The following is a 265,899-nucleotide window of genomic DNA, read 5'->3' as shown; positions in this document are numbered from 1 at the left end:
ATATTATGACTTTTTTTCTCGTAAACTTCTGATTTTATTCTCATAATATTACGACTTTTTCTCGTAAACTTCTGACTTTATTCTCATAATATTACGACTTTTTTTTCTCATAAACTTATGACTTTATTCTCATAATGTTACGACTTTTTTTCTCGTAAACTTCTGACTTTATTCTCACAATATTATGACTTTATTCTCGAAATCTCAGATTTATTTTTTATTCCTCAATGTGGCTCTAATACTCCGTCGTAATATAAGGAGTAGAACAGATGCTAGAAATAAAATAAAAAAAATCAGGAAGAGGAAGCTTGTAAACGTCTTTCTTCCTTTTTTTGCAATGGAGGTGATACAAGGGAAAGGCAACAAAAGAAAGGAAGTGGATTTAGGGAACATCATCTGAAAGCATTCCCTTGTAAAGTGAAGGCCTGAGGTGAATGATCGGTTGGTTATCTCTGTCGGAGAGTCACATGTTTACACTCCTCATACTGAGTAACACAGTGGTCAATAATGTTCAGGTGTGCGTAATGAAGACAAACAGAGACAGTGTGAGCAAAAGAAGTACAGAAGTACAACACGCTGGGAGAAAGAGAGCATAAAAAACAGAGAAATAAAGTGTTGTATCCTGAGGTCAAAGGTCAAATGTGTGCGTCACATGGTTCCAACCAGGAAATGGAGAAGTAGTAACAGTCCAGTCGCTTCCTTCATTTGGAACAAAGCTTTTCAGACTTCAGTGAACCGACTTATCAACGATGATAAGAAACCAGGTGGAACATGAGTAAGTACAGACTGCAAATACTTTTCTTTGTTACTATCAGCTGTTAGTCGTCACCTGATTTTAGCTGTTTTGAATCAAGACAGAGCCACAGTAAATCTGAACTTGAGCTTATTGATGCGTTATGAACTTAATGATTTGTAACCTTGTTTGCTCCGTTTAGTTTTACAGTTTAGTTTCATTTTGTTCCCCTCTGTTCCAGATCATTTATATTAATAAACTGTGTTGTTTCTGCAGCATCACCAAAATTATGGACTGTCACAGTGGGATCACCATGGAGCTCTTCCTGCACATGTCACTCTTACCAGCAGTAAGTTGTCCTGCTATGAATGTCTGACTGGAGAATTACAGACAAGTTGACATACTAATCAACTTTGTTTTTCATGGTCACTGTCCTGAGAACACCTTGTGTCTCTAAAACATTAACTTGACATGAATCAAGAATAACAGCAACTGTTTTGAGCTTTGAGACAATTTGTTTTTCAATGTTCTACTTAGAGGAAAATCACATAGATACATGATTCTCACAGGACAGAGACATGGTAACGTCATGTGCATCTACTGTTTTTCCAACTCTGGGAAATGGCCTTTTTAGAGGTTGTCTAGGAATACAGAATAACATTAAAGGCAGGGTTGACGACGTTCTCCAGTATACACTATTTGTTATATTGGTTGAAATGGTCTTTACACCTTGACGGCGATCCATTACTTATGAGCTCTGAAAAAGGACCAGAAAAGAGCCGTCATCTGTAGCTGCTGTAATCCTGTAAAAACATCTACCAATCACTGCCTCGCGGTCCGCTTGGAAAGAACCAATCAGAGGCCTCCCTGCTCGTTCTCTACCCTTGGTGTGCACCAGCCTGAACTCAAAGCGTGTCGCCGCCTCAAGATTACTGGAGAATGGAAGAGAAAACTCAGCCCTGCAGTAGCACTGCCGCGGTTACTTGTCATGAGGTAGCGTTGTTGAGTTGAGGTCCTCTCTCCGCTCTGTGTCTGTGAAGTAGTTACGATGCGGTGGTGCTCCTGCATGTGTGTGTGGGGGGCGTTGCCTTGGAAGGAGCCCCGAGGGGAGGGGTGGGTTTAGACGGAGCTCCTGAGGCGATGCTACTTTCAAATTATGCTAGCTTTCCAATATCGTCGACCCTATCTTTAATGCAAACACTATACAACCAGGAACTGAAACACAGCTAGTAGCAGAGTGCACACCTGCACTACTACATCTACAATGAATGAGCAACTACTCTGATAGGACACTGAGGCTGGTGATGACCTCTCTGCAACCTCGAACATACATTATAAATCATCATCATATTTATTTCCATTTTCACACAGTTGCAGCGATGCAAACAACTAAACAACAAAGCATTGTTCCAGTATTTGTTCATGTATTTAAGTAGTGATTTCTTGTCTTCCAGGTGTTGATTGTGGGGGTGCTGTCGTTCCTCCAGAAAAGAGCCCAGACACTGGCCATCGACCACAGACTTCCTACCTTCCTGGGGGGACGTTTTGCCATTGTGGTGTAAGTCAACAGCAACAGCAACAACTAGCAATGTCGATATCTGTTTCAATATCACAACTAAAGGGACCCTGAGACCAACCATGTCATGCTACCATGTCGGGAAGGAAACTAAATAACGCTCCAAAGTTACGCTAAATTTTGGCGAGGAAGAATTGGCATGGCCATTTTCAAAGGGGTCCCTTGACCTCTGACTTCAAGATATGTGATTGAAAATGGGTTCTATGGGTACCAACTAGTCTCCCCTTTACAGACATGCCCACTTTATGATAATCACATGCCCAACTGTATTCATGTGTGATGATGTTAATCCCCATAGTACTTGACCTCACCGTGTAAATTGACCTGTGGTGACCTCTAGGATAATCACAGGCTCGTGAAACGTTACAGCCACAAACTAGAGATCTAGATAATTCAGAGGATGGATGGCTTTCCTAGCTAGATTGACAATAAGGGGGTTTCTGAGCAGTTTACACAACAGAAGTGCTCGCCATCCAAACACCAACAAATAAAAAAATGCAATTCTTGCAGAAATCTCCAAATGTAAAAAGTTTTTGATACCAAATCACAGCATGGCTTTTTCTATGGTGTTCCTCAAGGCCTTGGTGTCTTAATGTGATATTTTTGGAGAGATTATTGATCATTTTTATCAATTCTCCAGTGGTAAAAATTTTTTTTTTAAATTTAGTACCAAATCTGTGTAACAAATGGTATCAACCCCCAAAATTGCTGCAACAACTTATGAGACATAATAGAGCATGGGAATGACCACCATATACTTTGATCATAATGTTCTAATCCCTTATACACTTTTACAATTAATTTTAAATAATGAAGGAATTAATTAATTCATGTTTATTTCTGATTTATGACTGGAAGAACTTGACACAAAATTGACAAAAACGGGTCTATTGTGGGTCTCAGGGGGTTAAGTATTTGTATTTGTCTGAATCATGTAAGATCTAAATACTTATCAGGCTACTTTAAGCAGCCACAGCAGCAGCATGGCTTTGTTTGTGTTGATGATATTTTGCCATCACCGTGTCCCACCAGGCCTTTGGATACTATAGGCAGCCTCAGTAATCGTTGGTCCTATGGGTTTGCATTCGGCGCCGTGTCCTCCAGCGTCCTGCTGCTCTTCTCTGAACGCTACATCCCCTTCACTGTCCCGCCCTGGGCCAGAGGTAGGCTACTCACTCAGCCTCCTCTACTGAATATTCAAACCTGTTTACCTCCTAGACACAAGAAATAAACATGTTGTTTCCTGATTATTCTCCTCAGCTATAGTGTATCTGGTTGGAGCTTTAGAGGTGGGCCTGGTCTATTTCCCTTTCTTTGCCTGTCTGTCCACACCTTTCAGAGCACCTGGGGCCGTGCTGGGAATCCTCTACTCTCTGTCCTGGTAGATATGTCTCAAAATGTGGATCAGTACTTTGACACAATATTGTGAAAGCAAGCAAACAATTGGATTGGAAATGTGTGGGTGATCAGATTCTATCCACCTTAAAAAATACATCTCAATGCTTGTTTTTTTAGGATCATCGTTACAGTCTGGGATTCATTCACCTGTCCCAATGGTAAGGTAGGTGAGTACTAACCATCATGAAAGCTGTTGGAAACATAATGTGTCATACATCTACATAAATTAGATCTACAAAACATCCAGTTATGAAGAGTTGAAATATCATGATAGAATAAATGAATGAATGACTTTGTGTGTGTGTGTGGTTTTACAGATTCTGGGTAAATACCAGAAGGTGATTGTCCAGTGGCCCTGCATCCTCTCCCTCATCTTCCTCTTGGGACGATTTATCTACATTCTGGTTAAAGCTGTTCGAATACATCTGCAAGTGGAGCAGGAGGTCAGTATGAATAATGTATGAAATCACTGACAGACAGACTACGTGAGATTTTATGTCACATTTATTAAGAAAATTATATAAAACATTGCTTTCTGTTTGCATTTTATTCTCCCTCCCAGTCGGCTCTGCAGTGATTATATGACTGAATAATAACTCTGTGTGACTCTAAACATGTTGAATCTTCTGCCAGGACCCCGAGGAGCTGATTGAGCAGCACCAGGTGCAGCATGTTAAGAGACTGCTGCAGAAAACACCTGCACACAGGTAGAATACACACACTCAAGCACATGTGCACCAGTGCTGCTTTCACGTGTCCCTCGCACAACTGGGTGGATTTCCGGTTTTCCTATTGCTTGTAAAGGGATCCACTATTTTTGCACGTTTTAACCAGATTACCAAAACTTGAGAGAAATTTAATGTCAACAGTTTTCAAAAACAAGACATAACATAACATAGATTTCCTTTTCTGCAGATTTCATGGTAATTAGGTGATAATTAGCAAGTAACCTATATGAAATCTCTTTTGAATTACTGCCAAATTACCCCAGTATTTACCTCACAATTTATCGGTTTGGCTGTCTTGACTTGGGACTTGACTCTGGACTTTTATTATTATTATTTTATATCTATTATAAATATTATTTAATAATTATATTCAGCTTATTTCCCAATAAGCAGTAATGAATAGCTGGTAATTAATTAAATAGATTTCCAGGAAAATAATACAAAGTTAATTGATATGCTTTATTTCCATGTCTGCTGATAAATAGATAATAATTAGCAAATAACTTCTTTGAAATTTCTTTAAAAACTCCCTGAATCATGACCTACCAGGTTACATTTGTGTAGACAATAAGTCACACAATAGTGAGATTTGCACCTCCGATGAAGAGCAGCGCAGAGCCGCTTCTCAAGCCTAAGGGCCTTATTTTAACAATGATACGCTATTTTAGCATATAATTATTAAATTATGTTTATAATAAAGTAATTTTCGATACATTTTGAGGTAAATATTGGAGTAATTTGGCTGTAATTCCAAAGAAATTTCAAATATTTGACTTGCTAACTATCCCCTTATTACCATGAAATTTGCAGACCTGTAAAATGAAGTGTCACCTTCCTTTTTTACTATAATTCATTCACTCACAATTTATCATTAATTTCACTAACTTATTAAAAACAGAGATTTTCAGTGTGAGATCAGTATCTGCATAAACCATTCCTAACTGTTTAAACCAATATTTTTAAAATCATATCCTATTTTCAGAGTGATGTTATTGTTGTGTGGTAAATGCAGTTCACTGTAGACTGACTTCAAGTCCAGTCTGGTGTGTTCAGGTGCTGCTGGTACACTCCAGCATTCACAATTTGGGAGTCAGCTTCTCGAATGCATTGATATCATGAGTATTGCCATGATACATGTACACACTCAGTGGTTTTTGACCGTCCTTTGTGTATTGCAGTAAGCCCCTCAGCTGGTTCCAGAGCCGAGTGTATGAGTGGGACCCTCACTTCAAGTTCCCCAACAGGATCATCGGCACCGTCATTATATCCCTTATAGGCCTGTATACGGTACGGCAACAGAAAAACCAAAATGTCCATACACAAAATATCTTATCTTTGCTTCTGCTTAGGTATTAATTTGTCCTTTCTCTAGATGACCCTGGCAGACTACAGTCTCAGTAATGTGGCGTTTGACGAAGTAGACCAGTGGAAGGATACACTAAAACAGATGGTTAACCTTTCTAACGAGACTGAAGCTCTGGCAGCCATGATACCACCGCTGGAAGAATTCATCGGCGTGGCTCGGAGTGAGTTGGTCTGCTCCCCCCCTAATAGTCTCTGAGATAGTTAATGCTCCGTTCGTTCCTATGGTGGATATCAGACACATTTTGGGAACATTTGATTCTGAACATTTCCTATGAGAAAAAAAGCCCAAAAAACCTCTTTACTTTACTTTACCGTCTTTCAGAGGCTCCAGTAGGTTCAGTTTTAGGGCTAGAGTGAGTTTTGGCAAGGGAAAACTGGCATGGCCATTTTCAAAGGGGTCCCTTGACCTCTGACCTCAAGATAAGTAAATGAAAATGGGTTCTATGGGAACCCAAGAGTCTCCCCTTTACAGACATGCCCACTCTATGATAATCACATGCAGTTTTTTTCATGCAGTATATATGTGTTATTTTCTCCTATTCTAAAATGGTGTATTTGACTATTTCTGCATACTGGGGTCCCTAAACAGTCTTGAATTACATAAATTGGGTATCACAGTAAAGATGAGACTCTTGTGGATCCAATGAGCCCAACTGTATTCATGTGTGATGATGTTAGTCCCCAAAGTATTTGACTTCACTGTATAAAATGACCTGTGGTGACCTCTAGGATAATCACAGCCTCATGAAACTTTACAGCCACAAACTAGAGACCTAGAGCATTCAGAGGATGGATGGCTTTCCTAGCTAGATTGACAATAAGGGGGTTTCTGAGCAGTTTCCACAACAGAAGTGTTCGCCATCCAATCGCTGAAAAATGCAATTCTTGCAGAAATCTCCGAATGTCAAAAGTTTTTGATACCAAATCACAGCATGGCTTTTTCTGTGGTGTTCCTCAAGGTCTTGGTGTCTTAATGTGGTATTTTGGCGGGATTATTGATCATTTTTATCAATTCTCGATAGGTAGAAAAATGGTTAAATTTTGAACCAAATCCGTGTAACAAATGGTATCAACCGTTTATTTCTGATTTATGACTAGAACAACTTGACACACAGTGCTGAGCTGCATCTCAAAATAATCTTCAGGTTGTCTTTCAGATGATGTACATCCCTTCTATGTGACATCTACTGTTGACCTGCTATCTCCCCCTAAAGACCCCCTTAACCTCCTAAAAAAGACAAAAACGGGTCTATTGTGAGTCTCAGAGGTTACTAAGTAAAGTTGTTATTCTTTTATTCCAGAGTCTTGGCTAGCTACCACCATCTTTGCTAGTCTCAACTCTGTAGCCTATTGCGTCCACGTCTTGGCATGTTACAGGTAAGATACCTAAAAATATCTGAAATATACACAATGTATTGAAATGTTATGATAAATGTAAAAAAAGTAAATAAACTGATTTAATTTATGGGAAGTTAGATAAAAATTTCCCAACCAGTTATCACCAAAAAAACAACTATAAATGAGTGACACGGTGTGCTGTCGCCACAGAAAACACTTGAAGAGGCTGTGGAAAGGGCAGAAGGGTTTCCTTCCTGAGAAGTTTCACAAGCCTAGCTCTGCTTTAAGCGTAGTAAGTAACACACACACACACACACACACACACACACACATACATACATACATACAGCAGATGGTCCTCATATTGTCCCTAAAACCACATGGCCACACATTTGCAAGAGTCTGAACTGTGTGAATGTTTCAGATATGCAGAGCATGTACTCTACATGTGTGAATATTTGCATCTCATTTTATTTTGGCCTCTTATTTTGTTTAATTTAAAACATGTTTTCAATTTTCACAGGCTTCCATCGCAAGATACTCTGGTTGGCAGATTGCGTTTACACTGTGGGGTAAGCTGAAATACACAAATGTGTTGCAGAGATACTCAACAATAATGGCCATGTTAAAATCTTTTCAGGAGTGATGCCTGCCCACAGAACACTAGACGTCATTTCAACATCACCTCTAAGCTTTAGCTCTGATATAGACTAGGATTTATTGGCCACATATAGCCCCATTTTAGACCATATTTTAAAACATTATCACATATTTCAGAAAATAATAAGAAACAGTAAATATTTAATAATAAATATAATATATAATTATAATAAATGCCACAAGGGGTTTAATAAATAATAATCATAAATGCCACAAGGTGTTTGATAAATAATAATAAAAAATGCCACAAGGGGTTTAATAAATAATAATATTAATAATAATAAACACCAACAGACGTTTAATAAATAATAATAATAATAATAATAATTAATGCCACCAAGCATTTCATCATTATTATTATTATTATTATTACTATTAATAATAATAATAATAATAATAATAATAATAATAATAATAATAATAATAATAATAATAATGTTTAGTAGAAGATAACCCAGATAGACTTAGTCCACCTCTTACGTTCCTCCTTTTTACTTTCTATATTTATCTGTATGGATCTGCATATTTGTCATTGTCCTATCAGACAGAGAAGAATAGTTTTGAGAATGGAATGGAAAAATGATAAAACAACAGCAGACAGTTACAACAGCACAGTCCCAGTACATGAGTAAAATATGAAGATAAGCAACATGAATATAGAGAGATTTCATGAACTAATTGGATGTCTCCTCTGCTCTTTTCTCTTTAGGCTACCTGATTGTCCATTTTGTCCACTTCGTGTTTGCTCTGCTGTTGGTCTACACACTGGTTCTTCCTATACAGCAAGGAAATGCACTGAGCATGCTCACCAACCTGGGGATTATACTGTGAGGCTGTTTTTTCCCTGTGGTTGTATATATGTATATATATGTATGATGGCATATGAACGGACGGTTAGATTGACAGATTGATTTCTCTTGTGTTTCTCAGTCTGACCATCGGTCTGGTCATCGGGCTGGTGATTCTCCAGGTAGCTCTGGTTCAGATCTTCTTCCTCCAGGACAAAATGTCTCCTACTGACAAACACAAACCTCTGGCCCTCAACAACCGGTGGGTGTATTTCAGTATAGATGTAATAAAAGTGTGGATCATAAAACCATCAGAGGGACGTCACACTGAAACCCAGGTTCTCTATTTGCAAGCTAATACTGACTGTTGAGAAGGGAAGTGCTGGTGATAAAAGGCAGTTAGAGTATTAGCTGTGGAAAGTGGACTGTTGAGGACATAATGTGATGTTGATCTCACTTAATAAAGTGGAAAGTGGCTTCAATGACTTGCTGAAGCAGATACAGAATACGTGATGGTGTTTTACAGTGAAGTGAATGTAATTCAAATCACAGTTTCTCTTCCTCCTCTTCAGGAAGGCGTTCCACTGCTTCAACTACTTCTTCTTTTTCTACAACGTGGTGATGGGGGTCAGCAACTGTATATTGAGATTGCTGTGCAGCATTGTGATGGGAACGTGGCTGGTGTCGCGCATAGACCGGACCATTATGCAGAGAGGATATGAAAGCATGGATGCTGGTAAGCTCAACTTCCACCAAGACGTGTGTGAGACAAAAATTAAACACTGGTTTGAGGATTCAGCCAATTAGACTGTCGTCAGGCTATGAAATAGGCGTTATCAGTCACTATAGGTCCCATAGATGTGGGTCAATAGGGGCATAATACACCTACTAGTAGGTTTTATCATCTATTCACATGGTAGATAATGGTAGGTACATTTAAGCATGTTATACAGTACAGTGTCAGTCATAATCAGCTGTGGTTGTATTGCTATATTATTAGACTTGGGCTATGCATCTTCTATAGTTGGCCTATAATGCTCCAATAATATTCCAACCTGAAACCTTATAGGGTTAAGGTGGTGTGTTTTTATATTTAGTGTTAATAGTTAAAGTGCTTTTCTGTGTTATTTGTAGCATATAGTATCTCTCTATAGACTATTATTATTATTATTATAGATAACTCCCAAAAAAGCTTAAACTTACTATAGTTGAATAGTTATTTGATTATTGACGCCTTCGTCTGAACATTTAATTCTTCTGGAAATGTTTGTCCTAGAAGAGCAGATTCAGAAAACTTTTAAATAATGTTTCATTAACTATATTTGTTCACAACTAAAAAAAGTTAGTGAACAGTTCACTTATTATTTTACATTTACATTTATTGGGGTCATATTACTTTCTTTCATCCTTGAGGATTATTGTCTTCCAGGAGATGGCAGCATTTCACAAAGCATCAGTCGTTCATCCTCCTCAAACAAACATTGTTAAAAATACTATAAATGATTTCTCACGCATGGTGTGTGTGTGTGTGGATCCGACAGTATTTCTTGCACGTTCCAGGCTACAGTACTTGGATTGGGATGATCTTTGCTGACCACTATCATAACAATCCAGTCATGGTGTGTTTCTGCCAGCTGTTGGTCTCCAACTCGCTGGAGAGACACACTGCATCTGCATACTGCACATTCAACAACGTGGCATCTGGTCAGTAGTGTGTGTGTATATATATATATGAATAATCTTCCACTAAATAATTACTGCTTCGACTTGTTTGCTAACTAAGATGCACCAAATGATCAAACTAGTATCTTCTTTTAAACTAGCACTCAAAATGCATTTTGTTGCATTATGCAATTTTGTTTGATCCTGCACAGATTTATATGTTTTATCAGAATTGAATCAATCCTTTTTATATAGTTTGTGTGTTTGTTTCATTATTATTATTATTATTATTATCATTATTATCATTATTATTATTATTATTATTATTATTATTATTATTATTAACAATAATAATAATAATAATAATCATCAAACTGGTAGTGTTTATTATTATTATTTAATTCTTATTATTCTTATTCTTATTCTTATTTTTCTTATTCTTATTCTTATTATTATTATATCAAACCTTTGGTGGCATTTATTTTTATTGTTTATTAAATGCCTGGTGGTGTTTATTATTATTATTATTATTATTATTATTATTATTATTATTTATCAAACGGTTGGTGTTTATTATTATTATTATAATTTTATTATTATAATTTTTTTAATTTGGAGTTTATTAATTTTTTTTACAGAATCCCCTAAGAACAGCCATGCCAGGAGGCGTTGGATGTTATTTTATACCTTGCTGAGGAACCCTCATCTGATCCTGCTCAGAAAGCACCACCTCTCCTCATCTTCATCAATACACACATCATCATCATCGTCTCCTCCCTGGTCAGACACAGTGGTGCAGGCTTGCGTCATGGCGTATCAAACCCAGAGCTGGCGAGCAGAGTCACCGTCACCACCAGAGATTATAGTCACACCAGCAGAAGACTGTTAAAGAAACATTTCTCTGTATATTGTGATCATGTTAAAAAAAAGAAAATAATAAGGGTTGGAATCCAAAATAGTTTTGGATGTTTTTTCAAAAGCTGTCATTTCAAAAAGTCTTGCATTAACATATGGCTGACAAGTTAATATTATCAACCATTAGGCCACCTTTCTATCAGCTCAGAAGGGGCATTCATCCTTAGTCATTATTGGATTTGACTTTAAGAAACGATGAGAACTTTACCACAGATTGATTGTATTTGCATTTAAGTACATTTTTAACTGCGGTACATTATATAGGCCTAGACACAGTCAAGGATAACTGTGAACTTTTGTAAATAGTCACAATAATCTCTGTAGAATCTATTCTACAAATGGATGTGGTGCACTACAGCTGCATGGCCATTTTCTGTCTAATAATGTTAATTTTTTTTAAATCCTGTGAGCTACTGTACACCACAAACTGTTTGTCATGCTAGGTTTGTGTAGTAAAATGTAACTGTTTATAAAAATGTTTATGCAAAGCTGCTGTATATTCTCATTAATCATTTGGTGGCATATGCAATTAGTAGATCTCTGCTTAATATATTAGGCCTGAAAACAAGAAAATCTTGGTATTTGGAAGTTGGAAATATTCAGTTGGAAATAAAAAGAAAATGGTAAAAAGCTGCATTGGTGTGATTGATTTAAAAATGTATTTATTTTTTATTTAACCTTTATTTAACCAGGTTAGTCCCACTGAGATTAAGAACCTCTTTTCCAAGGGAGACCTGGCCTAAGACGGTCAGCAGCAAGAACACAAAATTGCAGACACATTGACACAAATAGAGATAAAATACAATTCACAAACACTAAAAGCACTAAAATTTGCATTAAAAGAGAACTATCTAAAGATAAATGGGGGGATGAAAAGGAACTTTTCGTCCCCCCGAATCAGCTGTACAACGAGGGAGTTAAAAACATTGGCATGCCATAGAGTCTGCTTCTAAAGCCATCATTTTAGATTTAAAAATATTTAATGATACCAGCTCCTTGATTTTTAGTTTTTTTTTGGAGCAAATTCCAGGCTGAGGGTGCAGAATATGCAAAAGCCCTTTCCTCAATTTTTGTCTGAGCTTTTGGGACAGAGAGCACAAAGAGGTCCTGTGAACGCAGTGAATACTGTCCACAATTTTTTTGCGTAGTAAAAACACTTTCAGTATTAGTATTGTGGGAGCAGAATTAAAAATGTAATTTTTTTTTTATATACTTTATTTTTTCCCTTTTTTCAAGGCTGTTTTCATATATGCAATCCACTGTTCGTAGTTACAACAGTCTATAAACCAACTTTTAAGTAGATGAGCTTACAGACAAACCCATCAAGTACACTAGAGAAAACAACCTCAACATTCAAAACCGAAACAAAACCAAGAAAAGAAATAACAATAATAACAATGACAAAAAGAATGAATAGAGTTAAAAAACAAACAAAAAAAAACACACACACACATAACAAAAAAAACAATAATAATACAAAAATAAAAATGTCATTGAATGTCATTTTAATTCATGTTTTTAATAATTTATTAAAATAATAGATGTAATAGATAAGTATGGTGCTCTTGACTTTGAATACTAAGATTCCCGACAGCATTGAAAGCAGCATATTTCCACCAGTTAAAGCGTCATCAAACGGCCGTTTGCTGCTCGTTTAATGTGTTGATCATCTAAAAAGCGATGCGTTTAGTTAGTTAAATGCTCATTATTAGATAAATGTGAGGAATATAACTTACAAGCATACTAAATTCAGACTAAAATGACGAACTAACCGGCAAGGACCGTTTGAACTTGTGGGCGTAAACGTGCGCGGGTGTGCGACTGCGCGTGATTTTGGAATGCAGCGACCGTGAACACACCACGGCGGTTTGGATAGCTGGTTAACGTTACAGGTGAGTTAACTGGAATAGTTATGTCTTTATCTGCCGTTAAACTTGAGATAAAACGTAATCGAACATTGCAAACACACGTTTGTCTGGTTTGTAAAAGGGGTCGATTGTTGGCCGCTGAAATATCAAAACTTTATTTGACTGCTAACGTTAGCTGCCAACTAACAGCTAGCTAGCTAGTGTTGTCCACTTAGCTAACGTTAGCCGTTAGCCAGCTTTGGCCGTTAAAACCGTTAGCCGTTAGACAGCCAGCTTTAGCCGTTAAAACCGTTAGCCGTTAGACAGCCAGCTTTAGCCGTTAAAACCGTTAGCCATTAGACAGCCAGCTTTGGCCGTTAAAACCGTTAGCCGTTAGACAGCCAGCTTTAGCCGTTAAAACCGTTAGCCGTTAGACAGCCAGCTTTAGCCGTTAAAACCGTTAGCCGTTAGACAGCCAGCTTTAGCCGTTAAAACCGTTAGCTGTTAGCCAGCTTTGGCCGTTAAAACCGTTAGCCGTTAGCCAGCTTTGGCCGTTAAAACCGTTAGCCGTTAGACAGCTTTAGCCGTTAAAACCGTTAGCCGTTAGACAGCCAGCTTTAGCCGTTAAAACCGTTAGCCGTTAGACAGCCAGCTTTAACCGTTAAAACCGTTAGCCGATAGACAGCCAGCTTTAACCGTTAAAACCGTTAGCCGTTAGACAGCCAGCTTTAGCCGTTAAAACCGTTAGCCGATAGACAGCCAGCTTTAGCCGTTAAAACCGTTAGCCGTTAGACAGCCAGCTTTAACCGTTAAAACCGTTAGCCGTTAGACAGCCAGCTTTAACCGTTAAAACCGTTAGCCGATAGACAGCCAGCTTTAGCCGTTAAAACCGTTAGCCGATAGACAGCCAGCTTTAGCCGTTAAAACCGTTAGCCGTTAGACAGCCAGCTTTAACCGTTAAAACCGTTAGCCGTTAGACAGCCAGCTTTAACCGTTAAAACCGTTAGCTGTTAGACAGCCAGCTTTAGCCGTTAAAACCGTTAGCCGTTAGACAGCCAGCTTTAGCCGTTAAAACCGTTAGCCGATAGACAGCCAGCTTTAGCCGTTAAAACCGTTAGCCGTTAGACAGCCAGCTTTAGCCGTTAAAACCGTTAGCCGATAGACAGCCAGCTTTAGCCGTTAAAACCGTTAGCCGATAGACAGCCAGCTTTAGCCGTTAAAACCGTTAGCCGATAGACAGCCAGCTTTAGCCGTTAAAACCGTTAGCCGATAGACAGCCAGCTTTAACCGTTAAAACCGTTAGCCGATAGACAGCCAGCTTTAGCCGTTAAAACCGTTAGCCAGCAAGTTCGACCATCCAACAACCAGTTTAGCGGCAGACCTCCGTTGTGGGACCAGACCTGTTGTCTCCGTGCAGATAAGAGTCTGCTAATGGATGTCTAGCTGTGCAACAATAAGGCCAATTTGATAACACGTGGAAAATAGATGTACAAAACTTTACCATGTTGTAGTAGACAAAGGAGGATGGTCTGCAGGACGGATAATAATAATGCACTATATTCACCTCTAACAGTCTCTTCTGCACTATATTCACTTCTAACAGTCTCTTCTGCACTATATTCACTTCTAACAGTCTCTTCTGCACTATATTCTCCTCTAACAGTCTCTTCTGCACTATATTCACTTTAGGACATACTCTCCTATATATCCCAATAGCTTTTTGGCTGATAGGTGGGTATACTGTAAACCACCAGAAAATTAGGTGGGTATACTCTGTATACCTGCATATACCCTCCACTACACCACTGGCTGTACTGTACTTGTGCATTTCTAACCCCACTGACTTTTATGTCTGTGTTGTTTCTTTTTTTTCAGTGTGAATTCGCCAGGATGTCGGACAGCGAGTCCATCAAGAAGATGCTGCGGTCTGTACTCCAGTCCAGCAAGGCCGGCGTGTCTATCAACACCCTCCAGTCAGAGTACCGGTCACTGTGCGGAAAGAGCATCCCGCTGAAGAAGCTGGGCTACTCAAAACTGGAGGACTACCTCGCGAGCATCCCCTCTGTGGTCCGCCTGGAGCACCGCATGGGTGAGGTGAGGGCAGATTTCTTTTAGAAATTGACCCAAATTTAAGGCCATTTTCACCTGGTCCTGGTCCTAGTCCTGGTCCTAGTCCCTATTCCTCTGCCTTAGGTCAGCTAGCATCCGCACACAACTGAGAAACTCCCGTCAAAAAGTTCTTTGTAGTTCATAAAATTTAGCTAAATCCTATGCAGTGTGCCGACTTTTAAACTGCATTTTGTGAATTTATAACAACACAATGAATCTGCTCTGTAGGTGAAATGCTTTGCTGCAGTTTGTCGAGAGACAGCCCACATTGCTGAGCTGGTGGCCAGGCAGAAGAGCTCCAAGAAATCTGGTCGTTCTCAATTCGTCAACTGCAAGATGAGATTCAAACCTTCCAACCCATACACGCTCAATGGTAGGAGACACTTGTCACTTCTTACATCAGGGCTCTATCTCTGCAAAGGGTTTTATGAAAACAAGGGATGAGAGGTGCAGACATTAACCTCCAAAATCCTCCTTTGTCATTCATCAAACCTTTCTCTGTATCCTACCTTCTTTTTTCACCCTAACCTGACCTATTATCATCCTTTCCATGCATTTAGTGCGTCCGAGGTCCTCTCTCCGCCAACCTTCAGCCGGTGGTGCGTCTAACTGGTTATCGAACCGTTCTGGGTCCCATGGCGGCCACAGAGGCTTCAGCGCCTCAGGTGACTACAGGTAAACGATAACAGTTTTCATCCAGAAATGATGAGCAGTAGCTGCACTTACAACTTGGCGACACCACCACACAGCAGCCTCATTATGCAATTGCTGTCAGAACCCAAGTGGCGTTTGCTCTCTGCAATTGCCATTCTCTGTCACCCATGCTTTGAATAATATATTGGAATTTATTCTTCAGTCTGTGCATCATTTTAAGTGAATTTCTAAACGAATAAGCCAGAGTTTTTGCTTGTGCTCTCCCCAAACATCAGGCTGTCGGACCAAAGATTAAGCTATATGACCCCTGTCGAGCGAAGCCAATCGGCTCCTCTGACGGCTCCTCTGACGACTCTTCAACCAGCTGTAAAACAGAGTTTCATCCCGGACAGGTGAACATGCATACATGTGGGCAAACCCTATTCAGCTAAACTCAGCTCTGTTCAATCAAAAACTTGGTTCTTCTACTATATATCCCGCATTAATTTCAGGCAATTATGCATTTTCTGTGTATGAGTCATACACATAAGTATAAAAGCCACACCACTTTTTTAAAAGTACTTAATGCTAAAATATTGCACTGTATAATATATTATCAGTGGTATAGTAAAAAAAAAAAAACTGTTCTTAGTTGAGTCTCAAAATATGGACCACTAGACTAACCTGTATTAGCTTATTATTGTATGAAGAACTGCAGCAGGACGTTTGTATTGAATTATGGCTTGTTGCTGTGAAGAGCACATTATACTTATGTGTTGCCAACAGGAAAGGGAAGAGCTTGTCAAACTGTCAGCAGCCCAGAGGTATGTAGGACATTTTTTGGTGTGTATCTTTATCAATTTCACAACCGATTTTAACCGATTCCATTTAGAATAAAATCTGGGTTTCAATAATTAGATTATTTGTAGAACAAGCAGATTTTTTGGGGGGGTATTCTGAATGTCATATTTTAAAGTGTTTGACCCACTTCTTGTTTCATATGTGCATGTTTTTCACCCTTTGAGAATTCTTCTGTTGGTCCGCCAGAAGCGACATGGGGTTGGGTGGCAGCAACCAGCACTAAATTCATAACCAACAACTCCATATTAATGCATCATTCAGGCAGATTCAATCAGTCTGCACTTTGAAATGCATTTCCATACAAAGATTAAAATATATTCCTTCTTCCTTTTGTATAATTTTTCACAGAGAAGCCTCCTCAACAAGTCTCCAGACCCGGCCAATCCCTGGTAAGAAAAAAAAAAACTTTTTGTGTGCTTACTGTGTCCATTCAAAGTGGTTTAATGATGATGTCATCTTATGCTGAATGTAACCAAAACAAAATAAATGTGTCTAAATGGTAACAAGAACATCAAATCATCTATTATCATCTGCGGCCCAACGGTGGGCTCTGCAGCCCACCGGTGGGCCGCAGAGTGCCATCTAGTGGGCCGCGGAGGCAGTGGTACTAGATTATTTTTTTATTATTATTTAGCAAAGTGAACAGGTAAAACCTAAAGGAGGTAAGATGCCAGCTGCCGTAAAACCAAAGCCTATTGAAGGAGGCTGAGACACGGGTGGACACGGGTCTTGTATTGGGTATAACACATGCGCAGTGTAACTGGAGCTGCGGTCGTGCGTTGCGATCGGCTCAATTTCGGCGAGTGCAGAGCAGATATTACTGCGCATGTGCGGTACCCCGAAGACGCGATGATTAAGTGTGACCCAACCTCCTTCAATAGGCCTTGTGTAAAAACACCAAACATCATCAGGTAGAGACAAACGTGTTTGCCACTGTTAGCTAGCTAACATTCTGGGATGCAGTGACACAAAATGGATCGGTTTTTAAAGCGAAAAAGTGATGTGGGAGACAACCCTGCGCCAGTAAAAGCTCCGAAGCGTGTGGTGAGGAAATATGACCCTGAATACATTAAGTTTGGATTCGTAATGGCAGGCATTGATGCTGAGCCCAAGGCACCATGTGTTGAATGTGGTGAAATCTTGTCAAATGAGGCGCTAAAACCATCGAAGCTCCAGAGACACTTAAACACAGCACCCAGGATGCGTCGAGAAGCCAAAAGAATATTTCCTAAGGAAAAGAGACGGGCTTCAGGCACAACAGAAAGTCATCACAACATTAACAACTCAGTCAAAAGCCACTTTGAAAGCTAGCTATATGGTTGCTGCTCGTGTAGCTCGTAGCAAGAAACCCTTTACGATTGCAGAGGAGCTTATTTTGCCAAGCGCTGTGGATATGTGCCGAGAGTTACTGGGGGAAGCCGCTGCAACCAAAATTCAGTCAATACCCCTCTCCAATGACACCGTGAGCAGAAGAATTATTGACATGAGTGATGACATCGAATGCCAACTTCTGGAAGGAATAAAGGCAAGCCCAAGTGTCTCACTGAGGGTAAGCAGAATATGTATTTTGGTCATTACAGCTGACAGTGGCATAACACATATCTACAGCCCAGTTTATTATTTGTTGTATAAACATGTTAGGTTTTTTACTCATTTATTTGGGAAGGTGGTCCTCGGAAATGTTTTGACAATCACAAGTAGGCCTTCAGTTGCAAAAGGTTGAGAACCCCTGTGTTAGACCAATCATTTACCTTTACAGATCATGCTGACTGCATTTACAAAAAAGCACAGCAAAGACTCTTCCTGCTGCGCAAGCTACAGAGTTTTGAGGTCAGCCAATACACTTAAACAGAGTATACCAATCCCTAACTGAAAGTATACTCACTTTTAACATTGTGTCCTGGTTTGAGCACCTACGTATCAAAAGACAAAGCTTTCCAATGTCGTCAAACTGGGCACCACAATTACAGGCTGCAAACAGACCCCACTGTCCGTTCACCATGGCAAAGCAGTCCAACGCCTAGGTGGCAAAATCTTAGATGACCACAGCCATTCCTTAAATCAACGCTTTTAGCTACGGCCCTCAGGGCAAAGGTACAGAGTGTCCTGTGCAAAGAAAAACATCTATTAAAAAAATCGTTTGTCCTTGTTGCCATAAAGTATCTTAATCTGTAAGGACTCCAACTTTCTGAAGCCAGCCTGCTACCTCAACACACAGCACTTTATATCTATTTATTTAACCTTGATTCAGTCCTGGTACATGGTGCTCCTTTTTAATGTAGCTTCTATTGGTGTGTTGTGTTTTTATGTGAATGTATTTTAATGTGTCCTGTCTGGATTTAATATGTTGCTTTAATGAACTCTTTTAATAGCAGTTTCTGCACATGCGAACCAAAGACAAATTTCTGCTTTTTTGTACACGAAAAAGCAGACAATAAAGTGTTTTCCTTCTACTCGAAATGACCTGACAGCTTACATTTGAGTTGCAGTGCATTGCATTTTGTGTTGTCCTAATTACATCCCTAATAAAATACATGTGTTGAGAGTAAATCAAATGGTAAATCCAAATTGAATAGCACGGCCCTACTGCTCTGTTTATGTAGAACAACGGGAGGAACGGGCTCTACTCGCCTATATATTTAGTCTGTTCAAATCCAACCAGGAGCTAAAGTTCACTGAATTAACATATTAGACAAACCCTCAAAAATGTTCTTCTTACATGTTTGTTTTACATATTGTTTATGTATGTAGCACTTGTGCCATACTTTTATCAGTAACATCGCAGCAGCTCTTTTCCATCAGCTCTTTTAATGAGTTTATTTTGTACGTACATGATTATAGTTTATTTATTTGATTTGAAAGCTCAATCATAAAAGCATGGGGGCGTACGTGTAGTGATCAATCATCTGAAATCTCCCCTTGCAGTCTTGTGTGTATGACGTGGAGCTGGTGCAGAGCAAAATAACTCAGCTCCTGGAGAAATACGACCGTGGATTGTGGATGTCGAAACTATCAGGGGTCTACTTCCAAATGTTCAGTGAGAAGCTCCACCCTCAGGCGCTCATAGATCTGGAAAAGTGGAAACACATCAGTTTGGTGAGTCAGTAACATTAATATGTACATGTGCAGCTAATAATACCCCCATTTAAACAAAGTAGGTATTATGAAGCCTTGTGAGTCTAATGTATGAAGCCTATACATCTGGCCTTTGGGGGGGAAATTATTTGACATTATTTAAACACACAAGTTGATAAAGGTAGTTGTTAGGGTTGAAGTAGAAAAACTGTTTTCCAAATACATTTGGAGGGTCCATCAGAAGTTTTTTTTTTTTTTCAATACCTGCCCCCAACCTTAACAGGAACTGATGAGTTCAAATCTTTCCTTTGTCGTCTGGCCTTCACAGGTGGAGCAACCTCCCAGCACCAACCGAGCTGACCGCTTGATCTACCCTCCCCTGCCTCCCCTGCCTCCTAAGCCTTGTGTTGTCCCTAGAAGTAGCACCACCACCAACATGCTTCTAACATCCCCCACCGATTCAGGAACCACCATCCCACCCATTTCTTCACGTCACTCAACACCTGACCAACCTTCCACCCCCGTCCCCCCACCCCCTGTCCCTAAACCTAGAGTTTTCCTCCCAAACCTTTTGGCTAAGCCCACCTTCGTTTTTCCTACACAACCCGTTGCTGCCCCTTCAGGCAAGCTGTCTTATTCAGTCACATTGCGCAGCCCTGCCCACAACCCAGCTCTTGCTCCGCTGCGGGCCCACCGTGTTAATCTCGCAGCCAATGGTGGACAGAAAGATAATCACAACTGGCCTACAACTACTCTCAACCACAACCAAAACACACGGCCCTTAGCCCCTACCTGGACAGGCCCTGCATCAACCAACGCTCCTCCACTAGCGTCCTCCCTCCATCCTGGCCCTGAAATCTTACCCCTTTTGAAGGCCACCTTCTCCCCCACGTCCGATTATGTCCCTTGTCCTCCCCCAAAATCTTCTGCTGCCGTCGTGTCAACTGAGGTGCGTCAGAGAATAAGTGAGCTTCTGTCCAAGTATAGTCAAGGTCTGTGGGCCCATGCTTTGTCCAAACTCTATATGGACACATACAAGACGCCATTCCCCCAACATGTTCTGGACAACTTGTCTCTTTTGCTGGATATGTGCAATGTGGAGTACCCCATACCGCATGACAAGAAGAAGGTAAGTGAATGAGATGACACCATGTATACCAGACTTAACACAATGTGCAAGTGAAGTGTGTGAGTTACTTACCTTATCCTCACAGTTAATGCTCACGCACTCACCAGTGACAAGTGAACCTTGATAAGTTGGAGTAACTTATCACTTGCCTGATTGATTGGTGTGGATAAAATGTTTCCAACAGTAATAAGGATTTTTTTTTTTCACCTTCAATTTTTTAGGGAGCTCGGGCACATCCTTCCTGCTAACCTGTTTGTCTTAAAATATTTGTATCTATTGATGCTTGTCGTTGATGTACTTTCCTGTGGTCAGGCCATCCTGTATAACACCAGCAGAGCAGACACGGAAGCCACAGACAGCCAAGAAAGGCAGCAGGGCAGAAGCCATCCCCTTCCCTCTGGTCTGGAGGTCTTGGCTCCTGTGGTGCCTCCCTGTCTGGTTCTTCCCTCAGAGCAGTACCCCTCTGTGCTGATTACTGATGCCAAGAGCAGCAATGCTGTTACTGTAAGGTGAGACATGAATGTAATTAATTGTGTAACATAGGTACACACAACAGAAGAGTGGTTCACCTGCCAGTGGAAAAAAAACAACTTTAAACTAATATGTGACACCGTGATGCTAACACACGCTAACTGCTATCAGTCATACCAGAGGAGCGGACGGGCCACGGCTCCAATGTTTTGAATTTGGACTGCTGTTTCCCATTTTAAAACACCAGCTGTCAGTCCTACATAATGCTCCTTTAAGAATAATTTAAAGCTTTGTGAGTATTTTTTTTATTACAAAAATATTTTTGAGTGACGTAGGTGACCTATACATCGTGTATTGAACTAACAAGCTTATTTGAGTGTAGGACGGTTGCTCATAATGTCAGTGCCATACAAGAAGAGATATCTTTTGCTTAAAATGAAAAGAAATGATTAGAAAACATCTTTATCTCAATTCTCCACCGTGATCTGCCAGCAGCAGGTACTGCAGAACATATATTGTCTAATATAATCGAAAATGCAGCAGTTGCAGGTTTTGACCTTCTGTCCAGTATGCCAATATTGTGTTTTAAGTTATTACTTTGAACATGCTCCAGCTAATATTAACTATTAACACAACTGGCTACACTATCAGGCTTACTAGGACGTGCAGAATAATTTGAATCTCTCAAACAGCTTAATATTTCTATCTTAAGATGAAAACATGAAAACAAAATATGACCAAACACTGCTTTGTGCTTTGTTAATGCAACATCCAGGTTACTGTTTTTGACGACTACCATGCACAGATTGAGAAAAGTTTGTCTCTCTGTTCAGGTATGTGGGTGAGAACTACTCCACTGCCCAGGAGGCCATGGAGGAGGCCATGCGCTCTTTCTACAGCAAAAGCTCCAACCACCATCCTCTGTCTAAACCTGTTGTTGGTCAGCTGGTAGCAGTCAGAGGGGAGGATGGAGACGAGCTGGCAAGAGCTCAAGTCATAGAGGTTACGGCCCCTAACAAGGTCAAGGTAATTCATTTAGATAGCTGTGAAGTTGATTTTAATTTTAAAAACAAACAAAAAAAAACTAGAAAATGTCAAGGGCTTGAATACTTTTTAGCACTTAGGGACACAGCTTGTGGTGATTTTCAGTTTGTCGGAGGAAGATATTCGGTAGCTACAGGAGGGGTCAGTGTTTCTGCAGCGAAAGAGCTTTTGTCTGTCTGTCTGTCTGTCTGTTTGCCAGGTATACTATGTGGACTATGGCTTTTCTGTGGAAACCAGTGGGAATAATCTACTGAAGCTGCACCAGGACTTCCTCTCTCTGCCCTTCCAGGCTAGCAGCGTTAGACTTGCAGGTACATAGAGGATAATGAAATGACTGATAATGAATTGCTTTTGTGTAACTGATGTAGATGAAAGCATACAGACATCGAAACAGAACGGGCAAAACATTAATATCGGCCAATGGCCCTCCTCCCTCTTCTTCCCATCCTGTTTTTTTTTTTTCTTTCTCCCAGGTCTAGAGGCATTCAAATCCCATCCACTGGTGCGGTCTTCTCTGGACAAGTTGGCAGTCGGAAAGATCCTGCTGATGGAGACATTAGAGCCGTGTCAACAGAATGAGACGCCTTTGGCAGTGCTCTACGATACTTCGCAGGATGATGACATCAACATCAACTCCACCTGCCTGAAGGCTCTCCAGGACGTGACCATGAACAACCCTCTGACTGTAAGGATGGCGGGGCTAACTACTAGTATAGTGTGATTTATAAGATCAAGGACAGCCCTCTCTTAGAATAGCAGAGCAGATTGTGCATGTGTTTAACAAACACGCATGTATAAATCCTATTAAATAGCTGCACATTTCTGTTGACATCATAGCGTAGCTCCACCAGTGAGTGGCGCTGTTGTACCGTTCTCATATTGGTCTGTCTGTGTTGTGGGAACTCAAGAATTTATAGGTCTCCATTCAGTTGGAATTAAAACCAGCAGCTGGTTAGTCATGATTGTGAGGTCAATCCTCCCTGTATAATCTAACATGAATCTCTGTGTTGCCTGTAGGTAAATGTTACCTATCAGGATGTGTGTGTCACAAATGTGTGTGCAGATGGTATCATCTACTGCCAGCTGCCCTCAAGAGGAACTGCACGACTCAGCAAGTTACTGGAAGCAACGGAGACCTTCTTCATCTCCCAGGTTAACAAGACCTCCATTCGCATTAGCACTTAAGTGTTGTAGAGCATTTCATGTTTTACAGTGTAACATTTTTGGTTTAGGTACCCTGAAAGTGCTTGAAAAGTTTGTGAATTTTACCCTTATAAAGCTGTACTTGGAATACCAGCGGTGTAGTTTTTAGGTGTCTGCTCAGCGGGCTGCTTGACGCAGAGAGAGGCTGTTCTCATCTCGAGAGCACAGGTTTGAATTAACTGTTTAGTCACTGTTTAAATGATCTTAACCACAGTAAATTCACTGAATTATATAGCACTTTTCACAGCTCAGAAGTGATAAAAACAGGCCTGTAAGATGGGATCTGCACCATGTTTTTGTTGAGTCATGCTAGTGCTGACGCAGGCAAGCAAACAAGGTTTTACAGTCATTAAGATGTGATGTGATGAGGGATGACTTAATCCAAATATTTTGGAGCTAGAGTAAACCCACACTGAATCACAAACACTGTTGCGACTTGCCACACATCTTTGAAACCTTTCGAGCATGTTGCAATGGATGCCACATCCCAATCTGTGATGTTCTTTTGATAGCTGGTGATGATCAATCATGTGAAGTCAGACATCCCTCACTGCGGTGTGGCTTCATCAAAGTTGAAACCATCCCTCTGATTCCCAACACGCAAACTAGTTGACCCAGTAGTAGAGGTGAAATGCTCTCCCCTGTTTGTTCGGAGCAGGTGGCCAGGCATTACACAGTGCATCCTTAATGGTTTGGCTCCCAAATACATTTAGTTTTAGGTCATGGGGTGGTGTTTTTTTTCCTGTATCTAGCGTTCACAGACCGCTCTTGTTAATTACCGTTGTTATTTCAGTCTCTTGTTTAAGGTTTTTGGCATTTCACAAATGCAGCTGCTGCGTTTGATTTCAACCGTAAAAGTCCCCTCAGGAAAGAATGAAGGTCTTTATAGTTGTGTCTTTGTAAATATTCCTACCAGATGACGTCTGAGTCTCTGGTGTCCAGACCCTTCAGTGGCAAGGTCTGTCTGGCCCGCCACAAAGGAATGTGGTCCAGAGTGGAGGTAAGAACAGAATCATTAACATTGATTTTCTTGAAAAAATTATTTTGGACATTGAAAGTTATTAGGGTATTGTATTGTTGACCAGACAGTTTGAGGTCATATTTCTTTGGCACCCACTCATTGATGTTGCTCTTGTTTTCAGATCACCAACATCTACGGCAACAGAGTGATCGAGATCCTCTTCATTGACTTGGGTGTCCCAGCGACTGTAGAGGTCACTGATCTCCGAGAGATCCCACCTCCTTCCCTCAAAAACTTTACCATCATCCCACCACTGGTCAGTTGTTTGGATGCACCTCAATCTTCAACCAATCGAATGGCTGGAGAAGCATCCTTTCATCTGCGCATTGATTTGAAGCTCCTGTCTATACTTACATTTTTTTTATCCTTTTTAAAAGATATACATAATCTTTTTGATTTGTGGACAATGAAGCCAGGCAGACTGTCATTGTGCATTCAGTGATGTCCATTCAACCTTTTTTAGAAATTAATCAGTGATAAAATTACACGGATTTGCTTCAGGGGACACTATAAAACAGAGACTAAGGATTTAGATTCATGATACATCGTTAGTGTGAATTGCTGTTTTGTTGAACATGTCTGTCATTGGCTTGCACATCAACAAACAAAGTTGTTTGTAACACACATAAAGGTGCATAGTTGTTGTTTTTTTGTGTATCTCTTCAGGCTATCAAATGTCGCCTGGCTGACGTCACAGTTCCAGAGGGAGACTGGAGCCCAGAGGCCGTTCTGTGGGTGAAGGAAGCGATCCTGGACTCTAAAGACTGTAAAATGAAGGTAATATACTGTAACAACTTCACTTATATTTGTCCTGTATTTCCCACAACGATTGCTGCTGCAGGACAAACATGCAATAAATATGGCAGGAAACTGCACTCAGTGGCCACTTTATTAGGTACACTTGTACCGCTGCTTGCTAAGATACGATAAAACTTTATTTATCTCAAGGGAAATTGCTGTGCAGCAGTTGCAATACAAAGTAGGAAGAATGCAAATGTAAAAAGTCGAACCTAACAATAAGGTGCAAATCCGAAATGTATTAAACAATATATACAATGCCAGTATGGCAATAACAGTATGGATCATAAAAATATAGACAAGTTAATGGTAGGGATCAGTTCAGATCAGATATGTATGTACAGTATAAAATCTGAGGTGTTAGGTAATGTAAGAGTACAGGGTTAATACAGAATGTTCATGATTATGTCCATGATATTGCACTTAACGTCCCATTATGTCCAGTGAGTCAGTTCTAAGGAGTTGAGTTGCAATGATAAAAATCCTGAAATTGGGGATGTGGTGGAACGGGAGATTTGCAGCATGACTGTTCAGTTGACAAATCTGCATTAAAGCTTCAGTAGGCAACAATTTTTTGGCACCATTGAGCAAAAACTCCATAATAACCTCAGCATATTGTAATTCAAGTGTTCTGAGAGAAAACTAGACTTCTGCAGCTCCTCATGGCTCTGTTTTCAGGCTTCAGAAAATCTAGCCGGTGACGAGAGACTTTGACCAATCACAAGTCATTTCAGAGAGAGAGCGTTCCTATTGGCTGTGCTCTGGCTGGTGGGCGGTGCTTGGTATTTCCTCAGGAGATCTCATCACGGCTGCCGGGTCACAAACTTTCTAATTTTACAGCTAAACAGTACACTACAAGATGTTTCTGAAAACATTTGAGGAGGGAAATAGGCATTACATCGGAGTTTCCAAGTGATTGACTCGTGGCTCTCATAGACGGAAGCTGGACGGAAGTCTCCAGATCAGCTCTGATTGGTTGTTTTCCTCTGGTCTGTGAAACCCTGCAGATGCCATTAGGAGCACCGGAGGACACAGAGGAACATGATTTTTTTCAGATGACCGGTCTCATGCACTACTGTCAGGATATAGTGACCGTTTTATAAAAAAACACTTGCCCCATTTCTTTCCACTGTTGCTTTAACCGTGTGATGCTTTCATGTCAACATGGACCATAAATCCTAAAGAATGTTTCCAGCACCTTTTTGAATCCATCCACGAAGAATTCAGGCTGCTTGGGGTGCAAAGAGTGTCCTATTAGAAATGTGTACCCAATAAAGTGACCAGAGTGTGTGTTGATTAAGGGGCTTAGCTGCTTGAAGCACAACAACAGTGGATAGTACAGCAGGCGTTGTGTTGGTCTAGCTCCAAATATTCCAATTATAAACACTGCAAGTCAAGCTTACAAGTAAGACCTTGTTAGAGAACAATGCAAAACAATCACAGTCACCTCAGTGTCTCTAACTTTGTATATGTGCGTCTGTTTTTTCCCCCTTTGTTCCCTCATTTTAGATCTTGAAATTAGAGCAGCACAAAGGGGACTGTCTGGTCTATATGTACCTGTTCATTGGTGCTGACAGTCAGGAGCTGGACAAGAGCATCAACCATCAGCTGGCCCAGTCAGAGTTGTGGCAGAAACTCACAACACCGAACAACAACAACCACAACGCAATCACATGCAATAACGGCAGCCTGGATACAGGTAATACCGCACAAGACAAGACATTAAAACACACAAAGTCTATTCTGGGTCTGGGACGGTTCCCACTAACAGTCAGCATTGTTATACGAGGAGAAGTCTGGTCAAACTTTGCGCCTTTTTGAAAGAGTTTTGTTTGTTCTCCAAACTGTTCCACCATGTGAAGTCAAGGTATTAGCACGGTGAGACATTTTGTTGTTGTTTTGGATTTGCATTGAAGCAGTGACGATGAGGTTTTCCAAACTTCTAGGTCTCAGTGCTCTGGTAGAGAAGTTGAATCTGAACAGCCCAGTCCCAAACCCCATCGCCAAGGACTCAACCCGGCCTCTTCACGGAGCAGAGGACTCATCTTCTCCAGATAGAACCACCCAAACTGGGATGCAGACACTTCCAATGCCCCCCCCACTGGAGTTCCCCCAGGTGTGTGGAGAAGGACAAACTTTCTGTAGGGGCTCATTTATCATGTGAGGAAAGCAGATGTAAAATTACGTATGTAGCGTATTCATGCTACTAAATATCACCCTTATTATTTTATGATTCGTCATTTCGTTTGTAGATTTCTATTCAAGAAAAAGATTTCTTTATGTACTGTGGATCAAATCCAAAGCAAACTTTTGTATTTTGTTAGCCTGTCACAATATTAACCGTCAGCATATACAGTTTGTATTTGCATATCTCCACTGTCACCAGACTCTAAACCGACAATCTCTTAACTCACCTGTACTAGTAGGCTGTAAGGTATTAAAGGTATAATATTGGTGCCTTCAGATGAAACTCCTGAACTCGTGTTTACAACATGGGAAGTCGTGTACACAATATGCTTGTCGTTCATGTGGTTAAGTCGTGAGAACACCGCTGCTAAGCAACGGCAATATTAACGTTATTGTCAGTGTCTAGAAGCCACAGAGGCTAACAATTTAGCCACCTAGCAAGCGGGTAACATAATGCAGGAAATGCAAAGGCATAATGACAGAGGAAAAAGATGAGATAGTTGAGAATATCAACATTTTCCTCAGACATAAACTTATGAAGAAAAACAATATACGGCAAAAATTACAATATATTAACTTATTATGTACCGAAAAATTAACTTCCATGGCCTCCGCCATTTCTGACAACGTCAACAAAAACTAGTACCTACAGAAATAAAAAAAAAAAAGAAACCTCAGAATGTCTCCATTAGCCAAATAGAAACTGATATTTCAACAAAGCCGTGTGGTTATATGCACTTCATTCTCCTCTCTGTCTTCTTTCAGCCTGGTCAGAATATGGATGTGTTCGTGCCAGTGGCATGCCACCCTGGTTACTTTGTGCTGCAGCCGTGGCAGGACCTGCATAAGCTGGTGGTGTTGATGGGGGAGATGGTCCTCTACTATAACCAGATGACGAAGACTAACTCAGCCCCACACATCCAGAAAGGAGACGTCTACGCTGCCAAAATAGACAAGAAGTAGGTGACGTGCATACCTGACATTTATCAGACCTGTCGTGTTCCTTCATCATTGACACTATGTCATTATGTCGTCATGGTAACATCTTTCTGTAAACTCATTATGATGATCATAAGTCGAGAATGACACCCGATAGAAATCTCACAGTTAAATCACATGAGCGCCTTAAACAGTAGATGATCTCATTAGATTTTGGAGCACTTTAAGATATGGAGTTGATATTAATAGCAGTCCTGTGTTATATGAGGATAAATACATATTAACAAAACAATTTGTAAATGAATGCATTATCTAGATTATGTAGTTGTTGTTACTTGTACTGACTGGTTGTGTGTGTCTCAGAGATTACGGGAGACCAGTTGTCTATTTTGTGCCGTTGTGAGGAAATGATGAAGAAAATGTAAAAACATAAGGGTGCTATTGTCTGATTGTTGATGGCTTAACTGATGCATGCCTCTACCTAGTTGGCACCGCGTACAGGTGAAGGGGATTCTGGCCAACGGGCTGGTTTCTGTCTTCGAGTTGGACTACGGCAAACACGAGCTGGTCCGCAGTACTCTCCTCAGGCCTCTGATAGAGGAGTTCAGACAGTTGCCCTTCCAGGCCATCACTGCACAACTTGCAGGTGAGTTGGATCATAATTATCTGTGGCTTATTGGTCCATGTGCATTAAAGCTGTATTATTTTTATATGTAATGAGAAGTGTAATGAATTGCTATTTGACATTTAGCTACTTTTAGATTACTTTTTCAGATTAAAATGTTGGTTACTCCACAAACTTTTTCCATCCCACTCAAAGCTTATTAGGTGATTTACTTCTTATTTATTTGTCAATATTAAACAAGATGTCCTCATTTGATGCAAGCAATCACCGGATCCTTCTGGTTCCATACTCATTCCAAGCTAGTTGTAATGATACATTGCTGTAAAGTTGATAAGGGGCTGCAACTAGGGTTCGAAAGGGTCGGTAAATTTCTGGAAAATTTCCAGTAATGTTCCGAAAGTTTTCCAAGGGAAGTTAAGCTTGGGAATTTGGGATTTATTTTTTTTCAATATAAAAATCATACCTTTTTAATAATTAATTTATTTGGATGGAAAATACACATAAAAAAACGATAATACATGCCATAAGATGTAGATCTTATGGCAATTATTTTGTTGTGTTGTTGTGTCATGTTTTGGTTAAAAGAGTGCCCATTTAATTGAGATGTAACCATGCCATACATTGTAATTGCCATACATGCCATACATTCAGCAGATTAACTGCAATTAATGGATCCCCGCCTTGATAACACAAGGTGGAGCAACTTGAGTTATCATTCTGATTACTAATGCCCTGTTCTGCAGATATGACACAGCACCAGTGGTCAGAGGAGGCCTCCATGTTATTCAGGAACCACGTGGAGGATCGAGCGCTGGTGGCCCAGGTGGAGAGTGTGTCGGAGGTTAAAGGTGAGCTGTGGGAACGCAGGATGACAGTTTACCTGGTGGACACTACAGTGGACGACAGTGACCTTTGGATTCACAGCATCATGGCCGACATCGGCGGTGAGCTGTCTTCGGCAGCCTGAGGCGTCTTCTCATGCATGTTGGTAAATTAACCAGCGAGCTGACTCTGTGACTGTGAGTCAAACAGTTCTTTTCATTTTCTAAAAATGGTGAAAGCACTCCGTGAACTTTGGAAGCCAAAAGTAAGTTTCTCTACCCTTTTGTTCATTTCCAGCTTTCTGGATCTTTTTCCCAATCAAAGACTGTAAATAAGCCCTTTTTAATTTTGGGGTCATAGTCAAGGGCCATGTCAACTGGAGACAGGAGATGTTTTGTTAATGAGTTCCTTTTTTTCTAAATTTAACGACTATTGAGTGCAGTTGTACAAAATTAATAAAAAGAAAAAAGATGGAAAATGTTCCTCGCCACCAACTGTTAGTCTTGCCAGTCTTACAAGTATTCAAGTAACTCACTTTAATTCATCAAAACCTTTTTTTGTTCCTTCAAGTTCAATTACCTGTGTGTTGCATGTTTTGTGTTATTTATTACTCTAATTCCACCATCTGATTTGTTTTCTTTTTGTTGTTGGCTGTGCCTTATGCATGCGATGGTGTGGCTCATTTTGCACTTAATTTAGTGTGTGTGTATATAGAGTAGGTTTTTACATTAATTCAACTTAAATGACTTAAACTTCACTGATGGGAACATCTTGTTTATTATTATCCCGTGATAACTTGATTGAAAAGAATAAGTTGTAATACTTCTAGTGTTGTTTCCACATGAAAAGCTGTTCACAAGGTTTTGTTGAATTAAAATACGTAGTCAAAGGGAGGGTGTACTTTGACTGAAAGCTTTAAAAAAATAATAAAAAGTGTGCAGAGATGGGCCAGTGTTCTGTGTCGATTATCGAACACAAACATATTGTCATAGTTGTTGCATAAATGACTTTCCCAATTTGTGGTAAAGTTGCAGCAGGAACTTGGTTCAAGGGCTGAAGAGCAGATATGCCTGGGTGTCATACAGCTGTGGTATATTTGACCAGTGGAGGAAAATAACTGCTTAACCTCTTCTACTCCACTATATACCCAGAGAGAAATATTATACTATTTTCCATTACATTTACTTGACAGCAGTAGTTACTGATTATTTTTCATATTAAGATTTACCATTAAAAAAGTGCAGTATAAGCTCCTAAAATACAATTTTGGCTTGTGACCCCTTACATAAAGTAGCATCTACTTGGGGCCCCTTGTCATGTTTCAGCAGTTAAAGAGATGTCCCCTCCAGACATCTCAGATGGTTTCATTTGAATGAAAAAAAATCAAAGATTAGAGAAAGGTCAAAAAAAATTAAATGTGCTACAGAACTTTGTTTTTTCATCTTTCCTCCTCATTAATCATCTCACAACCCCTTGAAGGGGCCCACCCGCTAGGCTGAGAACCACTGGATTAAACAACCTAACTTTATATAGAGAGGTGAAGTCCCTCCCCTGTGAAAAGTAAGCACAACTACAAGCCAAATATACTTTTCTGTAGGCCTATAAGGCAAGAATACTTAATTATACTTTTCTTAAGTACATCTTGATCAAAAGATTAAGTACAAGTAGGCCTATAAGCCAAATATACTTAGACTTTTCTGTATATTTGTTTGTACGAACCAAGTATACTTAGACTTTTGTGTAACTTGTCAGTATGAGCCAAGCATAGGGGAAAAGTATACTTGGTTTTTATTGACAAGTATACAGAAAAGTCTAAGTATACTTGGCTTTTACTGATAAGTATAACGAAAAGTCTAAGTATACTTGGCTCATACTGACAAGTATACTGACAAGTATACAGAAAAGTCTAAGTATCCTTTGCTGTATACTGACAAGTATACAGAACAGTCTAAGTATACTTGGCTCATACGAATAAGTATACAGAAAAGTCCACGTATACTTGGCTCATACTGACAAGTATACAGAAAAGTCTAAGTATACTTGGGTTACAGGCCTACTTGTACTTAATCTTTTGAATGAGATGTACTTAAGAAAAGTATAATCAAGTATTCTTGCCTTATAGGCCTACAGAAAGGTATACGTGACTTGTAGTTGTGCTTACTTTTTGAAAGAGTAGCCTATTAAAGTGTGTGAATTTGCAAGCATTAACTCTCCGCCAGAAAACAAATAAGTATATTTGAAAATATCAAAACTATTCCTTCTGTACTTTTCCATGTAATGGAGTATTTTTTTACATTATTTGAGTATCTCCACTGCATTTAACATCCTCAGTGTGTCACGAAGCCAAACTGCTACCATAACAAGCAAGCTCGAGTGGGTCAAACCTACACTTGGAAGTAGGTTAGTATGCATAAACGTGATAATTTATTCAGTAATAGAAAAATCAATGTGTCCGATAATGGACGTATGTGCACTTGATGACATCACTGGAGTGACAGAGCAGCCGTGTTGGAGGAGGAGGAGGAGGAGGAGGAGGAGGAGGAGGAGGATCTCTGCCCATAAGTTTACTTTGCCCTTTGCGGGAGATGAGATTCAGCCTCCACAAACCCACCGAGAGCCGACCAGGGACGGGGGAGGAAACTTTTAGTGAGCACGCTGTGAAATGTGCTGGATTTCGGATTACCTGCGGTTCATGGCCGGTTCGGTGTAGTCCGGAGTTTGGTGCGGATTCTCCGGTTGTGCGCCTGCAGCAGAGCGGACCGCGCAGCACCGCGCAGCACCGCGCAGCGCGACTCCAGGCGGCTCTGAAGGAAACCATATCTGGTCAAAGTATTCGTTGCTGTCACCCAGCGGGACCGGCCGGCTATAAATAGCGCTGGAGGAGGTACGGAAATACATGCAAAAATGATACTGCACACTGTGAAACAGTCAAATTAGTGAAGATCACATGGCAAAGTTAGAATAATGTGCAGGGCAACACTTTAATATTCTTGCTGAACATAAGTTTCCATGAGGTCATTGAGAGTAGGCTAAAGGGGGCTTCTCACTGAGGATTTTTTATTATTTCACTGCAAGGGTTTTTCCTTCCTGTTGGAGAATGTCTTATTGGCTGCTTCTCTCTTAAAGTAATGGCACTCTGCATGCCCTAACACCAAAGTCCTGCACAGATGGGCATTTTAATGCAGTCTGTGTCTTATAGCTACCTGCATGGGGGTCCTTGATGCAATATGAAATTTCTATTGTGACTAATTTGATATATGTGACTTAATATGTAATAATTACATGTACTTCATAGGAACCACTTTGTGCAAACTTCAGTTAGATTTAATTAACTATAAAAAACAAATAGAAGGGCTTGAGGTAAGTTAGGGGTCATGATGTAAAGAATGTTCATGATGTGATTAGAAATCAGTATCCATGTTACATTTTAAAAGTGAATTTAAGTAGGAAATGTAAAACTACCTTGCATAATCAGGATTTCAGTCAAACAAGTTGCTGTGAGATGCAACAGTTGCCTGCTGCCATGCTGGTTGTCAGTTCCTCTGTGACCTACTTACATCACTGGAGGATAAATGGAGATGATGGATTTCCTCCTAGTTTTGTTGAGCATAGCCCTTCAGAGTACTCTGTTGTTCACTGTAGCCAACCTGAGGAAGAAACTGCATATCTGGTGACCTCTACTAGGAGCCTTTAGTCACTCTTTGTCATGAACTCTTTGTTTCACCATCTAAAACCAGCCGATTAGACTGTCAGGCTATTAAATAGGTGTTATCAGGTTGTAGATGTGTTGCCTAAACCTAAAGAAGTTGTAGTTTTGTTGTCTGAACCTAAAGAAGTTGTAGTTTTGATGCCTAAACCTAAAGATGTTGTATTTGTATTGCCTAAACCTAAAGAAGTTGTAGTTTTGTTGCCCAAACCTAAAGAAACCTTTTTGCTTCTGATCAAAATTTGACATTTATTTTAGTTTTTCAACATGTTAGAACGTTTAAGTTTCACTTTCACTTTTAAAACGTAGTAGGCGTAGTGGGCCTCTATAATGACCCACATCTATGGTGCTTACAGCGACTGATAACACCTATTTTATGGCCTGATAATAGTCAAATCGGGTGCTAAAACATGCATACACACGTTCATAAGTTTGTTCTTCTTTTGGATTAGTAATGCATCATATCAGCAGCTAGCTTGAATCTACACTCTGACTAGTGAAGTGACCCACATGACTTTTTGACCTCTGCAGAATGCACTAATGGCCAGACCTCAGGTCCAAGACAGCAAGTGAGCTGCTGGGCCCCCTCATTATTCACTTCATGATATACAACTCCGTACCGGTAGTCCCCAAAGTGGAGAGTAACGACACGGCAGCCATCACCCATGGGTTTAGTTTCCTCAGAAACTTTAAGAGTGTCTAAAAATAATGTGAATGGCTTTCACGGTCTCTCTACTGTTATCTGAACGTCACATATAACTATAGAACCAATGGTAACATCATGGAAAAGAAACTTTCTGTAATGTACTGATCTATTTTGGTAAGCATCTATGCATTGTATCAGTGCTCACCACTATGTAAGTGGACACCCTTGTTACTGTCACACACACACACGCACACACACACACACACACACACACACACACTGTCCTGTATCTTATCTCAGCCACATGCAGAGGAAAGCTGACCAGTTGCCTTTCAGCTGTTTTCTACTGGGCCATTTCAGAGACCATTCTGAATGCAATCTTGTAAACTAGTTCAGACAGACGCCGTACAAATGTCACAACAAAGCTTTAATCCACAGAAGATAAATAACATAAAGTATGATGGAGTCTGTAAATACCCGATTTATCCCTAATGGGAATATTGTGGTTATTTTTATTACCAAGTCCACCTTTAAACCTGAGGTTGACCAGATAAGATTAAGATGTTTTGAAGTTAAAGGTGCTATTGATAATATTGATAACATTCAGCAACTAGATGTTGCATTCTCCCTCCTCCGTCCCATTGCATTTACTTCACAACAAGTCGTTGTCAGACACATACCGTCAATCTCTACCATTTATCTGTTTTTTTCCACACTAACTGATGACCAAGAGATACCACGTGATACCAACGTCGTTTTACTATTGGCTCACAAGTCTTGTTAGAAGTGGGAACCAAACATCTGATAACTTCAAAAGAGATAAACAAGCATTCATTTTGGACCCGCCAACATTTTTTAAATGATTAATTCAATCCTAATTTTTTTTTTTTCAGGAAAAGCCATACTTTTATTCTGACCTTTCTAAAAGCTCTTTGGATGTATTATTTAATTTATTAATATTATTTATTGTACATTTTTATCTACATAAAAATGTTGTCAATAATGGTGCCTTCAAACGGGGCCGTGTTTACCGTGTTCACAATTTGAGTCCATATGAACTCCCCCTCTTGTCGTATTCACAACCTCTTAGGTGGAAAGTTTCTGAAAGCTCCAAGTTGACGAGTTGTGACGTGTTTTTTCTGTCGTTGTCAGAAATGGCAGAGGCCAGGGAAGTTAATTTTTCGATGGATAATAAGTTAATATATTAGAATTTTAGTCTGATATTGTTTTTCTTCGTAATTTTGTAATATGTCTGAGGAAAATGTTGATATTCCCAACCGCCTCATCTTTTTCCTCTGTCATTATACCTTTGCATTTCCTGCATCGTGTTACCCACTTGCTAGCTTGCTAAACTGTTAGCCTCTGTGGCTTCTAGACGGCGACAGTAATATTAATATTGCCGTTGCTTAGCAGCGGTGTTCTTCACAACTTAACCACTTGAACGCTGAGCATATTGTGTACACGACTTCCCATGTTGTAAACACGAGCTCACGAGTTTCATTTGAAGGCACCAATCTTCCACAGACCTAAACAAAACATTCAAATGAACCCGCCAAAATTTATAAACATGATTTACTGGGCACCTGGGTTAGCTCAGTTGGTAGAGCGGGCGTCCATGTATTAAGGCTTGGTCCTGACCGCGGCGGCCCGGGTTCGAATCCGACCTGTGGCCCTTTCCGCATCCACTCTCTCTCTCCCCCCTTTCACGACTCTATCCACTGTCCTGTCATAAAAATGGAAAATGCCCCCAAAAAAATAACTTTAAAAAAAAAAAAAAAAAATGATTTACTCACAGTCATATTTTTTTTCAGGAAAAGCCATACTTTTATTCAACACCTTTTCTAAAAGCTTTGTGGATGTATTATTTAAAAAAATATTTGTCTACATAAAAATGTTATCAATAAAACCTTTAAATTGTTAATTGCAAGCTCTTGCTGTTTTTTAAAAACCTAGTAGGATCTGTAATTTGTAGCATTGATTATGTTTTCATTCGTATCTGAATCTATAAAATACTTCCTATGTGTGGAGGATAGTTTCTCCTAGTTCAAGCTCCTTTAACTGTGTTTGACTTTAGTTTAGAGAGATGACAGCAATATATCCTGAACTTCCCAAACTAAAGAAATTTTAAGCGAAATATTCTCATGCCACTGTACATGTGATTTTTTTTTTTTTTTTTTTGTCATGACAGTGTAAGCTTTGTGACGACATTAAGCAGGAAGTCGTCCGCTGCTGTGCTCTCAGCTGTGTTTTATGTGCTGATTTATTGGCTGTAAGAGTTTTTGGCCTCTCTGAGAGCATGTGTGAGTTTTACAGAGATTTATGTGAATTTCACAGCTGAAAAACTTGGAGCAGGGTTTATGTTTAAAATCAAACTTAGAGATTTACAAAGAAATGGCGGGTTAACGCAGGACATCAGTGCACTTTGCGACAGGAGTAGCTTAATTGTGTAAATTTGACTTGATTTATGATCCTGTATCAGTGCTGCTATTCTTAGAGGCTTGAGGACTGGACAGGCCTTGTTTAGAGGTCAAGGGTCAAGTCTGGTGTTTATGACTTTACAGGGTACATTCTGGCTCTGGTCAGCTTTAATAGTCTTTCGTCTCTGCCCAGTGAATGTCCTCCCATGAAGCAGCAGCTTGTAGAAACGTTATAAATACAGGAACGGGTCTGTTTGATATCATCAGAGCAGGTCGGCCTCTTCCAGCAGCGTTATTTGGAGTTCAGCCCAGTTCTTCATCTTTGGATTTGGAAACATGTCTTGTTGTGGAGCGTAGAGAAAGCAGAACAAAAAAAAAAAACAGTACACTTGACTCCACCTGTTAGGAGGTCAGCCAAAACACACCTGTGCTGACATACTGAAGATCATAAAGAAATGTTTGCACTCCTTGAATGCGACATTTTCTGCACTTTTGTTGGGTTTTTAAGCTGCATCTCGACCCTCTCTGCCTAATTTGAGACCATTCTGGTCCTTTGATGCAGGCTCAGTGAAGTTATTATTAGTGTTGTCATGTGGACATCTATCAGCTCACAAACCCCGACCCACAGTTTTAAGGAACCGGGGGCTTAGAGGCAGCACGCAAGCCGAGCGTGTGGTGCTGTGACCCACAAATGTTCCGCTGCAGCTCATCCATCATCACTCATCTGGTCGCACAGCCAAGACTGAGATGTAGAGAGAGTGAGAGAGAGGAAGACAGATCTGTCCGCACCGTCAGTGGAGCGGGAAAGCACGAGAAAAACACTTTTCCAGACAAGATATTTGGTTTATCCGGGGTTGACTTTTCCATTTTTCTGCAGAGTGCTTTGAGAAAAAGCAGCACTGGTGGCAGTGATTCATGGCAGAGGGGTCGGCAACAGGATGTAATTCTGGGAGGAAATAGAGCATCAGTTTACACCGTCAGAATCACAAGTGAACCGGTGAAAACCTGCAGTGCTGGCTGAAGCATTGTCTGCTGTTAGAATCACATAAAAGGGACTTGTTCATATACTTTAGTTGCTGCAGTATGTCACACTTTAGCAGCCTGTAGTCGAATTATGTTGAATTCATGTTTTTCTTCTTCTGTGTCATCTATCCAGCTGATTTGTTTAACATTGACAGGGTATCTTAGGTTGCTACCTTCAGTAACGTCAGATGATTTAACACTATTTTTCTTGTCAAACACATTTTCATGACAAGTTTGACATCAGCCAGCAGACTCCTGACCAATCACACAGTCAAGGTCTAGGCATCCCACTGTCTCTATCCTGGTATCCCTTTTCAAAATGAGTCAGAGAAACAACTTAACTCTTATCTATATCTCTAATATCTATATACTTTTTCTTAATTTATGAATCCTGTTTTCCATAAATAAATGGCCTAAACTCAGTTTCAGTTTCATAAACTACACCATGTAGTAATTCATGGATCAATCCCAAAATGTTAGGCTACATCTCCAACAAGGAATTATAGCTGGACTTATTGAAAATACGGTCATTGAAGTTAAACCTGCAGTAGGCAGTATATTTTTGGCATCATTGGGCAAAAAATCCATAAAAACTTTTCAGCATATTGTAATTCAAGTGTTCTGAGAGAAAACTAGACTTCTGCACCTCCTCATGGCTCTGTTTTCAGGCTTTAATAAATCTAGCCCGTGACGGGAGACTTTGACCAATCACAGGTCATTTCAGAGAGAGAGAGAGCGTTTCTATTGGCTGTGCTCCAGCTGGTGGGCGGTGCTTGGTATTTCCTCAACTTGATCTCAACATGGCTTCTGGGTCACAAACTTTCTCATTTTACAGCTAAACCGTTCACTACAAGATGTTTCTGAAAACATTTGAGGAGAGAAATAGGCATTACAGTAACAGAATATTGATTCATATTTGATCAGCGCTGCCTAGTTTGACCGATTTATCAGAGTTTGTGAGTGATTGACAGCTGCTCAGAGACGGCAGGCTCCAGCTCGGCTCTGATTGGTTGTTTCCTCCAGTCTGTGAAATCCTGCAGATGCCGATAGGAGCATCAGAGGACATAGAGGCACATTTTTTTTTTTTCAGATTACCTGTCTCATGCACTACTGTCAGGATATAGTGACCGTGTTATAAAAATAACTTTTTTTAATTATATTTGCTCCATTTTTCTACCCACTGCAGCTTTAAGCTGTCGTATCTCTACGTTAAATATGAAGCTACAACTAACAGCCAGTTAGCTTAGCTTAGCACAAAGACTGGGACCTGCTGGAAACTGTTAGCCTGACTCTCTCCAAAGGTAACAACATCCAGCACCTCTAAAGCGTACTCCTTATTAATATGTTTTATCATATTGTGTAAAATTGTGTAGAAATAAAAACTGGCTGTTCCTTTCCAGGAAGTTGCTGCTTTCAGACAAGAAACAGTCCGGCACATAACCGTGGTAGGTGGACTCCAGCTAATAAATCCGTTGAGGTTAAAATGACACAAGTTTCCTTATCAGGGAAACTTGGAACTTGAAATGAATCATCTGCTAGCTGAAGCCAAACATGCGATTTGAATAGAAGAGGAATGTGAAATGAAATAAAAAATGAATCTCAGCATCTGAAGGTTACGTTCTTACACAAGTATTTCAGACACGATAGTTCAACGAGGAGCTACTAAAAACAACAAAACAGATTTTACGACACGGCATAAAAAATGAAAAACATCCCGGCCTTCTGTAGCCACCCTGTCAGTAACTTTAGGAAGGAATGAAAAAGGAAAGCAGGCAGTGGAATATGATGCTGAGTATCTTTCTCCATAGATGACCTAGTGTATCTATTGCTTTCTAATTTTGAGAGCTATTAATCTCTCTTCGCTCTGTGCTCCTGCCTCATCCAGGTCTCTCTCTTTCCCAGGAGCGCTACGGCCACTTGGCTGCCTTTGCTGTTATTTTACCCCTGAGCTGGGGGGTCATTGAGGTGAGTCCAGTCGGCAAACATCAAGTGACACTCATCAAAGCATGTGATTTTTTTATTTTTTTTATTTTGGCAACTGACCATCACAGTCTCCTTCAAACACGATGACGTTATTTCACCATTAATGTTATCAGTGCTTTCTCTTCTGTTTCTATCCACAGATATAGATTTTCTTTCTTCAAACTCCCAGGGTCTTGCAGGCTCCTGATCTCCTTCATTTGGTCTTTCTCGTTTGGAGGGGTGATTGAGGTGAGGGAACCATTTGAGTACCTCCCAGATACGTTCGTGTATTTGTGCAGTATAAGCTGTATTTACCCTGGCCGCACTGAGTCTCAAATCTCAGACACATCTCAGAAATCTAAACCTTGCAAAGAGAATACAAGATGAAGGGTGACGATGATTGAAGTAAAAGTTTGTTTTTTATTGCTAATTGTATCACCTCAAGCAATTTATCGATGTTGTCAGAAGAAAATGGGCCTAACTATATATAGTTTCTATCCAAATGTTTATTTTATGGGATAAAATCATTCCATTCAGGTCAATATCGTGGATATTTAACCCCCTGAGACCCACATCAGGGGGTCTTTAGGGGGAGATAACAGGTCAACAGTAGATGTCACATATAAGTGGTGTACATCATCTGAAAGCTGGAAACCTGAAGTTTAATTTGAGATGCAGCTCAGCACTGTGTGTCAAGTTCTTCTAGTCATAAATCAGAAATAAACATTAATATAAATTGTAAAAGTGTATAAAGGCATATAACATTATGATAGAAGTATATGATGGCCTTTCTCGTGCTCTATTATGTCTCATAAGTTGTTGCAGCAGTTTTTGGGTTGATACCATTTGTTACACAGATTTGCTGTTAAATTTTACCGTTTCTTACCAATCGAGAATTGATCAAAAAACAATCAATATTCCCTTCAAAATACCTCAATAAGACACCAAGACCTTGAGGAACACCAAATAAAAAGCCATGCTGTCATTTGGTATCAAATTGACTTTTGGACATTTCTGCAAGAATTGAATTTTTCGGCGATTGGATGGTGAATACAGTGAGGTCAAGTTTAAAAAGTGGTCTTGCTACTATGGGGACTAACATCATCACACATGAATACAGCTGGGCTCATAAGATCCACAAGAGTCTCAGCTTTACAGTGATACCCAATTTATGTGATTCCAAGACTGTTTAGGAACCCCAGTATGCAGAAATATTCAAACACACCATTTTAGAATAGGCGAAAATAACACATTTATACTGCATGAAAAAACCTGCACGTTTTTAGCCCCAAACTGCATGTGATGATCATAAAATGGGCATGTCTGTAAAGGGGAGACTCGTGGGTACCCATAGGGTTAATGTCGTGCAAACCTCTTAAACAGAAAATCCAACCAACGTTTAATGTTTTAATTTTGTGCATCAGCTTACAGTTCGTATGCTCGTCATGTTGAAGCGACGGTATCCGTGTTTGCAGGTGTGCTGTCCATCATGTCGGTGTTGAAGGAGATGGAGAAGTACAGAGACATAGACGAGGACGAGCTGCTGAAGAAACTCTCCGAGGAAGAGCTGCAGCGGTTAGAGGATGAATTAGAGGAGCTGGATCCTGACGTAAGTTTATAATATAAGGTCCATAAGGAGCCGTTTCTGTCGCTGTGTTGGTGTCAGTGGAGAGTTATGGGGGTCACACTGGCTTAATAGAGGCCCCTGGTGTGATATACTGCAGTGGGCTGTATGGTGCTATGACGTCCTTGTGTTTTGAATTGCTGTTTCAGTTTTTTAGCCAGTCAAACTGTGGTGAGTGCAAAACATTTTAATTCCATTGATTGGCTGTAATGTAAATTATGGTGTCCACAGTATCAGTATAGTGACAGCTGATGGAACAGAATGTAGTTGTATGTTCAATGTAATTGAATATAGTGGAGACAAAACCAGCCGATCCAAAGTCTACTAACAGGCAGACCATATTGTTTATATTCTCTGATTGACTGTAATCAAACTAAAGGGGATGTGAGAAATGTATATGATAATCCACAGTTTTTGGTTTATACAATATAGTTAAATAATCTATGATCAAAAAGACAATGGAAGAAATCAAGACATCCAAATAACTGGATCAATGGGTCCGTTTTAACCACTTTTTAAACATTTCTCACGTCCTCTTTAGTTTGATTTCAGTCAGATTACATCAGAGAATATAAACTCTATTCTGTGTAATTTATCACTGTTATGGCTTCCTTCTTTTATTCCTTTAAGCCATGTTTCCATCACCAAGAAACATAAACAACAAGGCTTGTACTGTAGTTAAATGAAGTTACGCTCATTCAGCAGGTTACTCACGGTTAGATGTCGAGCAGTGGCTCTGTCGATGAGTGCACAGATGGTAACGTGCAGCCGATGTGTGTGCGTGCATGTGATTAACTAAGCTGAAACAACCAAAATAGGATATCCCAAAGTAAAGAAAAATATAAACTTGAACTTTGTCTTTGTGAAATGAGCAAGTAACCTAATTAAAACCTGTGGAAAAATTATTTTGGCTCTTGACGTCCTGAAGCTGCCTGAGCTGTGAACAGCCGGTACTAATTACTATGACGCCATCAACTGGTGCCAATTTATTAACAATTTAGTGACATGGTTGGCCACATGGGGCACCAACCACAGTCTAACAACATACATCTTATATTGAGGAATTTAACTTATCCTTTTTAATATTTGGCTTTGTAAATATACTTTGGATTGGCTGTTTTTGTCTACACTACATTCAAGCAAAGAAAAAGCCAAACATTGGTGATTCCAGCTTTTCTCTGTTTTACACATGGATGTATAAAGAGAACTGGATACGGCGTTGGAGGCGGGGCCCCGTTCACTCCTATGAAAGTTGCTCAGTGGCGCGTGAAGCCAAAATGGCTCGACTGTCAAGTGGAAAAGTACCCGGATCTTTCAGCAATCTTCCACATCCATTAGGCCCATGGAGCAGGCGCAGTAGCGTCCGCGCGGTCACATGGCTCGGTCATGGGGTCGTCGCGGCTTGCTAACTCCGCCTCCCAGCTCTCGCTCCAGCCTCGGTCTGGGTCTCATTCACATGAACGGAGGAAGGGAAATAACTCTGGATTCAACTTTTAGAACCAAATGATTTAAATAAGGGCTATTACAGTGTTCATACTGAGAAGTTGATTCACCTCAAAAATAAATTATCCGCTGAGTTACAGACGTCTCTTTCCCAAAGTAAATCTATGGGAAAAAGTAATTTTGGGCCCAATGGCATCCATGACGGACACGGACATTGTAGTACCATCGTTTGGCCACTACAAAAATTGGCATCAACGCCCGGCGCTCTTCCTGGTTTTTCATGATTAATTGAATACATTTAGTTTTGGACTGTTGGTCAGACAAAACAAACAGTTTGAACATGTCATCCTTTAGATCTGTGGAATGGTGATCAGAATTTTCTTTTGCTATTTTCTGACATTTTCTAGACGATTTATTGAAAAAGATAATCAATTAATCCATAATGAAATTTGTCAAATACATGAGTGAGGGAGGATAGGAAACAGGGTTGTTTATTATAGCTGAAGTGAAACAGTAGAAACTACTCTACCTTTTATGAGACTTATTTTTCAATGATGCTTATTTTTTTTGCTACTGCTTAGTGGCCTTCTTCCCTATATCATTCACAGTATTTCTCTATTAGCATTAAGTGCAGTCTGTGGGAGGAAGGGTGGCGTATTAGTCATCATGCTACAGTAGGTACATCAGTTATATGTGTGTGTGTGTGTGTGTGTAGTTTTCGGAGCTGTATTATGACGTGTTTACCTCTGCATTTGATGCATCCACCGCCAGCTTCGTACCCTCAGTGATGCATCATGGGCTGAGATTGTGACAGCAGCTGTAATAGCTTTCTGATGAATGCCTAACTGCTCATAAAGAGGCTGGATTCCCCCGCAATGCCAAGGGGATGACTGGAAGGGTATAATGTGCAGGACTCAGTGTGTGTTTTGGAGAGACTGATGCCAGTGACCGGAGAGACTCCATGACGTAAACAGAGGAAGCAGTGCGTGCTTGCTCACCTTGTTTGTCCCTCTTTATGAGGAGAACCCGTTCCACTACACTAAAGTGCCCATTTGCTTTGAAACCCACTGTAATGTTCCTAGCAAGGCTTCCCACATCACTTCCAGTAAGGAATTGAAAAAAGAAAAAACCTCATCATGTTGGACAAAAAAACAACATGTCTGCCAACGGTACTGTTATTGTAGAAAGATGAATGTGTTGCCACTCATCTGGAGAACAGTACTGCCTCACCGTCATACCGTGACACACTACAACTTGGACTCGTTTACTTCTTACTGTTTACTTTTTCTAAGACTTCACTTCCTTGTGGCTGTAACTTGAACTCTGAGATTTGAGATTCAATTTTGGATGAAAGCTCTAATATGCTTTTTAAATCTGGAATAGGTTAATATAAATGTCAGATTAACATTTCTCAAATCATGGAAAGTTCAACCTAAAGTGAAACTGTATATGTAAATACCGGTATGTATTCTTTCACTCATCTACATAACTTAAAGCTGCACTAATTCATATTTTTACTATCAATCGATTAAAATATTTAATCGCGATTAATCGCATGATTGTCCACAGTTAGTCGTGATTAATCGCACTTTTTTATCTGTTCAAAATGTACCTTAAAGGGAGATTTGTCAAGTATTGAATACTCTTATCAACATGGGAGTGGGCAAATATGCTGCTTCATGCAAATGTATGTATATATTTATTATTGGAAATCAATTAAAGGGACTGTGTGTACGTTTTTACACGTATAATTGTTTTTTAATCGTTTGTTATTGCCAATGTGTGAACAGGTTATAACCTAACCTAAAAATTGAGAACATCCGCGAATTTCTAAGATTCCTACATCAGCATGTAGACTGCTTTTAATGTGAGGAATGCGGGCCGTTTTTTTCCGGGAAATTTACGACGGATCTGACGTCAGGTGCACTCGAGAGTGCCTTTACTCTCTACAGGGCTAACAGTGTGCAACGATAGCTAACGTTTGGTTAAAAAAAGGAGTCCGCTAACGCCAATAAACGACCAGCCCCCATCACAACTCAGACTCCGACACAAACTCCACGGAAGCACATAAAAAAAAAGAAGTCATATCTGGTGGAGCCCGTCTTGCAAAACAGGAATGAGACTGACGTCATGGGGGAACTAGGATCAACATCAGCCGGGTCTTTGATTCATAGAGGGACATTTGTTTGGTTTTGGGTATCAAAACGGACCCCGAGCTGGCAAAATTCCTACTGTAAGCTCACATTACTGCCCAAGCATGTGAAATATATGGTGATATTGTGGTTTTAGCTGTCAATCATGTTCAGTCTTGTGTGTCGCCTCACTGTTTTGAACCGATGCCCGCTTCTGATTCTTACATAGAGCCCCTTTAATAACACAAAACAATGACAAATATTGTCCAGAAACCCTCACAGGTACTGCATTTAACATAAAAAAATATGCTCAAATCATAACATGGCAAACTGCAGCCCAACAGGCAACAACAGCTGTCAGTGTGTCAGTGTGCTGACTTGACTATGACTTTCCCCCAAACTGCATGTGATTATCATAAAGTGGGCATGTCTGTAAAGGGGAGACTCGTGGGGGAGGGTTGGCAAGTATGGTGGCTACTGAGAGGAGGAGAGAGAGAGAGATAGACAGACCAAATGAGGCCAGGGGTGGGATGACAGAGGAAAGTCCAGTTAGAGAAAGACAGAGTATCATGCTGGTAAAAATAACACACTGGGACTGGAAGTGTGCCTGTTATCTACAGCTGATATAACGTGTGACATTAAAAGCTTGGCAGTGACGGTGTGATAGACTCCCGGCTTTACTATAAATACTACTGTAAATCACGTGAACATTTATGGACGACTACTGGATAGACTGAATGAGAGAAAAACTGAGCAGAAGAGAGATCGTTCTTTTATTTCAAAAGAGTAGATTTCAAATAATCATGCAACTGAGTGTAAATTGTTTAGTACGTTTTTGTTTGAAAATTGTTTGCTGACAGATATACAGTATAAGGCAGAGAGGATGAGAGTCATGAGGAGAGAGAAGCCTGTGATTGCTGAGAGGACAGATAAGATATGAAGCTATAAGTAGCACTTGTAAGAGCTCGGTTTTGAATGTTGCTTCAGGTTGAAAGTAACGTGGTGAGCAGCAAAGCTCTGGGAAATGTCTTGGTCGAGTGTTGGGCAGGAGTAGAGAGTTACATTAACCAGAGCAAAGATACTGTACCAGCATCTCTACATCTGTCTCTCTTTGCTTTAATACTGTATTCTTTGTTGTCTCCCTCCTAAAACGTCCTCAGAATTGTTAAAAAAAATGTAATGCAAATATTACTTATCAGTGTTGGGCACAATTTGGAAAAGAAAACTGTTGTTACCCATTACCAGTCCTTTATATGATGTAAATTCTCATCCTTGTCCAGAATGCATTGTTGCCAGCTGGGATGCGGCAGAAGGACCAGACCAAGAAAGCTCCGACGGGATCGTTTCAGAGGGACAACCTGCTGGCCCATCTGGAGAAACAGGCCAAAGAGCATCCTGACAAAGAAGACCTGGTGCCCTTTACAGGGGAGAAGAGAGGTACCAACTGGTTTTCTCAGAGTAAACCTCACCTACCCAGATGAAAAGTTGGATCTCAACACTGTTTGGTTTCCATAAATATTAGAGACAACGGAGTTATCCAAATATGTGATCTGAGGGGAGGGGGGATATTATGCTCAACGTTGGAGAAGATTCTAATTAACTCTCAAATTAATCAGGACCTATGCTAAGCCCCAAACCAGGGTCTGAAATTAGCACCCGCCAAATGCGGATAAAATCGTCAGGACATCCGCCACTTTGGCAGGCAGGGAAAATGCTGGGGACGGGAATAGAGAACCGTAGTTGTCCAATTCCTTGGCATGTCATGCCTCTGTGTCTATCGATTCCTCTTATTGATGCTTTCCCATAGTTCCGCATGCACAATGACGCATACGCACGCTGTATCATGTTTCAGTTTGTTTGGGACCGGAGCCACGGCAGAGAGAAAAAAAAAACGCTCAAAAGCGTGGCGCTATAAACCTGAGAGGACGCACCATTTCTCTGATAATGCTGCACATGTTGAAATCGTCAGGAGGATTGTTAGTAACGTTAGCGGTTAGCAGCCAGTAGGCAGCACAGTCCTGCTTGGCTAAATAACGGAGCTACTAACGTTAACGGAGGTGCCATGACATTACATTATGAGGCGTTCAAGCTCTGCTAAGTAAAATTACTATTGGGGGAAGATAAATAACAACGTTATCATGATGTGTTCAAATGTAATTTCGTAAAATTAAGCTTTTGGCGAGAAACTTGAATAAATCAAATTTTTTTAAGGAGATGTTTTCACATCAATATAAAATAGATATTAGAGAGAGAATTATGACCTGATTAACTTCCTAACACGAGCTCTAAGCAGCTTGCCAAGATTTGTTTTAATCAAAGCAAATATTTAAATAATCATAATCTTTTGAATTGTGTGTTTTTATGCAAATAACCACGATAGATGACAATAACAAAGTACAGTACTGTGTACAGTTCCCTCCCACCCCCCAAAAATAGGGCTAATTTACCATGTATGTTATGTTTTTTTATGTAAAATATATCAAACATTGAATGACATCAGATCTAAAATGTTATTCCCTCATTTAGCGCAGAGATTTCAAAAGTGGCAGATAAAAAAAATATATATTTACCTGCCACAGTGGTCGGAAGTTAAAAAAAAGTGAATTTCAGACCCTTCCCCAAACCTTCCTGAAGGTGTCTCACAAAACCCTAAATTCAGAAGTCTGGCATGGACATCTCAGGTATCCATGAGTAGGAGGATTTTTTTTGAGTCCCTAAAGGGTGATTGGTTCCACCAGACTACCCCGGGCCCTCACCAGGCCTTGTGAGTCCTGTCAGCACGGCAGCACCGGTCTAGTGTGGACACAGAGGTGTGTGATGGATGGTGAGAGATACCAAACATCTCTATGTGAAACTCTAGAAGGTCTCTGTGCTGTCACTGTCGTCATATTCTACTTTGCTGGTGCTGCTGGTTCTGTTGCTTTAGTGCACTTGTGTATACTTAAAAGACACAAAGGCATTTCAATTTAATTTCACGGACCAGCAGTAAAACTGCAGGTGGGGAAAGTGAATGTGTAACAATCTTCCCTTCCTCTATAACTACCAATAACCCTCTGAGACCGCGATCCCGACTGACTTTACTGTCTTTCAGAGGCTCTAGTAGGTTCAGTCTTTAGGGCTGGAGTAAAGCTACAGATATCATATGAAACTAGGAAACCTAAGGAGTCTCCCCTTCACAGACATGCCCACTTTCTGATAATCACATGCAGTTTGGGGCAGTTTTTTTTGCAGTATAAATGTGTTATTTCCAACTATTCTAAAATGGTGTATTTGGATATTTCTGCATACTGGGGTCCCTAAACAGTCTTGAATTACATACATTGGGTATCACTGTAAAGCTGAGACTCTTGTGGATCCAATGAGCCCAACTGTATTCATGTGTGATGATGTTATCCTCCATAGTAGCCATTTCATTGTATTGAGACCATTTTTTTTAAACTTGACCTCACTGTATAAAATTTTCCTGTGGTGACCTCTAGGATAATCACAGCCTCATGAAACTTTACAGCCACAAACTAGAGACCTAGAACATTCAGAGGATGGATGGCTTTCCTAGCTAGATTGACAATAAGGGGGTTTCTGAGCAGTTTCCAGAACAGAAGTGCTCGCCATCCAATCTCTGAAAAATGCAATTCTTGCAGAAATCTCCAAATGTCAAAAGTTTTGATACCAAATCACAGCATGACTTTTTCTACGGTGTTCCTCAAGGTCTTGGTGTCTTAATGTGTATTTAGGAGGGATTGTTGAGCATTTTTATCTATGCTTAGCACCAAAGGTACCATAAAGTAAGGCTCTTAACTTCTAGTTCTTCTTGTCCCAGTCAGCTGTGAAACCGAGCATGTGAGCGGAGCGGAGCGACAGCAGTTTCTGCACCCTGTTCGAAGCTGTCTGTCATCACCTCCACTTCATGTTATCCTTTTACCACTCCCCTTCAACTCCCCCCTTCACTCACACTGAGACGAAGCCCCCTAAAGGCTGCTCCATAGCTAGGGGGGCTTGAAACAGGTTGATATTTGCTTGTCACAACCATTAACTAGTGCGCTAAACAACAACGGAAGGGTGCAGCAGTACGATCGGGACAGAGAGGGGTGTTTTGAGGTGACATTCAAAACGCTACTGCTAAGCACTCTGGGTAACATCTCTGTTTATGTGAGGGTCAAAAAATGTCTGGCTGAAACTGGAGGAGCTGACCACACAGAGCTGTCAGGGAGCTGTCAGACACAAATCTCCAGGTCTTTACAGTCAGTCGGACGCGGTGACGACGGCCTGTGGTCAGCTGTGACGTGATGAAGGGACGCTCACTGCTGTTATGTGAGAGAGCTGGTCAGACATCTCTGTGTGATACTTCAACCTAGTTTGACATTTACATTTGAAACACTCACTACTGTTTATACTCTATAACAAGTTAATGGTCTTCATTGTTTCTGTAATTCATACTGACTTAACACTGACTTTTGTGATAGATATACACCGATCAGCCATAACATTAAGACCACTGACAGATGAAGTGAATAACATTGATTATCTTGTTACAATGGCACCTGGCAGTGGGGGGGATATATTAGACAGCAAGTGAACATTTTGTCCTTGAAGTTGACGTGTTGGAAGCAGAAAAAATGGGCAAGCGTGAGGATGTGAGCGACTTTGACAAGGGCCAAATAATGCTGGCTAGACGACTGGGTCAGAGCATCTCCAGAACTGCAGCTCTTGTGGGATGTTCCCGGTCTGCAGTGGTCAGGACCTACCAATAGTGGTCCAAGGAAGGAACACTGGTGAACCGGCGACAGGGTCAGACCCGAGGCTCATTGATGCACATGGGGAGCGAAGGCTGGCCCGTGTTGTCCGATCCAATAGAAGAGCTACTGTAGCTCAAATTGCTGAAATAGTTAATGCTGGTTCCGATAGAAAGGTGTCAGAACACACAGTGCTTCGCAGTTTGTTGCGTATGGGGCTGCGTAGCCGCCGACCGGTCAGGGTGCCCCATGCTGACCCCTGTCCACAGCAAAAAGCGCCTACAATGGGCACGTGAGCATCAGAACTGGACCACGGAGCAATGGAAGAAGGTGGCCTGGTGTGATGAATTTTCTTTTACATCATGAGGATGGCAACGAGTTCGAGGTGTCGACTCGGCCTCCAAATTCTCCAGATCTCAATCCAAACGATCATCTGTGGGATGTGCTGGACAAACAAGTCCGATCCACGGAGGCCCCACCTCGCAACTTATACAGGACTTAAAGGATCTGCTACTGACAGCTTGGTGTCAGACACCACAGCAGACCTCCAGAGGTCTAGTGGAGTCCATGCCTCGACGGGTCAGGGCTGTTTTGGCGGCAGAAAGGTTGACCTCCTCAATATTAGGCAGGTGGTCATAATGTTGTGGCTTATCGGTGTATTTTCTATGTACCAATTGTACTGTGTCGGTAAAGCACTGATGCCGCGTTCCTACTATGTCGAAGTTACGATTTCCAACTTGTAAAAAGCGATCCTATCAAAATCCAAGTCGTAATTATGACTGGGAAACTCTGATTTTTCTGAGAGGTTGGATACATCCGACTCAGCGCCTCAGTTTCAGGATCCTTCTACATGTTTGCTCGCTGTGTGTCTAGGAGGTAACCCCCAAGTTGTGAAAAACATGCGAAAACTCTCGTCAGACTCGCTGCCTGACGACCTACGACCTCAACCATTCGAGGTCAATGCCTGACCCTAACCATCTCGCCAGAGTTTCGACCCTGGCTCGCTGTTGTGTCTTACTGGGACACTTGAATAGAACGAAGCCATCGTTAATATTATTAGTAACACCTGTGCTTTTACTGCTATTACAAAACAAAATGTCATCTCAAGGCCATTTGGAAGTTTGTCATATTTTGTTACAGGGAAAAGAAGTACATGTTATTATTGTTTAATATACCACGGATATCATTGTATCACTGGCACTGATCATTTTATACATCCTAAATATCTCAAGTATTTGGGGGGGTTGTCATGTTTTGACATGTTTAAAGGTCCTGCACTCCTCTGGTCCGCCCACACAGGTGTTTTCACTTATTTACCTGATTAGACTCGGCTTGATTAACATTAGTTGTATATGTCGGACAACTTACACCTTATTATTACAGGTGACTTCAGGTAATTCCCAGCAACCTGAGCAGAGGTCTAATTAGCCAGTAGAAGGGAAAACACCTGTGTGAGTGTGCAGCCTCCAGCAAATACATCACAATGTGTTGAAAATATCATCAGCTAATGGTTGCTATAAGGTGCTTGTAGTGTTTGTCTTTGTATTAAATCTATCCACTGTTGTTTGTAGGGAAAGCCTTTGTGCCTAAAAAGAGGGTGGACCCCATCATGGAGAATGTGACTCTGGAGCCGGAGCTAGAAGAAGCCCTGGCTAGTGCTTCTGATGCTGAACTCTGTGACATCGCAGGTAACTTAATTACACCCACTCACATCTCCTCACAGTCACATAATGTATACAAAGCTCTTTGCTTTCAGTTTTCTCTCATTTTTCTCCAGATATACATTAGATATATTGCTAATATTATGAAATTTTTTTTGTGTATCTCATCAAAACGTCGTTCTATTTACTACTTTAAGAAGATACTACTTTTACCACAGTTGTATAATTAACAGAGTCCTCCTGGTGAAGACAGTTTAGAACATACTTCCAATAGTAAATCTGATTTTCATCCATATTTTTGCAATGCTTCATCAGTTTTTCACGTGTTTATAGTAAACACAGATAAACCTTTTCGGATTTTCTTTGAAAACTAACAAAAAAAGAAAATCAAAGCAGACACACTCACCCGCATACACACACACAAAAAAAAGCATCTTAATGAGTGATATTCATAGACTGGATCTGATGTGTTGAATGCACTAAAGTGCAGGTGTCTGATTACTCTTCATCTTCATCTCCTCTCACTAATCAGTGGCCTCAGCCTCCCATCATTCTTTCACTTTTCCTTAATCTAAATCTTCTCCGTTTCCTCCAGCGCTCCTCCTTCCATCTTCCCTCCACCCTTCCCCTTCATCCCTCCATCAGTCACTCCACCTCCTCCATCCCTGCTGGATGTCTCTGTTCGCTAGCTGAACACCATCCAGGGTATCTGTAGATCTGCACACGGTGTTTGCATGGAACCATTCTGGTCTTCATGTTGTCATGTTCATGTTGTCAAGCCTTGTGTTAAGCAGACATTTAGCAAAACCCTCACTGATGTCTGCACTGTACATACATTACACTGGGATTTCATTCATTCTGCGTAATGTATGGCAAATGTCATTACTGTGGCAAATATGTTGCTGCATGTACAGACCTTTAAAATATTTGCTGTGAAGATGACCCGGAAATGTTCATTTTTTTTTTTTTATCATTGTGAAAGTGGTATTTTTTTCAAACTTTATTTTTTCCCTTTTTTCAAGGTTGTTTTCATTATGCAATTTACAGTCCGTAATTACAATAGTTTATAAACCAATTTTTTAAGTAGTTGAGCTTAGAGACGAACACAATAAGTACACGAGAGAAAACAACTTCAGCATTCAAAATTTAATAAAATTAAGAAAAGACAAAAATAATAATAAAATAATAATAAAAAGAAAGAATAGAATAAAAAAATGTAAAATAAAATAAGAATAATATGAAAATGTTAATTTTAAAGAATAATCAAGACAGTAGAAAGCCATAGTTTTTGGCTCACTTGTGGTAAGTTAAAAGTTCATAACTTTTTTTAAGCTAAATCCATCATCTGATTTCATAAATTTTTTTCTCTCTTTTATTATTTTATTTTATTTTCTATTTATTTACTTTTATAAATTATTTTATTTTATTACTATTATTTATTTATTTATTTATTTATTATTTATTTATTTATTTAATTTTTTTATTTTCCTTTTGTGTGTCCAAGACCAACATGGGGTGGGTTTGGGAAGGTCCTTTTTCTGTTTTTATTTCATGTCACGGACACTGAGTTATGTTCTACATTTGACCTTTGCCATGTTCGCAAAAAAATCCAATAAAAAAAGATTTGGGAGAAAAAATAGCCAATGTTACAGCACAACGAGCCCCTGGAGTTTCTGAAGGTAACATGCACCGCTTTTTACAAAGAGCAGCTTTGCCGCAGTAGCCCGTGTTCCCTAAATGTTTACGTCTCTGCTAAGTGTTCTGTTCTCGTGCTCTCTGACAAACAGATCACCCCGATAAATCTCTCTAAATCGTTTATTTTAATGTCGGGTCAAAAAAACATATTTCATATTCGCTGCTGCTGTGCAGCGGGCAGGCAGGACCTCAGCTGTGGGCTGCAGAAACCAAAGCCAGCCTGATTGACTGAAACCTTTACAGCATACTACTGTACAACTGCTTGATCGTTGAGAGTGTCAGGTTTGACTTGCTTTGAAGTGCTGATGTGCTGTCTGTATTAGCATGGTGGTCAGGGTTGGAAATTAGCACCAGGTAGCCACTAGACAAATGCTGGTAAAATATGCAAGCGGCTGCTAGATTTGCTTCACTCACCAGCCAAAAATGGATATCTATTGAGTGGCTGGCAGATTTTTTAATCCACCAACCACAGTGGCAGGTGGACAAAAGAGTTAATTTCCAACACTGATGGTCCACTGTAACTAGACAATCATTAAATCTACAGCCTCTTTTTCAGCATCCCTCTCTCTCTCTCTGATCCTCTGTTCATTCTCTTCATTTTTTCCATCCTCATTCGGTCTTCTTACTGTCTTGCAGCCATCCTCGGTATGCACACCCTGATGAGTAACCAGCAGTACTATGAAGCCCTGGCCAGCAGCAACATAGTCAACAAGCAAGGCCTCAACAGTACGTAAAACACACACACACAAAAACTTACGTAACGGAGTCTTTTATTTGTTGAAATCTGCCAGTTGCATGAGCTGTCTTCACTTGGTTCAATCACAGATGCATTTTGGATGCAGCAACGTTCAAGAAACAAGTAAAAGTATCCTAAAATAAAGCAAATCACTCAACTAGTTTGTAGGAAAATAATCACCTCATTTAAGAAAAATGTTGACTTGGACTGGAATCAAGTGAAATGATCTCATGTTGGCAGAATGTCTCTTTTTTTTTTTTTTTTTTACCAAAGACAATCAGTCTTTTTCTGCTCTCCATGCAAGCACAAATATAGCTACACAAGTACAAAGTGATTCAATAGATAATACTAAGTGTACACAGCAGACACTCACACATTGTCCTATAGCTCCTCCAGGAATAACTGATGATTCATCTGTTTATCCTTCATCTTGCACTACACAGTGTAAACTACTTCACACACACGTGTTAATGAGCCGGTGTTTATCTTGCTCGGTGGCTCATCCTATAGATTCTCCTCCGGCTCTAAACAGAGACCGAGGCCTCGAGCATCTCGCTTCCAAATATGACCGGCTCTCATAAAGACAGCCGGCTATAAACTTCTGATTCGCCTGCTGACATCCGTCTGCTGCTTTTGCCAAATCTGATACTGCAAGTTTGAAGAGAGATCCATAATATATTTCAGTAATAGTGTCCCACTATTATTATTATTTACCTGATTATCTTACTGTAGACTTACAGAAATTATATTAACTGACCAAAACGTTGTTCCAAGCTGATTTTATAACTTACTAAACAGCCTTATGTACATGAAATGAAACACACATTTATTAGTCCGGTAAATCTAAACAATACTTCTGCCAAGCATTTTAAACTGTTCTGTTTTATCTTCATTTCCCTACTATACAAAATAAATATTAAGGGACTTGAAACTTGTTTGAGTTACATAATCAGGTTCAGGTTCAGATTACTTTATTCGTACCCGTAAGTCAATTTGTTTTGCAGTAAAAAAAAAAAAAAAAAAGGACAAGGTATCCATCGTGATACACATTTTACAGACACAGACAATAAAAAAACATGATAAAGAATGCTCAAGGCTCCACTGATCACTAAAACCACAAAAATACAATGAATTAAATATGAATAAATAAATAATTAAATAAATAAGCAAGCGTTGCTTCTATAGCATCTATACATAGTGTTGCTACAACTTGTTCATCTGAGTGATGGCTGCTGGAAATAAGCTGTTTTTATACCGCTTTGTTCTACACCTCGGGACACTAAACCTCTGTCCAGAAGGAAGGAGCTGAAATTCACCGTGCAAAGGGTGGGAGTCATCATTTAAAACGGATTCTGCTTTTATCCGTTTTAACTGTCTGGTGTACAGGTACCCTACTGTAGGTTAAGCTGTGACTCACCAATCAGTTTACCAGACCATTTCACAATCTGTAACAGAGAATTTATGTACTTTAAAGATAAGTTTATCACATTGGGTGAAGGCAGGGTACACCCTGGACAGTTCACCAGACTATCACAGGGCTGACACATAGAGACAGACAACCATTCACTCTCACATTCACACCTACGGGCAATTTAGAGTCAACAATGAACCTAACCTGTATGTCTTTGGACTGTGGGAGGAAGCTGGAGAACCCGGAGAGAACCCACACTAACACGGGGTGAACATGCAAACTCCACACAGTGCTAACCACGGCACCACCATGCCGCCCTTTTAAAGAAATATCTATTTTCAAAACATATGAAAATGATTGCTATAAAACTGCTATACAATTAGGTCTAAAATATGCAAAAAACCTAGTGTGGTTTGGTGTGCTTTGTTCTCTGTTTGTGCTAGGACGACATGTTGCTCCTCTATAAAAAGTTCACCTCTAAACCAGCAGAGAGCCCCGTAATCCAGAGTCATATTTAACGTGACTGTGGGAAAATGTTGCACTTTCTTTAACCGTATTGAATGATGTGCTTTGTTTGGCAAAAGCTGTCGACAGATGAGTCTTTAAGAGCGTCCCAAGCTGTCAGCTATCCAGATAAAACTGCTCACAGTGTCCGTGAAGTCTGGCAGTCTTCAACTTTTAATGAAGACTTGTGTCGAGCGGGGAAAAGGGCTACAAACATGTTTAAATTAATGTTGATTAAACAGGGAGACTAGTTGCCGTGTATGAGAGATTGTACTGTAAATGTGTTGTAGGTGTGATCCAGTGCACCCAGTATAAACCAGTCCCCGATGAAGAGCCCAACTCCACTGACGTAGAAGAGACCCTGTTGAGAGTGAAGAGCAACGACCCTGACCTGGTGGAGGTCAACCTCAACAACATCAAAGTAAGACTGCTTTAACTGAAACATAACCAAGTTGTAAATCTTATATAAAACATCTTCCACTCTATTATTTATGGTCGTCTGTCCCGGATGGTATTTTCTAGTACTCACTACTGGAGAAAACTCAACTTTGTCACACAAAAGATACATATGAAATTCATTTTAGAGCATAAAATTAATTTCTTTACAACACACTACAACGTTTTATTTCGTGAAACACATTTTCGGCATTTCACGAGCAAAAAGTAATGTTTCCATATTGTGAAAAATGTTGTGTGAACATTCCTTTAATGACAAATTCTGTTTTGTTAGAATAAATAAATGTAAATAATGAATGCAACAAACTGTAAAGCATTCACCGAGCTGTAATGTTTGTGTTTTTCTGCACCCAGAACATCCCCATCAAGACTCTGAAGGCGTACGCCGACGCTCTGATGAAGAACACGGTGGTGGAGAGGTTTAGTATCGTAGGAACCAGGAGCAACGACCCCGTAGCGTTTGTAAGTCACACAACTGTAACATTTAACACAAAATGCTGCACAATAATCCATTTTACTGGTTTATTGCTCCATTTCTCTGAAATCCAGGGTAGCCTTTGCTATAGTATTACTCTATCATTAACATGTTTCTGTCTTCTAATGTTTATCAGGGTTTAACCTGAGTTAGTTTAGTGCAAATCCTCTTATATGGGGAGTGTTTGTTGTTGGTTATATGGCACTAATGTGTGCTTAAGATCTTCCCAATAACTCCTGCTGCATATCATCCCTCTACCACTTTGCACTTTTGTACTATTTAAAAAGACATATTTTTGGCATCCAGTCATTTGGAATAAAGAGCAAATGGCTGCAAAGCAGTGAGTGAATTAAGATACAGTATGTGCTGTTTCCTCAGGCGCTGGCAGAGATGTTGAAGGTGAACACGACGCTGAAGAGCCTGAACGTCGAGTCCAACTTCATCACAGGGACCGGTATCCTGTTCCTTATAGAGTCACTGCAGTTTAACACCATACTACAGGAGCTCAAGATAGACAATCAGGTACCAACTCATAAATACTAAGATTTTGAAATTGATTAATTTGAGTCTATGTGGAGGTATAGAAGGAAGTTAACGCTTTTATTGTTGTAGTCTGAGTAACGTGGCGTCATATCCGTTCCGTATCCATCAACCAAAACAAACCGCAGAGTGCCGAAACGAGAAAGTAGAAAACAGCGGAGGGTCTGCGTGGATATGACCTGCACCCTCACATTTTAAATACCAAAGTGGTTAACACTACACATCCAGTAAAGTATGGAAACACTTTGGGTTTCACACATTACCGGGAGAAGCAGAGCTAGACATCACGGCTAAAGCTGCATGCTAACTCCGTCATGGACAGGAAACGTTATCGTATTGCGGTAACGTGCGGTCAAGCCGGCCGTCACTCTCATCTCCGTGGTCAAATGGGCCGACATTACAACTGTAGAGCACCCATATACTGACATTTATGTTAACACAGTATCATGAAACATAATGTCATGATACTCTATATTTCTGATATTTTCTTACACTCCTAACGTGCATGTGTGTGACGTTATTGGCTGCATGTGAGTCAGATATCCGTTCACACTGATGTCATATATGGGTCACAATAGAGCAGTGAGCCCTGTAATGTGGACGCAGCCACACACACTTACTCACTATGTGAGTGTGTGTCAGGTAGTGTACACAGGCCGTCTTTGCCACTTCAGTCTAATGCCCCCTGATTGCATTGTCATGTGTCACACAGCATAGTTGTATATCTGTGACTCACCGCTCGCTCACTAGTTCAACTCGTTGAATGATCCCGGCTTCCTTCCTTTGCCATTTGGCTCCATTGACTGACTGAAATGATATAAAACTGGAATTGAAAAAGAATGTTACCCCCTGCCTCTTTCATCCTCTGTTGCCATGGAGATCACCACCTTATCCGTAGCGGCACCGTTTGTGGAGAGGACGTCTTGTGTACTCGTCTTTTTGTCTCTTTTTCCCCACGATGGTTTCCACTTCGCTATCACAAATCAACTCACTTTTATACATCTCTCTTCTTGTATCTCCTCCTCCATCTCTCTCCGCACACACACACACACACACTCACTCTCTCCAAACTCCAGAGCCAGCCGCTAGGCAACAAGGTGGAGATGGAGATAGCCAGCATGCTGGAGAAAAACACCACGCTGTTGAGGTTTGGATATCATTTCACCCAGCAGGGGCCGCGCCTCCGGGGCTCCAACGCCATGATGAACAACAACGACCTGGGTGGGTTACACACACACACGCACACACACACATACAGTTTATGTCTGCTCTGATAAACTGAAAAGGGAGCATGACAAAAGTTCATGAACTGATAACATTTCTAGTACATATTGTATTGTACGACAGTGTTAGTTATGTAGTGTAACTCGTACAACAGTCTTTCAAGAGGATTACATTTGGCAGTGTTGGTTGTTACGTGCGTCAGTACTGACACTTTATCTTCACTATATCTCCTCGGGTTCTACTTTTATCAGACTCTAATAGAAGAATCAGAGTGATATCATCGGCCGGCAACTCAGTAGTACGGCCAGAAAGCCCCAGCCAATCACAACAGAGGCTTCTTAAGTTATGACATCAGCACTAAGAAAAGAGTCTGAGAGAGAGAACAAAATAGAAGTGGTTCTTACCATGCAAATGCACAAATTAATAATTATTTTAAATGAATCAACTCTTCTCTGATAGTTTCAACAAAAATGTAACCTTATAAGTTGGGCTGTCCATCAATTAAAATATTGAATCGCAAATTAGTCGCACATTTTGTATCTGTTCAAAATGTACCTTAAAGGGAGATTTGTTAAGTATTTGATCCTCTTATCAACATGGGAGTGGACAAATATGCTGCTTTATGCAAATCTATGTATATATTTATTATTGGAAATCAATTAACAAAACAAAACAATGACAGATATTGTCCAGAAACCCTCACAGGTACTGCATTTAGCATAAAACAATATGCTCAAATCATAACGTGGCAAACTGCAGCCCAACAGGCAACAACAGCTGTCAGTGTGTCAGTGTGCTGACTTGACTATGACTTGCCCCAAACTGCATGTGATTATCATAAAGTGGGCATGTCTGTAAAGGGGAGACTCGTGGGTACCCATAGAACCCATTTTCATTCACATATTTTGAGGTCAGAGGTCAAGGGACCCCTTTGAAAATGGCCATGACAGTTTTTCCTTGCCAAAATTTAGCGCAAGTTTGGAGCGTTATTTATCCTCCTTTGCAACAAGCTAGTGTGACAATGGATTCCTTCAGTTTTCTAGTTTCATATGATACCAGTATCTTCACTCTGAGCCCGCTACAACCTCCGAAAGATCAATTGTGAAAGAAATTAGTGGTGTTAAAATTAATTTGCGTTATTATTGCGTTAACTTTGGCAGCCCTACTTATAAGCTTCACAGAATTATTACAAGTACTCTTGAACGTAGCCTGAGAACCAGTTTTAGGTTTATTAGAGAGTGAGTTTAAGTGTGAAGCGATCATCTTCACCTCCACTCAAACAGGATTGAGGTTAATTTCAGAGTCATGATTACATTTGGATAAAGTTCATGGGCTGTTTTTGGTTCAGATGGTTTCTTCGGCTCGTATCGTGTCACAAACCACTCGAAGTGAAGTACACGTGTCATAATGTTGTCATAATGTTTTTCTTTAAGCTCGAGTCATCAGGTCAGAGCATGACGGCTCCTTCACCCTCACTCTGTCTGTCCCCGAGCTGGAGAGGGCCTTCGGGAAAAAGTTCAAGTCCAAGACTAAGTAAAAAAAAAAAAAAGAAGAGAGAAAGAAACACTGCACCGTTTGACCACTCAGCCTCGCATTTCTTCTGCCAACATCACCTGGCTCTTTTCCAGACTGCTGGAAACCTCTGCCACAACCTGTCATCCTCCTCTGAGAGCTTCTGTTGCTTCTCCTCAGCACCTATCAGCACTTTCCTTCTTTTCATCTTGTCTGGTTGGCAGAGACCACTGACACATTGTCTCCCACATTAAGCTGTTGTTGCTCTCCGGCCCCTACCAGAGTCAGAATATATATATTTTTTGTTTCCACAATTTCTTTACATTTCCCAAAAGAAGAAACCTCTGTGTCCAACAAGGCATAAAACAACACTCACGTCTGGATGGTCCAGAAACAGGGAAATAAGACTTGTTAGATAACCTTGTTAGGTAAAAGAATGAAAAGTTAGTTAAGTTATTGTAAGACTACAATAACCCATACTGTTGAAATACAGAAGAACAAAGAGATAATAGGTAATATTTGGTTTCGGTCCGATACCAGGTAATACGGGGCCAGAATCGCCGATATCGATATGATTTTATAATTAAAAGCTGTTTATGTACTTTCATGTTGCTTAATTACTTATCACATGCATGTCAAAAAAAAAAAACAGGACACTTTTTAAAGGCAAATAATAAATAATATATATATTTATTTTTGTAAATTGAATGTGCAAACATCAAAAAAGTATTTTTTTTAATAAACAGAGTGCAAACATTTATTTGTTGAGAATAATTCAAAACTTTTTTTAGTACAAATAACTACAAAAAAAGCACAAACTGCCCTCAACCATCACTCACAGCTGTGAAACAGCTCCAAACACGCTCCTCTTTCTTCAGCCCACATGTCCATCGATCCTATTGACGCCAGAATCGATCTTCAAAGCGAGACGTAGGTATCGGTAGTATTGATATTTTCACATCGATCCGCCCACCCCTAACGGATGAGATTCATTTCCCAAAACAGACAGACAAAATGCCGAAGGGAGGCTTGAACTCTGCTTCTGTCATATGTCCTGGCAAGAGATAAGACATTGATGGACAACAGCACCCACTATATACCACTTCTGTCTGTGAAATCTGATCACACAGGATGAAACTGTCCTATTTTCTTGCTGGCTTTACTCATTTTTGGGATTTCCATCTTCTTCTGGCTGCAGAAACCTTCCTGGTCTTCATCTGTTGTTTTCTGCATCACTTTCCCAGTAATAAATCGGTGTTATGATCTATTCTTTGGCCACTTTATTTATGTTTCTCTTTGGCCTGTTTGACTCATTTGACTGCTCTCTTCTCCTGACGTGCTGTGTCTACTGTTCCTGCATCATCTGGAGGTGTTCGGCCTCCTCTACTCGACCTCTGTCCTCTCTTCTACTCTTCTTCTGCTCTTATCCTAAACTGGATTGTTAACCTAGCCAAAGTGGGCAACTGTCTGGGTCTGGGTCTTCAGGTTCACTCTGGGGTGATAATTTAATCTGATTGCAGATTTGTTTCTTTATGAACCACTAAATTACAGTATAAACCGTTTACAGGTTTTGGGGAGCACTACCGCATATGTGAAAAAAAAGTTGTATAAAGCATTTTGTGGCACTAAAAAGAGCTGCGTGATGTCTGATAAATTGCTTCAAGTGATGTCACTTGCTGTTTGAAACAAAAACAATTTCGGTTTGTGGAGTTAGAAAGAAGTGAGGTGTTACCAGACCTCTGGAGCTGCTCCTCACCTCCGCTTGAGGCTAACGGCTACGAGTATAGCAAACCCGAATCAATTGGTGCCTTCAAATGGGGTCGTATTTACCAGAAGAATCCATATGAACGCCCCCCTCTTGTGGTATTCACGACCTTGTAAGTAGCAAGTTTCTGAAAGCTCCGAGTTCACAAGTTGTGACGTGTTTGTTGACGTTGTCAGAAATGGCGGCGACCTTGGGAGTTCGTTTTTCGGTGCATAATAAGTGAATAATAATCTAATTTTAGTCGTATATTGTTTTTTCTTTGTGATTTTATAATATGTCTGAGGAACATGTTGATATTCCCAATGGCCTCATCTTCTTCCTCTGTCATTATGCCTTTGCATTTACTGCATTATGTTACCCGCTTGCTAGCCTGCTAAATTGTTAGCCTCTGTGGCTTCTAGACGCCGACAGTAACGTTAATATTGCCGTTGCTTAGCAGCGGTGTTCTCATGACTTAACCACTTGAACGCCAAGCATATCGTGTACACTTCTTCCCATGTTGTAAACACGAGCTCACGAGTTTCATTTGAAGGCCTCATCTGACTGAACTGTACATGGTTGAGTTGCATTGTGGGTAATGTAGGCCCCAGGTTTTGACAAGGAAGAGGAATACCCTGTATAAAAAAAAAGATGAAATCTCTGGTGCTGCTGCATCGATTTTGATTGTACTCTTTTAAGAAGTTAAAATCTGGTTTTAACTTAGTTCGGCCCTTCTAGTTCCACTATATATATATTGTCATCACATGGTGCAGTTTGCTAAATAAAATTAGGCTCAATCAAGTTACCACAAATGAATTAATGATGATCACTAACTAAGGGGTCAGCTGGGGCCCTCACCTCATTTTTGTCCCAGGACCGTAGTGGGACAGACCCTGCTCTTATCAGTGTCTTACCTTGTCTGTCCTTTTTCCCTTTTTCAGCCACTTGGAAGACAAACTTTAATCTCTCTGTCCTGCTTTTTGAAACCTGTTACCGTCTTTCAGTTGCCTCTCTCTTCTAAAGCAAATAAAGCGGGCCAACTTTGCTATGCTTTAGCTAAAGTTGTTGTTGTTGATGATGATGAACCACTGTCTGTTTTACTAATTTTGCTCTTTCTCCTTATTTCCCTTCCTTCCTCCTCTCCTCTTTTTCCTTCATCTCTCACTCCCTCTCTTCTTCCTGTGTCCTTCCATCTCCAGTAAGAAAGAGAAGGCTTGAGGGAGGACCCATCTACCCTAAGTGTCGGACGAATGTGTAGAAACCAGGGCTACCCTCAATCTTCCATTGACCCCTACCATCTTTCCAAAACCCCGTCCTGTAACCGTCTCCAGCGTCACACACCCTCCGACGAAGTATTCAGGAGACTATACGCCCACTACATCAGGTTCTCTCTGAACTCTTTCTACTTTCCAGACTCTTATTTTTTAGTAGATATTAAAGGATCCATCGATCAGCAGTGTCTTTCTGAGCTCTCAGTGCATGTTATTTTTGTGCTCTGAAGTTTGAATTTTGACCTCCAGGCGTGGACATGTGCTGTCGCTCTTTGTAAGAACCATGAATCCATTAATATCTCCTCAAGGGTCTAGAGTCCTTAACAAAAGGGGGGCTGGAGGTCTGGGATTGAACGAGGGCCCGTTGAAAAGGTGACAGGACACTTTTAGAAACCCCTGTTTCTATTGATGAGTTGAATGAATTCTAATTATTCTAATTATTATGCTGTAAATGAGTTGTGCTGTCATTACTGTTGTTCCCTAAAGCTTCTGATGTTGCTTCAAGGTGACGTACAAGGTATTTTTCTACCAGTTATACATTAAAGCCAATGTGCCATTTGAATTTGATAGAAAGAAAAAAAAGAAATACCGTGATATTAGATTTCAACCCGATCATGAAAATCTGATTCTTATTCGGTCTAAACGGTATTTTAGTGACTCTACAGCTCTACAGATTCTTCAGTAATGGACAGATAGATTTATAAACCTGGCTACTGTGAGGTTTCGTTGCTATATACAGAATATATATTTATTTGTGACGGACCTGGGAACGAGTCAGAAGACATTCAAATACTAAATATCTCGGATTGATTGTGCTGGATAGTGTAAAAACTTGTGTAAAAATGTTTCCGTAAATGAAAACTCTAATTACACTTATTATATTACCCAGCATTTATATTAGAAGTCCCTGCAGAGCAATGATTTATTTACCGACATTAGATATTCTATGAACCCCACTGTAAAATATCCCACGTTGTTATAGAGAATTTACCGTCTACAATCGACGTGTAAATCAGACTATAATAACCCAAAGTATCTGAATGGACTTCTGTTACACTTTCAACCAGGTCGGATTTGTTGATTGTTTTGTGTTTTATTTTTATTTACTGGAGCTCAAACGTGTGGTTTTAATACGAAACGGTCGGTACTGTTTATTACAGGTTTGGATTATTTCAGTAACGGATGGTAGACACAGACACAGGAAACCTCTAATGTCTTTAAAGCTGTCAGATTACACAAATCCATCCATTTTTATTTAAATAAAACAGTCTATTTGCAGTTTTAAAAAAATGCTTGTTTTAGCTGTGACGGGTCTTAAATCAACCAGCGAACATCTGAAATATTACGACACTCTGATACTGGATGGATCCTTTAAGAGTTCACCACGGAGATGTTCTTCTCGTCGAGGATAAAACACGTCTGTGATATATGTCCTTGTTTAACTCCAACTACATGCTGGTAATGATGAACTCTGCTGTGTATTAAATTAATTCAAACGAACAGCACAATGAGGAAAAAGGAGGGTTAGCTGCTACGTAACCAGGAACTAGAGCTAATATGTTGCTGTCTGAAAATAACAACAGCTCCGGCAAAAAAAAATCACCTTAAATGGTCTGCACTCTTGTTAAGATGAAAATGGATTTTTCTGCTTAAAGAAAAACTCCAAGTTGCAGCGTCGAAGGTTAATCTGACCCTTAAAGGGACTATTTGTAACTTTCAGAAATGCTTGTTAACAGCGACACCTGTGGCCGTGAAATCAACGAAAGTCGGCGTCGGGCTCGCGCTTGCTCGCTCTAAATACACCTAAACGAGCATCGCTCAAAACAGTGAGGCGACACACGTCAGCTAAAACCACAATATCACTCTATATTTCAGCTGCTTGGCAGTAATGTTAGCTGACCAGACGAAGGTCTCTCCATGAATCAATGCTGATCCTAGTGTTGGCTTTTCCTGCCTCAGCGCAGGCTGAGGTAGTGGGGCTCTGCAGCGAGTCTCCCTGCTCTCTCCGCCCGCAGCCAGAGAGAGCAGGGAGACACCGGCACCCGGTCGGTAACGAGAAGACAACGTGTCTCTCTGCAGAGCTCCGTCATTTCACAAGACACGGGAAACCTCTGTTGGTCTGGAGGAGCTGCAGCATTTATTTCTGCCCAAACGTCCACTGTACATTCACTAGATACTCTCAGAGCTAAACTAACTCTTCTGCAGTGTGGAGTGAGCGCGCGTTCACGTCACACATGCGAACGCGCATATGTGAGCGCGCATGTGTCCCGACCCGGTACATTTATACACTTAAAAAGTTACAAACAGTCCCTTTAATCTGTACCATCCTTGATACTGACGGCATGTTTAAGGGTTAGATAACCCTTTTAATGTTATTTAATATCACTGCTTTGTTACTTTCTCGTCAGTGCTGTGGGTGTTGTTCAACAAATGGTAATCATGGATGTAAACATTTGTAAAACAATAATGCTAAAAGCCAAAAAGAGGATGTGGACTCCTGCCACTCACAGTCTTTGTGTGTGTGTGTGTGTGTCTGGTTCTTTTTTTTTTTCTGTCTAGTGTTTTTTCTGATATCTTAGTGCTTGACTCTGTGTTTTGTTAGATAGTTCACCTTTTTTGGTTGAATTTTTGTTTCATAAATAAATAAATAAAGCTTGAAATAATGTCTCAGTTCTTAAACTTTCATTGCATTTGGTTGCAGTGTTCTCTCATAAAGACAACAGTGACACTCGGTGGCGAAATGGAGGAAATGCACGGTTCAGTTGGAGTGTCTGTCTCTCCCTGTATCGCCCTCTTCAGACCAACAGTAGTGTTGCACTTCTGTTAACTGCACAGCTGCAAATGCAGTGATCCAAACTTAAAGCAGCCGTGGGTAGAATTGGAGCAAATATGATTTTAAAATGTTATTCTTATAAAACGGTCACTATATCCTGACAGTAGTGCATGAGACAGGTAATCATGTTCCTCTGGTGCTCCTAATGGCATCTGTAAGATTTCACAAACCGGAGGAAAACAACCAATCAGAGCCGAGCTGGAGTCTGCAGTCTCTGATCAGCTGTCAATCAGTCGCGAACTCCGATCAAACGGTCAAACTAGGCAGCGCTGATCAAATATGAATCAATATTCTGTTACTGTAATGCCTATTTCTCTCCTCAAATGTCTTCAGAAACATCTTGTAGTGTACTGTTTAGCTGTGAAATGAGAAAGTTTGTGACCCGGCAGCCATGTTGAGATCTGGTTGTTGAGATATTTTCTCAAAATCGCGCAGCCCTAACGTGCACTAAAAGCATGCACGGCCGTCCCGACGATGTCACCAAAACATGGAGAAGCTCAGATTATAACACACAGAGAGGGAGAGAGACTTCATTCTCTGTTCAGGTAGACATTACTACTCTATATCTTTACATAGCAAATTGTTGTTTGCTGCTCTATTAATGCTCTGGATATCGTATAATATTTTCTGTAAAGCTGTCAGTAAAGTGGAAGTTATCTGAAATTCATGTTATTTGATGCATTATTGTCTATGAACTGTGCATTCAGTGGGATGAAGCTGCAGATCTCCCTAAACTGAGAAATGCAGATGGATTCTGCAGGTCACCTGCCAGGTGGACAGTCACAATCGTGCAAGATGCAGTCATGAAACTTTACAGGTGTGTAGTTGAGGTCATAATGACGGTCGAGTTCGAAGATGGGCGTGGTCCGAGCAAGAGTGCCGGAAGTAGAGGGGGTAGAAAGTGGAGGAGAGGCGTTGCAGCTGGTGTGATCCCGTCCCAAGATGGTCTCTAGTTCACCTCCGTTTTAAAGCCAACCAAACATCGCAGAGAACAAAAGAAGACACATTTTTAATGTCTGTGAACAAGGTTTTAAGTTTTTATTGAATCTCAGGCAGAAACATACATGATAATCCTTTATTGCTCGATGGCATTCCACGTCGCGCCGAAACGCTCGGCGGCTCATTCTCTCATCTAAACCGACAACAAGTAGAACTGAATCAAGCATCACGTCAGGTCTGGTTTCCCTGTGTAACTAAACCAGTAGCCAAACTCACTGTGTGTTTGTGTGTGTGTGTGTGTGTGTGTGTGTGTGTGTGTGTGTATATTGAGGGAGGGTGGTCTCTTTCTCGCAAACCTCCACAAAATCCAGACTTGTAGTCCGCTATCACGTTTATACGACTTATGATAAACACATATTTCTTCTTACAGATTCATTCAGTATTCTCTCCCTAGTAGCAGATCCTGATAGTAATAGTATATATACTGTAAGTTCTGGTTTTATGGCTGAAAGCTTCAGGTTTTGGCTGTTGTATGAACGTCTACGCGGTCATTCTTCCTCGAAACAATGAGACAACAAAAAAGAAAACCCTGCAAACCTGTAAATGAAATCTCCTGAACGCATACATTTTTTCATTACTGATATTATTAACGGTTATATCGACATGGTGGTGAAAACACACTCAAACTTAGGAGTTATTGCCTTAATATTTTTTGCATGATAAAGAAGAGGATAAAAGGGGTCGGGGCGGGGGAAAGGGTGGTGAGATTGTACATATTCACACAACAAACGTGTCGAGACAAATGGCATGCAAGACGTAAGAAGGAGACGCACTGAACAAGGGGAATAGAAACATTTTTTTAAACACTACACTACGTGGATGTTATTACACTTATGTGTCGGGGGGAGATAGACAATAGATCTGACAGAGAATGTGTAACACTGTGTGCAAAAAGTTTTACATAAGTTTCAGACATGGTCGAACACAAAACAGTAGCTTTAGGAGCACACAACAGTAGTCTTTAAATTTCCTTTTTAAAATATGGCTTATCAAGTTATCACATCTTTTTTTTTTATTTTAGAGACAGACACACAGTTAATATAATAATTTCATATAATATTTTATGATTGTTTGCCCACCTCGAGGCTTGTAATGTAATCATTTTATTTATGTACAAATTGAGTGACAGCGTGGTGGGCAAGGATATTATTTTTCAGTGCTGCTAGAGAGCTCTGCAGAGGAGAGAAAAGGGAGTTTAAAACGTCTCGGACTAGAAGGATAAACCATCTAACATTGTGTTTTTTAGCCCCTCCGGTTGCTGTTAGCTTTATTGGTGTAACATAACTAACGTTCGGCCAGCCTAGCTTAGTCTAATGGCTGCGATTCACACTGCTGGCTCACATCCGATTCATTTCCCCACCATAAAACTTTAGATTTGTCCCAACACCAAAACACCACGCCGGGTTAAACTGTGTTTTATGTAACGTCACTCACAAAGCAATGTTCACATCTGTCATGTGGGTGGAAAAAAACCCGGATTTAAGCCAACCTTGAGAATGTAGCCTATGAACTAAGCTAGATAACGTTAGCATTAGCTAGCCTACTTCTTCAGCATGTCTTGCAGCGGGCCTGGCAGGTATTTCATCACTGTGTCCATGATGCTCTCCTCTTCCTCCTCGTCACCGCAGCCGGCCGGCACTAACTTCTTGGGTCGGGTCAAGCTGCCCTCCGCAGACTCCTCCGCAGCGGCTGCTGCCTCGGCCTCGGCCTCCTCGCGCTTTTTCAAGCCGTACTGTTGGATGAACACAGAAAATATGTGGAAAGTTAGAAGAGTGAAGCGTGCAAAGGAAATGCATTGTTACCGTACAGGACTTTTACACTGCAGTAACACAAGGTAAAAGTGCTAAATGCCACATTGGGAGCATTTCGATTGCCTCTGCACGGCTCTCAACATGGTGAGAAGCTGAGCCAGCAGCTCGTACAAAGCCCCCAGAGAGTACGCCGGTCGTCGATTCGGACGTTCGTAGTGGCCAAAAAGCGGTACTGCAACTTCCGTGTCAGTCATGTGATGCCATTGGGCCCAAAAAGACTTTTTCCCATAGACCTACATTGGGAAAGAGACGTCTGTAACTCAGCGGATAATTGTTTTTGAGGTGAATCAACTTCCCAGTATGAACACCTAAATAGCCCTTATTTAAAGTTGTAAAACGCACTAATAGCTGAATACAGAGTTATTTCCCGTCCTCAATTCCTGGCGTGACGTTGGGACCCCGTGACCAAGTCATGTGACCGAGCGGACGCTACTGCGCATGTCCCATCCATAGTCCATCAGCCCGAGATCCGGGTACTTTTCCAGACGGAAGTCGAGCCATTTAGGCTTCACGCTGTATCCAGTTCTCTTCATACATCCATGTACGAGCCATGGATGTATGAAGAGAACTGGATACAGCGTTGGAGGAGGGGCCTCGTTCATTCCTATGAAAGTTGCTCAGCGGCGCATGATGCCAAAATGGCTCGACTTCTGAGTGGAAAAGTACCCGGATCTTCCGACGATCTTCCGCATCCATTGAGCCCATGGAGCAGGTGCAGTAGCGTACGCTCGGTCGCATGGCTCGGTCACGGGGTCACGGCCATCGCACAGCTTGCTAACTCCGCCTCCCAGCTCTCGCTCCAGCCTCGGTCTGGGTCTCATTCACATGAACAGAGGAAGGGAAATAACTCTGGATTCAGCTATTAGTGCGTTTTACATTTTTTAGGACCGAACAATTTAAATAAGGGCTATTAGAGTGTTCATACTGGGAAGTTGATTCACATCAATAAAAATGATCCCCTGTATTACAGGCGTCTCTTTCCCAAGAGACCGTTGTGGATCAGATAGTTAGAAAATGCCATGAAATAGAGACAGCTCATCATCAAGGAATCTGTGGCGAACGAGAGCTTTGTTCACTAGAGAGTTGTGGTAGAAATTTACAGCGTATTGTAGATTTATTGTCTCCAGACACACTTTATAAACCCATACGGCTGCAGTGCATCAGGGCCGCAGTATGTTTGAATAGCTTCCGCCTCCCATCTCATCCCACCCCCATTCTGATGTAATTACAGATATCTGCACCGTCATTTTGCCTAGTCAAAACTCTAATTCTAGATATCTGTAATTACATTATCTATTATCTCTACTATCCCTAAATCCAGTTTGAGATATCTACAACGTCATTTTGACTAGTCACAATTTAATTTAAGATATCTATAAAGGACAATGCAGATATCTACAATTGAGGGGAATTAAAGATATCTTGAACTGGAAGTACGTCATAATTCAGTTGCGGATATAGGCAATGTGATTACGGATATCCGCAACTGAATCGTGGATATCCGCAATGAGAAACCCCGTACACATGAATGTCAAATGTAGTTTGAATCGTACTAGTCAAAAACTAGGCAAAATGACATAGTAGATATCTATAATGAATATCCTGCCTAGCTATTAAATGTTAAAAACATTTTTCCATAGTACATTTCAAAAACTTGCTGTATATAATTTGTTTGAAAGGCACACAACAAAAATCCCACTAGCTTTGAAAACTGTTTCGATTTCCCGACAACTGCAGCTTTTAACCCGACACTGTTATCTGACATACTCCCGTCTGAACATGTGTAGAAATGCAGACTTCAGCTATAATATGGACGTTTTATCGCCGTATCTGGCACCACAACGGGACAAAGCTGCAGAGGAAGCCGACAGAAATCCTTTCGGTAACGAGCACTCTGGGAGTTGTTCCTCGCTCTCTGTTCCTCCTCCGGGAGAACTTAAGAAGAATAGAGGAGGTGAGGAGCCAGGGGAGGAGGGAGGCTTTTCATCCTGCTGATTCACAGTATTCCCCTCAGACCTGCCCCACCCACAGACTGCCTGTCTCTCACACTGCCTCTGCAGTGAGGCGGCTACACTGCAGCCCCTTCTCCCATCACAAGCACAACCACAGCACCACGTTAGTCAAACACTGTCTGAGTATGAACGTACAACTAACTGCAGACATTAACACCTAATGCTGACTCATGAATGCAGAATCTATACATATCATATTGTATATTTAACATCCTGTTTTTTGGAACAAGAATTTGGATGGCATTTGCATTTCTGAAGCAGTCCTCTCTGACGCACTCATTTCTGTCAAAAGAATTCTAATTTATTCGTATTAATCACGGCTCCTCATTTCGTTAATCTACTGCCTCTCTCAGCTCTGTGCAGCTCCTTCCTGATCCTCCACTGATCTATTTTAAAATGAAATTAAACATAAAAAGAAAACAAAAATAGTCTGATGACAGTCTATTTCAAACACGGGTCTGTCACGCAGCCAAGACGAGAAGCCTTTAGAAGCTGCTGGAACTTGAAAAGGCAGGACGGCGTCCAAAATCATCAAAACTTTCTCACATGGATGTGACACAGTTTTTCTTTCTCTCCAGTTTAGTGTTCACATTTCCTGACTATGAAACACTGACTGTCATTGTGTTGTGTTCGGTTAATGACAGCTTATTTCACACAGTCATTATGTTATTAGACTGTCTGTTATTGTCACTATACCTTATCTCTGATGCCTTGCCTCATGCTTTCCCTCTCAGCCTCCATCTTGGAATATTTGCCCTTCCTCTCCTCCTCCTGCTGCCTCAGCGCCTCCTGTCGCTCCTCCTCTTTCGTGGCTGCGTCGGGGTCCTCCTCCTTCTCCTCCCCACCCAGCATCTTGCCCACATCAGGAGGACCTCCTGAGAAAGAGAGAGAGAGAAAGAGAAAAATACATAAGACACAATGACAACAGGCCTGCAGGACTGATGGGACTTACAGAAATAGAGTTTACAAACCTCGGGTGAAAAGCAGAAACACTGCTGTTGTATTGTGCCAATATCCAATATTGTTTGATGTCAAGTTTAATAACTTTGTCCATTTTTTTTGCCCAAAGTGATTGTAAAATTCATTGTTTCCCACCGGACACAATAAAGAAGCCTTTTAAAACACCATCGAGACCATCAGGAGACACTTTTTGCTTTTCCGATAAGTGTTTTAGACAAGATAACCCATTTCTCTGTGCCCATATATTGCTGAAATCACTGTTGTGTAATTCATATACAATGTTATTTTACTTATTATGTCCGGGTCACGGGGGCAGCAGGCTAAGCAGGGAATTCCAGACGTCCTTCTCCCCAGCAATGTTTTCCAGCTCTTCCTGGGGGACCCCGAGGTGTTCCCAGGCCAGACGAGATATATAATCTCTCCAGCGTGTTCTGGGTCTACCCCGGGGACTCTTACCAGTTGGCCGTGCCAGGAAAACCTCAAGAGGGAGGCGTCAAGGACGCATCACGATCAGATGCCCGAACCACCTCAGCTGGCCCCTTTTGACGCAAAGGAGCAGCGGCTCTACTCCGAGCTCCCTCCGGATGTCTGAGCTCCTCACCCTATCTCTAAGGCTGAGCCCAGCCACCCTACGAAGGAAACTGAATTTGGCCGCTTGTATCTGCGATGTCGTTCTTTCGGTCACTACCCAAAGCTCATGACCATAGGTGAGGGTTGGAACGTATATGGACTGGTAACTTCTGGCTCAGCTCCCTCTTCACCACAATGGTCCGGTACAGCACCCACATAACTGCTGACGCCGCACCGAACCGCCTGTCCATCTCCCGCTCCATTTTATCCTCACTGGTGAACAAGACTCCAAGATACGTAAACTCCCTCGCTTGGGGCAGTGAGTCTCTCCCAACCCGGAGGGAGCAATCCACCATTTTCCGGTAGAGAACCATCATGGCCTCAGACTTGGAGTTACTGACTCTCATCCCGACGGCTTCACACTCGGCTGCAAACCGCCCCAGGTCACGATCTCATGAAGCCAACAGAACCACATCATCTGCAAAGAGCAGAGACGCAATTCTGAGGACCCCAAACCGGACACTCTCCTGCCCTCTGGCTGCGCCTCGAGATCCCGTCCATGAAAGTCACAAACGGGATCGGTGACAAGAAACAACCCTGGCGGAGGCCAACACCCACCGGTGTTTGACTTTGTGCCGAGTATACGGACACAGCTCTCACTTTGGTTATACAATGAACCGGATGGCTACGTGGTCGTAAGCCTTTTCAAAGTCCGCAAAGCATATGTAGACTGGACGGGCAAACTCCGTTGCTAAATGTTATGTTAAACAGAAATATCTGACTTAACATTTGTCGATGCATCTTCCTTGTTGACAAGCTGACTGGAGACACTCCATACTGGGTGCACGTCCAGTGTCCCCACCACTAGTACCGACTATAAGAAATATTGACTGTCATGAGTCCTCCATTCCCTCATGCAGCACAACTCCACACATCTAGGAAAGTTTGGACTAGCAACCAAAAACTTTTCTTAAGTTTTATTTCATTTTATGTACTCCTTTAAGTCAAAATGTGTTTTGTGTCAATTTAATTTCCATACATGATCTAAACACTGTTTCACAGACCGAGGTATATCGGTATATTTCTACAAACAATACTCAAGATGTGACCTCGGTGTCCTTAGCCACAGCCCTGATGGTTTCCTAACTGGAGGTCAAGAGATGTGAGAGAGTACAGTATGAATACTATTACACAACAAGACACCATCTCTGGAATATGCCTTACGCAAGCCTTCTTACTGTCGCTGTAGGAGCTGTGCGTCCCATGAAATAATGCCTTGTGATACCAAAGCAGAAAAATGCTGAGCTTTGCAAACAAGAATAAGCTGTCAACATGCATCAACAGAAAAGAAAAAAGATGAGGAGAAAAGCCAAAGGTCTGAAGGATTTGTGCAAACACAGGAGCAGATAAGTAGTGACGAGGAGGAGGAGGGGGGAAAAGAGAAGAGGAAATAAGGAGAAGGGAGACAGGGAGTCAGTGTGCTGCTGGATTTTGTGACAAAACAAGACATATTTAGGAAAAACAAGGAGAGGGAGAGAATCTGTCAGAAACTATAAAGTCCTATTAGCTGAGCTGTTCCAGTTAGCGGGATTACCGGGCACTCTCTGAGAGAGAGAGAGAGAGAGTGTGACAGCTGAAAAGATGGAGGGAGGAAAGGAAGGAAAAGAGTAATGAAGAAAGAGAAGGATGAAAGGGAGGAGGAGGAGGAGGAGGAGGACGAGGAGGAGGAGGAAGGAAGAGGAGGAGGAGGAAGGAAAGGTTGAGAGGCAGACGTGGGTCATCCGAGCAGAGAAAGCAAGCGACCAGGAAAGAAAGACAGAGTACTCCTTCTGTCTGCAGCTGCCCCCGGTATCGTTCGCATTTTTGACTCATCAGCATAAAGAAAACAAACTGCAGCAAAATGCGGAGAGATAAAAGACAGGAGAGACAGAGAAGAGGATGAAGTGGGAAGGGATGAGCACAAGAGCAATGAAGGGGAAAAAGAAAGGAGAGAAAAAGAAATAAAACTGCAGGCTATAAAAAGTGAATGAGGTTTGTGCTATTGCAAGTTCTCATTATAGGAGCTCTCTCTCTATATATACGTACAGTATATGGTGACTATGCAGCGATGTATGAAACATCTTTTTAAATCAAATAATAAACCATCTCCATGTTAAATGAGAAAAGTAGCTATTTAAAGCTGCATTTAATTATATTTACATACAAAGATCTGAAGGAAGAGCAGATCACATCTGATCTAAACTGACAGGTGTCCTTCACATATGAACAAATCTTTAACACTGAAATACTGAATCACTTCTTTTAATTACGTCATCTCGTTGCAGCCTCTTCCTCTGCAATGGTTTAATACCCAGACGATTAGACTGTTGTCAGGCTATTAAATAGGTGTTATCAGTCGCTATAAGCCCCATAGATGTGGGTCAATAGGGGCCTACTACACCCACTAGTAGGTTTAATCATTTATTCACATGGTAGATCGCCGAAAGAAGGTATAAAAGAACACGACAGCGACCTCTGGCGACCTTAGTAATTATGGCAGGAGCAGAAGCGGAAGTCAGGCGCTGTAGTATAGAAAGCGTGAAAACACAGGGTCAACCAGGAGACCAGAGTTCGGCATTTTTGGCCGTCGCCATCTTGATTATTTGCAACCAGAAGTGACACGAGAGGGTGGAGCTAAACGCTGAATAAGACACTTTTTAGGCGCCCAAAAAGGTTATAATTAACTTTAATGAACTGAGGACACACTGTGAAAGAGTTAAAGTTGTAAGACAAAAACACGAACAAAGCCGTGGTAGCGACCTGTCAATCACAACATAGCCCCGCCCTAAACCATCCCCTGCTTTATGGTCTATCTGACTCCAAATGGGACCATAATGTACTAAATGAACATCATGCTGTATTGAAGAAGACTTGAAACTAGCGATTGAGAACATGAACTCCTGTTTACAATGTTTACTGAGGTAATAAATCAAGTGGGAAGTAGGCTCATTTTCTCACAGACTTCTATACAATCAGACAACATGAGGAGTCGCCCCCTGCTGGCTATTAAAAAGAATGCAAGTATAAGGCACTTCAGCTTTGGTTGCCCTCTGAATACACAGCCAAAGCATGATAGCCAAAATGGCTGAAGAGACAGAGAAGATGGCCACCAACAGAGGCTTCAAATACATCCACAATCAGTGCTGTTTAGTAGTGTACCGCTGTAGTGTACAGACCGCAGCACCAAAGCTGGAAACAACAGATCAGTCACGTTAACGAGCCACTTGGATTTAAGTGAAAGAGACAGATGAGACGGAAATTCAGAGATAAATGTAAAGTAACCTGAGGTATTGCTGCATCAGCATTCGACGAACAGCACGGAGACGCTGACACGGCAACATCTGCCCGACGCTATCTTTGTGCTCTAACAAGTGTGTGTATGCGAAACATAGCGAAGGATGAATGGAGCTAAAGAGCATATATACAGTGAGTGTCTCCCTATATGCACATGCGGACATAAATAATTGCTTAGTTCCATTTTAGGCTCTCATGCGTGAGTTATTGTGCGGTTGAGCAATTACTTCTCATGTGTGCTGATATAGTGAATCTTGAATCACAGTTTAAGTGTTACTCTGAACTTTAATCACCACTCGCCATACATACATACACACAGTATAGAGTCTGATTTATCTTAATGCGTTGCTAGGAAACAGCTTGCATCCAAGTTTATTTCCTGTCAGTTGCAAACAAGGATTAAAATCGGACCAATTAAGAGTCAGTGTTTGCAGCTGAGAAACGGTATTCATAGATAGATACCCCCTTTGTCTTTGACTTATGATTTAGTCAGCAAAACAAAATAACTTGCGCATACTCTGAAAAACTTAAAGTTTACATGCATCTATATCCTCAGTAATGTCAGAATTTATTCTAAGAATATCCCCGATCTCTCAGAGCCAGCGTAGGGAGCTTATCTGACGTACTGCAAACAGGATTCAGGATCAGTTTCTGATCTGGGTACCTGATTATCTCCGTGTAAACACTGCTATTGAATCCTGTAAGTGGAGCACAACCAGCTAAGCCTCATTGTCAAAAGATTCCTTTCCCAAATGCACGGCCCAGAAAAAAGCCCTCCGGTAGCTCTTTTAACGACCAAACCAAAAAACAAACTTGGTCTGGTTTCACAAAATCTTATTAGCACATTCAGATTGTCTCTGTTCAAATATAAAAAAAAAAAAAAAAAAAAAAGAGAAAGTAGGACCCTGAGAGACAAAGCCCTGAGTTATATTGAGCTATGATCCCGGCTCATGCTTTGTGAGCCATTTTAGAGATACAGCAATGTCCTTTCAAACCAGAATAATTCTATTAAGCTCTCAGGCATCACATAAGCTGTGTCGAGCTATGTTTTTTGATTAAAGTGTCTCTTCATACTCCATAAGGTTGTAGTAGTTGTCGGAACGACGTGCAGTATATAAGCTAATAAAAGCCTGTAATGGAAAGCTGACAGGTTGGCCTTTAGCCTCCTTTCAGCTGTTTTTTTTTTTGTACTATTATCCACATTATATGAGATGAGTCAACATCAGCAAAGACAAAGAGGCACTTTGTAGAGAAATTCTCCATCACGCCAATCAAAAGCCAGTTCACACGTATATTTGCACTGAATTTGACTTATAGGTGTATGGACGTGGTCCTTAGATGACTCAGCAGTTTACAGTAATCACCCCTGTCATTCTCTTGACACATTTCCAAAAGCTGTTGACTGGATTTTCTGGGCAGCAGGGAGAACAAAATCATTATCATCATCAACAGATTTGGTCGGCCTGACCGGGAGTTGAGTTGATTTGCTATGAAACACTTTGTTAAAACCGCTACTGTACTTTTTATACTTGTCACCACAGTCTCTCTTGCAAGATGCACGCCTCTGTTAAAAGAGAAACTGCTATCATTTTAACGGGAAGTAAACGTATTCGACAGGGAACAGACTTCAACATAACACCGGAGATAAAAAAGCACGCTTCTCACGGTCTTTGAGCAAGTTAAAAAAGACGGATACAATCTAATTATTATATTATTTATGACTTTGGGAACAATAGAAAATTGTATTTTAATATATTAAACTACTTGTTTTTTATTGTATTTGCCTTTGTTTTCAGTTTATGAATAGACTCAGTATTCTGACATAATGTTATTTTATTAATATGTTCATCATTATTTTTATGTTTGTTATGTTGGTATGGTTTTGTGATGGGATGGATGGAGGGAGAGCCTTTGTGTATGTCCTTGTTGATGTTACTATATGTTGATTGTTTTGTTGTTGAATTTATGTTTTTGTTTCATTTATTCATCATTATTATTATTTATGTGATTAAATGTTTGTTAACTTCCATGTTTTGTGCCCGAGGACCAACCTTGAAAACGAGATGGTGCATCTCAAGGGGTTTATCCTTTAATACACTTTGAAGTGAAATTGAAGGGTAAGGTCATTTTGTAGTCAATACATGTAGACCTACATAAGAAAGTATTAAGTCCACCTTGACTTAGTCACATTATATCATATTTATCTTTGTTTTAATCATTTATGTTTACCTCTCATCTCCTCTTCCCTTTTTTCTCCTCTCTATTGATGAGGATGTCATTTCCTTGTTTTTGGACCAATAGGATTGCACATTGATGGAGAACCACCCTCCCACTCTACTGATTAGTGCAACACAATACAGGTGTGCAAAGCTGCTGCTGAATGCTGACAGTGACCCTGATGAAGACCTATGTTGGTCATTTTAAACAATTACTGCCGTGTAAAATAAAGGCATTTTAATTTGGTTCAAACACTACAGTGTGTGTTGGATTATTCTTAAGGGAGACTTGCATTTTGCACTTTTTTGAGACCATATTCCACTCAATGCAATGAGCCCTTCACTAGACTGAATGAGCCCAATACACCTGAAGGATTCAAAGAACACCTGTATGTGATTACAACAAAGACCCAGCAGCTTCTACTCTGTTGTCTTCATGGACGGAGGGTGACGGGGTCACCCATCTGGGGACAGATCAACACCCAGTGGAGGAGCCTTGGTGCTGTCCAACCCCGCTGAGGTGGTGCGATCAGCGGAAAAGTCAACCGGCGTTTGGTCCGCTGAGAGCCGGGGCCGGTTGGAGCGCCCCTCGGAGCTCAGCTTCCAGACAACCTATGCTTTCCGTCAGTATTGAAACGGTAAGATGGCATCATCGACACTCAGAAATCACACTTGTAAAAGACCATAAATGTGCTAAAAGCTTAAGATCCACAATAAAGTCCGTAAAAGTGCTAAAAGCTAATTGAACGGCTAGCCACCGGGGCCAAAAACAAAGCTAGCAGCGGTCCATCCAGACCCTCCACATCAACAGACAACTTACAACTTCCAGATGTCTGATGACTAAAATATTTTTACCTCGTTAAAACATTTAAGTAAAACAATCAGGATCTAAAAGTGTGGAGTAGAATTGTGGCTTTAAAACTTAAATAAAACGTTGATTTTATGACAAACACAAGGCCGCGCATGCGTACTGAAACTTTGTGCCAAAGTTCTTCTTCGGTGGTTTATTTCAAAGTCGAGACAAATTCAACTTTTTAAGACATTTTTTTCTGTGGCAACAATCTCCTTCCAGTTCCTCTTTTCTCGATACTTGGACATGTCTTCAGTGTTAAAAGGTGTCATCTGTCTAATCCTTTCCTTCTCAAAGTTCTTTGTTAAATCTTTGTTAAATCCAAAGTCTCCAGGGGAAAGAAGGAAATCAGACTAACCTTAAAGCTCACTCTCCCGGTGCTTGAACTTTTGACAGCATCAGATAAACTGTACTTATCTACTCTTTTTCCCACTCCAGGTTCTCAAGGCAAATCTCCCCCTCTCTGAATTCAAAGAGTGGTGGGAAAGCGGATGAGTGTAAAGATCTCGGTTTGGCCTTCATTGTCTCAACACAGCGTATTAAACAGCCGAGGCAGGCTGGCAGATTGGTAGAAAAGGCAGTGAAAGTGTTGCGCTGTATAATTGGTGGCGGTTATGCTTTGTGTCAGTTTAAATTTCCCTCAGGTGGAGCAGCTTTGCAGGACAAAGTGAGACAGCTTTATTTTGCTCTGGGACTTAAAGTTCACAAATGAGAGCTCTCCCTCTTGACCCACAGCTTGAGAAATATATTGTTGTGTTTTTAAAGGTCCCATATCGTGCTCATTTTCAGGTTTATACTTGTATTTTGTGTTTCTACTAGAACGTGTTTACATGCTGTAATGTTCAAAAAACACTTTATTTTCCTCATACTGTCTGCCTGAATATACCTGTATTCACCCTCTGTCTGAAACGCTCCGTTTTAGTGCATTGCAACGGAATTGCGCTGCTAGGCAACAGATTGGGTCCATGTTTACTTCCTGTCAGTTGATGTTATTTACATACACTGCAACAGGAAATAAACTGGGACACATTTAGAATGTTTATGTTTAAAACCGTGTAATGATCTATATATATATATTGTATATTTGTGACATCACAAATGGACAGAAATCCTAATGGCTTGTTTCAAACGCACAATTTCTGAATACGGGCTGTGTGTATTTCTCCGTATATTGAGCGTTTTGATAGTTTAACAGTATTTATATAGCACTTAATCCTGCAGCCGCCACATGATGGTTTTACGTCGGCACACAGCGACACAGTCCGTAACGTCAGAATTACGACCTGTTTAACTTCCTAACACTAGCTCTAGGTAGTGCAGTATATAATTAGAACTAATGAAGAAGAATTAACAATACGATTTTTTTTAATTAAACCAAATATTTAAATAATCATTTATTTCCTAATCATTTGAATTTTGTGATTTTATAGATGACAATAACAAAGTAAAAGTATAACATTTAGAATTTTGACAGTTGGAATGAAGCACAACATGAAGGTAAAAGCAGTGCTATGTTTATTTAAATGTGAAATTGCAATAAAAATATGTTGTCCTTAAAATCTAAGAATAATCGTGATCTCAATATTGATCAAAATAATCGTGATTATCATTTTGGCCATAATCGTGCAGTCCTACATTTCAGTATAATGTTTGACTATTAACAGCTAATTTCATGTCTTATAAAATACATATTATGGTGGCAATTTTGAAAATCAATTTTCTTAAAAAGATACCAAGACTTATTTATTTTAAAGATGCATGATACTCAAAATAATGAATGTGTTGCTGTTGCTGGATTTAAAGCTGAAGTGGGCAACAATTTTTTTGGCATCATTGGGCAAAAATTCCATAATAACCTTTCAGTATATTGTAATTCTAGACTAGAAAAAACTAGACTTGGCTCTGTTTTCAGGCTTTAAAAAATCTTGGTATTTCCTCAACAGCTCTGATTGGTTGTTTCCTCCGGTCTGTGAAATCTTGCAGATGCCGTTAGGAGCACCGGAGGACACAGAGGCACATGATTTTTTTTTTTTTGCACTACTGTCAGGATATAGTGACCGTTTTATAAAAAATAACTTTAGTTAATCATATTTTGCTCCATTTCTACCCACTGCAGCTTTAAAAGTATTTGAATTAAATTACTACAGTTCTTGTGACTGGACAAACATCATTATCATCTGCGTACTGCAGCTCCATATGTGGTGGAAAGTCTGGCGTCGGATTTGAGTCAGTTGAGACCGAAATGGCCTGCACGTCCGTTCTGTACAAAATTTGAATACCAGGTAGCAGGGTGTTTGCAAAAATAATATGGAGACAGCTGTAATCAAAATGACTAGCAGGGTAGAAGCAAATGCTGCATCCCTGTTTCACACCAGTTTCCACCATAAGAGGTTGGGATTCATCACTGCTGCTGCTGCTGCTGCTGCACAGTAAAGCTGCTGACATGTCGTCTTGACGAGGTCTCAACATCCTGACACACAGTATCACTTAAGATAATTAACTGCAGTATGTGTTCAGCAGAAACCAAAAGTAAAAATAACACCTCTCTTTTGCTTTCAGAGCAACACACAAAGAAAACTTTTATATTTTTATATTTTTCCCCTCTCTCTCTCTCTCTCTCTCTCTCTCTCTCTCTCTCTCTCTCTTTCTCTCTCTCTCTCTCTCTCTACTCGTGACTTGGATGCTTGAATGCATTATTTATAGAATCTGGACACGCCATCACATGCATGGACACAGACTACTGTAGGAGGAGCTCAAGGTCAATTTGATGAACTGAATATGATTTGATTGAGTAACCCGCATGAGGAAGAAAGGGGAAATTCTGAGTGTGTGTGTGTGTGTGTGTGTGTGTGTGTGTGTGTGTGTGTGTGTGTCAGCAATGACGACCTGATTCTCTCAGCCAATCACGTTAGAGTGCAGCTTAATGGGATTATCTGTACTTTGAGGAGACGAGGTGAGGGAAGAACATCTCAAGGTGTCTTCTGTTTTCATTTCACCTTAAATCACACAGCTTTGTCACACTGGAAATGTCACCCATTAGTGGGAACTGATTGCTGAACCATTATTAAGCCGACATATAATCAAATGCATGTGAAGTTAGGTTAAAGAATTAATAAATAATGATTAAAATTAGGTTTTGACCACACATAGGAGCTGTAGTAGTTGGATGCAAGACATAAAAATGTGACGATACCCTTATTAAAATGATGAAATTATATTTATTTATTTATTTTAATCAGGCCAAATAATATCCTTAAAGGTACAGTGTGCAGCATTTCAGGGGATCGATTGGCAGAGATGGAATATAATATTCACAACTATGTTTTCATTAGTGTATAATCACCTGAAACTAAGAATCGTTGTGTTTTCGTTAGCTTAGAATGAGACGTTTATATCTACATAGGGAGCGGATCCTCTTAACGGAGTCCGCCATGTTTCTACAGTAGCCCAGAATGGACAAACCAAACACTGGCTTAGTGAGAGACTTTCGCATTTTTATGTTATCTGACGGCCACCGTAGTTCTCCGACACGCTTGTCTGACTTCTGTTGCACCTAATGTAGTGTTATTATGGTTAGGATGGCCTCTGAGCGATGTGAACGGCGTTACCACGGAAAGAGAGGAGTGAGCGGAGGGGTACTCAGTTGATTGCAATTTGCAATCACAGCATTAGATGTCGCAAAATCCCACACACTGTCACTTTAAACAGCCGGGCACTGTAGTGTTTTAATGAATGTTTCTCAAACAGGAGTAAATAGTATTTGTTGGGGACTATTTTCAGCTGTGGATTAATATACATGCGATGCACGACTGAGTGAAGCAGCAGGACGGTGTGTGTGTGGGATTGACTCAGAATAAACTACAGAGGTTTGAAGGTGTTCGTCTTTTCATGGGATTTAAATAAGAAATCAGTCTTATTGTTGAATGTCTTGTCAAACACCCTCAAAACTACAGTTTGGTGGGTCAGCTGCCTTTCAATATCAGGACAAAGTAGCTTTAGCTTGTTTGCTCATTTTTGTATGTAATCCATGTTAGACATTTATTGAAAAATAATGAGAAAATACTGAGCTCCGTGGGGTCTGCTCAAGTTCACTTGTCACTTTTTACAAGCACAACATTTTTTGCATCGTTTTGCAAAAACAAAATTGGCAATTGACTAAAAGCTTTAGTCAGGACAAGGCCACTCACTGTCATAAGCTATTTTAAGCATCCCCAGCGCAGCAAAGCACAGCACAGCACAACACCAACAAGCCAAGTGTCTCGTCCAGACAGCACATACATTTTTACCACTTCTGGTGTCATCCCTGGAGACAACGAGCCAATGATCCTATTTCCTGCATCTTCATTTAGCGGCCTCAAAATGGGAATTGTCTTCCCTCTTTATTCAAGTCAAGTCAATTTTACTTATGTAGCCAAAAACACAAATAAAAAATTTGCTTCAAAGGGGCTTTTACAGTCTGTTTAACACTCACGATTATGAATAAGGAACTCCACAAAGAAACCGGGAAAATAACTCAATCTAAGGAGCTACTCGGATCGCTTTTAAACATCATCGAGTTATTGTCTAATTTAATGTTACTAGGGCTGCACGATTATGGCCAAAATGATAATCACGATTATTTTGATCAACATTGATATCATGATTATTTATCTTGATTATTCTTTCATTTTAGCGACAATACATTTTTATTGTACCTTCACATTAAAATAAACAGAGCGCTGCTTTCACCTCCATGCTGTGCTACATTCCTGCTAATGTAAAAATTAGGGCGACACGATGTTGGAAAAAACTGACATTGCAATATATTTTTTTAAATACAGGAATACTACCCTACATTATAAAGTTAAATGCATCAATCTGGTGCACTTTGAGAGCACAATTAGCAACATTAAGAGGCTAGATAAACAATTTTGTGATTCTAATCATAAACACATTGGTTGTATCTGTACCCAAAAGTGAATCTAAAACATCTCGATCACCGGCTGGTGGCTGGCTGATAGTTTAGGAAACACTTGATTTGATATGCTGCAGAGTTTTCTATGAGCAAAACACGCATTATAAACTTCAATATCGCAGCCAATCATGTTCATTTAATTGCGGGAAGCCAAAATCGTGATTAATATTTGATTAATTTTGCAGCCATAAATGTTACATATTACTACAACTATCATGAGCAAAAAAATGACTGGTAACCATCATCTCACACTAATGACACCTTTAATGCAAATTTTTTTTTTATTAAAATCAGAATTCACATCACAAAAGCGACATCTTTGATGCTGTAAATCAATCCAACAGATATCCAACCGAACTGGTCACTGTGCTAAATAAATATAAATGTATGTGTAGAGACAAGTAGAAGCTGTCAGTCTTCTTGACACATATTTTTCCTGTGATTAAATTAATAATGATGTTAATATTTATGTTTGCTAGATTCTCTTTATTCCTGTAGCAGATTCCAATTTGGCAAACCACACATTTATCAATGAGACATAATACAAAAGTTAAATGTTCCTTAATTTTGTAACGATTAAACTTTTCCATTCACTTACTGGCTGTGAGGCGCTGACTTTTCTGCTGATACAGTGAAGGTTTGACTGCTGCCTGAGGCCTTCAGGGTTTGATTGAGCTCCGCTACCTCGGGACTAATGTCTGCCTCACTTTAACAGCCCCCTATTCTGTCAAACTAACTCCAGCTTTTAGGAGTTGGTGAAGTGCAGAATCAGCACTGAAGCTCTCAGGAGCAGCAGCACAGTTCAGGTGAGCTGCAAAAGCTGTGTCTGTTTCATGGCTCCCACATAACCACAGAGCTGGATTGATTAATAATAATCCCGATTGTAGAATCAACTTAATCACCTTTGTGTTTACAGGCTGAGAACTTTTCAGAGCCCGTGGGCTACGGTGGCGACTCGCTACATGTAATATAAGGGAGCCAAAGGTGCATTATATTTTAATTTCAAAACTGCTTCATTGACAGGTTAAGTCAATATTATTTAGTGGTTACCTATGAGAGGTATTAGATGCATCAGCAGTAATAAGTCTGGATCCCTCTGTTCTTGTGGGCTGGATAGGGTTCATTACAAAGGGCCCATTAGTGATTTCCTCTCTGCGCCTGTTGTTTTAAAAAGTTAAATTATTAATGATGAGATGGCAAGGTGCACCATAATTTCATAGGTTGACATGTTAGATCAGAGAAAAAACAGACAATGACAGAAATGAATCACAGGGAAAAATCATATCTTAATCTGAGCATACACTGTATGATTTTAGAAATGTTGTTGTGTAATTCCTACTCTACTACTGCTACTACTACTACTACTCCTACTGTACGAGTAGATCATTTGCGATGTAAAGCCAAAGCTCATGATTTATGTGCTCATATTGTACGGTCCCATCCTGGCTGTTGACAGTTGTCAATAAAGATTGGTTTGAAAGCTCCGAGGCAGGTAAAGTTAGTTTGCTAGCAGAGGTCTGTACGGGTCACAGTGCTAACAAGGCAGAAACAGGCTGCCTTGATCATCTGTGCCATCCTGTCTGCTGAAACATAATGCGTAATGATTTATCACAATTAATTGCACGTTTTTTAATCTGTTCAAAATATACCTTAAAGGGATATTTGTCAAGTGTTTAATACTTTTATCAACATGGGAGTGGACAAATATGCAGCTTTATGCAAATGTATGTATATAATTATTATTGGAAATCAATCAACAACACAAAACAATGACAGATATTGTCCAGAAACCCTCACAGGTACTGCATTTAGCATAAAAAATATGCACAAATCATAACATGGTAAACTGCAGCCCAACAGGCAACAACAGCTGTCAGTGTGTCAGTGTGCTGACTTGACTATGACTTGCCCCAAAACTGCATGTGATGATCATAAAGTGGGCATGTCTGTAAAGGGGAGACTCGTGGGTACCCATAGAACCCATTTACATTCACATATCTTGAGGTCAGAGGTCAAGGGAGTCCTTTGGCCATGACCGTTTTTCCTCGCCAAAGTTTTGAGTGTTATTTAACCTCCTTTGTGACGAGCACACGGATCTCTTAGGTTTTCTAGTTTCATATGATGCCAGTATCTTCACTCTAGCTTTAAAACTGAGCCCGCAACAACCTCCGAAAGATTGATTGCATTAAAGAAATTAGTGGCGTCAAAACGGATTTGCGTTAACGCGTTATTATCGCGTTCATTTTGACAGCCCATGTTTTTTTTATATTGCACCAAAAGTGCCTTGATGCACATGATCTGTAGCTACTACCTCCAGACAGCAGCAGGTTAACGAGTAAAGCTCTCGTTAAAAAAGAGCAGCCAGGTATCTAAACTGTTGTCATGACAACCCAGCAGCACCTGGTCCCATGTACTGTAACTTTGCAAAAAGACAGTGCAGCCTAGTATGGCTACTGCAGGGAAGAACATCCAACAAACACCTGAACCCTGCGAGTGTTCGGCTCTAGATTTGAGTCCTGCTGAGTCATCGCAGTTAAACATCGCTCTGTTTTTCTTTCAAGTATCTGTAACCAAAGAAGCCTTGGAGGATTAGCTAATGCACTGGCAGCATCCTCTCTTTCACAGAGACCCGTCCACGCACTCGTCACCTACTGTAACATACTTAGCAAAACACTCAGCGACGGTGAAATCCACATCCAAACAGAAGCAAAACAATCACAGGATGGAGCAACGGAACAACGGGCCATAAGATCTGATCCCCAGTAGTTTCACAGTTAGAGTGAAAAAAACATGGCTTGATTTATTCAGTTTATAATCTCTCAAGAAGGTTGTATGAATTATTTCATTAAATTTGTTTGAAGAGGTTAATTTTCAAAACAGCAGACACACATGCAGTTCTGACGTATACTCAACGGCTCGTATGATATCTTATGAAAAGGTATTCCCCTTTTTGTTGTGCGTTTTCTTATGAATGTCCAGCAACACGTGTCAATTTACGCTAGTTACATGCATACAGGCTTTTCAAAATAAACTTCCGTCTTCACAGGAAACAACTTGGTTAAGTTTAGGCAACAAAGCCACGTAGTTTTAGGTTTAGGAAAAGGTCGTAGTTTGGGTTAAAATAACACCGGAAGTTAGTTTACTTGAGTATGGAAGTTTTGTGACAAATAAATAAACGTTTTCTGAGGTACGAACACCGGTTTCCTGGGTGAAAGTCCGGTGTTTTTTGACCCACCCCGACCTCCTGCCGATGCAGCGTTTGTCAGTTTTACTGGTTCACGATTACTGTAAGTGGATCACGTACAAATTGATTTTGTGAGATATATACTAGAGCTGTCAAAGTTAATCCGATAAAAACACGTTAAGGCAAATTTGTTTTAACGCCACTAATTTCTTTAACGCATTAATTTCACTTGATATGAGATACTAGCTTCATACTAGTTTGTCGCAAAGGAGGTTAAATAACGCTCCAAACTTATGATACAATTTGGTGAGGAAACGCTGTCATGGTTATTTTCAAAGGGGTCCCTTGCAGCTCTGTTTATATTCATTAGGCGTCTACATAAGCAGACGTGTTCACACGTTCATAATTAAGCTTAAGTGAGTCTCGAGCCATACCGGCGGTACTGTGAGGCTCTATATAGGAACGGCAGTGCTTTGAGCTTAATGCTAATGCTAGTATGCTAACATGCTCACAATGACAAAGCTAACACGCTGATGTTTAGCAGGTATAATGTTTAGCATCTTAGTTTGGCGTGTTAAAACACTAACGTTTGCTAATTAGCAATACGGCTGAGCGATATGGCCAAAATCTTCTATCACCATAAAGTTCATTTCATATCCCGATAACAATATATATCACAATATAGCATGTTTTCTGGTAATTCAATAAATAAATAGTCTATATAGCCACATGGTAAAGCCTATTTTTGTATTTTCCTTTGTGAATTAAATACTTGACAAATGAAAAGTATTTTCTCATTTTAAGCCTATATCGCGACACAAACAATATTGAAAAATATATACGATAGACATTTTATTATAGTTTTGACAATACATATCATCATATTGCCCAGTCCTAATTAGCACTTAGCACAGCACTGTTGAGGCTGATGGGAATGTCATTAGGTTCGTAGAAATTTAGCCCTGATCGGGATCACTAAAGTTATTTTAATTCATCTTGAGGTGGACAGAAATCCATCCAAATGTTGTTGAGATATTTCTCTCAAAAGCAAAAATGTCAACCTCATGGGGGCGCTAGAGGAAAGTCAGGAGATCTCCAAAGCAAGTAGGATCCATCCTCTGGGGGACGTGAATGTCTATGCAAAGTTTATTGACAATTCATCTGATAGTTTTAGAGATATATCGGTATCATTGACATCCCTAGAGCTACGCCGCGTATTAGCGTGACTAATACAAATGGTGGCATCTCTCTTTGCAAGTCAGAAGCAGGGGAACAATGTGTTAATCTTTAATAGTTCTGCCTTTATTTAATAGATGACAGTGAAGTCAGACAGGAAACGTGGGAAGTCAGAATGACGTCAAGAATCAAACCGAGGACGTTACGGTTTCATGGTACACAGCTTCGACCACTGACTCAATACCGCAGCATAATTAATTAAAACACATTTCACTAATATTGATGTATTGACTGAGTGACACTGGACATCAGATTGATAGCTCAGCTGATTGATTAGCTGCCTGTTCATTGCTTTGGTTCATTATCTGACTTTTTTTCTACCCCCACAGGGAGCTTTGTGCACCATCAGCATTTTTGCAGACATATGAGTGGAAGGAGGTCACTGTGTCCCCGTCGGTAAACATGAACCAGAACCACAGAACAGCAGAATAATCACCCTGATGGGCTTACATATTGATTATGAGACACACACACACACATTGTCAAACTTTCTCTTCCTTGCAGCCTTTCTCTCATCTTTCTCTCACCCACACAAAAAATCTATACCCTAAAGTAGACCTGTGCAGCCTCCATAATTAATTTCGCCTGGAGATGCAGTACACACACACTCGGTCCTATACAATATCTATAAAACATCTCTCCAGCACAAAGGCGGGGCGCCGGCAAACGCCCACACCATCAAATCTATTCCCAAAGTCTGCAGGCGGAGTGCAGCCCGACTTTCTGCGGAGTAAAAACCAGCAATGCAATGCAGTTGATTTAAGAATTCATAGCGCAGCCACGAGGCACAGCAGCTATGCAGAACGAGGTAGCGCCGGCGTCCGCTGCATCCCAATGAGGAGCAGGGGCTCGGCTTCAACTCCGCATCCCAACTGTAACTGCCTAACACCTCCGTAACCTGGACAACAGCAGCATCCTTGCAAGACTGACCAGTATGTGTGTGTGTGTGTGTGTGTGCGTGACTGCTGCATTACAACTACCGGTGCCTCTTTCCTGCCTTTCCCCTTGAAGCTATAGCTGCCAAGAAGGATGTATTACAGGGCCATAATGAGGACTAATTAGGGGCCAAATAATAGCTAAGATAATATTCTTAAGGATAATACCTGAAGGCTTTAAAGGACAAAAGTCTCGTGGAAAAAAAAATGTTAGTAATAGTTCTCGGCAAAATAGCCCTTCTCTATTTCTCTTGCCTGAAAAGACGCCAACAGTTGGCTTGAGAAGAATAGCACTTGTTATTAAAGTCATGTGAAAACCTCATCATCGGGGGGTTTTCATGTTATCACAACATGATGAGGATGAGGAGAAAACTCAACCTTCTTTGTGCTTAAAAACTCCTTTTTCGAATTCCACTCAAAACTGTATAACAATAAGGGTGCTTCTGACACTTGACAGGTACATTATTAGTAAATGACTAGACCTACTACCGCTGCTACTGTCATATTTCATCTGCAGCAGCAGCCCTAACCTCGTTCACAGGGACTCGATACGCTTTTAGGGGGAATCACTGGTCACAAAGACACATTTACAAAAGCAGAAATGCGGAGCAACAAAGCGTGAACAGGTTTCTATAATTGTGATGGTGTCAGGTTATAACAGTCTGGCATTGTCAAGGACGTGACCAACAGGATGTCCTGCCCTGCCCTGCCCTGCCCTGAGAGGTTTCTAAAAGATGGATGCAGAAAGAAAGAGAGAGAGAGAGTGATAGCTGATGTTTGAAGTCAGGAGTTTGGTGCAGGATGGATTATCTCATCCCAGTATCCCACTAACTACTGGGTCAGTACCACTAGTAGAGTACTGCTGCTGCTGTTGCTGCTGAACAACCCTTTAAGTCCTTTACACTGCAGTGCTGTTAAATCAACCTCCAGCCCGGCAGACTACTCACCTCCCATCGCAGCTTTCATTACAAAATTCATGATGAAGCAGTTCTGCGTTCTCTTCCCTCAGTGGTCAGGTTATCAGGGACAGACCTGCAGCCGGGGGAGAAGAATATACACAAGCTGTGACTGCATGAACACCACTGTTATAGGACATGCAGTTTCACTCCAGTGGGTTTTTCACGTACAAGTGTTTGATGGGATGGGATGGGGGTGGAGGATGAAGATGATGATGAGGCTCGATGCGGACAAGAAACGACCTCCAGACGGAGATCCCAGTTTGGCAAAGGACAAATACGCCCTTCTACTTTTACAATAATCACATTAAACTCATGACAAGTATGAATTCACATTTTTTAAACGGCCTCAAAATGTGATCAACTCTAAGAAACAAAAAAAAAAGGGTGACTAAACTGGGTTAAGATGGCTTTTTTACCCCTCCAGTATAAAACACCGTGTCCCGTATAGTCGAGGCACCTGCGCCCTCGATTTACAACCAACACTCCATCTTGTGTGGATTTGTGCTGACGCTGCCCGGCTGCCTGTCATGTATCCTCATAGAAAAAATAACTCCAAGAATTTAAAAAAAGAAAAAGAAAAAGGAGAGGAGAGGCTTGGAGGTCAAAGATGAGCAAGTGGAGGTTATGTCAGTACACGGGCCTCTGAGGGCATCACTCCAAGGGCAAATTATCAATTATAGTCATATCATTGAGAATAAAATGCCATAATGCTCAATATAACTCACAAGTGTTAAAACCTTGTAAGAAAGCATTGCATCTTTCAACATGACCAAGAAAAAAAATACTTTTTTTTTTTTTTTTTAAAGATGCTATGCTTTCCTACAAGGTCTTAACACTTGTGAGTTTATATTGAGCATTATGGCATTTTATTCCCAATGATATGACTATAATAATCCTATTTATCTTGGGATTTGAAAGTGAATAATTTTATAATAACCTTACATGTTTCTGTAATATTGAGATACTCAATTGTGAGTTTACTTGATATGGTAATTAAAAAAAAAAAAAAAAAACGTTATTATAATATTCCTATGATATTTCTATGGGAGTTGCAGAGCTCAAGACTGACTTTAATGCGACCTTCTGGTACTTTTTTTTTTTTGCACAATCTTTTTTACGACATAACGACCCCACTGGGTAGTTTTGCTGCATTTTACAGCATCCCTCTGCCATTGCGGCACTAGCAGGAAAAAAAAAAAAACATCCTCCTGGAAACTTGCTGCACTCATTACTCTCCATCTCCAGTCATTCTCATTCGCCCCAAAGTCAAATCTGCACCAGCTCAGCGTCCTTAACAAAAACACATTTCCTGGTTTCCTTCCTCTTCATCATCATCATCATCATCCGCAGCATCAGCACCAGTTTCTCCTCACATGAACCCCCTTTTACAGTATTCACACTCGCAGCTCCTGGATGCGGTGCAGCATTACAGCACAATTACAGTAGCGTACAGTGTGTTCTCCTTGTTCAATTACTGCAGCTGCAAGCTTAGATGCACACATGCATTGAAGCCAATACCTTAACATGCACCGTGTGGAAGTGCATCCAAAGCATCAGCATCTTTTTTAACCATCATCCGGTCCCGTACAGTAAACGCACACACACACACACACACACACAGCCCCTCGTCTTTTGGCTCACCTTGTTTTGATCCACCTCCAAGTCTTTATCCCTCCAGAAGAGAAACAGGCGCCTCGTCGCAGTGTTATAACCAGCCTCCTTTCTTCTGCTTCAGCGAGGTGGAGGAAAGGAAAGAAAGCACAAGTTGTGCGTGTTAAAGGGGGATTGTGCGTCTCTCAGTTTGCAGACATGCCGGTTTGTGTCAGAGAGAGTCGGGCTGCAGCGGCGGAGGAGGAGGAACAGAGTCTATTCCTGCAGGACGAGATGAGATGAGAGCATGCAGAGGGAGAGAGAGAGAGAGAGAGAGAGAGAGGGAGATGGAGAGGGGGAGGGAGGCAGATCATCAATGGAAGAGCACCCAAGTCAAGGTTCCTGCTTTCTTTTTCACAATTTCTTCACAGAAAAAATAAATAAAAAATGTACTTTAAAGGTCCCATATTATAAAAAAGTGAGATTTTCATGTCGTTTTATTATAAAGCAGGCTTAAGTCCTTTATAAATACTGTGAAAGTATCGAAACACTCAATCCACAGGGAAATACGCACAGCCCGTATTCAGAAACTCTGCATTTGAAACAAGCCGTTAGGATTTCTGCCCATTCGTGATGTCACAAATATATAATATTTAGATCCTTGACACAATTTTAAACGTAAAACATTCTAAATGTGTCCCAGTTTATTCCTGGTTGCAGTGTATGTGAATGTCATCAGCTGACAGGAGGTACACATGGACCCAAGCTGTTGACTAGCAATGTTAATGCAATTCTGTTGCAATTCCTCTAAAATGCATTAAAACGGAGCGTCTCAGACAGAGGGTAAATACAGGTGTATTCAGGTTGACAGTATGAGGAAAATATTGTTTTTTTTTAACATTAAAGCATGTAAACATGTTCTAGTAGAAACACAAAATACAAGTATGAACCTGAAAATGAGCACGATATGGGACCTTTAATAAACTCATGCAAATGCTTGCGATCATTATCAAAAAGACAATATTACTATAATATTATTAACATCCAATCAGGTTTGCCTTCATGTTCTTATAGTTCTCGGTTCCTCTAAGGTAAACTCATGCAAATGCTTGCGATCATTATCAAAAAGACAATATTACTATAATATTATTAACATCCAATCAGGTTTGCCTTCATGTTCTTATAGTTCTCGGTTCCTTTAAGGTTCAAGGTTGCTTTTTACTGTCTCATGAAAGAGAAATGTATCTTGGAGTTCATGAATATTGTTGCATAGAGAACAGACATAAAGGCACTTAATAAATAAAAACAAATGCTGCCCTAGAGACGTTAAAAAACATGCACGCAAAAAATGTATACTGTTTAAATGGCATGATGGGAGGTTTAACCTTCATCCTACCAACCTATTTAACATACAAGGACTACCCCCAAGAATACATTACATCATAACAGAATGTTAACTCATTTCTTCTCAAAACATTATTAGTTATATAATTAGTGTCGTCTGAGGAAAATACATGTGTGTATATATATATATATATATTTTAAGAAAGTTACAGTTAATTTGCATCTGCTGCATCTAAATTTAATGTCTGCTGAATCTGTGCCTGTCTCCTTCAAAATGACTAACAGAGGTCACCTACCCCGCTGATAGTGTGTGAGACTATGAATTAGGACCCATGGCGTACTCGACCCAGTTGGTTTGCTATACCAGACCCAGATGGTCGCTTGCTCAACCCAGCCGGTCGCAATACTCGACCCAGTGGGTCGCTATGCCAGACCCAGTCGGTCCCTCGCTTGACCCAGTTGGTCGCTATACTCAACCCATTTGACCTAGATCTACTTCAGCATTCAGCATCTGATTGAGGGGCCTGGCAGGCTCCATTGTTTCCTCTGAGTTGTTTTGAAAAACTAAATCGATGATATTTAAAACATTGTCATTGTGTGCTTGAATACAAAAAGCACCATCACCTGTCAAAATACCACATTTAAAGGCAGCAATACTGACACCATTTTCACCCAATAAAATTGTGTCAAACAGACACATCCAGCAGACACAGAGCATCATCAGCATCAACTTGGAGTCGTGCTTCTGGCAACCGGACAAACATGACCAACTCCCGAGGGGTATATCTGTCTCATTAGCTGCTAAATGCTCCACTACGTTCAGCTGTGTCCGTCTGCTGTTAGGTGTTGAGCAGGTAGCGTATACTGTGAGCAGGGTAGAGCCTTTTTTTGATGATCTGCCTGCTGCTGCTGCTGGAGACGAGGTTGATGAGAGCGATGAGACTGAACCTAAACAGTAAAGTCGCAGGCTGCAAGACCAAAACATTGAGCTGAAAGATGCTAAAACGCTCTGTAGAGTTGAGAGGAACTGCAGAGTTGAGTGATAAAAACTCTGTTGTCAGTCAGGGAATGGCATTAAGTAAAAGTAGCTCGCTGATAGGTCACCATCTCTATTCTCAAATCCTCTTTCTTAAAATCAAAAGTGACAACGACAAGGTTCTTATAATAAGAAGGAGGAGGCTTGGGAAGACAGTGTTCAAGTTTCTGGCAGGTAAAATCAAGTCCTTAAGATGTTTGGAACCTTTATATTTAATTTTCCGCTGGCAGACCAGACCAGTGAAAATATTTTCTTGGCAAGCTGGAGGAGTCAGAAGAAACACAGAAGTCGGTATTAGATTCTCCTCATTCTTTCCCCTAAATAGATGCATCATGTTCTAGTAGAAATCCGTGGAAATGAGCATGATGTGTTCCCCATTTAAAGCTAATGATACAGTGTGATGGTATCATGCAATTATCTAGTTACACATCCAGCAGAAACAGAGCAACAAAGCAGATAGAGGACAAAAATATAAGGGACAAAGAAGAATGAGATATTTATCACTTTAACCTAACCTTGTTTCTGAGGCTCTGAAAATAAGCCTTTCCTGCCCCTAAAAGTGCTTCTAATGTCCTTGCTTTTTTTTTTTTTTGCTCATAGTAACGTCGCCACACTTTCCGCACATGGTAGAGGCAGACAGGCAGAGAGCACAAAGAGGACCAAGGGGAGCTTAAACTGCAGGATCTCCCATCAATTAATCAAGACACAGGAGGCTGTGTCCACTCAACGCACCCTGGCACCGGCATCCATCACCTTGTTTATGGCCTAGAAACGCTCAGGGAAACAACACACACACACACACACACACACTGCTGTGTCCTCTGACTAGCCACCATTGCTACAGTATTGTGGTTTATTTTTTTTTAATGTGCCTGTGATTTATAGTCTCTTGGTTTTATGGTCAGAAGTTGGCAATGTTTTGCTCTTGACCCACATCCACTGTACTATTGTTTCAAGGCTGAGTGTGACTAACTATGTATCTTCACACCTTTCTCTGCAGTTATCCCACAGACAGCAAAACAAAGATACCACATCATCATGCACTTGAATGTGTGACCACCTCACAAAGCTCTTAAACAAGATTGGTAACACTTCCTTTTACAGGTCTGCAAATTTCATGGTAATTAGGTGATAATTAGTAAGTATTACTGTCAAGTTACCTCAATATTTACCTCAAAATTATCAAAGATTACTTTGTTTGGCTGTCTTGACTTGGGACTTGACTTTGTTACTTTTATTATTATTATTCTATATCTATTATAAACATTATTTAATAATTATATTCCGCTATTTCCCAATAAGCAGTAATAAATAGATAAGATAATATATTCCTTTATTAGTCCCACAGTGGGGAAATGTGCAGCGTGCAGCAGCAAAGGGGATAGTGCAAAAAACAAGAAGCAGCAGTAAAAACAAAAATCAAGATACAACACAGTGCAAAAAGCAAAACAAAAGTAGACAGACATATCAGATATGAACAATTTAAAAAGAAGGAATATAAAAATAGGAACAATATAAACAAGGGGAATATTAAAAATTGGAACAATGTATACAGTATTGACAATAAACAGGCTATTAACACAATTGCACAGGTGGAAATATGATATTGCACCTTAAAGTATCGCACTGTATGATTGAAGTTGCACCTGAGTAGTATTGATAGACAGTGAGTTTTTGGTGTGTTCGTGGTCTACTGGGAGCAGTGCTGGTTGTGAAGTCTGACAGCTGCAGGAAGGAAGTGTCTTCTATTAGTTTTTGTTTTCCACCTCTGATGAAGAGCAGCTGCTTGTCAAGCCTAAGGGCCCTATTTTAACCATTATATACTATTTTAGCATATAATGATTAAATCATGTTTATAATAAAGTAATTTTTGAGAGATTTTGAGGTAAATTTTGGGGTAATTTGGCAGTAATTCCAAAGAAATTTCAAATAGGTTACTTGCTAATTATCACCTAATTAACATGAAGTTTGCCGACCTGTAAAATGAAGTGTTACCATCTGCTTTATTGTTAACTAACGGCATTTAATTTTGGGCTTCTGTGGACACTTCTTTTCACTTCTAATAGCACAATATCCAAACAGCCAGGTGGTAAGCTGGCACCCCGTACTGTTCTGTCTCTTTATGTCACGTGATATGTGTATATTATTCATGTTTGTTGAGTCTTTGTTGAGTCTCACAACAGGAGCTCAAATCATTGTATTTTCCTTGATTGTCCGCATGTCAGCGTGTGGCCTGCGTCCAGGTAAATGAGTCACCATAAATATGTGCCAAAATAGAAAAGAAGTAGTAGTATACCTATGCCTGAGAACACACAGTGGCTACACTGAATAATACACTGATGCTGTGGCAACCTATGAAACACACACCCGATTACAATGAATGCCATTTGCAAAATTGCATTAGCATTTTATACCAAAATATGTATGGCAGAGCTCCACGGGGACCGCATGCCATTCAAAAAAAGGGCAAATTAACATAGCGCTGCTGTCACATGAAAACACTGCTGTAGTGCTGGGTTTTTTATAGCTCACTTCAAAACTACCACTCAGTCATTTTGAATATTTTGAGCTGCAAACATATTCATGTAACATATTTGAAAATTGACAGAAAGAATGGAAGTTTTAGAGCTGGAAACTTTCAGCTAAGAAAACAGTATGTAAACAGTTTGGTGGCACCAAAAATAGACAGAAGTATGAGCTATTTGAAAGTATAGAGAAAGCACCAGTCAAACTAAAAGTCAACGTTCAATGTCGTCGTCATTTAAGCCAAACCATGATGTTTTTTTTACTTAACCTAACCAAGGAGTATTGTTGCCTAGACCCATACAGTAGACTGTATATAGATGGATGACTCGCTGGAGCCACGGTATCGAGGTCCCGCCCACACATCCGCCTGAGCCAATCACGAGCTGAGCACAGCCACAGTTTGTTAGCATGAGGCACCTAGCTGCTACGTTAACACAACGGTAGCTGTTTGGCTAGAAAGACACAACAACTAACAATAATATCTCTTTAACTACATTTAAGATCACATTGACACATGTTCTATTACACAGACTTATGACAGTCATGGTAAGTTAAAGTTACATCTCCTCTTTCGTGCAATGCCCGAGCCTCCAGCTAAAACTACTTCACTAAGAGCAGCTGTCAATCATGACGTCTCACTTCCTTTTTATAGCATCAAATTAACTAATTAAAACCAAACTTATCGGAAAACGCTTGAACATACATCAGCGTGATATCACTACCTAAAATGACAGAAACCATCTTTGGGGAAAAATGTATTTGACGTGTACTTTGACTTTTTAGTTTGGCCCATGTCCCATCCGCTAACATGGAGGAGGCGGGATTTATGACCAATACTGCAGCCAGCCACCAGGGGGCGATCCAGATGTTTTGGCTTCACTTTTGGGAGGCTGTCATGTCGTCCATTTTTTTATACAGTCTATGCTTAAACCTGACGAAGTAGTTGCATTTTTGTTTGTTTGTTTGTTTTTTTGTATGTTTTGTTTTATTTTGTTTAAATTTACAATGTTAACTACGTGTTTAAAACTGCAACCGTAATCCGGGAGAAAATATGTTTCCCTCTAAACATAACTGAGAATGCAGTTTAGTTGTATGTGAACGTAATTTTGTAGGAGACAGGATTGCACTAATTGCACCCTTTGGTCTTAAATTAGAACAATACCACTCGTCTGCAGAACAGCTGTCTTATTTCCAGTCTTCCTCCCTCTCTATGTGCACGTGGCCATTGTGGAAATACTTAACCTGCATCTGAGGCCGTTGCCCTGGGACAAAGAGGAGCTGACATTGAAATACAGCACGGCATCTGATGCTGAACTTCTGCCTCTCAGCACCGCTGCAGTCAAATGAAAGGTGGATTATATCTCAGGACAGCAATTTAGTGCCGCTGTGCCATTTCTCGAGGCAGGATGTAGAGAAAGGAGGCAGCGATTTAGGTGTCTGCATCAGTAGATCCTCAGTGAATGGCCTTTTGAAATCCTTTCAAGATCCTTTTGAATGCGTTCACTCATAGTTACCTGCCATTAGCTGCGTAACATCAGACCTATTTGCTGGATTGGTACATGTGTGTGCTTATGTTGTCAGTGATACTATTTTTTTAATCTTATTTTCCCCACAAACGGAGTATAAAAGGAGCCTGAAATGTGTGGTTCATGCATGAGCTGAATAATCAGTCTTTCATGTAGCAGTCACCCCTGTACATAAAGGACTGTTTTGCTGACAAAGAGCCAGCTATACCAGCCCCTATACCACCTCTGATTCATGAACTATTGAGGCATGCAGTAGAATATATAAGGACTCTGTATCAAATCTCATTCATTGTGATATAATATGCAAGTCAGCAGGATGTCAGCTGAATGTCACTGGGACACGGTTTGAAGCTTTGTATTGTCCGAAGTACACTGATATGAAATTATTCACCATGTAACATCCTTTACAAAATGTGTTGGAATGATGGCAGTGGTAACTGTGGAGCCCAGTCAGAATAAAAATACCTTGTAAATACCTCCATTAGAATAAACACTATATGTCATTATAAAGGTGTAGTTCAGAACATTTCATAATACATGTAACAGAGCAGGCTGGTCTCGTACACTGTTCGTTGAAAAGTAACGCGCTGTATATCCCATGAAATCAATTTGTGTCTAATTTTACGTATAAGCGTGAACCAGGAAGTATAAAGAGCGGCAAACTCAATGTAGGGAGGAGGTCGGGGTTGATGGGCGGGTCAAAATATACCGCACTTTTGCCCAGGAGGCCGGCGTTCATGTCTCACGTGAAAACACAAGTCAAGAGTTAGGCTACTTAAGTAACGTCACTTCGGAGTTATCTTAGGCCAAACCACAATCTTTTCCTCAGCTTAAGTAGTTTTGTTAGCTAAACCTAACCATGTCAATCTTCTCCTCAGCCTAACTAAGTAGTTTTGTTACCTAAACCTAACCAAGTTGATCCTTTCCTCAGCCTAACTAAGTAGTTTTGTTACCTAAACCTAACCATGTCAATCTTCTCCTCAGCCTAACTAAGTAGTTTTGTTACTTAAACCTAACCAAGTTGATCCTTTCCTCAGCCTAACTAAGTAGTTTTGTTACCTAAACCTAACCAAGTTGATCTTTCCTCAGCTTAAGTAGTTTTGTTAGCTAAACCTAACCATGTCAATCTTCTCCTCAGCCTAACTAAGTAGTTTTGTTACCTAAACCTAACCAAGTTGATCTTTCCTCAGCTTAAGTAGTTTTGTTAGCTAAACCTAACCATGTCAATCTTCTCCTCAGCCTAACTAAGTAGTTTTGTTACCTAAACCTAACCAAGTTGATCCTTTCCTCAGCCTAACTAAGTTGTTTTGGTGCCTAAACCGAACCAAGTCTATCTTTTCCTCAGCCTAACAAAGTAGTTTTGTTACCTAAACCTAACCAAGTAGTTTTGTTACCTAAACCTAACCAAGTCAATCTTTTCCTTAGCCCAATTAAATAGTTTTGGTGCCTAAACCTAACCAAGTCAATCCTTTCCTCAGCCTAACTAAGTAATTTAGTTACCTAAACCTAACCAAGTAGATTTTTTCCTCAGCCTAACTAAGTAGTTTTGTTACCTAAACCTTACCAAGTCAATCTTTTCCTCAGCCTAACTAAGTAGTTTTGCTGCCTAAACCTAACCAAGTTGTTTCCTGTGAAGACGGAAGTTTATTTTACAAAGACTGTATGCATGTCACGAGCGGAAATTGAAACGTTTTGCTGGACATTTGTAGGAAAATAAACAAAAAAAGTAGGAATAACTTTGTCGTAATATATCATACGAACCGTATATGAGGATATATTGAACAGAAATATTGTACCTTAAACACTCCACCCGATACTTTCCATACACATGACATTTAGTGGTTTCTGTAAAACTTCTACATGTTGTCTAAGAAGTAAAAGGATACGTTCTGCAGTCAACAGTAATAATATTGCCGAGCACACAAAATAGCTTCACCTTTGTGAAGTGCTCGATTTGGTCTCAAGAGAACTCCACAGAATCGTGCTTGGATCTATTTTTGCTGATGGAAAACAGCTGATTTAACAGCATTATACATCACTTATATTCTTATTCAGCTGTACAACATGTTACTTTAGCATGTACATGATAATGTGGCTCAGAGAAAGGCACACAAATGCAACCCAGGTGGGACTCAAACCCACAATCCCCAGCTCCAGAGGCTCCATTAGGCATTTAGATTAATTTAATGTCATGCTGCTGCCCAATGCTAATCATACTTCTCTCTACATATATTTCCTGCACTTTGTTTGTTGTTTTGTTTATTAGACACTATTTTAATAGTACATAATTGACACGTTCTTTCCTTGAAGTGAACCCGTCTTACCAGCTGACGGGATGAACACACTGCATGCTGGGCTGTCATTGATCTTCTCTTCCTCGCTAGTGAACATAATTTCACAGATGTCCTTGAGCTGACAGGGTCAAACCAACCGTGCACGTATACGTCCTACATGTTCTGTTCAGGGGTGACTCAAAGTGGAGACACAGGGTTGTCACAGGAGGATAGATTGTGTGTGTTTGAGGGTGTTCGCTGTCTGTAGGACGCCATTGCTGACATTTTGTTTTTGTTCTTTTAAGACTTTTATTGCAAATCACTCATGAATTATACATTCACAATATGTGCAGTATTTATTTGCATTTTGTTTTTCTTGAATTTTATACATCCAGTGGTATATACAGAACAGTAGAGTAAGATGGAAACATGAGTAAATAAATAACACACACAAAAAAATACATATATACACGTATATACATATACACACTTATACATACATACACATAGTCCATAAATGCCTACACATGTGAACATATATACGTATATATACATACATACATACATATTATACGCACATAAACACTCACACACATACATACAGATACATACATACCCCCAAAAAATTGGGAGTGTATTTGTGTCCTCCTATAAGATATGTATATATGCTGTATATTTTTTTATATATATATATTTTCATTGATGACATTTTGATGGTTTGATTCAACAATCAAAGTGGAACAGGAGGGGCCTCCTTGAGGAGCCTTATCGCGTCCCTGCTCTCATCCTATCCCCTTGCAGACTTGAGCAAGTTTCTACACAGTTACTGTCCCAAAAATAGCACAAAGGATTCACACATACCTATAAAGATCTGCACGACGATAAAAAACAACAAAGCGACTTTTGAGGTTCTGAAAATGTAAATTAACGAGATATTAAATGTACGACGTTATAGGAGTCCCTGTTTGACAATGACTGATCCTCTCTGTATTATTATTATAGTCAGACTCATTGAATCAGTGCGTTGAGAGGTGAAGTGTGATGTCCTTTAGTGACTACATGACTAAACAATTTAAAATCTCTCCGTCTCGAATGCAGAAGCACAGTATTCATATTTCAAAGTACAGATTACAATATTAATGATTTCACAGCCTCCTTCTTTGTGCTTTCGAGCCATGTCGCCGATGACGTTTCCTCTGTACACTGTAGTGGGTCAGATTCCTCCATCTGAAGGGCACACTGGCCTCTGTCAGTCCTCCTCTGTGAAGTCAGAGGGGAGGAGTCGTTAGCTTTGGATATTAGTCTGCTGTCCATCATCCCTGCTGCACTCTGAGGCCCCCAGAGACACTGAGAGAGGGGGAAGGAGGAGGCGGAGGGAGACGGAGGGATTGCATGTAATTGTCTGTGTGTGTGTGTGTGTCCATCAACCCGTTGAGGACCTCTGAAGTCCCAGACTGAGGGAGGTGTGTACTGCTGCAATGCGTAAAGGCATCACAGCTTCATGGCTTCATGCAGCGAGCAGACTGACTGACTGACTGACTGACTGACTGACTGGTTGATTGACTGCCTCTGGGATTTACAGCGTGCTATATAACGGCCTTATGAACCGAGCAGCTCACAGAATAGCTTATCACCTAGCTGACTTTGTACGTCACACATCTCCGAACAAACCACAGGTGACGCCATCGTGCAGGTCCACTGGAGAATAAGCTGTGCACAATTAAAAGCTAAATCTGGCATCTTGGCATCAAGGCCTAACCGTTCGCCTTGAAAACAGCTTCTTAAAAAAGACTAAATAAAAAATTGTAGATGGGAGAAAATGCAGCTTTAAATTAGGTGATATTTTCTTATTTTTATTTACATTTTTAACAGCATGAACTACAGCCTTTTACATTGATATAATATATAACACAATATACAGTTGCTGCATTGACACTAAACTGAGAAAGAAAAAAAGACAAAACAAGGATGCTCCTCCTGTTTTAATAAATGGTAATCTCTATACATAATGGAGTCTATTAATTGCAGCAGATGCAAAATAAAACAAGTATTTAGAAGAAAATACAAATTCTACAAGGTCGGAAACGGCATTGTCCACACTAATGACACATTTTTCATTCACTTGATCATCTTTTTAATCTAAATCATTAACATGATTAATAAAGGGTCTCCATATATTTTCAAATATATGCTGTTTAGCCTTTAATATGTAAGTTATTCTTTCTGTCTGTGGATATTTTTCCATAGCAGTGCAATACATTTTTGGCGAACAGCAAGCTAAACGCTCACTTAACTTTACTATGATTATGTTTCTCTGGATATAAGCCCAACAGAAAAAGCTCAGGGTCCAGTAAGATTTATTTTTGTAATAATCTTCTCGGTTATAGCTCTCTTACCTCTTCTAATAACTGCATTGCCAAATACAATAAAACAATGTTCCTCTAGTCTCCGTACATTTTGTGCATCTGGTATGTTTTTGTTTTTCTTTATATATTGATTCAATTCCGCTGGAATATATCCACATTAACCATTTATACTTTATTAGTTCAAAGCGTGTATTTATAGTAGGGCTGTCAAAGTTAATGCGATAATAACGTGTTAAGGCAAATTTGTTTTAATTTCTTTAATGCATTAACCCAACTTGTGATTTTTATGTTGTAGCCGGCTCAGGTACCAACCATGTCATACTAACTTGTTGCAAAGGAGGTTAAATAACGCACCAAACCTACACTAAAAAATTGCCATGACCATTTTCAAAGGGGTCCCTTGACCTCTGACCTCAAGATATGTGAATGAATATGGGTTCTATGGGTACCCACGAGTCTCCCCTTTACAGACATGCCCACTTTATGATAATCACATGCAGTTTGGGGCAAGTCATAGTCAAGACAGCACACTGACACACTGACAGCTGTTGTTGCCTGTTGGGCTGCAATTTGCCATGTTATGATTTGAGCATATTGTTTTATGCTAAATGCAGTACCTGTGAGGGTTTCTGGACAATATTTTACCATTGTTAATTTATTTCCAATAATAAATACATACATACATTTACATAAAGCAAGCATGCCCACTCCCATGTTGATAAGAGTATTAAATACTTGACAAATCTCCCTTTAAGGTACATTTTGAACAGATACAAAATGTGCGATTAATCGTGATTAACTATGGACAATCATGCGATTAATCGCAATTAAATACTTTAATCGATTGACAACACTACAATGTATGGAACTGATCTCTAAAGCCAGTAAATGCTGTCTTGTGTTGGTGCCCTTCTGAAAGAGAAGGCTGGAGGCTCTGGAAACACTGGGTCACTGAGAAAAATGTCTCAGTTTTAGCAATGATGGTGTCTGATGTCATATAAGCCATGCTGCTGCACTGTGAGGTGGAGTAGATTCTGCGGGGGCATACTTGCCAACCTTGAGAGCTCAAACGGAGCAAGGATTTAAAGACGAAAGCGGGGGGCCTGGGAGTCCTCCCACGGAAAAATTTGTTCTTCGTTTCCTACATTCTGGTGACTTTTAAAGAAAGAAAATAACAAAATAATAAGTACACTGCAACATAATTTTTACGTTAAAAAGGCCTACTTTTTTTACTTAAAACTTACCTAAAACTGAATAATTCACCTCACTGGCGTGAATTTCTGTGAATCTCTGGCATGAACTAATATTCATCAGTTTTTATTCATTCATTCTGTATTTCTTTCTCTTGGTACTCTCCATTTCTCTCTCCGTCTCTCTCACTGAAGGCCCTTCCAGACACAACGCGACAACGGCACCACTGCCTTTATTTCTAATGGCTTGCGCCGCGCCACGACGGCTTTTCGCTGCGTCGAGCAAAGCCCGACTTCGGGCCCTGCACGCTGGCGAGCGCTGCTCAAACCGCATTGTGTCGCGAGCAACTGTTTGATGTAGCTCTAGAAACAGTAGATCTTATACACGCTATACAGCGCCAGAAACAGGCTGAGATAACGAAAAGCAAAAAAAAAGGTGTGAAGATTAATCGGGAGAAGTACGGGACAATTGTGTCCCCGGGAGGAAATCCAGGAGAGGGCAATGAAAAATGTGAGTCTCCGGGGAAGAGGGTTGGCAAGTATGTGCGGGGGGGTTGTTGTTCACGGGGTCTCTTTTTCAGAAGGTGCTTCCTGTCTAAGGATTTGACTCTGGTGAAAGCCTGATTGAGAACCTTTTTGTTGTAACTCCTCTGTTCAAATCTGTGATAGCCTACATGTCTTTGGCTTAATCCTCCGTAGCCTTTGAAACGGGCCATATGGTATCTTTGATATATAATGCTATTTGGGTGGAAGCTGTCCGCCCGAACAACTCTAGTTCTGGTGTAGCCAACAGATATCCGCGCCAAGACTTCCTCTTCCGTGCGCTGCTCATTGTTTACAGTCCGATTAGCAACTTGAGATACGAGAATGGAGTTGAGAGACGATGTGTACGTCCCGACTGTTTCACAAAAGTTAATTTTAAACCAATAGAAAGCGAAATCATCGTCAGTCGATAGCCGGGCGGTTCCGAGATTGCATTTCGGCTGACGCGTTCCGCCTCTTTTGCTCTCCACGCGGACCGTTTACCTGCATTCAACCAAAGCCTGCTCGAACATGATTGGTCAATACTACTCGGACAACAAACTTACGACACTCAGAATACAAACTACGAAACCAAAATCACAAAAACGGATTCTTCGTATGAATGTAGAGTGTGTTTATGTAGATTATCACATGAAAATCTCCAAAATTTCTACTTTTAGACAAACAAAGTTAATATTATTGCCTTTGAAAACGTTTAATCGACAGTTTATAGACTTTCTTAACCCACAAAGCAAACGAGGGACTTCAATTGTATCGCTCAATTCAACATTCAAATCACCAAAATTAGAATTACAAGGTTTTCCCTCTAGTGTGACATCAGCTGGCCATATTGTGGTGTCAAGAGATCATTCGCTCCCTGAGGTCCAACAGCGGGCCGGAGGCGTGGTGAGGGAAGCAGCTCAGCGTGACGACTGGAAACACTCCAGTGTGAGAGACGACGCTCGCTCGTGTTTTAAAACATGAAGAGTGACATAAACAAGTGGAAAACTGTGAGGTTGCTGTTTAACTGGGTTTCCTCACTTGGCCTCGATAAGTGGGACAAAAGGAAAGGAAGGGAGCTTAGAGACTGAGTCATAGCGTGGTGACAGTGCAGGAGGTATCATTGTGCCGCTGGCGGAAAAGACATGACCAGACTCAGAGCAAGTTGTCCTCTCTGTGCCCCGGTGGCCCAGTCATCGGACTGTAGTGTTTGCCTGCATTGTCCACACACTTTGACTGCAGTGCAAATCCTCCCGCTGCCTCCGTATCTTCCCCCTGTACCTGTCTGAAATAGGAATAAAATGCTGCAGGAGGCTGGGCCCCCCACTCTCCTCTACAAAAACACTTGGAAAGCATCCAGAGCGGAGCGCATCGTGCCCTAGAAAGCTAGTGCAGTAGAACTGTCACGGAGCAATGCAGGGAAGAGAGGAACGTGACAGGACGGTGGGAGCTGGATTCACGCCCACCACACAGATAAATATGAGCATGAAGGTAGTGCAGCGGACAGCAGGAGACTGTTTGTATTTCTCTCAGTAGATTTTTAAAGATGCAGTTATTGTGCAATAACCTCTTTAGGTTTGAAATAGTGTTATGCAGATGGGACTGCCCTGCCCTAGTAACCCTCATGGGGTCAACAAGAGCTATGTGACCGAAACAGTCCTGTATACCCGTCTGAAAGAGGAATAAAGAATCACATTTTATGAACTTGATCATGAGTGTTGCCAGCCAGTGGATTCACTTATGTCCCTGACACTAATAATTATTTTGAAGAGACTGTATAGCATTTTTCATTGTATCACAAATATGGGTGTAAGAAAATATCGATACACATGAGTATTGTGATATTATGTTGTATTTATTCTCCAAAACACTATCGTTTTTTCATTAACCTCTTAAAAATCTGACGACCCGTCGTCAGGCCTCGATATTTCAGAGGTTGTAGAGGGCTCAGTTTTAAAGCTAGAGTGAGGATACTGCTATCATATAAACTAGAAAATCTAAGGAATCTATTGCTACCAATCATGTCATGTCATATTAGCTTGTCTAGAAGGAGGATAAATGACACTCCAAATTGAAGCTACATTTTGGTGAGGAAAAACTGGCATGGCTATTTTCAGAAGGGTCCCTTGACCTCTGACCTCAAGATATGTGACTGAAAATGGGTTCTATGGGTACCCATGAGTCTCCCCTTTACAGACATGCCCACTTTATGATAATCACATGCAGTTTGGGGGCAAGTCATAGTCAAGTCAGCACACTGACACACTGACAGCTGTTGTTGTCTGTTGGGCTGCAGTTTGCTATATTATGATTTCAGCATATATTTTTTATTCTAAATGCAGTACCTGTGAGGGTTTCTGGACAATATCTGTCATTGTTTTGTGTTGTTAATTGATTTCCAATAATAAATACACCGATCAGCCATAACATTTACAACATTATGACCTCTGACAGGTGAAGAGAATAACATCAATTATCTCGCTACAATGGCACCTGGCAGTGGGTGGGATATATTAGACAGCAAGTGAACATTTTGTCCTTGAAGTTGATGTGTTGGAAGTAAAAAAAAAAATGGGCCAGCGTAAGGATGTCAGCGACTCTGACAAGGGCCAAATTGTGATGGCTAGACGACTGGGTCAGAGCGTCTCCCAAACTGCAGCTCTTGTGGGATGTTACCGCGAGCTACTGGAGCTCAAATTGCTGAAAAAGTGAATGCTGGTTGTGATAGAAAGGTGTCAGAACACACAGCGCATCGCAGTTTGTTGTGTATGGGGCTGTGTAGGCACATACCAGTCACGGTGCCCGTGCTGACCTCATGTTATGGCTGAACGGTGTATGTACATACATTTGCATAAAGCAAGCATATTTTCCCATGTTGTTAAACACTTGACACTTTAAGGTACATTTTGAACTGATGAATAAGCGATTAATCATGATTAATCATGGACAATAATGCAATTAATCGCGATTGAATGCCCACGTTATGATAATCACATGCAGTTTTTTGCATGCAGTATAAATGTGTTATTTTTGCCTATTCTAAAAATGGTGTATTTCTGGTGTGTTCTTTATACTACGACAGTTTTCCTAGAATAACATTTTTACAAATCGCAATATATGGCCTTGCTTACAGTATCACAATACATCACAACATATTGAATCGTTACCCCTGTATCAAGATACGTATCTTATCACCAGATTCTTGCAAATACACAGCTCTGATCACAAACATGAAACGGTAATGTGGTCAAAGTGCACTGAGTCTAAGCTCGCTCACAGACTGCTGTGAATGCTTACATTAGCTTATCATCATAAATTGATACTGCCTTCTCATTCCCCCCCGCCAAAGGGAGAAAACAGAGGAAGCATAGAGAGTTGGATCGGGACCAAAGTGTCGTGTTCACCCGGGGAGACAAACTGCACTGGAGGCAGTTTCCTGCGGAGCACCTCTGACAGGTCGCCCCTGTCTAAACAGATGCTCCTTTGAGGTGAACGAGAGGAGGCGACTGTCTGCAATCATTTACGCAAAAGGTGCTGAAACAGATAAAGGTTGACTCAAACGAATGAGAATACCTTCACTCCACTAAAAGAAAAGCATTTTTTTGCAAGTGGATATAAGACAGATCTTGTAGTATTTTAGCAGCAGGCCTTGTTTACAGTAAAACTGTCGCTTTAGAGGGTAGGTGTGGTTTCCTGTTCAGCAACTGGAAGTTTGGCAGCAAAAGGAAATCTAATCTACTCAGACAGGACTTCAAAACCTAAATCTTTTGTACCTGAGTTAAAAGCACACTTGGAAGTGTCCAGCCTGTTATTGTTTGAGCTGATGGTAGAGTAGAAAAAGCTGGACCGACTGCAGAGCTGAACAGATTCATGATTCAGGTGAGAAAAGACAACAAGAAGAGCCAGCAGGGAGAGTGATGCATGAGATATGAGACTCACCACCCCCAGCTTTTAGAGTGCCTTCTCTTCTGTATGTGTGTGTGTGTGTGCAGCTAAGCGTATATGGATATGTGTGTGTGCCCTCTTATCCTCTTATGAGCATGGAGCATCAAAGAGAGCCAACAAGTGAGAAAGAGCACACGGAGCAAAGTGTGTGTGTGTGTGTGTGTGTGTGTGTGTGTGTGTTTGTGTGTGTTGGCTGCTTTGTGAAGTCATCCTAATTAATAGCCGCGAGTGTTTGGCTGAAAGCGATGCTCCTTAAATTAGAAAACCTTCTGTTGTCCAACTTGGCAGCAAAAACTAGCCACATTAGCGCCTGAATGTTCCTCAGAGTCATAATAATGATATGATAAATGTCTTTGGAGAGCGCTTTCCTAAACAAAATACTTCAAAGTGCTCTTCATGAAAAGAAGAAGAGACAATGAAAATTATTGTTTTCCCACAAAATTAGGATATCTATATCTGTTGGACGATACACCCATCTCCCGATTCGATACTATCACAATACTTGGGTACCAATTCAATATGTATTGCGATTCGATATTATGATTTATTGCGATTTGTTAACTTTTTTAACACTAGACCATTGGGATAGTTGAATCATGCACTTCTAGGGACTTTTACTTTGGAAAATATCTTAATTAATACAATAAAAATATTTGATTTTCAGCATGTATGTAGTCAGAGATGTCCTGAAGTCAAATATATACATCTTTGTCAGGAATTATTTATTACATTTTTCCAGTAACTCAAAAATCAAAGAATAAAGACATTTCCATCTCAAATTAGTGGTATTTTCGTTTTAATTTATAAAGGACATGTAATGTTTTTTTCTTCTGGTGAATATAATCTAATCAATCTTATTTCCATATATGTATTTTGTATATATAGTTCCCTTTGTTAACACCTTATTTTGAAAACCAGACATAGTCACACGTGTATACTTCCTCTAACTTCTCCAAGTCCGTCTCTAGCTCTCCCGTCAGCTCCGTTCTCTTTATCCATCCATGGTCAGCTCCATTGGGGTCGTTTGAAAGCATTTAACATAAACGTCAGTATATGGGTGCTCTACAGTTGTAGCGTCGGCCCATTTGACCACAGAGATGAGAGTGACGGCTGGCTTGACCGCACGTTACCGCAATACCATAACGTTTCCTGTCCATGACAGAGTTAGCATGCAGCTTTAGCCGTGATGTCTAGCTCTGCTTTTCTTGCAATGTGTGAAACCCAAAGTGTTTCCATACTTTACTGGATGTGTAGTGTTTACCACACTGGATTTAATGTTTGAGGGTTCAGGTCGTATCCACGCAGACCCACAGACGTTTTCTACTTTTTTTGTTTCGGCTCACAGCTGCCAACTGGTTTGTTTTGGTTGGCGGATACGGAATGGATATGACGTCACGTTACTCAGACTACAACAATAAAAGCGCTAACTTCCTTCTGCCTCTGCAAAGACTCAAATGAAGCAAATCTATCTGTCTGTATGTCTATCCATCTATCCATCTATCCATCCATCCATCTCTCCAATAGCCTATTAAGCTCTAGGGTCTTTAATTAATAGTGAACATCAACCGCACTGAAGGACACTGCATCAATACAGAGAATGGGTGCTGGTAGCAGTGTGTGTGCAGGGTGTGGTGGGGCTGGGGGGGAGGTGTCATGCTGTAGTAGTGCTGATTAAAGTAGCCCTCGGTGCAGTGATCAATACTCAGTGGGTCATAGTTAGTAGCTATTTGAGCTGCAGTCACCCCATCGCCTTTTACTTTATGTCCGTCACCCGAATCCTTCTCTCCCCCATAGTCTCACACACACACACACAAACACACACACACACTCCATCCATCCCTTCTGTGATAAAGATTGCGCTGACAGGGCAGTCTTACAGTGACCACCCATAGCTCATGCCCAATGAGAAAGGGTGTGTCCGTGTGTGTGTGTGTGTGTGTGTATGTGTGTGTGTGTGTGTGCATTTCCCCCCATATGTTCACTGCCATAGGATGACCGAGAGGGAGTGAGCGAGCGAGCAGGGAAACGCATTTGAGTTCTTCTCACACTGAAAACACAATTTACATGTTGATTTATATGAGTTTTTATAGGCAACCAGTGCCTAAAGAAGCTGGATACTGGTTACCATTGCTGTCAAAGGGAAAGCAAAAATAATGCAAATTTTTTTTCAACGCCATTAATTTCCCTTTAACGAATTAACGCAACTTGTGTTTTTTAGGTTGTAGTGGGCTCAGTTTTAAAGCGTAGAGTGAAGATACTAGTAGCTTATGAAACTAGAAAACCTAAGAATCCATTGGTGCCAACCATGTCACGTTCTCAGTCATCCAGGTCATGGTATCCGAGATTAATGATTTGACCCTTACTCTGCAACCGTGTCATACTAGCTTGTCGCAAAGGAGGCTAAATAACGCTCCAAACTTACGCTAAATTATGGTGAGAAAAAACTGTCATGGCAATTTTCAAAGGGGTCCCTTGACCTCTGACCTCCAGATATGTGAATGTAAATGGGTTCTATGGGTACCCACGAGTCTCCCCTTTACAGACATGCCCACTTTATGATAATCACATGCAGTTTGGGGCAAGTCATAGTCAAGTCAGCACACTGACACACTGACAGCTGTTGTTGCCTGATGGGCTGCAGTTTGCCATGTTATGATATGTTTTTTTATGCTAAATGCAGTACCTGTGAGGGTTCCTGGACAATATTTGTCACTGTTTTGTGTTGTTAATTGATATTTAATAATAAATATATACACACATTTGCATAAAGCAGCACAGTTGTCCACTCCCATGTTGATAAGAGTATTAAATACTTGACAAATCTCCCTTTAAGGTACATTTTGAATACAAATTTGTGATTAATTTGCGATTAATTGTGATTAATTATGGACAATTACGCGATTAAGAGAGATTAAATATTTTAATCGACTGAAAGCCCTAAAATGAATATATAACATTCACCATCAACAATACCAACTAACAGTGACCTTGATCTGTGCTGCTTACGATAATGATTTCGAAGTATAGCAATGTATTATTCTGAAAGGAACTTTTTATGATATATTTAGTATTTTAATATAAACTGGTTACTATATTGCAGACACATACAGAACATGCCACCCACAGACTCTCCCCGTCTCTCCTTTGTAACTCCCGTCTTCTTCCAGAAGACTATGAATCAGTTTATTGATTATGTTCTGTGTCTTGTCCTGCAGACAAACACTCAGACACACACACACACACACAAACTGCTGATAGCGAGCTTTCCAGTGCAGCGGAAATCTGTGAATACATTATATGTACACTCAGAGGGGCCATGCATATTTGATGGCTATAAAAAGGTAAGGCTTGAGGGGGGTTGGAGTTATGATGGCTCTCCTGTTCATTCTCTAAGTCTAAGACACTTTCTACCTTTAGAAAACGATGCATCATTATTCACAAAACAAACAGCACAGTGAGAATACAGCCATCGCCCTCTTAGAAAACCCATATTTATGATGAAACAATTGCCATCCATTACGTCGTCCAGCAAAGACGGTAAAACAAAACACCCTTTGGCTACACTTCAGGGGAAAGGGTGTGAACTACTTTGTCTGTGTTAGATCTATCCGTCTGTCTTGGCTAAAAGCATTTTCTCCCTCCTCCTCTGTATATTCTCTGTTTGCTCCAGCTGAAAACGCCCATACAGCCTCTCCCTGTTTTACATGTGACTTTGCAGATATGATGTGTGCCCTTGAAAGAGACCTTGGCTTGCATTGCAGTCATGATGATGGCAGCGAGAGCAGCACTCCGGTTACACTGCTGCCCCTCTGTGGACGATACGGAGAAGTACATCTGCATGGTATGATGGAACTATAGTGGTCATGTGGGTGTGGGGATTTCCCTGAGTGACTATAATAAAGTTACCAATTATGAATCATCAGTTATTTTGCTGCAAGTATGGTGGTATAGGAACTGTGCAAAAGTCCCACTCTGCAATGAAAAAAATCCAACTAAACTAAGGCTACATTTACTCAAGTGCTGTACTTGTACTAGTACTTTACCTGAGTATTTCCATTTTCTGCTACTTTCTATTTCTACTCCACTACATCTCAGATTGTACTTTTCACTCCACTAAATTTATCTGATAACTTTAGTTACTTTGCAGATTCAGATTACTAATAAAAAGCAGGCTATAATAAACAAATGAATTATGTTAGATTATAGTTAGAATATTACTATAGATTAAGATTAAACTGTGAAAATTCACAAGCTTCCCAGCAGTATATAAAGTAGTTGCAATAAGCTCCATCTTTACCAGCTCCAACATTAAAGTGATGAACACATTAAACCTGCAGTAGGCAGAATATTTTTGGCATCATTGGGCATAAATTCTCTAATAATCTTTCAGCATATTGTAATTCAAGTGTTCTGAAAGAAAACTAGACGTCTGCACCTCCTCATGGCTCTGTTTTCAGGCTTTAATAAAATCTAGTCCGTGACAGGAGACTCTGACCAATCACAGGTCATTTCAGAGACAGAGAGCGTTCCTATTGGCTGTGCTCCGGCTGGTGGGCGGTGCTTGGTATTTCCTCAACTTGATCTCAACATGGCTGCCGGGTTTCATTTTACAGCTAAACAGTACACTACAAGATGTTTCTGAAAACATTTGAGGCGAGAAATAGGCATTACAGTAACAGAATATTGATTAATATTTGATCAGCGCTGCCGAGTTTGACCATTTGATTGGAGTTCACGAGTGATTGACAGCTGCTCGGAGACGGCAGGCTCCAGATCGGTTCTGATTGGTTGTTTTCCTCCGGTCTGTGAAATCCTGCAGATGCCATTAGGAGCACCGGAGGACACAGAGGCACATGATTTTTTTTTTCAGATTACCTGTCTCATGCACTACTGTAAGGATATAGTGACCGTAATCATTTGCTCCATTTTTTACCCACTGCTGCTTTAATGCATAAATAATTAAAATCCTATAATATAATAAACATTATTCTGACAAGGGTCATTCTGCATAATAATTTTGGTACTTTACGTACATTTTGATGCTGCACTTTTACTTGAATGTAGGACTTTTACACTGTAGTATTACTACTTTTACTGTAGTAAAAGAGCTGTGTACTTCTTCCACCACTGAAAAAAATGTCTCTGCGATAATACAGATGCCATCTGCGTGACAAGAGCAATGAAGAAGTGAAACGCAATCTGTTGGAATCAGTTTTTAAAACTGGTTTTAGCCCAGTTTCATATCTCTGTTGAAACTTGCCCAATCTGACACACGAACGAGAGAACACTGCAGTGCAAGCCTCAACATTCCTATGTAGTCAGGGAACTGTAGTCCTTTTGATTGGTTTGTTAGTAAGACTGGGCTTCAGTCTCATCCTGCATCACTGAAGCAGAAACAAACTACGAAACAACAATAGGACTTTTGTATTATTTTGGTTGCATTATGGTTACAGTTGTGAGTCACATACAGTACTGCTACTAGGCAACTTGTAACTTGTGTTAAAGGGACTGTATGTAACTTTTGCCGGGAAAACCCAACAGCTGTGATGTCATGCACACTTGCGAGTGCCTTAGCCGTAGCTAACATTTGGTTAGAAATAAAGCCAGCTAATGCAAAAAAATGACCAGCCCCCACCACAACTCAGACTCCTTGTTTCCCTGCTGCTGAGTGGAGTGACGGGGGTTAACTCCGGAGCCATGACGTTATCGACTCCGGCACAGCAGACCAAAACTACGGTGTCCCCCCTGAGCCTTCTGACCACAGTCGGGAGGCTGAAGCAGGAAAAGTTAACACCACGATCAACATTGTTTGGGCCTTCGATTCATGGAGGGACCTTCGTTTGGTAAGCTAACATTACTGCCAAGCATAAGGCTAATGTTGCTAACATTAATCAACATGATGCCTGTCAATCACGTCCAGTCTTGGTGTGTCGCCTCACTGTTTTAACCGATGCTCGTTCGCGTCTACGTAGTGCACGCACAAGCGTGAGCGCGAGCAACAGGACGCTGACTGTCGTTGACTTAACGGCCACAAGTGTCAATGTTAACGAGCAATTTCTGATTCTTACAGAGAGTCCCTTTAACAATATTTTGTGCTGTAAATAATTTAAATGTGACCTATTCCTTGCCAAAATATTCCCCTCAAAATGTGCAGTATTGTGTGTTTTTCACACAGTTGGTTCTTAGAAAGTGACTGCATCTGAAGCATCTCAATCACAAAAATGCCCAACTGAAAAACAGGTTACTAAAAATAACAACACTTCCTCATACTCATAGTGCCAGCACCTGCTTTCACCCAAATACCAAACTGCCCCAAAAGCAAACAGCTTAAATGGAAAAAAAAATATTGTGCAACTGAAACAAGATTCCACTGACGTTTCCTTTCTCGTCTAGATGTTGACTGATCTGATAAAGGAAGCAGTCACAGCCCATTATGGTCTCTCCTATTCACCTTTAAAAAATCACTGATAGAGTTGACAGTTATTTATGAGTTTACCCATTTAACAATCAGATGTGACTATAACCATGTTGTTAATATTATAGGCCAGTAACGGAGGCGTGTATCTTACATAAACTCTCCTTTCAAAAAGAAAGAACTTCAATGTTTCCTTGAATTGGCAATTTCTTTCAGTGAGTCTTTATTACCTCCTTATCAATAATGCAGCAGGAACAGTGTTAAAAAGTGGAGCCCGGAGAAAGAGAAAAGGATAGTACATTAAAGGGAGGTCAGATAACGCTAGTGCTGTGAGCAGTAACAACTGATAATCTGTGTGTCCGGATGGGATTTTGTTTATCTGCTGCTGTTTGTTTGCTGTTGTCGTTGTGTACTTGTTCAGGCAGGGAAATCCTGCGCGCTCTCTCCTGGCTGTTATCTCTCAAACACACACACACACACACACACACACACACACACACACACACACACACACACAATGATAAGCTGCTCTCTGTACCCCAAACCTGGCTGGTTAAAAAAACAAAAAACTTCAACTGGGGGATTCTCTATCCAGCTGCAATATTTAGGTGTGTGTCTGCATGTGTGGATGTAATAATCAGAGAGAGAAAGAAAGAGAGATGCATTGTGGGTTAGGGCTCCACAATTAATCATGCTTAGCTGTAAAATGAGAAAGTTGGCTCCGGCTGGTGGGCGGTGCTTGGTATTTCCTCAACTGATCTCAACATGGCTGCCGGGTTATAAACTTTCTCATTTTACAGCTAAACAGTACACTACAAGATGTTTCTGAAAACATTTGAGGAGAGAAATAGACATTACAGTAAGAGAATATTGATTCATATTTGATCAGCGCTGCCTAGTTTGACCGTTTGATCGGAGTTTGCGAGTGATTGACAGCTGCTCAGAGACGGCAGGCTCCAGCTCGGCTCTGATTGGTTGTTTTCCTCCGGTCTGTGAAATCCTGCAGATGCCATTAGGAGCACCGGAGGACACTGGAGGACACCGGAGGACACAGAGGCACTTTTCTTTTTCACACATTTCTACCCACTGCTGCTTTAAGACGTGAACTATAAAAACAGCACCATGACCTGAATGGCAGCTTTTAGTCGGCTTCTACTCAAGGACCCAACCACATGACTTAGTCACATGCCATGTCACGCACCCTGAAATCCCCTTTAGTCCTTTCCCCCCTCTCTCTCTCTCTCCCATCATTTAACTGCACATATTGTTCAATATTCCTCTATGTCTGTAACATTTCTTGGCATTTCTTATAGTAAGCATGTAGGATACACAAGTTCTGCCAGATGTTGTTTGCCCACGTTTCCAATTCATCAGCTTCTAAACAGTAACCACAATTCAGACACCGTGACTGCGGTGGACTGCAGCTCTTTCCGGTGCAGCTGAGCCCTCTGGGTACAGTTTCTGTTTGAATGCATCAAAACGGCTCAGTTCCTTCGCTGTCCCTACACAGCGCCTGGATCTGATTTTATGGGTGTTGGGGGAAGACAAGGTCATGCCTCATTCAGGTGCTGTAGATTACATTGTGCAGTTTTAAGGAGCACCTTTTAGTAGGAGTATTTTGCAGTTTAACCCATTACAAGGTCAGCCAGTTAGACTGTTGTCAGGCTATTAAATAGGCATTATCAGTCACTATAAGCCCCATAGATGTGGGTCGATATGGGCCTACTACACCCACTAGTAGGTTTTATCATCTATTCACATGGTAGATCACCAAAATAAGGTATCAAAAACACGACAGCGACTGTAGTAATTATGACATCTGTAGCGGAAGTATAGACGGTACGAAGCTCCATAAGGGGTGGACGTTGGGGACAATGGATGGGACACAAAATACAGACTTTAGGGCTTTCACCCAGGAGACCAGGGTTTGCATCCCATGTGGAACCAACAATGTGTAGTTGTCTTTGTGTTCGTAGTTATTTTAACCCAAAACACGATGGTTTTCTCTAAACTTGTTGTTGTTGTTTTTTGCCTAAACCTAAAGAAGTTGTAGTTTTACTGCTTAAACCTAAAGAAGTTGTAGTTTTGTTGCCTAAACCTACAGAAGCCTTATTGTTTGTATTCAAAACGTGAGTTTCATTCAGTTTTATGATTTACATTAGAACGTGCTGCTTTTAAGTTTCACTTTTACAACGTAGTAGGTATAGTAGGCCCCTACTGACCCACATCTATGGTGCTTATAGTGACTGATAACGCCTATTTAATGGCCCGATAACAATTGAATCGGATGGCAAGGTAGAATAATATATTCAGGTGGTACGAACACACTATAACTATTTTATACAGTAATGTGTTACAAAATCTACTCAGATCATCAGCTTTATAGAGGAACCTGTGGTGTAAGTATGATGAACTGACAAAGTAAGGAAGTAAGATACTGATATGCTGAATAATAGCAGGTGTGTCATGCTGACTGCCGTGATGTGCAGTACATGTACATCGCTACAAGTACAGCAGAGACGGCAGCCGGTCCTGCAGTGCAACGTCGATGTTAAAGCTGTGGCACAGAGTGCTAGAGGCCGAGAGCATCCCTCCAACACACACACACACACACACACAGTAATGTATAGCTGTGTTTTTTGTGATATTTCAGGGCTGGCTGGAATGAGGAGGAGAGCAGAGGGGGAGATGAAGTAAGTGCATTTGAGTCTCTGTGCACGTCTTACTGCGGTCGCACACACTTTTATACACACACTCCTTCATTGTGACTCATCCGCCAGCCCCCTCCCCATCTCTGCTCAAACACCACACACATACACACACACACACACACACACACACACACACACAAAACAAACAATCTGTCAACACCGCTATCTGCTGCTCCTCTCTCTTTCTTTGCATCCTTCTGTGCTTCACTCTGCACCTCGGCTCAGCCCTCAATCCTTCAACAAACTTATTCTTTCTCAACTTCTCTTTTTTTCTTTCTTCTTCAGGCAAATCCCACCCGAGCCTCCTCCACCCAGCTCCCTCTCAGGGCTCCTCCAAACCACCACGACGTCGTCAGTTCTTATGCAACTGCAGCCACGGTTGTGGGGGAAATAGCCCTGCAATGCAGCACAGTTATAAAATAGCAGCAGCCGCTATGGGGGCTGCAGCCGAGACGAAATGCCGCCACTTCCACCACTGCTGTGTGGTTATTGCTCTGCACGGGGGCTGCTGTGAAACACTCTTTTTGACCTTTGATTTGTGAGTGTTTCTCTGTGCAGGCTGGGTTCATGCCCATAAAGAAGAATGGGTGTTTTAATTGCTTTTTCTTCAAGGTCATACATTCAGACCACACTGAGATGATTTGCTCTATATTAAAACACATATAACAAGTTATAACACCTCAGTAATCGAGAGCATCTGGTGATACATAATGCAACATGGATATATATAAATATGTGTGTATATATATATATATATATATATATATTAGGGCTGTCAAAGTTAACACGATAAAAATGCGTTAACACACTGATAATCTACTTTATAAGATATAAATGATATATTGTATGTGATGTAAATGATCTGATTCTGATGAGATGATAAAACATGCATCCCACGAACGCCTTTGACTTCCCTCCCCTCTCTCCCTGCTGTTCTCCCAGAGTTTTAATTCCTCCGATTCCCACCCAGTCCCTCCCCCCCATCACATTTCAAAATCCATCCACTATATCTATCAGAAACAGCTGAGTGTCACTGCTGTTTATGATCGTAGGTTTTAAATTACATACTTATTCCACATGTGTCAGTTGTGTCTAAACAGAGCGAGAGAGGATGGGATACTGTAAACACAAGCAGACAGACAGAGAGAGAGATGGATAGTGAACAGCAGAGGATCAGAATCGCTTGCTGACCAGCGCAGAGAAATGTGCTTCTGATGTGAACAGCCAGGCTTCAGCTCGCGCGGCGATTAATAGCGTCACGCTTCCGTTCCCTACGTGAACCCACGCGGCGCAAATACACTGGCGCTGCGTCGTTATGAATCTCCATTATGAATCTCCAAGAGAACCTGATATGTAGGGGGGGAGGAGAGTACCGGCAGCTTGTGAGAAGCTCCCAAGGAGTACCATGTAGTGTAGTAAGTAAATGTAGTAAGTGCCGGTACTGTGTACCACTGCGAGCCGAAAGGAGAAAGTAAAAAATCGGTGGAGGGTCTGCGTGGATACGACCTTCACCCTCACATTTTAAATCCAAAGTGGTAAACACTACACATCCAGTAAAGTATAGAAACATTTTGGGTTTCACACATTGCAGGAAAAGCAGAGCTAGACATCACGGCTAAAGCTGCGTGCTAACTCTGTCATGGACAGGAAACGTTATCTTATTGCGATAACGTGCGATCAAGCCGGCCGTCACTCTCATCTCCGTGATCAAATGGGCTGACGCTACAACTGTAGAGCACCCATATACTGACATTTATGTTAAATGCATTCAAACGGCCCCGATGGAGCTGACCATGGATGTATAAAGAGAACGGAGCTGACGGGAGAGCTAGAGACGGACTTGGAGAAGTTAGAGGAAGTATACACGTGTGACTACGTCCGGTTTTCAAAATAAGGTGTTAACAAAGGGAACTGTATATACAAAATACAAATATGGAAATAAGATTGATTAGATTATATTCACCAGAAGTATAAAACATTACATGTCCCTTATAAATTAAAAGAAAATACCACTAATTTGTGTTGGAATTTTTTTATTTATTCTTTGATTTTTGGGTTGTTGGAATTTTTTTTATAAATAATTCCTGAAAATGAACTGATATATTTGACTTCAGGACATCTCTGACTACATACATGTTGAAAATCAAACATTTTTACTGTATTAATTTAGATATTTTCCAAAGTAAAAGTCCCTAGAAGTGTATGATTCAACTTTTTTCCCATAGTCTAGTGTTAAAAAAGTAAACAAAAATCACAATAAATCGAAATATAGAATCACAATACTTAAAAATCACATTTTATATCGAATCGGCGCCCAAGTATCGTGATAGTATCGAATCGGGAGATAGGCGTATCATCCCAGCCCTAGTATTTATACTGTTCATGTAGCGGCGTCATCATGCAGAAACCTACGTCAGATCACGATGTGTGAAAAAAGGTTTTAGAAGGACTTGAAGGGAAAATAGCATTTTGATGCTAAAACATACTTTGACTAAAATGTGAATGTTGGGATTTGAATACATGAAGAACACCACTGGGAAGATACAGGATGATAGAAAAACGCACGACCGCAGCTCCAGTTACACTGCGCATGTGTTATACCCTATACCCCCAAGAATTCATGTCCGCTCGTGTCCCAGCCTCCTTCCATAGGCCTTGATTTAGGTGTTTGGTTTGGCAGAAAACTGCAATGTACGACGTAGAGCACAATGAAGTACAGCATGCCAGTAACACTTATTATATGAAGACATATAAGAGAAGAATATCAGTATACATATTTACTAGGGTTGGGAAAAAATATCGATTCATCTATGTATCGCAATTTTTTTTTGTAGGATTTTGAAATTGATTTTATTAATGTCAGAATCAATATATTTGCTTCATTTGAGTCTATGTGGAGGTAGAAGGAAGTTCTTTTAAGATAAGATAAGATAAGATAAGATATTCCTTTATTAGTCCCGCAGTTGGGAAATTTGCAGTGTACAGCAGCAAAGGGGATATATTGCAAAACACAAGATGCATCAGCTAACACAGTAAAAAAAGAGCTAAACAAAGTGTAACAAAATATGAACCATTTAAATAGAAGGAAGTATAAAAATAAATTTACCATTTACCATTGTTGTAGTCTGAGTAACATATGTATGTACTATATATATGTATGTTTGTATGTATGTATGTATGTATGTATGTATATATGTATGTTTATATGTGTTTACTGTATATATGTATGTATATATGTATATGTGTATGTATATACTGTATACTGTATGTGTATATATGTATATGTACTGTAAATATGTATATATATGAATATATTATATGTATATATATGTATAAGAGTTCTTGAAAAGCGCTATATAAGTCGAATTTATTATTATTATTATTATTATTATTATTATTATTATTATTATATATAGTGTATATATGTACAGTGTTTATGTGTATAGGTGTTTTGTGCTAACTTCCTGGCATAAGAGGGAGGTGATGCTCTTTTTTGCCCATTTTCCATTTTGGGGTGTTTTATTATGAAGGTCCGATCCACGCACATCCGGTCTAGTTAGCTACTGACGGTCCGCCCAGAGCTCACAAAGCGACCCCACTTCGCCTGAGTGCCCAGATGCCCTGCTGGGACTACTAACCACCACTGGAACCCCACAGAAACAGGAGAAAGAAGTGAAAGAACGGATGGTTTCAGCCCTGACATGAAGACAGCTCTCTCTAGATAAATCTAGGTAAATGTCACTACATTTAATTACTCATAATTATAGAGGGATGTTTGGGGAGAATTGATAACTTCGGCTAACTGTTCGATGAGGTTCACCAGCGAACTTAACGTCTGCTAATCGTAACTACTACTCCACTGCGAACTGTTCAGTCAGTAACTTATGTTGGGGATGATTTTAGGCAACAACGTGTCAGTAACAACACATTAGAGATGTTGATATGAAGCTGTCCGCGGTGGTTTTTATTCCAACCGGCATAGCAGAATAACTTTATAGCTAACGGGAAGCGAAGTTCGCCTCTATTCATACCTGGGGGACACGAGCGAATCGCTTCGCAAGGCATTGTGGGATTCCAGGCGACGCGGAAAAAGATCAGACGAACGCAAACAACGTAATTTAACATAAAAGTTAAACATTATAACTTCATGCACATGAGGGAGAAAGTCGCCTGGAAAACTACGCAGTGAGTTTCTTATAAACTGATAAAGAAAAAGTGATGTAGTCGGTGAGAACTTTCCGTGTTCGCCTGCAGTGTGGATGCATGTCTGTGGAGGAGAAATCTGTTGTAGGCGAACTTTTTTTGTGATCTCTTTCTTCTATGTCCCTTGGCCTCCAGGATTACTAACAAACTCGATGTGCTGTTTGGCACAATGGCACGTAAAAATGTGGTGGGGAGTGTTTTCTAATGAGCTACTTGTTAGTTTGGGGAAAACATTGACACGTCCGCCGCGACGAGCGAGAAGTAGCAGAGGCGAAGTTTCTTCTTCCAGTGGGTCTTCCTCCTAATTCCGGGTATATGTGGGTTATAAATCAGTTATTCGTTTGGATACAACTGTGCAAAAGTCAGGTTCTTGTCATAAGGTGCTGAAACTTTTAGCTAACAAACTTTTCTGGCTGCTCAAAGATGCCTTTGCTTTATATAATTTGAGTTTATGGGTGCGAACAAGAGATGAAGGTGGTTCCTCCTCACATCTACATACTGAGATGTGATGAGACCATGATGTGCTAAACACACCTACAGGACATCAGTCACAGGAATTACCCCAAATTGTGCTTCCTTATAAAGGACATTAGATGGCAGTATCTCATGATCAGAGATATGACATGCCTTCACTTGTATTTGTCATTTATAGAGCCTCAATTGTAACACTGTAAGAGGATTATTTTTTTATGATGGTTGATTTTTATCTTAAAGCCATGCCTTCATAAGATAAGTACAGCAGATTTCAGTCCTGAAGGTCAGAAATAAAATGATGTATGAGGAAAATAAGTGATAATTGTAACTACTAGAGAGTAAATCATAAATTTGGTTTTAAAGACTAATTATACATTGGATAGCAGGGCTGACTCGAATGCCTCGAAGCTTCGACCGTTGCCATTGTATTCGACCTCCAAATTAGTCTTCGAATACTTCGTTTTTTAATTTATATATATATAAAGTATGTAATAAGTAAGGGGTAATGTACAGCGAGCCGGTCATTGTTGTGAAAGAAACCCCAACAGGGCGATGCCTCAGCGTCGGGTTCTCTCAACGCCCTGAAGGGGTTTATTTCACAACAATGACCCGCTAGTTGTACATTATCCCGCTTATTACACGGCTACTTACTTAAGAAATCAATAATTTGACACAAAAACGGTCCGCCAGAGTCCGACATCAGAACTGCGCCCATAGCAACAGTCTGTTATACATAGCAACGGTCCGTTATAAAGAAATAACAAACAGTAGAACGCCGTGATTAACCAATCAGAATCGAGTATTCAACAACAACGTGCAATAATAATGTATAAGTCCCAAAATAGCCCACGAAATAAGGAATAATCCCACAACATTATTAATTTTCAACATCAATTATGAAAGAGATAATGTACAGCGAGCCGGTCATTGTTGTGAAAGAAACCCCGACAGGGCGATGCCGCACCCAGTCACTCAATAACCAATCAGAATTGAGTATTCAACAACGCCATGTAATAACATTAGTTATTCTCAGACGGATAACGCTGTTTGTTGAGTGCAGCGGTGCATGTGTGTACAGTAGTGCGTTGGCGGCACTGTCCCGGGCATTGAAACGGGGGAGATGGCGACAGACAGACAGAAAAAACATATTAGCCTGCTGTGCCACGCTGCTCCTCGAAGCTTCAAATACCTTAGAATATTTATCACCAAAACTTCAAAGCCCAAAAAATGGTATTCGGGACAGCCCTATCGTATAGGTGTTTGTTACGGAGAGTTTAGGATCTTAATTATAATGTAATCCAGGTTGAGCAGGTTGAAGCTCATGGTCCATTGCTTTTGTTTGCTCTTTCTTTCATCAGAGTGAATCCACATTCAACCTGCATGAAATCTGTGTTTGATCTGGCTTAATGTCTTCTCTGTGTCCTTTGTGTACCAGGATGTCACCACTGTGTCAACACTGTGGGTAGTTTACTTAGTTCGTGTTCATATTTACAGCAGGCTTGTTGCGTAAGTGCCAACATTGCCATTCCCTCAAATACAGGAATCAGGGTCTGAAATTAAGTTTTTTGCGACTGCGGCATGTCACTGAATATTTCTACTGGCCACTCACTTTTTTCGTCCGCCACTTCTGAAATCTACGTAGCACACTTTTAACCCTCTGAGACCCACAATAGACCCGTTTCTGTCTTTTTTAGGGGGGCACAGGTGATCTTTAGGGGGAGATAGCAGGTCAACAGTAGATGCCACATAGAAGTGGTGTACATCATCTGAAAGGTTCAGAACCTGAAGATTAATTTGAGATGCTGCTCAGCACTGTGTGTAAAGTTCTTCTAGTCATAAATCAGAAATAAACATGAATTAATTAATTATTTAAAATTAATTGTAAAAGTGTATAAGGGTTTAGAACATTATGATCGAAGTATATGATGGCCATTACCATGCCCACATGTATCACACTTGTTCACATGTCTCATAAGTTGTTGCAGCAATTTTTGGGTTGTTATCATTTGATACACAGATTTGGTGCTAAATTTAACTATTTTTTACCACTTGAGAATTGATAAAAAATTAACAATAATCCCTCCTTAATACCACATTAAGTGACAGAGACCTTGAGGAACACCGTAGAAAAAGCCATGCTGTGATTTGGTATGAAAAACTTTTGACATTTGGAGATTTCTGCAAGAATTGCATTTTTTGAAAATGGCCATATCAGTTTTTCCTCGCTAAAATGTAGCCCAACTTTGGAGCGTTATTTAGCCTCTTTCCCAACATGGTAGCATGACATGGTTGGTAGCAATGGATTCCTTAGGTTTTTCTAGTTTTAAGCGTCTTTGAGATCACTAAAAAGCGCTATATAAATCTAATATATTATTAGTTTCATATGATATCTGTGTCTTCACTCCTGCCCTAAAACCTGAACCTACTAGAGCCTCTGAAAGACAATAAAGTCAGTCAGGATCGCGGGTCTCAGAGGGTTAAACACTGAGTCAGTGCTACCAGACTGTAGAAATATGGAATATATGTGTGCTAATATTCACTTGACGTCACCATGTCTGTGCTGCAGTTCATTATATTTGGCAGAAATATTCACTTGGTCAATGCATCTCCACTTCCCTTCATTAGTGGAGGGCGGCATCTAATGACTATTTTCATTTTGGATTAATCTGCTCATTATTTCCTCTTGTTTAGTCTATAAAATACCTTGAACTCTTTTGATAAACTGGGGGAAGCAGAAGCCTGTAGGTCCCTGCACTTCTTGAATAAACAGAGTAATAGTGAGTCAGTGAACACCCCTGTGAGTCAGGGACGTGGCAGACCGCAGTAGGCTGCATCGTTTTTATGGCTTTGTCATAATTTGACCTCTGACCACACAGCTGTATCTGATCAATGTCTGCAATTATAGGGTCGCTAGGATCTGACCAATGAGGTGAAGACATGCAGATGGTGCAGTCTGTTAGCTCTAGTCTGTGTAGGCTTATCTGTGGTGGTTGGTGGGATTGTGCAGGTCTGGACAGAGACTGATTGTAACCGGGATGATTAACAAAACTAAAGGGATGGCCGCTCACCCATAAAAGTATATGGTCAAGAGTCTTTTATAAACGTTGTCATGAACAACACGGTTCACCTAGTGCTTCATTAGGCTGATATAACAAGCTCAAATAAGAGTTCAAGCGCTGATGAACAATGGAATCCATGCATGTTAAACTTGACAAGTAAGCAGCACACAATAGATCCTCAATGACAAAGCATAGGGCTCTCAATATTCAGTTCATCCAAGCTCTATATGGAACACACAAATAATGCTGGCATTTAATGAAAGCACAGAAGATAACCTAATGAATCATTAACAATCCAGGAACCCAGCTGCTGTTGTCATGGATGTATTAAGTGAACTGGATACAGTGCTGGAGGCAGGCTCCCGTTCATTCCTATGAGAGTTGCTCAGCGGAGCATGAAGCTAAAATGGCTCGACTGCCGAGTGATAAAGTACCCGGATCATCAGGCGATCTTCCACATCCATTGGGCCCATAGAGCAGGCACAGTAGCGTTTCCTTTAACTCCGCCTCCCAGCTCTCGCTCCAGCCTCGGACTGGGGCTCATTCACATGAACGGAGGAAGGGAAATAACTCTGGATTCGGCTTATTAGTGCATTTTACAATTTTTAGGACCTAATGATTCAATGGTTCATACTGGGAAGTTGATTTACCTAAAAAAAAATGATCCACTGATTTACGGTCGACTCTTTCCCAATGTAAGGCTATGGGAAAAAGTATTTTTGGGCCCAATGGCCTCACGTGACATGGAAGATGCAGTACCGCCATTTGGCCACTACAAAAATTTGCTTCAAAGTTTGGCGCTCTTCCTTGGGGCTTGAACATAACTGGCAGAGCACAAGGCAGCCACTCATTTGACTCAAATGACCCTGTATAACGTGTGTTAGAGCAATTGGTGCATCTGCCTCACCTACAATGTATTTTGAGCCAATTGTGCTTAGGCCGTCCACAGATTGACTTGAGCCCTGATGGTTGTCTGGCAAAAACGTTAAACCGAGCCCAACTTTTGCATCGTCATCCAGTAAGGCACTGCGTTGGCCAAATCAAATACGTGCTAGTGCACATTCCTGTTTGATAACTTTATGTGGCCTTAATTACTCCTGTTCACCTCACAGTCATTGTGACAGAAGGTTTATTTACAATACTGGTACCAGGAAACAAACCCCACACGCAACAGTGGTGGCATGGGGTTTGCTTAAAGAAATCACAAGGTCACAGAGGGTGAGATATGCACCTGTGTAGTCTAAACAACTTAATGCCCATCTCCATTCTGCGTCAAGAAACTGAGACACGTTTTACAACATTTTTGATTAGACGCGTCAGGACATCTTCACTTGCTGCCAAAGTGAGGGAAAGGACAAGGTCAGTTCACCGCACATAGTATTTAACTGTTGTGCAGTATTTTGGTGCTTGATAAACCTTTGGACTAGTGTTGCACGGTGTACCATACTCATTTACTCAATGAGCTTTGGCGCCGCATTTCGAAAGTTGTCCATTTAGAGGTGCTGAAATTTTAATGTTTTGTGTTGTAAATATCTTGCCTTTTATTTTACAGTGAAGGAATTTCCCCTGTGGTAATAATGATTGGCTCAACAGTGTGATATGTGGTATTATTGCATTTTGCAAATTACTTCATTTATCCTGATTTTATGCTATGCTATATAAATAAGCTTCATTGTTAGGTCATGATTAGGTATATTGTTGCTTTTTAAATGACAAAAATGACAGAGTTTTAAAACGAATTCAGTACTTGTGTATTATTAAATGCAGAACACAAAAGGACAATGAGGTTTTTTTCATCTGAGGTGCTTTGGTTGCGTCTGGTTGCTATGATATGGAATATCTGCAGAAGTAAAAATGTCAACACGAGGTAGAGTACTTGCTCTGGATGAGAGGAAGGCTGAAGTGCGTAGGGAGAGTGGACGGACCTGCCGGTCTATGTGTATTCATTCCTCCTCTATTGTTGTTGTTGCTCAGTACTTGTAGTCGACATGTAGGATTGTGACAGTTGGTCTTTGTGGTATTTGTCCCGCCCTGCCTCCATTGTGATTGGACAACTGGGTAAAAAAGTGACGAGCGCAGTGTTTTACCCATAATTGACCATTTTTCAACTCTCGGTGAACGGAAAAAACACCAAACGTTCCTCGCTCAGCGCAGAATCAACGCTCAGCGCCTCGTCACACTGCTGGCGTTTGTAGCATAGAGTAAATATGCGGCGATTCCATTGCAAAGAATTAAAAAAAGAAAAAAACGTGAGCATAACGGTTGTGGCGGTTGTTTGTCATCCCCTGCGGTTGGCTCGTCAATAATTGCGGTTACTGCGACAGCCCTACTAAATAGTTTGATTGGTGGTCTTTATAAAGGCTGATCAGATGATGCATTGATTCTGAATTGAAACATTTTCAATACTCATTGGCCTGCTTTCTTGCCTGCTCTTTTGAGAGCAACACAGCTGGACACACACACGCGCACGCTCCACGGCGCCGGGCCCGGCGTGTTTGTCCAGCTGTGTTGCACACACACACCCGGCCCTCCGTGCCGCATCCTGTCTGAACAGCCGAATTGGTTAACATCTTAAATGAATCCATAGACCGGTCAAAAATATTCTTCGTTCACATAGATATGGAAGAAACCATTTCCTGTAACTTTAAGGTACCCATTTTTAAACTGAATTTAGGTGGGGCACATGAGCTGAGGATCACACTGGATATTTTACAAATGATTTTCTGAACCTCTGCAGATTAATCTGAAGTATGTTGTTTCTGACATTTGTAATGTCATTAGAAGTAGTCAGTGATGATATGGAGGCTGTTAGAATAGGGATTCGTGAGAAGATCTCCTGTGCTGGACGTTGAGCAGCTGTTCTTTCTTCGGCCAATCGCAAGCTTTAATACAAATCAACCCAACCCAGATCTCACACAGCCCCTCCCCCAGCTGTATGTCTGTGTCACACTACCTCTCTCTCCTCTTTTCTCTCTTCCTGCTTGCTGGCTCGCGCATGCCCTCCCTTCGTTGCCTAATGCGGCTGGGCTAAAGGGAGCAATATAAAGATAGAGGGATTGGAAAAAGAGCAGGGTGTGATTTTTAGCTGAGAATCCACAGAGGCGTGGGATGGAAAAGCAACCGGGTTCTTTGTGCATAAACCCACATGTAAGTCATCGCTCTCTCTTATTTTTTTCTATATCTTAGCATCCTTCCTTCCTGTCTCTCTGTCTATCATTACTCTCTTTTTTGTGTGCACTGTATCTCTGTCTGCCTCTATCGCGGTGCCATCCCTGCCTTTGCTCTCTGCATGCATCCCTACCCCCATACCACAACACCGGCTGCTGATGCTGTCTTGTGATGCTTGAGTAGAAGTCACTGGCGTGCTGAATGAGACTCAGGCTAAATCACAGTATTTAGTCCAAGAGGGTTTTTTTGTGTGACTTGCCACACAACGAGAGTTGAAGAACCTCAAGGAACGGGTCTTATGTTGCTTTGGCTGTGTCATACAAATACTGAAATAACTTGCTTTGGGTTGCCATTCACTCACATCTGTCTAACGGTGTGGTACCCGTTGATTTTAGCCTGCACCTGAAGTTTATTTTAAAGCTTAAAAAGAGGCTGTCCAAATACTTTCTAGCTCATCTGTGAGTGTTTATTATGTCTGATTATAACTGAGATAATTAGCAAAACTGAGGTGATGATGATGAAGGTGATTAAACATTTAACCAAGACTAGACACTAAATAGCAGTGTCTTCAAGTCATTAACAGAGGAAAACATCAGCCTCATTATCTTTTTCATTACTACTGAACAGAAGAAAAAAAGACTTTGTAGATAGATGAGCATGAGTAGGCATAGTGGTGTTGACTGGCGGCTGTTGGCCAATGAGATCATGTGTAAACAAACTTACTCAGGTACTTGCACCTCAGCCAAGTACAATATAGACGAGTCCAATTCGAAGTTGGAAAAAAACAAGCCATTATCGCTGTGGTGGCATCTGTAAACCTGCATAATATCACTTTAATGTTATATATCAGGAGGATTTTGTTTAGTTACACTTTTGCTAAGAAGTGTGACCAGAACTTCAGTTGCAGGTTGAAAATATAGTAATCAAATATAGTAATGGCACCGTTCATAGAGAGCACAACGCACAAATTAGCCAGCAATAGTAGTCTTTTACAAGTTTTTAAAGGTCCCCCTCAAGGTGATGTCTTCTTCTCATGGCATGTTTTATCTGATTAACCAATTGTGGGAAACCAATAATTCAGTTTGAATGATTGTTTATCAAACTTGTTTCCAATAAATTTTCCGTAAGTTTAGTTGTTTTACCCCCTCGACAACGTAGTGGGGGGTATATAGAGTTCCGTGCTTCCGTCTGTTCACGTGTCACACTTTCGTTTCCGGAGCAGAACTCGGAAACTATTTCACTTAGGAACTTCAACTTTGGTACGATGGTTGACAGTGTGGTCTAGTTGTGCCTTTTGGGGGTTAGAAGTCCAGGGTGCCCAACATTTTTTTAAATTTTGGCCAAAAACTGTGATTTTTTCTACTTCAATTTCGTTTCCGGAGTAGAACTCCTTGCATTAGTTCCAAAAGGGAAAAACCTTGAGCAATGCTCACTTTTGCCTTGTTTATTTGTTAGTTTGGATCCCCATCAGTTGCTACCTGGGTTGTAACTATTCTTCCTGGGGTCCACACATTAACGTAAATATCGAAAGTAGAGTGTCTCCTGGTGAGAAACACTGAATACATACATAACTACACAGAGTGCCTCTATGAGCTGTTTAATGTGTTACAGCTGACTAGCAAATTAGCAATAAGGACCTGTAAAATTACGTTAGAAGCGCTATTTAAAACCTAGTGGATGTTTGTTCGGTAGCTCGTTCAGCAAACCAAGATGCAACACAAGACATACTGTAGGTCCAAACCTGTAGGAGGAGAGGGGGGCATTAGCCACACAGCAAATGTGTGTTTCAATTCAAAGTATGTGGCTCTTTTGTGTTGCATTTCAGTTTCTGTCTGGCAGTTAGTCAATCTCGCAATCAGCCCATGATGAAACGATAGTGACACTCCTTTATGCAAAGTGCAAAATTAAATGACTTGAAAAATGCAAAGAATTTCTCTGTCTACATAGACGGGAAACAGTGGCATCCTGACGAGAATTTGCACAGATAAGGGGTGCTGCCATGCATGCAGGACAGGAGTAATATAGGGGACGTTAACGTCAAAAGGTATATGGTTACATTTTAATGAGATATAATGTTTCAGGTAAGAAGCGCAGATGCACTCTATCACACAGCAAAAAGGCCTCAAATTCAATGAGTGAGGCTGTTGTACAGTCTGATTATGAGAAGTGTGTGCGCGTGCGTGCGTGTGACATTACTGTACAACAATCAGAAAATAACGTTTTATTTCTCCGATTCACCGCTTTGTTCTCACTAACGCCGCTCTCTATCTTCAGTAACTCTATAGCTCGCTCGGCCGACGCTGCTCTCTCTCAGGGCGATGCTAACTTCCTGGTTGGTCTACCAATATACGTCATCTCTATGGATTGGAGTAATAAACTATTATGTAATCATTATGGGAACATAATGGGAGTATTACAGTAATTTTTGTCATGGGAATACATGCAGCCCGTGTAGTTTTCACAATGTGATCCACCCTAATCCTGGCAGGGCTCCTATGAGCAAGTATTCAGTGGGTCTGATGGTTTTTCTGATTGCGTAATATAGGCCCATCAATTGTGGTAGCAACATTCACATCTGTAAAACGTTAGCCTTTTTTTCTTTACGAATCTGTAGATCTTTATGTAGATTACTGTACAATCAATGTTGCCAGTGGTGAACGGCTTTCAGGTGTTGCCATTATCTTTTCAATAATGTCTGTTGTGGCACATACAGGTGCCAGCCCATTCAACCAGTCTCATTGGCATCGGGGATCTGTACAACCTGTTCATGACTATCCAGATTGGTCATGTTTTATGGACAGTAAGATATTCTCTTATAGGGTTGCATCGATCCGACTTTTTCAGTCCCGATACCGGTAGCGATACCTGGGCTTTGGGTATCAGCCGATACGAGTACCGATGCGATACCAGTATTTTACCCATTTAAGCATAAAGATTATATTTAATATGATAAGGAAAAATGCAACAACATTTGTTCTGATTGGTCAAAAGTCTTGAAATTTGGAGACATACTTTGGGGAAGTATCTAACAGAAAAAAAATCACATTTTTATTAATAGGCAAATTTAGGATTTTTGAAAAATTAGGAAAAATGCTAACGTATTTTAATAAATGTTTTCTATATGAATTTTTTTTTTTCACACTGCATCTTTGATAATCAACTTGATGAGTTCATGGATACCAAATACTTGATTGTGCTCCTTGTAGTTTCGTTGATACATACATCTTATACTTATCATACTGTATCTAGTATTTGGGCACATGGGACGACTGTTTTTTCCTAAAATATAATGGAGTCTATTGCAAAAAGAGTAGACCCATATGCCCAAATACTAGATATAGTACACCAGCAACTTGTTAAAATTAAAGTGTAAACCTTTTTAATGCAGCAACAAATTGGTCAAAACTTAAATAAGAATTAAAATTACAGTATTTATATAATATATAAACATAGAACTGAACTGAAGAGATCGGCCCCATTGTCATATCCGATCCAGCTACTTGAGTCGGTATCGGCCCGATATCCGATCCGGTATCGGTGCATCCCTGTTCTCTTAGCAGTATGGCTCGAGTCAGGGATTTTGACTATATAGCAATACTGGATTACTGTGGTTTGATTTTTGGCTGATACATGTCATTCTTTAAGCAGCAGAGCTGAACTCAAATGACTTGGCACAGTCGAGGCCTTTTTATTTGCCGAGTTGAGATGATCTTTGCTCTTCATTGATAAAGGCCTCAATATTTTCCACGTTGCTAAACTTAATACCCCCTCTTTTGTTATTCTCTCATTCTGAGTAGTACCCAGTGTCTTGATATCTGATTTGGCTCCTCTGCAGGGGTAGATCAGTTTAATATAAAGACTCCATTCACAAAGGCTAATGATTCTACATTTACCATTAATTTTCATTCATCATGAAATGATGGTGTGATTTAATATTCGTGCCACAGTGGGAACCCTGTTTTTTTTATCTTTGTTTACTCATTCTGGTGTCAATGACCCCGCCATTCATATTCCCAGAAGTCCAAAGCAGTGAAACGCAGCTCGGCCGGTGGCTAAATCTAACCTCGGGAGTTTGTGAATTCCAAGCACTCAATCCGCTCTGGAATTTGAGGTCCCTGTGATTTACCACATCGGCTCGAATACATACAGTAACTCTGTATATTTTCTGGAAATTGGAGTTGTTTCAGATTTAAGAACTAGGCCTAGACTTTGAATGATTTATTGGGAAACTGTCATATTACATTCCCGGCAGCAGATGGCAGCAAGTATTTATAAGATGAGGATTCTCTCACTAGTTATGTAGTTAAATAAAGTTGGATAAGCAATAGAGGGACATATACAGTAGATGTACGGGACATATTGTGACATTGGTGCACACTGTTGACGGCTAAAGAGAAGAGAAGGTATTTTTTCACAAAAGACATTTTGACATCACACGGTAGGAAAAGCACGTACAAATAATAACATACATTATGTCTGATTTTCTGATCGCTTTGGCTCATTTTTCAAAACCGTCTTAACTTTTTCTAAACTGTAAGTGCAGTTGTCACAACTGTTTTATGGGACATCACAACTCTATTGCATGTTTGCAAAAGGTAATAACTCACCCAAAACACTTCATTCATGCTTCAAAATCTAGTTATTGTGTCAGTAAACTGGCCAACGCCACTAAAATGAAAAGTTATTTTGTCATGGTGTGAACCGTACTGGTCAAAATGTTTAGATGTTTTTTCACCGTGGCAGTCAACCCTGGAAATGTTTCTAATATACAAATCCCTGTTTTATTGACACTGACTGCTTACTGTACTACACCAGAATGTCAGTTTTGTCTAGCTGAATGCTGTTGTGAATCACACTGAGCTTTTTAGATTCCCATTTCAACTGTAGATCAAAGTTTACTGGGAAAAGTCAATACTGTAGTAGCTACACAGAAAAATTATATTCACATTTATAAGTATACAGTAAATGTATTTGTATAGTGAGTTACATGTTCTGTTAACGATGAAATAATGTTTAGAAGTTGTGAAGAGGACGACAGTTTCACTGATGAGAGTCAACTCATCAGTTTTGATCAGCAACCCATGTGCAGGTGGCTATTGTACTTCCTCTTCTGCACACAATGTGCCAAAACATGTGCAATTTGCTTGAATAAATGAGAAATTCAAATCTGTTGTGAACAACAAACAAATTTGAACTTATTGTTTTGAAAAAATTCAAGAATTGAGCCAAAGCGAATGAGAAAAACTGTAACTGCTTCAGTTTTCGGGTGCGGTTGTGTACATGCTGGCTCATGGTCATGGCTTACTGGGAACTGATTCATGTTATTAATAACACCTGCTGTATAGTATGACAAGTCCAAATGTCTGCTGTGGAAAAAGCTCTACTTAAAGTCTGGAGCTGAAACTATGTCATTGCAGTTTTCAGCTAAAATCACAATCACACCGAAGGTTCTTATAGGTCTACACTTGATCGCTTCACTAACATCCGAGTATGACTAGCCCGCTAATATATCAGGGAAGGATAATGGAGCCAATAAGCAGAGAGAAAACCTTTTGCACACTTTTCCCTTTGCTGCCAATGAGGTGTGACTTTGGTGCTCTCATTTTACGGGCTTCTGTCCATCAAGACCAATTTGCTCCTATCATGTCACCGGGTGTTGGTGTGTGACCTTTCACCTTGCCGGGCACAGCAGCACTGTCCTACAGCATGTTTCCATTCTCTTGTCAAAATGTGTCAGCATGTGTTCTTTATGTGAAATGCAAACCATTTTTAGTGTAGTTTTGTTGTGTTTCCACGCTACAGCATCTGAATATTCGGAAGGCCCAAGTGAGTATGACCTGTGGGTGGGTCAGGGTGTTGTTGAATATAATGGATAATATCATGCTTTACAAAACCCATTACCGGATCTCACCTCTCTCTTTTGTCCTTGTTTTCTAGGAGTTATACTATCTGAGAATGCAAAGGGGCAGAGGAAAGATGGAGAGGGACAAGACGGAAGATGAGAATCAGGTTTGTGTCTTTGGCTCCATGTGAACATATTTAGTTATCATTCTCCAGTTGTTGAGAAGCAGAAATACATATATGAAGCCTTTATACATGACGATGGTAATATTCCTGCAGACCCCAATAGTGGAATAATTATTTTTAGTCATTTGAATTGAATAAAAACACAACTAAAGTAGATGTATTGTGCATACTACATTCTAATCAACTAATGGTCTCTGTTTGTTTGTGTGTCTTTGGTGTAGTGTAAGAGGAAGTTGAGGGTGTGTGTGGCGACATGCAACAGAGCGGACTACTCCAAGCTGGCCCCCATCATGTTTGGGTTCAAAAACCACCCTGAAGAGTTTGATCTGGAAGTCGTGGTGCTTGGCTCACATCTCATTGATGACTACGGGTATGACCAACTAGCACAACGGCGTCCTTCTAAAAAAAAAAAAAAGCTTGTTGTAGACGTCCCAAAGCAGTAAAGTAGTCCATACAGTGTAATGCAGTAGCCAATACAACAGTCTATAATCGCCCACAGATGTTCCATTGGGTTTAGATCTGCATTCATTTATGAAACTGCTCATTTATTCAGGTATTTCCTTGAAACTTGTCTTGTCCTACTTTCCCGCTCCGCAGGAACACTTTTCGTATGATCGAGCAGGATGACTTTGACATCGGCTCTAAGCTCCACACCATCGTGAGAGGAGAGGACGAGGCAGCCATGGTGGAGAGCGTCGGGCTGGCGCTCGTGAAACTCCCCGATGTACTACAGAGGCTGCGCCCCGACATCCTGGTTGTCCACGGTGACCGTTTTGACGCGCTGGCCCTGGCAACGGCCGCGGCGCTGATGAACATTAGGATATTCCACTTGGAGGGAGGCGAGGTGAGGAGGCAGGGCTCCATTAATCTAGTCGCATATTTTATTTGATGTCTCATTACACACGGTGTGTATACTCCGCGGTTATACATTTTCTTACCTTTTTAAAGCGACACAGAATACAATAATGGAATAATTGACAAATGATCAACACAGTGCAGGATTTTTTGCTTCTTTTACAGTCTCTCTGTAAAGGTCTTTACACATCGAGTCTGTATTTTCATATTCGTTTCTTTTCATTCTTCATCTGATTAAAAAAACATTAAGCACAGAAACATTGCACACTGAGTACGATGCTTTTTATCATTCTATTTGTTGCGAGACAAAACTGAATTAACTACATGGGTGCAATGGATAGCGCTGGTCCCAAATGGGGCTAATGAATAAATGACATTAGCAAGAAGCTATCGTTTAGCTGCCTATAACTCAATCACTACTGTCTAATCATACGTACATCCTTTGTTTTGCAACCATCCCCGATTCCAAGCTGTTCTGCAATTACTTGCCACAATCTATCTTTAAATTTGGCACCTCTGTATTCTTTTATTTCTTTATTATAAAGTGCTTTGTGCTGGTAGACGATGTGAATGTTTGTCATGCCGTTGTGGATGATGACGTTCGCACGGACGGTGGCTCTGAATGGTCAAAGAACCCTCTTTTGCCTTTTGGATGGATGGGAAAAAACGTTGATAATCGAATCTGTTCCGAGAACTTTAATGACGGACGAAAGTTTTGGAGTCGGTGTGTAAACGTGATCGACACAACATGACATTGTATTTATTTTTAAACGTGCGACAATTTCTGACGGAAAATGGACTTGGTGTGCAAATGACAAATGACATAAGACATCCCTTCTCTCCCTTTTTCCCAGGTGAGTGGTACAATTGATGACTCAATCCGTCACGCCATCACTAAACTGGCCCATTACCACGCCTGCTGCACACGCAGGGCAGAGCAGCACCTCATCGCCATGTGCGAGGACCACTCTCGCATCCTGCTGGCCGGCTGCCCTTCATACGACAAGCTGCTGTCGACTAATCACAGAGACGACTACATGGACATCATCAAGAGCTGGCTGGGTACGTGGGATACAGTCACGGGACAGAAATATAGTATAGGCATCAGAGTATGTTTGTGTGTCATGCGCGAGGTGTTTATTCATGTTGCAGGTGACAAGGTGCAGGAGCGTGACTACATTGTGGCTTTGCAGCACCCAGTTACCACCGACATCCAGCACTCCATTAAGATCTACGGGCTGATGCTGGATGCCCTGCTCTCCTTCAACAAAAAGACCCTCATCCTCTTCCCTAACATTGACGCCGGTTAGTTTCGCTCACTGGTCCCTTTAGTTCCTTCTTGTTTTTTTCCAGTCTGTTCTATGACACGCCCCTTCCTATGCAAACAGGAAGTAAGGAGATGGTGCGCGTGATGCGAAAGAAGGGCATCGAGCAGCACCCCAACTTCCGGGCAGTGAAGCACATTCCCTTTGAGCAGTTCGTCCAGCTGGTGTGCCACGCCGGCTGCATGATCGGGAACAGCAGCTGTGGTGTACGAGAGGCGGGGGCCTTTGGCACGCCCGTCATCAACCTGGGATCAAGGCAAACCGGCAGAGAAACAGGTATGTATGAAAGGAGACAAGATCATAATCACCTGGCGCCTCTGCCATGATCATGGTCCTGATTTGCTCTCTGGCAGACGGATTGAATCACTAATGATGCATCACACGTGCTGAAGTAAGATGCAGCACTGCAAAAGTTCTTTATACAGGTACAGAGCGTTTTTAAGCTTTACAAAATGTGTTCATTAGGACAGTTTGTCATCTGACACAAGCTATTGTTCTGAATATTAGAGGATTGTGGTAGCTGGAAGATAAATATGCTGCTGAGGTTATTATTAGCAATCAAAGCAAGCATTATTCTGTCAAATGAATATGCCTCTGTGTTGATGACGTTCTCCTCTCCGCCAGGTGAAAACGTTCTCCACGTCAGAGATGCCGACACTCATAATAAGATCTACCACGCGCTGGAGCTGCAGTTTGGAAAGAGATACCCCTGGTATGACCAATGTACTGCCTGTCTGTCTCACTGGGTCTTTGTCCTCCAGTTTGTCTCTCGTAGATCCTCTTTTCCTTTTTTCTTTCTGGCTTTAAAAGCATTGATTCTTTTAATCTAAGCATACATTTTGCTCTGGATATAATTTAAGTCGGAGTTAAATAGCTGGTTATTTTTTTCATCCAACTCTTGTCACATGTGTATGTAGTAGGGATGTCAACGTTAACGTGATAATAACACGTTAACGCAAATTTGTTTTAACGGCAACGCATTAACACACTTGCGATTTTCAGGTCGTAGCGGGCTCAGCTTTAAAGCTAGGTTGAAGATACCGGTATCATGTGAAACTAAAACCCTAAGGAATCCATTGGTACCAACCAATCATACTAGCTTGTCGAGAAGGAGGGCTCCAAACTTAGGAAAAACTGTCATGGCCATTTTCTAAGGGGTTTCTTGACCTGAAAATGGGTTCTATGGGTACCCACGAGTCTCCCCTTTACCTACATGCCCACTTTATGATAATCACATGCAGTTTTGGGGCAAGTCATAGTCAAGTCAGCACACTGACACACTGACAGCTGTCTGGAGTTTGCCATGTTATGATTTGAGCATATTTCTTCTGCTACATGCAGTACTTGACGTGATTTTGTTTTGATGTGGTTTCATGTTCCTCTGTTTCCCACCAGCTCCAAGATTTATGGCGACGGCAACGCAGTGCCTCGTATTCTCAAGTTTTTACAGGCCATTGACCTGGATGAGCCCCTCCAGAAGACGTTCTGTTTCCCTCCGGTGAAAGACCCCATCTCCCAGGACATCGATCACATCCTGGAGACGCAGAGTGCTCTGGCCGTAGACCTGGGAGGGACCAACCTCAGGGTGGCGATCATCAGCATGAGGGTACGCTGCATAGACACTATAATCCTGTTTCTCCATTTTTATGAGCCTAATGTATTTGTCACAATGCTACTGGCAACTGCTCATGAAGATAATTCTCTTTGGCATTTGGTGCCTTCAAATTGGGTCATATTTACCGTGTTCACCAGTTGAATCCAGGTGAACGCCCCACCCCCCCTCTTGTGGTATTCACAACCTCGTAAGTGGAAAGTTTCTGAAAGCTCCGAGTTCACGAGTTGTGACGTGTTTCTTGACGTTGTCAGAAATGGCGGAGGCCAGGGAGGTTAATCTTTCGGTGTATAATAAAGTAATATATTGTAATTTTAGTCTTATATTGTTTTCCTTCATAATTTTATAATATGTCTGAGGAAAATGTTGATATTCCCAACGGTCTCATCTTCTTCATCTGTCATTATGCCTGTTACCCTATTGCTAGCTTGCTAAATGGTTAGCCTCTGTGGCTTCTAGACGCTGACAGTAACGTTAATATTGCCGTTGCTTAGCAGCAGTGTTCTCATGACTTAACCACTCGAACGCCTCGCTTATTGTGTACACGACTTCCCATGTTGTAAACACGAGCTCACGCCTTTCTTTTGAAGGCACCAATTATGAAGGCGTGTTCTTTTAAATGGTTGTCAACAAAGCTATGAATCAAATTAAAACAATAAAACCTTCAAAGATGTCGCTAAAAATGATTTACAGGCCGTAATATCCTTACAGATACTGTGTCTTCATTGTGATTACATTTGTGCCTCAATTTTGCTATAAAACCATCGTCCCTTTTCTCTCCCCCGCCACCACTCTGTCCCTCCTCCCTTCACTACCTCCCTCTCTGTCCAGGGTAAAATAGTAAAGAAGTACACTCAGTCCAATCCGAAGACCTTCGAGGCCAGGATGCAGCTCATATTAAAGATGTGTGCAGACGCCTCGCAGGACGCCGTCAGCCACAACTGCAGAATACTCGGTGTTGGTATGAAAAAAACGCACGCTCACATCCCTCAATGAAAAATCGGCTGTGATGCCGACAAACGCACACTATAAAACTATCACCTCACAGCTCTTCTAAGATCTCTCCTCTGCATCTCAGGAGTGTCCACTGGCGGCCGTGTAAACCCACAAGAAGGCGTGGTCATGCACTCCACAAAGCTGATCCAGGATTGGTCCTCGGTGGACCTGAGGACACCCATCTCCGACGCCCTGCAGCTACCCGTGTGGGTCGACAACGACGGTAACTGTGCTGCGTTGGCTGAGAGGAAGTTTGGTCACGGCAAAGGGGTGGAGAACTTTGTCACTGTCATCACAGGAACAGGCGAGTCAGGATTTTCATTCATTCAATCATTCGGTCTTTCTTTATCAGTGTCAGCAGGGTCGGTATAAATAATTACATTTAGTGGAATTGTCATAATCCTATTTTTTCTTATTTTTGAATGCAACTGTATTTTGGAAGAAAGGGGCATCATCTTTTTGTTGGCTGTTTGCACTCATGCCACCTTAAAATACGCTTAACAGAACAGTAGCATTCACCATGTTTGCTTTCGAAATTGTAGCTTGTGGCTAACTCAGGTGTTTGGGGAATGTTAGTCTAGGAGTAATTGATGAGCTGATTGTACTGACTGTCTTTAACTACTGTGGAAGTAAATATGTTGACTCTGTGTGTGTGTGTGTTTAGGTATTGGAGGAGGGATTATCCATCAGAACGAGCTGATTCACGGCAGCACCTTCTGCGCTGCAGAGTTGGGCCACATCATGGTTTCATTAGACGGCCCCGAGTGTTCGTGCGGCAGCAGAGGATGCATAGAGTCGTACGCGTCCGGCTTGGCTCTGCAGAAAGAGGCTAAAAGGCTGCACGACGGTGAGTGTTTGCTTTTGTATATAGCTTCAAGGAATGTGCTGAGACAAAGGTGTGTCTTCTAAACATAGTGTGTTTGTATACACCCTGACAACAACTCTTTTTGTTTGTTCTCCCTTCGGCATTGTATGTGCATAAAGGAATAGCTCACACAAAAAATGTCCACATAACACACACACAGGTGACACAAGCATGCATATAGGTTGGTTGGAGGAATTTTTAAGTCATTTATTTGTCCTCCTTTGTATTTTAAACTAGAAATAAAGTAATTTATCTTACAAGTTAATTAAATGTAGCTCCTTGTCTCAAAGGGCTTCATACCATCATTCATCATTTACTGTACATACATCTGACCTGTGTGTTGTTGTGTCTCTCAGAGGACGTGCTGATGGTGGAGGGGATGGATATGAAGCTCGAGGAGCCGATCACTGCTGCCCACCTCATCAGCGCAGCCAAACTGGGGAACAGCAAAGCTGACGCTGTTCTGAATAAAGGTCAGAGCACAAAGCAATTTCAAATGATTTCCATTGTTTAACAAAATGAGTTCAGAGTTCATGCATCACACTCATAAAACCTGCTATTAAAACGAGGAAAAATCTAATTTCTCCCTCTTTTCATCTTTCCCTCTCCAGCCTCCACAGCGCTAGGTGTGGGAATCATTAACATCCTCCACACAGTGAACCCCACGCTGGTGATTCTGTCCGGAGTCTTGGCCTCTTACTACCAGGACCCGGTGCAGCACGTAATCTCTCAGAGAGCCCTCGCCTCTGCCCAGAACATCAGGGTCGTCACATCAGAATTGGAGGAACCTGCTTTACTTGGAGCGGCCAGCATGGTGTTAGACTACGCAACCAGAAGGATATATTGAAGGATATCGTCCTGATTTTTACGAAGGACCGCTACCAACAAAAGGACTGCAAAACTGAATGTAGTACCTGCACTGCCCAGATGGATACATAAGCATATCTAGGGGATACATTTTTGAAGGCTAGACAATGACAATGTGTTCAAACCATCATATCAGTGTTAGCGCAGACTAAATATTTTTAAAATGTATACGTATACATTTTGCTTGTTGATAACCTCGATGAAGGCAGTTTTCCACAAAAATACAAATTCCCTGCGAGAATCGTACCGTCACCAGGCCAGATGTTGGATACATCATATGTTAAGTGGGTCCATTGCACGGGCCAGAAATGCCTTCCTTATCTACAAAGTAAAAGATATAATAACGCACTACGCATGACGTAGGACTCACTCACTCTACGTGTAATGAGATGTGGGTGGATGGAAAAGTCTGTCATTATAGAAAGCTTGGTATCAGATGTGACCAAAATATTGCCGAAACATTCTCCTGTAAGCTTCCTCTCAGCTCTCCTGACTTGCTTGCTGTCTCACTTCTCTTTTAAATCTTTTATTGAGTTTTTAATTCTCAATTTGATCCGTTATTGAGATACATATATAACTGACAAGTTATGTTACATTTCCATGTTTTGTTATTAATTAAATTATTTAAGGTGTGGGAAAAGAAATGAACTACTGAAAGATGATTGTTAGTGTGGTTGGTGATCTTGAAGGCTTACGGATTAGAAATGGTTAATGAAAAATCAGTTGAAATGCTATTAATGAGATGTTAAGGTGGCATCTGCTACAGCCGAGCTGCTATCGTATAAGGAGGGCCTGAGGGCGAATCTTTTGCATGAATCAGGTGAAGGCCTTTTCTTTGTTTTGCATGTCATTACCACAGACCTTATGAAGATTTGAAGTTTTCATCATGCCTTTTGAAGATACATTTTATCTCAAAAATACTTACACTGTATGTAATTGGTCATAACATGCTGACTGAAATTTTTTGGATGAATGTCTTTTTAATTTTTTTTTGGTTTATGTTTGAATAAATGTATGGTATTGTTTAAGATATAAACAAGAAATAAACGTTTATTTAAATGAGGAAATCAAGGATGATATGGATGTTCTGCAGAGTACAAATCCTGCTGACTCTTTTTTGCAAAAGCCGAGTCCACAATATGGACTCTTTGGGTGTTTGTGCAAGTTCTTAGTTTGATGTCTACACATTAAACTGTTACAATGCACAGCAATTCAGAACACAAATCTCTTTTCCTGCAGCATTTACAGCCTGGAAATAAAGGTGAAGATGTTTAGTGGTAAATATGCCCAATAAAAAAAAAGGTTTTATCGTAGAATAATGAGAAGAATAAACAAATCTGATATTGGGGGGATGTATTTCTGGGGGTCCAGTAGAGTAAAGAAGTTGACCAAGCTGCTGTTTCCCATTCGCAAATTTCACTTTTTAACAAAAGTTTTAAAGTAACTTCAGTCCATTCAAACCTCAATATTACACCACTCACTCATCATGAAATATATTAATATTTGTGCCTCGTGAGTCATATTCGGTTGTGTTTCTCACTTGTTCAGTTATTTAGATTATAATCTCAATGTTTATGCCTGAATTACAATAATCATGAAAAGTTAAATTACAAAAAAGAATAGTATTTTTATCTTTTTGTTTTTTCTTTGACTGCTTTTTAATCATTAATTCCCATCAAGTTGTTATCTTGAGTGTTAAACCTGCAGTATAGGCTGAATGTTTTTCGCATCATTGGGTTTCAATTCCATAATAACCTTTCATCATATTGTAATTCAAGTGTTCTGAGAGAAAACTAGACTTCTGCACCTCCTCATAGCTCTAATTTCAGGCTTTGATAAATTTAGCCCGTGAAGGGAGACGTTTGGCAAATCACAGGTCATTTCAGAGAGAGCGCGTTCCTATTGGCTGTGCTTCGGCTGGTGGGCGGTGCTTGGTTTTTTCCTCAACAGATCTCAACATGGCAAACTTTCTCATTTTACAGCTAAACAGTACACTACAAGATGTTTCTGAAAACATTTGAGACTATAAATAGGCATTACAGTAACAGAATATTGATTCATATTTGATCCCGCTGCCTAGTTTGACGTTTGATCGGAGTTTGCGAGTGATTGACAGCTGCTCAGAGACGGCAGGCTCCAAATCGGCTCTGATTGGTTGTTTTCCTCATGGTCTGTGAAATCTTGCAGATGCCATTAGGAGCACGGGAGGACACCAGAGGAACATAATTTTTTTTTCAGATTATCTATCTCATGCACAACTGTCAGGTCACAGTGACCATTTTATAAGACTAACTATTTTTAATCATATTTCAAGGTTTCAAGGTTTGAAATACTCTAAGAGTCACACTGGTATTGTTTTAAAACCAATACATTTGCTGCTCCCAGCTGCATATCTTGAGTCAGGTGAGTGCTTGCTTGTTACCTGAGCACTCTGAGACTTTCAGAGCTGTTAATAATTAACCACCATGATGACATTTTGCTTGTTCTGGACCATGGATGTATAAAGGAAGGGCTGGACACAACAAAATGTTGCTTATAGTGACAAAGAGAAAGACCCCAAAACTGGACTGTTTTTTGACAGAAGACAAGTGGAAAACGTTTATGTGGACCAAAATTAAGTATCAGTCTATAATAAATGCATATGCATATTACAGCACATATATATATATATATAAATAAATTAATATGTGGCAGTAGAATCTCACCTAATCTCAACCAGCACTGCTCCCAGTAGACCAATTATACTAACACAAAAAAACTGACAATAACCTAATATTTTCAGGTGGAATTTCATTCATTCATTCATTCATTCATTCATTCTCACTGTGCAATATTATTTTCCACTTCTGCAATTTTGTAAATAGTCTGTTTGTTGTCAATACTGTATATACTGCTCCTATTTTTATACTTCCTTCTATTTAAATGGTTCATATTTTGTTACACTTTGTTTAGCTCTTTTTTTTTTTACTGTGTTAGCTGATGCATCTTGTTTTTTTTTGCACAATCCCCTTTGCTGCTGTACACTGCAAATGTATCTAATAAAGGTATATCTTATTTTATCTTATTTTATCTCAAGACTGCGGATTTTTTTCTCTCAGCTCTGACAGACACACAGCAGGTCATGGGACCCGTATGCAGGAGCGTTAACAGATCTGATTGGTTCAATTTTGAGGCAACTGTTTTCTGATTGGTCCTCTGTCTTGTCACTCACCCATACTGCTTTGTGATTGGCTACTCTCCCGTTTCCGCTTCGCTAGTCTTTACTTCTTCCTCCCAGTTGAAGCTAGTCGGTCAACCGCTACACCTGCTCTCCGTTATTTATCCTCTCCACCAACAAATACTCTCACAAAGATGGATGATTTTGACATGCTGAACGCGCCTCCAGCTGGTAACGGTGTCGGCTCCTCGGATGAGGACCCCGCTGCCGCCTTCTTGGCCCAACAGGAGAGCGAGATCGCGGGGATTGAGAACGACGAAGGCTTCAGCATCCTGGACGGGGGAGACGTGCCGTCGTCTCTGGGAGACTCAACCGGTCCGTGTGGTCAAACTGTCAAACTGAGGCGGTTTACCTCTATTTAACATTCACATTCACTGTCTAGTTAACTTATCTTAAGGTGTCATGTGTTCTGTCAAACTATTACTTCTGTTAAACCTTCATTTCTGGTCCTAAATGGACTCTGGATTTGAAGCTGTTTGGTTAGCTACTGTTAGCTTAGCTGATGCTAAGATTGGCCAAGTGGGCTCTTAGCTAGTCAACGGTCAACGGTCAACGGTCGGTATAACTGACATATAAACACGTACAATTGGGAGTATTTACGTTAATGTTTGTTAACGTTACAATCCCAGTGTATCCAAAATGAATTAATCTGATAATATAAGCTCTAACATTCCTGGTGATGTCATTCATTGCAGCCAAAAGAGGAAGTGGATGGAGCTTACCGACCTTTGGACATGACTGCCTTTTCCTTGAAGCTGTGGTTTAGCAGTTGTAGTCGGTTAGAAGCTGCTGACACATCACATTATGACATATGTGTGTATGCAATTCTTGAGGATTCAGCATTTGTAAAAACAAGTATTGCACCATCTGCAAAGATACAAAGACAAATAGCTGTTAGAAAGTAAACAATACTAATGACAAGAGCTTGGCTAACTGGGAAGCTTTTTTTTTACAAATGCTGAATCCTCAAGAATTGCATACACATATTGCATAATATGATATGTCAGCAACTTCTAACCCACTATAGTTGCTAAACTTATTATTTGTGGCCTTCCTCCTGACTGTCAGCTGCCTCCAGTTACAATTCATAATATAGAAATTAAACAGGTCTCTTCATACAAATACCTGGGAGTTATGATAGACTCCACCCTATCATGGACCCCTCACATTGAATTTACTTTGCAGCGCATTTACTTTCTTCGCAGACTCAGATCATTTGGAGCCAGTAGCCAGATTATTTTTCTATTTTTCAGTTCAGTGATTCAGAGTGTCCTGTTGTACTGCAGCATCATTAGTATTGTTTGATTTCTAACAGCTATTTTTCTTTGTATCTTTGCAGATGGTGCTGTCAATGGAGATCTGCATGGGGTAATAATACTTTTTCACACATTGTTTTTACCCCAATTCTACCCCAACTACCTCAATTCTGTCCTCCTATTTGTTCCTCTGTATTTTGTGTGTGAACAGGGAGACTTTTGTGACTATGAATGTACTGTCAAAGTACATACATGTAGGGCTGGGTGATATGGCCTAAAAATAATATTGCGATATTTTTAGGCAATATCGCGATACACGATATATATATATATATATATAGCGATATTTTCAAATATCCTCTAAGCACTTCAAGAATGCTCGATTTAACCCTTTGATGCATACAATCACACCAATATGATGATTTTTGTAGTCCCTGCAGCATATATCTGCATTAAAATCTTCTTGTTTATATTCATTAGTGGTTTATATTGAAACAATTTTAATCTTGCATGCAAAAAGGGGGAAATCGCAAGTTAAATTTAACAAAACATTATCCAACAGTATTCACTTTAACCAAATAGTTATCTGGCAATACATGCTTTATATATTTTTATAAATACATAACACACACACTGTTTTTAATGGCGTGTAATAAGTGTAAAGTAACTTATTGTTATGTTTACCAGTAAGCTGTTATAACATTGCTGATAATAAAAATTATTATTTTCCCACTAGTGTAGAAAGACTCACCAATCGCGAGGTGTAGCCTGTGGCCAAAACTGCAGTCTTGTCCACTTATTCAGGCTGACAGCTTTGGTTCTGTTAGCTGGACGTTCATATTTTGGATCAAGTGTCTTAATCAGTCTTTTAAATCCGGGCTTTTCAACTACGCTAACCAGCGATGTGATGTAGTTTACAGCGGCCATGATTTCTTTGCATTTTGCACCTTTTTGTCATATGGGATTGCTTTGGAAAGTGAGGAAGCCAGAGTCATGTGCTTCTGGGCTGGTTCTGGTTGCTTTGGTCGTGTTTTCGCTACCGTACTCGCTTTGCCGCTTCAGTTCTACCAACAAAAGGACTGCAAAACTGAATGTACTACCTGTACTGCCCAGATAGATACATAAGTATATCTAGGGGATACATTTTTGAAGGCTAGACAATGACAATGCGTTCAAACCATCATTTCAGTGTTAGCGCAAGTTAAATATTTTTAAAATGTATACATATACATTTTGCTTGTTGATAACCTCGATGAAGGCAGTTTTCCACAAAAACACAAATTCCCTGTGAGAATCGTACCGTCACCTGGCCAGATGTTGGCCAGTTCCATTCTGGATATGTCAAGTGTTAAGTGGGTCCATTGCACGGGCCAAAAATCCCTTCCTTATCTACAAAGTTAAAGGTTTAATGAAGCCCAAGGGCTTTTCTTTTTTTAAAAGCATCAGCTTTTGAGCGAACAGTGACGCCATCTTCAAACCAAAATGACCCATACAGGGTAGGACTCACACTGTCCAAACCAAACATTTTTGATCTCTAAATGTCTCTAAATGAGCCTACTGATTGCTGCCTCTTAAACCTGCAGTAGGCAGAAGGTTTTTGGCATCATTGGGCAAAAATTCCATAACAACCTTTCAGCATATTTTAATTTGAGTGTACTGAGAGAAAACTAGACTTCTGCACCTCCTCATGGCTCTGTTTTCAGGCTTTAATAAATCTAGCCTGTGACAAAAAACTTTGGCTAATCACAGGTCATTTCAGAGAGAGAGCGTTCCTATTGGCTGTTCATTCAGCGGAGGCAGCTGTCAATCACTCGCGAACTTCGACCAAACGGTCAAACTAGGCAGTGCTGATCAAATACGAATCAATATTCTGTTACTGTAATGCCTATTTCTCAATTCAAATGTTATCAGAAACATCTTGTAGTGTTCTGTTTAGCTGTAAAATGAGAAAGTGTGCTCCGGCTGGTAGGCGGTGCTTGGTATTTCCTCAGCGGATCTCAACATGGCTGCCGGGTCACAGACTTCAACTCATTTGTTTCCATATTGTTGCAGTGAAGATTGCCATGTGAAAAAGTTTTGTACTGTAGGTATTAACCCTGGCTTTGTGTGATAGCACAACTGTTAGAGTAATTCTGGTTTATTACAACTTGGGTCTTATTTTTGTCATTTTAGTCGTCATTTCTATTAGTTGTGATAATATTGTCCTCACCAAAGTAGTTCCTGAGTCCTGGCCATCATTCATATCAGTAATTGTAACGTTGTGCTCACTTAAGTAAATAACTGAGATCTAGGAACATGGCGATTTATTATTATATATATAAAAAACATTTGTAGTATTTAAGTGGTGGTGTGGAAAATACTTGTTTCCTTTTAGCATTAGTAGCGTGATTTCAGTGCTGACCACAGAGGTTTGACTATCTGGCTGTGAGACTCACTCCAACTTCCCTTTCCTGTGCTGTCATTGCAACATTGCTGCCTTTTGCACTGTCAGGATTTCTTTCTGGCAGTGACAGAAGTTAAGCGGATTAAACTCAAAGTGGGCCAAATATGGTTTAAATAAAGCCTCTCAAACAGTATAACTTTTAAGAACAGTCCCACTATATGCATATTGGATAGATTGAAAGATGAATAATCAGGATGAGAATGCTTCTTCACAATATCTCTGTACATTGATAAAATGGTTTTCTATGAGGTAACACAATTATCTCCCTTGTTTCTCAGGAAAGCAACGGTCCATCTGACGCCTATGCAGCAATTTCCAATGCAGACCGGCTGCAGGCCGAACCGGAAAGCCTACGCAAGTGGAGGGAGGAGCAAGGCGATCGGCTGGAGTTGCTAGGTAAGCACAGATGGGACAGACCACTACGGTCTGAGAAGTAAAGGTTGATATCATGACATCTACGTCAAAGTGCTGGAGATTCAGGTCCTTTTTATAGTATGCGTGTAAAATGTTGTCCTATCCTGTAATTCATATCATTGCCCCCCTGCTGTTGTGTTGACCTTCCCATCTGCCTTGTCACTTCTTTATCGCTCATCGCCTCGCTAATCTCCATCCCCAGATGAAAACTCTCGCAAGCAGGAGTCAGAGTGGAAGGAGAAAGCCAAGGTGGAGCTGGAGGAGTGGCACGCCAGGCAGAACGAGCAGCTGGAGAAAACAAAAACCAACAACAGGTACTGGCTTCAAAGAGTGGTAGACACAGGACACAAGGAACAACGGAAATGAGGGAGGGCTGATATTACCACGAATAAGAACACATTTACATTTGAGTCTGGACCAAAAAAAAGCCAAGATGATGATAATATAGAGGATCCGTAAAATCTTTGAGGTGTTCACAGTAATTAAATAATAGCAGCAGTCTTGTTCCTCGATGTTCCTATCTTTCGTTAGCGCAAACCCTCCAGGTAGAAGCTCATTTGTTCAGACATGCTCATGGACAATAATGTGAAGTCAAGCCTTTTTCTTTCGAGGGCAGTCTGAGATGTGAGCCAAGAACATGATGATCTTCAATAGCCCTGCAAGTACTAACAGCTAAAGTTAGCTCTTACTGTACACTGGAATTAATCATGGATGCTTAAAGCAACTATTGTATTGTGTTTATATTATTATCTTAGATTAGGTCTACCTAGTCAGAACTTCAGAGTGTGAGAGACGAACCACAGCACTCCTTTACGTCACTGTGGGTTTGGTCTTCCTGCTGTTTTAGTGTAGCGTAGTAGCTAAAGAGAAGTATCCAAGAATTGCTTTGTGCAAAAGGAAATCATCAGACAAATAAATATGTAGACTGATTTAGTAACTTGTCATTTTGCAGAGCTCAATTGGCCAAGTTTCTGTCTCAGTGTCTCCCTGCACTGTAACATAGCCCTGCTGCCCCATTAATAATAAACTAGCTTCAGCCATGACTCCCTACTCGTCTGGCAGCCCTGTGTTTGGTGGGAAAGTGTTACTGACGGATCATCTTTTCATATGGATAGTCTTTGTCTGGTAAAAATCAATAACTGACCTACAAATGTAGAAGAGATTGAATACTCTTATCAACATGGAAGTTGGCAAATATAAAGTGGTCATGTCTGTAAAGGGGAGACTCGTGGGTACCCATAGAACCCATTTACATTCACATACCTTGAGGTCAGAGGTCAAGGGACCCCTTTGAAAATGGCCATGCCAGTTTTTCCGTTATTTATTATTAAGCGTTATTTAGCCTTCTTCGTGACAAGCTCTTATGACATGGTTGGTACCAATGGATTCCTTCGATTTTCTAGTTTCATAGCTGGTTTGTAGCTTTAAAACTGAGCCTGCTACAACCTAACAATTGCAAGTTGCGTTAATGCGTTAAAGAAGTTAGTGGCGTTAAAACGACTTTACGTTATTATCAGGTTAACTTTAACAGCCCTAGTTACACCTAATCTTGAGGATTCAATTAATTGACAGAAACTGGAACAATTTGAATTTGACAGTGTTTTGAAGTCTCACATCTGGAATTAATTTTGAATGTGAAGAGCTGATTGTGCGTGGTGGATCACCAGAGACGTATAATTAAAGATTTCAGGGGGGGGCGGACACAGTCAGCTGATGGCCTCCCCTGAGCCTTCGAATCTCCCCGACACTGCATTCAGAAGTCCTTCCAAAAACCCCGAGCCTCTGATGAAATGCCGTAGCTTATTATTGTGTGGTAACCTATAATGCTTGTGTTTCCATCCTCTTCTCCCTTTTATCGCTGTCTCTCTTCTCTCCTGCCTTCTTGCTGCTCTGTCGTTTGGGCGGATGTTTGTCCAGGGTGCTGGATGAAGACTTCTACAAGCAGCCCTTCTCTGAGCTCATTGGTTATGTGTATGTTGCTCCAACTAACATCCTCCCTTCTCATTTCTTTTTTTTTTGCTTTCTTCTCATCAACACCCAGCATCCAACCATTGACATCATCTCATTACTAGTTAGGCCATTAGTTACCTCCCCTTTGTTGTAATGTTTTAGTTCCATCTTTAGCTTTTAATTTACTTGGATTTTGAATTGTGACGCGCTTCACCTAGCTCTTTTTCTTTTCTAATGTAACCTGCAGTAATGATTTTCACCCATATGGCTGCATGTCATTTGTGAGTGGATGCCCTTACAGGTTATTACAGTAAAGAGAATGACTGCATGCCACTACACACACTGCCACGCTCTTCAGTAACATCCATGGAAATCCAATTAATTCTTTCATAACTGTACCTCATCCGTTATAGAGAGCCAAAGTCCCGCCCCTCCGGTGGACCACCATGGGACCTTATTTAGGAAAAAATATGTAGTCAACGGAGATAGATAAATATTTGTTTGATCCCGTTTGAATTGCGCCATGAATCACACTTATGTTTGTCAATTTAAAACATACTTTTGCAAGTCAAGAAAGTCACACTTTATTGTAAAACTGTTGAAGTATCAGACTGAAGATACGTAATTAGAAAGACGACACACCCAAAAGTCGCGTAGTGACGCCTCTCTCTCTGAAGCTACGATGTCTGTGTGTTTCCTACTGGGTTGTACTCACACCAGCAACGGGTCTGATTCTTCTTTCTCTTCCCGGCTGATAAAAAGACCAGGAGTCGCTGGATAAAACACATCAGGTCAGATAACGTTACGTCTTTGCGTGGAACATAGCTAAGTTAGCTAGCTAGCTAGTGTTGGTGACGTATGTTGTGCGAGACGAGAGATGTAGTTCACTGAGCGGTTTAACACAAAACTAAATGATACTACGACAAACTGAGACTTTCTTGACTTGCAAAATGATCTTTTAAATTGACAAACATCATGTGTGTGATTCATGGCGCAATTCAAACAGAAATTAAAGTCCCGTGGCGGTCCACCTGAAGGGGTGGGACTTCGGCTCTCTATTCACTGCCATACTATTTTCCTTCTTAATTTCAGCACAACATTTTGCAAATACATAACCTGAATCTCCAACAATTAACACTTGCTTACATTAATTGTATGAACTCTCACAGAAAGTGTTTGTTTCTACTTTACACCTTTTTATAAATGTGATTTTCTTTTTTCTTTTTTTACCCCAAATTTATTTACAAAATATTATTCAGGAGTAGGATGAGATTAGTTTGAAGCAATTGTGTGTTTATAATTGGACTTGGCATCACCTAAATGTTCCTTTTCTTAATCTTGGGTGTTGTTTATTAAGCTGTGATTTCACTGAACAATGTGCAGAGTTGACATTATTCTAGGTGGTGGTTCCTTCCTCTGAATCTCTACAAGTCAAACTTCCTAAGTATTCACCCTTTCTTCCCATATTCCCAGCCCACTCATGTAAAGACTAGGCCTATGTGCAGAATACTAGTTAGATAGTGCAAATTAAAAATAACTATACATGTGAAACAGAGTTAGAGGTTACTGTAGTTTTAAATACAATGTGTGAAGGTCAAGTTGTATTCCCTCGAGTTATCTGCAGGATTCAGAAACTCCAGTTCACTCCTTGTTTTGCCTTTTGAGGATATTTGATCATCTTTTTTTTAAAGGCTGCAGAAAGGTCATTAATAGTTTTTGGACATTAATCGCCGACTTCAGAAATACAGTTTTCTTTCCGTCATTTTGGTTCTTCAGTTCATTTCCAGGTAGCATTTAACAGTTTAGAATTTCTTAAACCTGCAGATGTCCTGACTTGTAACTCTCTCCTCCTTCTTATTGGTGCCGAATAAAATGCACAGCAAAGACTTTAGTAATAACACCATTGGTCACATCACGGTTACACAACTGCTTCAAACTGAACTGTGTGTTCATGCTTTAGAGTTTTAGCTGCTCTGCTGTCCGACACGATGAAGTGCTAATTTGCCCAGCTAGCTATCCGATTGAGGCTGTGAGCTGTGCAGCCTTTGGTTTTGCTATCAAATTACTTGGGAGCGCCCATTAGGCTGCATTGTGGTGTACACAGGTGGTTTTTTTTTTCTTCCTTTTCTTCTTCTTCTTCTTTTTCTTCTTCATCTTCTTCATCAGCTTTGGTTTTCAAGGTCGAGGAGAGACCGAACCCGTAGCAGTGTTTTTTTTTGTTTTCGTTTTTTTAAAAACGTTTTTTTATGAAATATATGGCTGAAAGCTATTATGATTGTTGATAGCAGTTTCATATTTTCCCTGGTAGAAATCTTTACTTGTGGTTGTTCTTTCATTAGGTTGGTCGTTGAGCTGTTTTAAAATTGGCATTACATTTTCATACTTTAACAGACATAGACTTTCTTTTCGACATACTATACCAGACTTTTTTTTTTTTTTTTTACTTTTATTGACATACTATAGGCAACTGACTTTTTTTGGACATACTATACTGTGACTTTTTTCGATATACTGTACTATGAGATTTTTATTTTGACATACTATGACTTTTTTTTCTCCTTTTTTCAAAATACTATATTATGACTTTTTCATTACTTTTTTTTCACCATACAATACGAAGTAAGTATTTGTATCTTAATATTGATGCACACGTGCTCATGTTTTTCATGCTCCGGGGTAAAATGTCTTGTGAATAGGGAAAGAGGTATTTTATTGTGTTTTTCTCAATAGTCTGCATTATTATTTTTTTTTATAAAGTGCACACCTCAATGCAGTTTACGCAACGTATTGTTATCTCATATGTGGGATTGAGCTTGAGCAGTGTTGCTGAAGAATGACACTGAATCCCACCACTTCCTCCTCCATCTTGTCGGTATGAGACTGCAAGGAGGACTCCAGGGGCCTCATTTATAAGCATTCACTAGGAACAAATGGGCTTGAATAATGTGAATACCACTTCCCACACAACTGTTGGGATTAAAAAATGTGACAATGCATCTCCACACAATCTCTGAACAATGCCTATTAAGATTTGGAGAGTGGGAGATTCAAATGTAGTTAATGAATTAGCCTTAATGTCTTGTGACATGTTTTTTTTTACATTTTCTAGATCAGGATATTACTAAGATGATGTGCTCGTGTTTTGACCCAACTTGTTGGAAAATAATCACCCGATTATACTGTTACCATTAAATAGGTATTATTAGTCACTATAAGCACCATAGATATGGGTCATTAGGGGCCTACTACGCCTACTACGTTGTGAAAGTGAAACTTAAAAGCAACATGTTCTAACACGTAAAACTGAATGACATGTTATGTTTTGAACACAAACAAAAAGGCTTCTTTAGGTTTAGGCAACTAAAACTACAACTTCTTTAGGTTTAGGCAAAAGAAACAGTTAGGTTTAGGCAATAAAACTACAACTTCTTTAGGTTTAGGCAAAAGAAACAGTTAGGTTTAGGCAATAAAACTACAACTTCTTTAGGTTTAGGCAAAAGAAACGGTTTAGGCAATAAAACTACAACTTCTTTAGGTTTAGGCAAAAAAACCCAGTTAGGTTTAGGAAATAAAACTACAACACTTAAGTTCGGGAAAAAACATTGTGTCCTGGGTTAAAATAACTATGAACACATTGTTAGTTTCACACAGGATGCAAACTCCTGTCTCCTGGGTGAAAACCCTGTGTTTTGTGTCCTATCCATCGTCCTCGACCTCCACCTCATATGGAGTTTCATGCTATATACACGACTGTACTACAGCGCCTGACTTCCGCTTCTACTCCTGTCGTAATGTAATTACTACGGACGCTAGAGGTCGCTGTTGTGTTCTTTTATACCTTCTTTCCGTGATCTATCATGTGAATAGATGATAAAACCTGTTAGTGGGTGTAGTAGGCCCCTATTGACCCACATCTATGGGGCTTATAGCAACTGATAACGCCTATTTAATAGCCTGACAACAGTCTAATCAGCTGAACTAATCAACAGTTTTTTTATAAATGAGACCCCAGACCATGTCCTTTTGTGTACTAACAGACAAATGTCTTTTCCACTCATTAAACCAAAGGCTGCACACTAATCATTCTGAACACTTTTGAAGTAAAAAAAAAAAAAAAAAGAAAATGTAAAGAATTGTCGCTTTTTGCATGCCGGCTTTCAACATCTGCATTTAGCTCATTTTTGTTGTCTTTCATTTCGTCCCCTCTCTCTCTCTCTTCTAAATTCTGACTTGTGAAACTGTTTCTCCCTGTTTTCTTTTCCTATGCACCTTAAAGCACACACATTAACCATCCTTGCTACCGCCTAGACCAGTTAAGTAAAAATATGAAACCCCAGAACCTCCAAATACTTGATATATATATTTTTGACAGGGGATAGATGCAGTTCTGTGTGTGTGTATGTTAGATGTAATTATACGTTGCACAGATACCCAGCTTACTATCCCGGTAGAGTTAGATCCACTGCCTAGATAGAGGTTTGTTATAATGTCCCTTCTGTGATGTTGTGGTCCCTTTAGTCCCTTTTGTGTATTCGTAGTTGGTTGTGACGGTGACTGTTCATTGGCTTCTCATCCCCATTTTGCTTTGTGTACCGTGTTGTAGTTTAGTAGCCGAGTTTGTGCTCGCAGGTTGGGTGGGGAATAGAAACTTGTAAGTATTACGGCAGTGGAAAGTATTACTATGTTTGCGGGTGGGGGGGTGTGATGAGGGATTTGTTTAGCCATAATCTGTGGCTTGCATCTCAAAATGTTTTGTGTTAGTGGCACTGATTCATTTTCAGATTTAAGTTTTGTCTTCTTTTTTTTTACTTTTGTGTTTTAATTTCAAGTGGTAAGCTCTGTAGTGTAAATATCATTTTTGTTTGTTTGATAGATGGTTTTAAAAACACCAAACCTTCACTGAGAAGACAGTAATTGATCTTTTCCACAATTACGACACATGAAACCCAAAGTAAACGCATTCTTTGCCACACCTCCAAATGGCCTGCTTCTCAGCCGCAGTGCAATGCATGGCTAAGGCCCAGCAGTTCTTCCACTTCTTTTGGGCTTGGTTAAAAAAAGAAATTATAACTTGCCATTATTGTTCCTTTTTCATCAAGGACAAGTGTATAGATGAGCTCGTCATCCCTATACTTGGGTCTTGCTGAGGAAAGAGAGTAAATATGCAACCACAGGGCAAGTTGAATTGTTGAAGGGTGTGGGCAAACTCCCCTCCCCCCCAGTTCTGTACAGAACTGCATTTTTAACCAACCAAAGATGCTTATCAGACCTTACAATTACTTTTGTTTAGCTTTGGTTTGTTTGTTTTTCTTTGGATGACTCATCAGTGTTTTATATGTACCTCCCTTTACTGTTGTGGAGAGTGAAAAATCCAGATGACTGTACTGTAATGTGTAAGCAGAGTTTTGGGGGTGGGAGGGGGAAAGCATGCCACAGGTAATGAAACTGCTGTTTCTCTTTGTGGGTCTAAAGACAGATGGATGTCCATTTCTGTGTCCTGTCCTGAGGTCGACTCTGCTGAACCATCAAAAAACATAAAAAGAGATTATAGAGATTTATTGGTGCCTTCAAATGGGGTTGTGTTTACCGTTATCACCAGAAGAGTCCATATGAACGCCCCCCTCTTGTGGTATTCACGACCGAAGTGGAACGTTTCTGAAAGCTCAGAGTTCACGAGCTATGACGTGTTTATTGACGTTGTGAGAAATGGCGGAGGCCATGGAAGAACATTTTTTAGTACATATTAATTGAATGTATTGTAATTTTAGATGTTTATAATTTGTCTTGGTAATTTTATAATAAGTCTGAGGAAAATGTTGATATTCCCAACGGCCTCATCTTTTTCCTCTTTGCATTTCCTGCATTATGTTACCCACTTGCTAGCCTGCTAAAATGTTAGCCTCTGTGGCTTCTAGACGCTGTTGCTTAGCAGCGGCGTTCTTCACGACTTGACCACTTGAACGCCAAGCATATTGTGTACACAACTACCCATGTTGTAAACACAAGCTCACGACTTTCATTTGCAGGCACCATACTGTATGCTGCTTAGTAGATTTGAGTATAAAATCCCGATGCCAGACTGATTTTTCTTTTAAATATATCTGACAAATTAATCACAAGCGGCACGACTTTTTGATTTTTCCACCCGAACCGTGTGTTGATGATCAGCAGAGGACTTCCTCGGAGCTGTACGTGTACTACGGTGTATCTCGCTTCTTCCTCCACTGATTGTTTTTCTATTCCGTGTCCTTCCCCTCTCCTCTTCCCCCCCGTTGCGTATAGGGCGGCTGAGGAGGCCATGATCTCAGATCTGGACGAGAACAACCCCGGCACGGAGTGGGAGCGGGTGGCTCGACTCTGCGACTTCAACCCCAAGTCCAGCAAGCAGGCCAAAGACGTGTCCCGCATGCGCTCCGTCCTCATCTCCCTGAAGCAGTCCCCGCTCGTCCGCTAGGCAGCCGAGGCCGCTCAGGGCGTCATTCCATATCATCGTCTGTCACCACACACCAACCAACCGACCCAACGACCACCATCTGTATTCTGAAGACCCCCCCCCCCCCCCCCGTTTGCCGTGCACAGCCCTGTCTGTCTCCCCCGAGTTGGGACACTAAAAGGGAAGGCTTGATGTTTGTCTGGGCCTACAGCTACACTACAACCTGCTTCACACGGCCCCCCCAAACAATATCATTCCCACGATGCTGTACTCTAACTCCTCACCTGTCAGTCTCATGAATCCTTCCCTGGCCTACGAGGGTTGATTGATGTTAAATGGTTTTATTCCTTACAAAACAGTATCTTTTTTCTTTGTTGTTGTTTTTTTAAGGACCAAACTCTTCAGACAAAACTCCAAATTCAGTGCTGAACTGTGTGTGTAGAGCCTGCTTGTGGCATATTGTGTTCCAATCTATGCATTTCCTTTTTGAAAAGCCTCTCCCCTCTCCAGTCAGGAACTGAACAAAGTCCAGTCATTACAGTAAATATGACCCGTTTGTGTGTGTGCGCGTTTAAACCTCAACAGTGTGTGTGTGTGTGTGTATGTACTCTATGCGTGTACCTATGTACATATACAGAAGGCAATATTATATACAGTATATAAAACGTTTATGTCACTGAAATTAGACAGTTGTGGTTTTGATGAGAACTAGATATTAGCCAGCTGTTGCTTGACCATACGTGTTCATTGTCCATTTGATTTCAATATCAGTAAAAAAGTGAATGAAAGCTGTCGTCCTGTCATTCTTCCAGTTGTTTCTCTTTTCCTTTTCTGTGGACAAAATGCCTTTTTAAAGTTCGAGCTGTGTCCCGGTCGGATGATCGGAGGAAGTCATGATAACAGAACTCAGTTTTTCTGTAGAAAGACATGTATCCAAACTGCAGAATGTTAAATTGACAGGTTTGTGAATGAAGTTTGGTTTGTCTATTCACAGCTGGCACTTAGTGGCCATACTAGGTAGCTGTATAAGCCAAACTACATGCCTGTTTTATGTTTGTTTTTTTTCAATTAAACTACCCCACAGACACAGAGAAGCAGCAGGTGAGAAAACCTTAGATGGTAAACATGTAAAAACTCAATAACACCTTTTAATTTCCTGAAAAGAGCTATGTATTTTAATACCAGTTACAGGGGAAATACAGATAAAGTTCTGAGCTATTTAGTTGTTTAGTTTGTAAACCTTTTCTTTATTTCCAGAGGAATTTCCTTTAAAAGAACTGCTCTTTAAACTCTGGTAAATGTCATTCTTCAACTGGGTATTTAATGTTATTCTGTGGTCCGGAAAGGTATGAGTTTTACTGTAACCTGTAATGAATTTACATGTATTACAATGTTTGAGTCGCCACCAACTCCTTTATCTGTCTTATTCGCTTGCTACTAGCTGCACTCTTCTTACCCTTGCCAACTTTGCCATTAAAAATATGATTAATTGAACTTAAAGCTGCACTAATCAATACTTTATATTAACAATGGGTCAAAGGACATAATGTAATGTGATGTCATATGAAAGGGGTTGCTCTGAAGTAAGAAACTTGTAACCTTACACACAAAATGCCTGCATATAGACCTTTTTTCACACATTTTTATGGTCCTACAGTAGGAATGAGTCCACAACACCATTTTGGCATCTCAAAAAAGACAACAAATTGTAACCTTGGCTTATCATACTTGCCATATATTGGATTCTGTTTGTGTTGAGCCTGTGAAATTTGGTAAAACATGAATCAAATACTGTATTTTTAGCCAGATGTATGGAAATGTTCCTATGTTTATACTTTGGGGACTACCTGAGGCCCCTAAAAGCACCCATTTTGCATTTTTTTTGCATTTCCAAGAGCTACTAATAAAATATGACATCTGCTTGTGACTTTCAATAAAAAAAAAACGATGCAATTCTCAAAATACTTTTATTATTTTATTATATATTTGAATCAATTACAGTGTGTGCCATCCATCCATCCATCCATCTTCAGCCGCTTATCCGGGATCGGGTCGCGGGGGCAACAGCTCCAGCAGGGGACCCCGAACTTCCCTTTCCCGGGCCACATTAACCAGCTCTGACTGGGGGATCCCGAGGCGTTCCCAGGCCAGAGTAGAGCTATAATCTCTCCTAGTCCTGGGTCTTCCCCGTGGTCTCCTCCCAGCTGGTCGTGCCTGGAACACCTCCCAAGGGAGGCGCCCAGGAGGCATCCGTGCTAGATGCCCGAACCACCTCAACTGGCTCCTTTCGACGCAAAGTCGCAGTGTGTGCCAGAGAAAGACAAAAGGACAGAGGAGCAGTGCGGTTAGAGAAAGGCAAACTGAAATTCCTCCACATCATTTGAATTGTAATGACGGGTGTGGTGTTATGACTCTCAAATATTTGTCAACTGTCAAATGAGGGCGTATGAAGACACGTGCATTCTTCTGTATGCCACAACAGGCCTGTTAAGGAGGAGTATTTGCTACACCCGCCCTGTCCAAACTGAGATAAGCACCATGGCTGTCAAGATGTGTCGCTGCCTATTTCTCAGCAGTTAATCATAATATAATTGTGACGTGTGGTTACATATGTAAATACAGGCAGCACTGTATTTATATGCTGTACCTGTATACGTTTAGACCAACTGTATTTGTGGGGAATGTTACTGTCGAATGGTGTTGGGATTTCACCTAAAACTTGTGTTCATTTACATTTCGAAGGTGCCACATGTTAATAGCCGTCAATGTTTCCGAAATGTTGATCTTGAGAATTAAAAGGGTGTTAAAAAACTCTAGTTTTATTTCTCATTTGAGACTTGAATGAATGAATAGCAGTGGGTGCGACAGGATAATTATTTCCATATCCAGCTTGTCTGCTTTTTATTGATTGAAGCAGTTAACGAATGTGGCTGTTATCACCACAGTGTTTTGCATATTTTACATTTAGAAACTCCAACTCAAATGTGCAGGACACGTCCTGAATGGAGTACTAACTCATCATGTGAGGCATCTTCTCTGTCTTTATGATTTGGGATATGCACATGGGAGAGTTTCCCACCAGTCTCAACTTGCTTTTTGTTAAGACTGTGTTTACCTAAAATATTGTATTCCCATTAGAAAGTTGTCACAGCATCCTAATTAATGTTGTAGTTTAGTTTTAATGTAGGTTGTTGATACCTTTTTCATTTTAAGCCCATTGGCTGGAATGATGAGATGATTAAGTAGCTAAATACATTTATTTCGTTAAAATAAATGTTTCATGTAATGCTATGTTATAGTCAAGAAAAAAAAATATGCTGTATATCATACAATTATTTATGATTATTATTTAATTATAATATAATATATCAGTATGTTTATATATATAAACATACTGATATATTATATTAATGTATATTAATATATATATAATATCAGTATGTATATATACATACTACATACTTATATATATATACTGATATATTATATACATATATATATATATATATATAAGAAATTCTGTATAAACTCTGAGCATGTGTTCAATAAAGAAATATTTTTTTTTCTTCATCCACTTCTTCACCTGTATTTAAAACATATGCATATGTTCATGCCCTTATTTGTAAAGGAAATCCGGCTCTTACGCTGAAAAACAACACAGAAGTACCTCCCACATACGGGATGTGCAGCATATTAACCGTTCGAGTCGGTTTTTCAAGTCACACAACTAAATCTTTCCTCCTCCTCGTTCTCCGCTAAAATAATAATTACTTTACTTTCACCGGCTGTTTTTTTTTTGTTTCCTTTTCTGTGAAACAAAATGCCTTTAGAGTTTGAGCTGTGTCCCGGTCGGATGATCGGAGGAAGTCATCCGTGTTTCATCATAGCGGAGATCGGACAGAATCACCAGGGAGACATCGAGATAGCCAAGAAAATGATCAAAATGGCAAAGGTAACAACATTGACAATGTGAAAAATAGGGCTGCACCTAACGATTATTTTTTTAACAATTAATCTTACGATTATTTTTTCGATTAGTCGATTAATCTAATGACTAATTCATCAATTATTCGAAATATATTTTTTTTATAAATAAATATCAGAAACTTGACTCATTATTATTTCAATACTTTATTCAAATATCTTCTCTTATTAACATATACATAAAACAAGAATATTATTATGGCATTATTTCACAACAAAAAATATCCCAGTCTTTACTGGTAATCTGTTTTAAGTCCAACATACAATTTCTCCAAAATAAAATTAAAACAAGAGCTTGTATTGTAAATTCATGTAAAAGGAATAAATGCAATGTTCTTTTTGTGGAAAAAGAGACACAGAAAGCATTAGAATAATGATAATAGTGGCACATTTTAAAACAGGTCTAACTTCCACAGCACTGTTGTGTTATGACATTAGGCTAATAAGTAAAAATACTGATGAGGATTATTATTAAGTACTTAACTTGAAACTTAAAATGGTTTAGACATGGATTTATTTCATCACTGTAATAATATGCAGTTAAGATAAACACTAGCAAATGTACTTCTGCATCAGTGTGGAGCAAGAGAGAAATAATTTAAACTATTTACAGACTAACAGTCACAGACTGTAGAACAATATGTAATGTTACTATAAGCCATTTTCTCACTTGTACATCGCCTTTAAAGTAAACAGAAAATATATAACGCCGAATAACAACGTTAGAGGATGCATGGTGTAACGTTACGTTACGTTACTATAACAGTGGTCCATAAAATACTTTTAACATGGTGGTGATGAAGAAACATTTTATAAACAAACTTTAAATGACTACTGCTAACAGAAACACGTCCGCGCTTTTACAATCTTAATAGATCATGCCTGGGTGATGAAAAGGTAAACGGGACTTACAGCGGTGTGTTGCTGCGGTCTTCTTCACGCAGCGCTCTTGGAGAGGTTTTTTTGACGCTCTTTGCTCTCTGGAGGAATCAGAATCCATGCTCGGACCGGGCGCAGCACATTCTCATTACGTCATCCGATGCGTCGACGCACGTTACGTAAATCGACGTATTTACGTAATCGACTACGTTGACTATGTCGACGAATCGCCCCAGCTTTAATGAAAAGCTTATTTTTCTGTCGTTCTTGTATTAAACAACCAAGCCACACACACAGGAACTAACAGAACTAACCGTTTTTCTGTAGATTTCTGTAGAAAGACATGTAGCCATACTGCCGAATGTTAAATTGCCAGATTTGTGAATGGAGTTTGGTTTGTCTATTCACAGCTGGTGCTTAGTGGCCGTACTAGGTAGCTGTATAAGCCAAACTACATGCATGTTTTAAGTTATTTTCAGTTAAACTACCCCATAGACACAAATAAGCAGCAAACCTTAGATGGTAAACATAAATAACTCTAAAACACACCTTTTCAGAAAAAAAACTAACTTAATTTATTATTATTATTCATTTTACAGGTTTGTAATTCATTATTTCCTGAAAAGATCTGTGTTTTTTAACACCAGTTACAGGTGAAATAAAGATAAAGTTCTGAGCTATTTAGTTGTGTTGAGTTTATAAGTTTTTTCTTTATTTTTAGAGGGATTTCCTTTAAAAGAACTGCTCGTTAAACTCCTTTAAAACTTTCATTCCCCATATATGTTAATTGGTATGATTGCTTTTAGAAGGAAAAAAAATGACATTTTTACACGTTCATCTCACCTCTTAGAAATTGATTTACATCAAATAAAATTGAATATAATTAATTACAAGCATAGTAATTCATTATTTTAAATTTTTTATTTAAATGAAAAATGAATAAATAATGAATTACTACACTTGTAATTCATTATTTTAATTTATAAAATTAAAATCAATAGAAAAAATTTAAAATAATGAATTACAAGTACAGTAATTGAACACTGTCTCCTCTAATTAGTGGGTCCAAAAGTACATAGTCCTCTCCAGGAACCTTCCTGTGAATTTACAGTTGTATATCAGTTATCCCCTGACCAACAGGTTATCCTAAACCTAACTTTTCATCCCTCCAGACCATCCATCCTAGCATTAACCTAAAATAAATCATTACTAAAATTCCCTTCTTTTTTTACGTCCTCACTTATATCCACCTCCACAGGACTGTGGTGCCGATTGTGCCAAATTCCAGAAGAGCGAACTGGAGCACAAATTCAACAAGCGAGCCTTGGAGCGCCCGTACAACTCTGTTCACTCCTGGGGAAAAACTTACGGTGACCACAAGCGTCATCTGGAGTTTAGCCACGAGCAGTACAGGGAGCTGCAGAAATATGCTGAGGAGGTGGGGATCTACTTCACGGCCTCTGGGATGGATGAGGTAAGAAAGAGGCTTTTGATGACGGATTTATGTGGTTTTACTCAGCTTTAAGTGTAATAACCATAACTTTGTCTTTGTCTTTAGATGGCTGTGGAGTTCCTCCATGAGCTCAATGTGCCTTTCTTTAAAGTCGCCTCTTTAGACGCCAACAACTTCCCCTATCTGGAGAATATTGCCAAGAAAGGTGAGAGTGAACTGTCATATCTGAGATTCAATCATCAGATGTTTTTTAAGTTACAAACCAGTGCTAAAGTCATCAGTGCATTTTATAAATAGGGCTGTCAATCAATTAAAATATTTAATCGCGATTAATCACCCATTTTTCAAAATGCACCTTAAAGGGAGATTTGTAGTAGTAGTAGTATTTAATACTCTTATCAACATGGGATTGGGCAAATATGCTGCTTTATGCAAATGTATATATTTACTTTTGGAAATCAAATAATAACACAAAACAATGACAGATATTGTCCATAAACCCTCACAGGTACTGCATTTAGCATAAAAAATATGCTCAACTCATAACATGGCAAACTGCAGCCCAACAGGCAACAACAGCTGTCAGTGTGTCAGTGTGCTGACTTGACTATGAACTGCCCCAAACTGCATGTGATTATCATAAAGTGGGCATGTCTGTAAAGGGGAGACTCGTGGGTACCCATAGAACCCATTTTCATCTTGAGGTCAGAGGTCAAGGGATTCATTTGAAAATGGCCATGCTAGTTTTTCCCCGTCAAAACTTAGCGCAAGTTTGGAGCGTTATCTATTCTCCTCTGCGATAAGCTAGTGTGACATGGTTGGTACCAATGGATTCATTATGTTTTCTAGCTTCATATGATACCAGTCTCTTCACTCTAGCTTTAAAACTGAGCCTATTGCACCCTAAAAATAGCAAGTTGCATTAATGCGTTAAAGAAATTTGTGGCTTTAAAACTAATTTTATCGTGTTAACTTTAACTATATAAACAAATAGAATGTCCAGTCAAAACAATAAAGGATCAATAGAAGCAGAGGAGATGTACAAATGTCTTGCCTCAGTAGAAATTAGTTTTAAAGTTGGAAAAAAATAGAAATGAAGTAGGCTTGAATGTTCAGGACTGAAACTTCAGGAACTGTAAGAGTAGAGAAGTGTTGTATTTTATTTAGCCTTCTGCCCATGTTCGATGTGATGTTTATCAGGCTGTTTACCCTCTTGTCTGTGTCAGGACGGCCCATGGTGGTGTCCAGTGGGATGCAGAGCATGGAGACGATGCGTCGGGTTTACAAAACAGTGAAGGAGCACAACCCAAATTTCACCATCCTGCAGTGCACCAGCGCCTACCCTCTGGAAGCCGAGGACGTCAACCTCCGAGTTATAACGGTGAGAGGAAACAGAATAGAGTATTGCTCTTATATCAAAAGGTTGGTACCAAAACAATATATGTTTTAAAGATTTCTTTACCAAATTGTCTCACTGCATTCAAAGCAAAATTAAAAGTTTTTAGCAGCTGAATATTAAGTTTTAGGAGCCATTAATATATGACATGTCTCATTGCACTTTGTGTTTATAGCATGTAAAATGTATTTCCCCAAACTGAATTTACAGTGATTAAGATTACCTTCCTGTTTTGATGGCCGTATTGAATGTGCACGTTCTCATGAGGATAATTTGTTGTTTATACTAGACACAATAGACTCCATTCAAGGCACCTACATATATATATATATATATATATATACAGTATTTCGGGGTAAAGTAGGAAGAAGATGATAATGTATTTTATCTTAAGCCTGTACTCTATGAGATAAGACCACCATATATTCACACCATACTCATATTTTATGAATCTATCCTACAACATTAAGTCCATTAAAGGAATAATTTGACATTTTCAGAATATATCTTTTTTTTCTGCCCTCCCAGGATTTAGATAATATCAGTATATTCATATTTTGTTAGGATTAAACAAACAAGTTATAATTTCTTCTTCTTCTTCTTCTTCTTCTTCTTATAAGATAGAAGAAGAACAAAAAATAAATAAACATCATTTGATTTTAAGAACATTTTTTTAAAAGCTCAACGTATCCAAACATATTTTTAGTAGTTTATATCCCTCGTGTGTCACTTAAACTAATACATCGACATGTCGGGAGTAGGTGGATTTTGTTACTGTTGTTACAGAGCCAGGTTAGCTGTATCCCCGGTATCCAGCTTAGCTAACCGGCGACTAGCTTCAAATTTGACTGACAAATGTGACAGTGGTATCAATTGTCAACTACAGGAATACCAGAAGGAATTTCCCGACATTCCCATCGGGTATTCCGGTCACGAGCCTGGGATCAGTATTTCGGTTGCGGCCGTAGCTCTGGGAGCAAAGGTCATCGAGCGCCACGTAACCTTAGACAAGACGTGGAAAGGAAATGACCACTCAGCCTCGCTGGTGCCCAGTGAGCTAACCGAGCTGGTTCGTTCCATCCGACTGGTGGAGAGGTCGATGGGGGACGGCGTCAAGAAGATGTTACTCTGTGAGAAGCCGTGCCACGATAAGGTGAGATATCCTCGCTCCACAAGGAAACAATACAGAGTCAAACACTGTTTTTAATGAAGTAAAGTCTCATTTAAAAAGATGGAGAACTTTTTAGAAAACATTTGAGCTATTACTTTTGTCATTTATAATAATATCAGTCCTTTCTTTCTTTCGTTCCAGCTGGGTAAGTCCTTGGTGGCCAAAGTCAGGATCCCCAAAGGAACCGTCCTGACTCAAGACATGTTAACGGTCAAGGTGGCCGAGCCCATGGGCGTAGCGGCCGAGGACATCTTCCTAGTGGTCGGTAAGACCGTGACGGCGGACGTGGAGGAGGACGAGAGCGTCCTGCCAGAGGTGGTGAATGAGTACTCCAAGAAGTGCTGAGGACGAAACAGTTTTGAAATGGGTAGAAAAGGCACTTAATTGAGAGGAAATGTAATCGATTCCTCTGGGGAGAATTCTTTGCCAAATATGCACAGCCCTGTCTGTCTCCCCCCTGAGTTGGGACACTAAAAGGGAAGGCTTGATGTTTGTCTGGGCCTACAGCTACACTACAACCTGCTTCACACGGCCCCCTCAAACAATATCATTCCCCCTCTCCAGTCAGGAACTGAACAAAGTCCAGTCATTACAGTAAATATGACCCGTTTGTGTGTGTGCGCGTTTAAACCTCAACAGTGTGTGTGTGTGTGTGTATGTACTCTATGCGTATAACTATGTACATATACAGAAGGCAATATTATATACAGTATATAAAACGTTTATTGATTTCAATATCAGTAAAAAAGTGAATGAAAGCTGGGAAATGTGGGTATGTGAAGCCACATATGCATTCTTCTGTACGCCACAACAGGCCTGTTAAAGCAGAATATTTGCACCACCCGCCCTGTCCAAACTGAGATATGCACCATGGCTGGCAAGATGTGTCGCTGCCTATTTCTCAGCAGTTAATCATAATATAATTGTGACGTGTGGTTACATATGTAAATACAGGCGGCACTGTATTTATATGCTGTACCTATATACGTTTAGACCAACTGTATTTGTGGGGAATGTTACTGTCGAATGGTGTTGGGATTTCACCTAAAACTTGTGTTCATTTACATTTCGAAGGTGCCACATGTTAATAGCCGTCGATGTTTCCGAAATGTTGATCTTGTGAATTAAAAGGGTGTTAAAAAACTCTAGTTTTATTTCTCATTTGAGACTTGAATGAATGAATAGCAGTGGGTGTGACAGGATAATTATTTTATATTTATATCCAGCTTGTCTGCTTTTTATTGATTGAAGCAGTTAACGAATGTGGCTGTTATCACCACAGTGTTTTGCATATTTTACATTTAGAAACTCCAACTCAAATGTGCAGGACACGTCCTGAATGGAGTACTAACTCATCATGTGAGGCATCTTCTCTGTCTTTATGATTTGGGATATGCACATGGGAGAGTTTCCCACCAGTCTCAACTTGCTTTTTGTTAAGACTGTGTTTACCTAAAATATTGTGTTCCCATTAGAAAGTTGTCACAGCATCCTAATTAATGTTGTAGTTGAGTTTTAATGTAGGTTGTTGATACCTTTTTCATTTTAAGCCCATGGGCTGAAATAATGAGATGATTAAGTAGCTAAATACATTTATTTTGTTAAAATAAATATGTTTCATGTAATGCAATATTATAGTCAAGAAAAAAAAATATGCTGTATATCATACTATTATTTATTATTTTTGGAAAATGTCATATTCATAAGAAAAAATGGTCATGAACCAAGCCAAATTTCCTGCATTTTATTCATGAATTCAAACAATATAGCACCATCTTGCCCAATGTTAAAAACAAAAAAGCCATTAAGACTTTTAAATTATTAAATTAATATAATACATTAGTATGTATATATATATATATATATATATATATATACAGTATATATATATACATACTGATATATTATATTAATATATATAATATATATCAGTATGCATGTATATATATATATATATATACATGCATACTGATATATTAATATATATCAGTATGTATATATATATACATATATATATACAAACATACTGATATATAATATTAATATATATAATATTCACAAAAACCCCAATGACGACACGAGGCAGAGGAGGAGTTACCCGGCCCGGAGGAAGCCCGGGGCCCACGTCTGGAGCCAAGCCCAGACGGAGGGCCCGTCAACGAGCGTCTGGTGGCCGGGCTTGCCACGGAGCCCGGCCGGGGATACCCCGAAGAAGGAACGTGGCACCCCCCTCCTCTCCATCCTGTGGGCTCACCACCTGCGGGAAGAACCGCTTGGGTCGGGTGCGCTGCCACACGGGTGGCAGTGAAGGCCAGGGACCTCGACGGACTGGACCCGGGCGGCAGAGGCTGGCTCTGGGGACGTGGAACGTCACCTCTCTGTGGGGGAAGGAGCCGGAGCTTGTGCGGGAGGTGGAGCGCTATCAGCTGGATCTGGTAGGGCTTACCTCTACGCACAGCCTCGGTTCTGGAACCGTACTCTTGGATAGGGGTTGGACTCTATTCTTCTCTGGAGTTGCCCATGGTGTGAGGCGCCGGGCGGGTGTGGGGATACTCACAAATCCCCGGCTGAGTGCCGCTATGTTGGAGTTTACCCCGGAGGACGAGAGGGTTGCCTCCCTACGCCTTCGGGTTATGGGGGGGAAAACTCTGACTGTTGTTTGTGCGTATGCACCAAACAGCAGTTCGGAGTATTCGGCCTTCTTGGAGACCCTGAATGGAGTCCTGTATGGGGCTCCAGTAGGGGACTCCATAGTTCTCCTGGGAGACTTCAACGCGCACGTGGGCAACGATGGAGACACCTGGAGTGGCGTGATTGGGAGGAACGGCCTCCCTGATCTAAACCCAAGTGGTCGTTTGTTGTTGGACTTCTGTGCTAGTCATGGATTGTCCATAACGAACACCATGTTCGAACATAAGGATGCTCATAAGTGTACGTGGTACCAGAGCACCCTAGGCCGAAGGTCGATGATCGATTTTGTAATCGTATCATCTGATCTGAGGCCGCATGTTTTGGACACTCGGGTGAAGAGAGGGGCGGAGCTGTCAACTGATCACCATCTGGTGGTGAGTTGGGTCAGAGGGTGGGGGAAGACTCTGGACAGACCTGGTAAGCCCAAACGCGTAGTGAGGGTGAACTGGGAACATCTGGAGGAGGCCCCTGTCACTGAGGTAGTCAAACAACTCCACAGTGGCAAAGCCCCAGGGGTTGATGAGATCCGCCCAGAAATGCTGAAGGCTCTGGGTGGGGAAGGGCTGTCTTGGATGACACGTCTCTTCAACACCGCGTGGAAGTCGGTGACAGTGCCTAAGGAGTGGCAGACCGGGGTGGTGGTTCCCCTTTTCAAAAAGGGGGACCAGAGAGTGTGTGCCAATTACAGGGGTATCACACTGCTCAGCCTCCCTGGTAAAGTCTACTCCAAGGTGCTGGAAAGGAGGGTTCGGCCGATAGTTGAACCTCAGATCGAAGAGGAACAATGCGGATTCCGTCCTGGCCGTGGAACAACGGACCAGCTCTTCATTCTCGCAAGGATCCTGGAGGGGGCCTGGGAGTATGCCCATCCAGTCTACATGTGTTTTGTGGACTTGGAGAAGGCATATGACCGGGTCCCCCGGGAGATACTGTGGGGGGTGCTGCGGGAGTATGGGGTAAGGGGGGCACTTCTCAGGGCCATCCAATCCCTGTACGCCCAAAGCGAGAGCTGTGTTCGGATCCTCGGCAATAAGTCGGACTCGTTTCCGGTGGGGGTTGGCCTCCGCCAGGGCTGCGCTTTGTCACCAATCCTGTTCGTGATATTCATGGACAGGATATCGAGGCGTAGTCGGGTGGAGGAGGGTTTGCAGATCGGTGTGCTGAGGATCTCATCGCTGCTTTTTGCAGATGATGTGGTCCTGTTGGCATCATCGGTCTGCGACCTCCAGCACTCACTGGATCGGTTCGCAGCCGAGTGCGACGCAGTCGGGATGAGAATCAGCACCTCTAAATCTGAGGCCATGGTTCTCAGGAGGAAACCGGTGGGTTGCCTACTCCGGGTAGGGAATGAGTCCTTACCCCAAGTGAAGGAGTTTAAGTATCTCGGGGTCTTGTTCGCGAGTGAGGGGACGATGGAACGTGAGATTGGTCGGAGAATCGGAGCAGCAGGGGCGGTATTGCATTCGCTTTACCGCACCGTTGTGACGAAAAGAGAGCTGAGCCGGAAGGCAAAGCTCTCGATCTACCGTTCAATCTTCGTTCCTACTCTCACCTATGGTCATGAGGGTTGGGTCATGACCGAAAGAACGAGGTCGCGGGTGCGAGCGGCCGAAATGGGTTTCCTCAGGAGGGTGGCTGGCGTCTCCCTTAGAGATAGGGTAAGAAGCTCAGTCATCCGTGAGGGACTCGGAGTAGAGTCCTTGCTCCTTTGCGTCGAAAGGAGCCAGTTGAGGTGGTTCGGGCATCTAGCACGGATGCCTCCTGGGCACCTCCCTTGGGAGGTGTTCCAGGCACGACCAGCTGGGAGGAGACCACGGGGAAGACCCAGGACTAGGTGGAGAGATTATATCTCTACTCTGGCCTGGGAACGCCTCGGGATCCCCCAGTCAGAGCTGGTTAATGTGGCCCGGGAAAGGGAAGTTTGGGGTCCCCTGCTGGAGCTGTTGCCCCTGCGACCCGATCCCGGATAAGCGGTTGAAGATGGATGGATGGATAATATATCAGTATGTATATATTATATATATACATATATATATATATACATACTGAAATATTATATTAATGTATATTAATATATATATATATATATATATAATATCAGTATGTATATATACATACTACATAGTTATATATATATATATATATATATAATATCAGTATGTATATATACATACTACATACTGATATATTATATTAATATATATATATATATACTGTATATATATATATGAACTCTGTATAAACTCTGAGCATGTGTTCAATAAAGAAATATATTTTTTCTTCATCCACTTCTTCACCTGTATTAAAAACATATGCATCTGTTCATGCCCTTATTTGTAAAGGAAATCCGGCTTTTACGCTGAAAAACAACACGGAAGTACCTCCCACATCCGGGATGTGCAGCATATTAACCGCTCCGGTTTTTTCAAGTCACACAACTAAATCTTTCCTCCTCCTCGTTCTCCGCTAAAATAATAATTACTTTACTTTCACCGGCTGTTTGTTTTTTGTTTCCTTTTCTGTGAAACAAAATGCCTTTAGAGTTCGAGCTGTGTCCCGGTCGGATGATCGGAGGAAGTCATCCGTGTTTCATCATAGCAGAGATCGGACAGAATCACCAGGGAGACATCGAGATAGCCAAGAAGATGATAAAAATGGCAAAGGTAACAACATTGACACGTATCGCTTTAGTTTGAATGGAAATACGTATTTGTTCTGTTGTTCTTGTATTTAACAACCATGCCACACACACAGGATCTAACAGAACTAACAGTTTTTCTGTAGATTTCTGTAGAAAGACGTGTAGTTATAGTGCCGAATGTTAAATTGCCAGATTTTTGAATGGAGTTTGGTGTGTGTATTCACGGCTAGTGCTTAGTGGCCATACTAGGTAGCTGTATACGCCAAACTACATGCTTGTTTTATGTTATTTCAGTTAAACTACCCCAAAGACACAAATAAGCAATGGTAAACATAAACAACTCAATAACACAACTTTTCAGAAAAAACAACAACTTAATTTAATATTATTATTAATTTTACAGGTTTGTAATTCATTATTTCATGAAAAGAGCTATGTATTTTAACACCAGTTCCAGTGGAAATAAAAATAAAGTTCTGATCTATTTAGTTGTATTGAGTTTATAAGCTTTTTCTTTATTTTTTGAGGAATTTCCTTTTAAAGAACTGCTCTTTAAACTCCAGTAAATGCATTCCTTCGTTATTAATTTATTATTTTTAACCTTATTCCCCATATATGTTGATTGGTATGCTTGCTTTTATAAAGAAAAAAAATCTAATTTTTACATGTTCATCTCACCTAGTGAAAAAAAACCCATTCTTTTTTACACTAGAAATTGATTTAAATAATAAAAAAAAAAAAATTATCAATCACAAGCATAGTAATTCATTATTATTTTTTTTTATTTAAATGAAAGAACCCCAAAATAATGAATTACTACGCTTGTAATTTATTATTTTTTACTTTTTGAATTTAAACCAATAAAAAAATTGAAAATAATGAATGAAAATAATGAATGACAAGCGTAGTAACTGAACACTGTCTCCGCTAATTAGTGGGTCCCACATTACATAGTCCTCTCCAGGAACCTTCCTGTGAATTTACAGTTGTATATCAGTTATCCCCTGACCAGCAGGCTTTCCTAACCCTAACCCTAACTATTCATCCCTCCAGGCCATCCATTCTAGCATTAACCTAAAACAAACAATTATTAAGCTTCCCTTCTTTTTTTACGTCCTCACTTATATCCACCTCCACAGGACTGTGGTGCCGATTGTGCCAAATTCCAGAAGAGTGAACTGGAGCACAAATTCAACAAGCGAGCCTTGGCGCGCCCGTACAACTCTGTTCACTCCTGGGGAAAAACTTACGGCGAACACAAGCGCCATCTGGAGCTCAGCCACGAGCAGTACAGGGAGCTGCAGAAGTATGCTGAGGAGGTGGGGATCTACTTCACGGCCTCTGGGATGGATGAGGTAAGAAAGAGGCTTTTGATGACGGCTTTATGTGGTTTTAATCAGCTTTAAGTGTAATAACCTTAACTTTGTCTTTGTTTTTAGATGGCTGTGGAGTTCCTCCATGAGCTCAATGTGCCTTTCTTTAAAGTGGGCTCTGGAGACACCAACAACTTCCCCTACCTGGAGAAGACTGCCAAGAAAGGTGAGAGTGAACTGTCCTATCTAAGTATGAGATTCAATCATCAGATGTTTTTTATGTTGTAAAAAAGTGCTGAAGTCATCAGTGCATTTTATAACTAGGGCTGTCAATCAATTAAAATATTTAATCGCGATTAATCACACTTTTTTATCTATTCAAAATGTACCATAAAGGGAGATTTGTCAAGTATTTAATACTCTTATCAACATGGGAGTGGGCAAATATGCTGCTTTATGCAAATGTATGTATATATTTATTATTAGAAATCAATTAACAACACAATACAATGACAAATATTGTCCAGAAACCCTCACAGGTACTGCATTTAACATAAAAAATATGCTCAAATCATAACATAGCAAACTGCAGCCCAACAGGCAACAACAGCTGTCAGTGTGTCAGTGTGCTGACTTGATTATGACTTGCCCCAAAACTGCATGTGATTATCATAAAGTGGGCATGTCTGTAAAGGGGAGACTCGTGGGTACCCATAGAACCCATTTTCATTCACATATTTTGAGGTCAGAGGTCAAGGTACTCACTTGAAAATGGCCTTGCTAGTTTTTCCTGGCCAAAATTTTGCATAAGTTTAGAACGTTATTTAACCTCCTCCTCGACAGGCTAGTGTGACATGGTTGGTACCAATGTATTCCTTAAGTTTTTTCTAGCTTCATATGATACCAGTGTCTTCACTCTAGCTTTAAAACTGAGCCTATTACACCCTAAAAATCGCAAGTTGCGTTAATGCGTTAAAGAAATTAGTGGCTTTGAAATTAATTTGCCTGAACGTTTTATCGCGTTAACTTTGAAAGCCCTATTTATAAGTATTATATATAACCAAATAGAATGTCCAGTCAAAACAATAAAGGATCAATAGAAGCAGAAATGTACAAATGTCTTGCCTCAGTAGAAATGAGTTTTAAAGTGGGGAAAAAATAGAAATGAAGTAGGCTTGAATGTTCAGGACTGAAACTTCAGGAACTGTAAGAGTAGAGAAGTGTTGTATTTTGTTTAGCCTTCTGCCCATGTTCGATGTGATGTTTATCAGGCTGTTCACCCTCTTGTCTGTGTCAGGACGGCCCATGGTGGTGTCCAGTGGGATGCAGAGCATGGAGACGATGCGTCGGGTTTACAAAACAGTGAAGGAGCACAACCCAAATTTCACCATCCTGCAGTGCACCAGCGCCTACCCTCTGGAAGCCGAGGACGTCAACCTCCGAGTTATAACGGTGAGAGGAAACAGAATAGAGTATTGCTCTTATATCAAAAGGTTGGTACCAAAACAATATATGTTTTAAAGATTTCTCTACCAAATTAAGGTGTCACTTTGTCTCACTGCATTCAAAGCAAAATTAAAAGTTTTTAGCAGCTGAATATTAAGTTTTAGGAGCCATTAATATATAACATGTCTCATTGCACTTAGTGTTTATAGCATGTAAAATGTATTTCCCAAAACTGAACTTGCAGTGATTAAGATTACCTTCCTGTTTTGATGGCCGTATTGAATGTGCACATTCTCATGAGGTTAATTCATTGTTTATACTAGACACAATAGACTCCATTCAAGGCACCTCTATATATACAGTATTTCGGGGTAAAGTAGTTTTCTTATGACCTTCTTCTTCTTATGACCTTCTTCTTCTTCTTCTTCTTCTTCAACACAAAACATTGTATACATATCAGAAAAAAAAACATATTATTTGATTTTAAGAACATTTTTTAAAAACTCAACGTGTCCAAACATATTGGTAGTAGTTTATATCCCTCGTGTGTCACTTAAACTAATAGTTCGACATGACGGGAGTAGGTGGATTTTGTTACTGTTGCTAATCGGCACCTAGCTTCAAATTTGATGTGACAGTGGTATCAATTGTCAACTACAGGAATACCAGAAGGAATTTCCCGACATTCCCATCGGGTATTCCGGTCATGAGTCTGGGATCAGTATTTCGGTTGCGGCCGTAGCTCTGGGAGCAAAGGTCATCGAGCGCCATGTAACTTTGGACAAGTCGTGGAAAGGAAACGACCACTCAGCCTCGCTGGTGCCCAGTGAGCTAACCGAGCTGGTTCGTTCCATCCGACTGGTGGAGAGGTCGATGGGGGACGGCGTCAAGAAGATGTTACTCTGTGAGAAGCCGTGCCACGATAAGGTGAGATATCCTCGCTCCACAAGGAAACAATACAGAGTCAAACACTGTTTTTAATGAAGTAAAGTCTCATTTAAAAAGATGGAGAACTTTTTAGAAAACATTTGAGCTTTACTTTTGTCATTTATAATAATATCAGTCCTTTCTTTCTTTTGTTCCAGCTGGGTAAGTCCTTGGTGGCCAAGGTCAGGATCCCCAAAGGAACCGTCCTGACTCAGGACATGTTGACGGTGAAGGTTGCCGAGCCCATGGGCGTAGCGGCCGAGGACATCTTCCTAGTGGTCGGTAAGACCGTGACGGTGGACGTGGAGGAGGACGAGAGCGTCTTGCCAGAGGTGGTGAATGAGTACAGCAAGAAGAGGAAGTGCTGAGGACGGCAGACAGTTTTGAAATGGGTAGAAAAGGCACTTAATTTGAGAGGAAATGTAATCGATTCCTCTGGGGAGAATTCTTTGCCAAAGCATTTTTAATTTTCTAAAAACCGCCTTAATATAATAAACTAACCTTTGTGGCAAACAGGCTCCCTGATAAACCCTCCGTTATCCTACAGGAGGCTCAGTAGTAGTTTCAGCTCTGTGGTCAGTACTTTCTGTTACTGTAAACTAAACACACTTTTGCACTCTAGTTTTAGCACGCACTGTTGAGATTAAATGAATATTGAACACATGAAGCTGCTGCTGGTCATCTCATCACACAACCGTGAGATCACAGAGCCCGTTTGCCAAACAATCATTGTATTCTTCTTGTACCTGCTCGTTAATTTAAGTCTGTGATATCAGGAAGGGTTTGTTTTTGTACAAAACAAAATATGACTACTGGAGCCAGATGCTTTCCAAAACTAAAAGAAGAAATGTGCACACATTGTCTGCCCACTCTCACAATTAACTAGGGATGCACCGATCCGACTTTTTCAGTCCCGATACCGATAGCGATACCTGGGCTACCCGATACCGAGAGTACCGATCCGATACCAGTGTTTAACTAATAAGCTGCCTCACTGTGTGGAAGTGACTGGGATCATTCTTTTATGTGTAAAGCAACAACAGGCTTGACTTAAACATTGCTTTCTTAACTTTGTAAAACAAAATATAACAAATAAATACACAGATATAAATGTATTGAATTGTTATTTATTATTAAAATAATAAATCGTACACCAGTAACTTGGTAAAAAAAATCTTCAAAATTTACAGGAATTACAATTCAAGTGTAAACCTTTTTAATCCAGCAACAAATTGGTTAAAAACTTCAGCAGGAATTATATATATCCGATCCGGTGTCGTTGCATCCCTAATAATTAACCTTGTTTACCTATTGTAGGTCATGAACTGTCCAACGTTCTCTCATCACAATTGTAATATGAAGGATGTTAACATGTTAAAATCTGTGGAGACTCTGTTGAGATCTATGATGTTCTGAAAAGATGAAGCCTCTAAATAAAATGTTGCCCAAATTCCCTCCTTGACGTTTCTCCTTGTCTTTGCAACATTGCTTCCATACTGTCGTTGTCGGTGCAGGTTTGTTATTTATAGATGTGCATTGCCTCGGTGAGGTCACATTGAGATCTAGAACCTGATTGATCAGGTGATCTGTGTGAATCTCAAGTGCTCTCTTCACTTTCAGTTCAGTTCCCCATCACAAAGGGCTCTCTGACGCCAAGAAAAAGTGGTGAAAATATACTCAGAAACCTACACTTCAATGGATACGGTTTATTTTAAGGTGAGCCTTTCTTTTAGGTATAAATCCATTTTGCTGGCGGCCCCGTCCCCAGCATTATATTACTTTTCTCCTGTGCTGGTTGGCCTACTCCTGTCTGTTTCTCCTAACTGGGGGCGCGCCGACCATCATCTACTATAAGTAATACATATCTATGGATGAGTACCTCATACAACCCCATCTCTAAACACCCAAACTGTAGCCCTTTTCACAGCAGCCATTTTGACATGTCATATCAGGGTAAACACAGGTGTAATTGATTAAATTAATTATGCTCCCATTCCTTTCCAGTGAGCCGTCATTCACAATACCAGAGCCCTGGCACACCTCAATGGATCAGAGCCACAGTTCATTTTATTAAAAACACCTGTTTACCCTGCAATGACATGATAGGCCTATCCCTTTAAGCTCATCAGGGCGCCTGAGGTCATCATTACAGGCTGAATGTCCCGGCTGTCACTCACCTCTGCTGTCCTCGTCCTGGAGCTTTCTCTCCAGCTTGTTTTTGTAGTTGGCCTCAGCCTTCCGCTCTGCCCTTTCAAAGTCATGTTAAGTGGATTTGTAGAGTTTCTCTTTCTTGAATGTAATTTTTCTTTCTGCATAGCAACTTAATCTGTCTGCTGAGCCAAAGTTACTAAACACAGTCACCGTCTTGGTAGGAATGCACCGTTTCTGAGAAATGGATTTAAGACATAATAGTCTGATGAATGGAGATCTGTGCCAGCTGTTATATTTAGATTTTGCATCCAAACTGCAGTGAAATCCGCCCTGATAACAATGAAACTCAATGAAACTCTAATTAAGATTGAATCCATGTATACAAACCAAAGCAACTTTGCAACTTAAAAGCCAGCTTTGAACATTTATCTACATTTCAAAGCCTTGAAAATTATAAATTATTTTACACTACAGCAGGCACCCAAATAAAAAATAAATAAAACGTCTGTAATGTGATGTTCTGGATCAGAGTCGAGTGAGCCTCCAGCTGATTCGGTGTAAACACCATCTGCAGATGAAGGAGTGCGTTTGTTATTGCAGGTGATAATGTTACATGGATTATGTTTAGACGGTCTTACCAGCACAGTCCACGAGAACACTGAGTGCAACTAAACCAAATCCCAATTTAACAAGATCTGCAAGATGCTTTCTTTACAACACTTAACCACTGCTCGGTTTACAAACTTAGTTGGTAACAATGAGAACCAAAAGGTCATTAAACCCAACCGCTGGAGGCAGATGGCCGCCCACCCAGATCCTGGTTCTGCCTGACGTTTCTACAATTAAAGGGACGTTTTTTTTCTTGCCATTGTCGCACCAAATGCATGCTCACAGGGGATCCCTTGTTGGGTCTCTAAATTATAGAGTACGGTCTAGACCTGCGTCTTGAGATGACTTCTGTTATGATTTGACACTATATAAAAATTAATTGAATTGAAACATTTGTTGAGTTAATACTTCTCAGACACCAGAATCCCACGATACTGGATGATAATGTCCCAACAAGTGTATATTTTGATATGTAATGGAAAGAAAAACTGAAGATTTCTGGCATTTTTTTGGACCACAGATAGAAGTGATGTTGTACTTGAACCACTAGATAGAGCTGTTGGACAGCTGGATTTACCCGAGCCACATTTTCAACCTATCTCTGAATCCAGAGAGGAAAGTTTTGAGAGTCCATCCAGCAAGTGTTGTAGTGAACTGACATTAACATTTATTATTGGTGCCTTCAAATGGGGTCGTGTTTACGAGAAGAGTCCATATGAACGCCCCCCCTCTTGTGGTGTTCATGACCTAAGTGGAAAGTTTCTGAAAGCTCTGAGTTCACGAGTTGTGACGTGTTTGTTGACGTTGTCAGAAATGGCGGAGGCCATGGAAGTTATATTTTTTGGCGCGTAATAAATTAATATATTGTAATTGTAATTGTATATTGTGTTTCTTTGTAATTTTCTAATATCTCTGAGGAAAAGGTTGATATTCCCAACGGCCTCATCTTTCTCCTCTGTCGTTATGCCTTTGCATTTACTGCATTATGTTACCCACTTGCTAGCTTGCTAAATTGATAACCTCTGAAGCTTCTTTAGTGTATAATCACCTGAAAATAAGAATCGCTGTGTTTCGTTAGAATGAGCCGTTTATATCTGCATAGGGAGCGGAGTCCTCTTCATGAAGCCGGCTGCCGTGTTTCAGAACAGACAAACCAAACACCAGCTCTAGAGAGGGACATTCACCTTTGTCAAATCGGCCACCATAGTTCTCCTAAATGCATGCAGTCATGGGCAGAAGAAATCTGGCAAAAGCCAAAATTGAGAACTTACTCTTTATTTAAGAAAGATTACAAATGTGTAAAATATGTTAAATATAATTTGCCTCAGTCAGAGGTCATTTTGTGCACAGTTAAGATGCGGTATTTTACCACTACTTATTGAAATAGGAAGATACAGAGGTGTAACTGAAGACGAAAAACTGTACCAACATTGTGAACTAAATGAGGTTATTTAATTTTGTCTTTTAAATCATGATTTACGACAAATATTATTTAAAAAAAAGGCATGTCCCTGGTTTAGATTTGATAGGTATGGAGACTGGAGCCTTAATTTAATATCTTTTTGATAATGTTTTTGTATTTGCTGAATTTCTTTCTAAAGCATGGGACAGGAGGAGAAAAGTAACATACGATAGATACATTCCTTAGACTCTTATGTCTTTTATGTTCTTGTCATGATTGGATTTGTGTACGTGTCTTGTGCTTAGGGAGCAGTGTTTATATATCTGTGACTGTTTATTTGATGTATTTCCATTGTGGGATGTATCCTGGAGCATTATTTGTGGGAGGTTTACGATGATGTCTGGATGATGTTTGATGTTCTGTTTGGATGATGCTGGTTGTTGTGCTGTTAGATGACGGTGGGCTAACATGCCAGGATGTTTTTTTGTTTTGTTGTTGGTTAATGTGTCTGAATTATCCCATGAGGGATGGGTTATGTAAACGACCGGACACGAAAATAAATTATTCATTCATTCATTCATTCTTCAACATGCTTGGCACACGGGAGAAGTTTCAGCTGTTTGCAATCTGCAACCTCACCGCTAGATGCCGCCAGATCCTACACACTGCTCCTTTAATGTCCAAGGCATGAAAAACTCTTTTCACAGACAATGACAGATCACTGAGCAACGTTTGTTGACTCATATGGACGTTTTGGTCTCTGTGAACATGCTCCTAAGCAAGGATCTGACCTCTTGTCTGCTGCTGCTGGACCGGCACTAATCCTGCTCTCTGTATCTGAGGATCAGAGGATTTCCACAAGATTATAAAAAGTTGTCTGTCCACTGGGTGTTAGGCCTCTAGTGTCATGGTGGTATTTGGGCTGCAGGGGCTGTCCTTCCATCAGCCATCTCAGCTACTGATATCATGATCCTCATGATCGACAGAGCTTTATCTGTAAAACTTCAGTTCACCATGGAGAGACATCAGCCAGACAAACTGACATTCACCTTCAGCTGCTGGCGGATAAACACTCGCTCCATCTTGAAATGTAAAACGTGTCGGCTGCGGTTCACAACAGGAAACAGGTGTGATTCTCCTGCACTGAACTTCAGTTACATATTCCTTGTTGCAGTGTTTGTGAATGACATCAGCTGACAGGAAGTAAACATGGACCCAAGCTGTTGCCTAGCAATGCAATTACGTTGAAACCTCATATAGACCTAGGCTTCGTCTGATATACACATACAATGCACTACACAGTAATTTACGTCGTCATTTCCTGAGAGCCTCCTTGCCGGTTAGAGACGTGTAACCATGGTAACCCGTGCCAACTTCATGTGGCAAAAACAACGGTTTATGAGAATCTAATTCATTTGAAATATATATTACACCTAGCAATATGAAATATTATACTTACAGTTAAATTGCAGTGTTATTGTTGTTACAGAGCTGTCCGTCAACGTCTGTTATGAACGTTGTCATCACTACCGCATTGCATTGTGGGATATTTATGCTGCCGCAGTGTCCGGTGTTTGCATCTTTGCATACTGTAATATTTCACCGGAAATAGTATGCAATTTGTGTATTATTGGTTTCATACTAAGGTTTCAGACATACTGGTTGCATCCGAAATTCCATACTATGCTAATTGCTAAACTACTATGCTAGATGCTATTTAGTAAGCTAAAACAGTAAGTGAGATATTTTAGTATGTCTGAAAGCTTAGTATGAAACCAATGGTACGCAAATTGCATACCATTTCCGGTGAAATATTACAGTATGCAACGCTGGACACTATGGCAGCATAAATATCCCACAATGCAATGCGGTAGTGACGACAATTTTCATAACGGACGTTGATGGACAGCTCTCTATGCTTCAATTTAACTGTCAGTACAAGATTTCACTTTGCTAGACGTAATATATATTTTCAATTAATTCAGACTTTGATTCTCACAAACTGTTGTTTTGGTCACATGAGGTTGGCAAGGGTTACCATGGTTACATGTCACTAACCGGCAAGGACGCTCTCAGGAAGTGGCGATGTAAATTACTGCTCAGTCAGTCCGAAAAGATCCATACTGGTGTTTATTCACACAAAAGTATGTTGAACGATTGTACACATATTGCATATGTAGCGCATAGTATGTGGGATATTTATGCCGCTATAGAATCCAGCGAGGCATGGGCCCAATATCAATGTCCACACTCACAGACTTTGAGGCGCGTTCCTGCAAAGTCCGTAAGGGTTTAGGGCTTATGGCTGTGATATTTCACCGGACATAGTGTGCAATTCACGTACTATAGGTTTCATACTAAGGATCTGGACAAACTAAAAAATCTCACATACTGTTAAGCGTACTAAATAGCATGTTAGTATGGAATTTCGGACGCAATCTTTCTCATCGTCATTCTGTTTCTAGGGCAACAGCTTTGGTCCAAGTTTACTTCCTGTCAGTTACTGCATTAACAAACATTGCAACAGGAAATATATTTATAAAGTTAATGTTGTCAAGTTTGAAAAGGTCTATTCATAGACTCATGATATAGATCTCACCGATCACCTGCGCCGTCCCTGCTCACAGGTAGAGGGTCTCTCTCCAACTCGTGTATAACTTAGCAGCTATTTCAGGTCAAAGCTTTAGTCAATAAGCTGCTGCTGATCCCAGCTTCACAGAGGAACATCATGAATATCTCTCTCACTTTTCACTGCCTGGCCTGCCGATGACTATGACTTAACAAATGAGCCTCTCAACCTCATGAAAAAAAAAAAAATCAAATAAGTACTTGATAGTGCAAATTGCAGTCTAATGCAAAATCCTTGCATTTCTATAACTTTCTTTGCCATGGTTGTGCTAATGTTTGTGTCCAGTTGTATTCAGGCTACATCTTTGTATGATAACTCTAGCTATCTTAAAGTCGACCCCTGTTCTTTTTTTAATAAAGAGAAGAGCTTCGTAAAGTTAACCTGAAACAGCTAAAAAAAAAAGGTCTGGTGAGGTTTCTTCTGCGTGCCAAGAGACTTATTTTTATTTCCAGTTCTGCAGGCGATGTACCTCAGCCTACCTAGAAGGAGGGTTGGTTGGTTACATAACCAGTTTAGCCTCGTCAGGACTTTACATAGACCTTAATATAGCCGCTACAGCCCAAATGCTGAATCCTTTCCAAGGTCAAACACCTTTGCACCAAACCAAGTGTTGCCTCAGGCCGTGGCATTGCCTCATTGTTTTACAGTGTGGAAATACAGTATATAGACTGTACTTAATGTACGCAACACCTTTTATCAAAGTCATTTTTGCACATTTTGTATTTTTCTATTTAGTTTATTTTATGTGAGATAGTCCCATAGAATCCAGAGACCAGTTGGACATACAGCCAGAGGCAATCCTGAGATCCTTGATTGTGCTCTGTGCAGACTTTTTTTTAAAAAGCATGCTCCTGTTCAGAAGGTAATGGAGCCGGACTGGCTGAGCAAACAGACCGACTGTAAGCCATCAAGAGCAACATTTTGCTTGTGAGGGAAAGTTAGTGGTGCGCTCCATTAAGTATGTTCCTGTTTAATTGGATAAGAACAGTGGGAGGTGAGAAACGATAGGTAGAGGTCTCTAGGTCTGGTTGGACTTAATCCCAGCAGGGTTATGTGGTTTATATGGTCTTTTTTACCAGCTGTGACAGTGGAGCTTGTGAGTCTGTGTGTGAGCCATCATGGCAAAATGTGGTCATGGAGACACCTAGGCATGGTGCAAGATGCAGTCATGAAACTTAACTTAGGTGTGTAGTTGAGATCAAAATGAAGTCAGAGTCGGAAGATGGGTGTAGTCCAAGCAAGGGCGCTGGAAGTAGGGGGGTAGGAAGCAGGGAGGGGGCCACTGGCTTCCCACTTTACGCCCCTGGTATGATGTCAAGGCTGGTGTGATCCCTTAGTTTCACTCTCATAAATCTACATCTTCACAATAACGTTTCTGTTAGTTTCTATTGTTAAATTCAAAACTCTTAATCAAACATTTCTATTTCTGATCTGCCAGTGGAGATGGATTATTTATCTCTATTTAACACTACACTTGTCCAATCTACTCTCTCTCTCTCTCTCTCTCTCTCTCTCTCACACACACACACACACACACACACACACACACACACACACACAAACACACGCACACACTGCACCAGTAGAGACGGGGCTATGACAGGGACATGCTACGTAACCGAACAGGTCACACCATATGAACTCACCTCCAGGAGGCTTGTGAAGCTTACAGTTCTCCTGTGTAAAGTCTGACCTGGCTTGAAGTGTGCTCGCGCACACCACACACACACACACACACACACACACACACACACACGCACGCACACACACACACACATTGCTCAATCAAAATTTAGTTTTTAATTTAGATTTAATTTCAACTTTTAGAAATAATTTGTTTAATATTATTTATTATCATTATTTTATTAAATATTTTAAAACATGGCTTATTTGGTCAAATACAGAGTGAGAGTTTATCATATTATATCTATATAGTCTCATATATAGTCTCATGTCCTGAGACCCACTGGGTTCACATTAGCATGTGTCAGTAGGCTTTATTGTTGTGCCACAAATTAAAGGATTCAGAGCAGGTGTTGCATCCAAAGCCAATTACAGACATGCAGGAAGTGGAGGACAGACGGCACGGTGATGTCACCTCCAACAACTGGCTGTTTAGGACTGAAACAGGTAGTGCAATCTTTACATTCTCTTCTGCAATGTTGCAAAGTTTAGAAGTTTGTTTTTGCAAGAAAACTGTACTGCATTAGAACTTGAAGGAAGTACCAAAATATAGTTAGTCAGTAGAAAGTGCAAATTCAGTCATAAAGAAAATGTTCACAACAGATTAACATTTCTCATTCCTTCAAGCAAATTGCACGTGTTTTGGCACATTGTGTGCAAAAGAGTCAGTACAATTGTCTACAATTTGCACAATAACCACTTGCACGTCTTGCTGATCAAAACTGATGAGTTGATTCTCAGTGAAATTGTCTTCACAACTTCTAAATATTCTTTCATAGTTTGAATCATCACATGCAAAATAGTCCATTCAATTATCAAAAATCTGTCAAACAAACATGTCTATTCCATAAATATCTATGACGAGGAGGTACAATTAGTTGTCTTTTTACTGAACCTAAGCAGGTACTTTCATTGTTGCAGGGTTGTTGTTTTTTGGCATGGATGTCATCTTGTGGTACATTTTCTGTTCACAGTATATGACTTTATATGAAAGATCAAAGGTGAATTTTCTGTTTATAATACATGTAACACATTGCTACACAAATACATTTACCATATACACACGTACATATCCTGTTTCTGTGTACTACAGTGTTGCATTTTCCCAGTAAACCTTGATCTACTGTTGAAATGGGAATCTAAACAGCTCAGTTCAAAACACAGATTTGTATATATGAAATATTTCCAGGGTTGACTGTCATAGTGAAAAAACATCTAAACATTTTGACCAGTACGGTTCACACCATGACAAAACAACTTTCCATTCTGGTGGCCAATTAACTGACACAATAACTAGGCTTTTGAAGCATGAATGAAGTGTTTTGGGTGAGTTACTACCTTTTGCAGACGTGCAATAGAGTTGTGACGTCCCATCAAACAGCTGTCACAATTGCACTCACAGTTTACAGAAAGTTAAAACAGTTTCAGAAATTGAGCCAAAGCAATTGAGGAAAAACTGTAAATACATGCAGAAATCATGCTGCATGCAATTCATATGCTGCAGGCGTGGTACGTCACAGAGTAATAGGGATAGTTTTCAAGGACTTTGTGCACAGCTCTATGATCTGATAGCACAGTAGGCTTCAGCCCCATCAAGCTGTAAGCTCGTTGTGTAAAACCCATTTGCTTGTGTGTGGGGATGGTAAGAAATGATACATGAGGTGGGAACAGGAGGAGGTGGAGAGAAGACAGACAGCGATAGATGACACTGATCCTTGTTCTAGGACAAGGAGGGGAAAGGTAGATGTACTGGACAGAACAGGGACGGAGGGAGGAGGAACATTGAGAGGGAGGGAGGAGTCCTCGGTCTCTGGGCTTCTGATCTGGCGTCTTGGAGCTCCACCTCGGCTGAGGGAGGAAAATCTCACTGAGGATTTACTGTTGGGTCCTTCAGACTGAACTCTGAGCTCTCTGGACTTTTCTCCTTTGGGATACAATTTAGTGGAATATTCATTCAGAGACCTGCTGGAGTCCTTCCTGCTGAACGGGAGAAGTGTGGTATGAGAAAGGTATATATATATATATATATATATAATTGTGTATTTTGTGTGTTTGTGCAGCTGTAGTGTGTCTTTGCTCTGATGTCCTAATAGAGCCCATCTTGATTCTTAAATGCTGCTTCCAACAGCTCAGTTGGTTTTAAAAATCAATGTTTTACTGGAGTAAATTGGTGTTTCATAGCAGATTAAGAATGGGCATTGTTCAGGAAATTCAGCAGATGAAGTTTCAACATTGCAGCTTTTAGTTATTTCAGCATTGAATAGTGTGCATCGGTTCTTATTTGTGACTCAAATGCACTTAATGATTTTGTTGGCATCTGCTTTTTGACTCTTTGTGCAGCGGCATCAGTGTGCATGGATGAGGCTAATCTAAGTATATCTTCTCAGGGATTAAATAGCTCCCTAATGAGCTTTCACTAATGTCCAAGCTTCGCTCAAAGGGGAGATTGCATTGCAGGTTCTCAGCACAATGCCAAGAAGGCCACAGCACTTAATCAGAATAGCTGCTATTAATAAACTGTTCAGTACAGACAGACAGGCAGACAGTCCTTCCAGCTGCAAGGAAATCAAAAGATTTCAGATCCAATAATATGTTATATATTTCTGTTAAGTTTACATTAACATATGAGTAACTTAAATTAATAACTTGCCCCGCAATTCTTATTCATCTGAGCCTTGAAAAATAACCTACATGAAGTTTAATCCTGGAATCTGTCAGCAGTAGGCCCAAATATAAATTTCACAGTACAGCTGGGCAATAATTAAATATGATAATTCATCGTCTTTCAATCTACATACATACTAACTCAAAATTCTCAGAAAATCTGATGTGAAATATTTTGAGGGAATATTATTTGTTATTTTGTTATTATATTATTATTTTGTTTTTACATCACACTTGACATTACCACTCAGTTCAATGCGATTAACAAACAGTGTATGGAAATATTTATCTTTTTGGTAACATTTCATTTTACAGGTCTGAAAATTTCATGATAATTAGGTGATAATTAGCAAGTAACCAATTTGAAATTTCTTTGGAATTACTGCCAAATTACCCCAATATTTACCTCAAAATTGATCAAAAATGACTTTATTATAAACATTATTTAATAACTATATTCCGGTATTTCCCAATAGCTGGACATTTATTTAATACATTTCCAGGAAAAGAATACAAAGTTAATTGATATGCTTTATTTCCATGTCTGCTGATATATAGATAATAATGAGCAAATAACTTATTTGAAATTTCTTTAAAAAAACTCCCTGAATCAGGACATTAGCTACCAGGTTACATTTGTGTTGACAATAAGTCACACAAAGGGGAGATTTGTACCTGATCAGAAGTGTCTTCTATTAGTTTTCCACCTCTGATGAAGAGCATTATATGCTATTTTAGCATATAATTATTAAATCATGTTTATAATAAAGTATTTTTTGATAAATTGTTAGGTAAATATTGGGGTAATTTGGCATTAATTCAAAAGAAATTTAAAATAGGTTACTTGCTAATTATCACCTAATGACCACGAAATTTGCGGACCTGTAAAATGAAGTGTTACCATTTTCTTCTCTCTATACTTTCATTTGAAACTGTTATATTAATTTTGCACTAAAGTTCTTAATTAAATGAGAAAATACTTTTCATATGTCAAGCATTTAATTCACACAGGAGTATACAACATATACAATAGGCTTTACCATGTAGCTATTGCATGTCGACTATGTACTTATTGAATTAACAGAACACATGCTATGTTATGATATATATAGATATTGAGATATGAAATGACCTACTGTATATCGGTATAGAAGATTTGTGGCAGCCCTACCTCACAGTTCACATAAGCTCAGTAGCATAATATTGAGCCATTCTTTCAAATTCAACAAATATCATTGGGTTATTATTACTGATGCAAACTTTTATCTGCAAAGAAACAAGTAACTATAACTGTGGTGTAAAGAAGATAAAGTAAAAGGTGTAGTGGAGCAGTCGTAGAAAGCAGCAGAAAATTGAAACGTGAGTACCAAACAAGGCCTGTAAATGGATGGATATCAGGAGAATGAAGACAACATATTCATAATCATTAAGAAACTTATCTTTATGTATTGTCTTCTAATTTTATACACAGACTTAAAGCTGAAGTAGGTAGAAATGGAGCAAAGCTATCACACAAAGCCAGGGTTAATACCACAGTATGAGACTTTTTCACATGGCAATCTTCACTGCAACATTATGGAAACAAATGTCACCTCAGCAGCATGGTTTGGCCATTTACAAAAACAATAACACCGGTGTCCTGACATTAATCCTCTGAGGGTTAAGCAAGGCCAAAAACATACAGCTCTTAAAGCTGAAGCAGGTAGAAATGGAGCAAATATGATTAAAAATATTTATTTTCACTCACACAGTCACTTTATCCTGACAGAGCATGAGACAGGTAATCTGAAAAGAATCATGTGTCCTCCAGTGCTCCTAATGGCATCTGCCAGATTTCACAGACTGGAGGACAACAACCAATTAGAGCTGATCTGGAGCCTTGCCTTCTCTGAGCAGCTGTCAATCACTCGCAAACTCCGATCAAACGGTCAAACTAGGCAGCGCTGATCAAATATGAATCAATATTCTGTTACTGTAATGCCTATTTCTCTCCTCAAATGTTTTCAGAAACAACTGTTTAGCTGTAAAATGAGAAAGCTTGTGACCCGGCAGCCATGTTGAGATCAAGTTGAGGAAATACCAAGCACCGCCCACCAGCCGGAGCACAGCCAATAGAAACGCTCTCTCTCTGAAATGACCTGTGATTGGCCAAAGTCCCCTGGCTAGATTTTCTAAAGCCTGAAAACAGATCCATGAGGAGGAGCAGAAGTCTAGTTCTCTCTCAGAACACTTGAATTACAATATGCTGAAAGGTTATTATGGATTTTTTGCCCAATGACGCCAAAAACATTCTGCCTACTGCAGGTTTAACGGTTATTGTTTTAATATTTTGTTCTAATCTGCTAATCTTTGCAATAAAACCATCACTTTTTTTGTCTGTCTTGCAGTGAGTAATATGGGGAAGCCTTTGAATGGGCTAGATCCTGGAATCAGACTGCAGGGCTTCCATTGTGTTTAGACCGGGAAGCAGCATGCAAACAAATCGGTGAACCGCCGCGGCCTGTCAAACCCCCGCCCTCGTAGCCACCGGCACCGCCAACCCAACTTCGGGGGGGATTCCAAACACTTCCCCTCTGCCTGACAACCTGCGCCAAAACAAACCATGGATTTCCTGCTACCCATAAGAAGACGCGCCAACGAGGAGCCTCTTCTGGGCCCTCACAGCAGCTGCTCCAGGCACCACTTCCATTGCGTCAAAAGAAAGCTGCGGCCCGGACGGATTCTGGGTTTCCTCATCAGCATGGTGGCGGTCTGCACATTCTGTTCATGGAGTGCCTTGTCGCTGGTCACAACGGTGGCCAAGGAGCTGGAATCGTCCGCTGAGGGCTCAGCAGAGGAGGCGGTGCCCCAAAGAACTCTTCTGCAGTACCACAACCTCTCAGCCGCGCGAGAGGACACGCCGGTGGCCATGAGATCATCTGGTGCAGAGAATCACGGGGACTACCCAACGGACTACTTCAGCGTGGAGGACAGGCGTGAGGGCTATGTGATTTTTCATATGTTTGGCATGTTGTACATGTTCATAGCCTTAGCCATCGTCTGCGATGAGTTCTTTGTTCCTGCGCTCACGGTCATCACGGAGAAGCTGCAGATATCTGATGATGTAGCAGGAGCCACCTTCATGGCGGCAGGTGGCTCAGCCCCAGAGCTCTTCACTTCCGTCATCGGAGTCTTCGTCTCCCACAGTAACGTGGGTATCGGCACCATCGTGGGCTCCGCTGTCTTCAACATCCTGTTTGTGATCGGGATGTGCGCCCTGTTCTCCAAAGAGGTGCTGCACCTCACCTGGTGGCCTCTGTTCAGAGACGTCTCGTTCTATATCATCGGCTTGCTCATGCTCATCTATTTCTTTCTGGATAACCAAATCACGTTTGGGGAGAGTCTGGGCCTGCTGTCGTGCTACACCTTCTACGTGACGTTCATGAAGTTCAATGCCAAAGTAGAATTCGTCATCAAGACCCTCCTGGGAGGCAACGTGGTGGAGGAGCTGGAGACTGCACCAAAGGTGAGCCTGACTCCACCCACCCATCTATCCATCCATCCACCCATCCACTCACCCATCCACTCATCCATCCACTCATCCATCCATCCATCCATCCACCCATCCATCCATCCATCCATTATCCATCTATCCATCCACCCATCTATTCATCCATCCATCCATCCATCTATCCATCCACTCATCCATCCATCCATCCATCCATCTATCCATCCATCCATCTATCCATCATCTCATCCATCCATCCACCCATCAACCCATTCACCCATCCATCCACTCATCTATCTATCTATCTATCTATCTATCTATCTATCTATCTATCTATCACTCTGTTAACCCATCCATTCATCCATCCATCTTCCCCTATTCCTTCTCTTTACCCACTCTCATCCTGTCACTTTATGCTTTCACCCCATCTTGGGTGCCAGCAGCTGATCCATCCATCCATCCATCCATCCAGCCATCCATCCATTCATCCATCTACTCATACATTTAACCCGATGTTCTCCATCCTCTAAAGGGGTTTATGACATTTCTCTGAAGGAAACCTGTTTTTTTGGTCAGCGTCTCTCGGCTGAAATCTGTCGATGACTGATCTGAGAACAGCGTTACGTAGTTCACACTGAATCACAGAGTGAACCCGTCACAGCTCCTGACCCCGACAGTAGTTTAGTGTTCCTGTTCTGGGAAGCAGAGAGGGTGTTGAACAGACAGCAATCTGTCAAGCAGCCAAACCCTCTTGACTTCTCCTCTGGAGGGATATAAAGATTTGTCTTAACCCGCCACCTGCTCGGACGGCGCCAGACGCAGAACCCGACCGCGGCCTCTCGGTGCTGACTAAGTCTAAGGAACAGGCCTCGCTACTTTTAGTAATCACGTCCAGACCGAGCTCTCAGAATAGGACTGATGTAACACAGCTGGTCCACAACATGTCCCCACTTCAACTGCATTAAAATGCAAAAGACATTTTATGTTACAATACTTAAGAAAGTTAAAGAATACATTTACTTGTCGTGGATTTAATTTAATGTATTTCATAATAGGGTATTGATTTTCAGTGTTATTCTCATCTACCATCATGTTTAGTGGAGACTGTCAATTCACCTCTGAGAGTTTGTTTACTGTCACACTGATATTAATAATAATAATAATTAATTTAATTTATATAGCACACTTTAAAATACAGCAAAATCTAAACAATTGGTAAAACAATCACAATGTTAAGAAAATTTGCACAAGAAACATGCGATTAAAAGCGTCAAAATAGGAAGAATAAAATTAAAGACAAATTATAATCTGACATAAGTTAAAAGCAACTAAAATTACTATAAAAATAACAGATAACTTTTGATGCTATTGAACATTTAAGTCGTATAAGCCCTACGTGTGGCCTGAACTACAAAGGCCTGAAATTATAAAAATCTATTTCCCAATTTAGAAATGACTTCATTATAGCGACAAGGGAAGCAGTTTTTTTTACATATATAGCCAGTCATCAGAAATAACAATGCAAAATCTCACATACTCATACATAGTTTTATTTTTATTTATTTATTTATTTGGTAGGGACAGATACAAAATACATAGACAAATTGAAAACAGCTATCCGATCTAGTGTATAATAGTGTTCAATGCCAATTTGTAACACCCGTCCCTAGAAGAGCTTTTATGGAACTAGGAGAGTGACGTAAAATAAAAAAAGAAGGTTTTGACAGGAGATACAATAAAGGTCACATTTAAAAAACATGACTTTAAAGGTACTACAGTATATGTAACTTTTAGAAAGTCCTTGTTATTAATGACACCGGTGGCCGTTAAGTGAACTGCAGTCAGCATCCTGTTGTTCGCACTCCGTAGGTGCGAGCGATCATCCTGGGCATCGGGCAAAACAGTGATGTGACATTTCAATCATTTATCACCGTTATTATCCATAATGTCCAATCTCCATGATACTAACTAACTTACCATTTGCAAATTACTTCATCAGCTAACGTTACGAAGCAAAACCGTCCCGAGTCCTTTACATAGAAATCAGTCCACAGGCTGTTATAGGCAACCGAGAAAATCGGGGAAGGTCTCAGTTTTTAAGTTACATTACAATCTGTTCACACATTGGCAATACAAAGCGATTAATACATGTAAATTGTTACATATTGTACATTTTAAAGCTAGCCATGAATACAGATATTAAGCTAGGAGTAAGTACAGTATATACCCTGAATATTGCATACAGATAATGACATTTTGAGATGGTTGACGTCTGAGAGCATCCTATATGATGAAAACTGAAAGCAACTGAATGAAATCAGAAACCAGAAATCCTTGCAGCATCTCTTCATCAGCACGCTCTCCCTCCTCCTCGTCTCTGTCCTGACATTGGTAAAAAAGTGGTCTCTTGACTCTGGAGGAAGGACGTAACTCTGAGTGTCCTCTTCATCACATCATCCAACAGATCTAAACATAGTTGCAGAGCATCTGGTCACAATGTTAGGAGGCATGAGAACGCGTTGTGAGTTGTTTATCGTATTAGTGTTTTTTTTTTGTTCCTCTGGAAGGCTCTTTCACAGTGTGACTCATACTCACAGGATGTTGATGTCACAATCACTAAACCAATCACTTCATGTCAGCCGGAAGAGGCTGATGGGAAAGTGTGAATTTTTTTTTAGATTAGCTCGGAGTTCTCTTTGTGCTGCTTGCTGTACGGATGCACCGATACCGGATCGGATATCGGGCCGATACTTATTCAAATAGCTGGATCGGATATCGGTAACAACAGGGCCGATCTATTCAATTCAGTTTTATGTTTATATACTATATACATTTTATACTGGAATTTTAATTCCGGTTTAAGTTTTGACCAATTTGTCGCTACAATAAAAACGGTTTACATCTGTTAATTTTGAATATTTTTTTGCCAAGTTGTTAGTGTACGATTAATTATTTTAATAATAAATAACAATTCACAAAATTTCTGTTATGTTATTTATATATTTATTTGTTACATTTAGTTTTTACAAAGTTAGGAAAGCAATGTTTAAATCAAGTCTGTTGTCGCCTTACACATAAAAGAATGAGCCCAGTCACTTCCACACAGTGATGTAGCTGATTAATTAAACACTGGTATTGGATCGGTACTCGGTATCAGCCGATACCCAAAGCCCAGTTATCGCTATCGGTATCGGGATTGAAAAAGTCGGATCGGTGCATCCCTAGCTTGCGGCAGATTCAAGACACAAAGGGGGGGATGATGATGCAAAAGGTTCAACTCACACACATAACAAACACACAAAGAGACTATTTTGTTTTTCACGTTTGTCTTTTTCTGTCTGTGTGTGCAGAAGGAGTCAGATCTGTTGCTCTCTGATGTTCAAATCTCATACGACACTCAGGTGACAATTTACTAAAACTACTAACAGTAGGCTGATCTTAGAGCAGCTGGCCCCGTAGCCTAGACCGACATCACCCATCACTATTTCTTCAGGGGCGTATACAAAGCACTGCTGCACATCATCTGGCTTCTGTTTGTCTTTGAAACATTAATTACAAATTATGTCAACACTTGATTTTACAGGTTTGCAAATTTCATAGTAATTAGGTGATAATTAGCAAATAACCTATATGAAATTTCTTTGGAATTACTGCCAAATTACCCCAATATTTACCTCAAAATTTAGCGATAAATTACTTTATTATAAACATTATTTAATAATTATTTTCTGCTATGTCCAAGCAGGTGGTAATTCATTTAATAATATAATAATACATTTAATTTATTAATAATTAATTTATTACAAACATTATTTGATAATTATATTCCACTATTTACCCAATAGCCGGTAATTTATTTAATACATTTCCAGGAAAAGAATACAAAATTAATTGATATACTTTATTTACAATGTCTGCTGATAAATAGATAATAATTAACAAATATCCTATTTGAAATTTCTTTAAAAAACTCCCTGAATCAGGACATTAGCTACCAGGTTAGATTTTTGTAGACAATAAGTCACCCATGGTGAGATTTGTGCCTGATCAGAAATGTCTTCTATTAGTTTTGGTTTTCCACCTCCGATGAAGAGCAGCCGCTTCTCAAGCCTATGGACCCTATTTTAACCATTATATGCTTTTTTAACATATAATTATTGAATATTGTTTATAATAAAGTAATTTTCGATCAATTCTGAGGTAAATATTGGGGTTATTTAGCTCAGTCAATACTTTATATAATTTGCAAAGAGATGCACCCTCTCAGTGTATGAAGTAGTGCTATGATGTTGGATGTTACATTTATCACTGTGATAAATGCAGATCCCACTAAAAGTACACTTTTTGTCATTTTTATTATTATTCCAAACTGCAAAAAAGTACACTTTTTTACTCCGATTCTATGCATATGGTGGTGTGTTCTTTATACTAGAGTTTTCCTAAAATTACATTTAAAATAATTGCAATATATGGCCTTGCTTACAGATTCACAATACTCGCAATACATCGAATCGTAACCCCTGTATCGTGATACGTATCGTATCACCACTACACAGCCTTATTACTGTATGTAGGCTACTTTTTTCTTTCCATTATAGACCATTTCTTTCCATAGATATATTGTCAGTAAAATGTAAACATAAAAACACACTGTTAAGATACAATAGTGGTTGAAAACACTTCTGGGAAGGAGGCGACTATTTGTGGTAGTGATTCAGGTCAGGACAAGTTCTCATGTTTTAGGGACCAGATGAGCTCATGATCACCAGGCTCCTCCTCTCCTTTCAATGCTTAGGTAACTGTAAACAAGAAGAACAAAAAAACAGCATTACTTGCTTTTATTTAGGTTTTTTTTTTTTGTAGAGCTATGAGCTATTTTTTTCAGCATAGCAAACACTTATAGTATATAAAATAAATATATATTGTTTTGCCCCTGTCCCATTCACCAAGAGTGGCAATAAGATGTTTTTCCCAGGCTCCTATCATCTGGACTATGTTTAAATATCTTATCCACTTTTGTATATTTCATGTTCTTTTTGTTCTGAACCTGTGAGCACATTTATATATGTGTGTGCTCATCATTGTTGTTACAGAAGCTCTGTTTGACATTGGTGCCCTTCTGGGAATCAGCTGTTCTTCAGGCTGCCTCACCTCAGCCCAAGAACAGCTTTTCTCCGTTCTGTCGTCCGGCGCTTGATGCCCAACCGCCTTGCCCTCATGTGTCGGATAGCTGCTCAATAATCCCCCGGGGTTAATGCTCTCCAATCCCATTAGGGCCCGCTAATAATAGTCAGATGCTCCCTGGAAGGAGCAAGAATCAGCAGATCACTGATCACTGCTCCTTCCTCAGCCTGAGGTCATGCTCACAACTGTGGTGTGTTTTTTTTTGTATTTTATTTTGAGCATAGTTTCATTGGATGTTTCAGGTGGTTTTGCACACAGTGTATACAGTGTCTATGTATGTATAGAGGGAGAGAGAGAGAAGATGTGATGGTTTTCTTGCTGATGGCACTAAAGACGACAATCCCCTCTGATCCCCTTATCAACTGCTTACCTGCGGTGACGACAGCAAACACACAGCCCGGCACACTGTCGCTTAGTCTCTGCACAGCTCTAACGAAATGTTCAAATATCACCCTGCAATCATTAATATCAGATCAAAATGCAGCAGTGTTGTGCATCTGCAACTCTGAAGGTTTCTTGGCATGTATAGAGAATGAAAATGTACTTATCAATAGTTATTACTCATCATATGTTACTAGTTATAGTTCTATTGTTGCCCATAAGTGAAGGTTTTTAATATTCATGACTTGCAATGTTTAATGTAATTATCCAACAGCTGAAATAATAAAACCTTTATTTAACAATAGTGATAGTGACTTCATACAGTCCAGGAGGTTCTGTTCTGGGGTCAGCACGAAGTTTAACTGATTGATTTTACCCTTTCACAGCCGGTCTAACTTTCTGATCATTGTGATCATGAACTGTTGAGGTGTTTTGTTGAGCACTTAATGCTTACTGACTGCTGCGGCATTTCTCCATGATATTGCAGTTAAAATGAGCAGTTGTGTCGCTGAAAATGATTTAAAAATTGAAAAAAAGAAGATGGTTGATGTTTTTGCTGACAGATATGAGTGAAAGAGAATTGTCTAACAGCACGGTGACCTGTGAAGGTTGCTGCGAGACTTCACACGCAGGCTTGAAAAGTACAGGTCTAAAAGTGGTGATTAATCCTGGCTAAGTCCCACAGCTTGGGGACACTAGAGAGGGAGAGAGAAAGATAGAGAGAGGGGGTAGAGCGGGTCGTACTTTAACCGCAAGGTTAGCGGTTCAATCCCCAGATCATACCGTCTTCATGTCCTTGAGTGAGACACTGAACCCCAAGTTGCTTCACAGGTGCTTTTACAGCAGCTCACAGCTCCTAAATGCTTAGGATGGGTTAAATGCAGAGGTTAAATGTCATATATATATATACATATATATCAAAACTCCCAGGTCTCTGGTAGAGGACCCGAGCTTGAGGAAGACACAGATACCAGCCCACAAGGGTGGGAGGGAGATTTTATATATACAGTACAATACGTTGTTTTCTGTCATTGTTGATATTTGTCTGTTTCCATATTTGTGTCCATGTCTACTCTTGAGCATTTTTTTTCGTTGTTGTTGTCTGTTTATTTGTTTCTATGTCATTAAGGTGGCCAGCTTATTCACCCCTGCTTCTTTTTTTTAAGTAATATGATTTGACTTAGATTATGATTATTATTAGTATTATCACTTTTATTTTCCTTCATTGGCTATTAATTTGAAATAAAAATTGTAAATTTAGTCCTCCAAAGGTGGTGGCGGGCACCCCAAAACAAGAAAAATTAAATAAAGTTTAAGTTTAGGAGAGAGAGAGAGCGAGGGAGGATATCGGAATAGTGTGGACCTTTTGAAAAGGGTGATCTGATTGTGTCCCAGTGATGACAGTGTCCCAACCTGGCTCTCAGGGGCCATGACAAATAGGGAGACACACCGTGGTGACGTTAAAATCAATTAATTAATTTAACAAAAAGAGGTTGAAATATGCAAAACAAATGATCAAAAAGGTATGGAAGGTGTGAATATCAGTAGTATCAGTAGTGTAAGGTGTGCATGGAGGGTGTAAATGTATAAAACAAGCAAAAGATTAACCGAGGAGAACCTGAGGCTGCCACATGGCCGGCGATGATGTCTGCAGGGAAAGAGAGAGAGAATCAGTCATCAAGTTTTATAGTCTGGGAACACCGGGCCCAAGTGTTCCCAGAAGGCCCTGATGGCAGGTTAACAGAAACCTGACTATATAAGCGACAGCAGTGATGATGATAATTGGGATGAAGGGTATAAATCTGTAGGATTTAGGATAGGATGAGACCGCTGAACTGGAACAGCAGCTCAGTCAAAAGTGACAACAATAATTTAAGCTTCACCTTCGGGTATCAAACAGCTCTGCTATAACACGAACAAACCCTGCAGGAACTCTTTACTTCCTAAGAGAGTACAGGGCTGCAACTAACGATTAGTTTCATTGTCGATTAATCTGTTGATTATATTCTCGATTTATTGATTAGTTCTCTGGTCTATGAAATGTCAGAAAATGGTGAAAAATCTGTGTTTAGTCCACAACTTGAAGATATTCAGTTAACTGTCATAGAGGAGTAAAGAAACTAAATTCACATTCAAGAAGCTGTTACTGCACAAATGGGTTAATACAGGTTAATATAATATACCAAAAATATGTGGTTTTCATCCCAGATGGATATCCAGTCAAACATAATTTCCTGGTTATTTAGGTGTCTCAAATCTTTTGAGTCGTGATGTTTAATCAGAGATAGACGTGAGAACCAGCTTATGTTTTATTCTTTGGTCTTAAATTTGACTTCAGGTAGTGTTAAAAATTACCTGCAGGGCTCGTAGAGGAGGTTTCTGTTCCTCCTCTGATTGTAACATTTTATTTTTTATTTTTTACAATTACTATGTCTGTAACTAACGATTATTTTCATTGCCGATTAATCTGTCGATATTTTCTCGATTAATCGATTAGTTGTTTGGTCTATAAATTGTCAGTCTTGTCCACAACTCGAAGATATTCAGTTTAATTTAGCAGCTACAGGTTACTGTATGTGCACCGTATTTGGAGGATGATCGGGTTTTTGGTTTAAATTGCTTCACTTGAATTAATTTGAGACAGATTTTTGGTGATCAGTCATCGTTGATTCATGAAGGAGAGCCGAGGAGCGTGTTAACCTCACAACCGCATCGGAGCGGAGATGAGAGCCGAGTGACGTAAGGGTAAAAAGGTGACAAAGATTTGCAGCTTTTTTTAATAAAGTTTAAGCACGTCATGCAATATACAAACATGTTACAAAATACAGCAATTTTCTAAATATACTGTGGTACGATTGGTACAATTCAAAATCCAGTGTTAGGTAGGTCAGGTTATGTGGGTTTAGTCATCCAGCAGCTCTCAGGAGACATGTGAGCTCTAACCTACATGACCTAACGCCCAGCTGGCCTCTGCTATTAGAGCTGCTCAGCAATCACATGGACAATACAGACAGGTGTCCAACACGTCTTCTGTTATGTTAACTTTAAATTAAATATGTTTCTATTCGTTTTGTTTAATACAAATATTACAATAAATAAAACAACAACATGAAATACCTCCATCGTCAGTGGGAAGAAACCCGCTTTGAGATCATTGGTCACACGGCTGAATGGAAATCATGAACAGCATCTAAACGGTTAACACAACTGAAGTAAATAAAGACCAGCTCAAACAAAAATCTGGATTGGACAAACATGTGACAACTATAGAAGTGAATCCCCATTTAAAAACAAAAAGAAACGCCGACTTTAGCCTCGCTTTAGCTGCCGTAACAGCAGCAGGTGTCTTGTCAGATGCAAGCTAAAAGGATTATCTGCTCAAACTGGGGCCTGCATCATGAAAGCGTGTCAACAACAAAAACCCTCCACCACCTCTCTGCTTGGTGTCGGTGATGGTCTGTGTTTTTCAAAGAGTCAGGTCAGGACTTAGGAGGAAGTTGTTGGCTGTCTTTGTGGGACACTTGTACTCTATAATATGAATTAGAAAGTGTAGAAAAAGACGTTACCTCAGCTGTGAGATGTAATTGTTTGTGTAAGATAACTCTGTATTGAGTTTAACTCTAGTTAAAGCTTCAATATAGGCAGTATATTTTTGGCATCATTGAGCAAAAATTCCATAATAATCTTTCAGCATAATGTAATTAAAGTGTTCTGAGAGAAAACTAGACTTCTGCACCTCCTCATGGCTCTGTTTTCAGACCTTAAAAAATCTGTGACGGGAGACTTTGACCAATCACAGGTCATTTCAGAGACAGAGAGCGTTCCTATTGGCTGTGCTCCGGCTGGTGGGCGGTGCTTGGTATTTCCTCAACTTGATCTCAACATGGCTGTCGGGTCACAAAATTTCTCATTTTACAGCTAAACAGTACACTACAAGATATTTCTGAAAACATTTGAGGAGAGAAATAGGCATTACAGTAACAGAATATTGATTCATACTTGATCAGCGCTGCCTAGTTTGACCGTTTGATCAGAGTTCGCGAGTGATTGACAGCTGCTCAGAGACGGCAAGACTCCAGATCAGCTCTGACTGCTTGTTTTTCTCCGGTCTGTGAAATCTTGCAGATGCCGTTAGGAGCACCGGAGGACACAGAGGAGCATGATTTTTTTCAGGTTACCTGTGTCATGCACTACTGTCAGGATATAGTGACCGTTTTATAAAAATAACTTTTTTAATCATATATCGTATATATATTGATACAACGCTATATCCTGAGAGTAGTGCATGAGACAGGTAACCTGAAAAAAATCATATTCCTCTATGTCATGACATCTGCAAGATTTCACAGACCGGAAGAAAACAACCAGTCAGAGCTGATCTGGATTCTGCCGTCCAGCTTCCGTCTTTGAGAGCCGTCTAAGCAACTCCCTACGATTTCTAAACTGACCCATCCATCATTTTTACTTCATTTCTAACGACAACACAAACAATGCCTTTCCTCGGTTCTTTGCTTTATTCTTGCCCAGCCTTCAGGGAGCCAACTTGCATCCAATTCATCCCGTCTAAACATTCAATAAAATCTTTTTTTATTGAGCTTGTCTTTAGAGCAGTATGATAAAGGTCACAGTGTGATGCAACCCACCTCTACTGGAAAGCTGCAGACACCATGATAGTTGATATAGTGGATAGTTTGTGTGGTGAAAAAGACCCGCGTGGTGAATGATTCAAAAGTTAACAAATAATAATTTAAAGCTAAATTCATAAAATGACAACAGTTTGTGCAAACCTCCTTGATAAACTTGTAGTCTGTACCAGACAACACGTCTCCAAATCCCTGATTCCCACACCGCCGTGCTGTCTATGCCCTCTGAAGAAATGGGGTTGAGGTTAGTGTGTGAGTTCTCCTCCTGTCTCTCCTTTGTGTTGGAACAAGACCCAAAACCTAACCCCAAATCCCTTAAGGGTGTGTGTGTGTGTGTGTGTGTGTGTGCGTGTGTGTGTGTGTGTGTGTGTGTGTGTGTTCTCCAGTCGAAGTGTGCTATATAGATACAGTACATTAGCTGTAAAGGTTGAAGATTGAGGCTGTTCTTCTTAAAAGAGTAAAAAAAAACTCTGTCATTGCTTCAGTCGTGTGTTTTAATTGTTCATTCATTGTTTACTGAGCGTCAGGTGAGTAAACAGGATGTAAAGGGTTGAACTCAGGTTGAATATTAGCTTAACACTTCTGGGTTCATAATAAAAATAATAACAATAACTTTAGTTATATAGTACCTTTCAAAACAAGGTTACAAAGTGCTTTACAATAAAAACATGATAAAAGTAATTAACATCCGGAAACTTAAGATCTAAACAAGATACAATTATATAAATACTGTAGTTACGACAATGCACCATCAGTTGAGAAAAAACCATGGTATGAAAGTGAGTCTTAAGAAGAGATTAAAAGGAAGATACTGAGTTTGCCTGCCTGAGATCCTCAGGTAGGGAGTTGAAGGGCCCGGACGTCAAAAAGCCTGGTCACCTTTGTTGTTTGGAAAACTTTGGATTTTGGAAACATTAGTATAGGGCCCTGCAAGAGGATCTCAAGCAGCGATCGGGCTCAAAGGTAGTGAGCAAATCACAGGTATAGGCAGCAGCGAGACTATTCAAAGCTTTAAAAACAAGCAGTGAAATCTTAAAAATCAATTCTAAAACTCACCGGTAACCAGTGAAGGGCAGCAAGGATTGGTGTGATGTGGTCGCTTCTCTTAGTTTAAAGCCTGGCGGCAGCGTTTTGTATCGGCTGCTGTCTTTGGATGTTGCGTGCTGATATCAGAATAAGGTGCATTGAAATAATCAAGTCTAGAGGAGATAAAAGCATGGATGACCTTTTCTAAGTCTGCTGAGGAAAGGAATGATCTGATCTTGGTCACCTGAGCATCAAATGACAGATCGGATTCAATAATAACAGCTAGATTTCGGGCCTCTTTCTGAACATTATTAGACCAGGCACCCAGACCAGAGGAGAGATTCTGAATACTGCTATAGTGCCGGGGCTACATGGGGAAATTATAACTATTTCTGATTTGGAGTCATTCAGCTGCAGGACATTTTTGGACATCCAATTTTTGATTTCGGTGAGACAGTACAACATACAGGATACATTGGTGGTACCAGGCTTTACAGGGATATACATGTTTGTGTTACTGTCTCCACATCCTGCTTATATATAGGAAAACATATATTATATTGCTTTCTCTCTGTGTGTTTTTAAAGGTAAATGCACCTGGAGAGGATGAGAACAAGCTGACGGTGAGTTTGTTTTGTGTGTCTGTGTGTGTAACTTGTACTAGTACAGGTCATGTTATGAGAAAGTGGTTTATGTGCCTGCATATATTTACAGTATATTATATTTATGTATTCTACATGTACCCTAGAGAGATATTTGAGCAACAGTGGAGACATGACATTCAAACAACTGCTCATCAGAGTGTTTGTTTTTCTCCACCTATCTTATTTCACTGTGCTTTTAGGAGTTTTTATGAATAGATAAACATTATGAATGAAGTCAAATACAAGTAAATACACATTATTTATTTTTGCATCCATATAAAAATGTCTGTATTTGTGTTGTTGTTGTTGTTGTTGTTATAGGCCAAACCGAGGCTGCAGAGGGAAGGCAGCTGTGCTTCTCTACACAACTCACTGATGAGAAACAGCATCTTCCAGCTCATGATTCACACCCTCGATCCGCTCAGTGACGAAGGTATGGGTGGTAAGGAAAAAAAATGCACAACACCACACAAACATACACTCACTCAAACGCAACAAGATCTTTCATAGATTAGATTCAACTTTATTGTCATTGTACATAGTACAAGTACAACGAAATGCAGTTTTGCATCTAACCAGAGTGCAAACTAGTAACGTGCTGATTAACACAATGCATACATATATATTTATATATATAAATGAGGATATATGTGTGTATGTACATATACATATATACAGGTTGTAGTTAAGGTGCAAAGCATAGATATGTGTTATATTGTGATGAATAAGAGCTTAACTATAAGTTGCATACTGATGAGAAATAGAGTATTATAAAGAATAAATGGTATATACAGGTGGAGTTATATTTATATCTATACACAGAGAGGTTATGTACATAGAGCTATATGCAATACAAGATATAACGTTAAGATCGAGTGAAATAAGCACAAACTATGAAACAGAGGAAGCCCTGTGGACATGAATTAAATGAAAAGAGAGATAGAAGTGTTTTGTTGAGGTAACATTTTTCAAGATCAAGGTTTCCTCTTTCCACTTCTTGTTATTTCCTTACCTCTTTCCTATATAAAGTAGTCCTAGCACAGTGGGAAAGCATGTTTTGCATTGCACAGAGCGTGTACAGTATACATAATAATGAATCCCAAATGTTCAGCAGACCATGCCACACTGCCTGAATCTCATTATGTTTCAGGACGTTTCAAAGAGAAGGCTTCAATCCTTCACAAAATGGCCAAGCAGAAGTGTAAAGACGAGGCTTCCAATACGGCCAACGGCGTCGGTGAGTAACAGCGATGCGTGAAACTATTCGTCCCACTGATGGATCAAGTGACAAATCAATTAGCAAATCATTAATCGAAGGAGAACTGTGGCTATTGATAGATGAACGGTGAAAACAATACATGAAGTAATCAACAATTTGTTGATCAGAAATGATGCTAGATTTTTGATTTTCTCTTATTTTCAAATGTATGTTATCTAAGTTATCCCTTAAATTCCTCCTCATGATTGCATAAATACACATCTGTGATATCTTTCATAAAATTGACTGATTTGTCACTTAATCTGTCATTTGATCAATTCATTATTAACTGGCATGCATGTGATGCTGTGTTACACTTGTGGGGACGACCTCGGAAAAAATTAACAAGTATATTTTGTTTCTCAATATAGGACCCCTCTCCCAGGCACAACCTCCAAGAAATGCAAATGGTACAGTTCCAGCTCTTCTCTTAACGTCATTAGACGCCATTTTTTCACTTCAAATCAATACTGTTCTTAAGTGAACAACTTCCTTAAACTCTGTTCTTAATCTTGCTTCTCTTTCTTTCCTCCAGCTGATAAAAACATCCCCAACAGTTCAAATGTTGAGGTGGAAGTCACACCACCCATGAACGGTGTTGCAGGAGGAGAAGAGGTATGGCGTTTATCTTTCAGCATTCCTCCAAGTTCACATGTTAAACCTGGTTTATCAGCACTACCAGCTCTACCTTTAAGTAGAAGAAGCAGCGGTCTAAATATTATTTATAAATGAATGTTTATGTAAATATAAAATACCGTTGATGTAAAGTAATGAACTCCTTCTTCAGGGTGGTGACGAAGAGGAAGATGAAGACCAGCCTCTGAGCCTGGCCTGGCCAGACACCAACAGGAAACGGATCACCTACCTCGCCATTATGCCCATCGTCTTTCCCCTGTGGCTCACACTGCCCGACGTCAGGAGAGAGGTGACAGCACACACACACACACACATGCACACACACACACACACACACACACACACACACACACACACACACACAATGAAAAGCATGTTTCATGTGTACAAACTAGCAACTCAGAATTATAATCAGTGGTCAACCTCCGGGTCTGAGAAGTGAAGCCAACGCTGAAGTGCCTTAAACTTGCATTCTTTCTAACAGCCAGCAGGGGGCGACTCCTCTGGTTGCAAAAAGAAGTCTGATTGTATAGAAGTCTATGAGAAAATGAGCCTACTTCTCACTTGATTTATTACGTCAGTAAACAATGTAAGCAGGAGTTTATGGTCTGTTTCTAGTTTAGTTAATTTACTCCGTGACCTGCTCAATAATTTTGGGATTAAAATGGGATGTTTTGTTTTTTTGGGCAGTACACTTGGATAATACTGTATTAAATGTTGCCCTTAAGTGTCGGGTATATCGGGGTCTTGAGTGGGCCAGAGATTGATCGATCGAGTGGTTGGTTGACTGTGTGGTAGATAAACTAAATGTTGTCTTCATTGTTGTTTCAGAGCTCAGTGAGATTCTTCCCCGTCACTTTCCTCGGCTCCATCAGTTGGATCGCTTTCTTCTCCTACCTGATGGTGTGGTGGGCTCACCAGGTACTTTGCACACACACACACACACTTTGTCACCGACTCTATTGTCTGTTCTGTTTCTATTTCTGCGGCCTTTCTTATGAGTCAGTGCAGCAGTCAGGGTGTTGAATGTGTGACCACGGCAGCTAATCCCAACTAAGCTGCCTTGATCCACGGCCAGATCAACCTGTAATGCTCTATTTAAGCAGCGCAAATGCAGACAGGCCTGAAGCAGCAGGTCATGTGTGCAAGGTCACTGATAAGTGCTGGTCTCATAAGTGCAGAGCGCTGTGAGCTATAGGTGAGGTGCGTTATAGGTGGAGTGATGTTGTGTGGTGATCATTATCGTCTCAGCCTGTCGCATTACTGGTCTCATAAACTGCTGCGTAACTCTTCATTTTACAGTTCCGCTAATTTCATGGTAAATAGGTGATAATTGGCAAGTAACCTATTTGAAATTTCTTTGGAATTACTGACAAATGACACCAATATTTACCTCAAAATATATCGAAAATTACTTTATTATAAACTAATAGAAGACGCTTCTGATCAGACACAAATCTCACCATTGTGACTTATTGTCTATACAAATGTAACCTGGTAGCTAATGTCATGATTCAGGGAGTTTTTAAAGAAATTCAAATGAGTTATTTACGAATTATTATCTATTTATCAGCAGACATAGAAATAAAGCATATCAATTAACTTTGTATTCTTTTCCTGGAAATGGATTAAATGTTGAGATCAGTTGAGGAAATACCAAGCACCGTCCACCAGCCGGAGCAAACTTTCTCATTTTACAGCTAAACAGTACACTACAAGATGTTTCTGAAAACATTTGAGGAGAGAAATAGGCATTACAGTAACAGAATATTGATTCATATTTGATCAGCACTGCCTAGTTTGACTGTTTGATCGGAGTTCGCGAGTTATTGACAGCTGCCTCCGTTGAATGAACAGCCAGTAGGAACTCTATCTAGATTTTTTAAAGCCTGAAAACAGAGCCATGAGGAGGTGCAGAAGTCTAGTTTTCTCTCAGAACACTTGAATTACAATATGCTGAAAGGTTATTATGGGATTTTTTTACCCAATGATGCCAAAAAATATACAGCCTACTGAAGCTTTAAGCAACTTATTCTTCCTTTCAGGTTGGAGAAACGTTCTTCATCACAGAGGAGATAATGGGTCTGACCATATTAGCAGCTGGCACTTCGATCCCCGATCTGATCACCAGCGTGATTGTAGCACGAAAAGGCCTCGGTGACATGGCCGTGTCCAGCTCTGTGGGCTCCAACATCTTTGATATCACTGTGGGGTGAGTCCAGCGACAACAGTGACAAAACACACGGTGTAACGTCCATTTTTATTTGTCTTATAACGTAAACGTCTCTGTTGTGCTTCCTCCCTGCAGTCTGCCGTTCCCCTGGCTCATTTACAACATCCTCAACGACTTCAGGCCGGTACAGGTGAGCAGCAACGGCCTGTTCTGCGCCATCGTCCTCCTCTTCCTCATGCTCCTCTTCGTCATCAGCTCCATCGCGGCTTGCAACTGGAAGATGAGCAAGTTTCTGGGCCTTTTCATGTTCCTGCTCTACTTCTTCTTCCTCATTGTCAGCGTCATGCTGGAGGACAAAGTCATCAATTGCCCCGTCACCGTCTGAGAGAGAGCGACTCCCGCTGGACGTCAGAAAGCAGAAATCAAGCACAAAGGAGTGGAAAAACATGCTCGCACAGACATAAACTGTCTCTTATCTGTCTCACTTACATACACAGCAGAAGACTGCACACACACACACACACACACTCAAGTGAAAGGTGAAGAAAACACACACACACACACACACACAGACACACACACATGCAGGTTGTGAATGCCAGTTAGGCAGACTGACTTAAATCAACGCTGCAGATTCAGACCGGTGCTTCACAGCCGTCCAGCAGCCAGCATACAAGTCATTTATGGACTTTATGCCACCCCAATAGGAGACACTCCTCTATTTGTACCATGTGACTACTTTCAGTAGCCGCTATTGGTTGAAAACTGATGGACAAGTTATGTGAACGCCACCTGGGATGGAAATTTCAATGAAAGATCACCAGAGATTGTTTTTTTTTTGTAACTAAAGGACCGTGTGGCAGTATACCTCCACTACTCATGCAGGCAGCCAAGTGAAGCGTATTAACTGAATATGGGGGCTTAAAAGAGACTTTTTTTGTTTGTTTTAAAGGGCAGCGAAGCTCTGGAGAGATCATAAGTGTGATAGCTGCTGACTATACCTTTAGATTTGTTCATTCCACCTCCTGTATGGCTTTGCAATGTCATCGAAAGAGAAATATCCAGTATTCATAACTTGAGTATGTTCACATACAGTATATTTGAAACCCGGTCTCACAGGAAGGCGTATAAATACCACAACATCACACGGACATTTTGAGTGTCATGAGTACACATTTGAGCCTTTTCACGTGTCATTTGTACGCCACGCAAACGTCCGCAGTTGGGTTTAAGCAAAAAAACTACTAACTTAGGTTCAGGCAAGAAAACAACTCAGTTAGGATACAGAAAAACATCATGGTTGGGCTTCAAATAAGTACGTAAATTAAGTTAAACACGTACAGAAATAACGTAACAGTGTTACGTTCCCCCCGTTCTCCCTAGATCCCGGACGAGCCCCCAATTGTTACATTCCCCCTGACTAGGGTCCAGGGGATGGAGGGAGTGACAGTAAATGTTTACCCAGGAAACAGAGAGACTGGCCACGGATGGGTGTAAACAAAATTATTCAATTTATTAACAAAAATGAAAAGCGTACAAAGACCAAACTTAAATCTACTTTCTACAAACAAACTTTCTAAAACAAAACAACGGTCTCAAACACGGGTCACCTGATTGTTGTTTGTTGGGCCAATCCACCTCCCCACCTGCCCACCATATTTTTCACTTTTTATTCTACATCACAACACTTATATGTGTTAACATTGCAGTCAGTACAGGACACATGGTGTACAAATGACAGGCAGAAATAAAAAATGGCGTACTTATTGCACATTATCGTGGCATTTATACGCCTTTCCGTGCAAACGGGCTGATTTAAGGACATATTTGGCAGAAATGGTTATTTTACATCCCATTCATGAGAATATGATGATAGATAATATAAACATAGTGCATACACAGATAGAATGGAACTATCTTGTTTTGGGTTTTTCATATAAGAAGCTTGTGAGCATGACTTTTTCTATTCTGTCTGCCTTTACATGCACCACTTTAGCAAGAGATTATTTCAGTATCCCGACTAAAGCTGGATGACTTTATGCACGATAATGTCAGTCAGTGTCACATTTCCCTAGTAGTGGAAGTGTTGGACTAAAGATTAGTGTTCTCCATTGTATTTTACCTGATAAACTCAAGTGGGTTTTTTTTTTTTCAATTATGTATTTGTAAAAAGGAGTGGTCAATATCAACAGGTATCACCTGGTTTGTCATGTTTTGAAGTAAAACAACTCATGTACTGTATAACATATTGCGCCGTTATGTTGACACACTACGTTCCTGTGTTCAGTGTGTGACACAGAGGCTTAGAATAAACTTATTATAAGAAACATCAAGTAGGCCCATATCTTTTATTGTAAAACAAAACACTATGGCAAAGATTCAGTTTGTGACATTTATGTATTTGGGCTATTTTTTCCCCTCTTTAATTCCTCTCTAGTAGATCTACAGTGAAATAACGTTGTGAAAAAAGCACTTCACATCACTAGAGTGCTGCTCTAGTAATAAATTGACAATAGGTTTCCATCAACTGATCTAATGTGAATATTCTAAAGAAGTTGCAAAAAAAGATTAAACAATTAAAGAATAATACAATAAAGAAGTGTCGGTAAGACTTCATTTTACAGGTCCGTAAATTTTATGGTAATTAGGTGATAATTAGCAAGTAACCTATTTTAATTTTTTTTAGAATTACTGCCAAATTACCCCAATATTTAATTCAAAATTGATCAAAAATTACTTTATTATAAACATAAAGAAAAAATAAAGGTGCTGAATAACATCCTCCTCTGCTTTTATGTTAAAAGGTTACAGTACAACCTCGTATCAACGCAAAAAGAATAAATGCAAATGACGGTGCACTAATTAAACATTTCTAGAAATTTTAAATATTTTTGTTTCACAAGAACACTCAATTTTACTCAGGGAAAAAATTGTGTTTCTTTCAGTTTGTAGATAAATGGATCTGATTTTCCTGCTTAAATTGACATGGCAGTATCAGTTTAACACTCCCAAAGGGTTAAATGTCATATGTTTGTGTTAACAAAAATCATTTTTTTTATTTGTATGTTTTCATAAATTGCAACATTTCTTTTTGTCCAAATGAAAACAATACCATAAAATTGACCCCAACCGTTCCCTACATCTTGCAAAGTTAAAAAAAAAAGTGTTTTATTGTGTGTTTATGTGTATAAAAGACTGTAATTTAAGACTGTAAATAAGCTCCTGTGTGTAATCATAGTCAGCACACATAGTTTAACCTCAACACAACTTCTATCCTCCCGACTTAGACTATATCCATAGAGCATCACCTGTAAATCTTTCTTGCTTTGATGGATCATGTGAATGTGAGAAATGTGTGTGTGAATGAGTGCATTTAGAAATATCTATAAGAAATTCATCCATGGCCAGTTGGAATACCACGACAAATGGTAAAATGCTTTTATATTTCCCCTATAAGTATGGAATCATATTCATGTACTACTTGAATTGTGTATTATACTGTAAAAAAACAACAAAAAAAAAACATATATCATTCAACTATGTATAAAGTGTTATATGATCAAATAAATGAAACCTCAAATTTTCATTGTTGGTGTTTGGAGTTGATGGTAACTTTTGGGGTCGGTTTAGAAACTTATTTAATTTTAAATAAAAATGTTGGTAACACTTCATTTTACAGGTCCACAAATATCATAGTAATTAGGTGATAATTAGCAAGTAACCTATTTGAAATTTCTTTGGAATTACTGCCAAATTACTCCAATATTTACCTCAAAATTTATCAAATATTACTTTATTATAAACATTATTTAATAATTATATTCCGCTATTTCCCAATAGCTGGTAATTTATTTAACACATGTCCAGGAAAAGAATACAAAGTTAATTGATATGCTTTATTTCCATGTCTGCTGATAAATAGATAATAATAATAATAATAATAATAATAATAATAATAATGATAATAATAATAATAATAATATATATATATATATATATATATATATATATATATGTGTGTATGTTATATATACAATATATAATAAGGGCCCTATTTTAACCATTAAATGCTATTTTAGCATATAATTATTAAATAATGTTTATAATAAAGTAATTTTTGATAAATTTTGAGGTAAATACTGTGGTAATTTGGCAGTTATTCCGAAGAAATTTCAAACAGGTTACTTGCTAATTATCACCTAATTACCATGAAATTTGCGGACCTGTAAAATGAAATGTTACCTAAAAAAAGTTTGTCATCATATAATTTAGAGCAGCCTCTACAACTCTTACTTTTACACAGAATAATATAATTGCTGTAATTGCTGGGGTCATAGGACATTTTAAATCTAACGACCCACTTTAAAAAGTCAGGTCAATGTTTGAGCTCTCAAGCTCCCTCACAACACCGACCAGATTTGCAGTGTCATCTATCAGGATGTGAGCTGCTTTACTTTGACACAAGCCTCTTACAGCAGCATGCGAAGCCAGCTGCCATGATCAGCGTGATGCAACAGGGATTCACTGGACACCTGTGGACAACCGATAAAGGACACGCTCACCTGTCTGCTTTTGCTCGCTTATTACTTTATTCTCATAATATGACTTTTTCTCGTAAATTTATGACTTTTTCTCGTAATACAACTTTTTTCTTGTAAATTTATGACTTTATTCTCATAATATTATGAATTTTTTCTCGTAAACTTATGACTTTATTCTCCTAATACAACTTTTTTCTTGTAAATTTATGACTTTATTCTCATAATATTATGATTTTTTTCTCGTGAACTTATGACTTTATTCTCATTATATTACAACTTTTTTTCTCGTGAACTTATGACTTTATTCTCATTATATTACAACTTTTTTTCTTGTAAATTTATGACTTTATTATCATAATATTCTGAATTTTTTCTCGTAAACTTATGACTTTATTCTCATTATAGTACGACTTTTTTTTCTCGTAAACTTATGACTTTATTCTCCTAATACAACTTTTGTCTTGTAAATTTATGACTTTATTCTCATAACATTATGAATTTTTTCTCGTAAACTTATGACTTTATTCTCATAATATTACAACTTTTTTTCTCGTAAACCTATGAATTTATTCTCGTAATATTATGACTTTTTTCTCGTAAATTTATGACTTTATTCTCATAATACGATGACTTTATTCCCATAATCTCTCAGATTTATTTATTTTTCCTAATTGTGGCCCTAATCCTCCGTCGTACTGATGTAGCAGCACTAAAGAGCAGGATTAAGCCTCTTGTCCTTCACATTCCCAAGCAGAAGGTGGCGGTAATGCAGGTAAAACTTTAAAATAAAACAAGAAGAGGAAGAAGTAGAAGGAACCGGAAAAATACAACTGTCAGTTTTGTAACAACAGTCCATCGTTGCTCTCTGAATGGATCAGAACCAGTCTGGTCTGCAGAGCCTCTTCATTCATTCATATGTACAGCATGGAGCCGTCAGATTCTCAGGTAGAAGACGCTGCAGGTCTCGGCCCAGAACAGAGTCCCAAACCCGGTCTCTCTGCAGCGATGCGGGCTAAGATCGAGCGGAACCGGCAGCGGGCGTTGATGCTCCGGCAAGCCCGACTAGCGAGCCGCCCCTCGGCCGCTGTGGAGGGCTCAACCTCGGCCAAAGTCTCCAAGACCATTGACTCCGGAGCCGGCTTCTTCATCGAGGAGGAGGGGGATGGAGAGGAAGAGCAGAGGACCAGGAAGGTGGTGCATCAGCCAGGTGGGTGTTTGGTGACTTGGAGTCTGCAGATGCATGCCTGTTATTATATTTACATGTGTGTGTTGAGTGTGCAGATGCATGCTTATTATTATATTTACATGTGTGTGTTGAGTGTGCAGATGCATGCCTGTTATTATATTTACATGTGTGTGTTGAGTGTGTGTTTGTGTGTTTTGTTTCCAGCTCCAGTGATAGAGCCAGACTACCTGGTGTGTGATGACTGTCAGAAACCCTTCATGGACTCATACCTGAGCAACAGCTTTGACCTGTCGGTCTGTGACAAGTGCAGGTACACACACACACACACACACACACACACACATTGCAGAACATTCAGGTTCCCCAATATCTTAAATATATGAAAAAAAAATGTCATTAAGGTTTTTTTTAAATTGTATTATGTCCTCATTATTATGCAGATCTGCCCAGAATTCGTGTATATAATGATACCATCACTTTAAAAAATCAGTATTTTGTACGACGGAGTATTAGGGCCACATTGAGTGGAAAAAAATCTGCGATTTCGAGAATAAAATCGTAATATTAGGAGAATAAAGTCATAAGTTTAAGAGAAAAAAAGATGTATTATGAGAATAGTGTCATAGGTTTATGAAGAAAAAAAGTCGTAATATTACGAGAATAAAGTCATAAGTTTAAGAGAAAAAAGATCTATTATGAGAATAATGTCATAGGTTTATGAAGAAAAAAAGTCGTAATATTACGAGAATAAAGTCATAAGTTTAAGAGAAAAAAGATCTATTATGAGAATAATGTCATAGGTTTATGAAGAAAAAAAGTCGTAATATTACGAGAATAAAGTCATAAGTTTAAGGGAAAAAAGTCGGAATATTATGAGAATAAAGTCACAAGTTTAAGGAAAAAAAACTCAGAATATTATGAGACTAAAGTCATAAATTTAAGAGAAAAAAAGTCGGAATATTATGAGAATAAAGTCATAAGTTTAAGGGAAAAAAAGTCGGAATATTATGAGACTAAAGTCATAAATTTAAGGGAAAAAAAGTCATAACTTTACGAGAAAACATCGTAAGTTTAAGGGAAAAAAATCTGTAATATTATGAGAATAAAGTCAGAAGTTTACAAGACAAAAAATTTGAATATTATGAGAATAATCTATATGAGAATGATTGCAGTGCATTACACGCAAAATGATTAATTTATGAATATTTCGATTTATTTATTTTGCAATGGAGTTTTCACGCATTTTAAACTTCAATATTGCAGTCGATCATGTTCATTTAATTGTGGGAAGCCAAAATTGTGATTGTGATTAATATTTGATAAATTGAGCAGCCCTAATCGATTATCAAAATAGCTGCTGATTAATTTAATAGTTGGCAACTAATCGATTAATTGTTGTATTTCTACTGATAATCAATCAAATGGATTAACACTGGACTTCTCTTTCCCCCCTCAGAGACAACGAGGAGAAGCATAAGCTGATCTCCAGAACTGAAGCCAAGCAGCAGTACCTGCTGAAGGACTGTGACCTGGACCAGAGGGAGCCTCCACTCAGGTTTACACTGAAGAAGAACCCTCATAACGCACGCTGGGGGGACATGAAGCTCTACCTCAAGATACAGGTACTCACTGGAAGACACCGACTATGTGTGTGTGTGTGTGGCAAAATGTCACAATACATTTTCCCATATTGATTAATATTGATGTTTAGCAAGAATTATAATTTGCTAACATTAATTTAATATTAAAAAAAATGTTTAATAACACGGAAAATTAAGACTTTATAATATTGACTTTATTCTCATAATATTAAGGCCAAATAACTCCTCATTGTTCAGTATGTTTTAATGAGTCTATGTGAACTATGTGTTTGTGTGTTACCCAGGTGGAGAAGAGATGTATGGAGGTGTGGGAATCGGAGGAGGCCCTGGAGGAGGCCAAAGAGACGAGGGAAGGGAACAGAGAGGTGCAGAAACAAAAACGCTTCAACAAGAAGGTCAAAGGTCGGTTTTCCTGTTTGAGCCTAGTTACATTATGCATTGTGTAAACATCAACATCTGGATGTGATATAGGTGCATCAACTCAGTAAACTCTGGACGTGTGGATGTTTCATATACGGTTGTTTGTGTGTCAGAGCTGCGCAGGGCGGTGAGGAGCAGTATGTGGACCAAAGACATCAGCGTTCACCAACATCAGTACGGACCAGAGGAGGTGGTGGATCCAGAGGAGGACCTCTACAAGCATACCTGCACCACCTGCGGACATGAAGTCACTTACGAGAAGATGTAGACACAAACACACACACACACCAACACTGACTGTTGCCGGTTCGGTCTACAAAGAGAAGATTTTTGGTGCTTCTGTGGGAAACCACGGCTCTCACAAACCCTCGATCACTCCAGCTGTCTTCCTTTTTTCTGGATTTCTACTGGTATTTATCAATAAAACACATTATTCACATTGTTCACATACATGGGGCCAAAATCACTCTCCTGTGTGACACTTCAGTATTAATTTCTATTTTAAACGGCTGTTACTGACCTCACCATGAACTACTCTCTATTTTTCACACACTGCCTTTTTCCGGTCCACTGCATATTGCCACACTTCCTGTTTCTTTTTTAGCATATAAAGATTCCCCGTGGCAATGGGCAAATCGAGGAAGGCATGATATTGTAACTTGAAAATACCGTCTTGCGTTAAATAGTGAATTGTGGGACCCGCCTTAAGAATACAACTTTCCTGACTTTTACAAAAATTAGAATTCTTTCCGGGTTCCATTTTTAGGATTTCATGTTTTTTGGACACAAGACTTGCAGACGGAGTTGTTGCAGATTTCAGGTCACATGTGGTCACCGTCATCATGTCAAGTCTATATGTTAAACTTGGCATTTGTGGCCTTATTCAACTTCACAGTATTAGGTCACAAGTCATATGTAATTGTGGTTGAATGCAAAGGCGTTCTGGTAATAGATTGACGAGGACTATTTCTCTGGACTAATGTTTGATATTTGGTGTCAGCTGTAAAGAGACGAGCTGTTATTGTCCAGATACTCCTCCTGTTACTAATCAAACTACAATGAGACTGAAAATGTGTAAAACCTGTTTACATCTTTGTAAAATGAATGTTTATGTCATGTAGTTCTGTTAAAGTTTTGATTTAGCTTTATGTCACTTCCATTCATAAAAAATATTGAAATATTGTTTTGTTGTATTTTGGGACTAAGTGGAAAGTCTTAAAAGTCATATTATAGTATGTCAAAAAAAGAAATAAAAGTCATAGTATTTAAATATTTTTTGACATACTATACAATGGCTTTTTTTTTCATGACATACTATATGACTTTTTTCGACATTCTCTACTATGAGTTTTTTAAGATTTTTATTGACATATATGGCCATGTTTTTTTTAATTATTTTGTACATACTATACTATGACTTTTTAACATACAAGCAATTCGTCATTGTCTAAGTTCAGCCAGTCACTGTAAAAAAAAAAGTGTAAAATAACGGAAATTTTCCGGCAGCAGGGGTGCCAGAAAATGTCTATTAAAAAACAGAAAAAAATACTGTCCGTTAATTTACATAAATAAACTGTAAAAAAAAACCACAGTAATTATCCTTATATAATTAGCCTTTATTACTGTAATTTTACAAGAAATATTTTACTTTTAACATATATTTATTGTTAGAATAGTCATACACCGTAAATCTAAGACCATTTACATATAAATCGCAAATGAAACATGTAATTTTACGTTGCAAAAGCCCAAATTTACATTAACTCAGAAGTTTTGCAAAACAAATCTGCATTTTTACAAGAAATATTTTTAGGATTCCATGAAATCATTTTCTTCTAACATAAATTAATTGTTAAAATAGAGTCATAAATCCCTTAAAAACAGAATAATTATCTTTAAAAATGATAAAGAAAAAGCTTAAATACAGATAATTACGATTGTGATTACAACATATACTGTAAATCGAAGACCATTTACATATAAATCACAAATGAAACGTGTAATTTTTAAATTTTTTCTGTCATTTTGAAATACAGACAAAAAATGTAAAATTTCTTGAAAAAAACTGTAAAAAAAATGTTTTTTTACAGTGCAGTTTAAATAAGACACATTAGGAGCATGAACATCTGAACAAGGGTCATTAAGAACATAGAGACTATAAAAGCTCTACAGATCGCACAGTACTACAGGTAATACAAAAATACATTAAAAATACTCTTCTTCTTACACATTGGCTACTGCAAAGACATGAGTCCACAGACCAATTACCAAACGCTCATTAGAGATGGATGGACAGCTGTTTGGTTGATTGAAACGCGCACAGCTGCACCTGCACGTGCATCAATCCCAGCTAATTAGACTCACCTGAGGCGGCTCTCCTCCTTATAACAACCCTGTGGAGTTTTCATTACGTTTCTGAGTGAAGCAGAGAGCAGAGTGTCCAGCGTGCGTAAACCTCCACCATGCCTACCAAGAACGTTGTCGACGAGCGGATCTCCAAATTCAAAAACAAGGGCAAAGCTCCAGCAGTAAGTTCATATTGAATGTTTCAAGGCCGTGCTATTATTAATACGTTTTATATTGATCCTGCATCTCTCGACCTCTTACAGAAACTTCGAGAGAAAAGGATCTCTGTGTGCGTGGAGCTGCGCAAAGCTCATAAGGATGAAAACTTCATGAAGAGAAGAACCATAACTCTGTCATCTCTACCAGACGAGGAGGCTCTCTCTGCTGACTGCATGTCCAACGACATGGTCAGTTCACAGAAAACACAAAAAAAACATTACTACTACTACTAAAAAAAATGATATAAATTGTCAATATTTGTGTTTTAAATATGGAATGCACCCAGTAATATGTGTAATTTGATTGTAATGTGATTTATATTTTGTATTAATAATCTGAATCTGTAAAGTAACTAAAGTTGTCAGATAAATGTAGTGGACTAAAGTCTAATATTTCCCTCTGAGATGAAGTTGAGTAGAAAGTAGCAGAACATGGAAATACTCAAGTAAAGTAGAAGTACCTCAAAATTGTATTTAAGTACTTGGTTACATTCCACCACTGAGTACATTTTATACTGTTGTGTTTTTTCAAAGCATTATTTACTCTTCATGTTGGAATAAAATAATTGTTAATTATTTAACTGCAAAGTAGTAATGTGTTTTTGATACATTCACTTTTTTTGCATTAAATCATACCGGGATGTTTGCTGAAATTGATTAGATGTGGCACAGCCCTACCTAGAAAAATGTCCACCAGCCGACACTGGTGAGCCTCTAACGATGTGTCTGTCTCTATTGTAGGTGGGCTTTTTACCCATCGAGGAGATCATTAAAGACGTGAACTCTGACTGCAAGGAGTCCCAAACCAGAGGCTGTCAGGCAGCCAGGTGAGCTCTTCATCTTTCTATAAACCAGTGATTTGTTGCATAAAATACTGGAGATACAAGTGGCTGTGGTTCCATTTGACACCAACATGGATTTATTGATGTAGTCGATCAACAGAATTGGTCTGATAATCATGTAATAGTGTGTATCAAGCAAAAATGCCTCCATCTTCAAAGGTGAAGGAGGGGCTTCTGAGAAATTGTAATGGACACTTTCAACTTAATGGACTGCTTGAATATCTTTCCAATGTTGGGGAAAACTAACGTTTCCATTTCCTCCATCCTGCCCTCAGGAAGCTGCTGTCTCAGGAGCGTAACCCTCCTCTGAAGGAGGTCATAGATGCAGGTCTGCTGTCCCGCTTTGTGTACTTCCTGTCGATGGACCATGAGCCGACTCTGCAGTTTGAAGCAGCTTGGGCCCTGACGAACATCGCCTCTGGGACATCTTGGCACACTCAACAGGTGTGAACACTATGAAGCACAATCATAATGTTTACCATGACTTATGTTGACTGACTGTCATGACCCTTGATAAGATGGGCTTATGAAGTGTTATGCTTCAAACATCTTGAAACATTAAAAAAGAGACTTTAAAGCTGCAGTGACGGTAGAAATGGAGCAAAAATGATTAAAGTTATTTTTATAAAACTGTGAATGAGACGGGTAATCTGAAAAATCATGTTCCTCTTTGTCCTCCGGTGCTCCTAATGGCATCTGCAAAATTTCACAGACCGAAGGGAAACAACCAATCAGAGCCAGGATTAAAAAAAGTTATAGTATGTGTCGAAAAAAGTTAAATAAAAACGTGTACTGTGTAGCTGTAAAATGAGTTTGTGACCCGGCAGCCATGTTGAAATCAGTTGCGCAAATACCAAACTTGAAAGTTGAACACACGCATTTATGTCTCTCAGGTGGTGGAACACGGGGCTGTACCAGCTTTCATTGCCTTGCTGGCTTCACCGATGTTGCACATCAGCGAACAAGCTGTCTGGGCTCTTGGAAACATTGCAGGTAAAATGTTAAGTTGATTTATATATTGCAGTCATGCCTGGATTTGAATTAATACAATTGAGGATGTCTAACAGAGGAAATGATAAGTGATTGACCTATGAGGGCTCATGTCTTGACCTGTAAATAAAGGGCTTCGTTTTGTAATATAAATCTGGTGGGACACAGAATCTACAGCAGTTTCACTGTGGCTCGCTGTATGAATATAACTTTTTGTTAACAGGTGACGGTGCAGCTTATCGAGACATCCTGATTGAGTGCAACGTTATCCCAGCCTTACTGGCCCGCATCTGCCCAGACACACCAGTAAGTCAAAACTTAACAAGACCAGCTCCAACTATGCACTCAAGGTCTATTTTTCAATCTCACTTGAGGATGGCTGCTTTTATCATAAAGGGTCAGGGGAAATTGCTTGATAAGTCACCCTGATAAGTTTGCTTAAACATTTTTTAATTGTGTAGGTTTATCTACATGGACCACATTTACTGCTGACCTCTCAGAAACCGACTTGGTAAAGCTTAAAGAGCACGCTGCTGATTTACATTGCACACAAGTGTCAAAATGGATAAAGAACAAAAGACATTTCAGTTTTTTTTGCCACCCACATTCATATCAAAATCTGGCACATAATTACCCACAATGCAACTCAACCACAAACTGTTAATTTGGAGATTTGGGTGTGTTATGCCCGTAGCGGCTAATCTTTGCACTGCTAGCCTCAAGCAGAGATGAGGACATTAACATTAAGGATTTAAGATGGTACATAAAAAACACATGAAATCAGAGTAATGCAAGCATTAGACTATATTGCACACCTGGTTTACTCATCAACCAGTTATTTTAATTTTCCTCATCTCTTAAGGCAAGAGCCTGGAAGACATTCAAATAGGCAGTAAAAAACATAAAATAAAACCCACAATTGGCGTCGTAAAGGTAACATGATGTGTCACTGCAAAGTCATCCATATTTATACCATATCAAGCCCTTGCAGCCTCTCACACATAACCATTTACCAGGTGATGTCAGTCAGGTCCCTGAGGGTTCAGGGTTTAAGGCCTTAGGGGGGGACATTGGGATTGAGCCTGACTTTAGTGTGTAAAATCTGCAGAGCTCAGCTTTAACCTTTTCCTCAGGTGTTTGCCTGACGTCTAATTTCTGCTGCTGTTCAGTCCTGTTGGTCCTAATGCTTTTTATCACTCCAGGTTGGCTACCTGCGTAACCTGACATGGACGTTGTCCAACTTGTGTCGCAATAAGAACCCGTTTCCACCGATATCAGCAGTCCAGCAAGTAAGTGAAACCACAGATGGGTAATAAAAAATCCTTACAGATGTTTTGAGCAGAAGATTCCCAGTCCAGAGAAGGTGCCAGAACAACAGCAAAATGACTTAACAACTGTCGTTCCTTCAGGTGCTTCCCTCTCTGATCCAGCTGCTCCATCTCAGCGATAAGGACATCTTGTCTGACGCATGCTGGGCGATCTCCTACCTCTCAGACGGGGACAACGACCGCATCGATGTAGTGGTGAAGACTGGCATCGTCTCTCGGCTGGTGGAGCTAATGAGCCACGAGGAGCTCAGTGTCATGGTACGGTGTTGGATAGGATCATTCATATGAGGGGTGGAAGTGTGGAAGTAACACAATACATGATAAAAATTGATGTGATTTGAATACTGAAGCTGTAAAAATGGATGTGAAATGAAAAAAGGAGCGGTAAAGGTAACACTTCATTTCATAGGTCTGCAAATTCCATGGTAATTAGGTGATGATTAGCAAGTAACCTATTTGAAATTTCTTTGCAATGATTGGATGTTGTGAATGATAAATGTAAGAAGGTGAAAATGATGAATCATGTCTGTTTTCATCATATCACATCTGGTTTAGTCAAATTGGCTTTTAAGTAATCAAATCACTAGATATCACTCCCTTTTTTTTAATTTAACATCCAATTTTACGGCTTAATTTTACATGCATATTCATCATCAATTAATTTCTTACTTCCACCCCTCATATATTCAACTCTCCTAAAATGCACTATAGAACTAAAATGTTAAACATTGTACAAGATGGCAAAGATCTGCATGTGACACTTGGACCAGATTGCTACTGCCTTAGTAGTGCAACATGTTGTGACACCTCAAACTTTGACTAAAGCATGGCTACTTGTAGGTTGGTCATAGGCCAGAATCTTATACCTGCGCTGTCACTGCCTATAAAGTTAATCAGTTTACCCGTCTGACCTCCAGACCCCGTCTCTCCGCTCAATCGGGAACATAGTGAGCGGCTCAGACCTGCAGACCCAGGCGGCAGTCGATGGCGGCGTTCTGAAAGTCCTCCCTCAACTGATGAGGCACCCGAAGCCCAGTGTGCAAAAGGAGGCAGCGTGGGCGCTGTCCAACATCGCTGCAGGACCCTGCAGGCAAATCCAACAGCTCATCACCTGCGGCCTGCTGCCTCCTCTGGTGGAACAGCTCAGAAATGTGAGCATTTGTTTCCATTTTGTGGTTTTGTAATGCAGATGCAAGCAGGGACTACTTTCTGTAGTTTTCACTGGACTGCAACAAATGTTGTGAGAAGCAGCTGAACAATTGTATTTTTTTATTTATTTTCAGGGAGACTTCAAAACTCAAAGGGAGGCAGTGTGGGCAGTGAATAACTTCACCAGCGGGGGCACTGTGGAGCAAGTGGTCCATCTGGTGCAGAGTGGGGCCCTGGAGGCCATCATCAACCTGTTGCAGGTTAAAGACGCGAAAGTCATTCTGGTTATACTGGAAGCCATCAACAACATCTTCATGGTGAGGAGAGAATCGGCCCACTTTTTACACCCTAATTAATCTAAAACGTGCCACAGTTTAACTTAAAACCTGCAGTAGGCAGTTTACTTTTGGCATCATTGGGCAAAAATTCCATAATGTTTCATCATTCAGCGGAGGCAGCTGCCAATCTCAGTTTGGTTGGAGTTCGCAAGTGATTGACAGCCGGCTCTCATAGACAGCAGATGGATAGCAGACCTCAGATCAGCTCTGACTGCTTGTTTTCCTCCGGTCTGTAAAATCTTGCAGATGCCGTTAGGAGCACCAGAGGACACAGACACATACTTTTTTTCAGATTACCTGTCTCATGTACTACTGTCAGGATATACTGACCGTTTTATAAAAATAACTTTTTTTTAAATCACATTTTCTCCAATCTCACCTACTTCAGTTTTAAGTAGAGGTCAGTCCCTGATATGTGCTGGTAATTTGTTCCGGGAATGTCTTCCTCTAACGGACACCACCATTTGACTAAATTTAGTTCTGCGCCTACAGGTACATTACAGTCTCCCCTAGTTTGTGCTCTGTTATTTATTGTATTATTGTTTCTTCTGGATAAAATAATTTAATGGAGCCCATTTAGAACTTTAAAAACAAGAAAATCATTCATCGTATTTGCTCCAATTCTACCTTCAGCTTTAAACCGGGCAGATGACGGACGGTTTCAGTTACTGTACGTGACATTTTTTCAGGCGGCAGAGAAGTTCGACGAGACTGAGAAACTCAGCCTGTTGGTTGAAGAGCTGGGAGGACTGGACCGCATCGAGATGCTGCAGAACCACGACAACGATATGGTGTACCAGGCTGCTCATGCCCTCATAGAGAAGTACTTTGGTGACGTAAGTAGCTGAGTACATGACAAAATTCCCTACGTTAATATTTTAGAGTACATTCAAGTTTTAATAAAGGATTTTCTAAATCATACAGCGATAAAACATCTAGGTAAATTTGTGAAACTCATAGAAAACTTAGCGTTAAGCTTATTCCATATCTGAAGGTGATGGAGCCCGTATGTTTTAACCCTTTGTAGAATGGCTCCAATGTAATATTTCTATTTGCAGTTTTGAAATTGACAACTTTATTTCCCCCTCCAGGGTGAGGTCTTGGGCGTCAAGGTCGACAGTACGGATGATGCTTTTGTCTTTAAGACCCCTGATGTTCAGACTACCTTTGAATTTTAAACTCCACAATTGTGTTTTTTGATTATTCATGTTGAAATAAATAAAGTTTGTACATTCACTCTTACTAGAAGTGTATTTGATGCATCTTAAGGTTGCATTGAATGCTTTTAAATTGGGTAGTATAAAAGGCTACAAAGTGATCTATGGCTTAGGAAAACTATCTGTCAAACTGATTCACAATGACCTTTGTGTAACGGAATACTACGAAGCGAGTTCAACATACCCAGGGTATCTTCTCGTTATCTGGTTTCACTAACCTAACAAATGAGATCACGCTAAACGGTCCTATGACAGTGGTTATCAACTTGGTAAATCAACCCAGGGTTTCTCAATCTGGCTAGGAGTGTGCACATGAAGGGGGGGGGGGGGGGCAATGTTTGCAGCATATGACCAATCGCCAACATGGACGAGTCGACTGCTGTCAGCAGAGCGGCACATTTTACAAAGGAAGGGTCAACTATAATATTACCAAGAAGTTAAACATAATCCAGACTAAAAGTAACACAGTTGAAGCTGTGGAATGCAGGAAGGACAGCTGGCAAAAGAAAAAATTGCCGATGTGTAAATTAACAGATTTATTCATTTAACGGCCTGAGAAGTCAGATATATTCATCTAGATGGGGCAGTGATATTATAAAAGCCTTTCAGAATAGAATGGATGAATAGAGGAGTCGGGACGCAGCTGAAATAGTAATGCATGCCAAAGCATTATCAAATGGCATAATGTAGACTACTGTAATCTATTAAATCCTGCTTTGTCATACAGGCCTCTGGATGGTCCCACCATTGCATGATAACTACACTGAACTGCATTTTCTAAATTAAGTATTGCTATTATATTCCCTGAGCTATACAGTTTAAAACTGTTTGGTAAGCAGTTAAAGGATTTCCCAAAGAAGACCAAATGTGTATTTCACCAGAAGTTGGTTTCAGTTTTGACTTCCTCTTAATTAAAATGCAAACTTCACTCTTCCATTTCCAAGTAAATGAAGAATGATGACTTGACTGACTTGATTAATGCTTACTCATGGCCACTCGGTAAAGTCATTAGAGGCAGATATTGAAAAGCTAAAGTGTATAATTGTATTTTAATATTTTTTATGTAGAATACAATTTTTTTTTTTTTACTCTATTTGGTACATGTGCTTAATTTTACCATGTCCTCAGTACAAAATAATCAATGTCTACAAGAACTATTATCCATAAATAACATATTCAATATGTTCTTTATTTTATAGGAAATAAGTTTTATTTAAAGTATTTTGGAAATAATGCAAATTTGGATGAATGCATTGTGCCTTCATTTTGACTGTAGAATGAGCTTTTTTTTTTTTAAACTTTAATTTGAAATAAGTAATTATTTTCTAATTTGTCAAAAGATTATATCTAAACATGGTTTATAAAATTAATACTTATAAAAAATAATTTATTAAAAATAGCATTACACTGGGTAAAAGTAACCACCCCTTTCGGTTTAATTTATGGCCCAACAGAATTATAAGTATGACAGTGTTACTGGGTCAATAACAACATATTGGTATGACTGAAAAACCCAATGAAAATATAAATAACACCAAAACTGGGTCAAAACAATAATTTTTTGGGTGTGATTGGTGACCCAGTTTTTTACGTTCGTGGGTTACCGAGTTGATGTTAGATTGACCAGCATTTCTCACACACACATCTCAAAACCTGTGCAAGTAAAACCAAAACTATCTGCACGGGTGAATCCCACTTGAAGTAAGAGAGAAAATTGTGTATTTTTGTAATTTGGGTGAACTGACCGTTTAACCACGCAACTTCCATCTTTTGGAGTTGATGAAATGGAAAAAAGTGTTTTGCTGGCTACCTAAAAATATCTGGGGAAATCCTTTTGGTTTGGCGTGACTCCACCCTGCTCTGATATAAGAGAAGATGACTGATGGCACCATACAGACCGAAGACCTCACTGGATCTGACAGTCACAGCACCTGCTGCACCGTTACCTGGTGAGATCAAATGCAATGATTGTTCAGTTCATTTTGTGAGTAGATGTTATAATTGTTAAAATGTCTCTGGTGCTAATTGATTTATAATCTGAATGTGTGTGTGTCTTTATATGTTAGGCATTAATATAGGTATGTATTTATATTTTCAATCTCTTTTAATCATGACTTTTTATTGTGCATATTGTATTATATGTAATGTCTTGTTTTTTAATCTGTACCTTGAGTCTGCAATAAAGTTTGAATTGAATTAACAGGCAGGAATAATAAATGCCTGTTTTCTTTTTAGGTATCTTCAATCATGATGAAGGAGAGTATGTTGATGTTTATCGTCCTTTGCTGCCTCTGTGTGAGGATAAGACCTCTGAATGCAAACACAGTAAGATAATGAATGCATACAGTAACATGCTACTAATATCCACTGATTTTACAATATTTCACCACTCTGTAAAAAATACTTTTGTATCCTAATTATTAAAAAAAATGTCTTACGCATTCAAAATGATTGATGACGATGAAGTCTAAAATTGACCTAATTGAATTTGATTAAGTTGATCAAGTTCTTAGTCATAAATCGGAAATAAAAATGAATGACTGAATGAATTAAAATTAATTGTAAAAGTGTGTAAGGGTTTATAACATTATGATCGAAGTATATGATTCTGTTCTCATGCTCTATTATGACTCATAAATTGTTGCAGCCAATTTTGGGTTGATACCATTTGATATTTATTTTGGTGCTAAATTTAACCATTTTTTAACACTGGAGAATTAATAAAAAATATCAATAATTCCTCCAAAATACCACATTAAGACACCAAGACCTTGAGGAACACCATAGAAAAAGCCATGCTGTGATTTTTGATCAAAAACGTTTCACATTTGGAGATTTCTGCAAGAATTGAATTTTTCGGCGATAGGATGGCGAGCACTTCTGTTGTGTAAACTGCTCAGAAACCCCCTTATTGTCAATCTACCTATGCAAGTCATCCATCCTCTGAATGTTCTAGGTCTGTAGTTTGTGGCTGTAACAATTCATGAGGCTGTGATTATCCTAGAGGTCACCACAGGTCATTTCATACAGTGCGGTCAGGTTTCAATAAATGGTCCCACTACAATGAAATTGCTACTATGGGGACTAACATCATCACACATGAATACAGTTGAACTCATTGGATCCACAAGAGTCTCAGCTTTACTGTGATACCCATTTTATGTAATTCAAGACTGTTTAGGGACCCCATGCAGAAATATTCAAATACACCATTTTAGAATAGAAGGAAATGACCCATTTATACTGCATGCAAAAAAACTGCATGTGATTATCATAAAGTGGGCATGTCTGTAAAGGGGAGACTCGTGGGTACCCATATAACCTATTTACATTCATATATCTGGAGGTCAGAGGTCAAGAAACCCCTTTGAAAAATGGCCATGACAGTTATTCCTCGTTAAAATTTAATTTAATGTTATTTTGTAAAATGCATTATCTAAATAAAACTACGTTCTGTTTTTTCAACAGTTGCCTGAACATGACACCATAAAGGCCCTGTTGAAACGCTCTGATGTCCAAAAGGTTGATGTTGAGACATCCTCTCCACAGGAGGCTACAGTGGACCCATCTTCAGCATCTGAAGAGCCTGTAAATGTTCAGAATACCTCCGTTCAGGCTGCCGTGCAGAAAACCACAAACGCCTCGCTGAAGGCAGCAGTACAGGTCCCGTCAGGTCTGTCCAGGCTCATCAGAATCCCTCTCAGCTTGTCTCTGGACTCCGTCGATGACATGTATTACGGCTGCTCCCAGAAGATGCTGATCAACGTGAAACGCCACTACCTCCCCAGGAGCACCAGGGAAGGTCTGCACTCCACATACACAAAGCTGTGTGCCCTCAAAGCCATGAAGAATAAGGACATGTATGACCCGCTGTCCTGGAATCACTTCAGGGCTCTGTGTGCCTACACAGCGGGGTCATACGACGACCTAAACCGAGCAGTCCGTAGGGGGAAGGCTTCCTACAAGACATCGTTTCAATTCCACGCCCTCCACTTCCTGCTGTCTGATGCCATCCGGCTCCTCAAACTCAACCAAAGAAGCTGCTTCACCACCTACCGGAGGAGCAAACTGCTCTTCATCGGGGAATTAGGACAAACCATTCGCTTCGGCTCATTCGCCTCCAGCTCCCTCAACAAGGACTTGCGTCAGTTTGGACGGAGGACCTGCTTTGAGATAGAAACATGTTTTGGCGCCTACCTCAAGTCCTATTCCGAGTTTGACTCGGACGAAGATGAAGTACTGATTCCTCCGTATGAGATGTTCACTATTGTCTCTGTGAACGTGACGGGAGAGAACGACTTACACTGTGATGCTTTCTACAAGCTTGAGACTGCCGGGGTTTACAGCAGTCTCAACTGCCAGGCTGAGGACCTTTATAATTAGCAGGAGTGTCCAATTTTAACACTATATCAGTTTAGCTACTGTCACCAGATCAGCAACATGTCTATTCTATTATGCTTCACTGTCTTGAATTCATTAAAACAAATGGCTGTTTAGAGATTGAGAGTTCATTCTTGACCTTTGAAGCAAAACAGTCGCACCACAACGACCATTTAGTAGCTGTTCTGGAGCTTTAGATTGTATGACATCATCTTCCTCAGCAGATGGACGTAGCCCAGTTGTCATGAAATTAGTGATGTGTCGGACGCGAACAAGCCGGCTCAAAAGAATACAAAGTTAATTCATATGCTTTATTTCCATGTCTGCTGATAAATATATGATAATTAGAAAATAACTTCTTTGAATATGGACTTCTTCTTTTTCAATAAGTCACACAATGGTGAGATTTGTGCCTGATCAGATGTGTCTTCTATTAGTTTTCCACCTCCGATGAAGAGCAGACGCTCCTCAAGCCTAAGGGCCCTATTTTAACCATTATATGCTAATTTAGCATACAATTATTAAATCATGTTTATAATAAAGTCATTTTTGATAAATTGAGTAATTTGGCAGTAATTCCAAAGAAATTTCAAATAGGTTACTTGCTAATTATCAGCTAATTACTATGAAATTTGCGGACCTATAAAATGAAATGTTACCAAAATCGTTAAGAAAAGGTAGTAATACCACAGTGTAAAAATACTGTACTTAAAGTATCTAAAAGTACCTTTTATTATTATGCTGAATGGTACATGTCTTGATGCAGTACTGTAAACATCACATTAATATTGCAGCTGGTTATGTACTGTATATATATGTATATGTATATGTATATGTATATATATATATGTATGTATATATACTGTATATCATAATGTATTAGTTGATTCAGATTATTAATACACAATATAAATCTGCAAAGTAACTAAAGCTGTCCAATAAATGTAGTGCAGTAAAAACTACCTACAACCTTTCCCTCTGAGATGTAGTGGAGTAGAAGTATAAAGTAGCAGAAAATGAAAACACTCAAGTAAAGTACAAGTACCTCAAAATTGTACTGTACTTGAGTAAATGTGCTTAGTTACATTAATACTAATATTGCAGTGACATGTATGCCCGGCTGACTGACTCCTGTCAGTGGAGTGCTGCTGCCACCATGTGTTTAATGGGAGGTTCTGCACACAGAAAGCTGGAGGCAACTTATATAAACTTCTTAAACAAATCTACTTCTGACAACACTTTAAGCAAGAAATAGGCGATGCCACTGCTGAATCTCCTGGCGACTGCTTCTCCTGCATTGAGACACCCTCCATCACGGATCTGGTGGAAATGCAGGTCGAGCATGTGCAGGCAGCAGCATGGAGGCGGGCCGGTCCAGCTTCATAGTCGTGGATCTTTCTTCAGTGTCAGCCTCGTTTTCACCAAGCAGACAAATTAATACCCTCACTTTACAGATTTGTATTAAACAGAGCAGTCGCTGTTTTGATTATTTATGTGTTTATTTATCTGCACCATCCTTGTATTTTTCACTCAAACACAAATGGTGCAGTAGTTCAAGACTGTTCTCACAGTTTGGTACCTCAAATTACACAGCTTCTTTTCATTTCATTTAAAAATGTATTTAGAACATGTAGAATACAAAAAAAATAAAGAAAAAGAGAACGATCATACCAACAAGTGGACAACCAGAAAGAAGTAGTATTTACATACAATGAAAAGCAAAAGAAAAGAAAATTGTCAAACACTTGATGCCTTGATTTATATATTCGAAAAGGAGTAAGAAGAAGTACAAACTTATTTAATCCCACCCCTTCTCCATAACTCATTCATTAATAATTAACCAGCTTCCTTATTGAGCCATACATATACTCTAATTAAATGTTCTTAAATTTGTCTACTATAATTACCTTTTATCTCTGTCATACAGAAATATGAATTAATTACTGATATAATTATCCTTATCAAACTATAAATTTGTTATCAATCCAGAATACCAATTCATTACTTATAATATAACTTAATCACAATACCAATTACTTACTTATATATTTAACTTAATCATATTGACTAGTTATCTTTTCGTATATGCGCATATTATTATTGATAATATACAATTTATAATATACAATATGCACATGCAATACAACATGCAATACACATACACACACACATATATATATATATATATATATATGTATACATTGCATATTGCACTACATGCGCACACTGCACACCACATACACATATACATATATGTATACATACGTATATATATATATATATATATATATATATATACGTATATATATATATATACAATACACAGCATCTGACCATGAATACATTATTCTAAATTTGATTTTGAATTTTAAATTTGCATTATTCTTTACAGAAAAAATAGGAAGATAGACTAATACAGAATAAATATTAAGTAACCAATAAATAAATAAACAAACAGTAATAGATAAATAAACAGTAACCCCTGTAAACACCTTGTGATTGTCAAACCCCCACTTCATCCCTGTACCTTGTGAACATCATGTCTTTATACCTTATTTTAAACTGGTTTAAGTTTGGACATTGCTTTAGCTCCACAATGAAACTGTTCCATAGTTTCACTCCACAGATTGAGATACAGAAACTTTTCATGGTTGTCCGAATACTGTGAGTTTTAAAATGACCTGTTTAAATGTGTTACATACTCTGATGGTTGGAATCAAAATTCATCAAGGTTAAGTTTTTCAAGTTTATTTTTTATTTCATATCACCTGAATCTGGCATTTATGTTGTTTGTTATTCAATTTTTAAATGTTAAATTATATGTTGGAATTGTTACATGATCAATAATGTGCTTTTGTAAGATTGAAGAATGATATTTGTATGTTATTTTATACTTGTATCAAGTTCACTGCACTTGTGGGTTTCAAATAGATGATAAAACAAGCAGAAATATTTTTTTGATTTTTATTGAACAATAATCATTATTATTATTTGTGTATGGGAGGAAACCAGAGTACCTGGTAAAACCCATGCATGCACGGAGAGAATACTCTACACAGACAGAGACCGATCACCAGTCCTTCCTCTGTGCGGCTACAGTGCTGATCACTCTGCCACCGTGCAGCCCTCAAACTATGGAAGTATGGTGAACTCTCACAGCACACCACACCTCTAACCAGCAGGTGCGTATGGTGAACACTCACAGTATACCACACCTCTCCCCAGCAGGTTCGTATGGTGAACACTCACAGTACACCACACCTCTAACCAGCAGGTTCGTATGGTGAACACTCACAGTACACCACACCTCTCCCCAGCAGGTTCGTATGGTGAACACTCACAGTACACCACACCTCTCCCCAGCAGGTTCGTATGGTGAACACTCACAGTATACCACACCTCTCCCCAGCAGGTTCGTATGGTGAACACTCACAGTACACCACACCTCTAACCAGCAGGTTCGTATGGTGAACACTCACAGTACACCACACCTCTAACCAGCAGGTTCGTATGGTGAACACTCACAGTACACCATATCCCATATAGGAGCAAACACCGTCTTCTATATGGTCCCATAGACCCTGAAATTGTACACGCAAGTGTAGTCAGGATTTCCCCAGTTGCTCTCGACTTGCAGCTTCACATGGCTGAAGACACCTGCTTCCTGATCCTGAGAGATAGAGAAATGAACAGAGAGAGTTAGTTGAGCACAAACCGAGAGGATGGGAAATAAGGGATATAATGAGTAGCCTACAATGAGGACAGACAAACTGTAATTCTTATGATATATTAGCTTGTGGGTGAAATTTAAAAAATGCATGTGCATGTGTTTCGTTGCACAATGTAATACTCACAGACAGTTTGAAAGTCTGCAATGACTCGCCGTCCTGATCATAAAGAAAGGTTCCTAGTAGGGTACCTTCATCCTCTTTAGTCTTCATGCCCTGCAAGAGAGAAAGATAGAGATCCAGTTGAGCACCTTGTTGTTCTCCGTGTATGTGACGTCTGCAGTGTAACAATTTTAAATTTGTGACTTACATAGACAGCAAACATCTTTGGGCTGCTCGAGATGCTGCCAGTTAGCGACACGGTCTTTGAAATGTGACCCAGTGTCACATGGCTGATGGTCACTGGGTGGGACAGGGCTATGACTAAATGTCCACGCTCACCATCAAATGGCCAGCAGCGTCCATCCACGATTGGTCCTCCCTGAAGAATGAAAGAGTATTAAAAAAAGTTTAGATGGTATGAGGTATAACAAAATAGACAGTAAAACAATCCAAATCATTAGATGATATTGCCAAACCGCATAGCCATGTGTTTTGTGTGTGTAGTTCCTAGTTCCTACCTGAGTCACAATACTTGGGTCTACAGGTTGTCTCCAAAGAGATATCAGGGATGAAAGAAAACAGGTTGGTCCGGTGCATTGGTATGTTTCCGAGGACAATCGAGCTAAAACAAGGGCCCCTGCACACAAAAACACACACAAAGAAAGTGAAAAAGGGATCTCAAAACTAAAAATCACATGTGTGAATTACAATCTGACAGATTGAAAAAAATGATGAGGGTGATTTAGATGTCTCACCTTGCGACTCCAGGGCAACGTTGGGCATAATGTCCCCTGGTGGCTCCTTGACCCACTTTAACCTCAGCACCTCGTCCTGCAGCATTCTCATCCGCTCCCCCATCCATTCATATGTGCTCAAGGCCTGTAAGTGACAGGAGATTAATTTGAATGGTGGATGTTGACATCATTGTGTGTTTCAACATGTAGGTGAGAACATATTTGGGCTGTGATTGTGTTTTATAGGTGCACATTAAGAATAAAAAGAAGGTCATACCTTATCCCGCTTGGTTGATGGGAAAAGTGACGCTGAGGGTCCTGAGTCAAGAGAGTTGCTGTTCATGGATAGAGCCAGGGTGAAGTATACAATTCCTGATGGATGGAGAGAAACAAAGTATTGGAGAAACAGGTCAGTGATGTTTAATTCAAAAGACAGACACTCTACAGTATAAAACACACAAGCTGATGAACAAGATATGATTGTTTGTAGAAGGAGAGATCGCTTACCAAGACACATGAGCAGCATGAAGAACAGCCAGCGAATAATGCCGTTCCAGCAGGCCCCGTTGCCCCCGCTGGCCCCGTTGCCCCCGCTGGCCCCGTTGGCCCAGTTGCCCCCGCTGTCCTTGTTGTCCCCGCTGTCCTCTTTGGCCCCGCTGTCCCTGTTGACCTCGCTGGCCCCGCTGTCCCTGTTGGCCCCGCTGTCCCCGCTGTCCCTGTTGACCCCGCTGTCCCTGTTGACCTCGCTGGCCCCGCTGTCCCTGTTGGCCCCGCTGTCCCTGTTGGCCCCGCTGGCCCCGCTGTCCCTGTTGGCCCCGCTGTCCCCGCTGTCCCTGTTGACCCCGCTGTCCCTGTTGGCCCCACTTGCCCCGTTGGCCCCTATGGCCCAATTGGCCCCTATGATCCCGCTGGCCATGCTGATTGTCTTGGCGATGGACTTTCTCAGACCGTCTGGAGAAAACCTCCTTTTTCTGAAAGTATTGTATAATGAAAATGAGAAAGAGTGAGAGCTTTGAAGATGTATAATGAAGAACTTATGACTGTTAAACACATAGCCTGTGTATGCTACAGAACATACTGTATACAAGCATGACTGTGACACACACACACACACACACACACACACACACACACACACGTCAGCTTACTTGTACGTAGCCGTCTCCTTGTAGGAAATGACTGGTTTTCCTAGATGGTTGTAATATCCTGCGTTGGTCAGTCGAACGCTTCTACGTACCGTGACTGTAAACAAAACAAGAGAGCAGAGGAGGTGGTCAGTCACTCACTGACACAAGTTATGTCATACACTTTGACTTTTCTAACTACAACACTTCTACTGTAAGAAGCAACTCAGTGCATGTCAATAGTTTTGTGTTTTTGAGTGTCAGACACACAGAAACCAAAAAAAAAACACTCTATGTCAGAGATGTGTGGATTCAACTAAAGCCATTTTTGAGGTTGTAGTTTGTGTTGGATGAGCCTTTTAACCATCTTCTCTTCTTTTTGTGAATATAGACTGCTGTTTATTTTCCACAGTCATACAAGTAACTTTTTCTTTAATATTTATAATATAAATAATTATATTTATCCTCTTTTATTACTTTTCTCAATGTCAGTTTTTGAATAAGTATAAATTCAATCAGTGCTCCATTACTGCCTAACCCAGTTGAATAGAGGCTTACAGGAACTACCACCTGTGCATGAAAGTCATTAAAGAAAACTATTTGACCTAACATCAAGTTGAACATATTGTTGTTGTTTTTTTGCACGATTAGAAACTTTGCAGTTATATTAGGAAATGTGCAAAAGGGAATTCATGTCCATGACTGGATTAAATTTTCTCGAAAAGTGTTTCTAACATTTTGTCAAACTGCATTGGACAAAAATGATTAGAAACATCTCTCTCACACAGTCTGAATATTAATCTCTCAAAGGTAGGATTAATCACGTTACATATGAATATGTTCCAACAGAAACCATACAGAGGTATTGCTGCTCTGCTTACTGAGTGTGTGTTTCACAGATCTGTGATAGAAACAATTCTTTACCTTCACTTTGCCTGTTTGATAACATTGTGTCAATGAAGAAGTGGATGTTCAGCGTTGAGTTTTGGTCTCTTGGCGGTTTTGCAAGATATTTTGCTCTGAGAAAACAAGTGAAGAATAAGGTGAGTCCTAATCTTACTGAATTCCACAATGGCTGTGATGCGTCATAGAATTCTAGAATGACATCGTAGAACATAGAATACACGCGCACACAGCAGCGTGCAGGGGCGCCCCGGTAGCTATGGCAACCATCACTGTCACTAAGATGAATAATAATAATAATAATAATAACACTATGATGAAGGCACACAATAAAACACTTTTATTTTTTAACTTTGCAAGATGTAGAGAACAGTTGGGGTAAATTTTATGGTATTCTTTTCATTTGGACAAAAAGTTGCAATTTATGAAATCATTCAAATAAAAAAGACTAGTTTTTTTTTTAACACAATGACACAAAAAAATGACATTGAATCCTTTGGGAGTGTAAAACCCATACGGACATATCAGATCCATTTATCTACAAACTGAAAGAAACATAAATGCAAATTTTTCCCTTAACCCTCCTGTTGTCTTCGGGTCAAATTGACACGTTTTCAAACTTCATAAATATGGATGTCTTTCACCTAATTTTTCAGATCTTTTTTTTCAGACTTTTTTCAGGACTTTTTTTTCAGACTTTTTCTGTCCGAAATTTTTCAAATCTTTTTTTTCAGACTTTTTTTAGATCTTTTTTTTAGACTTTTTTTGTCCGAAATTTTTCAAATCTTTTTTTTCGGACATTTCAGAATTTTTTTTCAGACTTTTTCTGTCCGAAATCTTTCAAATCTTTTTGTTCAGACGTTTTTTAGATCTTTTTTTTCAGACTTTTTCTGTCCGAAATTTTTCAAATCTTTTTTTTTTAGACTTTTTCTCTGAAATTTTTCAAATCTTTTTTTCAGACATTTTTCAGACTTTTTTTTCAAATCTTTTCTGTCCGAAATTTTTCACATTTTTTTTTCGGACATCTTTTTCAGACATTTTTCAGATATTTTTTTTTCAGACTTTTTTTGGGACATTTTTCAGATATTTTTTCAGATATTTTTTTTCAGACTTTTATTTTCAGAAATTTTTCAGAATTTTTTTTCGGACATCTTTTTCAGACATTTTTCAGATATTTCTTTTCAGAATTTTTTTTTTTAGACTTTTTTCAGACTTTTTTCGGACATCTTTTTTTCAGACTTTTCAGATCTATTTTTCAGACTTTTTTTTGGGACATTTTTTCAGACTTTTTTTCTGACATTTTTTCAGACTTTTATTTTCAGACATTTTTCAGATATTTTTTTTCGGATCTATTTTTCAGACTTTTTTTTCGGACATTTTTCAGATATTTTTTTTCAGACATTTTTCAGATATTTTTTTTTTTACTTTTTTTTCATATCTTTTTTTTCAGACTTTTATTTTCAGAAATTTTTCAGAATTTTTTTTCGGACATCTTTTTCAGACATTTTTCAGATATTTTTTTCAGAATTTTTTTTTTCAGAATTTTTTCAGACTTTTTTTTGGGACATTTTTTCAGACTTTTTTTCAGACTTTTTTTTCAGACTTTTTTTTCAGACTTTTTTTTCAGACTTTTGTTTCAGACTTTTTCTGTCCGAAATTTTTCAAATCTTTTTTTTCGGACATTTTTCAGACTTTTATTTTCAGAAATTTTTCAGAATTTTTTTTTTCAGAATTTTTTTCAGATATTTTTTTTCAGAATTTTTTCAGACTTTTTCTGTCCGACATTTTTCAAATATTTTTTTTCGGACATTTTTCAGATCTTTTTTTTTTTTTTACTTTTTTTTCAGATCTTTTTTTTCAGGCTTTTATTTTCAGAAATTTTTCAGAATTTTTTTTTTCAGAATTTTTTTTTTAGACTTTTTTCAGATCTATTTTCCAGACTTTTTTTTGGGACATTATTTCAGAGTTTTTTTTCGGACATTTTTCAGATCTTTTTTTCAGACTTTTCTTTGGGACATTTTTTCAGACTTTTATTTTCAGAAATTTTTAAGATCTTTTTTTCAGAATTTTCTTTTGGACATCTTTTTCAGACTTTTTTTCGGACATTTTTTCAGACTTTTTTTTCGGACTTTTTTCAGATATTTTTTTTCAGACTTTTATTTTCAGAAATTTTTTAGAATTTTTTTTCGGACATCTTTTTCAGACATTTTTCAGATATTTTTTTTCAGAATTTTTTTAGATCTATTTTTCAGACTTTTTTTTCGGTCATTTTTCAGATATTTTTTTTTTTTACTTTTTTTTCATATCTTTATTTTCAGAAATTTTTCAGATATTTTTTTTCGGACATCTTTTTCAGACATTTTTCAGATATTTTTTTTCAGAATTCTTTTTTTCAGACTTTTTTCAGATCTATTTTTCAGACTTTTTTTTGGGACATTTTTTCAGACTTTTTTTCAGACTTTTTTCAGATCTTTTTTTTCAGTGTTTTTCTGTCCGAAATTTTTCAAATCTTTTTTTTCAGACTTTTTTTAGATCTTTTTTTTTAGACTTTTTTTGTCCGAAATTTTTCAAATCTTTTTTTTTGAACATTTTTCAGATCTTTTTTTTCAGACTTTTATTTCCAGAAATTTTTCAGATCTTTTTTTTCGGACATCTTTTTCAGACATTTTTCAGATCTTTTTTTTCAGATCTATTTTTCAGACTTTTTTTGGGACATTTTTCAGACTTTTTTTTAGATCTTTTTTTTCAGACTTTTTTTTCGGACATCTTTTTCAGACATTTTTCAGATCTTTTTTTTATGAATTTTTTTTTTCAGACTTTTTTCAGATCTATTTTTCAGACTTTTTTTTGGGACATTTTTTCAGACTTTTTTTTCAGATCTTTTTTTTCAGACTTTTTTTTCAGACTTTTTCTGTCCGAAATTTTTCAAATCTTTTTTTTCAGACTTTTTTTAGATCTTTTTTTTAGACTTTTTTTGTCTGAAATTTTTCAAATCTTTTTTTTCGGACATTTTTCAGATCTTTTTTTTTTTTACTTTTTTTCAGATCTTTTTTTTCAGACTTTTATTTTCAGAAATTTTTTAGAATTTTTTTTTTCAGAATTTTTTTCAGATTTTTTTTTCAGACTTTTTTTTGGGACATTTTTTCAGATTTGTTTTCGGACATTTTTCAGATCTTTTTTTTTTTTTACAGACTTTTATTTTCAGAAATTTTTCAGATCTTTTTTTTCAGAATTTTTTTTCGGACATCTTTTTCAGATATTTTTTTTCAGAATTTTTTTTTTCAGAATTTTTTTTCAGACTTTTTCTGTCCGAAATTTTTCAAATCTTTTTTTAGATCTTTTTTTTAGACTTTTTTTGTCTGAAATTTTTCAAATCTTTTTTTTCGGGAATTTTTCAGATCTTTTTTTTCAGACTTTTATTTCAGATCTTTTTTTTCAGACTTTTATTTCAGACTTTTTTTTTCAGACTTTTTCTGTCCGAAATTTTTCAAATCTTTTTTTTCGGACATTTTTCAGATATTTTCTTTTTTACTTTTTTTTTCAGAATTTTTTTTCGGACATCTTTTTCAGTCCGAAATTTTTCAAATCTTTTTTTTCAGACTTTTAGATCTTTTTTTTAGACTTTTATCCGAAATTTTTCAAATCTTTTTTTTCGGACATTTCAGATCTTTTTTTTTTTACTTTTTTTTCAGATCTTTTTTTTCAGAATTTTATTTTCAGAAATTTTTCAGATCTTTTTTTTCAGAATTTTTTTTCGGACATCTTTTTCAGACATTTTTCAGATATTTTTTTTCAGAATTTTTTCAGACTTTTTTTTGGGACATTTTTTCAGACTTTTTTTTGGACATTTTTTCGGACTTTTTTCAGACTTTTTTTTCGGACTTTTTTCAGATATTTTTTTTCAGACTTTTATTTTCAGAAATTTTTCAGATCTTTTTTTTCGGACATCTTTTTCAGACATTTTTCAGATATTTTTTTCAGAATTTTTTTTTCAGACTTTTTCTGTCCGAAATTTTTCAAATCTTTTTTTTTAGATATTTTTTTTTTTACTTTTTTTTCAGAATTTTTTTTCGGACATCTTTTTCAGATATTTTTTTTCAGAATTTTTTCCAGACTTTTTTTTCAGACTTTTTCTGTCCGAAATTTTTCAAATCTTTTTTTTAGACTTTTGTCCAAAATTTTTCAAATCTTTTTTTTCGGACATTTTTCAGATCTTTTTTTTCATACTTTTATTTTCAGAAATTTTTCAGATATTTGTTTTCAGAATTTTTTTTTGGACATCTTTTTCAGACATTTTTCAGATCTTTTTTTCAGAATTTTTTCAGATCTATTTTTCAGACTTTTTTTTCGGACATTTTTCAGATCTTTTTTTTCAGACTTTTATTTTCAGAAATTTTTCAGATATTTGTTTTCTGAATTTTTTTTCGGACATCTTTTTCAGACAATTTTCAGATATTTTTTTTCAGAATTTTTTTTTACAAACTTTTTTCAGATCTATTTTTCAGACTTTTTTTTCGGACATTTTTCAGATATTTTTTTTTTTACTTTTTTTTTCAGAATTTTATTTTCCGAAATTTTTCAGATCTTTTTTTTCAGAAATTTTTTTCGGACATCTTTTTCAGACATTTTTCGGATATTTTTTTTCTGAATTTTTTCAGATCTATTTTTCAAACTTTTTTTTGGGACATTTTTTCAGATTTTTTTTTGGGACATTTTTTCAGATCTATTTTTCAGACTTTTTTTTTGGGACATTTTTTCAGACTTTTTTTTGGGACATTATTTCAGACTTTTTTTCGGATATTTTTCAGATCTTTTTTAATTTCATATAAATTAGGTTTAGTGACCATGAATTCCAAAAAAAAGTGTAAAACTCGTGGTAATGAGTTGGAATGAAGTTGGCCAAAAAGGTGTAATACAGAATTGGGTGATAATTTGTAATGTATGCTTTAAAAACAGTCAAACCAGACCGGGTCAATTTTGACCCGGGAAGGCAAAAGTTGCATGGGCGACGGGAAGACAACAGGAGGGTTAATAAAATTGAGTGTTCTTGTGAAACAAAAATATATTTAAAAGTTCTTGAAATGTTTAACCAGTGCTCCGTCTTTTGCATTTATTATTCTTTCTTTTGGGGTTGATACAAGGTTTTACTGTAACCTTTTAACATAAAGGAAATAAAAGCAGAGGAGGATGTTATTCAGCACCTTTTTTATCCTCCAAGACTGATGGTTGAACATTACTGGGAGAATAAAATATAAAATATCTTATCTATATCTATCTGCTTTGTATATAGGTAGATATATAGGTGTTGTAGCTAGTATACGAGGGCAGTCATGCAGCAGGTGGCTGAACTGATGAAGACAAGATGGACGACATCGATAGCACATTTAGCTGGACAGTGAGGCCTTAAATGGGTCCCTAATAAAATATGCCTCACATCAGTCAGTATGTTTCCTTCTGCCTGCTTTAAGGACAGTTTCACTTTGCTCATTTAAAAGAAAAAGAAAAAAGAAAAACCTGAATTTCGCCAAACAAAGACAGAAAATGCAAAAACTTTAATGGAAACAGATTATCTGTATTATAAACACTTTGGTAACACTTTATTTTGCAAGCCAAGTTAGCTCACCTTAAAGCACATTACGCTAGATTTGAGATAAAGTTAACAAACCCCCAGTTGGACAGGATTTATTTAAACTTTTAGTACATAGTAATTTAAATGAGGGCTATTTAAGTGTTCCTACTGGGTAGCTGATTTACCTAAAAAAAAAATATTAGATATCCTCTGATTTAGTCTCTTTTTCAGTCTAATTGGCCTTTTCAGTCCAAAATGGCGGCAGGGCTGTTGTCAAAAAAAGCCCCCGAGTTTCGTCACTTCGCTGCCCATCTAAACTTACATCTGATTGGCTGGCTAACTCTCGTCTTGTGTTTCGTCACGCCTTCATTCAATGATAACATCTGGTCACGGTCGCCCACAGGTGCTGCTGCTGCAGGTGAGTGTCGTCGGTTTTCCCCCATAAATGCACATTTGTCAGAGGCGCCAACTCACAGGAAAAACTCTGTAAATATACAGCATAGAGCTGGAGAGCCATATATATATCATATATCTATCACTGTAAAGTTGATCACCTGAGATATCCAGGTTTGAGTACAGTGTATAGTAGTGATGGTGAGATGAAGCTTCATGAAGCATTGATGCAGTTGGTCAAAGAGTGTTAAACAGGTAGATATATTACAGATTACCTCAACCAGGTTATGTGTCATATAGTACTCTATGTACTACTATCAATTAAAAAGCCGCTAAGAGGCTCTTGACTGTGTGACTTGTTCCAAAAGTCCACATGTGTTTTACTGTTTATTAAAGGGACTGTCAAGTCAAGTCAAGTCAAATTTATTCCTTTAGCACATTTCAAACAACATGAGCTGACCAAAGTGCTTTACAGACATAGGCAGAATAAAAACAGGTCAACAGAGCAGAAAACAAAATCTCACACATCCACAGACAGAGACTAAGTTAAAATCCATGAGTAAAAGACTGTTATAATGAGCATTATAAAAGGCCAATTAGTAATCACATTTCAAGTACATTCAAAAGCCAAAGAAAAGAGGTGGGTCTTGAGCTGTGCTTTGAAAGACTCTGTAGAGGGAGCAGATCTGATGTGGTGAGGCAGTTTGTTCCACAGACTAAGGACCGCAACTGAGAAGGCGCGGTTGCCCAGGGACTGTTTGTAACCTCTTACACGGAGTCTGAGTCTGAACAGTGTAGCCACACGCGAGCGCGCATGGGAAACCCACCTGGGTGATTTATACCAACACAAACTACACGGAAGCACCAAAACCGCAAAGTTATATCTAGTGAAGCCCGTCTGTTAAACAGTGTTGGCCGCGGTCGGAGGACGCGGGGGAGACCGTAGCTTTGTTCTCCAGGGCCGGAGTCTCTGCTGTACTCTGCTCCTCTGCCTGCCTGCCTTCACTCACACAGCGCTCGTTCTCGCTCTTTCGCTCCACTCTCACGTGCATGAGCGCACACTACACACTGCAGAAGACTTCGTAGCCCTGAGAATATCTAGTGAATGTACAGTGGACGTTTGTGCAGAAATAACTGCTGCAGCTCCTCCAGACCAACAGAGGTTTCTGTGTCTTGTGAAGTGACGGGGCTCCGCAGCGAGAAACGTTATCATCTCCGACCAAGTGCCGGTGTCTTCCTCCGACCGCGGTCGGTGTCTCCCCTGTTCCCTCCGGCTGGAGCAGGAAATGCCAACACTAGGATCAGCATATTGTGGTTTTAGCTGACGTGTGTCGCCTCACTGTTTTGAGCGATGCTCGTTCATGTCTATGTAGAGCGAGCACAAGCGCGAGCCCGACGCTGACTTTCGTTGACTTAACGGCCACAGGTGTCGCTGTTAACAAGCATTTCTGATTCTTACAAACAGTCCCTTTAAATTAAAGGAATTACAAACAACAAAACTAACTGGAATAACTAAAGTATGTAACGTGAGTTGACGGTCAACAGAAAATATCCAAGCTTATTTCACCCTCTTTGTCGAACTCCCGCGGTCCAAGTGAACAGGTAAAAATGTGTCCCATTTACCGGAAGTGAAATTAACCAAAAGAACGTGTGCAGCCTAAATATATAATAATAATAATAATACAATGATACAACTGGCCACAAAGTCTGACTATTATTCCTGGAATTGTTGGCAGATACCGGATCCCAATGTCACGGAAATAGGTAACTTAGTGTTTCCTAAAAACACACTTTCATACAAGATTAATTGTATTGCAATTATTAATTATTGAACAACAAAATAAATGGAAATGAAAGATAATTTATCAGTGCAAATATCCGCTTTTTATTTCATACACCAAAGTTGGTTTGAATGTGTGTAACATGGTTCAATTTGAAATGAATGCAACTCAAACTTTATTTAGTTTCATAGTACAGATGGATGCAGGTGGACTGGTGTTCACACACTCCATGGGAACTATGGAAGAGTCTTTTCTTCTCTCAGTCTCCTGCGTATCTTCGTCATTTTATTCATGGACAATTATGCAATTCCCCACTTTCCAATGTCTTCGTCGTAGTCTTCTTTGCTTACTTATTATCTTTTCAGATTTCTTATCTATATTACTATATTATCTAGATATTTATCCTGCATTTTAGCCTTTTTCATTGATAGTAGATGGTGTAGAATGGAACCAGGGGGATTACATACTATGTGTCGAAACCACTTGACTTGGACATGTGTGTGTTATTTATTTTTCATTTGTATTTTGTTTATTATTAGTTACCTTTGCTACCAAAATAATGGCACTGACAGATGGGGAAGGTTTCCAATTTAATCATTATGAGTAACTTTGTGACCCCCCTGAGGTCGATGCTGTCGTATACGACAGAAAAATTACTATTTTTAGTTTACTTTAACTTGCAGCTGCTTCGTCACCGCCGTAGCTTTCTAATGAGGGTTAGGGTTAGGGTTAGGTCGGGTGCGATTGTATCCCTTTCAGACGTTTTGTAATCCAGCTTGGAACAACAGTGTTTTTTCAGAGACTTCATAAAAATAATAAATCTAACAATGAAAGTCTTCTGTTAGTATTTATCTATTTATCCGTGTTGAAAGCAGTTGTTGCTGTCGTCGTTAGCTAAAGCTTACAAATGGCAAGATTTATCCCGTAATGCACAAGACTTCACTGTGACTTCACTTCGTTCAGTACTTGCACAGGCTCCATGTTTGATATTGGAGTAATAATAACAATAATAATAATAATAATGATATCCAAATAGCCTGAGTGAAATATACAGAATAAAGTTAAATCGTTAGATAAATAATAAGCCTTGACATTCCAGTGTGGATCTTTTTGTGGTACAGTAGTAACTGACCTACCAATCATGGCCTGTTTTAGACCATAGATGGCAGCATAACATCACTTTCATCTGGCCTATGTGTGTGTGAGAGAGAGTGTGTGTTCAGGTAAATGTGATGAAATGTGATGTTGTTATTTGAATCAATTGTATTTTAGCTACAGAAAAAAGGGTTAATATAAAAAATAAATAGATGAAGTGAAAGAGATGAAAGAGTCTGAGGGAGAAAGTGAGGCAGAGAAAAAGTGTGACACTGATGGAGTCTCGTCTTCCTCTGTAGCGACCAGGAAGGGCTGAACAATAGCAGCTGAAGTGGAGGTTTCCCCCCCCGACCACGTTATAATCACTTCCCCTTGATAACACATGTACACACACACACACACACACATGCACACAAGAGTCATGTGATGGGAGTGCTCAGACTCGTGTTCAAACACACTCTTTTCTTTCTGCAACCTCACCACCACCCTGCAGATCACAACCCTCTTCATGGTTGTTTCCTCTAATGCAGCACCTTGAACCTTCTTTCTCACACCTCGCTGTCTCACACACACCAGCTCATATTCACATTAATCCTCTGAGACCCACAATAGACCCGTTTTTGTCTTTTTTAGGGAGCTACAGCGGGTCTTTAGGGGGAGATAGCAGGTCAACAGTAGATGTCACATAGAAGTGGTGTACATCATCTGAAAGCTGGAACCTGGAGATTAATTTGAGATGCAGCTCAGCACCGTGTGTCCAGTTGTTCTAGTCATAAATCTGAAATAAACATGAATTAATGAATTATTTAAAATAAATTGTGATGATGTATAAGGGTTTAGAACATTATGATATAAGTATATGATGGTCATTCCCATGCTCTATCGTGTCTCATAAGTTGTTGGAGCCATTTTTGGGTTGATACCATTTGTTAGACAGATTTGGTGCTAAATTTAAAAAAAAATTCCACTGGAGAATTGATAAAAAAAGATCAATAATCCCTCCAAAATACCACATTAAGACACTAAGACCTTGAGGAACACCATAGAAAAAGCCATGCTGTGATTTGGTATCAAAAACTTTTGACATTTGGAGATTTCTGCAAGAATAAACATTTTCGGCGATTGGATGGCGAGCACTTCTGTTGTGTAAACTGCTCAGAAACCCGCTTATTGTCAATCTATTTAGGAAAGCCATCCATCTTCTGAATGCTCTAGGTCTCTAGTTTGTGGCTGTAAAGTTTCATGAGGCTGTGATTATCCTAGAGGTCACCACAGGTCATTTTATACAGTGAGGTCAAGTTTCCAAAAAATATTAATGTTGCTTTGTGCCTGCTGGATGTGACTGAAGAACATTCGCATAACAACCATAAATGGTGATGGGACGATGAGGATCTGTTTGCTTATTTTGGTGTTTTTCTGCCCCCTAGTGGCCAAAGATGCATTAATGCAGCTTTAAGAAGCCACATTTCTCTCACCTTCAGTTGTTTTTGTGATCAACCATTTCGGGGTTTTCCTCGAGATCTACAGATGCCTGAGAACTTGAGGGATTGGTTGAATAAATAGGCTCGTAGAAGGGAAAGAGGTGCTGAACATCGTTTTACCCAGTGAAGAGTTTTGCTGAATTATACCTGCTCCAGTTTTGTGCCTTGCTCAAGGACCGTTTATGTGTATTGGTTTAAGGGAGAGTGTTTGTGTGAAAGTCAGGTATTTTGCAGCCAGTCCAGGATCATTTCAAAAGTAATGAGCATCAGTCACTTCGCAGGGTGAAAATTAAATCATTAAAGGATATTTTCCTTTGTCTGGACACTCCCCTCGACAGTTTCTCTACCTCTGCTCTGTTTTCTTATCCATTAGTGATTTCCCTCTGTCAGGCGTGGGAACACAGAGAGGATAAACATGATGAGATGGAAGATTTCATTTGTTCTCATGCTCTCTAGCTACTTTTATATTATCATTAGCGTAGAGGTCAGACCGTCCTCGAGAGGACGACTGTGAATTTTTGCCAGTGGTATTAATATATCAGTAGATGGTGAGAAACAATCAGCAAAATACGTCTTCAGAGAATCCAGGTGGTCCTACTGGAAGACTCCACTCTCATGTCTCTGAAGCTGGGCATACACTGTACCATTTTAGAGATGTTGTTGTGTACTTCCTACTCCTGATGTACGAGTACATCGTTTGCGAGCCAAAGCTCACGCTACGCTCTGATTACTAAAGAGGATAAAAAAGGCACTAATGTTGAGGAATCGCCTCGTGGTTCTGCTTCAACTGTGCGAGACAGAATTTCTGATATGTCAGAAACTGTCCGACGGCCGGTCGGGAGGGGTTATTCAGTCCTCGGTGCCCCTCTGTACACTGCACGGCAAACGACGCCTGACGAAGCTGAAATTCGGTCTGACTCAAAAATGAGTCGTGCGGCTCAAAATTTGGGCCAGAAACGGACTAAAATCATACAGTGTATGCCCAGCTTAAAGAGACTCACAAATACAAAATTATACACATGATTTATGTCATAATGACCTGTTGATGTGGAGTTAACTGCAGTGTGTGTGTGTGTGTGTGTGTGTGTGTGCGTGTGTGTAGATGTGTGTGTCTCGTTACCCGTGGGATCATCCTGCTGGCCTTTTGACCTGGAAGTGCTTATGGTTCCTCAGAGACGCCCTGAAGGGTGTGGAGTGTTTCTGCCCTGTTGTCTTTGACTCCTTGTTAGTCTGAACAATGTGAGGTGAATGGAGGAAATTCCACTGTGCAGGTTCAAGGCTTCTCACACACACACACACACACAAACTGACATCGATGTACGCAGCTGAAACAATCACTATTACATGATCCCATAGTCAAAAGAATGCAATGAAAACAAGAAAAAAAACAATCTTTTAATGATTATATATATTGTATACTGTATATTTTTTTCTAACTTCCCTAATATGTGAGTTAAAAAGGTTCAATAATTCATTAATAATAGATGATAAATGACGCATAACTTTTCAGGCGTAAGTGCCATTTAAAAATGGTAATATTCGATATCAGTGTGTAAAACACATCTTTCTTGTTCTGGTGCCACGTCCAAAAACGATGCAGTGATTTCTGCTTGAACACTGCTGAATGGTGTCTTTAATATTTGTTTTTACTTTATTGCATTAATAAAAGGTTATGTGTTTTGAGCTCTTCCTCAGCTGCCGTATTAGTAGATAATGATTGCCAGACGGCGTCACGTTAGAGCTCACAGACAGAACTCACAGACAGAACCAGGCGGCTGCTTGATACCACTTTCTAATGTGTGTTTAGAAGTTGTAGTTAATGGCTGTATTAACGGTTAATAAATAATTTACCTTGCTTTGTCTATTTAGTTGCAGGGCCACAATCCATTTATCATAAAGTATTTATTAATATTTACCACAGACTTATGAGTTATTAACATATCAGATGACTTATAAAATTTAGCTGATGGCTTATTGGAAAGTGAGAAAACTCGTTAGCATTTTGTTATTGACTTGATTATTAACGACTCAGCATCACCAGCAGATTTTACGATCGTAGCGGGCTCAGTTTTAAAACTAGAGTGAAGTTACTGGTATCATATGAAACTAGAAAACATAAGGAATACACTGGTACCAACCATGTCATACTAGCTTGTCAAGAAGGATCTTACATAATGCTCCAAACTTATGCTAAATTTCGGCGAGGACAAACTGGCATGGCCATTTTCAAAGGGGTCCCTTGACCTCTGACCTCAAGATATGTGAATGAAAATGGGTTCTATGGGTACCCATGAGTCTCCCCTTTACAGACATGCCCACTTTATGATAATCACATGCAGTTTGGGGTAAGTCATAGTCAAGTCAGCACACTGACACACTGACAGATGTTGTTGCTTGTTGGGCTGCAGTTTGTCATGTTATGATTTGAGCATATTGTTTTATGCTAAATGCAGTACCTGTGAGGGTTTCTGGACAATATCTGTTATTGTTTTGTGTTGTTAATTGATTTATAATAATAAATATATACATATATTTGCATAAAGCAGCATATTTGTCCACTCCCATGTTGATAAGAGTATTAAATACTTGAACAAATCTCCCTTTAAGGTACATTTTGAACAGATAACAAATGTGCGATTAATTTGCGGTTAAATTTTTTGAATCGATTGACAGGCCTTGTATATATTAATTAAATACTTCTGGCTTTTTCTGACAGGTTGAAAAAATAAATAATGAATTAGGGGGATAGGGATCTGTCTTTTCTATACATTTAACAGCATAAATCAAGTCATTAATTGAATAAATAGATTAATAATGAAAATAATTATTAGTTGCAGTCATAACTCTTCTACATTTGTATGTCAGTGACTGATTTTTACCAGACAAAGAACGTCCATGTGAAAAGATGATCCCTCAATCCCTCATGTGTGATTAATTTGCGATTCATCACAATTAAATATTTTAATAGATTGACAGCCCTACTACAGATTCTAAGCAAAGTCGTACCTTAAAAGCTGAAAAATGAGCACATCATTTAGTCAACACCGTTCTGTTTCAGTTGTGAATCGTGGGTTCACATCACTGGTGTTTTTCCGTAGCCTTCCTTATATTCTATTTAAAATACAATAAATTAAGTCAAACAGCAGTGTTGATCACATGCATTTATTGTTATCATTATTCTTTTATTTTATTTTAATTAAAAAAAAATCTTAGAAATGATATGGCCACCAATAGATTAGAAACCCTGCAGGATGCAAAAGACTTAGGGTCTAACTCCAGCAGTTGTAAATTATGGATTCACATCATTGGTGTTATTGTCCCTCCATCCCTCCATCCCTGTGCTGCCTTTTCCTTCCTTCCTTCTTTCTTTCCATCTCTTCATTCGTCTCTTTTGACTTCCCTCCCTCCCTCCCATCCTCACTGGTTCCCAGATCAACTTGAGGTGTCTATGGGAAATCATTAGTATAGATCGTTCTGCAGTGCTGCGTCAATACACACACACACACACATAATGTGCCCTCTCTGCGTCTAACAGTGGAGGGATGTTTCAACCCTCTTTGCTGTTTACTGTAAAGTGTAATACTGAGGACAAATCCTTGGCGTGTGTGTGTGTGTGTGTATGTGTTGCTATCATTATGGTAGGAAGAACTTGGATACAGTCAAACACACAAGAGATTGCAAAAAAAATGATGACAAACACTCGTGCAGTGTGGCAAAGACAAAGGTGTGCTTTGTCTGTCCACATAAGTCAGCGGCGGTTCTCAGATATCAAAGCAGAGGAGAGAAAAAGAACCACAACAGGATGTGGGTTGTTACACAGAGAGAGAAGGAGAGAGAGAGAGAGAGTTAAGTGTGAGTGTGTTTGTGTTCATGAGATATATCAAAGATGAAGGGAATTTCCATTGAGAAAAGAGAGAATTTGACACTGATATCAGACATATTTCACATTCTCAGACACACGTACGGTACGTCTTTTCTGATGCTACTCCTCAGTGCTGCATGCTGTCATGCCTCAGGTATTATATACAGTATATGGCTACTGTCAGTGCATTATCTCAAGACATCTCACTCTTTGCCCTTCTCTTTCTCCTTCTCAATCCCGATGTTAGACCGCCGTTTAGCTCCACTCTATTAATATTTCATGCTGCCACTCCGATACCTGCCTATCAATAACCGAGACAAGACACACCTCAGGTCCAATCCATCTTACTCACAGCTGACCAGTGTGTGTGTGTGTGTGTGTGTGTGAGAGAGAGAGAGAGAGATTGTTTGTGTGTTGATAGATCATTTGTTTCTGCTGACAAAGCTCTAGTCGTTGGTTTGTATAAACGGGCCGAGGGCTGAGAGATCGAAATAAGCCATTCATCATTCCCCACAGACACAGCAGGCATTCACACAGTCACATGTGCACGTAAACACATTCTCACACACACACACACACACACACACACACACACACACACACACACACATGCACTGAGTTAAAAGATCAATACAGATTTTCTCTGATGATCGGTCAAAAAATAAAAAAGTTTACGGTAGGTAGAAGCAGGAAACAAAGTCGAAGAAAATGCAGTTTACAAAATGCCTTATGAATAAAAATGACAAACATTGACTGTTTAAAAAGCTTCCTTGGTGGTTGTTCTGCCATATTTATTTATTTAATTGGAAGAACATTGCGATGCATATAAATCACAGAGCAAATCTTTTATTTTTTCATCCATTTTTCCCTCCCACCCCCAAAAGTAAGTGGAAATAACCAAAATCACACTAATGACAACAGTTACTTAAAACAGCGGTAACACCAAAATTTGTGAAACCCTATGGGCATGAAATAATAGAACACATTCAATATACACATATACACACAATAAAAATAAATAAATAAAGTTCTTTCATTTTGATCCTGTAAAGCGATGCCAGCCCTCCCAGTCGCACCACATCTTTATACAGTATCACCTGCGTCCAGTTTCTACAGCAGTGTCACATTAATACCAGGCTTAGCGTCACTTGTTTGTTATTTGCTGTAAAAACACAAAGAACTGTCTCTTACAAGTAGGATGTGTGTGTGTTTTGTGCATGCATTCTGATGAATTAGTTGTGGTGCAAACAAATATAAAGATGGGGAGCTATAACTGTGGGGTTTTAGATGTATTTGTACCTCGGAAACTACATTTTCTGCGTTCTTGCGTGATAAAAGTGCTGGTGTTCTCTGAGGGATGTCATTGTTAGATTTAAGATTGTCAAACGTTTTCCCTGATTCATGTCCAGTGATTATTATCAAATATTCATATTGGGCTAACGTGTGCAGAACCTTTTCCATATTTGATGTTTTGGGGTTTCTTGCCCCTCAGCATTTTGACGTTAGAGTGGGGATCTTCTTAAAAAATGCAGTAAATTGAAAATACAGCAAATTAAGTAAAACAGCAGTGTTGATCACATGTTCTATCATGATCATTATTCTTTAATTTATTTTAATTAAAAAAAAAAATCCTAGAAATGATATGGCCACAAATTGATTAGAAACCCTGCAGGATGCACCGGCTAAGGTCAGCTAAAGACTTGAAAAATGGTGAGATTGTTTTGTCAACTACAGTAGTTGTGGTTTTGATTTGTTTTAATATCAGTAGAAGAATGACATGGTTCATGATATTACTGTATGTGAATAATGTACAATCCTTTTCAATTTCAACAACTTGTATTCACACAGGATAACCTCTAAACTGCACAGTGTTCAGGCACCACAACAAGGTTGTTCTGAAAAAGTAAACAGGATGGAGATACAATACAAGACAGATGCATTGTGGGTAACTCCTGTGATGGTTACGACTGCGCAGTAAAAAGAAGCAATGAAAAGGTTTCACTGCATTGTCTTTCAGCCAGCCCAGTCAAACTATCATCAGCATGCAAATGTGAGGCTGGATTTAATCCACCTGCCTGCCTTCAAAGTAACGGTGCTATTTCAGCACGTTGGTGACATGCAGTAAAAAGTCAGAGCAATACACAGTCTGTGGAGAAAGCACACCAATAGTCCAGTGCAAACAAAGTTACTGGGACAGTTTTCAAACCACCCGTCCATGTTTGTACCCATCTGGTGCAGTTTTTAAACATGTATCCCAAATGTTTGCCTGTATTTAGTATCTATACTCACATAAATGCACAAGTAAACAAATACAGACCACACAGGAAGCAGGATTTGGGGTTAGCGAGGTAACTTCTGGGTTAACCCTTCAGGGTTTCCGTCCTACGACGGTGGTTCACCTCTTACCGGGGGAGATCGCCATGGTAACACCTGCTCCGTAGCAGGTTATGTTCCAGATAAGAGATCAACTCGTATAAAAAGCACCGCTTACCGATCAATCAGAGCTCGGAGCGCAGACCGTATTATAATATTACACAAATACGAAGAAGTTCAAGTCATAATCCAGGCTAAAAACAACACAGTTTAAACTGACAAATGCAGGAAGGACAGCTGGATGTATGCTGTGGGTGTTTACCGCTTTGAATTATGTTTTTATGTTTATTGTTTTACTTGCTCTCAAGTGCGTTTCACACCGCCGGAGACGGGGACGCAGCTGAAAGAAGGCTGAAATCGTCATACACACCACATTATTGCTAAACGGTATAATGAAGTGTGATCTAATTATCTATTATATTTTGAAAGCTATTTATATATCACTGCCCCATCTAGACGAATATATCTGACTTTTGAGTATTCCGTTAAATTAATAAGTCTATTAATTTCTGCATTCGCACATCCGCAAATCTTCTTATGCCAGCTGTCCATCCTGCATTTGGCAGCTTCAACTGTGTTACTTTTAATCCGGATTAAGTGTTTAACATCTTCGTATTTGTTTAATATAGTTTGCTCTTCCTTTGTAAAACGTGCCGCTCTGTCTGTCTGTCTGCAAGACAGTAGACTTGTCCATGTCTGTGATTGGTCAGATGCTGCAAACACCGCCCCGTTCATGTGAACTTGCTCATCGCCAGATAGAGAAACCCTGGGTTGATTTACTGAGTTGATAACCACCGTCGTCGGACCGCTTAGCAAAATCTCATTTGTTAGGGTTAGTCAAAGGCAGGGGTTGACGATGTTCTCCAGTATACACTATTTGTTATAGTGGTTGAAATGGTCTTTACCCCCTGACCGCGATCCATTGCTGATGAGCTCTGAAAAAGGACCAGAAAAGAGTCGTCATCTGTAGCTGCTGTAATCCTGTAAAAACATCTACCAATCACTGCCTCGCGGTCCGCTTGGAAAGAACCAATCAGATGCCTCCCTGCCTCCCTGCTAGTTCTCTACCCTTGGCGTGCACCAGCCTGAACTCAAAGCGCGTCTCCGCTGCACGTTTCCTGGAGCATGGAAGAGAAAACTACAGTAGCATTGCCGCGGTCACTTGTCATGAGGTAGCGTTGTTGAGCTCTGTGTCTGTGAAGTAGTTACGATGCGGTGGTGCTCGTGCATGTGTGTGGGGGGGGGCGTTGCCTTTGAAGGATCCCCGAGGGGAGGGAGGGGGGGTTTAGACGGAGCTCCTGAGGCGATGCTACCTTCAAATGATGCTAGCTTTCCAACATCGTCGACCCCATCTTTAAACCAGATAACGAGAAGATACCCTGGGTATGTTGAACTCACTTCGTAGTACAGGCCTCTGCACCTGAACCACGTATGTTGATTTTCTCAGTAGCACGTAGCCTATAGAACAGACTGAGTGGTATTGTCTGTGGATCAGCCAACTCCTCGTAACAAGAAAGGGAATCAAAGTGGTGGAGGAGAGACGGGGAGTGGCGGAGGGGCGAGGAGGTGCATGGTAGAGAACTTCAAAGGTGAACACAGAGTTCACACAGATATGAGGCTCAGACAACAGGGCAGAGCCCACATAGAGCCGACAAAAAGAAGAGAGAGGGAACATACACATAACATACACTCAGTGGGGGGGCAGAGCTGCCAATACTGTCAACAATAACATCCTTCATTGTCGGTGTGTGTCTGTGAGGGAAGAAGCCAGCTGGCAGGCACACAAGAGGAGGAGGAGGAGTTGGGGGTCTTTAGGGGTCCAGTGGGGACTTTGGAGGGTTGGGTGGGTGTTGTTGTGGGGGTGTGAGCCAGGTATCAGGTGTATCTGGGCTGAGAGGCCCCTCGCATGGGCATCCTATTCACCTGCTGCCCGGGCCCGGACAAAGGCCGGGGCTCTGGGGCTCCACTGGGCCACAGACAGGCCAGGTAACACTAGAAGGTCCTAATGGCTCCAAGGTGAAGCGACGATGGTTAGAAGAAGATTATAACATGGGAAAATGTTGGGTTAAAAACTGAGCTTATTGATGATCTGAGGCTCCACCATCAACTCAGTTTCCCATGCAGCTGGTGTGAATGACATGTTTATTATTGGTCCAGAATTTTCTGTATTCATTTATTCAACATACAAGAAAGTGGAAATCAGACTGAATAAATCAGCAATGCTTAAACACGAAACACGTAAACACATGCTTAACAACCCCTCGGCATCACTTTTCGGTCGCAGTAAACACGTGCTTAATGCTGTGAATTAAACAAAAATACTTGCTTAGGATTAAGCAACAAAACCACTTAGTTAGGTTCAGTAAAAAACCTCATGGTTGGGCTTAAAACTACTACGTTTGTACAGTGAAAATGTGACTTGACGTTGTGAACACGGGACACGAACGAACATCTGATTGTAAAGTGAAAATGAAAGTTAACACACGGGACACACAAAGCGGTCTCCTGGATGAAAGCCTTGTGTTTGTTGTAGCTTCATATTTACCATGCAGACGTTAGAGTGGTATCGATCTTCTCGTCGTTTTCCTAATATTGAATCCCTGACAACTCATCTCTTGCTGCTGTTTGGGGTTGTTTCGTCAAATACAAAAATTCCAAGTGATATGGAACGAGAAAAACTAGTTCATGGTGTTGAACAGACAAGGCCAGGCTTTTAGTGGCCTTATGCAAATACTTCAAATGCTCATCAATCTTGAAATGTTTGGAAATAGATGAAAAAGTCTGTATTGAAGGAGTGAACATAAAAGCACACAAAAATGTGTGTGTGCGTGTGTGTATGTGTGATTGCGTATGACTAAATATGAAACCGATCCGTGTTTTAGCGCCAGTGTGTCCCCGTACAACAACAGCAGGGACATCTATGAAAGAAAAGACGTGTTGATTTCTGCATTGTTCTGTACATTTTACTGCAGACACACATACTGTACCTAATGCAGAGGGCTGAATCCAAACAGTAATTACCATACCTGACTGACATACAGAAAGACAGAGATGTGTGTGTGCGTGCTCGCACTGAGACTAAATTAATATCAAAGCACACTGTTTCTTGTATGACGTTTAAATTCACTACAAAAAAAACACTTTGTCATGTTTTGACAATATGTATTTTATTTGAATATGCAACCTGGAAAAAATTCTGACTTGCAAAGTCCAACATAATTCTACTTCCACAGTTTCCAGTGATGTTTCCCTTAAAGCCCCTCTCCAGAGTATTTTGGCATTTCCTGACTAAGAGAGAGAGAAAGAAAGCGAGAGAGATGCAAGTACTGTGGATGGAAAAAGTAAAGACATCAAAGAGCAGTGGAGGAGAGAAACAGCTGGTCAGTGTGTGTGTGTGTGTGTGTGTGTATTTGTACTGCATGTGTGTATGTGTATTTGTACTGCATGTGTGTGTACATGAACACACCTTCAAAGGGGACCCTAGATGTGCAGCCCACCTGACTTCAAGCATCAATATGTAGGGACACATACACACTCATGCACACACTCTTAAAAACACACAAGACACACTTACACAAAGTACACACAGCGACTGAACTCCCCTCTCTCTCTCACACACACACACACACACACACACACACACACATGTACTGTATGTGCAAACCCCACCTGTCACTGTGTCTGTGCATGTGGCTGCATGCGGTGTGAGTGTGTGTGTGTTTCTTGTCAGCGATTAAAGCACACGAAAGTCCCACACAGATAAATCACCAGTTCCGTGGATGTTCAGGCGGGGTGGGAGGGGTTGTACGCGTCTGGACATGTCCAGACTCAACGCACCACAGCTGGGCAGGATCGGCCTGGATTCAGCCTCTCTCTGGAGGAGAGAACCAGACTGAAGCAGACGGATGAGGCCAATGCTGTGCTGCATAGTTTCTGATTGTAGCTGGAGCCGTTCTGCACTTTATATTTCATGTTGCAGAGGAAACTTTTCTGTCTCAACATCTTAACAGTTAAAGCAGCAGTGGGTAGAAATGGAGCAAATATGATTCAAAAAAACATTTTTATAAAACTATACTATACTATACTATACAATATCCTGACTGTAGTGCATGATACAGAAAAAAATCATGTGCCTCTGTGTCCTCCGGTGTTCCTAATGGCATCTGCAAGATTTCACAGACCGGAGGAAAACAACCATTCAGAGCTGATCTGGAGTCTTGCCGTCTCTGAGCGGCTGTCAATCACTCGCAAACGCCGACCAAACGCCGACCAAACGGTCAAACTTGGCAACGCTGATCAAATATGAATCAATATTCTGTTACTGTAATACCTATTTCTCTCCTCAAATGTCTTCAGAAACATCTTGTAGTGTACTGTTTAGCTGTAAAATGAGAAAGTTTGTTACCCGGCAGCCGTGTTGAGATCAAGTTGAGGAAATACCAAGCACCGCCCACCAGCCGGAGCACAGCCAATAGGAATGCGCTCTCTCTGAAATGACCTGGGATTGGTCAAAGTCTCCCGTCACGGGCTAAATTTCCAAAGCCTGAAAACAGAGCCATGAGGAGGTGCAGAAGTCTAGTTTTCTCTCAGAACACTTGAACTACAATATGCTGAAAGGTTATGATGGAATTTTTGCCCAATGATGCCAAAAAATTGTTGCTTACTGGAGCTTTAAGTCTCAGTTTTAGTCCAAACTAAGAAATTGCTTTTAAGTCTGCTACACCTCAAGTCTCTCAGTTCAAATGTCATGTCCAGCCTCAAAGCTTCAGTAGGCAGAATGTTTTTGGCATTATTGGGCAAATCACAACATGTTCTGCCGGGTTACAAACTTTGTCATTTTACAGCTAAACTGTGCACGACAAGATGTTTCTGAAAACATTTGAGGAGAGAAATAGACATTACAGTAAAAGAATATTGATTCATATTTGATCAGCGCTGCCTAGTTTGACCATTTGGTCGGAGTTCGCTAGTGATTGACTTGTGGCTCTCATAGACGGCAGCTGGACGGCAGACTCCCGATCAGCTCTGATTGGTTGTTTTCCTCCGGTCGGTGAAATCTTGCAGATGCCGTTAGGAGCACCGGAGGACACAGAGGCACATGATTTGTTTTCTGTCTCATGCACTACTGTCAGGATATCGTGACAGTTTTATAAAAATAATCATATTTTCTCCATTTCTACCCACTGCTGCTTTAACTGTTATTCTATTTTCAGTCGTGCATGTGATGCCTCGCCTTGTCGGCACGTCAGAGGCTTTAGCCCTCATAAGTCGTAGTGTTGAAGCATGCGACTCGTGGTGTCATTTACAGCTCTGTATTGTGATATGACAAGCGACAGAATTACTGAATAGGGCTGTTGATGAGTGAACACTGCTTTCTTTCACGTCCAAGGTTCGTCAATGAAAAGCAAAAAATATGATACGCTGCTTCTCTGGAGAGAAACAGAGTGAGTGTGTGTGAGTGCATGTGGTTACCTGCGCTCGTGAGTGTGTATGTCTAAGAACGAGCTGAGGTGACAAGGAGGTTTATCTCCTGGAGGGTCAAAGCTGCTTGGAAGTGGTGAGGAGTACACACTCACACACACTGATTTAATAGAGCCGCAGCCAGGAAAGGAAACTCCCTGGCTTAGAAAGGCAGTGATCACTCATATCCTGATCTTCTGATAACAACGCGTGTGTGGTTTTGTGTGCGTTTGCATGGTTGTACAGTGCTCATATGTCTCTATTGCCATAGTTACTCTCTGTATTCGTTCATGAGGCGCGTATAAGACGAGCATTCCTTATCTCTGCTGACATCTATTCTGCACACAAACACACACACATGCTTTTCCACATATTGTCTGTCACCTCCGCATGTCGTAACGCCTCAGGTATGGATACTGTCATCACAGCACTTATCTATCTCTCTCTAGTTCTTTGTCGAGGTCTCTCTCCACGTTTAAAGAGAAATCATCGGCGAGGCAGAGGTGACACAACCACAAAATAACGCCCGGGACAGACTGGGCACGTCAGGAGCGCGTGGCGGCTGCGTAGTTCACGCGTCGGGTGTTCAGACCAGCTGCGTTTCTGCTGCTGCTGTCAGCCCTTTCTTTCTATATAGTTTGCTTTCATAATGGCCATTTCATTTCATTATAACTGTCATTTATATTTATTTTAGACGGAGAAAGGTTAAGAAACGTGTGGTAATTTGTAAATAATAGTAATAATCCACTATTAAATACCTGTACGTTATTCATTCATAGAGCTCTGCAAGTCACTGCATGTTCTACAACGCTGTCCTGAAAATATTTCAGAATAAAGGCCTTGTGTTAACAAATTAAGTCATTCGTGCACAGAAAAAAAACGGTTGAGGGCTTTTATTTTTAAATGAAAGTTGGCAGTGTTGATTTAAAAATAAATCTTTACTTTTTTTTCATGTCCGTAACATATTCTACAGAGATAAACATCAACACTATAGTAATGTTGCCAGTATGATGACAACTTGCTGTGAACTGCGTGCGGCTCGCGTCAAAAACAGGCGAGACCTCAAATCTCTAGAAGAAACGCAGCTGACACGCAGCCATCTCACGCGGGCTGTGTGGCTGCTCGAACCTGTTAACACGGATGCCGAAATAAAAAACAACAGGTAACGCAGCCTCCACGCGCTGATCACGTGGACGCGATCAGATACCTCCTATCTGTGTGCGTGTCTGTGTCTGTGTTCGCACCATGGGCACCAGAAGTAGGGGGGCCAAGGGGCCACTGTAGATGATGGCCTACACAATAGCCACACTCATTAAATATATGGTATTTACAGCATTTACAAAAAACAGCACTGCTCTTTTCCGCTGAAGATTAGTACTTTATTTGATAAAAGTGTAATTTTAAATCGGTTTACTGCTGAGAACCATGGCCTCAGATTTAGAGGTGAAACGATGGATTGCCTCCTCCAGGTAGAGAATGAGTCCTTACCCCAAGTGAAGGAGTTCAAGTACCTTATTGTCTTGATCGCGAGTGATGGGACAAAGGAATGTGAGATTGGCCGAAAAATCGGAGCGGTGGGGGGCGGTATTGCATTCACTTTACCGCACTGTTGTGACGAAAAGAGAGCTGAGCCGGAAGGCAAAGCTCTGGATCTACCGGTCAATCTTCGTTCCTACTCTCACCTATGGTCATGAGGGCTGGGTCATGACCAAAAAAAACTAGATCGTGGGTACAAGCGGCCAAAATTGGTTTTCTCAGGAGGGTGGCTGGTGTTCTCCCTTAGAGATAGGGTGAGAAGCTCAGTCATCCGTGAGGGACTCGGAGTAGAGCCGCTACTCCTTTGCGTTGAAAGGAGCCAGCTGAGGTGGTTCGGGCATCTGGTAAGGATGCCCCCCTGGCCGCCTCCCTAGGGAGGTGTTCCCGGCACGACCAGCTGGGAAGAGGCCACGGGGAAGATCCAGGGCTAGGTGGAGAGATTATATCTCCACACTTGCCTGGAACGCCTCGGGATCCCCCAGTCAGAGCTGGTTCATGTTGCCCGGGAAAGGGAAGTTTGGGGTCCCCTGCTGGAGCTGTTGCCCTCGCGACCCGACCTCGGAGAAGCGGTTGAAGATGAGTAAAAAATGAGTAGTAATTTTTAATAATGTTAGTGAATGTGCTCTTTACTTCAGGTGAAGCGGCCCACCTCCATTATAAAACTCTCAAATGTCATCCATGCATGACATTGTTGCATCAGAATAAAATGTACTGTACTCTCTCAGAAGCTTTAATCCAGAAATATTGAAATGTGTGTGTGTGTGTGTGTGTGTGTGTGCGTGCGTGCATGAGCGTTTAAGGATTAATCCCTCGTGTTTGCCCTGACAGCTACACGTTTCATAAAAGAGCAACAGATGAAAGCATCGAGGAGGGCTGTGTTGTTGTTGTTGAAGCCACGTTTTGTTCTGATAATCTGGCAACTCTTCAGCCTGACCGTTGTCTACACCTCTCCCAGCTGAGAACACGGTATCACACACACACACACGCACACACACACACACACACGCATTCACACACTTGCTTTGAGAAAAGGTGTAATAAAACTTCCCCGTCAGTCTTTCATGTGAGGGGCTTAAGAGCTGTCACACTAACAGGAGGAAACCACCGTGCTTTGATAGGCCGTCCACACACTGAACACAGATCTGCACACAGCGTGCATGGACGTGTGTGTGTGTGAGTTAAATATTCTCAGGTTTCATTGCTCCATGAGGCCGCTTGATATCTAAATACATATATATTAAATACTGGTGAAGCTAAACAGCACCGACTGGCTGTATCTAATTATATATTAGTTGCATTTAAAAAATGTACATCTGGACACCATGTTAAAGCTTCAGTAGGCAGTATATTTTTGGCATCATTGGGCAATAATCCCATAATAACCTTTCAGCATATTGTAATTCAAGTGTTCTGAAAGAAAACTAGACCTCTGCACCTCCTCATGGCTCTGTTTTCAGGCTTTAAAAAATGTAGTCCGTGACGGGAGACTTTGACCAATCACAGGTCATTTCAGAGAGAGAGAGCGTTCCTATTGGCTGTGCTCCGGCTGGTGGGCGGTGCTTGGTATTTCCTCAACTGATCTCAACATGGCTGCAAAGTCACAAAACTTTCTCATTTTACAGCTAAACAGTACACTACAAGATGTTTCTGAAGACATCTGAGGAGAGAAATAGACATTACAGTGACAGAATATTGATTCATATTTGATCAGCGCTGCCTAGTTTGACTGTTTGGTTGAAGTCCGCGAGTGATTGACAGCAAGCTCTCATAGACGGCAGACTCCAGATCGGCTCTGACTGGTTGTTTTCCTCCGGTCTGTCGTCAGTGGCTTGTGAAATCGTCAGGCCACCCGCCACTTCAGCAGACAGGGAAAACGCTAGTGATGGGAATATAGAACCGATTCCGGTTAAGAACGGGTTCTGAGTTGTCTGATTACTTGGCATGTCATGCCTCCGTCACTATCGATTCCTTTGTATTGATGCTTTCCCACATGTGACGCATACACATGCTGTATCATGCTTCAGTTTGTTTGGGACGGGAGCCATGGGGGAAAGAAAGAAAAAAGCACTCAACAGCATGGTGCTACTAAACCTGAGGGGGCGCATCCTATTTTTTCTCTGATAATGCAGCACTGTGAACAACAAAACCTGTGTTGAAATCAGCAGGAGGAGAGTTAGTAACGTTACCTGTTAGTAGTCGGTGGGCAGCGCAGATGTCGTTAGGAGCACCGGAGGACACAGGAAGCACATGATTTGTTTTTTCGATTATCTGTCTCTCGCACTACTGTCAGGATATAGTGAATCTTTTATAAAAATAACTTTTTTTAATCATATTTGCTCCATTTCTACCCACTGCTGCTTTAAGTCACCTCATCTAATTCATGTAACTCTCTTACTTTTATTCCGCCATCTATCTGGGTTTGCTTGTAGGGGACATTCAGTTTGCCTATGACCTCCGCCAAGGCCGTAGGCCTAGGAAGGAGGTTATATTTTCACCGGCATTAGTTTGTTTGTTTGTTTGTTTGTTTGTTTGTCCGATTACTCCAAAAGTCCGAATTTGAATGAAATGTTTTGGAGGGGTGGGATGTGGCACAATGAACAATCCATTCGATTTTGGTGGCGATCCGGATCATGATCCGGATTCAGGAATATTTTCAAGGATTCCGATCAGCCTGAGCGTTAAGACCACAGGGTGTAACACATCCGCAGTGTAACTGATGATGTGTTGATGACGCGTGAACCCTCCTCCTTCTGAGAGCAGAGAGATACGTGTGTGGATGAGTGTGCGGAACCTGCTGGCCGTCCGCGATGACAATGAAAAAAACGGTAGATGACGGGATGACAGACAACGTAGTGTAACGTTATACAGAGATAACAAGGCTGCTGAATGAGAGAGGCATCCGCCGATACGTTACACAGAAACACACCGTGTTAATAACAAGCCGACCACCTCACATAACCGCCAGCTGTGAGATGTGATCTGTTTTTAAAGTCACGCGTTGGCGGAGGTCTGCGCTCTCCAAGTGCAATTCTAGTTTACCTTATTTATTGTATAAATGAATCAAAATCAAAATCACCAAAATTGTATTATTATTTCTCCGCCTTTCAAATGTGTCCATCAGATCAAACACAACGAAATCAACACATGGAGAGAGAGAGAGAGGGATGGAGAAAGTGTGCAAACAGAATAAATGGAGGAGAAAACCGGTTTAGAGGAGCAGATCGAGGCTCCGTCACAGAGTGGAAGCAGCGAGCCAGTAAATGCAAACCCACTTAGGATTGATCACAAATAGGAGATAATCAATTCAACTCCAATTGAATTCACATCAAGCAGAGGGGGGAAAGGCATTTCAACGGAGCGGCAGAGGCATTCTTCCCACTCTGCCATTGATGGCGTGTTTGACACACATTTGTCATGTCGAGACCTTGTGGAGAATTCCTACCGATTATTCAGTAAAAATCCATAGCTCTCTGCTCCCCTGCCGTTTCTGGAAAATCTCTCTCGTCATTTTTTTTTTTCTTGTCGTTTCTCATCGGTGGGGCTTTGTCCTCTGTGCAATGCAGAGTCACCTGGGGTGTATTGGGTATTTATGATGACTATACAGTCTGTGAACAAACACACACACACACACACACACACATCTCCCCCGTGATGAACACACAAACGCTGTTCCATTGATCCGCTAATCTAGTGGGGCGGGGAAGTGCAAGACTCTCATTTAGTTAAAATCATTACCCCTCCCACAAGATAGATAGAGATGAAGGGGTTTAGAGAGAAAACAGGGAGGTGGAAAAAGAGGATAGGGCAAATGAGGTGACAGAAAAATATGAGAAAAAGAGAGACGAGGAGGGATGGGGGGGATGAGGGATGAAGAGCGAGAATAGCATGAAGGGCAATCCTAAAATTAGCTTTTGCAAATTCTGCTGCACAGAACATCACTTTCTGTCTCTCCCTCTTTCTCTCTCTCTATCTAAACTCTCCTGTCCTCTCTGCTGCTGTCCCTTTCTCTCATTCACCAACTCACATCACACACACACACATACACACACACACACACACACTGCAGAGAGGTGTGTTTTGCAGAGGGAAGTCTTTGCAGCGGTCGATAGCACTTGGCGAGTGATCTATCGACAGAGCGGGAGCGTGTGAGAGATGAGTTCAATATACTTCAATTTAGCTCCACTTGCTTTAATTACTTCCACCATGCATGCGTGTGTGTGTGTGTATGTGTGTGTGTGTGTGTGTGTGTGTGTGTTTGTGTGTGTGTGTGTGTATCCCCCGAGGCTGTTAGACTACCCGTGAAGGCTGATAATAAAAATACAGCGTTGGCCATTATTGAATTCAGGGTCTGCAGAGTATTTAGGAGGGTCCTGACCCCTCAAGGTGTGGGTTTATTTAAAGAATGTGCTACATTTTTAATCATATATATCCATTTCATACTGTTTGTGATGTATAATCTTTTTTCACTAGATTTTCTCCAGAGATCGAGAAAAGTCTTTTTCTATTATGAAGGTTCCTGACGGAGTGCAATGACCCGGAAGTATCTCAGTAGCAGCCATGATAAGAGCTGTTCGAATCCTCTAAATGTTGAGGAAAGGAGCTTCAATGCTTCCTTTATTATCTCCTTAAGCAGAGGATACACTGGAGCAACCTTTACCAAAAGAAAGGAGATAATGCTGTCCCACAATTCCTTACGTCCGCAACTTTTAAAGCGATGCACCATTCTGCCGTTCATGAAAACAAACAATATCTTCTATGTTGCATAATATTTTCAGAAATCATAATTTGGATTCATGTTGATAAACATGAGTGGACAGTGACAACCATTTCGTTTCACTTTCTATTTATTTATTTCGAACAAGTAACAAATGAGTAAAAAACAAGTAAAAAAACATATAGCTAACAAATAATCACCATAAATATCTCCTCCTCTCCCTCCCTGTACCGCTCCTCATCTGGCATGTTAATGGATGTTTCTGCTCCTATTAAGAATTTAAGAGTGAATTTGTCTGTGAATCCATAGCATTGAGCGAACATGTCCGCCGTAAAGCCACACAAATGATTTTTCTCCACGAGGGCTGAGAGTCACGGGGGAATAAGTGTCTGCATGTTGCATCTCTAAATCCTTCTGTTCCCTCCTCTATCAGTTCAGCTCCCAACACCTCTTCCTCTGCACTTCCACTCACGCTCAAGTTGCCATTTAATTTCCATTGAGCTCACATAAAGGACCGGAAGTTTTAAAAGAAACATTTTTTGAAAAGCTTTGTGCAGAAATGTGAGCAGTAGACAGCAAATGATCTGGTTTAAACGCTCACACTTTTTTCAAGATTCACACCTGATATCAGCATGACAACACACTAAACTAAAATAGTGAATCTGGTGAACATTATACCTGCTAAACAAGAGCAAGTTAACATCGTCACTGTGAGCATGATAGCATGCTGATGTTAGCTGCACCCGATTCGACTGTTATCAGGCCATTAGATAGGCGTTATCAGTTGCTATAAGCAACATAGATGTGGGTCACTAGGGCCCTACTACACCTACTACGTTGTAAAAGTGAAAGTGAAACTTAAAGGCAGGGTTGACGATGTTCTCCAGTCTACACTATTTGTTATATTGGTTGAAATGGTCTTTTCACCCCGACAGCGATCCATTACTGATGGCTCTGAAAAAGGACCGGAAAAGAGCCGTCATCTGTAGCTGCTGTAATCCTGTAAAAAGTCTACCAATCACTGCCTCGCGGTCCGCTTGGAAAGAACCAATCAGATGCCTCCCTGCTTGTACTCTACCCTTAACGTGCACCAGTCTGAACTCAAAGATTACTGGAGAACTGAAGAGAAAACTCAGCCCTGCAGTAGCATTGCCGCGGTGACTTGTCATGAGGTAGCGTTGTTGAGTTGAGGTCCTCTCTCCGCTCTGTGTCTGTGAAGTAGTTACGATGCTGCAGAGCTACTTTAAAATTATGCTAGCTTTCCAACATCATTGACCCTACCTTTAAAAGCAGCACGTTCTAACACGTAAAACTGAATTATGTAGTTATGCAGTGATTTTCGAATAGTATTTTTGATGGGAACGCACATCCCTGGTCGGGATGTGATGAGAATTACAACAAATATAACAAAGATGTTTTTGAAAAAGATTACCAACCCTAGCTTTAAAGGATGTGTGGCTGCAGTGTTTAATTCTTACCTGACTGCTTTCTATCCTCAATCATTTGACATTCAGGATTAAGAACCCAGAGATTTCACACAGCACAACTAAAAAGAGGAAATTAACTTAAACTTGCCTCCTGTCCTATAGAGGATGTCTAGCTCCGCCAGCTTAAGTGGTTATTCTGTTTGAGTTCATCGTCACAATGAGCATTTCCTGAACAGGTTTAAAGAAGAAGAAAAAATCCGAGCTCACACCTGCGGGTTCAGCTGAGTTTGTGGTTCATATTACTGGCAAACGTGCGTTACAAGGCCCCCAGGAGCATAATTCAGTCAGCTAAATTAATTAAAGTTATAAAGTAGAAACAGTTTGTAGTTATAGACAAACACTTATTTAATGTTAAAAACCCTTACACCACCAATTATGGCCTGTTGATATGTTTACACAACTTAAAAGGGAATTATTTTTCATGTGCCGGCACTGTTTAGTGACCGTAGGGCCGATGAAAATCCTAATGTCAACACCCATTGTAAACTAATCAGAAAAACATTGTGACGTTCAAGAGCCTCCAAGAAACTTATTGTTTATGAAAGAACTACTTTATCTATAATATCTTGGGATCTGAAAAAAACTATCGTTGGTCCTCTGCACAGTTTTATTCCATGTTGTTTGTAATTTGTGGCTTGTGGATATGAGCTGAAGACAGTGGTTAGATGGGTATTTGACATGGTGCCTTCTGCTCAACAACATGTTCTACGGCTGCTTCTGAACTGTCGATGATAACAGGGTTGAAAATATGTGCACCGGTGTGAATCTTTCATCTGCAATATGTCAGGTAACACTCTTTCATTGAAACAGGCCGAGAGAAACTAGCAAGAGGGTGTGGAGGCACACTTGGTTTACTTTAGCCTGTGATGTGGTTTGACTGTGCATTGTTGTGTCTTCTGAGATAACGACTTCTTCACGCTGTTTAGGCTGTACTTTCTATTATTCTAAAATTGAATAATGATGCTTTTGCTACTTTAAGTAATAATCTGCAGCATTTAAATTCAGTATAAATAATATAAAGTAACTCTATTTTAGCTTTCTTGAACAGAGCCTGAATCGACTGATCTTTGGGCCACTTGGGGGCAGTGGAATGAGCTGTAAACACAACTTTAGCTCATTATCACCTCATAAGTTAATATGTAAGCAAACAGGCCCAGACACACCAAACCGACATCAAAAAACCAGCAGCAATGATGGCCGACTGTTGCGTCGTCTCACGTCGCCTTTGTCCTGGCCAAAAGGTTGCACTCGGACACGTCACAAAGACGACAGCCGACGGCCAACTGGCACATACGTCCTGCGCCTGCGTGAGAGGAAAATAACTCTCCACACCAGCTGGTGGCGGTAGTCTTTTTCCTCTTGACTTTACTCGTTGGCTTGCTTTTACTTGTTTCTCTTCTCGTGCACTGATTAGTTTAAGCAAAACAGCCAGTCAGAGTGATTTCTCTCCCTGACGAGCTCTGCGCCGATTCAACATGCTGAATCGGCCAAAAAGCCACTGACAAGGGCAGACTAGATCCGACGGAGAGGGACACACCGCAAAAACTAGGCAAATATTGGCCGTCCGTTGTTGATGAGAGCGCTGAAAGTGAACCAGCACAGTAAATTTGCAGGCTGTAAAACCAAAACAGTGAGCTGAAGGACACTAAAACGCTCCATAGAGCTGAGAGGAACTGCAGAGTTGTTGATAGTTCTCTGTGGTTCATCACAACGAGCGTCACATTTCACATTTCACATTTCACATTTCACATTTCACATTTCACATTTCACATAGTCATTTCATCCATTATTGATATAAAATATTGATTAGCGCAGCTTTAAATCTAGTAATAGGAGTGTGACTTTATACTGTGTGTGGAGACGATGTGGATGGTTTGGCATACAAAGCATGTGACTTTATAACTCCACTGGTTCATGTCGAGCCAACAGTCAACATTGGTTTCTTTTAAGGTGATCTTTCCCTTCAAGTTCAACAGCACCCGTGACCGCGAGCTTTCCTAAAACAAAACACGTGGATTCTTTTGAAGGCCTCGTTCACATACGTTGTGTATTTCAATTGAAAGCTTCAACTCCTACAGTAGATATGTAAGTTGAAAGTTTAAGTTTTGTGGGTTTGAACAGTGTTTTGCTGCACAACGTGAGCCGGTGGGTATACGTCAGAGTTTAAGAGGTTAAGTCATTTGTTAGTCAAAAGTTGGATGAGTTCATAGCTGTCTGATATGTCTAAGAATTTGGAAAGGACACAGTTTTTTTTTTTTTTCTTTTTGTCTGAATTCACCACAGCTGAGTCATTCACACAGCACCATTAATCTCACGCACAGAGACGTGATGACAGACTGTGCGCATGTCTTAAGTGTGTGTGTATGTCTGTGTGTGTGTGTGTGTGTGTTGACGACTGCAGGAGGAACACCTGTGTGGACGTAGATCGGTACCAGCAGAGATCACTAACTTCTACACCTGCCTGTAGAGAAAAACAAAACACACAGACACACTTTATGGCACATAAAAGGGACTGTGGATGAGAAGTGTTTAAATTGTTTTTAAAGGTAAAGTGTGTAACATTGGATTGAAATGGAATATAATTTTCATAACTATGTTTTCATTAGTGTGTAATACCTTGAAACTAAGAATCATTGTGTTATCTTAGAATGAGCCATTTATATCAACATCATGGATGTATAAAAAGAACTGATACAGCGTTGGAGGCAGGCTCCCGTTCATTCATATGAAAGTTGCTCAGTAGCGCATGATGCCAAAATGGGTCGACTGCCGAGTGATAAAGTACCCGGATCGTCCGGCGATCTTCCGCAGTCATTGGGCCCATAGAGCAGGCGCAGTTGCGTTTTCTTTAACCCTGCCTCCCAGCCCTCGCTCCAGCCTCGTTCTGGGTCCCATTCACATGAATGGAGGAAGGGAAATAACTCTGGATTCGGCTATTAGTGCATTTTACAACTTTTAGGACCTAATGATTTAGATAAGGGTTATTCAAGTGTTCATACTGAGTAGTTGATTCACCTAAAATAAAAATTATCTGATGAGTTACAGACGTCTCTTTCCCAATGTAAGTCTATGGGAAAAAGTATTTTTGGGCCCGATGGCATCAGTTGTTGTACCGCCGTTTGGCCACTATGAAAATTTGCTTCAACGCCTGACACTTTTCCTGGGGGCTTTATCTACATAGGGAGCGGGTCCTCTTCACGGAGACCGCCATGTTGCTCCGCCATGTTTCTACAGTAGCCCAGAATGGACAAACCAAACCCTGGCTCTAGAGAGAGCCTTGAGCGTTTTTGCGTTACCTGAAGGCCAGCATAGTTCTCTGACACGCTGGTGAAACTACAGTAACATTGAGCCGCGGAGTGCAAAACCCTGGTACAGCCAGCCGCCATCTGACTTCCATTGCTCCTAAAGTAGTGTTATTATGGTAAGGATGGCCTGAGGTGAACGCCATTACCACGGTTTTGCACTCGGCGGCTCACGTTACTGCTACGGGTTTTGTGATTTTGAATGTTTTCATGATTAACTTGGACGTAACAGACAAATTCTCTACAATAATAAAGCTTAAGTTTTGCTTTTACACAGTAGTCATTTGGGCTTCAATGATATAGAGAATTTTCTTTGGTAAATCATGGAGACAAGCATGAGAAGACATTTGTAATTTCTATAGAGCTTTATTGGACAGCACACCGAGGAAATGAACGGGAAACATGCAACGAAGAGGTGAAAAGATTCAAAGAGAAGACAATCATGTTTTTGTCTTGTCTGCTTCTTCTTTTGCTCCAGTTATCTCTGCATGGACCATTACCTGCTGGATCCAACAGCGGAGATCTAACCAGTCCATGGAAAACCCCACCGAGGACAGACGGAGAGTGAAGAGAGAGGGGTGGAGGTACGGCAAAACACACACACACACACACACAACACACACAAACACTCACGCACACACAAGCCTTCACACATCAGTCAGACAGCCCTCTAGTCAGGAGAACCCCTGGCTCACCTTCACACAGATTCATAGATCACACACACACACACACACACACACACACACACACAGAAGTTGTACTGACATGAATCTACGCAGTCACTTTGACTCACATAAACATGCCTCCCCCTCCCTGCAAACACACACACACACACACTTCAAAGGAAGTAACCTGACAGGCCGGCAACACTAAGAACCCACATGCAGCTTTTTTTCTAATTCTTCCTCTCAGAAACCCACCTGTTT

At 40.0% G+C, this 265,899-nt stretch overlaps 13 protein-coding genes and 2 long non-coding RNA genes across 33 annotated transcripts; 12 read left to right on the top strand and 3 right to left on the bottom strand.

Moving 5' to 3' along the window:
* The first annotated feature begins 553 nt into the window (after window positions 1-553).
* stra6l (STRA6-like) lies at window positions 554-11,797 on the top strand. 3 transcript variants are annotated; one of them, XR_005206050.1, is made up of 18 exons: window positions 558-775; window positions 1,010-1,082; window positions 2,188-2,291; window positions 3,342-3,472; window positions 3,570-3,690; window positions 3,825-3,870; window positions 4,025-4,150; window positions 4,341-4,414; window positions 5,614-5,722; window positions 5,808-5,961; window positions 7,102-7,177; window positions 7,349-7,430; window positions 7,662-7,710; window positions 8,508-8,625; window positions 8,729-8,848; window positions 9,159-9,322; window positions 10,128-10,290; window positions 10,887-11,024. XR_005206050.1 is itself a non-coding variant. In XM_037763547.1 (18 exons), exons 1-18 carry the CDS (start codon window positions 750-752, stop codon window positions 11,135-11,137), a joined length of 1,968 nt encoding a protein of 655 aa, XP_037619475.1. In that variant the 5' UTR covers window positions 566-749; the 3' UTR covers window positions 11,138-11,797. The 3 variants fall into 3 exon arrangements, 2 of the variants coding, with proteins under 2 accessions (XP_037619476.1, XP_037619475.1); XM_037763547.1 differs by having other exon boundaries at window positions 566-775; window positions 10,147-10,290; window positions 10,887-11,797; XM_037763548.1 differs by lacking the exons at window positions 10,128-10,290; window positions 10,887-11,024 and adding an exon at window positions 9,379-9,409 and having other exon boundaries at window positions 554-775; window positions 9,159-9,345.
* Window positions 11,798-12,798: 1,001 nt separating this feature from the next.
* tdrd7a (tudor domain containing 7 a) lies at window positions 12,799-30,874 on the top strand. Its single transcript, XM_037763541.1, has 22 exons — window positions 12,799-13,055; window positions 14,886-15,104; window positions 15,348-15,492; window positions 15,680-15,794; window positions 16,049-16,165; window positions 16,539-16,576; window positions 16,962-17,002; window positions 19,539-19,709; window positions 20,017-20,817; window positions 21,130-21,326; window positions 22,122-22,314; window positions 22,532-22,643; window positions 22,806-23,017; window positions 23,350-23,484; window positions 24,452-24,535; window positions 24,678-24,812; window positions 25,223-25,333; window positions 26,864-27,053; window positions 27,301-27,470; window positions 28,307-28,500; window positions 28,966-29,126; window positions 29,849-30,874. The coding sequence occupies exons 2-22, from the start codon at window positions 14,901-14,903 to the stop codon at window positions 30,070-30,072; spliced, it is 3,750 nt and encodes a 1,249-aa protein (XP_037619469.1). The 5' UTR covers window positions 12,799-13,055; window positions 14,886-14,900; the 3' UTR covers window positions 30,073-30,874.
* Window positions 30,875-32,495: 1,621 nt separating this feature from the next.
* Window positions 32,496-64,124, top strand: tmod1 (tropomodulin 1). Of its 6 annotated transcripts, XM_037763585.1 has the most exons (15): window positions 32,496-32,811; window positions 39,120-39,164; window positions 39,605-39,684; window positions 39,843-39,930; window positions 41,157-41,290; window positions 43,357-43,422; window positions 46,161-46,317; window positions 51,185-51,301; window positions 53,606-53,695; window positions 55,911-56,041; window positions 56,431-56,538; window positions 56,930-57,073; window positions 58,168-58,312; window positions 59,749-59,848; window positions 62,771-64,124. In XM_037763585.1, exons 5-15 carry the CDS (start codon window positions 41,171-41,173, stop codon window positions 62,787-62,789), a joined length of 1,197 nt encoding a protein of 398 aa, XP_037619513.1. In that variant the 5' UTR covers window positions 32,496-32,811; window positions 39,120-39,164; window positions 39,605-39,684; window positions 39,843-39,930; window positions 41,157-41,170; the 3' UTR covers window positions 62,790-64,124. The 6 variants fall into 6 exon arrangements, with proteins under 6 accessions (XP_037619513.1, XP_037619512.1, XP_037619518.1 ...); XM_037763584.1 differs by lacking the exon at window positions 39,120-39,164; XM_037763588.1 differs by lacking the exons at window positions 39,120-39,164; window positions 43,357-43,422 and having other exon boundaries at window positions 32,497-32,811.
* Window positions 64,125-66,681: 2,557 nt separating this feature from the next.
* Window positions 66,682-91,582, bottom strand: cplx2l (complexin 2, like). Its single transcript, XM_037763621.1, has 4 exons — window positions 91,336-91,582; window positions 89,683-89,767; window positions 71,194-71,372; window positions 66,682-68,406 (listed from the first exon to the last, which is right to left on the bottom strand). Exons 2-4 carry the CDS (start codon window positions 89,711-89,713, stop codon window positions 68,215-68,217), a joined length of 402 nt encoding a protein of 133 aa, XP_037619549.1. The 5' UTR covers window positions 89,714-89,767; window positions 91,336-91,582; the 3' UTR covers window positions 66,682-68,214.
* Window positions 91,583-120,704: 29,122 nt separating this feature from the next.
* gne (glucosamine (UDP-N-acetyl)-2-epimerase/N-acetylmannosamine kinase) lies at window positions 120,705-141,656 on the top strand. 4 transcript variants are annotated; one of them, XM_037763543.1, is made up of 15 exons: window positions 127,554-128,021; window positions 133,845-133,868; window positions 133,980-134,051; window positions 134,291-134,439; window positions 134,667-134,913; window positions 135,779-135,986; window positions 136,077-136,229; window positions 136,313-136,525; window positions 136,874-136,961; window positions 137,645-137,855; window positions 138,693-138,822; window positions 138,940-139,161; window positions 139,522-139,704; window positions 140,079-140,195; window positions 140,334-141,656. In XM_037763543.1, exons 1-15 carry the CDS (start codon window positions 127,983-127,985, stop codon window positions 140,567-140,569), a joined length of 2,292 nt encoding a protein of 763 aa, XP_037619471.1. In that variant the 5' UTR covers window positions 127,554-127,982; the 3' UTR covers window positions 140,570-141,656. The 4 variants fall into 4 exon arrangements, with proteins under 4 accessions (XP_037619473.1, XP_037619471.1, XP_037619470.1 ...); XM_037763542.1 differs by having other exon boundaries at window positions 133,821-133,868; XM_037763545.1 differs by lacking the exons at window positions 127,554-128,021; window positions 133,845-133,868 and adding an exon at window positions 120,705-120,869.
* A 2,186-nt stretch (window positions 141,657-143,842) lies between these two features.
* Window positions 143,843-157,090, top strand: clta (clathrin, light chain A). 3 transcript variants are annotated; one of them, XM_037763614.1, is made up of 7 exons: window positions 143,843-144,121; window positions 145,146-145,174; window positions 147,784-147,901; window positions 148,122-148,233; window positions 149,837-149,890; window positions 154,146-154,181; window positions 156,152-157,090. In XM_037763614.1, exons 1-7 carry the CDS (start codon window positions 143,941-143,943, stop codon window positions 156,321-156,323), a joined length of 702 nt encoding a protein of 233 aa, XP_037619542.1. In that variant the 5' UTR covers window positions 143,843-143,940; the 3' UTR covers window positions 156,324-157,090. The 3 variants fall into 3 exon arrangements, with proteins under 3 accessions (XP_037619542.1, XP_037619543.1, XP_037619544.1); XM_037763615.1 differs by lacking the exon at window positions 154,146-154,181; XM_037763616.1 differs by lacking the exons at window positions 149,837-149,890; window positions 154,146-154,181 and having other exon boundaries at window positions 143,848-144,121.
* A 2,903-nt stretch (window positions 157,091-159,993) lies between these two features.
* LOC119484646 (sialic acid synthase-like) lies at window positions 159,994-165,530 on the top strand. Its single transcript, XM_037763623.1, has 6 exons — window positions 159,994-160,254; window positions 162,424-162,639; window positions 162,724-162,823; window positions 163,845-163,999; window positions 164,901-165,167; window positions 165,327-165,530. The coding sequence occupies exons 1-6, from the start codon at window positions 160,123-160,125 to the stop codon at window positions 165,528-165,530; spliced, it is 1,074 nt and encodes a 357-aa protein (XP_037619551.1). The 5' UTR covers window positions 159,994-160,122.
* Window positions 165,531-165,753: 223 nt separating this feature from the next.
* LOC119484655 lies at window positions 165,754-181,366 on the top strand. Its single transcript, XR_005206064.1, has 3 exons — window positions 165,754-165,905; window positions 169,528-169,534; window positions 181,356-181,366. It is a non-coding gene; the product is annotated as an uncharacterized LOC119484655 (long non-coding RNA).
* LOC119484630 (sialic acid synthase-like) lies at window positions 170,275-175,002 on the top strand. Its single transcript, XM_037763600.1, has 6 exons — window positions 170,275-170,539; window positions 171,657-171,872; window positions 171,957-172,056; window positions 173,128-173,282; window positions 173,937-174,203; window positions 174,362-175,002. The coding sequence occupies exons 1-6, from the start codon at window positions 170,408-170,410 to the stop codon at window positions 174,569-174,571; spliced, it is 1,080 nt and encodes a 359-aa protein (XP_037619528.1). The 5' UTR covers window positions 170,275-170,407; the 3' UTR covers window positions 174,572-175,002.
* On the bottom strand, window positions 171,434-191,552 carry LOC119484656. The gene is made up of 3 exons (XR_005206065.1): window positions 190,798-191,552; window positions 185,476-185,482; window positions 171,434-171,444 (listed from the first exon to the last, which is right to left on the bottom strand). It is a non-coding gene; the product is annotated as an uncharacterized LOC119484656 (long non-coding RNA).
* slc24a2 (solute carrier family 24 member 2) lies at window positions 183,042-206,298 on the top strand. Of its 3 annotated transcripts, none has more exons than XM_037763551.1 (11): window positions 183,042-183,124; window positions 187,729-188,846; window positions 200,650-200,685; window positions 201,028-201,139; window positions 201,857-201,943; window positions 202,336-202,374; window positions 202,500-202,579; window positions 202,752-202,889; window positions 203,432-203,521; window positions 204,646-204,812; window positions 204,909-206,298. In XM_037763551.1, exons 2-11 carry the CDS (start codon window positions 187,944-187,946, stop codon window positions 205,156-205,158), a joined length of 1,902 nt encoding a protein of 633 aa, XP_037619479.1. In that variant the 5' UTR covers window positions 183,042-183,124; window positions 187,729-187,943; the 3' UTR covers window positions 205,159-206,298. The 3 variants fall into 3 exon arrangements, with proteins under 3 accessions (XP_037619479.1, XP_037619477.1, XP_037619478.1); XM_037763549.1 differs by having other exon boundaries at window positions 201,028-201,148; XM_037763550.1 differs by lacking the exon at window positions 183,042-183,124 and adding an exon at window positions 184,445-184,686 and having other exon boundaries at window positions 201,028-201,148.
* A 3,791-nt stretch (window positions 206,299-210,089) lies between these two features.
* On the top strand, window positions 210,090-213,704 carry xpa (xeroderma pigmentosum, complementation group A). The gene is made up of 5 exons (XM_037763607.1): window positions 210,090-210,521; window positions 210,705-210,810; window positions 211,957-212,122; window positions 212,386-212,503; window positions 212,635-213,704. The coding sequence occupies exons 1-5, from the start codon at window positions 210,230-210,232 to the stop codon at window positions 212,787-212,789; spliced, it is 837 nt and encodes a 278-aa protein (XP_037619535.1). The 5' UTR covers window positions 210,090-210,229; the 3' UTR covers window positions 212,790-213,704.
* A 1,182-nt stretch (window positions 213,705-214,886) lies between these two features.
* On the top strand, window positions 214,887-220,977 carry kpna7 (karyopherin alpha 7 (importin alpha 8)). Its single transcript, XM_037763565.1, has 12 exons — window positions 214,887-215,049; window positions 215,131-215,274; window positions 215,827-215,912; window positions 216,203-216,371; window positions 216,821-216,920; window positions 217,141-217,223; window positions 218,120-218,206; window positions 218,327-218,503; window positions 219,163-219,396; window positions 219,529-219,711; window positions 220,422-220,568; window positions 220,824-220,977. The coding sequence occupies exons 1-12, from the start codon at window positions 214,984-214,986 to the stop codon at window positions 220,908-220,910; spliced, it is 1,563 nt and encodes a 520-aa protein (XP_037619493.1). The 5' UTR covers window positions 214,887-214,983; the 3' UTR covers window positions 220,911-220,977.
* Window positions 220,978-222,443: 1,466 nt separating this feature from the next.
* LOC119484632 (ecto-ADP-ribosyltransferase 4-like) lies at window positions 222,444-225,446 on the top strand. The gene is made up of 3 exons (XM_037763602.1): window positions 222,444-222,898; window positions 223,185-223,274; window positions 224,418-225,446. Exons 2-3 carry the CDS (start codon window positions 223,197-223,199, stop codon window positions 225,330-225,332), a joined length of 993 nt encoding a protein of 330 aa, XP_037619530.1. The 5' UTR covers window positions 222,444-222,898; window positions 223,185-223,196; the 3' UTR covers window positions 225,333-225,446.
* Window positions 225,447-228,723: 3,277 nt separating this feature from the next.
* Window positions 228,724-232,097, bottom strand: LOC119484624 (SUN domain-containing protein 5-like). 5 transcript variants are annotated; one of them, XR_005206053.1, is made up of 11 exons: window positions 231,942-232,097; window positions 231,042-231,135; window positions 230,636-230,864; window positions 230,401-230,536; window positions 230,171-230,265; window positions 229,915-230,038; window positions 229,678-229,796; window positions 229,368-229,538; window positions 229,184-229,273; window positions 228,816-228,999; window positions 228,724-228,774 (listed from the first exon to the last, which is right to left on the bottom strand). XR_005206053.1 is itself a non-coding variant. In XM_037763593.1 (11 exons), exons 1-11 carry the CDS (start codon window positions 231,964-231,966, stop codon window positions 228,892-228,894), a joined length of 1,128 nt encoding a protein of 375 aa, XP_037619521.1. In that variant the 5' UTR covers window positions 231,967-232,097; the 3' UTR covers window positions 228,793-228,891. The 5 variants fall into 5 exon arrangements, 4 of the variants coding, with proteins under 4 accessions (XP_037619521.1, XP_037619522.1, XP_037619519.1 ...); XM_037763593.1 differs by lacking the exon at window positions 228,724-228,774 and having other exon boundaries at window positions 228,793-228,999; window positions 230,636-230,713; window positions 230,777-230,864; XM_037763594.1 differs by lacking the exon at window positions 228,724-228,774 and having other exon boundaries at window positions 228,793-228,999; window positions 230,636-230,668; window positions 230,777-230,864.
* Between the last annotated feature and the right edge of the window lie 33,802 nt (window positions 232,098-265,899).

This window comes from Sebastes umbrosus, chromosome 3, assembly GCF_015220745.1.
Source record: "Sebastes umbrosus isolate fSebUmb1 chromosome 3, fSebUmb1.pri, whole genome shotgun sequence".
NCBI classification, from domain to species: domain Eukaryota; kingdom Metazoa; phylum Chordata; class Actinopteri; order Perciformes; family Sebastidae; genus Sebastes; species Sebastes umbrosus.
Note: the sequence above shows the minus strand (reverse complement) of the source record. Positions and strands in the feature narration are given on the sequence as shown.

Bases quoted from the DNA above. Each gene is read 5' to 3' on its own strand.
- stra6l (XM_037763547.1), top strand. From the start codon at position 750: ATGATAAGAAACCAGGTGGAACATGA. The intron at 3,473-3,569 runs GTAGGCTACTCA...TATTCTCCTCAG, and splicing joins TGTCCCGCCCTGGGCCAGAG to CTATAGTGTATCTGGTTGGA. The intron at 5,723-5,807 runs GTACGGCAACAG...TCCTTTCTCTAG, and splicing joins CCCTTATAGGCCTGTATACG to ATGACCCTGGCAGACTACAG.
- tdrd7a (XM_037763541.1), top strand. From the start codon at position 14,901: ATGTCGGACAGCGAGTCCATCAAGAAGATGCTGCGGTCTGTACTCCAG. The intron at 20,818-21,129 runs GTAAGTGAATGA...TCCTGTGGTCAG, and splicing joins TACCGCATGACAAGAAGAAG to GCCATCCTGTATAACACCAG. The intron at 24,536-24,677 runs GTAAGAACAGAA...TCTTGTTTTCAG, and splicing joins GAATGTGGTCCAGAGTGGAG to ATCACCAACATCTACGGCAA.
- tmod1 (XM_037763584.1), top strand. From the start codon at position 41,171: ATGTCGGTGTTGAAGGAGATGGAGAAGTACAGAGACATAGACGAGGAC. The intron at 41,291-43,356 runs GTAAGTTTATAA...TATCATTCACAG, and splicing joins TAGAGGAGCTGGATCCTGAC to TATTTCTCTATTAGCATTAA. The intron at 58,313-59,748 runs GTGGGTTACACA...TTTTTCTTTAAG, and splicing joins GATGAACAACAACGACCTGG to CTCGAGTCATCAGGTCAGAG.
- cplx2l (XM_037763621.1), bottom strand. From the start codon at position 89,713: ATGAATTTTGTAATGAAAGCTGCGATGGGAG. The intron at 71,373-89,682 runs GTGAGTAGTCTG...TCTCTTTCTCAG, and splicing joins AATGAAAGCTGCGATGGGAG to GAGGTCCTCCTGATGTGGGC. The intron at 68,407-71,193 runs GTATAGTGACAA...TTCATCCAACAG, and splicing joins GGCAAGGCATCAGAGATAAG to TACGGCTTGAAAAAGCGCGA.
- gne (XM_037763542.1), top strand. From the start codon at position 127,983: ATGGAAAAGCAACCGGGTTCTTTGTGCATAAACCCACAT. The intron at 134,914-135,778 runs GTGAGGAGGCAG...CCTTTTTCCCAG, and splicing joins TCCACTTGGAGGGAGGCGAG to GTGAGTGGTACAATTGATGA. The intron at 140,196-140,333 runs GTCAGAGCACAA...TTCCCTCTCCAG, and splicing joins TGACGCTGTTCTGAATAAAG to CCTCCACAGCGCTAGGTGTG.
- clta (XM_037763614.1), top strand. From the start codon at position 143,941: ATGGATGATTTTGACATGCTGAACGCGCCTCCAGCTGGTAACGGTGTC. The intron at 144,122-145,145 runs GTCCGTGTGGTC...GTATCTTTGCAG, and splicing joins GTCTCTGGGAGACTCAACCG to ATGGTGCTGTCAATGGAGAT. The intron at 149,891-154,145 runs GTATGTTGCTCC...TGCACCTTAAAG, and splicing joins TCTGAGCTCATTGGTTATGT to CACACACATTAACCATCCTT.
- LOC119484646 (XM_037763623.1), top strand. From the start codon at position 160,123: ATGCCTTTAGAGTTTGAGCTGTGTCCCGGTCGGATGATCGGAGGAAGT. The intron at 162,640-162,723 runs GTAAGAAAGAGG...CTTTGTCTTTAG, and splicing joins CGGCCTCTGGGATGGATGAG to ATGGCTGTGGAGTTCCTCCA. The intron at 162,824-163,844 runs GTGAGAGTGAAC...TGTCTGTGTCAG, and splicing joins GGAGAATATTGCCAAGAAAG to GACGGCCCATGGTGGTGTCC.
- LOC119484630 (XM_037763600.1), top strand. From the start codon at position 170,408: ATGCCTTTAGAGTTCGAGCTGTGTCCCGGTCGGATGATCGGAGGAAGT. The intron at 170,540-171,656 runs GTAACAACATTG...CCACCTCCACAG, and splicing joins AGATGATAAAAATGGCAAAG to GACTGTGGTGCCGATTGTGC. The intron at 173,283-173,936 runs GTGAGAGGAAAC...TGTCAACTACAG, and splicing joins TCAACCTCCGAGTTATAACG to GAATACCAGAAGGAATTTCC.
- slc24a2 (XM_037763549.1), top strand. From the start codon at position 187,944: ATGGATTTCCTGCTACCCATAAGAAGACGCGCCAACGAGGAGCCTCTT. The intron at 188,847-200,649 runs GTGAGCCTGACT...GTGTTTTTAAAG, and splicing joins AGCTGGAGACTGCACCAAAG to GTAAATGCACCTGGAGAGGA. The intron at 203,522-204,645 runs GTACTTTGCACA...TCTTCCTTTCAG, and splicing joins TGGTGTGGTGGGCTCACCAG to GTTGGAGAAACGTTCTTCAT.
- xpa (XM_037763607.1), top strand. From the start codon at position 210,230: ATGTACAGCATGGAGCCGTCAGATTCTCAGGTAGAAGACGCTGCAGGT. The intron at 212,123-212,385 runs GTACTCACTGGA...TGTGTTACCCAG, and splicing joins AGCTCTACCTCAAGATACAG to GTGGAGAAGAGATGTATGGA. The intron at 212,504-212,634 runs GTCGGTTTTCCT...TTTGTGTGTCAG, and splicing joins CTTCAACAAGAAGGTCAAAG to AGCTGCGCAGGGCGGTGAGG.
- kpna7 (XM_037763565.1), top strand. From the start codon at position 214,984: ATGCCTACCAAGAACGTTGTCGACGAGCGGATCTCCAAATTCAAAAAC. The intron at 215,050-215,130 runs GTAAGTTCATAT...GACCTCTTACAG, and splicing joins ACAAGGGCAAAGCTCCAGCA to AAACTTCGAGAGAAAAGGAT. The intron at 219,397-219,528 runs GTGAGCATTTGT...ATTTATTTTCAG, and splicing joins TGGTGGAACAGCTCAGAAAT to GGAGACTTCAAAACTCAAAG.
- LOC119484632 (XM_037763602.1), top strand. From the start codon at position 223,197: ATGATGAAGGAGAGTATGTTGATGTTTATCGTCCTTTGCTGCCTCTGT. The intron at 223,275-224,417 runs GTAAGATAATGA...TTTTTTCAACAG, and splicing joins GACCTCTGAATGCAAACACA to TTGCCTGAACATGACACCAT.
- LOC119484624 (XM_037763591.1), bottom strand. From the start codon at position 231,966: ATGTTATCAAACAGGCAAAGTGAAG. The intron at 230,865-231,041 runs GTAAGCTGACGT...CAATACTTTCAG, and splicing joins AAGGAGACGGCTACGTACAA to AAAAAGGAGGTTTTCTCCAG. The intron at 229,274-229,367 runs GTAAGTCACAAA...TCTCTCTTGCAG, and splicing joins CAAAGATGTTTGCTGTCTAT to GGCATGAAGACTAAAGAGGA.